The 288,358-nt window shown below is 39.2% G+C and overlaps 5 protein-coding genes across 12 annotated transcripts in view; 2 read left to right on the forward strand and 3 right to left on the reverse strand.

The window, feature by feature from the left end:
• Positions 1 to 19,893: 19,893 nt before the first annotated feature.
• SSBP2 (single stranded DNA binding protein 2) lies at positions 19,894 to 187,739 on the forward strand. Of its 4 annotated transcripts, none has more exons than XM_088522104.1 (17): positions 19,894 to 20,072; positions 59,024 to 59,096; positions 63,572 to 63,633; positions 65,369 to 65,453; positions 134,598 to 134,687; positions 152,184 to 152,243; positions 155,602 to 155,668; positions 155,865 to 155,935; positions 159,881 to 159,972; positions 166,165 to 166,213; positions 167,671 to 167,706; positions 172,153 to 172,207; positions 175,276 to 175,346; positions 176,599 to 176,677; positions 179,755 to 179,783; positions 183,971 to 184,069; positions 186,846 to 187,739. In XM_088522104.1, the coding sequence occupies exons 1-17, from the start codon at positions 20,014 to 20,016 to the stop codon at positions 186,873 to 186,875; spliced, it is 1,107 nt and encodes a 368-aa protein (XP_088378230.1). In that variant the 5' UTR covers positions 19,894 to 20,013; the 3' UTR covers positions 186,876 to 187,739. The 4 variants fall into 4 exon arrangements, with proteins under 4 accessions (XP_088378230.1, XP_088378228.1, XP_088378231.1 ...); XM_088522102.1 differs by having other exon boundaries at positions 159,905 to 159,972; XM_088522105.1 differs by lacking the exon at positions 134,598 to 134,687.
• A 16,340-nt stretch (positions 187,740 to 204,079) lies between these two features.
• Positions 204,080 to 229,772, forward strand: ACOT12 (acyl-CoA thioesterase 12). Its single transcript, XM_088522114.1, has 15 exons — positions 204,080 to 204,230; positions 206,329 to 206,398; positions 210,688 to 210,748; positions 211,724 to 211,825; positions 214,056 to 214,200; positions 216,032 to 216,182; positions 219,190 to 219,309; positions 220,661 to 220,811; positions 221,768 to 221,823; positions 222,220 to 222,280; positions 223,593 to 223,676; positions 225,879 to 226,012; positions 227,399 to 227,527; positions 228,718 to 228,844; positions 229,618 to 229,772. The coding sequence occupies exons 1-15, from the start codon at positions 204,080 to 204,082 to the stop codon at positions 229,750 to 229,752; spliced, it is 1,677 nt and encodes a 558-aa protein (XP_088378240.1). The 3' UTR covers positions 229,753 to 229,772.
• Positions 229,773 to 234,718: 4,946 nt separating this feature from the next.
• ZCCHC9 (zinc finger CCHC-type containing 9) lies at positions 234,719 to 238,035 on the reverse strand. Of its 3 annotated transcripts, none has more exons than XM_088522098.1 (6): positions 237,933 to 238,017; positions 237,645 to 237,863; positions 236,509 to 236,659; positions 236,186 to 236,278; positions 235,177 to 235,245; positions 234,719 to 234,866 (listed from the first exon to the last, which is right to left on the reverse strand). In XM_088522098.1, exons 1-6 carry the CDS (start codon positions 238,002 to 238,004, stop codon positions 234,751 to 234,753), a joined length of 720 nt encoding a protein of 239 aa, XP_088378224.1. In that variant the 5' UTR covers positions 238,005 to 238,017; the 3' UTR covers positions 234,719 to 234,750. The 3 variants fall into 3 exon arrangements, with proteins under 3 accessions (XP_088378224.1, XP_088378223.1, XP_010219310.2); XM_088522097.1 differs by having other exon boundaries at positions 237,645 to 237,851; positions 237,909 to 238,017; XM_010221008.2 differs by having other exon boundaries at positions 237,645 to 238,035.
• A 7,310-nt stretch (positions 238,036 to 245,345) lies between these two features.
• Positions 245,346 to 259,014, reverse strand: CKMT2 (creatine kinase, mitochondrial 2). Its single transcript, XM_010220682.2, has 9 exons — positions 258,863 to 259,014; positions 257,411 to 257,609; positions 256,422 to 256,517; positions 255,417 to 255,638; positions 252,802 to 252,887; positions 250,225 to 250,348; positions 248,355 to 248,489; positions 247,871 to 247,996; positions 245,346 to 245,465 (listed from the first exon to the last, which is right to left on the reverse strand). Exons 1-9 carry the CDS (start codon positions 259,012 to 259,014, stop codon positions 245,346 to 245,348), a joined length of 1,260 nt encoding a protein of 419 aa, XP_010218984.2.
• Positions 259,015 to 279,911: 20,897 nt separating this feature from the next.
• Positions 279,912 to 288,358, reverse strand: part of RASGRF2 (Ras protein specific guanine nucleotide releasing factor 2) — a 60,531-nt gene continuing 52,084 nt past the window's right edge. For all 3 annotated transcript variants that reach the window (XM_088522111.1, XM_088522110.1, XM_088522109.1), the window contains exons 15-22: positions 286,463 to 286,523; positions 285,726 to 285,829; positions 285,028 to 285,112; positions 284,222 to 284,419; positions 283,049 to 283,128; positions 282,388 to 282,505; positions 281,590 to 281,658; positions 279,912 to 280,852 (exon numbers count right to left, since the gene is read on the reverse strand). In XM_088522111.1, coding sequence (XP_088378237.1) covers positions 280,760 to 280,852; positions 281,590 to 281,658; positions 282,388 to 282,505; positions 283,049 to 283,128; positions 284,222 to 284,419; positions 285,028 to 285,112; positions 285,726 to 285,829; positions 286,463 to 286,523 — 808 coding nt within the window. In that variant the 3' untranslated portion in view covers positions 279,912 to 280,759. The remainder of the gene's footprint in view (positions 280,853 to 281,589; positions 281,659 to 282,387; positions 282,506 to 283,048; positions 283,129 to 284,221; positions 284,420 to 285,027; positions 285,113 to 285,725; positions 285,830 to 286,462; positions 286,524 to 288,358) is intronic.

Below are 288,358 nucleotides of genomic sequence, written 5' to 3' on the forward strand. Positions count from 1 at the left end.
TATCATGCATTTCAAATGCTGAGGCTGGCTAGTTACAGAATATGGGCCACAGTTTATCAGTGAATCTCATATTGTTCTTCAGCTCCTTTCTGCTCATGTGCTGTAGAGAAGGTTGGTGCTACTGAAACTGCTGCTTGAGAGTGGGAGACAGTGGCAGCTGTGTGACCCAAGTTTTGGTTCTGGGACAAGGCAACACATGACAGCTACCACAGCAGGAGGTAGTTGGTTGCATATGAATAATTGTGGGAAGAGAGATCAGCCAAGTTCTTCTCTTTTACCATGTATGATTGGTGACCCCGTGGTGGCTCACTTCTGAATAACACAGTGTGAGGCCCCTGATGGTTTAACACCCATCTTAAAGCTCCTCAGGTTTGTCACCTCCCGTATCGAAGCATATGATCTTCCTTCTTCCCCTTCTGTGCATTTATTGTGTTATCTCATATCTGAACTTCATTCCTAAGTGTCCTTGACTTGCAGTGTTTTTCTCTTATAGCTGCTGCATTCAAAGTCTCTTCTGCTCCTAGTTTCACCTTACTTTTCTCTTTCGGCATAAGATAGCTTTGCACAGAGTGAGTATGTGCCTGTGCCTATGCATGTATAAAGAATTATCAGCATACACAAGATTTTTCATTTGGTTCCCATAGCTAAATCTGCCCCTTTTGCCTTCCTTGACATTTTTTATGCCAAAAATCCTGAGATAACATTTTTTTCAGTTACATGGCTCAGTGCAGAAATAAATATATTTTGCCTTGAAAATTCTGCCAGTAAAATATTTTATGAGATATTTAAACACTGATATGTGTCAAATATTTTTCAGATTTTACTAATTGAACCAGCTAATAATGCACAGGCTCCCTTTGTTGCTTTTACCCTACGTATCTGCAGACAACAGGACCCCAGCTACCCTCTTCCCTTTAGTGCTTTGCTTTTTTTTTTCCATCCCTGCATTCCAGCACCCAAAAGGGATCAGAGAAAATTTGCATGCAGTTAAAACGTCAAGCCTGTACTTGGTATAAGCACACAGTATAGTCGTGCAACCCAAATGAAAACAACAAGTAGCTATTTTGCTGTGTCTTCACGAAAACCAGGTAGTCTTTTTGTTAGGTGCTGTTAACTAGTGTAGTACACATACAGACTCTACACAGACTCCTTAATTGCATCGTGTAATGTTATGTTAGATTTTACTTCACTGAGGAATATTTCTTGAGTCTGACCCTGACACCCATGGCAAGAATCCAAAGGACTTTTAACAAAGCACTGGCTCAACAGTGTCCACAGAACCACCCCTTCAGAGAGGCTGTGACACTTAGCACACGATCCTGCATCGTCAGCAGCGAGAGCGTAAGAATTACAAGGATTTACTGCTCTCCTAATACTGCTGATTCATTGACAGAAATGGAATTAAATTGTACAATATTAGTCCTATTCATAGCTCTTCCACCCTGTTGTAGACTGTAAAATTTCTTGTGACAGAAGCAGAAGATCATCTGTGGAAATCTGACCAGCACTGGATCAGAGATCATTGATACTTTTTTGCCCACAACTTTGCAACTTTGGGATTTTGGAAATTATGACACTTGGATAACTTTATCAGGAGAATGACATCAGGACTTACAGGAGGATTTAAGAAAAAAAATGAAAATTAAAAGCTGCTTTTCAACTGAGCAACATTATGGGTTTGTGTGGCACAGGAACAACGGCATCCTAATGGATTATTTCTTTACTGCTATTCACTTGAGCAGCTCCAGGACTGGATGCCTATCTGCTTCACTTGACCCTCAAGCCTTCTCTTGACAGTCAGTTGCAGTATTTTGGCTGCACTGGTAAATGACATAATGAATATGGTTAAAAGGAGAGGGATACAAGGGTTAATGAGCTGTTGGCACTTCTCCTCTGCCTTGTGGTCTGCTGAGTGCACAGAAAAACCTCATGCCAGATTCAGCACATTTGGGAGTCCTTATCAGAAAGAATCGAAACTTGGGCACTGAAGCTTTATGGTGAAATGGGCATCCCCCTAAAAGGATGTGGTTTGAAGGAATTCACTGATGCTGAGGCAAATTCTACCTGGAAAAAACGCTATGTGGCTTTTAAGCTTCATCCCTAGGAGGGGACTCTAGAAAGTGCTGCAAGCCCAGGGACTCCTGACCAAAGCGCAGGGAGAGAGGCACCCCAGGAAGGAGCCAGGCTACTGACAGGGAAGACACCTTAAGATTGGGGTTTATAAATCTGTGGGATTCCTGTGTTTTGAACTATGTTCTCTGAACCCTTCTTGATTCTGTCTGATGATCAGTAGAGCAGACTGCAAAGCGCAGAAACCGTCCAGGAAGTCAGGATTCTCACCTCTAAGGTAAATGCTGTGATCACTAGCTTGCAGGCTCGTATTCCCTTTTGTACATGATTTTCCTGGAATCTGGTATGTGTTTGTGCATACCAATAGCTTCAGATGCTAGGGAGAGCCTATCTACCAGCAAGCCAAGCCCCTTCTGTCACCTGTGCTACATGGAAAGAGCGCAGCTGGAATGGTATTTTTGGAAGGGTCTGCTCCTGTGGAATATATTCTGAGAATATTTACCAGGGAACCTAAATGGAAATTTACCTAGTTCCCCTACTGCAGTGGAACTCAAGGCAAGCAGTGTCAGTGAGCTGTGGGGCACTTGACAAAATTTTGAGTCAAAAAGGAACATGCTTCTGAGTTCATAGCTGGCAGCAGCTGAAAGGGGATATTTTAGATGACAGAATTCTGCTTCAGTTGCAGCAATGTCCTTCTTTAGGTACCTACGTGCTTTACTGCATCTAGCCCCTACAGTTTACATAATATTTTTAAGAATTAAAATTGTATATAATTAATATTTATGCTATAAATATAAATTTACATACATATAAATTATAAAGCTCAGGCAGGATCAAGGCTTGATTTTGCTCTAATCTTACAGGCCGGTAGATTGAAAGTCTCTGATTTGTAAAGGTTGTCATCTAAACAGGCATTATTACAAATATACCAGACAAAGCTGGATAAAACAAACAAACAAAAAAACTCAAAAAAAACCCCTCAAGAACAGTGGAGCGAAAGCCCACAGCATTTGTCCATACTGGAGGATTGACAGTCGATCTCATATGGCATGAAGAAGGGGGTAAGGAAAGAAGGTTCTGCTTGGCCTCACAGAGCACTAACTGTTATTACAGTCACTATCGAAGGTAGAGGAAATTGCATCCATTTTACTGTTGAAACATACAAAATGCACAAAGCTTTGTTAGCATCAATAAACAGTTAAATATATTAGAAAATAGGGGACATGAGCTTGCTGTTGTTCTTCAGTCTCAGCTAGTATTGCTTTCAGTGGCCATTTAACCTCAGTAAAGAAAGACGGATCCAGGCCCAATGTTTTTAATTACGAGTGGCATTTCTAAGCCTTCTGTGGCCTGCACCTAATCCAAAAAAAGTGACTTCATTTTGGACTCTGGTAGTATGGATGCTCTGCGTGAAAGGCAGACTGCAAACTAGTTTCCATCCTGCTTTAATAATAGGTTCACAATCCAAAAAGGAACTTTAAAAACTTTATTTTAATATTCAGACTTAAGGCTTTTCTTCATGAAAGGGTTTATAACCCAATAAAGGACTGCCTTTGAAAGGTTACTTAAAAGGTCTTAGGAAAGCAGTGGGTTTTTAGATTTAAGGTTTATATTTTAAAAAGATTAACAGTTGGACAGAGATAAACAAATTGGTAGCATGTATGACCAAGTCTGTTCTGAGTAGGTGACAGATTCAACCTCCTTTACAGCAATCAAAAAGTGCAGGATGCTGCAATGAAGAAGCACTCTTTCTGTAGTGCTTCCTGCAAAGCAAACCTGGGGATGCTGCTGCTAGAAAAAGATTTCTGCACAGGAGCGCGGCATGAACGCAGCTCATCTGCATCTGCAGACCTGGCTGTTATCAATGATAGCAAAGGCACAGAATGAATGGGAAGAGAAATGGTATGTGAGAAACATAAAGAACTGAAATGGACACTAAGATGTGTTTTCTAGGTGGCAGATTGCCAGAGGAAATATTTTTCTATTGGGTGGATAAGGGCTTGCCTTCTGCTGAGGTGTAACCAAGCCCCACTGAGACTCTCATAAGCTTTCAAGGAATTGGCAGATGCCAGGGAAATCCACATGGAAAAAAAAAAACAGCTTTTATCCAAATTAAATGTAAATGTTCTGATGGGTGAGCTGTTTTCCATTTCCTTTGTGAAGTTTGTAGGCCCAGAATTTTCACTGTTAGGAGTTTTCCCTGTATTTCAACTATCTATTTCTTTTATTGATTTCATCCTAGTTTGTCTCATAGCACTTTTGCCATTCAGCCATTCTATATATATCCCAGGGCTCCATCCTTCCTCCAGAGGCTCCTACAGGAGTCAGCCTTAGTGTCCCAGAATTGACTGGTTGAGACTCTGCCATTTGTATCCTGACAGCATCTCCAAGACTGGCACTTTGCCAACCCCCATGGCTGCCTTTTAGCCAAGCTTTTTATGTTTTACATATGTATGTGTGTGTATATATATGCATACATATATATAATTCTGTCACATCAGCATCTGGACATTTGGGGTTGCTCTTCTGTAAAACTACCTCTGTTTACCAAAAATTTTGCTTACAATGATGCCTTTAGAACCAAGGGTAAAGTCACAGCAGAGTGTTTTGTCTAATAGTGTACTTTCTTTTTCTTGACGCAGAGGAAAGGACTAGGCTGGAGACAATTTGGGTTCTTTAGAGATCTGTGTCTCCTTTATTTTAGCTGGTAGCTGTTCTTATCTCTTGCCCAACACGGCAAGAGATTTGCTTTCTTTGGAAAGCCAGGTTGTGTTTTGCAGCTTTGAGACAGCCAGGCTCTAGCAGAAGCTCACAGAGCACCTGGTTTCGCAGGACCGAAGCTGGTGTCCTCGTAGCACCAGGGCAGGGTGCTAGCTCGGGGCAGGTGCCTTTTGTCACTGTCCTTTATTGGAGCGTTAGAGATCCTCGTTCCACATGACAGTGTTCTCCTCACAGCCAATATGAAGCAGTTTTTCAAGTAAGGTTTCATGAGGCAGTATCAAATTCTTTCCTAAAATCCAGATGTATTGCATCTACTGCTTTTCCATCATCTGCTAATTTTGTAATTCCATCAAAAATGCAATCAAGGTAATCTGGTAAGGTTTATTCTTTACAAATCCCATGATTCAATTTACCTACCAGTGAAGGATGAAGGACTGAGTCAACCTTTGAAAGCTTAATCAAACTCATCCAAACCTCTCTGTTCAGTAGATTGAACTGGAAGTTTTGCAAGATGAGACTTGCTCTCAGCATTTGCTGCACTTTGTGGTTTCTAATGGGATGGAAATACTGGAAGAAAAGGCTTTGGCACTGCATTTTAGTACTTCTGCACTGCTAAGAAATAGGGAGAAGCACAAAAATATTTCTTTTAAAGTGCACTAACCACTTCAGATTGAGAAAAAAAAAAAAAAAGTTAAGCAACAGTTTAGGTCAAACTTTATTCTTAACTAGTTCTTTCCATTTCCCTGCTGAACTTGCCAGAAAAAAAAAAAAAAAAAATTAATAGACAGTTGGGTAGAATTTTGGCTCCTGTAAATCTGCTGGCACATTTGAAATCTTCTAAAGTCCCAGCCTGACAGACGGTTGACTGACATATGATTATATGACAGACATACAATTTCTGGAATTAAAGAATATCACGTAAGTTAGCACAACATCTGATGAACTTTGAGACCTTGCTCAGTCTACTTATCTCCACTTCAGGAAAAAAAAAAAAAAAAAAAGTCCTTAAATCTTCCTTTCTAAAGATGTATAATTTTTATTTTTTTAGGCAATTGTTGCCCTTATCAGAAACCTCATCCTTTTGCTTGCATCTTTGCATGTGTTTTGTGCCTGTTTGCTTTTATCTGTTTGAATTTGAAAAGGCTCTCTTTACTGTTTTAATGTGTGTATTTCTCAGAGAAGGGAGTTCTTAGTACTTGTAGGAAACTTGGGCACAAAACTTGCAATACATTAGAGATTATTTCTGTAGGCAGAACACCTAAAAAATAAAAGTGAGGCAGAAATTGCAACTGAACTTGGAAGAAGTTTAAAGAGAATGTGTGCTCTGGATACATTATTGAGTGAAAGAGGAGTTACTGTAAGGAAGAGGGTGCTTCTGCATGCAGTTCAATTAACTGATAGGAAAAAAAAATAGGGAAACAGAAACCTAGGCTGATTGACAAATTGTACAATATCTGTTCTTCTCTCTAATCTGTAAATACTAGCTAAGTGGCGGCATTGCGCAAGCTCTTTGCATCTCAGCTGAACTCTAAAGCTGCCCAAAGGAGTGAAGCCCGTGTGAGTGTGGGGGATTCCCATGCCCAGCTTGTCGTGGGGACGTGCTCCTGAGCTGCCGCTTTCCTGGGCCGTGCCGAATCTGCACGACTCGCCCTCCAACCCGCAGAGAGCGCGTGCGCCTGCTGGCCAAGCTTGCTTCCCTTCTCTGGACCTCTTGGGTGAAGAAACAAATGAGGACGTAAAAGAGACAGGGTTAATTCAAGGCTAGAGTGTGTTTAGATGGCAGATATTCCTAAAGGCTGTGGGCATGCACTTCAGCCACTGGCCCTGTGCCAGCTGAGGAGCTTTCCGTGTCCAGCTTGCCCTCAGCTCTTTCTCTACACCCAGTTCTTCATCTTACTCCTGTTTACACCTCAGCTTGTAGGAGAGGATGCATGAGCAGTTCCTGAGAGTGCTCCCTCACCCATTTCAGCCAACGTGGGCCATGTTCCATCACAGCTTAACTAGTAGGTCTCTCGTATGTGAGGTTATTTTGACCAAAATGGCTTAAGCAGCATGTGCTTAGGCGGGTCATTTGGCAGGCCTGAACGGTACCGGCGTCAGAGGGGTGACGGCTGCAGGAGCGACGCAAGGGCTGCAGCGTCTCCAGCTGGCAACGGTGCAGCTGCAGGAGGACCTACAGCCTAACCTGCCTCCTTCCTTCCACACGTGCTCCATCAGCCGGGTTCCTGCCGGCTTTCTGCCCGCCCGCGTCTGGGTAAGGAAGAGACAGCCTCTTCCTTGCAATTCAGTAAATCTCCAATGCCTTTGGGAGACATTGTATCTGAATCCAGATACATAGACAGCTCTTCTTTGGAAAAACGTGTAAGTAATTGTATAATCATTTCTATGGAGACAAAGAGTGAGAACATAACTTCAGGACTTTTGGAATAATAATATGCCTCAGGAATTGCATATTTTAAGATGTTCTGCTTTTGTATCAAAGGGTCCTAGGCAACTTCTGGCAGTCAGGAGAGACACTCTGCCATAAACCTCTGCACAGCAGGCAGCTACTCAGTCTGAAAATTAATTTCAAGAAACATGACTGACCACCGAGCAATTTCAGCAGTAGTTTTTGCTGAACCTTTTGTGGTAAACAATGTTGTTAGCCGAGCACAGAGTGACTGGACTTCAAAATTAGCAGTTAGGCCTACAGGCAAGTACAGAAATATGGCAGTGCCCATCGTGCGCTAGAGCGTCTTTTGTTATGAGGCAAACTCACCACTGAATTCTCACATCAAGTCCAGCACCTGGAAACGCTAAACAAGCAACCTGTGTTTGCTGTAGCCACTGACATTTATCTGCTTCCGTGAACTGCTTCTGAAAAATTAACTCCTAGAATGTTGCAAATAAAAGCTGGTTAAAAAAATGGGCTTCAGGACCCGTATAGATGAATGGTTTGAAAATGGTAAACAAATGCTAACGTGAGTGTGAATGTGAGATTTCCTTGGGAAATGTGGCTGCCTGAATGCAGTTAGAAATTACAAGACAAGAGGGAATATACATTCTGGGGAAGATGCGTCAGATTATTCTTTTTTTTTAAAAAAAAAAGCAATGTGACAGTGAAATTTGCCTTCTTTGAGAATTACACACAATATTACAGAGAATGACTTTTTTGATAAATCTTAAGATAAAAGATGATGTCATCAAGAAATATTTAATCAGCCTCAGAAGATTTAGGCAGTGACCTGTATGAAGTATGTTGACTATTTTTATGCTTTTTGCTTTGACTCAGTCATTTTTATCTTGAGTTTCTACATATTTGGCTTCTAACGTACATTTAAACAACATAAAACATACTTTAAACTCTAATGTGCTTTTCATTATGTAAGACATTTCTATGTTTCAGATAGCTTGGACAATGTCACTAAACTTGTCAGATTCTCCTTCTGCTTCTCATAAACTAACACAATACTGTTGAGTTAGGCTTCATACTCCTGCAGAGAAATATCCAAAGCCTTCCAAAAGATTGTTTACATTGACATCAGAGAGGATGGAAAACAAATTACGACATTTGTATTTGTGTTAGGAGCCAGATACTGCCAGAACCACAGAATTCAGTGGAAATACTCCTATTGGATGCTAACATTTATAAATCCATTATTTATTTTTAAGCAGACCTAATTTGGGAACCTTGAAATAGTTTATTAGCCCCCTACTGTTCTAACTTCCATCTGTCCAAGTACTTCTTGAATGAGAGGGAGTGTGTTGGGTAATAACTGCTCTAGATATATGTGTATGTGGCAGATGACCTAGAAGGGGTTCAGAAAAAGATTTTCTTCATAGTTGCACTCATTTCTTTCCAAAATTTGAAGTTTGTTATGTTTTTCTTCTGAGCGGAAAAGCTAAGTCCTACACCATGATCTGTCCTGGTTTCAATGGGAAGGTTGTTCAAGAATGGACTACACAATCAATCAGACCTGCTAAACCTGAATGTAAAATGTATTTTTCCCTAGACATTAAAAGCACCTATAGAGGAGAAAGGAGATGTATAAAAACAGTGAAAGAGGAAAAAAATCTCAGTGGAAAAAAACACATTTCTTAAAATCATTTTTAAAGAATCAGTGTACAGGGTAAAAAAGAAAAATAATAAATATGGACTCCTTTTATGATTATGGATTTCTTTACTGGACTTATTTTGTCATTTCTATTAACATTAATGATACATTTAATGCTGAGAGCTTTCAAAATAAGAAATATGTTGTCAGGGCTGAATATACAAAATCCTGACAATTCTCCTGAGCAGCCCCTGACTGGTGATGGAAAATGGGGTATTTGGAAAGTACGACCAATGACCTAATGTAGCTTCCACTTAAGGCAATGAGAAGTCAGGGCCAGCCTCTCTAAGGAATCTGTAGACATTCAGAGAAAGGCAGCCTATGTAAATAAAAATGGTTCCCTGATTCCTTAGTGTTCGGGGCAATTCCTTAGCATTCTGGACGATACCTTTTTCCAATGATGTAGTGTTTTATCCCACATTCCCATGTGACATTTTTCCATTCTAAGCTGGGGATGCCTCAGGTTTACCAGAAATCTCAATGTGCCGCACAGAGAATGGCTAAAATCTGAGGTATATTGCAGAGCCTTGTCAAGAACAGAATAAATAACATCGGGTTTTAGACCCATCAATGAGGGTGTCACTATTCTGCTGTCAGCTTCTTGAACTGAGTAGGCTGGAAGACTCAGGACTAAGGCTAAGCACGACCTTAGAAAAACCAGCTTTGCAGGGGACTAAACTGGACTCTCTGAGAAGCGATTCAGGATAGGGTAGGCATGCCAGCCTCAGGATTGCTACAAGGGTTTAGTGCTGGGCAAAGAGAGTAATAAGAAACTTTTGGCATTTCAACTTTAATAAAAAAGGGTACAAAGGAACCACCTCTGGATATTGTAAAGCTCACAAATAAATTCTTTACAGCTGCACAAGGAAAGATAACAATGAGAGCCCAATATTTCATTCCTAGCACAGTAAAAAATCCTATTATAGCCAATGCAGTTATGGGTGCACCAGCTGTATTCTGGGAACTCTGTATAATTTCTATCTGTTTCTGAACCAAAACCCCTGAGGCCAGCCTGTGAGATTAAAAAGTCCTCCTCTTTCACATACATGCTCTTCCACATCCCTGTTCATTTACCACAATCTGGAATTTGGCAACTTGCCGTCATCAGACACAGTGCCCTTCCAGGCCAGGAAGGAGCTTCGGCAGAGGTGTCCTCCTACCCTGCAGACTTGTATAGTAGCATCAGTCGTATAAAGAATGCATCTCCTGCTTCCTTTCTAAAATCGATACCTTGGGATGCTCTAGACACGCATTTATCATGCTAGCTGAGCTTCAGAGCATTGTAAGCTCTGGAGTGAGCTGTGTCCAGCTCTTTTCAGTTGGAAGGATGGTTAAGTTTCTGAGAGTAAAGTAAAATTTTTTTTAAAAAAAAAAAAAAAAGGAAATGGAAGAAGAAATGGAAGAACTAAAAGATTTTTTTCTTTCCAAGACCACTTTTGAATCACCAATGGAAAAGGGCTACCACAGGTCAGGTAAGCATCATGAAGCTGAGCTATATATTTCAACCTTGCTATCAAAACCAATAAAAATCACACAGAATCACAGAATGCTTAAGGTTGGAATGGACCTCTAGAGATCATCTAGTCCGACCGCCCTCAAACAGGGACAAATACATCTTAAATAACACTATTCCCCTGAAATTACAAGCTTCCTGCCCAGCTACACTGGGCAAGAGAACTGAGATATGACCACACCAGCCAGAGTTTGAGCAGCAGAATATGCCGAGACCTCGAGAGGAGAGGAACAGGTGGGAGGAGTTGCTGTTTCTAGCACATCCCTAAGGCATCCCCCATTCCCTTGCTCTGGGCTCCGCCTGATTCCTGTTCTGGCTTTCCAGCTGCTCCAGCAACAGCTTGACATGGGCAAAGAAGAGGTGAGAAGAGCTCACTTCAGCTCCCTGAATAATACCGCCAGGCTTAGACAGGGCAACCATAAACTGGCGGCCTAGCACATCCAGAAAGACAACCCAGAAGTAATCAGCAAAGGTTTCTGCAAATATAACAATTATATCTAGAAATGGAGAAGCAGGTGGCTGTTAGAGCTCTCAGCCTAGCCCAGACAAGGGACTGGGCTCTCCCAAATGGGCTCTCCAAATTCCTTTGAATGGAAAAGATTTCTCTATGCTGTAAAGCCCAACAATAATTAAATTATATTTGTCTTGGACCTAGTAGTCCCTGGACACTGCTTTGGGATTGTCCTCTCACATTCATCACGCAGGATTTCCAGCAGTTGGCTTAAGTGAGAAAGGATATGAATAAACATCTTTTAATCTGCAAAAACGGCAATGTGTTAAACTTTGGCGATTAGCTTCAATTTCTTGCTTGACTTGTTTGAAAGTGAAACCAGTAATGGAACTAAAGGTGAGCAGCAGTGGAGGGTGCATCATCCAGACATCTTCCTAGATACTCATTGCATGATGGAAGTTAATGGCATCTTTAAAGACATTCACATTGTATAGACAGAATTGGTGTGGATCTATACTATATTACAGGCACTGTGCTACTATATATTGCTATTAAAGTTCAATCATTTGTGCCTAATCTTTTTCTATAAAAGCTTAATATTTTTCCTCTTTTAGAAGTGGAAATGATCATTTCCATATCTCCCCCTGGCATGGCAATGGCAAAACACGTCATAGGGAAAGCCTGCACATTCATTTAATATTACTTTATTAGTTGAATAAATAATTGCAGATACATCAATGAGCTGGATTTTTCTGTCTTGAATATTCCAACGTTAGTGTTCTCACAGAAGTCAATAAACAGGATTTTGAAAAATGGGCTTTCCTCTTGCTTTGGGTTTCTTCCTGGGCTTCCACAGCAGTAATTCCAGGGCAGGGGCCTTCCTTAGAGAAAAAAATGATAAAGCAGAAATGCAGAGAAGAAAGAGGAGAGAAAGGAGATAGAGAGTTTGTTCTTTCCATTAATATCAAACTGTCCATTTCCCAGCTGCATGCTCATGAAAAGGAGACTTCTTGGTGATTACCTAGTAATTCAAACCTTACAAACCCACCTCAGAACACACAAATACAAGGTAAAAAAGGATTTTTTTATTGCAGTTTCATGAAATCCGATCCACAGCAGAGCCCAAAGAATTCAGTACGCTTTTGAACACATATGCAGACTGGTATCAATTTCTTTTTTTATTTCTTCCTTACCAGATGAACAATGTGTATGAACAAAACTGTGTGTGTATGTGTGCATGTGTGTAAACATGAGTAACTTTTATAAATGGAAATGCCAGAGAACACAAGTAATAGTCTGGTTTCCGTATGAGGCGCTGCCTCACGAAACAATCTGTTGCACAAAAACAAAACAAACCTCTCAAACTATATTCGCGTGTTAAGATCACAGAATATGCTTGCATTTTACCTGTTTACCTGATCAAAATCCTAGTCCAGAACCAAGAAATACTCAATTAAAGATGAACACAAGCAAGGTGTGATCTTCACAGTCTCTCTGCACAGTTGACGTGTAGCGGAAAGGTCCCTTCCCAGGCTGGAGCATTCTCAAAGTGGTGGCACCACTTGTGCCCCATTGCAGCCCTGCTTTGCTGCTCTGCAGTGACACAAAATGCAGAAGGAAGGGTTGCAGTTTGGGTGCCCTGATGTGACTGTGTTTGTAGCCTGCGCTTGTAACAGGGACTGCATTTGCTCTACAGCCCCATTCTTTGGGTTGCGCAGCTATCCATGAAAATCAGGGAACAGCAACGGTGTAAGCTCTGCAGTGCGTATTGTCTCACCTGGGAACGAGCAGCTTCCATGTATGTGTGGCTCAGTGAAAGGCTCTCTGAGGAACAGGCAGTATGTCCTTACTTTTTTTTTTTATGATTCCATGTACTATCAAGCATTTAAATCAATTCTTGTTACTTTGCTGGATTTTTTTGGTATGCTTTGTGGATTATATTCCACAGTGCTTTTGTTTAGTTATGAATCTGTGATCTGCTGGAAGTCTAAGAGAAATAGAACATGTGCAAGTACAAATCTCTTCAAGGGTTTTATTAATCAGTGCCTTTCTGAAGGAATAACATTGTGTCTTTCTTTTTTAACTTTTAGCACTGCTATTGGCCAGTTGTTAACAACCAGTCAGGTCTGGTACAGCTTCAATTTGGTATGTGCTAGTGTTTTTAATCAGCATCACCCTTTCACTGGGGCCCAGGTCCAAAACAAGGTGAAATTTTAGCCAGTTTTCAGTTGTATCTATTCTTGACTAAACACGGAAATCTCATATAGTTTGTAAAAGTAGAAAAAGCAAGTGCTGAAATGTTGGCATTAAGACCAACCAAGTTAAGTTGCTCAGATATCCGAGTTAACTTGCATACTTTATACTTCTCAAAAGGAGGAGCCAGTCCAGACATGATGGGTTTATTTCCCTTGATTTCTGAGATCTGGAGAAGCTAGCTCCCTATGAGCCCATAATACAGACTGAAATATCTCTGTCCTCCACAGTTACACACATCGGAGAAGACAGAGAAGTCTCACAAAGCTACTGCTCTGTTTAATATGTTGCTATAGCATGGCTGATGTGGAACACCACGGCGATGATATTTAATTCACCAATATGTGCTAAGTAAATACATGGAGAGATAGAACTATTTTATTCACCTTTTATATTAAGTATGAACATCCGTTGCTAAAGAGTTACCCAGGGAATAGAACATCCCATGCATTTGTTTTATAAAACTGTGTAAAGATTTGACAGGGCTGTCACAGCATCCTGGCTTTGGCCATTTTTTCCCCGGATCTTTCCTCTGAGTGGCAGTGCTTGCTGTAGATCCTTCCCTATGAACCGAATTAAATAAATGCAAAAATCTTGGGAGTTCTGAGGAAGTTATTTGTCCTAGTCATGATGAGTTACCAGCTCAAGTCAACCTCTTCCCTCTGATATTCCCATGCAACTCTAGGCCTGCAGGCCATGGTGTGAATGTCACCAGTCTCACAGCATTTAGACTAATTCTAAAAAAAAAAAAAAATGATGGCTACTGGGTTGAGTAAGTCTGTTGAAGTCACCAGCAGTCTGCATGTGTCAAATCAGCTCAGGAACCATTGGCTACACACATCATGCAAAGACAGTTGTGCCCATGTGGATCTTAGTGGAGGATGGGAGACCATGTTACCCTCCCACACACCCAGTGAAGACCACATAGCCCCAGTTTTCAGGATTTTTTTTGTTTTTGCTTTTCTGGCTTTTAGTGCCTACAGTGCACAGAAGCACCTTCCTGATGTGAGACATCATCAGGTCATTAATGATGACTATCATCTCTCTCTCATATGATTGGGGCTTATTAATTTCACTGTAATGACCAAGACTTACTGTGTTTTCACAGACTGAATTGTCTAGTAACAGGCAATTTCAGTCAGATATCTTAAAATACCCAGGCTGGTTGTAGTCACATTACCTAAAACAGCAGGAGTAGTCACACATGACCTCTGCAAAGAATCCTTCCCTGCTTTCCAAAGACAGAAGGAAATTATGGTTATGGTTCTTTTTGGAAAAAGAAACCACCAGTACAGATTAGGGGTTGACTTCCTGGAAAGGAGCTCTGTGGAGAGGGATTTGGGAGTCCTGGCTGACAACAAGTTAACCACGAGTCAGCAGTGTGCCCTTGTGGCCAAGAAGGCCAATGGGATCCTGGCCTGCACCAGGAGGAGCGTTGCCAGCAGGTCGAGGGAGGGGATCCTGCCCCTCTACTCAGCTCTGGTGAGGCCGCACCTGGAGTGTTGGGTGCAGTTCTGTGCTCCCCAGTACAAGAAGGACATTGAGCTTCTAGAGAGGGTCCAGCGTAGAGTGACAAAGATAATTAAAGGACTTGAGCATTTGTCGTATGAGGACAGACTAAGCGCATTTTCAGTCTGGAGAAAAGAAGGCTGAGGAAAGGTTTGATCAACATGTTCAAGTACCTGAGGGGTGATTGTAGGGAGGATGGGGCCAGGCTCTTCTTGGCTGTGGCCGGTGACAAGATGAGGGGTAACAGGTGTAAAATGAAACACCGGAAGTTCCACCTCCATGTGAGGAAGAACTTCTTTCCTGTGAGGGTGACAGAGCCCTGGAACAGGCTGCCCAGAGAGGTTGTGGAGTCTCCTTCTCTGGAGATCTTCAAAATCCTCCTGGATGCCACCCTGTGCCACGTGTTCTAGGTGTCCCTGCTGGAGCCGGGGGCTTTGAACTAGATGATCTCTAGAGGTCCCTTCCAGCCTCAGCCATTCTGCGATTTTGTGAAGAAAGTGCACAGAGGAACCAAGGCCAGAACTTAGGAGCTTCCATGGGCATGGTGAGAGAGTGAGGACAGGTCGTGCTGCAGAGATCACAGCAGAGTGCAGGTTCCTCCAGACAGCTTCACAGTGCAGAATTGCTTCTCCTCTCCCAGGGCTGTGGCTCCAAGCTGCCCCTAGCTCCCTTCAGAGAGCTGCATCGCAGCCCCCAGCACATGTGTCCTTCAACACAGAGGAACTCAGGCACCCGAACGCTGCAGAGCAGCATTACTGTTTGTGGTGGTGGAGACTCCTTGCAGTGGTGCTGCAGGAACACCTATAAAAGACATTATGGAGGGAAAGAGGGAGCCGTGCTGGCAGGAGATCTGCATGACAAACTGGTTATTAATGAGCCCTGTCTTGGAGACTTCTTTTACTACACTACTCTCACTACCACTGAGCTATATTTACCAGATTTTTATTTCCCCCCAACTGGAAGAGAGGGACAAATAAAGCTTTTGTTTTACACTTCTGACCCGTGTATTCCTCCTATCTTCCTTCTCTAATAACAATTTAGGGCTTATCTCACTCACTTGAGCAATTCTTATTCATCTGTGTGGCACAAAAATGAAAGATGGTGGAATGAGGCTCATAGTTAGAAACTCCACGGAAAGATTAAACAACCTGTAGGAGGAGGAAGGTATCTGGGGAAAGGGCTGGCCACAGAGCAGCTGGAGAGCACCAAGCAAAAGCCTCTCTTTCTCATGATACCTCAACGAAAAAAATCTTGCCAGTTACAAAACAATAACTATATGTATCTAGAATTAAAATAAGGGAGCGCCATCTCATGACTTAATAATATCCTGAATAGGCCCTTGTTAAAAACTGTCTGAAAACAGCAAACCAGACAGCTAGATTAATTAATGGTTTTGAAAATCAACACGATGGGCAGAACTGTGCATTGATCGTACGCATCGATCTAAGTATATGAGGAAAGTGATGGTTCTAAAACATAGGTAACATTGTGTAAGTAACGGTCATGCAGCCACACAAGTAACAGTTTCACTGCAGACATTCTTAACATCCATAATGTAACTGCAGCAAGAGAGGGGGAAAAAAGACAGTTTGTAGCTATCCTATATCTCAGACAGGGTGATATAACATAGCATATGTTTTAAAATGATAAAGACTTCCAAGAATAAGATGCAGTTTCCAGAAAAATATTCGTACACGCCCAAACAAAAGCAAAATCTTGTAATAATTGAATAATTGCCGCTTTCTATATCTAATAAGTTAAAAAAAATCCAGCCCAAACCAGCCCTTTTTCAGTGGCTTAGCTGGTCAACACTCTCATACACAAAGCCCAGTGCTCTTCCCTAAAACCTAAGAATTAATCAGCATTATGTAAGAGCTTTTTTATAACACTCTAAAAATACATTGTGAATTCCTTTCCAGTGTTGGACTGAGAAGCTTTAAAGTACAGCCACCCCTTCATCCCCCTTTTCAACAAACACTGGATCTTCATTTCTGATATGAAAAACTTAAATTTGACTCAGTATATGTGCCTAAAATCTCATTAATTATGATACCAGCCCCATGAGATGCAATTGCTGCAGCTAAGAGCAGTGTTTGTGCTCAAAATGATTTGAGCAAGGGCACCGATACACAGATATTGCATATGCATAAATATTTTTAAGGAGAACTAATGACAAGAAATTTCATAAGACTGTTTGAATGTTTCCATGTTATTTTACCTGTTTAGTAACCCAAGTTTTGTATCCATGTAATGATGTTTTGTTTGCATGGTAGTGATAGCTACAACATGATACTGTTCTCGCAAAGGCGGTTGTAACATTAGCCCGACAGATCTCCAACAAAGTCCTCCGAGTACCTTAATCCTTCCTTATGCTCTATTTTTCATATCATAATAAACAAGTACTGGTACTATTTCTGTATTTTCCACTGAAGGATCTCTAAGCAAAGCTACAAGCTCGGCCTCTGAACATTAGTGGCCATTTGGCAGCCAGACCTGCAAGGAGGAGCTTTGCACCGTGTGGGTCCTGCAGCAGAGCTGTCGTTGGAGGCAGGCTGCTCCTGGCCATTCCTGCCTGTCCATTTCTACCCTCACAAAGACCATTCTGCCCAGCAAGGATTAGTCCCCAAACTGGAGTTTGGTCTATGAACACCTAGAGCCTCTGCAGTCCTTCGGACCAACAGAAATCACAAGGAAATTGAGAACAAAGTATTTTCAGCTATGAAAATCTTGTTATGAAATGAATATCCAAAGGGTGTTAGAACAATCTCACCTCATCTGCAGCAAACACCTCAACATGGTTCCTTCCCAGAAAAACATCCCTATGCAAGACTGACAACACTGTCTTGGCCATCTTCTCAGAATAACCCCCAAGCCACAAACAAAGGCGGCAAAACTACTGAGGGAAACCAAACCACTTCACATATGCCAAGAGGGGTTTGTGCAGCAAGAAGGGAAGAGCTGAAGAAGATGGCCTTGGCCAGGGATGACTTCACTGTTGTTACAGTTTCATGTGCTGCTCCCTTTGCTGGTGGGTGGCAGCGTAAAGTTCGTAACGAGGGATAGCTGGCATATCTGACAGGGTGATCACAGCTCTTCCACAAGCACAAGCATGTATTTAGATGAAATTGTACTCGGGATTCTGATAGTTTGGTACCAAAATAAGTGTCAACTCTCCCTTGTGTGTTTGCCTGAGAATATCCACGTTCACCCGTTTGCTTCTCTCAGCTAGTCTCATTTTTATATATATTTTACTCATAACCCAAGTCCTTCTTTGTTCTCTGCCCTGATTCTTTCCCTGCCTGTCTTTCTTTGTACCATTTTCTGCTACCTGTATTCGCATTGAATGCAATTGGTCACATGACAAGCCCTCATGTGAACTCCATGGTACAAGACATGTAAGGATTATTCAGTATGAATGAGGGCAAAATATGTCCCATGCACTCTCCTCAGGATCTTCCTTTCTAGCCCTTTCCCTCTTCTGTCACCCAAATTCCTTGTGCATTGCACTGGTCATTCATTCCCTTTGTCTGTGCTCACCTATGGTCACCTATGGGCAACGACACCTCCTCTCCTCCTTTGTTGGCTTCTCTTACGCTTCCAGTCCCCCTCTTTCATGTTAATTTTCTGCTGTCATTTCACTGATTTTCTGCTCCCACCACCACCCTTTTTTGGCACCTTGTCATCCTTTCTCTGGTCTTGGTGGTGCAACTTGAAGCGAGCAGGACCCCTGGTCTTGCAAGCATGCGGAGGCCTGGGGTGAGCAGCCGGTTGAACAGAGAGTCTGTTTCACTTCTTTCCAAACTCCCGTTTCAACTGCTTTCTCCTACTGGCCTGTTAATATATGTGTATGTATATATATATATATATATATATATATAATACATTGGGGAAAAGACGAACAGCCTTGGTATGAGATGGCATTTGTTGTGGTAGACTTTAATCTGATAAACTGCTAGTGGCAGAAGCATGAGCCCCACACAGAATGAGGGCCCACGGTGGGGAGCGGTGCTCGTGTAATGGCAGGGATGTGGGACCCTGTGGCAGTTTACTCCTTCCTGTTGTCTCTACTGCTCTGCCTCTAATTTGTTCCAGTTGCTCATTAATACTCTCTTAATCTCCCCAAACCAATTTCACCTCACCGATTATTTCTTTCACTCTCACAGCTGAAAATCCAGAGGATATTTTTTTTTTCTGCAGCTCTAACAATGATAAACAGATGCTGGTGGTCTACATCTCGTACAACTTCCCTCCCCGAATTTAGTGCTGCGCTTCATGGTAGTGACCTCTTCCTGTAAACACAATGGGGAGATGGGTGTATTTACAACCAGAAGGCACTCTGAACGCCTGACGTGGAACACCGAAACCCCCCATGTGTTCCACACGCGAGCAAGTCGAAGCGGCAGTGCTGTGTTTGTGACGAGACGCGTGTACCAGACTCCGCACGCCCAGGATCGTGCCTGTGCAGCAAGCGGAGAGAAGGTCCTGAGCCCCGCTCAGGCGTGAGGCTACTTCCTAAGCCCACGGCCCCGCTGGCGCTCCCTTCCCACCCTGCTCTGAGGCACGCCATTATTTGCAATGTGTCTTTAAAGAAATCAAAGCATTTCCTTGAATTTTCCTTCACGATTTGTATTATTATTATTATTTTGTGTGTGCGTGCGTGCGTGAAGCTTTTGTAAGCCATCGTGCTTTGCCTCAGGAAACGCTTCCTCCCCCACCTCCAGCAGCCACAGGCCGCGCCCGGCCCTCAGCCCACGACACGCGGGTCACCTCGGGGCTGCCCGAGCGCGGAGCGCAGCGCGGGGGAGCCCCACGAGCCCGGCCCCCCGCGCGGCCGTTGGGGCCGTTGGGGGCGGCCGGCCGGGGGGCGGCGGGGGCGGCCGCCGCGCTGCCGCCGGGGCCCCGCGGGGGGCGGCGGGGGCGCCTCCGCGCGGCGGCGGCGGCGGCAGCGCGGGGAGGGGGCCGCGCGGGGGCCGCTGCGCTCGGCGGAGCCGCGGCGGGGCCGGGCGCTGCGCGGCGGCGCCGGCTGCCGACTCCAGTCCGCACTTTGGCTCTCTCCGGCGCGCTCTCCCTCGCCGGCAGCGGCGGAGGGCGGGAGGCGCGCGCTCGGAACAGCCAGTTGTTTAAAATCCTTCTAGAACCGTTTCTAATTCCCCCTTGCGCCGGGGAAGGGAGAGCGCGAGCGGGGAGGGGGGAGGAGGAGCCGAGCGGGCGGGGGGGCGCGGGGGGGAGGAGGCGGCGGCCCGTCCTGGTCTGCGCCTGTCAGTCACGGCGCGGGGGGCGTGCCCGCCCGCGCGGCCGGCCAATGGCGTGTGTGTGTGGCGGCGTCGCCATGGTGACGGGGCTGTTCCCGGGGAGGCTGTGATGGGTTGACAGGTGCGTGACAGTCGGAGCTCTCTGCAGGCATGTACGGCAAAGGCAAGAGCAACAGCAGCGTCCCGTCCGACAGCCAGGCCAGGGAGAAGTGAGTACAGCCCGACGGACCGCGCCGCCGGGCGGGGCGGGGGGCGCCTCGCCGCGCGCCGGCCCCGCGCAAAGTAACTTTGCTGCGGGCGGGCGGGCGCCGCGGGGCGCGAGCAGGGGGCAGCCCGCGAGGCGGCGGGCGCCGTTCGGGCCGCGGGGGGCCGGAAGGGCCAGGGCCGGAGGGCAGGGGGCACCGGCGGCGGCCGGAGGGGGGCGGGCGGGGGTGCCCGCGTCGGGGCGGGCGCGCAGGTGGCTCCGCGGGCACCCCTCCCCCGCCGCCCGTTGCGCGGCCGTTGCGCGGCCGTTGCAGGGGGCTGCCGCGCGGCGCCCCCCGCCGCGGCGGGCCAAGGTGTTGGGACAACTTTGGCAACAAAGAGGGGCGGCGCGGGCGCCGGGCACCGCGGGCAGCGGGAGGCTCCCGCCGCCGCTTCGCAACTCCGCGGCTCCCAACTTTTTTTATGGGCGCCGCGCCTGCGGCTGCCCCCGCGCCATCTGCCCCGCGGCTCGGCGGCGCCGCCGCGGCCGGCGCGGCGGGAGCGCCCGCGGGGGGCCCGCCGAGCGGCGCATTGTTCTCCGCGAGTGGAAACGGGGTTACGGCGAGCGGGGGAGGGATCGCCCGCCCGCGGCGGGGACTGCTCCGGGCCGGCGGCAGAGCAGCGGGGCCGGGCCGGCCCTCCCGTGCTTGTGCCCGGCGTTTTCCCCCCAAAACGAAGCTGGTGCGGGGGAAGCGGAAGGGCTTTTTGGGGGGCGCCGGGAGTTGCGGGCCGCTCTGCCGCGGAGCTCGGGCCGGACCGGGTCAGCGAGGAGGGCTCCGCGCCCTCGCGTCGCCCCCGGCGCGCGGGCTGAAAGGGCTCCCGGCGCGCCGGTTTCTGTCGAAATGGGCTGGCGCCGAAACGCTCTGCGGGAACTACTTTGTGCGACGCCGAGGTGCTGAAAACGCGAATAAAATGGTATAAAACTGCCCAAGGGTTTCTTTATTTAAACGACACGGGAGGGAAAAAATATAACCAATACTGCTCAGGCTGAGGGAACTGGCAGCGCGTCTGGGCAGCGGTGAACAGTGACCGTGTAGCACATGCAGCCAGTGCCCGAAGTAAATATAACGGCGGCGATGGGGCAGCAAACGGTGCTGTCGGCTCGGAGGGTTATCTCCCTCCTTCAGATATTTTGACGTTGCTCGCAGTTGCAGGAGGGGCAAAATGTTTAGCGAGAAGGAGAATGACTTTGAATAGAGGGTGTCTCTTTAAGTTGGCTGTAGTTGCAGCTTCGCTTTGCATTATTGAGCTTGGTTCAGGCCAGGCAGGAGGTTGTGCAGGAGGAGGAAAAGCCCGTGTGCGCCGAGGGGAGCGGAGCGCCGCGCCGCGCCGCGCAGAGGGAGGAGGAAGCGCTGCCTGTAGCCTGGTCAAGGCTGCCGGGCCTGCACAGGGAAGGGGTGACGCCGCTCAGGCGGTCGGGGGACCTGGAGCCGGCCGGCGTGCCCGCGTGTGTCCTCTGCAAGAACCGCCTTGCTCCGGCACCGCGATTAGCACGAGATTGAGTAGTCCGGGCATGATGGAGAAGTTTTCCCTCGGGCAGTTTGTCTTGAACCTTCACCTAAAAGTTTTCTTTGCTACCGTGTTTTAGAGACTTCCTAATTCCAGTGGTTGGCATGTGTGCTTCCTGGAGCGGGAGCAGGCTGGGCACCTCTGCTGCTGAAGGAGAGGGAGATGCTGGGAGAAACTTAAAACATCCTTCTGTGTTCTGTAATATCCCATCTAACTTTGTAACAGGAAGATATAGGAAGGCAGAGGGGGCCCAGACAGAAATGTTAATTGCGGACATGGGAGGCTGGAGACAGGACTTGGGCCCTAAAATTTCAGTAACTGGCGGCACTTCTTAGTCCCACCCTGTGGATAGTTTGAAAATAATTGCCTAGGTGGCCAAGTGAAACATTGTTGCAGGGTATAGTAAAGTTGTAGCACTAAACCTTTTATTTATTTATTTATTTATGGTATTGTGGAGTTGTTTTTCAAAGCACTTGATTAATTCCCGAAGCAAGTGATGGGATTGCACTGCAGGGCTGGATAAGGGAATGTGGGATATTTGGATGTCTGCAAGCAGTAGCCCCATATATTGCTTTTAATTCTGTTTTGCACGCACGTGCCATACCCTGCTACGCTGAACTCTCACAATTCTAGCATTGAACTTTAAAAATATTTTCAGACTTTTTTTTGTCTTCCTGACTCGCTGTTAAAAAGCTCATAACAATAGTTTAGGCAATGTAAAAATCCTTAGTTTTAAAGGCAGGCCTGTCAGACTGACCCATTGCTGAGCAGTAACTGCCCTCGAAGCAAAGTTATGGGGTCCTGCTAGATGGTGCTGTTCGATTTTAAATACACTTTGTCTCATTATAACTACTCATTATAACTAACAGCTGGAAATAGGAATTGCTCATGTATAGGTTATATTATGTAAAACAGTGAAGTGTATCGCGTTGTACATCAGGGGTTTGACAGGTCACTAACTTCTTGGGTAGCCTCTACTCACAGATAAACGCAACTCAAAATTCAGAAACACCCTATTCCTCTGTCATTTTCCTCCCCCAAACCTTCCTTTAGTAAAAAGAAAGATAGAGAAAGAAAAAAAAAAAGAAGAAAAGAAGAGCCCAAAGACTTGGCTTATGATTGTGGAATGCCATTATATAGCCTACATTCCAGATTTTTTTTTTTTTTTTTTTTTTGTATTGCATCTCCTCAGGTTTCTTCTCTAGCAGATCAGATCCCGTCATTGCCATTTTCATATACTTCTTTTCTGACAGCCAAAGGGCTGGCATTGCTTATTTTGTTTTTCTTCTCTCATATGATATTTTTTACAGTCCTGAAATGCTTCTCCCAGGATGATGTGCAAATACTTGTTTCTGCTTGAAAATGAAATATTCCTGCAAAAATAAACATCTTTCTGACTGTGTTAATTTGAAAACGTTGGAGGAAATATGTATGTTCGACTGCTATATCAACTATTTAATTAATCAGGAAAACCAAACTGTAATTACGTTTAATTTGACTTTTAAAAGTTTTTAGAACATAGAATGCACCCTTAGCTCTGTCAGGTCTCCTCCAGGTTCTAGGTGTCTAAAATGGCTAGTAACAGTTCTACTAAATACACTTGCAATAACTAGGTAAATATAATTAAAAAAATACACTACTTTCAAGTTTGAATGGCCTGATTGTGTGGAAAATGTTTCTTCCCCTGTGTGCTAGAGACAGGACTAGCATATACAAAATCTGCAAAGTATTTTTCAAGTGTGGAAAAGGTGTAGAGCAGTTCTTGCAATCAAGGATGTAGTATTTTACATACTGATGAGGTCCAATTTTTTTTAAGAGTGCTGTCTTTAATATTTAAGTCTTTTGGAGTTATTTAATATCTATTAAATTAATGAAGTTTTTACAAGTCACTTAAAGTAGCACTTGTCAAGTTTTCAGTTCCAAAGATGAAGTTTGTTTTATACTCCTTCTCATTGTCCCTCCCTTCTGACCTTGGGGCAAGGTTTTATAGTTTTTTATATACACATATTCATAGTTTTATACAATTTTATGTAGTTTGTCAGCAAATCAGGAAAAATATTACGGAGTTTTGTAACCCTGCAGTCTAGCACAGCTAAGTAAAACACCAAAAGTGGGGGCACAGTATCGGTGTAGTGCAAAGAACATGAAAAGAGAGAAATCAGAAATATTTTTATCCCTTTCCTCCTGATCTGGAACAGTTGTGACTTGATTCTGGGTTCAGGCCACCCCTTTTGCCTAATGGATGGGAAAGTTGTATTAAACAATAGCTCTTCTGCTACCCGGGCTGAGTCGGGGCCAAATGAGGCTCATCTGCAATTGTCAAAGGGAAAAAAAAAAAAGGAAACTTAATGTCTTCTTTTGTTATCTCTTCACAGCAAATATATCTTTTTGATTTTCCTCTTATTCCTTGAAATTGGATTAACTCAGATTAGGAGTTTGGACCTAGCAATGTTTCACTGAGTGGCAAAGCTCTGAGCTGCTAATCATGGAGAAGGAAGGATCAACCACACACATTTTGTATCCGGCTATATACCTTTGTAAACAGCAGTTTTACAGGTATTCAGAGATTGCAATGTTTACAGATATTAACACTGCTTAAGTCAGAAAATGCATGTACAAAGCTGGTTAAAGGGCATATATTATAAACCAGGTTAAATTCTGGAAAGCACTAGCTGTTTAGACCTGAGGTGTCCTTATCTCAGCAGTCTTCTGTGTGAGGTTTCTCCTCAGGTGCCTTTCTCTCCTTGAGCTCACCAGCTGTGCTGATTTTATTTAAAAATTGCCAGGTGATTAGACACTCCTATTTAGTTTAATATAAAATGCTCCAAGATCAAAATAGCTGATTTTACTGCTTCTACATTGTTACCCCTTCTTTGCAGCTTAGGGACCTAGAGAGAGGGCGAGTTGTGATTGCTGCTAACCTGCTCTTCTGCCTTCTCTTTTGCCTAAGTTGGCTGCATGGGGAATGAGGGGGATTTCTCCCTTTTTCTCAGCTCGCCATTGCTCTGGAGAAACAGAAGGTCTCCCCTTTGTTATTTCCCCTCAGGTCTTTTTAGGCTGACTGCCCCTTTGGATATATGGGGCCTTTATAGGAACAGCTGAGGTGCCTGCCTTGATATGCAACTTTTCCTCAGCAGGAGAAGAGAGGCATTTACACAAGTTCTGTCATTTTTTTCTTGTTGGTGTCAATAAAGTTCTCTGTAAAAAAAAAAAAAAACTAACCAGTGCTCTTGTCATTCGATTGTGATGTTCTTTGGTAAACACTGGAGATTTGCTAAGGTTTTAGAGGACTTTGGGATTTTTAGAGAGGGTTTTCTTTTCTTTTTCAAAATGTATGGATTTATATTGCTACTTTCCATTGTGGTGTTTGTAAGATACATTTAAAAAAAAAAAGACAGATTAAGATCTATTGCCATCATTGATAAATTTTATATTTATCAATGGGAGATAGTGAAGTAGATTTTCAAGCTTCAAGTGGTGATATATTTATTCCTCCCCTTTCCCCTTGCCAAAAAAAAAAAAGTCCTCCAGAACTCACAGATTAATCAAGACAATTTTACAAAATTTAGATTTGACAGTTGCACACCTCTTTCATCCATCGTAAAATATATCTCTGCTACCTGAGGCAACTGGTGTAGAAGTTGCGGGAATACTACTTTGAGAGTCTGTGAACATACTTATTTTACAGCTTTACAAGAATGTGTTTTTTAATAAGGAAGAGTAGAGAAAGGAAGTTTCTGGAAAAGGTAGATAGTTCTCAGTAATTATTGTTGATCACGATGGCTTCCAGCACTCTTCTGTATTTTGCAGATATATTCAAGAGTGTATCTAGCCATTTCAAATAACGTATCTGCTGTAATTCAGACTGTAGATTTAGCAGGTCACTGACAGACACAATGATAGTGATTATGGCCTCTAGAAACCAACTTGAGTATAGCAGTGTGCTGAAATACATACCAAACTTTAAAGTGTTTTGCTTATAGCAGAGCCAGTTGTTTGCATGTAGTTGAGCACTTGCTGAAGTGTTTTATTGAGCCAGAAAGGCAAGAACCAGTGGAAAAAAAAATCTCTGTGTTGCTTCCCTTACTTCACTGGTCTTCTCATAAAAGTATTTTTTCTCTGCGTTTATTGTTAATCATGAATACCATGAGGTGTCTCATTCTACCTTTTCTTAGCTTCTTGTTATGCTAAGCAAACTTTGCTGCTGAAGCATCAGGACTTGAAGTCTGGAACCCATTGAAACCCCTTTTGCACAGCTGACATACTGCTCACTTGAGTGAGCATGATTCGGGCTTGGGTTAGAGATAATTAAATCTTGCTGGAGGAGACAGTAATTAACGGAAACCAGTATATATTAATAATTCATTTTGCTTAAATTATAGGCAGATGATAATATCACCAAGTGCTGAAGTAGCCAAACAAGGGTTTTTAACTTTGCCAAACTTTAACTGTTTGGACTGAAATTTATAATGGCAGTGACATATATACATGAGGATAGAAAATATATATTTATAAATCCATACTGCTGTACTCCATGTGTGCATATATATATACTATACATTATGCTGATTTGTTTGATTTGTTTAATTGCTCTGTATGTAAAATTGAGCTGCAGTGTTTTGGCTGATTTTGAAAATTAGACACATACAAAAATATGTTTTCCTGTGTTTTAAAAGTTTTGGCAACTTTTTGCTATGGAAATCTGTAGTACCTCTCTCCTTTGGAACATTTGAAAAAGCATGAGGTGTTTTTTTGCAGGGATATGTCCTTTGTCATTTGCATGACAAAACAGCTGAATCTAGCCAGGATAGAAGTCTTTCAGAAAGACCCATTTGCATATGCTTAGGGCTTGCTACCTGCTATCTCTGAAATCCTTCGCCTCTGCAGCAAAGGCAGCAAAGGTGCCTCCTGACTAGACTGCACGTATGCCATGGCCTGGGATTTGAGTAAGCTCTGAACGCTGGGTCTCTGCATGGAGTGCACATCCTGACCCGCGCAGTGACAGACCTGCGGGAGCCAAGGGCTGGGGGTGAAAGCAGCCCCCAACGAGGTAAAAACCTGTGCCTGGCTGCACAGGAGACGGGAGGTAGGAGCTAAGAAGGAGAAAGGAGGATAGAGGTCACTTACGGGTGGAAAACTGAAATTTGTATGAGGAGCCCGGCTGATTGCTGTTTGTCAGGGAAAGGGATTGAACCTGACATAGCAATAAGTGTGTGATGGGAATGCAGATTGTGCCTGGAGAGAACTGGCACTGGTTAGGCAAAGGGTCTAGGAAAGGGACCAAGGAATTAGGAAATACTGGAATCAAAAGAGAAGCTTGAGGAGAAAAATTGGGACTGGACATTGGTGGAAGGAATGGGTGCCTACAACCAAAAGAAGTCAAGAAGGAGATAAGGAGATACCTGGGATTTGGCTGATGAGGGAGACTGGAGGGAGCAGGATAGAAATGGCAGAGGTAGGGATGTGATAAAAAGAAGTTACTATCTCAGGAGACTGGCATCAAGATCAGAGGTTTGAGTGGGAGCTGGGTGAAACTAGTCAGGAAAAGTGCAGAAGTAGTACCAGGAAAAGCAAAAAGCAAACAAACAAACAGAATATTTTGAAGACACACATGGGAAGGGGAGGATTTTTGTTAAGTTTGACACTGGTTTAGGAGGAATATACACTCTCTCCAGATGCGAGAAGAGGACTGTTCTTTCACTGCCAAAAATGTCTTTGAAACCAAGGGTAAAATGCTTTACACTGAAGGCAAAACCTACACACACTTATCAAATACTGGCATAGCTGAAGTGGCAAAGATGTAGATGGTGGTTCTGTAAAATGGAGCTCAAATGATGAGCTGTGTGATGGAACTTGGGAGGAATGGTTGGATTTGCCATTGAAAGCTTGTTGAAATAGTGTGTGTCATTTCTGAATGTTTTAGTTGTATCCTCAAGAATCCCTCTTAACTTGAAAAATATGGTTGCTTCCTAACTGTAGTTCTTATTTTGTTCTCATTTGCATGTCCATTGATGTATTTTTATTTCTCTGAAAAAAAAGCCTTTTTTAAATTGTGTAGAATAGAGCATTGTTTGCATAACGAGTAGCTATTTGATAATTTGCTCTTTTCTTGTCATTTGGTATGTGCCTTGTGGCTTACTTGCTGTTTCCTAACACTCATGTTCCTAGAGGAAGAATGTACTGTTTCTTTGATGCCCATCACCATGATATCCGAGTTTCACAAACACCTGAATGTATGTGGCCAGCCGCTCCAGAAAGATGAAAGACGGAAATACTCACAGATTACTGGGTGCCCAATTTGAGATATATATGTAGGCCTTCTTTTTTTTTTTTTTTTTTTTGAGCATTTTATTAACCACTAATTCTGTGTGTACAACTCCTATGGTCTTGTGCCACTGCTTCTTAGAATGAGATACTGTGTTACCAGGCTGGGTATCCAGAAGATAGGGAATTCACAGCTATTCATCCTCTGGGCAGAGTTCCTCCTAAATGTTTTGTCTCTTGTGCAGAACAATCCCATGGCTCGTGCAGAGATGGAATCTACCATTGGGGCTGGTTTTGGGAATCCCCACGTGTGGCAGGGCCCCCTCTCTCCTGGCGTGCGCTCTCTGCCCCGTGTGGTCCCCTTCACGTGGTGCTGCGAACGGCTGCTGCCACAGGCTGTGTCCTGCGCAGCCAGGCCGTGATTCATCCCAGAGAAAGACGGAAACGCAGCATTCAGAGGACTACAGAGCTAATGAAGTCTGATTTCCTAGGCATTTATCTTGTTGAGCTCATGCTGCAGTGTTTCCATAAATGCAAACAGATGAAGCAACTCGTAGAAACCTCACGGCTCTGAGACCGTGGTCCCTCGGTCACATCCATGTGGAACGAGTTGAGGAGCTCTGAAGTTATCGTAGGTGGACAGGTGTGCCCTGATGCTCACGCCTGCACACAGCGTGGCCTCGTAGGCCTCCTTTCCCTAGGGAATGAGGCTAAAAATGTGGGATCACATGATGCCACATGGCAGCATAATTGGGCAGAGTCACTAATGGTGATGGCTGCTGGAGTCTGCAGGGTGCAAAAGGGGCAGGCTCCTGTGCAGTGCCCTGTGCTGCTCTCTGCGTAGGTAATTAAAAACTGTTGAAAATGGTTATCTTGAGCCTGCTCCACAGAAACGTCCTTGGGCACCAGGAAGAGCACAGCTTGGTGACAGGCCTGCTCTCCGAATGTCCCGTTGCTACAGATGGTGTCAGGCCTCCGCAGCTCTCTTGGCTGCGGTTGGGGCCCCTTGGTTACTGTCCCTGCTCTCTTGGCTCATGATGAGACCAGAAGGAAAGCATCCCAGGTTGAGGTGAAGCTTGGTGCCCACTTCTTCATTCCTTGCACTCTTCTGCTATCTGCTCAGCTGAGCCCCGAAGTTCCACTTGTTTCCGTGTCTGTAGCTGTCAGGTAATAAATAGGCTGTTGTTCCAGCTACTAAGAGAGGATTTTTCCCACATAGCAGCCAACATTAATTGGAGAAATTGGAGATGACCTCCACACTTATTTAGGCTTCAGGATATTTCTGTCTTCTAGTCCCACAAAGATAATAAGTGAGAACATGAAATCTCTCTAGGTGAAGATTTCTTGTCTCGGTGGACATGGAAAAGCTAAATTTTAATGAAGGTCCCTTTCTAACAAGTTAGAATGCAGTAATCAAGACCATAACATCCCATTTTTCTTTCAATTTTGTTTCCTTCAAATTTTTTGTTTTCTCAGGAAAATAAACTGAAAATTTCTGTCATGGGCCTTCCCCCTCCCCCTGTCCTAAACTGTCTGTTATTCTATTTGCTTGCCTCTGGGCTCTTTCGGTTTTTCTCTGTCTTATTATTATCATATCCAGATCAGAACATAGAACAGAGCAGAATGAAATAATTACCTCTCTTTTGATATAATATATACTTCTTGGGTTTTATATATAAAACATGGCTGCTAATACTCCCCAGAACACTTGCCTCTTCTTTTTTTCCCCTCCTGACAAAATTATCCATTTTACAGTCCACATGCCCTCCAGGTTCGTTTTCACAATACTGCTGCCCAGCCAATTATTCCCCATTTCATATTTGTGCATTTGATTTCTTATTCCTGAGCGTAGTACTTTACATTTGTCTGTATTGAGTTTTCTCTTATTAACTTTCCTACTCTGTTCATGTCCCCAAAAGGGTTTATAATCTCTCCCAACTTGTCATCTGCACTTTTATGTTTTTACATCCAACTCATTAAGCTTCTGTCTTCTAATGGAATTGGTTCAGGATAGCAAGAGCCTTCTTGAAATGTTCTCGCTTGTAGTAACACATTGATAAAGACTCTTTGATTATTTTGTCAACCAACGGTACACCATGTTTTCATTTCATGATGTCTGTGCCCTTTGCTTATGTAAGTATCGTGTGGCAAGCTAAGCATCAAAACTCTTGCATTTATTGATACCCTCTTGGCTTATTTCTTCTTAACACCATGCAGTTACTCTTGCAAATAAAGAAACAAAAATGAGTTGGCAGATGTTTTTCTTGACAGATGTATATTGGCTCTTTCTTAGCTTAGATATACTTGGGTCTGTATAAAGGTGTTTATAAATTAGTTTCTGTAAATGTTTTCTGTATATATTTTTGATAGGAAAGCAGATGTCTGCAGTGATTTTATTTTTATATGTGCTGTGACATTTTTTTTCTTTTTTCTTTTTTTTGTCTTTTAGTTTTCTCCAATAGTTACCTGACATAATATATGTAAAACACCTCAGGAAAAGGGGCTCAAAACTATGACGCTTCCTACAAAACTGTGACATTGCCTATGTGAGTGCTCTGACAGCTGGACAGAGCCGAGCATCTCATTTCTGTTCCTCTAAATCTTACATTTTCTCTGCACAAAGGCAGAGTTTCCCCTTATACTGTGGTAGCTAAAGCAGTCAAGTTAGAATTTAATGTGAACTGGGAAGGAAATTCAGATTTTTTTTTTCTTTTTCCTGTCAAAGCAGTCTAACATCCAGGCTGCTGTATAACAGTGTGACACAAATCCCCTTGCTCTCTTGGAATGTGTGTGGGCTCGGGCCTGTTGGGGGAGTTAGAGGCAGCTTTGCTCAAGTGCTGTGCGCCGTGTAGCCTATGCAGGAAAAGGTGCCAAGCTCCAGAAAACAGACAACTTCACGTGCCAGACAGGGGAAAAGGGGGAAAATATTAGCCTCATTGCTTGCCTAATCATGGTTATGTGTACATAGCTTTATTTGTCAGAGTGCTCCAAGTCCGTCTTTATGACTGGCCCTGTGAGACTTTTCTTCTTTCACTTAGCTTTTTGTCACTATTCCCTATACACAAAATGACCGAGGAAAAAAGCTTCTCAGTCCTCAGAACCAAACTTTCATGCATCTTTGACCTCAATCCTTGTTTTCCAGGAAAACAAGCATCATTTGTGATAACAAACCCAACATATAAATGAATATAATTCCTGTTGTCCATTTAATTTCTGTATTTCTTTTAAAATGTTTACTGTTTACCTTAGGATAGGTGTATTTGAAGTGATTTTGTTTCTGTGTGCATTCTGTTTTGCTGTAATTTAGGCAAGCCTGTGAAAGAGCATCGACTGCTTGGGTTTCCTTCATTAAGTATGTCAAGGGAGGCATTTTTTTCCCTCTCTCTCATTTCCCGTGCAAATATCAATTAGTAAAATATCAAATCTTGAAAAGGTAGATGTCAGAAATCAAGCATCTGATTACAGGTACAGTTTGGCAGCTTAGTTGTGGATTGGGAGAGTCATGTGGCTCTTGAGTGTCCCCTAGAATAGAAGTCATGGGATTTTTCATCCCATCCTTGCGGGGCCTTTAGCCTGAAGTTCATTTCTTCAGGTAGACCCACTTAACTAGCAGCTGACTACTGTGTAAGAAAATACTTTTTGCCAAGTTTATGCAGGTCTAGTGGAAATGCAGCCCTTGATGTTAACCCAAACCCCTCAGTGAGATAATCAAGCCTAGATTGCCAGTTAGAAGTGCTGGTACTTTTCTAGAAAAAGCTCTATGTTTTAAAAAGATAGTATATGTAGATCCCATGGTTGTGCATTTAAAGTTTGGGTTTTTTTAGACTGGTATTGTCCATACCTTTTTACTAAAGGATGGATTTTGAAATTCGTGTAATGAGTTTGGAAAATTAATACTGTTTCCTTGTTGGTACTAAGTATTTTTATTACTAGTTAGGGGAAGATAAGTATTATCTATACTGTTTGTTTTCTGTGATAATCAACCTAATGCTCATAAAAAGTGGCAGACTGTGTTAGTCTTGGAGCCTGGTTTTATTGGTTTAAAAAAAAAGGTAAAAAGTCAGTAGCAACCTACACTTGCCTGTGTTGTCATGTTGGCTTTCCTGGAGAAGGGCTGGGCTTTCAGAAAAAGAGATTTGAGCGCAGAAATGGAACTATAATTCCTTAATAAATATGTTGTTCCTGACAGTCTTGGGACAAAATGGATCATGTGGCTGACAGGCTGTGTGATTGTGTCATAAATATTCAGTGATTTATAAAGCTGGAAGCAGAGATTCCACCCCATGCGAGAACTACAAAACTTGTGGTGCCTCATCAAATACCTGCGATTATAACAATAAGATTTAATAAACAAAAAAAAGCACTCAGTGCTTGCTAAATGCTGAGTATTTTATTTACTGTTCTTCCCTCCCAAACGTCAAAAGATCGGGGGCTAGTCCTGGATAGCCCTTTTTATTTCAGTTTAGGTCATCCTTTGATTTGAGGCATGTGGGGGGAGCTGATAAAAGCTATTTCCACAGTAGGGAGGATGGATGAGTTAATGAAATTACATCAGGTGTATCAGCAATAATGAAGCTGCTCCGCTGAATCCTGAGCTGTCTTGGAAGTGAAGGTTATGACTCCCATTGACAATCTCTTGAACTGTTCAGCTCCTTTAATTGTTTATTATTAAAGCCCTCTTGAAACAGTATATATTGTTTAATCTGCCTTGAAATGTGACTAGTAAGTCAAGGCCTTTCAGTAACACAGTGAAAAGTTGCCTCATTTTATTGCACGGCCTGCCAGTGCTTTCCCAGATGGGGCGAGCTGCTGTTGGGCAGCCTGTTGTGGCAGCGCTGGGCAGTGAGCGACGCTGGGGCTGCCGCTGCCTCCCGCGGTGGTGCCGTGGCGGGGAGGCTGCCTTCTGCTCTGCTCAGATTTATAAATCAGAAAAACTTCTAGGAGGATGCCAACATTGATAAAATATTTATAGAGTACTATACACGGAGAGGATGTTTTACAAACTTAAAGACATATTTCCTGTCCTGAGGAATTAGGTTTGTTTTTCCTGTGTGTCATATGTATGTTGTAAAATAATATAAATGGAAGTTGATTTTCTGGGCTGGAGTAGGAAGAGCACTTGATCAACAAACAAATACAGCAGTGCTGTAGAGCAGTGCTTGCACACAGGACAGTTCATAAGAAAATACAAAGCCAGGAGAGATAAAGGGATTCTTCAGATCAGATGAGCAGTGTGAGAAACATGAAAATATGCCTCTAGTAATAGTACTATGCTTGACAAGCAGATCTGAAAGGTGCAACACATTGGGGCTTCCGACTTCTGTTGCAGCTACTCAAATTCAAGTGTCACTTTTAATTTTACTATCCGTACGTCTAACTCTTCTTTGTAGAAGAGAGATGTTTACACTTATGAGGCTAACATTTGTAGAAATGTATAACTGCAAATGTAGTTATACATGTTTTAAGTTGTTTTTAGAAATAGAGGAGAATATAATGCAACAAAAGCAGAAAGCTGTATCTCATGCTTTGAAGGTACTTGACATATAATTTGTCTAAGTACAATTGGGAAACCTATAAGAGAATTAAAATAGATTTTGATTTCATAGGAGTTCTTAAAGAGATGATTTAAAAAACATCAGGCTGGAGTATTGGATGCATCTATATGCATTTGTAATTCCAGCCACTGAAAAAGTTATTTTTTGTTCCATATTATTTCCCAAACAGCCTTCATAGTTTATAATCTGTCTTTTTTTTTTTAATGAAATGTTTGGAGCTATTAACCTGCATGAGATTACTCATTCAAAAAAGAAAACAAACAAAAACAAAAAGCATAATAGACGGGAAAAGGTTTTGTTGTCATAAAGCCGTGATTATTTTTCCCCTATAAAATCACATATCTGGATTGAGCATGTTTCTCTCACTACTGTCTAGTAAAAATGCTTAGAATACTTGGAAAAAAAAAGTTTAAAGAGGTTTTAATACTTACACTGCAAGCCAAACAAATTTTTGAAGATAAATAGCCATGCATACAAGGGGTTTGTCATGTACCATATTCTACAAACACTTTTTACAAGGAACATTTGCCCAAAACTGCAGGCTGTATCAAGGACTACAGTAACGCTCCTGCGCAGTAGTTATATACTTGTGTCTCCCTCCGTATCACATCTTGATCCTCCTTAGCCTGATTTGGAATAACAGACAAGTTCTGAAACATCCTTCGCAGCCAAAAATATTTTCCTAGTTTACAGAGAGCTGGCTTTATTGACACTGAATAGGTTAATAGTTACCAGTGGTTATAGAGCTCCTAAGCACTTGTAAGAATCTTCATTTTCACGGCTGAAGTACTTGAAACACTCATAGCACTTGCAGTTGAATGTCCATACAAAAACATTTGGTATAGTCAGGGGTTTTGAAACAAATGGGGGCTGTACGTGCACAAGCTGAAGTTGCCCATATTTTTGTGCTCTCGTGCCGCTAGTTCTGTAGTGGTTTTAACTATGTACTTTCTCACTGTGCAATATGCCATTGTGGCCTCCCCATATTCGTGTAATGGCTAAAAGATAGAAGGGGAAAAGAAAGGAGGGCAAAATGAACTTTCTGTTAATAAGGGTGATGAAAAAGGTTTCTGTTAGTAAGGGTGATGAAAAATGCAGATGAGAGAATGTACTTAGGAAAGTTTTTTTGGTGTGGGTTTCTTTTTTATTTTTCTTTATATAGTATATACATTTTACACATGATACAAAATTAGAGAGGAGCTCTCTGGTACATTACGTTGCCAAGTTCTTATGGAGAAGAACTTCACTAGTATACTTATTCAGATGAAAACACTCTTCTGTTTAGCATGGGTGTTTGGATGTGGTTTAAATTCTCATTAATTCAGGATACAAGTAGACCACTAAGGAAAAGGAAGGCAAACTTAACCTAAAACAGTGCCATATATGCTATGGGATTTCTAACCCCTTATTCTGAAGCATCCAAGAGGAGCTGTGAAAGAAATCAAGAAACCATATTGGAGAGGCTAGTGGTATCATTCCACAAAGTAATTCCTCATCAAAACGGAGATGTGTTTATATCTCTTCCACCTTTGCGATTCCCCTATTGATTTCAGCTAAACTCAAAACCAGTTCTGTGACAACTCCTCTTCATGGTGGCCATGACTTTCTTGGATTTTCAGTTTTTTAAATAAAATAGTATATTTAAGGAATTAACATTAGTGAAGAGGGATGACCATTGCTTTCTCACAATCCAAAAGAGAACGTACACATTTTCCATTCCACAGTGTGGTGGATGTATGTGAGTATATGTGTGTGCAGCCACTTGAGCTGAGAGGGCAGGGTTAATATTCTCTTGGTCCTCAGAAGGGGCAACAGGGTGTTAATGACCTGTGTTGAGTCACAGAAGTAGGTTGATTAAAAAGCTTGTTTGACTCAAATAGAGAATAAAATTAAGAGAGGCATTTTCACGGTTAATAAACTAACTCTTGATTCTCTCTGTAGCTTGCTAAGTTGCACCCCTGTTCTCTGGTCATGTCTCCTGGGCCAGACCCATGAAATTTACTGCTTTCTACCTATGGTCTAGAGCTGGTCTCTTGTGGAATACTGCAATTACCTCACCAGAGCTAACTTTATATTTAACATCTGTGATTTACTTCTCTTTTTGGAGCAATGACAGGAGTCAACAACAACAACAAAAATTCTTAAAGCAAAGTATTTGTTTAGAGCAAAAACAATTTGAAAGAAAGTATCTGAAAACAACAAAAGCTGTCTTTATATATAATTTTTTCTGCCTAGGAATTTACAACTCCCCTGATGTTTGTCTGGTAAAACAAGCTTCTGATTCTTCCCAAAGCCTCTCTCAGTGTGTCTCCCTGGATAGCCCTTGGCAATTGACACAAGCCCATCTTACGAAGGTAGAGTTTGTGCTTTCCCTTTGGCGACCCAGTTGATATGAAGGAGCTTTTGTGCTCCAAAGGTTTATCCTTTTTGTTTGCTTGTTTTGTTTTGTTTTTGTCTTTTTTTTTTCCCTTGGCTCTATTGATTTCATCTAGTTTTGATATTTCTTACAGATCTGGCCTCACGGGGTCCTTAAACCATCGTGTTTGAAACAGTCTGGTGGCTGTAATCCAGAACAGCACATATTGTTCATGAGAGAGCTTCAAAATCTGATTCTTTGATATACATTAATTCTGAAAGCAAGGTTAAGTAAAGAATTAGGATGAAGTACTCAGTGTTGGTTTCTTTTCTCACCTGCCATTCACCTCCTAGCTCAGTGTTGGCAAGTGGGTTACAAAAATTATGCATCTGTGTGTTGACTTGTCTGTTAACTTTACTACAGCTACTTTTTAAAAAGCGTATATGGCAGCGTTGTATTTTGTGTGTGGTATAATTCCTTCAAATAGGTTCCCAGCTCCTGCTTTGGGAAAGATGTACTTGATGTACAGGATGCAGGAAATTGGGTCATGTGAACGAAACGGAACCTGCACTCACAAACTAACAGCAGATCTTTTAGTTAAAACAAGCCTAAACAATCCTCCACCTCTCAAAAATTTAAAATGCATTGGTGATACATTTTTATAGACTTGATAGAAAACTGTAATCCTTGAAATATCACAGATAGAAATGATAGGAACATTTCACAAGGACAAGCCTTGTGGATGTTCTGATCCTTTTTTTTTTTTTTTTTTCTGCAATGATACATAAACTGTCCTAAGCATCAAGGTCATCTTTGAACCCTCTTTGCTCCAGAGTATTATGTCTGTAAACCCCATAAGATAAAGATGCCCTGGACTCCACACTAATATATGTGTCTGGTTGCTCAGGGGTGCTCCTTGAACCAGGTTTGTCTCTTCCGTCAACCTGCTGTTTTGCTCAAAAGAATTTCCCAACATTTGTGCTGCTCAGATTTTTTTTTTGTCCGAAACATAAGAGCCAGAAATTGGCACTGTACATTGGTAGACAAGATTAAGTGACTTACCTTAACCCATGTCACTCTGTGACATTCCTCTAATAAAGTTGTCTAGATGTCATTGCATAATAGTCTAGATTTTTTTTTCTTTGCCTTCAGAGTTTTGGAGTTAGTAAATAGTCATTTCCACATAAACCTTCTTCACTTCTGTAACTGGCAGCATGGAAGGAAATGAGATGGTTCTAAGAAACTCAAACCCATTTGAACATCACTGTAATGGAGTGTGGCCCAATATGGTGCACTGGTTACAAATAGGCAATTAAAGATGCTAAAGCAGAGGGTTATGTGCTTTAGCAAAATGATTTCTCTTGATGCAATTTATTCAACACTGTAAGAAATTTCCTTTCAAAATGCAGTTCTGCAATATATTTGAACCCTAGTTTACTTTCTGGTTTAATTGTTCTAAAACGTCGTGGTCACTCTGTTTATCTTGTAGTTGTGGGCATTGGCATGATCCCATTTTACCGGTGTTTTTCTGAGTGCCGAAGCAGTTACATGTATGTAGATTGTGCATGCGTTTCAGTACCCCGTTTGCTGACAGAACTGAAACCCGTGGCGATGTGCGTGTGTTGGATCTGCAGACCACCGCAGAGCTGGTTGATCTAATTTGGGGTTTGCTCATTTCACTGCATCATGCTGAGTTTGAAAAATAGGTAAGAAATAATGCAGGCAGTCCAGGTTTGGGAATCTCATTGACTAGGGGATTGAATTTGGATCAGAATCAGTGGAAGAAAATATCTGCAGCCTTTCAGTCCCTCCAGTAGCTGCAAGAGCCTTCCAGGGAACATCCCAGTGGAGGGGAAACGTTAAGTTTGGCAGAAGGCTCCAGAGCAGAGACGGAGCGATCATTCACTGATCATTTACCATTCTCCAAAGACTTGCAAACTGTGCAGGTCGTTCTGCAGGGCCAGAGGGCTGTGTCTGTCACGCAGCGGCCGTGCTCTCCGTCCCAGCGCTACGTGGTGTTTGGTGTCTGGAGCGGGCGGATGGGCTTTCCCCTTGTCCCTCCGCCCCGGGGTCAGTGTATGCAGTATGTGCACGGGGTGAGTCACCTCTTTTATTGTGTTTTGGATACTTTCCTCCCAAATGTAGTTCATTTTCTGCAGAAAAGGGAAAGAATTTATCCTGCTCTGGTTCCTTATTTCTATCAGAGCTCTGTTAACAACTTCCAGCTGGGGGAGTTCTTGATATTTTTAGCCTAAGATATTTAGATATTTTGGTCTCTTTGCACGTTTTTCCCCTGATATATATTAACTGGAGGAAGAAATGGCTCTTGTTAGTTAATATATTCATGACCATGCTTGCCAAATTGCTCATACTTATTCCCAGAGATTTGAACACTTCAAAATTTGGGAGCAAGTTTGGGTCCTGGTCTAAAGTATTTGAATTAGCTGTATTACTCCATTCATTGGCTAGTGATGCTAGAACTATGTTTTCACTCAATCTTCCTCTTTATTTTTAAGACATAATATTTAGTATTAACTGATGCTTTACATAGAAGAAAAAAGGAACGTGAAAAGGAGCAGAAAACCATAAAATGGGAACCATTTGTTATGAAATAAAAATTCTTTGATATTCTCTTCATTTGTTTCTTTATTTTTCCCAGGTATCTTTTGAGCAGCAGGATGGACTGTCTTACTAGTAATGTTACTGTTTTATTAACTGCCTGTCTTATTATCTCATGTAGCTCTTTAATATTCCAAATACTGATCTTGCCAGCTCATCTTGTATGAACAGCATTTTCAAATTGCTGAATAAACTTACCTTTCCATAAAATTTATGTGAATGTTACTTTAAAATAAAATACTAAATATGTTTCATACTCACTTTTTCCATTTAAGAACCATTTAAATGTGTTTAACCATAACTTTATAGATTTTATTATCGTCATTTCTTCTTCTAACAAGGCTACAGGATAAAGTTCAAAGGGTAGCTTTTTGCTTTGGTGAGACTATTTTAGTGCATTAAAAATAATAATCTGTTTAAGAATTGTAATTCTGCTCAGATCACTAGGCAAATGATGTCTCTGAATTTCTTTAAGAACATTATTGTTAAGTTTGCTATTTATTAGACTTTAGTTAATTTGTCCTATGGACATGTGAAGATTCTAGCAGATAACCTGGATATCTCTCTGAGGGGCTGGAGAGCAGAGAGGTGAAATTATGCTCACCTTAAGTTAGAATTAAATTGCTTATGCTGTTGGGTATAATTTATATGCGTTGGGTATAATTTATCCATATGACCTTTTTTTTTTTCAGTATTCCCTCTAAGCTATTTTATAGGTAACCGATAATACATTATATTATTCTTATCCATACCCGTTGATATATCTATATGATGCAGTTCTGCAGATTGGGAGGTGACTTCGTGTCATCTGTGAAGAACCTTTCCTGGAGTCCTCTGGTTGCCAGTCTGGTCTGTAGCATAAGCTAGAGCAGCTTGAAGGCTGCCAACAACTACCAGGATATATCCTATTAATTGGGACCAGCTGGATACAAGTATGTACTGGCAAGTCTACAGCAGCTCTACACTACCCATTACAGCAGCTCTTTACCACCCAACTATTCCTTCAGGGAGCTTAAACCTTCCAGTAATCATTTGCAAAGCTGAATGCTTATAAATCTGGCATCTAAGACCGTGCACTATTTATATATTTATTTAATCTGAGCACCACTGCTTCTCCCTGAGATTGAGTAGCCCCTACTCCCTGTTTAGACATTAATCTGTATTTAGTTTTGAGGACACACTTTAATACATGTGCTGCAGTTTCTTCAAAGCACTTGTAAAAATGTTTATTTCTGTACTTTTCTAAGCACCATAGAGAATTTTTTCTTGATAACTGTAACTCTTTTCCAAACTTGCCACTGTACTGCTGTAAACACAGGGGCCTTTTAATGACAAAGATTCCATGTTTTACCCCTAGGTTTCAGCTGCTTTTTGTACTTTTTTATTGAGATATTCTGTATTCTACTCTATAATAGTAATTTTAGATGGGTTGTTTTTATTTTGCATTGTCAGTCTCTCTGCCCCGGTGTGACTGATACTGCTGGGAAGCCCTAGAGCAAGTACACCAGAGCTCAGTGTCTGTAGCCTGGTCTGTGCTGGGGTTTCTCACTGTGATTGCTGGATTAATTTAATACTATCCTTAGTGTTAAGAAATCCAGCATTAGTAAAAATTGCCTTACTTTTAGTTATTGGCTGCTGGCTTCTTAGTCAGGATTTTTTTTTGATTTTTTTTTCTTTGCAAATCCTAATATAATAGGGTGGTTTTATTTTGCAGGATGTGTTTCTTTTGCAATTTCTTTTGGACTGCTGCAAATTATAGAGTCAAGAAACAAACAGAGCTCCTGGCACCTTATTCTTTGCCATTTGTACAGCTAGTCTGTCCATTGGTCCTTGAACATGAAAAGCAATACAATAAATCCTTTGGAGAAAAGGAACTGTAACACAGGAGCTGTATTTAGTGGCTTCAGCTCAGCATACAAAAAGCATGCCTGTTTCAGAGACTTATTTCAACCATGTTTTAGAGATCTCCTAACCTAGTACTGACCACGCCAAATCTTGCTTTGCTTATGAGATCTGACAAGATCACAGTCCACGTGATTTCATTTCTCGTATTCATGGAAGCCCTGGGGAGGGAAATAACTAGAGCAGGAATGAAGCACTGCTTTTCTGCACAACAGTGGAGAGCACAGTAGCAACTTGGCCACTGGGAAAATCAGCAAAACTAGGTATATAGATAGATAGGCACATAGATGAAGTTTGTGTATGTATAGCCTCTATAGAGCAGCTCGGAGATGGACACCATTTTGCTAAAATGCAGGTCAAAATCAGTACTGAGGTTTGGAAAAACAGAACGAGTTGTTATCAAGTGTTTCATGCTAGTCTTCAGTTCCAGCTTTCTGTATTTGAAGTGCAGTCATGCTGTTGTAAAGTTAGGACTCACACATGGAAAGGACTTTATGTAAGAAGCATCTTGGAGGGCAAATCTTTGTTATCTCCAAATATGAGAGAATGTGCATGAAAGAGAAGAGCAACAGCCTAAAGAGCTACCATTTGGGTCAGAAAAGAGCTTTTTAGGAAGTTATACACACAAATACATAGAATAGAAGCATGGAGAGAACTTGCTACTCCGTTTAGGGTAGTATGTTAAATGATTAAATTTGATACTGAAATAAAAAAATAACATGAGAGAGATCAATGACAGGAACTTTTTTGTGTTATCTTTCAGGATTCCAGGTGGCAATATCCATTTCAAGATGATATCATCCCTATTCCATGAGCTATTGCACTTCTAATTATTAAAAGATGTTCGAATCTACATCTGCTTTATAGATTGTCTAAGAATGTAATATATGTAGTTACTGTCAAACAGCCCCTCCAAAAGTTACACAATGCAGAATATACCAAAACGTGAGAGGTCAGGGAGTATGGGAGTAGGGAACGAGATCCAAGCAGAGGACAGGGGACAAGGGTTGGAAAATAATGAAAATGTAAGAAAACGAGGAACGAAACCTCTTTTTCCTGTTCTTCCCCAACAAAGGCAGCTAAAACCCTGGTAGCTGCTGCCTGGTGCTTTTCTTGCACCTGTGAGCAAATAAGGGCCTGAGGCTGTGCCCCGTGTCTGCGAGGCCTGCGCTTAGTGGGCACCTGAGTTCACCTGTAAATATCCCTTGTTCTCCCCTGTGGAACCTGCTCCCAAACCCTCGTGTCCAGGCAGGACATAGACATGAGCTGGGCTGGGGGGCTGCAGTGCAGGAGGGAAGGGGCCGTGCGCTCAGCGCGCGGCTGCGGGCACCCCCGCCCCTGGCACCCTTAGGGTGCTTCGGAAAGGCAGCGTGGAGGCAGGTGGGAGTTGCCCGTCTGTGGGACTTGCTCAAGATAAGGGGAGATAAGGGGCCTCTCGTACATTTGGTGTGCAGAGGAGGAAATAGCAGCTGGGCTGAACCATGCAGCAGTTGGCCAGGATGGCGCTTTCACCTCTCCTTCAAAACCACATTACAGGAAATATGTGATCCTGGTGATAACAGCCAGGATCATCTTTCTGTGCACCAAAAGGGTCCTTACCCACTGTGTACGGAGATGGGGATCGTATGGTACGGGCGTTATGAAATGAGCCTTGCTTTTGCGTTGTTGGCCATGACAGATCTGTGTGCTGAAAATAGCTCTTGTGATTCTTAGATGGCCTTAGTAAAAGGCTGAATAGAAGTTAAGACCATTAGGGTCCAACTCCCCATCAAGAGGCACTACTCCCATGGCACTTAAACACAGTCCCAATGTGACTTAATGAAGAACTTAGTGAAGATTGAAGCTACCTGAGGTTTAGACCCTTATGTGAAGTGTGTTCTCCAATGCTAAGAGTACAGCTTTGTATTTAGATTTTTCTAAGTAATCTAATTTATCCACCAAAACTGCCCTGCGACCTAAAGCTTTGGTTTGTGAGGCTGCTTGGGGGACTTGCTCCAGGACAGCCCAGCTCCTTTGAACCATAACGCTAACGCAGATGCAGCCAACACCTATCCTGACTGCTTTGAATTAGTTTTGGAAGCAGGACATTTCAGAAGTACTGTTATCATAGGGACACTTCTTTCTTTGCACTTAAAACTCATCAATTCCCCTGCATTCCTGTTTCTGAGTTAAACTCCTAAAATCCTGCAGTCTTCTACTCTTGGCCTGTGTGACTTGTGCTTTGCCACTCAGCACTGTCACTGTGCAGTGCAGTATTACTGCTGCCGCTGCAGCCTCTGTGCTCTGAACTCCATCAGTTACCTCCTTCTGTATCTTGTGGAATCTGGGGTTTTGACCATGGTGTGTTAGCTGCCCTAGCGTGTCGTGTGTCATTCTGTGGTTCTGCTCTGTGGCTCTGCTCCACCTTTCCACATTCCTCCTCTACCTGAAGGCACGCATGCACTTCTTCTTGTCTTTGCTGAGTTTTGTCATTCCCTCATATATCTTACAAAATATATATTTTCTTAAGCCTGGTAGTCTCCCATCGTTTATGGAATTTATGCTTCCTCTTCTCTTTTATTCAAATTATATAGTGCCTTTGTCAACTCTCCTGTGAACTTCATATGAGCAACAGCTCTTTTTTCCCACTGTTCTTGCTTTTGTATTATGTGAGATGGCATACAGAAGGCATAATTTAGATCTGAAAAGGACATTTTATTCTTCAAGAGAGGAATTTTTCACATGTACCAAGAGCAGCCTTGGCTATGATTTATAGTTTCTAATTGCCTTAAAATAGATGGGTAATTTTGAACTATATGAATTAATTTTGTATTGTGAGTCTTTGTTTATGTGTTTTATTTTCCTCTGATGCTGTGTCTTTCTCCTTAATGAATCCAGGTTGCTGGGAACAAGGAGTTAACAGGCCATGTTCTGTTCTTTCGGAGGTCCAGGCTTTTTTTTTGAATTTTGACTTATAGTTTGTTGTTTTTCTCTGATAGAACATACTTTCAAAGATAAGCAAGATTGGTTCCAGTTTTCAGCAGGTCTTTAATCCCACTAAGACATGTGAGACCACTCTTACATAGCACTCAAGTGTTGCTGCATGTGATACACAGAGTGCCAATGCTACTTGAGCTTCATGTTCCACCCGTTTACTTAGCAGTAGGTTTAGTCTAGGTCCAGTGGTTTATGACAACTACTATTTCATAACAGATGAAGTTCATAAACTCTAGATTGAATGGACATTCATTTTATTTGAGGGAAGGGAAAGGGAAGTGTGGTATGCTAGAAATATGCTGGTAATTAACTAAACCTTATAAACAATTTCTGACCTTTAGCATCCACATCATCAGTTCATTCATCAGATTAGTTTGATGATGCTTAGCACGGTGTAAAACAGAAATCTGACTAGCATATTAAAACTTGTCCGAAGACATTCCTTAAATTTTGTTTACAAGCAGAGCTTAGGTCTCCCAATACTATTTAAAAATCATGTTTTCTATTAAGAAAACTTTGATTTTTTTCAGCATCTATAGAATGCCAACTATTCTGAAAATGTGATTATTGACATTGATGTTTCTACACACAATACTCTTTCCAAAGTCTACACTAGAAGCTTTTTTTTTTTTCTTCCTCACAAATGTGGGAATAGTTAAATAAATGAATCTTCTAAAATTCTGAGTGCTTATGACGAGCAAAAAAGAGATTTTACATAGTCTTGGCCAAGAAGATCACCTCAAATAGAGCTCTTCTAAAGCTGTCCAACCTCCATGTGAGTTCTAGAGAAATATGAGAGTAATTGTGCAGGCTTAGGAGCATTCCTTTTTTTTTCTGTAGGGGAGCACTTAAGGCATGGAGCTTCTGTCTCTGCAAGTCACTGAAGGAAACACTACAGACTTCTCAAACAGTGGGTGAAAAAAACTGAAAGAAAAACATCAACTGACTGTAGTTCAATGCTGAAGCAATGAAGATGTAAAACACTATATGGATGTCAACCGGGCAGCTATGTACCTAAAGATCTTTGCGTGTGCAGATCATAAAGTGAGGAAGTGGGATTCTCAGGAGAATTTAGGCTTGGGTAGTACTTCATTTGCTCTCAAATTTGCATAGTTAAATGTCCAAAGTCAAAACCTAGGTATATATAACAGCTGAATAACATAGGAATAAAATACTTCGAGTGATGTAAGCATGATTCAAGTTTCATTTAGTTTCATTTACAGGGGAATTTCGTGATTTCACATGAATTTCTAGGAAATCCATTACATATTACTGGATTTAACAATTAATGCTAGTTTATACTGTGTAATTGTATTTTATATCACAAAATATGTATTACTGTTAAATTCTTATAAAAAGGTTTAGTTCTTAACGCAACAAGAAAATATTGCAGAATATTTTTTGCATAAATAAAGATCTCAGTAATTTCAAGCTCATCATGTTTTATAGTAAAGTTATATTTATAAACTGCTTATAAAGGGTGAATAAATAAATAATGCCTGTTATTTAATAAGTTACAAGCATGAATAGTATATATTATATATGACAGTAAGCACACCTGTAGGTGTTATGGATAGTGTTTTGACTAACTGTGCTGTACTAAAATCTGCAACAAATACTTATTTGTTAAAATATTTATTTATACAGATTTATAAATGCTTAAATATTAAATGCAATCTCAGGATTTGAATACAGCCCTGTAATAAAATCCCGCTGAGCAGGGACTGAAACAGGGTACACTTTTGGATAGCGAAATCACAACTGTGAAGGCCTAATGCTGTGCTGACAAGCTGTCTTCTTGCAATATAGTAATAAAAGGAAACTTAAAAATTTAATTAATATGTTTCTAAATACCCACAGAACCAAGTCAAGCACCAGTAATTTCAGGCGTATATTATACCTGTTGTGCAAAGCTATTTTCAACTGGGTTCCCTAGGCTCATGGAGCATCTAGAAGGCCTATCCCTTCTAACCTTGAGACAGATTTGAGAGATATTCAGAGTGTAGCCTTTTGGGAAACCTTTTGTCGGTTATATTCAGGGAGAGGTTTTCAGCAGCTGTTCAATGGAAGAAAAATCTAAGCTGCTTTTCTGATGTAATCCCACCATTATCTCCTCTGTTTCTAAGGTGTCTTTCCTTCTCTTTTTTTTGGAATAGCTCTATAGTGAAACTGTATGTTTACTATTACTTTCCTATTAATAGTAATTGTAGATTTAGGAGCAAAAATGCCAGACAGCCTGTCATGTTCAGAAGACCTATTGTGCTAGGAAATGTCTTAGACAGATTGATGGTGTCCTATTTTACTAGATACATAGGGATATTTCCTCTGGGGGTTTGCTTCAGAAAAAATGGAAAAGATGCATTGGCATTTGGTGTGGAGCGGGACAGGACACTGAACAAAATGAATGTAATGACAAGTTTATTGAGGACAATAGTGCAAATGTGCTCTTTGGAGCAGGTAGTTCATATTGCTCTTTGGAAGTAGTTCCTGGTATCACAGAGAGATTCGCTAGGAGGGATCTTTGAAGGTCACGTAGTTCAAATTTTTGCTTGAAGCAGGACCATGAGGTCCACCGAAAGCTCAGCTTTGTCTAGCTGAGCTGTCTTGAAAGCCTCCAAGGGTGGAGTATCCTCAGCCTTTACAGATATCCTTTTCTTCTCTTGCACGTTCATGCTTGCCTTATTTTGCTAGGGTATTTTATCCTTGGAACAAAACCAGAGGTGGCAACAACTTACTTGTTCTAGAGAGGAATCGGTCAAAAATACCCGAAGTGGAATTATTTTTGTCCATCATCTGTGTTTAGTCTCAAGTATCTATGGTTTATACAGGACCCGGGATAAATTGCAAATAAGGCAGTTGTCTTATAATAATGTCTTGTACAAGATCACCACATGCAGAGGTTGATTTCCTCTATATGTTGCTGAATCTCACTGGGATTGAAGAGTGGAAAGGAAGACGCATTGTCACCGTTAGCCATATTTTGATTTGACTCATGCAAAATTCTCATCAAACAACAAAGATTTTTGCTAAGTCTGTTTCATAACCATGATTTTATTGTCATTTTGCAAAGAAAGGATGGCGGTTTAAAAGTCCACAAATTTAAACTGTGTGTGCAGTGAGGATTGAACATTTTTGAGTCCCATTTAGAGACTCAAGGGAACATTTAATATAAAATACAGAAGACTTCACTAATGAATCAGAATTGTCTTTTCTGTTGTCTTTATTTCCTTTTTAATCCTATTGATTGCAAGTTTAACATAATTTTCTTCACTCAGAGATTGCAGTTGTTCAATAACTTGAAGTAAAGTTTATTTGGGAAAAGCATGTACATGCTGAGTTTATAACTTAATATATAATTTTGTAATTTAGCATTTAAATTTTTTATATGGCAAAAGATTATAGTTTCATGTTTGCTTGATCGTGATGCATTGTCAAATTCAAATGGTTGTGAAAAAACCCTATGTATCCAGCCTTTCCAGATAATTATGTGTGTAAGGCATGAATTCAGAGAATTATAGGGGTTGAGTTTTTTTTTTTTTTCTGTAAAATGTAAAATGGTAAAGAGAAGAGTGTAAAGAGTGAAAGACTTCCAGGCTTTCTCTGTCAGACAGTACTTGAAGAATCTTGTCCGGTAACTCTTGAAGAGTATTTTTTCCTTCCTAGTAGTACTAACTTTTCACTGCAGCTTAGTAAAGATAAAGGCTGGTAGTCTGGAGAAAGAAATAGTCAAAACATTGTCTCTTCCCTTGCTTCTGCAGGTGCATATCAAAAAAGTTTAAAGTTTAGGTGTCTTGCAAGTCTTATTTTAAATGAAATTCAGCAGATCTTCTGATCTCATACATAGCGCTGTGATGCCCAGCAGACTGTTGCTTGCTTTGGACTCTGCTCCTAAGAGTTCAAGAAGAATTCAGGAATTCAAGATGCCTCTTTTTGTCCTAGTAACAAACAGCAAATGAAGTAAAGATGGCAAAGATGGTGTGTGGAACATGGGATAGTAAATCCATTGCAGTGTGTGCATGCAAAGCTTCCTGGCTTAACACGAGATCTTTTAACACCATAAAAATAACTCAGGTCTATTTCTCTGTTTTGAGTAGTGTGTCAACAGCTTCTTAAGGACAAATATTTACTCAATATAAATATTCATATTTACCAGAGAAATGAAAAATATGTGAAAGTTGTGCGAGTCTTTTTATAGAACTTTCCTGTGTTCTGAAGAAGTAATTTGACCAAAATCCTTAAAAATGTCACTGAGAAGAAATTAGAAATACTGCTCAAACAGTAGTTTGAACCTGAGCAGTGGGCAAAGTAGTATTTATATTTAAATAAACTATTCTTGAGTGCATCAGAGAACAGTGTTAGAATTTTGTGCTATTTTTATAGAGGATGTTTACATAAAGTGTCTTAGCACTGATCAAATCGTGGAAAACGTGTTCTGAAACTCTCCTTAGCAAAGCTACCTCCGCCCTACAGTTGTGGCAAAAAAAAAAAAAAAAAAAAAAGGAAAAAAAAAGCTCTCTTGAGCATTTTTTAAATCTAAAGTTTTGAGTCCACTATGATGCCTTCCGTATCCTTGTATCCTTTTCCTTTTGGTCCCAAGCTAACTTCAGCATGTTTGGTTATCCCAGCGGGATGTGTGCTTTTAAATGTGCTTCCACAGGGGGCCAGGTGGAGCCTCCCTGAGCTGTGCTAATAGCTGGGCACATCAGCTGATGGGAGCAGAAGCAGTGATGCCAAATTCTGGAAGCTCACACCGTGCCGCTGCCAGGAGCCCATCTGCTTCCCACACACCCACCCACATGCAGCCCTTTCTGGAGCTGACGCCAAGTCCTGGCATCTTAAAAGGCAGCCGCCGCCTGTGGGGCCTCCTGTCTGGCTGCTGAGGCCGTGGCCACGTGTCGAGGCACAGCACGGCCTTCTGGCCTGCAGCTCCTGACCGGCCTGCATGCTACGGATCCATAAGGAACAGAACTAGTTGGTGCCATCAAAAGGAAACAGGGTGTCCAGCAGGAGGACAATCCTTGCTTGCAAAGCTGAGCAAACAGAATCTGGGGACCTAGACACACAAAAAAGCAACATCTAAAATAACTTTATTTGAATTGTAAAGGTGACATATGGAATTGCATTCGTAACTGGTAATAGGAAAATAATGATTCAAAATTGTCTCCAATACATGGTAGAATTTCAATATTTTTGATGCTTGGATCCTTTAAATTTTGGGTTAGGATTAGGCAGGGTTGTCCCATAACTGATTTGCTTGGTTTTCTTTGTTTTAATTAAGAAAAGAATACTATTAGCAGTACTTCCTCCAAAGTATGGAATCCAGTACTGTCAGTCCTATTTTCCCGCTTTCTTTGCCTGGAAGACAAGCAAGAAGAAGGAATTGGGTCAGATAGCATTAAAGTTCTCTAGCTGCACTCTTGGCAGTACGGCCTTGCAGCGGCAGGTTTTCTACCATTACTGTTTTGCTTTTTGTGGAGTATCTGTTTGTCAACAAGATTTTCAAATATCTTTCTCTCCTGATGAAATTCTTTTTGTCTGGAGTGTATTCTCATAAAAAAAAGAAAAATCTATAAGAAGATTAAAAGTAGTATTTTTTAATGACTTTTCAAAAGAAAATATCTTCTGTAACTTTCATTTTGGAGTCTATGCAAATTATCTGTAAGAATATAAAATACATGTGTTTGGGTTGTAAGTGTTCCCTGAGCAGGCAGAGAGAAGACTTGAAGTTCAACAAACTTGTCATGCATGGGCTGCAGGTTGTAGCCAGGCACTCGAGCTTTTCCGGAGCTGTGACTGAATGGAGTTGTTGTGAATAAGCTGGGGATCTTGGCTAATCCTTCTTGGCCTCGATCCAGGATGGGGAGCAGCAAGAGAATCCCCCCAGCTGTTTCCTCAGCACGGCTCTGTGAGCCGAAGGGAGAAGTGGCAGGCAAACGCTTGCAGCCTTCCAGCAGCTCGGCCAGATGTGCGGGGATTCGGCAGGCAGGTGTAACGGGGCTGGCAGCCCTTTGCCAGCTGGTGCGGCGGGGACTATCACATCATGTGCAATTGACCCACAGGGGGAAACGGCCGCGGGCTGGGCAGGCATCCTGCGCAAGAAGTTTTGCTTGTGCTGAAATTCCCTCTGCTTGTACTCCGGAGTACCTGCTGGTTGTCGTTTTTGAGGGAAATGCCTCGAGTTCCTTCACTTTAGTGCCCTGCAGATAACTTGTCCCCAGTGAAGAGCAGACAGGAAAGCAATGGGGTGATCCTTGGCAAGGGTCAACACAGCAGCATTTGGGAAGGGAAAGTCTCCAATTCAAACAGGTGCTTAGTTGTCGCCTTATTGGACCACAGAATTTAGAAAAGCAAAAGTAGTAGCACACCTTTCTTTATTTTTATTATTTATTTAATAATTTATATAAATTTTTATTTTATTAGAGTAGAATTAATGTGATCTGTTGTTAAAAAACAAAGTCAACGCTCTGTTTACGGCTTGTCTGATCCTAAAAAGTGAAACTCTGTAGTGCTAAGGATTATTTCTGTGTAGTCTGTAAACCCATGGGCCATTCCTTTTTCCATTTGCCAAAGATGCGTCCTGGACTTGCCTTTCTTCGGTTCTTCTAGGTTCAGAGAGCACTTCAGCTTGTTTATCTCAGCACTGCTGAGGGAATGTCTTGCAGCCCTCCCACTTGTAATAGAGCTGTTTACCAAAATATTCTTTAAGGTGTTTCCTATGACTGCTAGTACTCCTGTTGCCGTATTTAAGTAGTGGATCATTTTTTTCCCCCCTACTTTGTGAAGGAGAAGGCAAAGCAAGCATTCAGATTTGAGGCTTCTCTACATTCTCTTTCTTTATGCCTTTTTCCCCGTCTTTTAATAATCGGACTGTACCTATTTGGTGAAACTAAATGCGTTCTTCCTACCTTATTCATGTCCTTGGCACTTGAGCCAGTCTGATTTTGCACTCGGGTTTTGTTACTATGTCCTTGTGGTGTTTCCTTAATACTCTGTTATTTTCCTTGTTACTTCCTTTTCTTAGATTACTAAGAAAATTTGGATGCAGCCAGGTAGCTGTATATTATGCTTGCTATCTTTCTTCCACGTGATATTTGCCCTTGTGTTTTTTTGTTGTTGTTTTGTTTTTTACTATAGTTTGAGTCACTAAATATTTGTACGTTTTTCTTTAGCTTCTTTATTTTATGAAGAAGCTCTTTCTTCCTATTCCCTCAGTTTGCTAACTTGTGGAATCTGTTAGCTTATTCTGATGCTTTTAGAGCTACCTCTCTCTAGAAGGGAGTGCTCTCATTTCACAGTCATTCACAAATTACTTCAGCCATTATTTTTCATATAAATACGCTAGGAAAACTTCTTCACTCTGGGGTAACAGAGCACTGGAACAGCTTGTCCAGAGAAGCTGCGAGGGTTCTGTGGTAGCAACTCCTGGCAGTCCTTGTTGTGGAGCCATCACATTTAGTAGAAGTATTAAACATGTACTTCCTGAAAAGAACAAACTACCGCCAAAAACATGGCTTCTTCTAGGAGCCAGACACCGAATGAAATCAAGTTATATCCTACTTGCCTGGTGAAGAAAATGGGACTGATTCACATGACAGTTTCCAGGCGGCTCTGATTTGAGATGAATCCAGTTCATTTGCAGGCAACTGCCTGCCGGTGTCCATGCTGCCTCTCTCATCCGTCCTTTTCCGGTGCTGCTGGAAACAAGACGGGAGGCCTTTCTGCTCTACAGCGGGCAGTTGCTCTAGGAACAGCTGTAGCTTTTTAAGCTAGTTCCACTCTCCTGCTTGCAGTTACTGCTGCAGCCGAGCCTCAGAAGTTGGCTGCAGTGGCTGCTGCAGGTGATGGCTGCTGGTGTGGCTGCCCTTGCCTGAGCAGGCTGCAGGCTCCTGCGGTGCTCGCTGCTGCATCGCGCCCTGTGGAGCTGGGACAGCACAGGTGCTGCTCAGGGCTGCGGGCAGGGGCTTCTCGAGCCTCTCTGTGCTGAGAAGGCATCGGCTGCCCGCGCTGGGCAGGTGCTGGAGCGCGAGGAGGAGGGCAGCAGCTCTGTGCCCAGCACTTGGGCATGCTGCTCAGGGAGGAGCTCTTCTTTTAGTGTATAAATACAAAGGTATCTTTTCTTTTCATACATAATTTTAAAAAATGTCATTTAAGTTAGTGACAAATTTTACCAATTAATTTATCCTTTGTGTGTAGCAAGTGACAAGTGACAGGTAGTGAGCAACAAAATCCAGTGTTTTCAGTGTTATGGATCAGTGTCAGCATGGTTGCTGTTGATAAAGGATTCTAAAGCAACCCTTTGTTGTACGTAACAAGTGGTTAAGTCTACAAAGAAATGTCATACGCGAGCTGCTGAGTTAGATACCACCTACTGGTAATCCTGGAGCAAATGTATAGCTTGAAAGTTTGTGGATTCTAAGGCCGGTGTTTGTGCTTTGCTCTCTGTGAGAGGCTCTCCCTAGGACAGTTCCATGCTGTTAGCTCTGCTTACTGCCAGGGCAGGATGCATTGCATTAAACTCTTTAACTATAGGAAATTACATACTAGGGTAAAAATAGCATGTAAAAACCTGTTACTATCCCATTTGAAAGCAGCAGGGAAGACCAAGGTTAGCACCTTTATTACTAGAAAGAGGTGGAAGCTCGTGTATTTGTAAAGATGTTGAAGTGGCTTTCATTTGAAAACCTGTTTTGTTGCTGAACATTTTTCTAGCCTCCAGTTAGCAAATTTGAAAGCTATGATAGGTGGAATACTTCATGTGTTTATCTGAAACATGGACAAAGGAAGGATGATTAGCTAGGAAACTGCTTTGAGATTACCTTTAAAATTGATAAACCTGTGCTGCTGGCCACAAGGATGAACTGAAGGTGTGGGCCGAGGTGTGATGGAAGCCCCACTCTGCCAGCTGACCCCTCCTGCTCTGTGGCAGTCTGCTCTGGAACAAAGCAGAAACCTGTTCTTATCTATCTATCTATCTATCTCTGGGTTAGTTTTTTAACCAGCAGAAGAAAAAAGTAATCTGTAAAGCAGAGGTACTGGCAACTGAATAAAATGAAAGAGCAAAGATTGTGGTTGGAATCCCTAGCGGCCATCGAGAATATCTGCTTTTTGCTAAAATATTTGGAATTTGGGAGATTTGGAAATTCTTATTTGGGAATGAAAATTGTCCCATTCAAAATAAAGCCTACAGAAGAATGTTTTAATAGTGCAATATTTTAGATTCCTACAAGCCGAGAACTGAGAGAAAAATGAATTTGAAACTCAATCAGCATCAAATGAAAGTATTATTTGGAGCACTGTGTTGTGACATTTTAGAACAAACCAAGATGTCGTTAGCAGATGAGAATATGTAAAACCATGATCAGTTAAACGCTTGTGGGAGAGACTGAAGACATCACCAGAAGATGTGTCTCTGATTTTCTCAGGAAAACCATGGACACCAGATGTCCAATTTTCAGTTGGATACTGGTGCAGAAGTTAGTGTCTTCCTGGAAGCAGTTTTGCTAGCAGCTGAAATCCATAGATAGGAGGAGATTAAGTGATAAACTCCTGAAATTATCCCCACAAAAAGAGTTCGTGAGATTAAGTGTATGGGTAAACCAAAAAGAAAAATGTTATGTGTAATAGCGCCAGATTAAGAGGGCACTTACTGGGTTACAACTGTCTTTTGCACTTGAAGTATTTACAGCCAAGAAGGGGAAGACCAGAATTAATGAGGTATAGTTTCGGGATGTCCTCCAAGCAATCCAGTAGCATAGACAGCAGAAGTGAAAGTGCCCTCCACAAACATGCTGTGTGAAGACTGGGCTAGAAACCAGGCTAGAAGGAAGATCAGTTATTCCTTTTGTCTTGTAAGCTGAATAGGAGGCATGGAGTCCCTTGGTTATTCAGGTATAAGCCTCAGGTTGTGGGGCTTAAACCTGTGTTAACTGTGTACAGGGAGAACATTTTCTGCTGTCTACAAATAAAGGGAGAAATCAGTGGAAGTGCATAATGTCAAATACATGCATTTTTATGCTGCCTGTGTTTGTGGGGTTGTGGTAGGATCGCTCAGAAAAGGCAGTATACATAGTTAAACCCACACTGAGTATCCCACACTTTGGGACATACTGTTTCCTCAGAGCAATGGTTGTGTTTCATACCCAGGCCTTTCTCAGAAAACCCATCACATCGTTGGTGGGACAGAGAATACTAAGATTAACATAGTATTTTGAGCTGGAAAAGTGCATGGCATGATTAGAGGCTCTTGAAAAGAGCAGTCTGTTGGCCTCAAGCTACACAAACAAAAATGTAAATTATGTGTAGGTGAAACAGGATGCCTGGCTGAGCTAGTGCACCAAGGTGCATGTACAAATAAATCACTGTAAAGCTGAGGCTGTCATTAATGTGCTTGCCGAAGCAACTGAAAAAGCGTAAGCAAATTCTTGGGTATAGTTTTAGTTTGACGCTTCATCTAAGCAAGTGGATCTTGCCCTTGTGCCATGAGGTGCGTGGAGCAGGGGAATGCTGACTTGGGGCAGCAGCCTCTGTTACCTCTTATCCTCTGCTCTGATGGATACTGGAGAACTGCCCGAATCATCCTAATCACAGGTACTGGGTAAATGATTATCAGTATCATCAAGTAGGGGGAAGAGGATGGTCTGGCCATGGCATACAAGACTATTCAAAATAGGAAACATTTAACAGGTAAACATTGTTTACCCTTTTTAGCTGAAATTGACCCAAACCAGCTTGCCATCCGGAGCTTCAGGTCTGTTTTTCAACTGCTGAAGTGATGGGTTGGAGAAAGTTTGCTCAAAAAACTTAAATATGAGATGTTTGTTTTAGCAGGTGTATTGTATTTTACATACAGGCCAGTGCTGCTGTCTCTTACTTTAGAGAATGTGATTTATATGTTATATATTACATCGATGAGATTCCTAGGAATCTTGAGATCTGGAGATTTTTAAACAAAACAAAACAAAAAATTCTGTTTCTTCGTATGGGTCAGCAGTACTGATTCTATAATACTCCAAGTCTCCTGAAGCACAGGAAAGAACCTTTAACATCTGTTCCACAGAATTTCTCTTAAATGGTGCTCAGCTGCTTCACTCTTCTATACACAAACTAAATATTACCTATGGGCGTTGATTTATTAGTTTTCAATTCAATTTTTGTTACTATAATATTAAGCTTTTTACAAGGGCTGTACACTGTCTGCAGAACTTTCCATACACGATTAGCTTTAAAAAAGTCTATTAACAATCCCAACACACTGAATTTATTTTTGTAGTATTCAGATTAAGAGCATTCTGACAATGTATATGATTTTTTTTTAAAACTCAGCATCTGATATTAGCAGTGTGATGGCTATTACTGGCAAAGTTGCTGCTAACATCCAGGGAATAAGTCGACATACTTCTGCAGTCCGGCTAGTTCACCAGGACAGACTTTGTGGAAACAACACCCGTTGCTGGGCCCCGTGGCAAGCTTGCCCCAGGTGCTCAGGAGCTGAGCAGGTGAGTGCAGGGCCTAGGACATGCCTTGACACACTGCCAGGCTTGGGGAGCTGGAGGCTTTCCCTCCTACCATGCTGATTATATGGCTCTCTGTGTAACAGTTGCACAACTGTATTGTCAGTTTATATGTGTGTATATATGTATATACAGAGAGAGAGAGATACATATATATATATATACACATACATATATATATATGTATACATACACACACACACACACACACACATATTGTTATGGCATGTGGCTAGTAAAACAATGAAAGTAACTACACCTTTTCCCAACTCGGTGGAACTATGTGTAGTAGTGTAATAACTGCCTGCTCCTGGCAGGTTTACTGGGCAGTTTCAGGAGAAAGCTGATGAACTGCAGCTCCTTACTCTTCTGAGCCCAGCTTGTGGTCTGCAGGGCGAAGCAGCAGCCGCTCGACGTTGATTATCGGGCTTTAAGCAATAGCCCAAGCTTGGGGCCTGTAGGGCAAGATAGGACACGGTGGGTCAGCCTTGCTGAATTCTAATGCTCTGGCATGCATTGAGACACAGACACTTTCTCTAAATATGCATCTTCTCTCTGAACTTAATAACAATGCTGCCATTTCCCCTCTACAAATATTTTTGTTCCTCCAGAACATCTTGCTGTGACTTGAGCCCTTGAGACAGCTTCCATGCGAGCAGATGCCATCACTGAACTCTTACCTAAGGGGCAGATTTCTCTTTTTAGTGTGTCGTTCCGGTACTTGCCATTCAGAACTGTGGGTGTGCAAGTAGGAGCCAGCTCTATACCTACACTGCCTTCTGTGGGCAGCTGGCATATGTTCATGTGAACAGCCAGAGTAGCAGCCTGCATACAGTTGGTGAAGTCTGCTGGAGTCGTGCAGGGAATGTGACTCAGGGCAGGTAGGTTGGGTGCTGAAATACACGCAGTGAACATCCTCTTGAGACTTCAGGTTTACACTAGCACCTTTTATAGAAAGTTTGGTGTCATCTTAATTTTTGATTTGAAATTGAAGTTTACCATCAGTTACCAGGCGGTAACTTTTACAGAGCCCACGGCCTGTCTTAACAAAAGTTGTGGGAGAATTCACATAAATTGATTAGCAATATTTGCTTCTCACATTATTCATAGGATGTCAAGAAGTATGAAAATACAAAAATTTAACATATGTCTGCTTGCTGCTTTCCCACTCAGTTTCTCACATAAGTTCGTTGAGTAAATACTCTCTTTGAAAATACCACTTTGAACCCTGGCGATGGAGACTTTCTTATTATTATTTTCTTAGATGTCTGCCCAGATGTGAAATAGTGTATTCCAATGTTAATTTTATATGCTTGGACTGTGGCCATTTTTATCTTATTCTAATTTTCCTTATGCCATAGTTAAAGTTACTATATCTATTAATCCCCCTTGTTACCCTGCGTTGCATCTTTTTTGATTTCTTTGTTGTCTTTCCTCAGAGCATCAGTTTTCATTGATCCATTTACTGTGCCTAATGCAGTAAAACAGTAGTATCTTTTGTTGGATCTCTGTGGCAAATGCCTTTATTTCTGAATGAAATGATAATGTTGTTAACTTATGTAAAGGCTTCCCGACAGAATAATAACTGGGGATGGACAAGTGATTCAGATGTAATGTGAAGCAGTCTGCTTGGTTTACACTCCACCGTCTGCCTTACATCTGCTCAGGGAAGGTGGTCCTGGGTTTGCTGCACGAGGAGTTAGGCAGGTCCCTTGCCCAGATGCAGTTTGTTGCAGCAGGATCATAGAGGAAGCCTAAAACTTGCACTGTTTTTCTCTTCCTGAAGTCATCTCCTATCCAAAATATCAAAAATAGTTTCACCAGTTCTTTTCCCAATTACTGTAGTTAAACCAATGTCAAAATGCATGCCAAAGAGTAGAAGATATCGATATAATTTTAATTACAGCTGACTTGGCACATTCCGTATATTTGCATTGAATTTTAAGGCTGTCTTTTTTGTTGTTTTGCACAAGTTATGTTTTTTGATGGCTCCCAGGCTGGGATGCAGAGGCAGCAGCGACGCTGCTCTCCTGGAGCACTGCTAGCACGTGCTCCTCTGCAGATACAGTCCAGGAGTCCTGGGATGAGGCGTACCAAGCTGCTTAGAATTAAAGTATTGTCCTGGTGATTTGGGTATCATGGTACAGTGTTTGCCAAAGCTTTCAACAGATGGCAGGCTTATGAAGGTTGTGTATGTGCAATAAACTGCTGATTCTTTTGCTGTTAGCTTTCATTTGCTGGATAGAAAGGATATGATCACACAAATCCTTTTATCTGGACTGCACGCTTCATGTTTTGATAAGAACAAAAAAAAGTGCATCTCAAGACTTGAAATGTTTTAAAGTGTTGCTAGGAAAATAAGTCATCTTGGTTATTGTAGAAATAGCTCCTCTAGCTCCTCTTCTGTGACTCTGACATCTTTCTGATCTTAGATTTTGTCTACAACCATTTATTGCTTAAAAATTTAATGACAGTTCAACTGGAAAGGATTAAGTCAGCAAGATTTGACTTTTTTCTTGACAGGTGCTGTTATACTTTTGGGAAGAGAGCCTCCAACCTAAGCAATCATCTCTCCTCCCAGTGCTTAGAGGAGGCATTCCCTGCACCAAGCCTGCCCTGTGTAGCACTTGAGCGCTGACGTGACTGTGGTCTAGGAGAATAACTCTTCTCCTTATCCTTTTATCATTATCTTCTAAGATAGGTATCTATTGATAAATACTAATATGTTCTTTATTTGAAAATACCAAATAAAATTAATATACAACTATTTTGTAAAATATAAGAATTAAGCAGTGGGTAAGTTTCAAATCATATGCTTATTAATCATATGCTTGAATAAAAAGCATTATTTTTTATTACAGGAAAAAACATAGTTTTGCTTTTAATGTTGGGGAGAGAGTAAATTAGTATGAGCATTGTATGTTCAAAGAATGAACAAAATACCTCTCCTGGATTTTAAAATTTCACACTATTTCACACCAGGTTGCTACAGTAATTACTGTTCCGTCATTGCCATTGTGGCAGTTATCCTATCTGGTATCTATTGCTGTTTGAGAAGTAACAGGAATACAGAAGTGCTGTGCTGCTCTACTTTGTTTAGTTAAACTACATCTTTCTGGACATTAATAGTGAAGTGTTTTAAACAGGAATAGCAGTAAATTACAAAGTCCACTCAGATAGATTTAACTTCTTAAAAGTGATTCAGCTAGCAGTTTTAAAAGAAATGCTGTCTGTCTTTTCTTTCTTGTGCTGGCTTTTATTGTAAGCAGTTTCTAAGTATTTATATTAAATCATTATTTGTAAGAGAGATGCAAATCTCAGTAAGTGAAACTTTCAAAAGGCAGGAGCTTCTCTAGAGAGCTGCAGAATAGTAAGTGCTTCATCTTTAGTTGGCTCGTCCAAATCTGGTCTGTATGAACTGGCTGTTGCTTCTGCTTAGCTGCTCTTGAGTGTTTGCAAAGATGTTCTCAATGTAAGCTCTAGTGAGTGAGTGGTCCAGCTCCTAGGTATTCAGGGTGTGAAACTTTTTTTTTTTTTGCAGTAAGATCCTCGTGTAATTCCGTTGAAGTAGTTGGAGTTGTATCTGGCTGCTGAAGATCGCTTTTTGTGAAGATCCTTTTGGAAGTGTGACAGTAGCTGGGTGGTCATGCTCCGAGATGCACATGTTGGAACAAATCTAAAAATCTGTTTACTCTCTGCTTAAGAGATGGAGCTGTGCTACAACAGTGCTGTGACTTCTGTCAGTGCTTTTTCTGTGCAGCTTGAGGCTTGTGTGTTCATTGAATAAACACAGGCTATTGTGCAAATGAGCTACCAGCGTGACACATTTCACATATGAGAACTCTGATGTGAAAAAATAATCAGTGTTACAGTATGGGTGTATTATATTTACTGTAAGCATGCTATAGTGTGGGCAAATACAGAGCAGCAGTCTGTTGTAGGTCTGTTGTTAGCTAACTGGGCACCTGTCCAAATATCATTAAAAATATTGACATTTAGTAATTTGTTTTTTAATAATATTTAATTAACTACTATTTAAACACCTCTGCTCACACTGACCTACATGTTCTTTTTTTAAAAGTTCAGTACAGATAACAGATTTGACATGTGTAGTGCATAGTGTTTTCTGAGAGGGAATAGTATGCACCTCTAACTTCAGAAATCTTTTGGTTCTAAAAAGAATAAACAAATGCATGATACTTAATGTTGTCTTATTTGTTTTTCAGACTAGCATTGTACGTATATGAATATCTGCTCCATGTAGGAGCACAGAAATCTGCCCAGACATTTTTATCAGAGGTATGTTTCCTCAGCTTTATCTTTCCACAATTTTTAAGTGTATGCAAGTAAAATGCATGTAAAATAGTGTATGTTGTTTTAAAATAAACATCAGTGATGTCCTTGAGTTTCAGTTTACATTGACGAGCACAGACTTCTGTAAAGAATGTGTAAAAGCTGGCATGCCGAGCTGTTTTACATGCCATGGTAAATTGCTTGTGCTGTGACTTGTTACCCTCTGCTTCCTCTGCTTTGCTGCTACGCTGAGAGATTCCCCCCGTTCGCTCTAATACGTGCTCCCGTTAGAGAATGCATGGAGGGAGGGTGCTGCTTTATAATGCTCTCCTAACTTATTCTTGATACCTCCAACTGTGAATAATGCACCATCCTAAATACACATCAATCAAATGTTTTACATCCCACCGTCATCTACTTGCAGTTCTTATTCCCCTAACCCATGCTAATTTCAACATATATTCTTTACATCCTCCTAACCAGCTCTCTTCTTTTCTTCTGGTGAATCAGTTATGACTATAACTGTTCAGAGCCTATTTCTTAAACACTTTGTAACAGCTAAATGGAAACACTGTTTTTTTTTTCCATTACACAACAGTTATTATTATTCATAGTCTTTTAGAGACTTGTATACAGCTTTTGAAGATTGAAAATAAAAAACCCAAACTTCATCTAGCATTCTGTATTTATTCTGGGATACATAAATACCTGTGCATCAAACATATTGAAGTCTTTTCAGGTTATTATTGTTTTTAATCTTCCTTTGAAGTGATTATAACAACTGGGTAGTGAGCAGAGAGAAGTAAAAAAAAAAAAAAATCTAAATTTTATACTTAGAAGATTAGCTGCTTCAACTGATAGTCCTTCAAAAGCTGCAGAATCTTGTGCTAGAGATAGGAGAGAGGAGAGGACGGAAACCGAAGGGTTGTTTGTGGTAGCTGTCATAGAAAGTTCAAATAACATAGCTAGGCATAGGGGTACATTAAGGGTAGTATTAATTTAATTAGTTTCTATTAATGTGTGTTTTTTGACAATTGTTTTCTCTCTTTGGAAAATAATGGGAAATTATGAGAGAGAAAGAAAATCAGAGAGTATAATCTTGGCTTTTGCAAGACAGTCACCTGTAAATAACATAGTGTAAAATTTTCTTTGTTCATTTAGTTTTGTGCTATATTTGCAAATTGAGCAGTTGACTGCTGTAACATTTGGATTTTAAGAAATTGTTCCAGACAGAGTCTCTGAACTTTGCTTTTAAAACTAATTTGAACTTGTCTTAAGAGAAACTCTCTGACTGAATCTTCAAATTCAGACTACAGCTAAACAAAAGAGAAGGAGTAAGGGACAGTGATAAATAAGAAGGTGTTGCAATGAGTTATCTGCTGGGTTTCACACAGAGCTGTGATTCATTAACAGTGCAGAAGGGAAAATTACGTGCTGATAATATTTGTAAATGACTGTAGGTTGGAACAAACGGCAGTTTTCACTGCCATTGTACCAACAAACCTGGAAAAAAAACTGCTGTTTGGGCTGGAAGCCTCAAAATGAGGTTCAGATTGCAAAAGCAAGACAGCAGTACAGTTAGGGTGTAGGCAGAAATAATCTAAAACATTAAAGTCAGTGGCAAAAGCAACAGGTAAGAATGGTGGTGGCTCTTGGAGCAGACGGGCCTTTACATTATGATGCCTATTAAAACTACAAAAGAATTGTTTTGCTTTTCCCTTCCATGTCCCATGTGGATCAGCTGTAGTTATTAGAAAATTAGTGTTGGCATAGAGGATGAAAATGAGAGAGGGGCAGAAAAGTGTACATGGCCGCGGTCACAAACCCTTCCTTGATTCCCGCCAGGGACTGTGACTAAGAGTAATGGAATGAAATTTAAAAAAGAAAAAAAAAAGATGGATATCACGAAGTGCACCTAATCATAGGGGGCGCTCATGGAGATGCTCATCTTGGGCATTTCTATGTTGTTGTAATGCTTAGTTCAGATTTCAGAGAGCTGCGTCACAAGTGACCGCGTTCTGGAAGGCTTCTGCTGGGCTGTCTCAGTGACAAGGTCAAGCGTATTTTGGACGCCTTTGTGAACCTTGCTGAGCACATTCCTCAAAGCTCTGCTTTGCCTCATCTCCCTAAAATGTAGGGCCACAAATTCAACTAGTCGTTTCATGGGTCTCTGGATTGCAGAGACCTCTTTAGTTTATTAAGGATGTCTCAGGTCTCTTGGTCAGCAGTGCCCTACCTTCAGGAGACATGGGCTGAAGTCATTGATGGAAGTAACTCCACAGCTGTTGCATCCCAAAATACACAGTGGTCGTATAACAGGCAAAATGGCCAATCCTTAGAGCATTCAGATAGGGCACTCAAATTTTTGAAAGGGAAGAAGCTGCTTCTGTGCTTCAGAACCTTTCCACGGGCTCCAAGGCACCACATCTTCCTTAAAGAGCTTGTCCCTAGGACATACAATATAATGACTTGCCATCCTGGAAGTTAGCTTGCAGCCTTGGAGGAACAGATCCATGAGATTGGGTGGACCCTATACACAGGCATTTCCCATTTGATAGATCACCAGTAATCAACCTAATTGATAAAGCTGACAATGTGGTTACATTTTTATTTAATAACTCTTCCTAATTCTTTTTAAGTCTGTATATTCAGACAGACTAACACCTACCAGGTGAAACAGAAGCACCTATATTTTGAAAAGCAGAACAAACCCTTCAAACAAGAGTGTGAAATACCTCTTCAGTAGCTTTGGCTTTTATTCATGTGCTTTCGTTCTAACTAACATTTTTATCTAGCATAGTTAGTTTAGGAAGAAGTTCCACATTTTAAAAGGTGCTTTTTTTTTAACGTTTTAACCGCTGTTACATAGGATGCGAATAATGTTTTTATTTGCTCATTTTATTTGTTTTGTGTTTTAAGCTGCACACATTTTTTTTCTGCCAACTTTGTTGACAGAAGTGGTAGGATCCTAAGTTTACCTTTCAAAAATATTTTTAAATTGCAGAATGATTTTTGAATAGTTGTGCATACTTACACAGTACATCAAATCTATGTTAGGTAACTTCATATGTTATGCTAATGCTAAGAAAACTTTTTAGGCACTAATCCTACATACTCGTCTTGCAAGCTATTTAAAGAATATGTATATGGTTAAATTAGTTAACTCAATAATTCTTAAGAGTTGGGTGTGGAAATTGCTGGACATGGGAAACCAAGTTTTGTTTCCTTAGAAGCAGCTCCACCAGTGCCTCCTGCAGTATGAACACTAACCTTTCGTGTACGAATTTTAATGCCTTTCTATGTGCTTACATACCTTTCATATTAAATACTGTTTAGGCATTTCATTAAAGTAAGGCTGCTCTCATCTGCCATTGCTTGTGTCTCTACAGCAGAATATGGTAGGTGTTTAACTGCTATTTTTTACAAAAGTGGACAGACTACCCTGCTATGTGTAGTTGCAATGAGAGGAGCTTGGAGCGGACGCAGTGCCCTGGTGTGCACCCCATTATAAGATGACCTGAGCTTCCTGACAGCCATGCGTGGATCTCTGCAGAATCTTAAGTTGTTCTTTGCAGAGTTCCTTAAAACATTCTGCTGGATTTATTGTAGTGCAAACACTTCGCTTTAGTAGTTAAGAATAAGCTGCTGGCTGTAGCGTTAATAAAATGATTGCATGGTATTGTTGAGATTTGGAAAGTACCGCAGGGAGGCCGGATTCTCTCCTGGTGTGTTGTGCCGTCTAGTGAACTAGCTGATCAACACATAAAGTATGAAGCCGAGGACAAGAATCCTTAAACTGCCTTTCCTTTGGAAACAGCATTAAATCAAACAGCCTTCTGAGATAAGAAAGCAAGCCTCAATAGTACCTCTCTATTCAAGAGGGGCTACCTCCCTATTCAATACAGCTGCCTATGTGGCTGTACCAAGGCAAGTTGGTTTTTAATTGGGCCATGGGAGCAAGGGTTGAGCTCTGGTGTTGCTTACAGTTTGTGATGTTCGCTCTAACAGTAAAGTGCTCCTTGAGGATTCTGAAACATTGGCTCCCTTTGGCTGTGGAGGGAAGACTGCCACCTGCTGAATCCCTTACATTGGTTCCCTATCTATCTTAGGTGTTTTTCTTAGGGCAGATTGGAAAATCTTCTGGATAACTTTTAGGGGTGTTGTTTTTCTAGCACTTTTGTGCTAGGTATGTTTTTTGAGCTTAAATAGATGCCACCTTAATGGTGGAGGAAAATCAAATGTGTTCTTAATGAAATTGTATTCAAAATCTTTAATAATAAATTTTAAAACATGCTTTGCTAAAATAAGAGGTATCAGCTACACTAGTATGTGTGATTAAGTAAGCAATATGGCCATACAGATTGATAATGATAAAGCCTTTCATAGCTGTAAAATCTTTTATTCTTCCCTTTTTGTTATCTGAATAAATTATGCAATATTTTATAGTCACAGTGATCTCAGAGTTTTTTCTTTCTTTTCAGATAAGATGGGAAAAAAACATCACACTAGGGGAGCCCCCAGGATTCTTGCACTCCTGGTGGTGGTAAGTGTCAATTTTATTTTCCTCTGATTTTTAGAACATGCTGATTGTGAACTTCAGTGGCTGGAGGCAAGAAGTTCAGGAGAACATTGTGAAAAGGATGTGAAGATGAGGATGAAGAACTATTTTATTGGAAAGTGATGAAAGAAAGAAAATTAGATAAAATATGTTTAAAAATAATCACAGAGTTTAATGTTATTTATCAGGTACATATTCAGTCCAAAAAAAAAAAAGGACCCCTTTGCTCTTATTGCTGTTGTTTTTTTCCTTCACTGGATGAAAAGAAATATTGTATAGCAGATCAATAAAACAGCAGCTTTGAAAGAAGATGGCATGCATTTCTTTTTTCACTGTCTTCCATTACACTGTGCCTTTAAGAGATTGTTCTCTATGTCCTAAATAACTGCATTTGAAAATTATATGTATATATGTATATACTAGGTGTATTTATATATGCATATATAAATAATGTAATATGCATAACGTGATATATTTGTTTATACATACATAGAGAGCCTGTGCAAATAGATGTGAGCTTCCCCAGGCTTCAGGCTACTTTCTAGTCATGGGAGAAGAGTATGAAGGCAATTAGATGCCCCAAAGCCACCAGCCTTTCTGTGAGTTAGCATATGAGAGCACGGGCTGGGTGCTGCAGGAGCTACCTTCGCACAGTTTCTCTCAGTCTAGAATATGAGCTCCCTTGTAATCTTTTATGCATGATACTACTTGCTTATATGTATTGGTGTGCAGAGATAGATTTCTATATGTAAAATTCCAAAGGGAAAGAGTGCTCATCAGCACTGCTGTTTAGCTGTATTAACTGAGGGGTGGAAGCCTGAGGAGGCGAACATTTCCTGTGTATCTCTGATATTGGCATTATTCTTAATTTTAGTTGTTTGCAGCAGAGTGGTTAAATTTTGCACAATTCTGTGCTGTGGTGCTGAACTGAGATACAGAGGATTATGCCTAAAACAATAAAGACACAAAATGAAACTCTTGACAAATTTTATAATTTTAATTGTTCTAGCATATTGATAATTTTATTCTAGAAACTTTGTGGCTGACACTGCTATCACAGCTAAGTACCTTGCATACTGTTTCTTAACACTTCAGAGATACGTGTAGCATGTTAGAGTTGTACATCCGTTCACGTAGAAGTGTTTTAAAGGCAGGGGAGAGATTTATTGGAGTACCCTCATTTCCGTCAGTAGCAGCCAGAGCTTTAAGACGGCATGCCCTTCTGTTTCCTATTCTTATCCATACATGTGTTTCTCTAGGCGCAGTTGTTTAAAGGACAGTATTGGACCTTGGAAGAACTCCCAGCATTCTCTTCATTTTCTTGCCTTTTCCCAGTATTATCTTAGGAATCTCCCCCTTCCAGTGCTTTGTGGCAGTAAATTGCAGCAGTCACAGAGTTATGAGGTTAAATGCAGAGCTGTAGTAATTTGCTTTATACTCCAAAAGCTGATGTATTAGACTTGCTTCTGAGTTTACTCTACTGCGGTTTTAAAGGAATACAGCACTGCTTGCCTCAGAAGATCAGATAATATGGCTTTATTCTTCACAGACATTTTACAAAGCTTAATTCTTTCATGGAGGTAAGTGCTTTCAGCTCTTGGCTAGAAAGTGGTATGACTATTTCTATTTATACACATATATGTGTGGTGTACTCCATAAAGTCTATATAAAAATTATAATGATTTTCCTCTCATCGTATCTGTAACTTCTTAACTTGCAGTGTATTTTGGGATCTCTACTGTGCAGCTCCAGAAAGACGAGAAACATGTGAGCACTCAAGTGAAGCAAAAGCCTTTCATGATTATGTAAGTTTTATATATCTTTACTACATTTTCATCAACTGTATGTATGAATGTGCTAGAGAAGTATTTCTGTAGGCCAGTGACTCAAAAATACAGGAGTCTGTCATATATAAGTAACTTGATTGCTTCCAGGGTGCCTTAGAATTAGGACTGTCTAATCCTTTGATAACTCAGTGCCATACAGGAAGCTGCTGGAACCCACACCACAGGTCATGTTTCGAATTCATATCACAAGTCATGTTTTGAAGCTTTATCAATTATTGATAAAGCTTCAAAATTCTGTCCCACATATTTATACAGAACAAAGAACATCCCACTCTGTCTCCCCCATGGACACATCAGCTCAGCCTCAGCTGTGATGGCCCCGGCCGAATGGAGACATAGATATGTGTTGTCTGCCTTAACGTATGCTTTTGTTTTCAGATATTTTTGTATCCTGAAATAAGAATTTTTGTCATGGTAATAAACACACTCAATTATGGAACAAATTAAATGTAAAGTCATCTAGGCCAAGAGAAGAGCAGAAACAGAGGGGAAGGGACAGAAGCATTACACCAGTATTGAGCCCCTAGAGTCCAGTTCAAAACACAGCAGGGAATTTGGTGGTGTCTTGCCTGCAAGGCCCAAAGAAATGCTCTGGAACCCAGAGATCACAACGCTGCAATAATCAATTCCCTTTTCTCCACCACCATAATGGAAATAGGGAACTTCAGAGCTTTGGATCTGCATGGCAAAGTTGGAATGGAATTTGGGATACATTTACTACGCCAGCTTTCTTCCTTCTGGTGATTTCCTTTCTATTGACAAAATCCACAGGAGGCTGACTGAGCCACGTTCATTATTCCTTTCAGCCGTTCATTTAATAAAAAGGGAAAGTATAACTTCACTCCATGATATACTCTGAAACCTCTTTACTAGAGTACTTTCCAGGTCTGTATTACAAATATTTATAGTTATGAAAGAAAAATATTTTTAGACATAAAATTAAAATTAGAATGTCATTCCACAATGTCTTACAAACACAAATTGGAAAAAGCTTGAATGAAGCAGCTAAGTGTTCATTTTCCGTAAGGTATTCGATTTAAGGGTATTTACCCAAATTGTCATAATCTGATCACTGCTCAACATCCTATAGCATGAGTCCTATGTGATCTTGCCTTATCTGTAGTTAGCAGATGCACCATCAGCACAGAGCTAGTCAGCTTTTTCTACCTACAGACCAATGACGCTTGAACACCCTGTCGTTGGTGGTTACATTTAGAGGCTGACTGATAGAGGAGCTTGGCTAACTTTGCTCAGTTGATGCATTGGTCACTCAGGTGTCATAATCAATGAAAAAAAGGTGTGATAGAGGGCAAGATGGGGGGAAAAAATGTGAGGAAGTTTTCCATCCACAGAAATATTAAGGTAAAATGTGTTCCTCAAATCAAATCCAACATGTTGCAAGAAAGATTTCTACAGTCTTTAATCCCTTTTCTCCTTTAAATAAGCACTTGTGGAGAAAATATATTATTTCAATAGCTTTGCTGATGTTTGTTGTTAGACGAAGATTCAATTCCACACTAAAGAATAAAAATAGTTTTATAGTTGGGAATGAGTGAAGTAAATTTGTGGTGATCAGAATGCACAATATGACAGTTGACTTCTGCAAAGTATTATTCCTTCACAAGATAGAGCATATAACAAAAGGTAAAAAAACTTACGAAATCTGTAAAAGTTGTTGTGGAATCATTTTGAAATGAAACTAACAGTGAGAGGAAATTTTAAATGACAAGTACATGAAAATCAAAGAAGGGGTGAGTTCACTACTGAGTGTGAAGGTATAAAAATCTGACTAGATGAATCAAAAATATGTTTAATTAAAAAATGTTGTCTTAGCATTACTTTTAATGTGTTTATGATTTCTTCAACCTTTGGTTTATTGCATGGTGTTACTGTTCAATTCAGTCTGCTGTGTGTTGTCATAATACAGAATAACTGAGAAAATACTCCAATGACTTCTGTCTGTGATACAACTGGGTGCTTGTGTGAGCATTTAAATTACTGTAGAGTCTTGTTTGTTGAAGAATAAATGAGGTCATGATGTGCTTCTGTATGTAATCAGTCTGAATAAGGAAGAATGGATGCTTATTTTAAAATAATTTTAAAATAAATTTTATTTTATTTACATGTATTTATATTATAAATACATTTTCTGAGTATTTCTATAGCCTACGCTTTGTTAATCTTTTGAGGTGACAGGAAAAACTAGGTGCTGCATGGTTTTTGTCACAGATGAAATGAACTTGTCTGATATCTAGCAAAACTGATACTGCTGCTTGCTGTCATGTGGTTTTTGCTTGGTGAAATAATCTGCATCATGCAAAGCGCATGGTTTTGAAATGTTATCTTTATTTAATATGAGTATATGGTCCATTCATATTATAGCACAGGGCAAGTAGCTATGTAATACAGACAAACGTATTTCACAGTAGTTGAACGTAAACATTACTTAAATGTTTTGTGAAATTATAACCCATGTAGAGTTTTGCCATTGACTCCTGACAGGTCAAAATTCCCTCAGCAGTGATGACCGGTCACTGAAGTCTGAGTTCTAGGTCAAGTTGAGCCAAGGGGGCTGATCACACCGAAACACTGCTGGTAGACTGCAGATAAGTCATACAGCACTTGTAGTTGTGCTGACATATTTAAAAGTTACAACTTTTGTCATGCAGAAAAAAACAGAGAAGCCCTATTTATTATTTCATACTTGCAATTCAGATTTTCTTGAATCAAGTGTATGTCCTCTTGACCTAAGAGCATTACTCATGGTGAATGTGTGAGTGGTCCCTGGTTCTTGCCTCAGGCAAGTCATGTTTAACACTAAGCAGGTTGAAGTAGTTGACTCAGTATCCCTTCTGTCTTTGTTTCTGTGAGAAAAATGAAAATTTAGAAATGTTTAATGGAGAACGGGAGAACTTGGGCACGATTTAATGATTTCTGAATAAGTGCTGCCACAAACAGCATAGTTGCTAGTCAGTCTGGAATGCACACAGGTTGACTCATAAAATTATTAGATAAAGAAGGAGTTGATTGCTTTTCTATGGTAAAGTTCACAGTATCTTAGCTGCAATAGGAAAAAATATGCAATGTGAATTCTTGTTTTTTCAGTCTTTGGAAAAAAATGAGTTATGAGATTTATTTCAATATTTAATTTGTCATAAAATTTTAGCTGTGCTTTCCTTGTTGCTGAATACAGCTAAATATCTGCAACTGGACTTGATAAATTTGCCATATATTTGGGTGGCGGGAAGACTAGGAAAATCCTTCTTTGTATCTATGTATAGCGTTTTCTTATAAAACAGTATGTATTAAGTTCTCTCTAACAAACAGCACTTATTAAGTTTGCCTAACAAAACAAACTAAGCCTTGCCTGTGTGTGCATGTCAGCTTATGCCACTAAATCTGCTCATGACTTGATGTTAGAATATTAAAAACAAAACTTCCTTGGATGGTTGTTCTTTATATTTTCAGTTATATGTGTATATGCATACATATGTGCATATATATGCATATATACTCTATACAGTAGCATCCCTGTTGCACAAAGACAGTGCTTGGAAGTACTATTTCCTTGTCTTTGGATGATACTAGTACAACTTTTGATTTTTATCAAGGTGGTGGAGGAGAAAAGTCTTTCATGGCTGACAGCAAGAACATGAAGTGACTCTCAAGGTGGAGGCGGTAACTGTCTGCAATACTAACAACATTCATCTTAGCAGAGATAAAATAAATGGGAAAGCAGAGGTCTCTTCTGGCCTTCAAAAGAATGTATATTCATACTGAGTATAGATGGTTACAGTGCATCTGTATTATCTAAAATGGATTCTAATTTAATTTTTTTGTTGAGATTTGGGGTTGGAAAAGTTTTTCTGAGTGAACAAGGTGCTGAACTCCTTAGGTAACATTTACATAAATATATCTCAGACTTGAAAAATTATGTCTTGAAAGTACATACACTCAGAGAAATAGGTTCTGCCCTTGGACTTTAACGTAAACATTTTAGAATTGGAGTTAGAAGTACCTTGTTTATGTTTCAAGTAACTCAGGAAAAAAAGGAAACTTGTGCTCACCTAGTCTATTAATATTGCAGGCATTTCAGTAAGAACGGCTTATCTGAAGCAGAGGAGTCCCTATGTTTCTTTTCCAGGTACCTGTTGCTTTTGCTAGAGGAAAATCCCTATGTGCTTTAGAAATCTTTTGGAAAAAGTAATCATTCATTTGGGTGCGCTGAGGCAAAATTTAGTCTTCCCTGTAGAAAGGGTTTTCCTTTCTTCAGTGTCATAAGGAGACCTCTTCCTCCCTCCAGTCAAGGTCTTGTCTCTCTGGGTTTTCAAACGAGCTGTTTTGCTGAGAGAAGCAAGTTCCAGCATAAACATGGTTCCCTTCTCCTTTCCATTTGTTTACAAACTGAATTTAAAACTTACTGGGTCAAAAGGCAAAATAGGTAAGTCTTGTGATTGCTCAGAGGAGGCTGTTGGCTTTCAGAGCCATCTCTGTCAACAAGGTTCTGACTGACAATAGTAGCCATTCTCCTATTTGCCCCTGATTTGTTAGCAAGTTTTAATAGTGAGCTTAAATGGTGAGCTAAAATGAAGCATTTAGTTTCAAGGTTGTAGGGTATTGTAAAGCCCATGCTTTAATGAGTTCCTTACAGATTATTCCTTTTGAAAATCTTAAGTGATATCTCTAGAGTTACTGGGCATAGTGCTTAGGCATTTGAGATTCCTGATCAATCTCTTTATGTTAGTATTTCATAAAATACTATCTGTTTTTTTTTTCCTATGTTTTGGGGAGAAAAAGGAAAAAAGAAAATCTTTTTTTTTTCCCTCTTCAGTAGAACAAAGAGGCACTTCCTTGCCATAAACGCCCAAAAGACCATAACTGGTCATAAGTAGTACAAGGAATTTGGGGGCCTGTTAATATTTGCACATCTTTTTGAAGATTGATGATTACTGTGAAAGGCCTATGAGAAAGTGTTCTCTGAATTTATCAGTGATGTTTGTTGGAAGTGACCATAAATCTCAAGCTGTGTGAGACTGTATTCTGCAATAAGGACTGCTTTATTCTGTTTTCATGAAATTTCTTTTTTTTATTAATTGAAACCCCCACAAAATTGTCTTTCAGGTGAAGTTTTTGTTAACCTAAAACCTAGGAAATGTTATTCTACCTTTTTCTTTACTTCCCTAGCTCCTGTTACTGCGCTCTTCTGCAGGCTGCCTAGCTAGCCAGCGTGCGTCGCTGGGTTCTCCCTGCTTTCTTGCTGAGAATTGCTAGGTCAGGCTTCCAGCTGCCTAGTTCCACGAAATAGAAGATGGAGAATGTGTATTTATTCCTTTTGGTTTTATTTAAAAATAAAAGAAAAAAATCTGGAGAGCAAGAGGCACGTTTAGGCAGTGGGAGAACAAGTCAGAGATCATGTACAAAATGCTGAGTTCATTGTCATGGTGTCATTCATTAGGAGAAGGCTAAATTCAATCGCCATGGAATCATGAAATGTATGGACCCATGACTGGGACGAAAGAAAAGTGCACAGCTCTATGAGCTGTTGGTTCTGCAAACCCAGGAGGATCTCTCTCCATTGCTTTATTTTCTGTTTGCGTTTTTGAGGTTCCCCATATTTCCAAGGACTCAAACTAAAAGCCAAGAATCCCAAACACAATTCCATGGTTGGATGTGATTTCTTTCGACCATGTTGTATGTGCAGTGCCCTGCATGTTTTGCACTTGGCCTAGTTTGTCCAATAATGCTTAAGGACTGTTCTACCAAAATAAATGCTTCTTTTCTAAGCCATTTGATAATCCTCTATGGTAGTTTTGCAAAATTTATGCAAGGGCATTTACAAGTTCAGTGGTCATCACTGTATCTGTAATATTGCCTTTTGAGTGTGTTCTTGAGACATAGAGTTGTTTTGGATCAAAGTCATATATAGGTCCTGCCGTTGTCTTAAACTGTAAAATAACATTTTTTTAAAGTTGTTGTAACATTTTTTGTATAGTCTATACTGATCTCTTAATGAAAAACATCTTTTTCCATATTATCACTGTTAAAATAGTTTACTTCACTTTTTTTGTATAAACATTGTTCACTCTTAAGTATGAATCCTGCTATCTTATTCCACAGAGATTTATCTCACTTCTCAATGCTTAGTTATTTTTATAATATAATACATTCTTAGATACAAAAGTTGGAAGGAGACTAGGGAAGTCTGACATTGACTCTGTAATTTCATAATGGAACTTGTTATTTAAATCCATATGGTTAAAGACTGCCCTGATCTGTTAGAAACATAAAATGAACAATTAAGGAATCATATTCAATACAGAATACTTTAAGTAACCTGCCTTACAAGATGATGCACCTTTTGGTTTACCACAAAAAAAAAAAAAAAAAAAAAAAAAAGAAGTGTAAGGCTCAAAGATAAAGAAGTACTGTTTTAAGTTCCTGAGTGATATTCTGTATGAATGACCTTCAGGAAGGCAAGCAACAAATCTGTAGTTAGTGCAGTTAGTTTTGCAAAATGTGATAAATGGTTAAAGTTCTTTGTCCTCCTTCCGACTGTAAATCCCACAGGAGCATTCATATAAATCGAGGTGCGTGTCTTCATGGAAGGATAGTGTGGGAGTGTTGGAAAGTGTGGAGGAGGCAGTCTGATATTCACAGTTTGAGACTCTCCTTGTATGATTGGGAAAAGTGTGCATGTCCTGCTTAGCATTTCCATTCTCTTCAAGTGCTTCTGTTTGTTAATATAGTGTCCATTCCTAAGTGCAATTGTTTGGGATGGAATAACTAAAATGCATGCTCCAGCCCTCAAAGTAAGCATCACTTACCGCAGGCAATCTGTACTCACTTGTATCAAGATTTGGTCTACCTGTTTATAGGAATATCTCAGTAGCACAAAATAACTGTGTAGTGTTATCTGCAAGACCTATGAAACTGTTTTGTTTGCTCTTTAGAAATTTGCTAAGTTGAGAAACTGATACTTTGTTCAACTCTAGGGACTCCTTTTGCAGGAAAATACACGTTTATTATCTTTTTGTTTTCATGTTAGGAAACCTCCCCAGAATTCTCCTCTTCACATTTCACTGCAGAAAGATGTACCCTTTCTGCCCCTGCCTTCCTTCATCATTCCCTCCCGTGAATGACTGGATATTGTAATGGCTTAGACTTCCTATGCCACAGATGTTAATTATAAGCTTTGATAGAGAAATGTGTCATTTCTTACACACAAGTTTTTTGTTTTCAAAGAGACAGTTTCACAGGTAAGTTTGTGCTGTGCTTTTGACATGAGGACTAAACTATTTGTTTCAGGCAGAAAAATAGAATAATATCTTCCCTGAAATCTCAGCACTTATCTTTTAAATGCAGATCTAATTTTCTCGGAATTTAGAAGTAAAATGGTTAAATCTTGACAGTGTGAAGAACTGCCATCTCCCTTAAGGGCAGTTTAGCTCTTTTTCATTGTTTCCAACAGAGGCAGTGGACATGTTGAAAAAGTGCCTCTTTTCTAAGGGTGTTTTATGCTTCATTTTCATTGAGAAGAAAGGAGAAAACAGCCTTTCTAATGAGGAGGCACTTTCATGGAACGTTCAGTGGAAAAAACAGTATATGTTCATAACAGAACATTTAAAAGATTTATATGCACTATACATATTTTACACCATGTCAAATTTGTAAAATAGATAGGACAAAAAGAGGAAGCATTTGTTTTCTTTTGCTTGGAGGTAAGGAGGCAATGTGTAAGCATGCAACAACTTATGGGAGACGTGAATGAGAGGTCTAAGAGATAAAACAGGGCTCAGAAGATTGGGGGAAGTGACTGTGAAGCTTGGGCTGCTTTGCAATTTTCCAGAATATTTAGTCTCTAGAATATATAAGTAAAATCTGATTTTAATGTGTATATAAATATATATATGACATGTATAGAGAGACAGACAAACTGTTAAATTATTAGAATCTTTTGCTTCTCTGTGTTCTCAAGTCTGATACTTTATTCATAAATAATTCAAATATAAATTCAAATTCAAAAATAAATCCAAGTTAACTCTGCTCTAAAGTTATGGCGTGTTATTGTCTGGAAGAAGGCTTTAACTGTTCTTTCAGAGCTGCTGTTGTTGAATATATCTTACTTGAAAATTTCAGCTCCCGACATATTTGAAAGAGAACTGTGTTTATTCAAATTTCAATTTGGGGTTTTAATATGCTATAATGGAGTACTTATGCTACTACAACAAAGCTCATATTATAATTTAAAACTTGGATTTAATGATTTAGAGTGAACTCCAAGACTTTTAAATCAAGGTTTCTATGAAGAGAGGTTAATTTTCTTTTACACTTGAAGTGCTTTGTATATGTACATTTCATAATACACATTTATTCATTTAAAGCATGAAAATATGACCTGCTTAGTTTTAGATATTCCCTCTGAAGTCGTAGAAATTTAGCCTGTTTTTAATTTGTTTTGCTTTTAAGAATGAGCATGTCACCCTGAGTTTAAATAGTGTTCTTTAAGAATTGGCTTATTTCTAAAAATTTGTTTTAGTCGCTGCATTTAAAAATGTTATAATTACCATTGTTCACATATGGATCTATTCCTGTGCATTGCATATTGTGAACAGTATGTTTCTACAGTGCTCTAGCAAGTTGTTAAAGGAGGTTAATCTGTCTCTTGGTAAGATTGGGAATATTAAACTGACTAACAAATGGTCTGAATTTAGGGTTAAACACCTTCTGACATTAATATTTAACATTAATTTTACATAATTTTTTACATTAGTAAATCACTGAACAAACATTTGATCAATAGAGAGCAAATGTTGGATTAAAACCTTGCATTAACTCACTTCCTGTGCATGTTCCCCTCGTCTCCCACACTGCTCATCCCCTCTTGCTGTTCTTTCTTATGATCTTTTATTTTCTGTACTAGCATTTCATTTCCAGCTTATTATTCTAAATGGGAATAAAGATTTAGGATGCTTTCTGTAAAATGCTTTCATTTTGATGTTCTGATTTAGCTTGTGAAATTTCTCTATTAGATGGTTGCAAGAGGGTATCTTGGGTGCCCTGCATAACTGTGGGCATCCACGTGTGTCTCTGTGGGAAGGGCTACGTCCCTGTCTGCTACAACAATAAAGTACCAGCCAGGACTACTTGATGTCAACAGTTTTTGTTTTCCTGATGGCAGTATATGGTTATATTTGAGACACTTTGCTTAAATATGTTCTTCTTCAGCCTCAAAATAAGTAAAAGTGAAAGTGAGAGCCTTATTCTGAGCAATATGCCACGCAGATTTTGCAGTAAGCTCGACTGCTCTGTTAATACCTCTAAGTGACTCATTTCAGACTTGCTTAACACATGCCTGGAAAAACCAAAGACTTATAATATCCATCTGCTCTCTAATATGATGAAAGATGAATCCAGAAGATCACAAATTGTGGGAGACATGCAGCTCTTAATAAGAACAGCTGAACAACAAATGTCTTATGAGAAGTGGTGAAAAACGAAGTAATGAGGAGGAAAGACAGGCAAGCCTCTTGAGGGAACATGGATATCCATGGCTGACTAGAACTGTCACATCCAAACATTACCCTAAATATGAAATGCCCGTTATATAACACAAGTCACAAGGAACAGATAATAGTCTGTTTAATTTTTCAACCAAATTAAGGCCCTATGATTGCAAGTAATTGTGCTAAGATGGCTACTTGAGTGTGCACAGGATCTGTTCTACTTCAGAAGAAATATGGTGCAGATCTCCGTATTAGGATATCTGTTTTCAAAACAGGTTTCTGAAATCTAGGTTATTTTAATCTCTACATTAATATCATTCTAAACAATGCATTTTTAAAACCTAGCTGTTGAAAATATGTAAAACTTTATTGCAAACAGGTAAAGCATTTAATTCCCACGTGTAATATGCAGAAGAAACTGTACGTACATACATGTGCACTGAACAAAAAAAAGACTGTGGCATAATAAAGAATGAAGATTAAGTCAGGTGTAAGGTGAAACTCTTGCTTTACTCTTTCTCGTTCTGTGCAGTTCAAATGTGACCTCTCCTTAACTTAATGGACAACTCGATAGTGCTGTTGCAGTAAAGTATACAAACTAGATTTATGCCAGTTAGCAAGTTTACCAATAACAAAACTCTGATGCAGCAGCCTGTAACCCATTGTAGGCTAATTTATCCTGCCAAGGGAGTAGTACTCTGCATAATTCACAACAAAAGAGGAGCACTCTGACATAGGAGAAAGATGACAAAACTCATTATAAGATATGTGCTAAATATTATGTGCTGAATGGTAGAGAGTCTTGAAAACATTTTCCAGTTCTGCTTTGGAATCTGATTTCCATAAATGAATTACAGAACTGAAATTTTAGCCTATGAAATGTACAAAGTACTTAACCATAAAACAAAACAGTTAAGGTGAGTGTTCTGAGGTGAGTTTCTGTTTTAAGAGAGGGAGGAAAGATATTACAGGTAGCCTATGTGCATGCACGGGAGTATCGTGTTATGTCATATAAATCAATTCTACATAAATAAGATTTTCAGTGAGCTCTGCGGAGACAGACACGAGCATCCCTGCAGAGCATGACCTCATTGACTTGGTAACAGACGGACACAGGAGTTGTGGTCTGCCCGTGCAGATATGAGGGCAGGATGAGGGGCTTTGCCCCTAGTCTGTGGAACGATTTCATGGCTGAGCAGCACAGTTAAGTGTGAACACTTGCGTTAAACTCCCGTGCGTGTTTGCAGGATCAGGTTCATATGAAACAGTATGGAAGCCATGGGTCATTTTTATTTACTGTCCAGTTTTATCTCTTCCTGCAGACAGTAACCAGCCCTCAGTTATGTATTCTGTATTTTTTCTAAATACTCATTTGAAAATCGACTCTTTTTCTGATTCCCTCAGTTGTGAAGAAAGACTCTAAATTTCTGTTTGTAAGAAGGACAAAACTCTGCTGAGGAGCAGGCTGCCAAAGAACTGTTGTGTAACATCGCAGAAGGATTGTACTCAGTCCCAACAGTTCATTTCTCACATTTTGTTTATTTCCCACTATTTTTATGGTTTTATATCCTTCCATCCTGTGTACACCAACACAGTGCTTTATGATTCCTATTGCCAATCGCTCTGTATTTCTTGCTTCAGTTGCTTTTCTCCTGTTGTCAGATAGAGGTCACGTGCTTAGCTGGGGAATGATGGATCACAAGAGGATAGTTCCTACTACTCCTAAGTCAGATGCAGCTGCTCCCTTGGCTTTCACTCATTTAGAATAGTTTACTTTCTGCTAGTTAGATAGTTTAATTTAGCATTTCCAGTAACTGCCCTCCTCCCTCGAAAGATAAACAAAATTAAAAATAAACAGTCTCCTACCAACTGTTGCTTCTCTGTATATGATGGTCATCCCTCGAGGCCTTGTGGAATCTTCCTTGACGCTGGAAAAAAAGAGGCTTCCTCTGGCTCTCTTCTGGGAAACTTTTTCCTTTAGCATTAGAAAGGAAGTTACCGAGCCGACAGCGTCTCAGGTTTCTGTATTCCCGTTGTCAGGGGCCTGTCTCGATGCTGCTCTCCATAGTTCTCTGGGGACTGGGCAGCTTCCGGTTACTCCCTGAATACTGTTAATTCTTACGTAGTTAAAACTGTGTATTCTCAGTCATATTCAATCCAGACTTTGAAACCAAGCATTTTCTTGTTCACTCAGATTTATCTCATGCTTTTCCAACAGGAGACACACAGGAAAATTGCCATTTCACTTAATAGGAAAAAGCAATCTCGTTTATATCCTTACTTGCTTTCCTGATATTTTTTAGAATCTTCCTGGAAGAAAATTGGTATTGTAAATTCTCACTGCAACTCTAAAATGTGTGGAGATTTTGCTGATGTTTCTGTTCCGTAAATCATGTTCCTTAAACTGTTTGAGGAACTCGGCTCTAATTATTTTTTTTAAGGAATTCCTTTCTTAGCTTGCTTGATTACTTAGAAAACACAACCTGAGAGAAAGATGGAAAATGATCAGGTGCTGAAAAAAGAAATTTCCTGGTAAAATTAACACTCTTTCTATTCAGCTGCTTGAAATTCAAATTGTCACAAGAAGGGTAGTAAAGGAGTAGTGGAGAATGATTTCAGAAGCGCACTTCACTATGTTTTCACGTTTCATTTTGTTATTGGGGGTTGTCTCATCTCATATAGGTAATCACAGTACCTTCATAATTAATAAATATACATCTCTTTGTTATCGTTGAAAGAAGCACACCAACAAACATAAATGTAACATTTTCTTATAATACGTATAATTTATGCAGTGGAATCTGTAAGTCTAAATCTAATCTAAAAGTCTAGTTTAGTTATTTTCGGTTTTGTTAGACTTGCAAAGTTCCAGTTGAAGTTCTCCATTCAAGGTGTCTGCTTCAGGCCGAATCCTTTTCTCCTAGTAACTTTTAGCAAAAGCAGTTCTCAGAGGATTTATCGATAGATAGGTAGATAAAATGTTCTTCCTATGGCCAAAACAGTCTATGACAGTAACACCTTCCTACATACTGGAAGCATCATTAGACATTGGGATAGTTGTTTTGTAAATACATTGAACACTTTATCTGTAAATACTGTCTTTGCACTCAATATGCTTCTCCCTTGCCACCCTTATGTGTTAAATAAATTATACAGCAGAACTGTGCAGTCCAGTCCAGCCTGTGCAGAAAGAGTCCCACAGGAAAAAGCTATGCCCGCTATTTCCAGAAGGTTTTTTTCTTTTTAAAAAAGACTAGGTCCTATTTAAATCCAGTGTCAAGCATGCAAATTTTTTTGGCAGAAGTCCTAGTACAAGACCCTCTGTGACTCTACAGGGGTCTTTAAATGGTTCTTCAATGGCAGTAACATTTTGTAGATTAGACACATTTCTGCAAGATTAGAAAACCTTAACAACTGGTGTATTTACAACCAGGCAGGCTTGAGACTTCAAAATACATGAAAAATTGCCATCCGATATATTTATTTTGTTATTTTTTTTTAATTTGTCAGCTACCAAAAATGCAAATAATTCTATTTCAAAACAAAACAAAACAAAAAAAAAACACTGACTGACACTACTGCATAGCATTCTAACTGTCCAAGCTACTCTGTTCCTGTGAAACAGCAGGGGATTGATATTAACAAGATTCCTGCTCTCCAGTTCTTGGAAAGTAGGATTTTGTGCAACTCAGTTCCCTGCTGGTTCAAAAACAGGGCTGCCAGAAAGTGCGGAGGATGATTTGTTAATGACGTTAAATAGGCATGCCCCAATTAACATTATTAACATTAGTACCAGTGAGCCTAGATTTGATTGTTGGTTAAAACCTGTTTTTGTTATCTACAGTGTGTTCAAGACTATCTGCTTTAAAAATAGTTTTAAAGCTAATAGGAGCAGAAGGAGCTTGTAACTTGTGATTTTGGTGATTTTGACACACTGAATTAAACTGCAGCTTTGGGTGCCTAAAGATTGGCTCCAAAGTTCAGGCCTATAGGTAGCCTCTTTTTTTTTTAACCTCAAAATCTCAGAGTATGCAGCAGCTTTTTACTGAAGTCAGATGAATTCCAGAGGTGCTCAAACTACAGTAAATTGCAGTACCTATTTAAGAGACTGAGTGCACATATAAATATGTGGTTACTTATTCTTGTAAATCTTGGGTTTTACTGTTTCAAACTATGGCTTGGTTTATACATGTTTCAGTAGTGGTCTTTTTTTAACAAAAAACATTTCTTGATACAGAGGTAAAACTGGATAAACTGAAGGAATTTGGTAAACTGGACATATGAAAGACCTGGTTCTATCAGAAATTTGGGGGTTTAAAAATTTATAGTAAAACATAGCAATTGGAATACCTCTTCTATTTTATTTTCAGATTGCTCACAGTTTTTAGAATTTCCAAGTAAGATCAAAGGAAATATTTCAAGAAATAGATCGCGAAGCATTTATGTATCTGATTTCATATTTACTAGTGACTAGAAGCAGTGTCAGAAAAATTGTTCTGACTTTATTAAACAGGATTTGACAAATGTTTCAGCTGTTGAGATACTGCCTTGATAACATCAGAAATTTATTTCTGAGCTTGTTGTGCTCAATTACACAGAACCACTACCTAAATGTGTACTGTATATTAAGTTTTCTCCTGAAAAAAGAATTGCCAGATGAATATTACTTTTCTTAATAGTCATTTCTGTGTTGTGTTTTTACTGAGTAAGCAAACCATGCAACTGTTGAAGCTGCCAAATTATAAAATGCCTCATGTTTTTGTAAAATGGAGAGCACACCTTATTTTAACTTTTAAAACATCATGCAGTTCCACAGTCTTGGTATGATTCTCAAAACCAGTTGTTATTTTTATTTCCCAAGACATTAAATCTGTCAATCCTTAGGCTTTCTTTGAGGAGCGCTCTAACTCTTTCTTTGGTCAAGAGAGTGTAATCTACTACTGTTTTATAGCCATTGAGACCTTGTAGTCTAGGTGCCTCTTGCTCTTACGACCTATGCTGACACTTTATATTCTCACTGTCAGAAGCCTAGTTTTTTTCTCTGGTTAGCAGTTCATCTCTTCAGGGATGCTTGATGTATGGACTCTGAGTAGGTTTCAGAAAATAAAAAGCTTTTAACGGGTGCAGGAGATGTGTAGATATAGACAAAAATAAATAGCCATTGTTCTCCTTTCTCACTTTCTTTAATCCTAGTACCTTCTTTGCACTAAGGATCCTTTATCTTTCACTCATTTTCTCCATACAAACAGAATGTGTGCTGTTTTTCTCATGTACAGCTAGTTTTTGTCTTTGCCTGTTCTTATTCTCAAACAGCATTTATTTGCTGTGAGTGTATTTGTGCTTTTTTCGTATCAACTTTCTTGCAGCTTTGAGTATCCTTCATTTATTCCAGATTTCTAAGCCTGTTTTTTTTTCTTTTTAAAAATTTATGTATGTATGTATTTATTTATTTATTTTGAGGCCCAGTTAATTTCTCTGGTCGTCTTCAGTTCAAATTCTGCTGTCCCAAAGGATCAAATACCCATACTTTGCTGGGAGTCAAATGTATGTTTGGCTGCTCTGTAAAAGTATGTATTCTCATTTTATTCAATTGGTACTGCACAAATGGCAGGGGTAAAATGGAATAAGTTAATTAACTTGAGTTTTTTGCTTTTAATATTCTATATATTTATAACATTTTTGAACAACTTTGACAGAATCTTGCTATAGCAAGTTTTGGGGAATGAGTGCTTAACTGACTCGCTATAGATCACAGCACAGAGCCATCTACAACAGCTAGTGAATAAGTTTGCCTGGTGGGACATCCGAATGAAGAAAAAAAAGGAGAGATTTGAAGGCTAATAATTATTTCTCGTTTGTCAATTTTCTCAATTTTCTCCATTCACTCTTTTCAACATGTGGCTTTTGCAAGCCTGTCCTTTGCAGTGTCATTAAAATAGAAGACATCAAGAAGAAAACTTCTGCAATTTACTGTTTAATGGCACTAAATTTTTTCTCTAGGTTTTACCTATAATGTGAACCTGGAGGTGTTTCATTATCTTGTGTTTCCTTTCCTGGTGTGAATTAGTGAGCACATGGTCTAGTTACTTAACCCCTGAACCTTTCCTTACCAGGGGAATTCTTTGGCTGCTAGGCTTGCATACTGTGACTGAGTAGTAGTTCCTAGCACTCCCTTGACAACTACTGTCCCTCTGACACCTTGCTGCTTTTGGGGAAATCAGTCAAATGACGGTCTCTAAAGAAGTCATCTTTGTGTTGCTTAATGGATCATATAGCAGAAGGTGGTGGAAATCACAAATATCTCACCTTTGGGTTTCCAAAATACCCCATTTTCAATAACCTGGGATCTGTAAACTTCTGGCCTCCTCCTCCACGCCGATGTAGGTTATTGGAAAGCCCAGTAGCAGGTTTTCCATTAAACATTCGCTTCAGCTTGGTTTATCTTTTCATTGTTTGCAGGGAAAAAATGTATGATATATTGCATCAGTGTAAATATTCAAGCCCATTTTCACATTTAAAAAGTGTTGAGGAGAATGATGCACTGAGCAAAAGATTTCAAGTGTGTTAGTATACAAGTACCTACCTCTAACCCAGCACTCTATTTCAGATCCTTTTGCCTTTAAAGGATACATTTTCCTTGAAATGTCCTTTCAAATGTATAGGGCAGGGGCACAAAAGAGGGCTCTATAGTCATACAAAAAAAAAAAAGAACTTTCATTCTTTTCATCAGATTAGCTTTAAAATTAAATAGAAAGTGATGATAAAAACAAAATTATGTTTGCTTACTGTGAATAATCCTAGCACTTAAAATTTATACAAGAGCTCAGGAATTAAACTAGTAGTTATGGTTTAACTAAGCACAAGTTGCTTAAGCTTTTTTGTTCCTGGAGTTTAGTGAAATATGAAGGCGTCTGTGAATTTTTGCAAAGAAAAAGACATTTTAAATAATACTTGGGAATATAAAGACTGGGTAAGCACCCTGAGCATTTTTCTTGTGTGTGTACCTACTAAATTAACCGAGCTAGACAATCTTCTAACTCTGTTTTTTTTTTTTTTTCCACACGTTTAACAGCATTAGATATCTTTGTTTATTTCCATTATTTCCATGTAAACTGTATCTTGATTTGGCCTTTCTGAAACTATGTTAAAATACATGCTTCAGATCAATTCCTACTTCATGACAGTTTTTCTATGTGTGGGCAAACACTTCATTGTAGTCAATCTTGTATCAATCAGCCAGATGATACCAGCTTTCAGGCAGAGCTAACATTGCTCAAGTTGAATCTGCCCTCTTGGGGCTGTGCACAGCAGTATAAATCCCTCGAACCCTTTATTTTGTTTTTAAAGTTATATTTTTAGTTTCTGCATGAGTATTTACGGTATATACAGTATTTACAAGTAATAATTATAATAATCAGAAAAAGATAAAAAATCAGGCTGAAATACTGGTCTCCATAGCAGTCCCAAATGTCCATCTCCAAACTGGAGATCAGCTGTGCCAAAATATGCAAATTTTCTTGCTTGTCTCATGTTTTCCTCCTTTCCTCACCCCACTGTGGCTGATAACTCTGGTACTGCCCCACTGCTAAATGCTTTCCCCCCTCTTTTTTTTTCTTAATTAGAATTTCTTCAACATTCCCTTTTGGTTTGCAACTGCTATAGGCAAAGATGCAGCCCTGCATATTTCTTCACATGCTCTCACACCTTGTGATGTGTTATGCCTTCCCTCTGAATCCCTTCTAGCGTTACTGACTTTTTCAGAAAACAACTTCAATTCCTGACATGCCAAGACCTCTCCTTTAATTTTTAATTCTGACCTGACAGGCATTCAGATTCATTGCCTGTAACTCCAGTAGAATCAACATATTATTGCATATGTTTGATGAACCATAGAATTGGTTCAAGTCTCGTTTCCAGTTACTTGGTTTCTAAATATACTCTTTTGGGACCTGAACGCTGTTGTCAATATTCTTTGTTCTAGTTGCTCAGCAGTTTGCAGTTTAATATTGTCGAGGGACTTTTGTATTACAGCAGCTGTCTTAGTTAAACCTTCGTTATGGAGTGGAGGAAATTTAGAAATGTCGGGCTATGGAAAATGTTTTTAATCTCTTTTTTATGTGAGATATAAATCCATATTTTTCATAGCTTGTTGTTATCTGTTGACTTTGTAGTAGTCCAGTCAAAAACTAATCAATTCAACAGGATGCTGTTCAAAGAGTTTATTTCTGTATTTAAGTTTATTTAGTGATTTTTTTTTCCTTTTATTTTTGAATACAGGCAATTAGCACACACTCTGTCTCTATAGCACTGCATTGCTTCTGTAGTGAGATCTGGAGCCAAGCCTTTGTCTACTCTTCAATGCAAAACCCCCTTTCGCTTGCTAAATTGGTCTCTGTAGGTATCTAGTGCTGGAACTGTGTTCAGAATATAAAAACTAAAATGCAGTATATTTTAAATCAGATACTCACCGGAAAAATTTGACTCTCTATTATTCTGGCCAAATTCTTAGAAATTTCAGGAGGATTCGGAGGTAAATAAAGACTGAAGTTGTCAGGATTTGGTCTTAATTTGCATATGCACTAATTTCAAACCAATATCAGGAGGATTCGGAGGTAGATCCACTGCGAGTGTTTTTGATGGTTGGGAGATTTCAGAAGAGGGTGCAGTTTAGGCTCCTAATACAATTGATGAAACTCTAAGATAATCTTTTCCACAGAGTGAGTGATAATAATATATATCCTTGAAAAAAACATCAAAGTATAGCAGATAATTGCTGAAACAAGAACTCTCTGGGGTAGCTCTTTTTCGTGCTGGATTGCACTGCAGTAAAATTGGTATTAGATTTGCAAGATATATAAATATAAGTATGTAAATATATCTGATGAATGCTGGCTTTATAGTCTGTAGGTCTCAAAATGGAACTGTGTCTAGTTTCAAATTATTGGTGAAATAATGTCCTTCTGCTGTAATAATTCTTCAGCTGTAATACATGTATTACAAACAATCACATGTTGCAGGGTTCATGTACTAATGAGTTCTAATAATGAGTGAAGAAGTAGGCATAGTCTTCTGTTATGTGATCAATGTGAACACAGTCTGCTTGAATGTTGATGAGCTGATAGGAAAAACTGAAGACTGAAAATCAAGACTCAGAATGAGAACTTATTACAATGAGTACTGGGTCAAAACTACTCTTGATCAAGGGAGCTGCACCTTGGGCATGCACTAGCATTTCCTAAACCATTAGTCCTGCACACCTAGGCTCTATGCTGTTGGGATTCCCCAAGTCCAAGGGAGATTTCCTGGAGATAATTAGTATTTTAAGGTAATTAACTTTTCAGTTTTTTGTATGCACACAAACATTTTCACAGTTTTCAGGGTGAGGGCAAGACTAAACCTTTTTTGCACAGCCCCTGCAAAAATGCTGCTCTGTGGGAGTGGATACTGTAGGTCCTGACCTCTGGTTCTGCCAACTTCTGAGCTTGTCCTGTGCTAACCGCACATTAGAGCTGAGCTTTTAGGTGAACTAGATTCTCCCGCTTTTCTCCTCCCCACTGCTGGCCCTGGCTGTCTCCCAGCATCCGCTTCCTGCTCTCTTGCAGCACAGTATCTCTAGCGGAAATCCTGTGACCAGCCCGACTTCCTTTTGCTGCAGATTTATCTCCCGTTTTTCAGCTCTGCCATCCTCATCGCTGAGCAGCTTTGTGCGTGGATAGTATCAGATTTGGCTACTTGCAATCTCAGTCATCTCTTCCCCAAGTTTGAATCACGGTACAAGTCTCTGTTTCCTCCCTTTTTCTCTGTCCATGTGCGATCTCACTGACTTGTTAAAAAGACATAGACAAGATATGACATAGAGTGTCATCTCTCCATGTCCCTTCCCTGCTTTTCCTTTTCTTCCCCCTTTTCTTCTTTGTTTTTCTTCTCATTCTGTGACAGATCCAGGAAGGGCTTATAGCGCTTCTTCAGTAACCCTTGCACTCTCATCAAGATTTCAGCCCCTCTCATCTCTTGCTTTCTTTATATAAATTTTTTCTCTTGTTCTAGATATCCATTCCCATCCGACATTCAACTTTAAAGAACAATGTTTTCCCTAGTCCCTCTCATCTTCAAAAACAAGGCCAAGATCTTGAATTCGTTTCCCATTAGTTACACAGTCCCCAAACAGCTTTTCCTCTCTCTTAGTGCGTGGAGAGTGTCCACCTCCTCTGCAGGGAGAAGAGACCTTTCCCAGTCCAGGTCTCTGTATCCATTTACTCTTGCCTGATACTTGGAATTTAACTAGTTTGGCATGAGGTTCTGTCCTGACTTAGTTATTTATTTTCTCTTCTGAGATTTGGCACTTCTGAGCCAAATCTTTCCCAAAGTATTAAATATGTCAGATGTGGGTTAGAGAGATGCATAAACAGCAGAGTAAAACTGATTAAGTAAAAATTGTATGGGGAGGGTCGAGCAGTAATAGTGAGGCCAAAACTTCTGGCTGTAATTATAGATAATGTAGCCATCTTTATATTTAGACCAGAAGAGTGTGAATTCTTTTCCATTTGTGTAGGAAAAATACATATTTCTCCAAACGTACATAGTTAGTTGCTAGTTAGTTCAGGTCTTGTAAATGAAATTGTTACAGATAGTAGATACTGCAAGAGAGATTTTTTGTGTTTGATGTTGCAACTCCTTAGACTAGAGAATAAGTGACACCTGATGACTAAAGATGATCAATAGAAGATGGAAGTGTAGCTCACTATACCAGTGAGTTGGTTCAAAATAAATCATTGGCAAAGGCGTACCCCGTTATACTACTACATCATGTAGAAAAATACTGAATTCTCAAATAATTTGTTTTCAGTAGTAGATATGTAATATCTTTAATTGTATGAATTACAGTTTTGAAAATTAGGTAAAAATTAAAAGTATAAATTACAGGGACAGAATTGAGGCTGCTATGGAGAAAGAGACTTGAAAGAATGATACAAACTGAAATGGAGATGATTTTATGAGTACTGTCATATTTAACTTGAATTTCAGCAATTTTAGCAGTTATCCAATATGCTGTTGTGTTAGGATGCTCTCTTCCAATTTACTGCAATAGTATGGTATGTGGTTCATTTGTGATAGTAAAATTGTTTTGAAATTTTAAAATAAATTTATGTCCATGCTTTCTTGTTAGTCTTCCTTTCTCAATAAGCTAAATATTTTTCAGACTTCTTAGAGAAAAAATTCCCTGGTTATCCTTAATATTGCACTTAGAGAATACCAGCATTATTAAACGTTAGTTGTCTTTCTGGAACTTATTGCACTTAAATGTGACTGTCTTCTTTCAGTAGTTTCAAATGCCCTGATCAAGAAGTCACTCAATCAGTCTTACTCTGGAGGAAAGAAGTGTCTGTCTCCTTCTCTCATTTGAGCCTCTGCCTGCCACCTCTAAGCCAATTCCACAGTCAACCTATGTTGGCTCTCTCCAAACTAAACTTCACCTCTAAGCCAATTCCACAGTCAACCTATGTTGGCTCTCTCCAAACTAAACTTCAGTGTGTCCACAGCCCCACTATGGCATATTACAAAATGCCACACAGCTTAAGTTTGATTTGATTTGTCCTTGTCTTCCAGCAAGGAGCTTGATAATAAGACATAATCGCTGTTGAAAAAGAGAAGCTGGAAAAGAGTCTTTTTTTTTTTTTTTTTTCTAATTTATAGTTGAAGCTCTTCCTCAAGCAAGCCCAAAGATCAAAGAAAAAAATACAGAAAAAAAAAACACACTAAAACGCTAAAACATGAAAAAGCAAGAGTATGTATATCTCTTCCTCCTTCATCAGCAGGAGAAAAAGAGTTCTCAGAATTGCATCTGGATAGATCTAAAGAAGAAAATCAGGAAGGATTATTCCCCTAGGGTGTGTGTGTTTATTTTTTGAAACAATGATTGAGTTATTTTAATACCCTGGATATTCATCCTCATATACAGTACAGGAAAAAAAGAATAAACAAATGAGAAAATATTTTCCATTCAACAGCATGAAAAAAAAAACAACTTTATCCCTTCCCTCTCCGTGCAGATTTAGAAGACCGCATCTGAGTAGAATAGCAACACAATAACAATAGCAAAATCTAAACTGCTGTATGGTCAAAACAAATAATTATTTGAAGGTAACTTAAACCTGTTCAATTAACAATAATATAATCTGAAGGTAAAGATAGTTGTGCCTGAAAAGCATTACTAAGTTGAAATGATAATTTCCATATCCTCTTTAATGGTAATTTTATGTTAACCGGCGATCTCAAGAAAAGTGGTGCTTCAAGAAGAGAGATTTGAATGTGTTTGGTTTTTTTCTCTCTCTCTCTCCTGTTTTTTCCAGGTCATTTCCTGTACACAGATGCACTAGTCAATCTGTTGCAGTCAGTTCTGTGTCCTGGAGGTCAAAGGCACCTTGGTATTTAGAGAATCATTCTATTGCAGCTACTGCTGAGCCTGGCATGTGGAGGCCAGGAAAAAAAACCCAAGCCAAACTGTTATGCACATTTTGTGTGCTTTCCCTTGGAGAGCTATAAACTATTAGATACAGTTTGAGCTTTTTGATTTTTTTTTTAAACTATGAAGAAATACCTGTGTTTTTTTCCAAAGAATAAAGCAAAAATAAGTAACAAGTTTTATGCTTTCTGTTCAGTTTTAGAGGTGGATCATGGACACATCAGTAAGGGTATGAAAACAGACAGTAGGGTGCTGCTTTTGGTCCATTACAAACAGCCAACTATCTGCACAGCTTAAGGTTTGTCATGTCAGAAATTAAGTAGTCAAGTGAAAGGTTCCCAACAGTAGTCTGAGGGTGATTATCAGCCTCAACATTTTATGAAACATTGAATAAATTAAATGCTAGGTCTGTAGTAATTTCGTGTTCTTACCCATGTATTTCAGAAGAGATATTCTTCATCTTGTTACTATAGTCATTTCCAGTATATGCCAGTCCCCTTTGCCAAGGCAAAACTTACCCAAATAATAACAAAATTCTCAACACTTACCATTTTTTGGTACATTGGAGAGGAATAAAATGCTAGATATTCTTCTAATTTCAATTCTACAACATTGTTAGGATTGAGTATGCTTATCACATATTACATAAGAAAGTAGTTAACCTGCCTACAGGACATAAATAAAAACTTCAGTACATCTATGCATACATTTTAAAAGCTGGTATTTATGAGTACTTTACTGCAAAGACAGTGGGATACCCAAATGATTGTCTAATGTAGATATATAGATGTAAATTAAATGCAATATGTAGTTTTTCAAGTGTAAAGTAGAGCTTTAAAAATAGGAAGTATAGAAGAAATCATATGGTTGTTACTATTTGGGGAGGTACACCTGTGTTGAGTAACTGGTGATTCACAGCCCTTCTGGGTTACCTGGATTACACAGAGGTTTATAAAATCCTTAATGAATGCAGTATTGGCACTGCCCATGACAGAAGGGTTTACAGTGTTCAAAATCCAGGTCTTCCCTGTCTGCGTGTGTCCATGTCTGTGTGATTAATAGGTGACTCTTAAATCTCAACATTCCTATATATCCTCCATTAAAGAACAGGTATATGTCAGACAGCACACAGAAAAAAAAAACACAAGGTCTATCTAACATTTATTTAATGGAAGAACAGGGGAAATAAGACAGCAGATGAAGGAAGCGTATGTTATCGCTGTTCTTTAAATATAGTCCGAGTGTTGGAGTTTCATTAAGTTCTTGTGGGAAACTTCTGCATGTTAAAAGCGATAAAGGAGGATACTGAACTGTTGCTACACATTATTTTAATTCTCATATATGTTAATTAAATTCTTTCTTGTCCCTCAAAAGTGCAGATGAAGGACATTAAGTGATCATATGCATGCCTGTATTAAGCTTGATGGCTCTGCATTTACCTTTTCTGGCATTTTACTGGCATTTAATTTCTTCCAGCTAAAATATCCAGCATATTAACTAAATATGGTAAAACACCACAAACAATTATGACTCATTTAACCTTATTAAACATGTTTAACATATAGGAAATCCAGTTTGACTCTTGTTTTAGGATAGATTACCATGGAGCATTAAACTGCTTGGTGCACAAAATACGGAGATAGAAAGAGGACTTTCAATCAATTCCTGTTACTACCTCTTTTTAGATCCAGAAAGAAATGATAGTCGTGTAGTTAGATATATATATATACACACATATGTATAAAATGGATTGAGGAAAATAACCAGTTTTCCCAGCAGTGACAGACTTCTTTTATGAAGACCATTTCATTTCTGTGTCTCAATTCTTCCTCTGTAAACTGAACATAATTGTGCTTTTCTTACATCTCTTGTCTCTATTTAAGCTGTAAATTATTTGTGGTAAAGATTGTCTTCTGCTTTTTGTTTATAGCGTGTCTGCCATAATCAAATTCTGACTTGGCTGAGTATTTTTTTATTGAAGTACAAACAATAAGTAATAATGGGCATGGGATCTCATGGCAAATTAAAAAAGCCTTAGGGTGGGCTGGAATTTATCAGTCCCGGAAGGCAAAGATTGGCAGAGTATACTAGTTTTTGCATGTATTTTCAGACATAGTGTACATTTCTGTGTGAGAGTGAAAAGCGGGGGATGGCAGTACTATCAGTCTGGCATGGCAATTTTATATGATTCCTTTGCACAGGTGTTGGTAGCTTATGGGTTTAAAGCCAGTTTTTCGGTTTTTATCCTCAGCTGAAAGCACTGAAATATGCTGCATAGTCACACATCAGTCAAGAAAAAGATTGTGGATTTACAACTAAGGGTTATGAAGAGTCTATATCATCTGACTAAATTATACTACTTAATGCAAGACTTATGAAGGACTTCAGTTTAAATTGGTCAGATGATAGCACAAAATTTTACATATACTTTTTAGCACATTAATGAACCATTTCTGAGAATAGCTAGTTGCAGATCCCACATTATTCTCCGTTTAATATTAAAGAGCAAACTGAAGTTAGTTTAAGACAGAATAGCTGAGGCACCACATTAATAATAGTTGCATTATAATGCAACTATAAAGAACCAAGAAACAACATGGACCGAGACTAAGCTTTACAGTAAGCGATTTCAGTAGAAGGTAGTGGTACTAAAAGATACCCTGAAGTTAGAAGTTAGGAAGAACTGGACAGATGGCTGTTACTAGGAATAGAATGGTTCCTTAGAAGCCAGTGTACTATTGACCTGGAAAACCAGGATGGTTAACCAATATAGTTAAAAAACCTGTTCAAAACGAAAAAAAAAAAAAAAGGGAATTTGGAAAATTTTAGTGAAGAGCACATAGAAAGGAACATAAATTTCAATAAGCAAAGCTTAAGGGGAAATGAGAAGGGGGATTTTCAAGAGTATGTGGACAGAAGTGTACAGCTAAACCAATTCTTTAAGTTTATTAAAAACAGATAGAGTGCAGTAGAATTAGGAGGGCCAAGGAAGCTACATTGAGAAATATTCCATTGTTTAGAAATGCAGACTGATCCGTATAATATATAACTATTAACTACAAAAGAAGCCAGGACAATGGAGAAAAGGGACTGGGCTGTTGTAGGTAGTCACTGAAGACTTCTGGTTAGTGTGTAGTTGTGGTCCAGAAAACAGATTAAAATAAAATTAAAAGCAGAAGGGAAGATTAGATAGTTTACTCTGACTTTATGTCTGTCTTAGACCATGAAGTTTTATCCAAGATCTCCTTATCAAGTGAAAAAACTTTTAGCTAGGCTACATGATTAGTCCCTTAAATAAGAAGATGGGTTGTAGAAGATACGAGGGAACCTACAGTGCTGAAGGGTATTGATCAGGTAGGTCGTTCTCAGAAGATTTTAGCATTAAAAAAATGTGTCTTGTGCTCCAGAAAGTAATGAAAAATACCCTTGTTCTGTGTCTTCTATCCTGAAAAAATTCTGTCTGAACCCTTAATCTACTACTATGTGGTTTGAACACGTAAACAAGCCACACTAGCAAGCTTCAGGAAAGGATACTGTGTGTTACCTCAGTAGCTCATCATGTGCCAGCCTCTCAAACTTCAGTGAAAAGGAAAAAACAAAAAAGACAAGCCAAAACTGTATTCTTTATTACTATTGAACCCTAAAGTGCAACAAACTGAAACCATTAAGCACAGTATTTTATTATGATTTGGCCTGTAATGCAGGGCTACAAGTGCGCTGTGCTATGCAAGTGCTATAAGCATGTTGAGGGCAATCCAGTTCTCCAAATAAATGATGGAAAGAACCAGAGGAACTCAGACTCCACTGCACGCAAGCTGACTAATTTCTTTCTAAAGTAAGAGCACAACTTTAAGAAAACCTCCAGTCTCACCTTAAAGACTGCTAGCAGCTAGAAAAATCCATGTCCTGATGGCTGAATTGAGAGTTTTATAGCTGACCTCTGAAAACTAGCAGTTATTAGTGTTGAATACTGTTCAATTTTGACAAGTGACTCAGTCACTTTTGTACCTATCCTTGGAAATTCCACCCTTTCAAGAACCAAGTGCAGTATTCTAATTGCAAACATACCACCGTTTGGTTTGCAGGTTTATCACTCAAAATTTGTAATCATTCTTAATATATAAACAAATAAATGTGCATTGTTTTAATTAATGCAGAAATCAATATACACATAAATAGAAAAGTTTATTTGACAGAACACACCATCAATGAAAAACTCTACTTAAATATTCAGATAATACACAAGTTCCAGGGATCACACATTTTCTGACACAGGTGCTTTGTATTTAAACCAATCCTGTGGTTGGGAGGTCTGGCTTTTGGTGACTTATTTTGGTTTCAGTTTACAATATTGTGAAACTATGAATTAGGAAAGTCTGCTAGCCAAAGAAAAAAAAGAAAAAAAAAAGAGATTCAACATGTGAAATTACATCAAAATAAAAGAGGTGGAAAACAGTATGGGAAATATATACATTTACAAAAAAATATGGCATGGTATGGCCTCATCTGGCTACCGTGTGTGATAATGGTAACCTCATCTACTTAATTATGATTAATTATCAGTACAGTTATTCTGAACCAAGCAGTTGTTTTTTTTCTGAAACATATTTTTTAGGAAAGTGTTGTTTAAATATATACTAACCTTCTCCACTGATGCCGTCAATTTAGATTATTTTTCTATAAAACAATTTCAAATAGCAAAAAAGCTTTATTTTATAGAAGACTGATGAAAGAATTTGCTTTCTTAATTTCAAGATGTTATCATTTATTTTGATCTTTCTCTACTATTTAACTTATTTTATTATAATCCTATTTCATGGTTGAGCCTTAACAAATGCTTGTAAAATTCAGCATCCTGAAAAATGAGTTTTGACCTTTCCTAATAAATAGTATCCAAACTGCTGATCGATAGGACTTCTATAAAACACATACGTGACATCTGTCTGCCACTCCCATATAGAATTATGGAAATGAAATATAAGCTTTTATAATGAAGAAATAAAAGTTACTCTGTTGTTAAGTGTTAGTTGGACATGGATTTATAGTGTATAAGTAGTGTGAATGGTTTTGTTCATTTTCTCTTTAAGCCTTTCCCAGTTATGTTTCTCAAGCGTTATCACTAAGAAAATGCTTTCTGCAGAAAATCTTGAAAACCATTGTGGTCCCTGGCCAACATACTCAGTTTACACTATGTAGGGAAGAAGAAGGTAGAATAAAAGATTTCTCTGAAGTTTTTGTCGATGGCTGCAGCCTGTGCCCTCTGGAGTTTTCTTCTACTTCCTCCTTCAAGAGAAGAAAAGGACAACACTTAGTAGAGTTTCAAGTATGAAGTATGAATGTAACTGTTAGATAAATATCTGACATTAATGCTCTTGGTAACATTAATACAGGAAGCACATTTCCTGTGTTTCAAAAATAGGATTTCTGATATGGCTGTCAAACATTCATTTTTCTCTGCCTGACTTTCTCAAACATACTCTTATTGATGAATCAAGTGTTTTTTGCATCATTCATAATTAAAGCAGAAGCAACTTGGGTTTGATTTTTTTTTCCCCAAGCAAGGATGGTAACCAGCTATTCCAACTAGTAGGGTCTTTACGGGAAAAATATTATCCGATGATCTACGTTTTCTAATATTAGGTGTGATGAAGCACTTAAAAAATAGAGTAATTATGATATTTGAAAGCTAGGAGAATAAATTTTGGGATTTTGAATGGAATAGGGTTAATTTTCTAGAAAATGTACAGGCTATGCTTTATAGTGTTGGTAGTTCAGGCTGTTAGATTATTGACAGCGAGAGGGCTTGAGTGCCCTTAGAGCTCCAGTGGGCTTGTGTGCGCGCTACTAGATGGTCTTCTGTGCAGAACCTGAGCTAGGCAGAGATGCAGAAGGCTTTTGATACCAGAGCATGGTCATCTAATTTTAGTGTAAGATCCATTTTTAATGCTCACCAATGAAAAATAAATTTCCTAGTTTCACTGAGCAAAAAAATTTTGCTTAACCCCTTACTGATCAGCTGTACATGCCAACAATTGGTAACTCTTAAATTTTGTCATTTATGACGTTTTCTCATCAAACAACATTATTCCCTGGCGTATGGCAACATATTTTGGTTTCACTATCTAAAGAACTAGTATGTGATCGTAATGTTTTTAAATGAAAATATTTGTACTTTTAAAGCTTGCTTTTATATAAAAGAATTGTTGAGATTTCTAGTCAGCTGAAGAAATACTTCCGTGCTGTTCTAAGGCACTATTTATGCATAGAGCCTGTGCATAATGATAATGTAATGTTTAACATAAGTGCAGACAGTCTCTTCAAGAGCAGACGTCTTCCAGAAAGGGGAGAGGAGTTAGAAGAGATATCATTGTTTGTCTCATGTTTGAGATGTGAATTACAATAGATACAGTCTTGGCTTTATTATTTTACTAGATTATAATTTCTATTAGTATTTAACACTCATTTTGTGATATGATTAGTTATGATTCAAGCCTTGAAGCTTTTTTTTTTTTCCAAATCGTGTTGCAGATTTATACTCTCTGTAATCCTTAAGGATTCTAAATTCTGTAGCCTCTTTTTAAGCTACTCTCTTTGTCTGAAATTGAACTCTCCCCTTCTGCATATGCCGTTCTGCCACATCTAGAACATCCTTGCTTGAAAACGCCTTCCTCTGCCCTGCAGAACAGCAGTCACACTAAAAGGACCAGGTTTCATCCATCAGCATGGTAGATGAAATGTGGTAACAGGATAAATACTAATCTGTTGCTGAATGTAGAGATTTTCCTTTATTTTTTTTCTGATTTTGTTCAGGTACATCTTCTTCCTATGGATCCTTCAAACCTAACAGAGATTAGGCTTCAACAGAACCTAGCTAATACAACAAGCTCTCCTACTTGCACCTCTGTTGCAGCTATATTTGATTGTGACAATAAGCAGGTAGTTTCAGTGTACTTAGGTTTGAAGTGTGTTTGATCATCCAGTACCTTTTGTATTTTGATGCCTACTACTTAAAAGAGTCATCAACTAGGTTTTGACCATTTGTTTTTAGTGGGCTCCTTGCCAAAGCAGTAGACGGATTGCATGGCCCAAGCCTCCGTACAGTGCTTTAGCACAAATTACCATGTTGTCCAGCTTTATCCACTGAATCCATGATTAGATTTAAAAAACGTATAACTGACTCTACATGCTTTATCATGGGTTAGCTCATGACTGACCAGAATTAAATAGAAAAAGATTTTATCTAAGTTACTTTATTACAACGCTGTAACAACACTGTTTTAAACAATTTAGAAACATGACATCTTGCAGTTCTTCTGGATAAAAATATTTGTGTCTTTAACAGTTTCCCAAAAAGGTGATGTTGCATGGAGGATACTGGATTGTGAACTTGGAATTCTGTGTCTGTTCCTCACATTGCAACTAATCTGCTATCTGATCTTATTTTTCCAAATATGCTGTATTTTTGTGCTCCCATAAAATGGAGGAAGTAAAAATTACCACCTTTAAAAGTACTTGGAGCTTTTTAATGAGCTTAAACATGAAAGAACATTCATTACTGGTGTTATATATAAGCATGAATGGAAACAGTCCAGGCTGAGTACTAACTTGAAAAAGAAAGGCCCTTGGTTTAATCGTACACAGAGCACCTGATCTGAATTGTCTGCCTTGTTTCCTTCTGCCTGTTCTGTGCTACTTGAGCCAGGATTTGATGTTAATGTTTTGGGGCAGCTTTTCAGCAAAGGCGACTCACTATAGCTTGATCAAAGTCAGAACTAGTGCAACAATATTTACAGTTCTGTTTGGTGGATTTATTTTGAATTATTTTGGACATAAGAGACTGTGACTATGCTGCACAGACTGTTACGAAACAGAAGAGTGAGTATGTGAACACAGACACAAGCAGCTTCAACATCTTTTTCTGCACTTTAGGAACATGGAACATATGAAGAAGACAGTCACTGATTCTTTGCTTTAATACCAAAATATGGAAGCTGGAACAATTCTTCCCTTCTTTAGTATACTTTATTTCTTTGCTGACTTTGTAATGTGCTTTATAGAACCTCTTGTCAGAAAACATGCAGAAAAGTGACTGCATTGGGAAGACAGTCATTTGTTTTTTTTAATTTTATGCAGATTCTGCAGGTTCAAAAGATGCCAAAGTAAAAAGAACCTACTCCATATTAAAATACTCCAAATTAAAATATTTTTTCCAGTATTCCTACCTTACAGCATGAAGATAACCATGGGCAATAAATGGCTTTATAAACATGATGAGTTCTTTCCTGCTGGTAATGGTCAAACTGCTTCCCCTATCTCAGTTGTCATACTAGTTCTTTCTTCTCTGCTTCTGTTCCTTACAATGAATGATCAGAGTTTTCATGGTATTTTAGATCTAACCAGTGCTTTTGGATTAAGATTAGTATTTTCCTATACTTATCAGTATTATATTCTTTAGAACATTTTAGAATTACATTTGCTTTTGTGAGCTTATGTGTCTTTATATATTTATCTTGTGATAGACTAATAACTTTTTTATATAATTATATCCTAATTTGTAAGCATGCTATGCTTCTTGTACTTTCCATTTTTTAAAACTTAAATCATATCCGTTCTAACTTAAAAGATTAGGATCCATCTATTTCCTCACTAATTGAATTCTTATCCTCCACTTCTGAGACCTCCCAACTTTATATCATTGCCAAATATTATTGGCACACTCCTACTACAAAAAGATTTCAGTAAACTTAGTATGGTGCTCAGTGTTTACAGAAATTAGCTTTAAGTCACCTTTGTCAACTTCAGTATTACCACCTATTCCACCTATTTTCCTGTTTGTATACGTACATCTTCATAGATTGACTGTGTTGCATTTTGTATTAGGAAGTAATATATCACTTCCACTTTTATATTGTCCTCCATAGACTTCCAATTACCCTGTGTTTTCGAGTGTCCAAAAGGTTTTGCACTGGTGATCTCTCACTGAGCTAATGTGAGCTTTATTGTAGTTCACAGGGAGGCTTGGGTAAAATGACCAGGTAACATAAACAGTATATTTCAAAGCTGAAAGATATAGTGAATAAAATGGAAGAATACAATTTTGAACAAGGCAGTCCTAAGGGGTTGTCTCTTTCTAAAGGGTGACTAAATCACACAGTAACTTAGTACTTTGCCTCTACCTTAGGGAGAAGGGGATCACTCCTCTGCATGAGAAATGCAAAAAAAATTTTGAAAAACATTTTTTGGTGAAACTCCTGTTAGAATATAGATCATTTTTTCTCTAAAATTGATCCTCCTCCTATAACATTTTCAACCATAATGCAGGCTAGCTATATAGTATCTTAATATATCTTATTATTTGTAGCATGAATCACATGCTTATTTAATTCATGAAGTATTTTGTTGTGGAAATATTTTGTTAGGGAAATTTTAGTATAATATAGCTTTAAAAATCTATGTATTTAGATTTTTTGCTGGGGAAAAAAAAAACAAAATTTGTTGCTAATGTAGATTTTACTTTGTAATTCGGTGTAGCCTAATAAAAAAAAATAAAGTTTGACTATTTTGTCATCTGTATCTGTCTACCTGCTTGTTTATATTTGACTTAACTCTAAGTTTCTGTGTAGTGTTCATCTGCAAGACTTTCGCTCAAGGTAGATTATAGCACAGGGACAAGAGATGCGATCTGGGCCAAGCTCACTTCAAAATTTCCACTTACTTCTGGGAAGCCAAAATTCATAAGGATTTTTTAACTGCATTCATGTTTTCCTCTTCACCTTATGTAGTAAATTCCTTGAACAAATCAGCAAGTTACATGGTTTGGGAAATGTTCCTTTGTGATAAACTTTAGTTTCAGTACCATTCAATCAGTTCCTTTCGCTCATGTATGTAAATAATAAAAAAGTGTCTTTGAAGATGATAAAAACACAATTCCACTTAATGCTCACAGATTGTAGGAGGTGTAACGGCGAGTGAGATCGCAGTGTCAAATCAGCTGCATTGACAATAGTGGGCTATAGTGGCTGCCAAAAATGACATATGGTGGGACAAGAGGAATCATTACAGGGTATTAAGCTTCTCAGGAAAAGGGCCATTGAAAGGTTTTGTGTGTGCTTGGTTTTTAATTCTGCCCCCCGCTTTTTTTTTCACTTACACAAGTCTTTATAGTTCAAATCTGCTTTTCCACTCCGTACAATAATTAGTAATTTTATTTCTTTAAGGTTTATAAGAGAAATTAAGATACTTTAGTTCTTTAAGAAACTGCATTTGCTAATTATTTACTTTGCAGTAATAAATAGATGTTTTTGCATAGTTCTTTTTTTTCCAGCAAAGTAAGACTTTAAATTCAACTTGCTATACCTCAGTGGGAGTTTTTATAGATTCTACAGCTGAAGTCTTCTCTTACTTGCATGAAAAAGTGAAATATGTGAATGGGTTTGTTATACCTTAACCATTGGAAACTATCCCTCTGTTATGTTCATTAGTCAGTTCAATACTCAATTCAAATAAAATCAGGAGAAAAATAGCATAAACTTAAAAAGTAAAAACACCCTTAATTCTGCTATTCTGATTTTGGAACTCAAATTCATAGGACGTGTAAATATTGTGCTGTTTCCAGGAGACATTCTGGCTTGAGCTCACATCCCAGAGCGCACATCTGGCTGGTATCGTCTTCAGGCGCGGTTCCAGCAGGCAGTGATGGGGGCATCAGTTAAAGCACCTTGTTGCCACACATTGGCCCCTGCAGAATGTTCTGCTCTGGCTGAAAACACCTATGTAGTTCTAGTACTTTTTCCATCACGGGAAAATTACTTTTTTAATTTTAATTTGCGACTTAGCAGTGCTAAAAAAACTTTTTTTCCTGATTTTCTTTTCATGTCAGGCTTTTTTCTTTAGCTATTTTTAGCTACAGTATTAAAAACCTCATAAGATTGCTTTGAAATGGCAGCAAATGATAGAAAGCAAAGCAAGCAAATTAAAATTCATTAAACTTTCTGCAGTATCTGTTTCAGTCTGGCAGTGGAAGGTAGCTGCTTTTCACAAATACTGAACAATACTAAATACAGCGACTTGTTTTGCACATTTCCATCATTTTTGCCCTAAGAATGAATACAAAGCTTCCCAAATTCTATAGATATGCAGACAGCTCTTTGCTCAGGCCCTTTATTTGTCAACTTACACATTAAGCTTACAAGAATATTCTTACAATTAATTGCCTCCTCTGATATATAAAAACAAAAAAGAGAGAGTCCATGAGAAAATGCACAGAGAATATGTTGCAGATACTTTCAGCTAGTGTAACAAATGACAATTAAATAGGTAAGTTCTATGTATCATCAGTTCAACTATACAAATTTCCTTGAGTAAGATCTGTTTGGAACACAGGAAATTCCAAGTAGACACAAGGAAAGTCTTTTCCACAAATGGTAGGGCAAAACACTGGAACAGAGAAGAACTTCCAGAGAAGTTGTGGAATCCCATTTTTTTGAGCGATTCAAAACTTGTCTGGACAAGTCTATGATGTAGTTGGATTAGCTTTGAGAAGACAGTTGAACTAGATGACCTACAAAAGTCTCTTCCAAACTAAATTATTACATAATTCTAGAATAATCTGGAAATGAGGATGTTTCCTCTCGCTCCCAGTACTGTTACTAGCTCTGCAAGCGTTGCTGATATTCAAGATTGCTAGAATTCAGAATAAGAAGAAAACTGATTACAAGAAATTGGTGGTGCTAGTCTGAGCCAAATAGAATTTGTGGAATCTATTTCCACAAATCATAATATATACATATTGAATATTAAAAAATACTTTAGAAGTGGATGATCCATATAATATAGATGGGACTCAGTCACATTTTAGCTTAGGAAAAGATACAGCTAGATTTATTTATTTTGATGTATTTATTTCATTGTATGTATTTAATTTACAGCAAAAGAAAGATAACCTGCTCATAAAGCAGAATGCATAACTACATAGATGTGCTGCTGAATAGGTACAGCACAGCTACAGGATAAGAAAATCTTCCTATAATTTTGCTAACTCTTAGGTCAAATCAAATCTTATCTTTGTTGCCACATGTAGCATAGAGAAAAGCAGTCTTGAGGAAAGCATCCTATATAGTAGATTACTGGCTCTGCTCTCATTACATTTCTATGTAACACAAGCTTTGTGACTCAAATCCTTCAAGGAAGACTTACGAGGGGGTATTCTGAACAATCGCCAGCAATTGAGTGCGTGAACTGTACTCCCAGTTTATTGTCCAAACATATAGACAAGGAAAGGGCACAGTCTCTAATTAAGTTTTAGTTCTATGGTTCCCTTCTGTGTAACATCTTGCAAGAATGACATTTAGCGCTGCAGAATCTCCAGTCAGCTCGGGATGCTTGATGCCGACCAACCAACCCCGTGGTTTGCAGCATGCTGCCCAGCTGGGCTCAGACAGCTCTCCCTTGTGTCAGATTTCCTTGGAACCACTGCTCCATCTGTGGCTTTTCTACAGTTTATCTTACATATGGAAAATGACTAGGAAAGGAAAATTCTAACTCTTAAGAATTTCCTTCATGGATCGTTACTGCTAGTTTTCAATATAGTGTGTGTTATGATAACGAAAGCATAATGTAACACTGAAGTGTTGCTTGTTCTTATGTATAACTTCTAAAATTAGTTAGTTGTGGATGTGTGTGTCTAGATATGCATTATGAATCATGGTTGTATGAAACAAAAAGTTATGCATGCAGCTTATAACAATGTTTTATGGCAGAATGACAAACCCTGCTGCAAATATTTACATTAATATTTCCTGTTGTCATCTGCTTATAATCTCCCAACTCTCATAATTTATTCTGTTTTAGCTATGATGTTTCTTACCTGTTTTTTATACAGTTATTTTGGTTCAACCTTTTCTGATATGCGAAGTAGCAAATTATGCTAATGTTAAAAAGACCTCACAATTTGATTTCAGCAGCTCAGAATTTCTGCCTATAGAAATGCAAACTTTGGCAAAGTGCACCAAAAGCACTGAGATACCTTGGTGCCATCAAAGTTTTTTGCTTAGGTAGCAAATTTTAACAAAAGTAGCATCATGTTATGGATCTATAGGATCCTAACCGTGAAATTTATTCTTGGTATCACTGTAAAACTGCAGCTATTATATAGAACTGACAGTAATAGGGATACTTAGAATCCTTGAAACTGCATGTATCTGTCAAAATCTTACATAGCTAAAAGCAAAGCTCAAGCATGGATATTTTTCCTCTGGTTGAAATTCCTGGGAACTTAGAGGGAGCAGAAGTGACAGTGTCTGAATGCTGTTTATATGAGCAGCAAAGGAGCAACAGGTTTCTTCCTCTGGGCTGAATGTGTTTGGAACTTGCTTGATTCCCTTATTCTGTACTCTGACTTCTGAAATAAAAGATGGGATAGATCCACTTTTATCTCACACTGAAAATTGTGTGTGTGTATAAGTAAAAAACATATCTGTTTGGTGATTGGAGACCACAAGATGGTCAGAAATTGCTAATGTGTATTTGACCCTGCTTGGACCAAGTGGTTTGGCCTAGGTGATCTTCAGAGGCCTCTTCCAACATTAACCATTGGTGATTCAACAGCCCTGATTTTGCCCTAGTTTTCATAGTGCTGAACTGGCCATCTGTCAGTTTGTCTAAATAACTCCATATACTTTGAAGTTTTATCAGCAGAAAGAGAAGTCTAAAAATGCAGTGTTTTTAAAGGAGTATGACTTGGTGTTCTATGCAGATAGGTAGTAGTATTTATTAGTGACATTTGAAATTTTCCTTTTCTACTTTTACACAGTGGAAGAGGGCTCTGTACTTTTCTGAACTATTGGGCAAAGGGTATTTATGGACTTGTGGTTAGCCTGGGACGAAAAAGGGCAACACAAACAAGCTGGGAAAAAAAATGAAGCTGGAGTCACAAGCAGAAGGCAGAAAAATAAAAGTAATGTCAAACACCTTAATAAAAGTAGGAAAATGTGTCAGAGGAATCTTAATGCATCTAATTGCCATTGATACTCCCTTTGCTCCAGATAATTTTCTGCTTTTCTCACTCTGATTCTCTTTTATTCATTGCTTTTACTGAATTCCTGGGGAAATGGCACAATTCTGAAATCATTGTCTTATTCAGTATTAACTCTTGATACGACTGTTACTTTACAATGCTTTACAATGCTGTTGTAAAAGATAAGTGTACTAAATATAGCTGAGCAAACAATAACAACATTTTTGTTTTGACATTAATATAAAATTCAGATTGCTGGTTTTCCCAAGAATGTAGTAGCGATGGGCAAGGAATGAGCTTAATTCGCAGTGAATTGTAGATCCATGTAAGTGGTGCTGACAACTAATTTTGTTCAAGTTTTGTTTTTAATAAAGGAATAGATTTTTAACACACAGTTAATGATTTTGCATGCCTCATATTTTGGCTGCTGTATTCAGAAAATAAATAAACAAGGTTATTAATCTCTTCCTTTTTGAAAGACTGTGGTATTTTTTAACTATGGGAAAATCCTGAGTTGGAATGGGGCTTTCCATAATACTAGGAACTTCAAAGTATGGGTTATCTAACTTATTTTAATAACTTTTAAATAAAATAAATGAAGGATTCTCAAAAGAAATAGATGTAATTTGTTTAGATATTACAGTTCCCCAGAGAACATCCAGGTGATCTATTACAGCCAAAGAATATTTATTGCTTTGTTAGTTGTAATATTAGTGAGTATATCTCGAATCAAGAATGGAAATTCACTTGAATGAATCATCACAGTAATTAAAAAAGTCAGTAATAATCATGGGTATACTTTTGAGTTCCAGGTCGTTCTAAGACAGTTTATGAAATTGCTGACTCGGTGAAAAAGCAGGTTTTTGTTTTGTTACTTTTGAAGCATCATAAGCAAGACCATTAAATGGCATATACAGTTTGTTTGGATTTGATACATCCTATGGTTTAAAAATGTTAATACTGTCAAAAAGGTCAATTTTTGACAAAGGACTTTATAAGGCCTGTATAATCTTTAAATATTCTTAATATGACATTACTGTTTCTGTTCTCACCAAATATCTAAAACGTAGAAAGAAAATGTAAACCATGTCCACAAAGTATGCCTTTTTAAAACTTCATTTGAGTCTTTTAAAATATCTGCAGAAAAGGAGGATACTGTGGAAGAGAAAAACCCTCTGATTCATCGTAAGTATAGCTATTTTAAAAGATGTTGGACAGAGTGTCTGGGCATAGTGAACACCCTTCATAAATCTTTATCATAAATTGAAATGTATTCCGCTTTTTTTTCTGGTCTTAGAGTAGTTCTCTTGATCTGATTCAAACTTCAAGCTTGATACTTACTCTGGATATATTTTTTTAGGGTATCTGTGGCTGCAGTGCCCTAGAAGGTGTCCACATCTCCCTTCTGGGTGGGTTACCAGTGGTGGAAGGTGGTACCTTATGCTTAGCATTTGCTGACTTGGAGATGGAGATACCAGGACCTGATATTCAGAAAGGCGATCTGCTGAAGGCATAAAGACACCTCATTGTCATTAGGTCATTTCCAGGTGATTTTAAAAGCAGTAGACTTTATAAAATTATTGGCTCAAATTTCTACCATATTTTTAGCTTTGAAATAGTGGTTCCAAGTAATCTCTACATTAATAGGAGGTATTGCCATGGCTTGATTATTCATTTCTGAGTAAACAGACAGCAGTATAACAAAAGCAAGGGCTCACTTCTGGCACTAATTGCCTAAACTATTATGGAGAAGCAGAGTGAAACATTCAAGGCCTAGGAAGCAACCTGACTTTTCTTTCCAATTGTACCAGCTAATAACTTTATTTTTATAAAGTAGGTAAAATTCTGCGTGTCCATGGAAACTGAACCTTTCTCAACAGCAGGTTGATTTTCCCCTTTGCATCATTATTGGTAGAGATGTCGGAACCACTGTGAAAAGCTCCAGATGCATCACAGATTATCAAAATAAATTACATTCAAATATATTAATGTTTCTGTTGGATAAAGAGACTTATTTTGCCGCATTGTCTATCCAGTGTATTTCACAGTGATGCATAGGTATTCTAGATATGTAAGATGCTGACTTTTTCATGGAGCAGCAAACACAGGCATCTATTGGCATGAGTAATGCATTCACCTGCCACAAATGCAGACAGAAAGTCCTTCCAGCAAATGTATTTCCAGTGCACTAGCTGTGTTTTCACTAGTCTTCTACATATAGTTGCTGTGCGCATGATTGAAAGGGTTTGCTAGTGCATGTCCAGCAAACTCTGCTAATTCATCTTCACATACAACTTAACTTGATTTAAATGTGTTTCTTCTGGTATAATATATAGAAACTTAAAATAAGTTAGTGGTTCCCCATCACAGGAATGACTCCTGGGAAGATGCCTAGAGTATTTGGTGAGGAACAAAGCAGACGATACACCTGGGTGACAGGAGACGATTTCTTGTCAAGCAGCCATGGCAGGGCCACGAAGGACAAGCAGGTGACAGCCAGGCATGCAGCGTCTCAGGGCCAGCCTGGAGAGCCGCAGCGAAGGCTGAGCGAGGACGCAGGGAACTGAGGGCGGAGAAGCGCTGAGGAGGGGAATGCAACGGGAAACAGACAAGACTAAGATGGTTCTGCAAAGCTATATAGAGCGAAGTGGCACCAGGTCCATTCTTTGTCCGGTTTCTGGTGCCTTTAGCTAATATGGTCATTGGCATGTCTAAAAACAATCTGTGTCGTGGAGCCATTTCCCTTCCCATGTTTTTCAAACAGCAGCTATTGTAGTTCAACACTGTATATGTTAATCTTCTGTTCGCGCAGGTCTTCTTTGCTTGCTCAGTGCTGATACTGTTAGTACAGTGCAGAGAATTCCTGTGGCTCTGGTTTTATTTTGCTCGTCTTAGTTGTACAGCAGCAGTTTTCCATAGTTTTCAGCGTCTTTGATGGAGCCTGAAAGTATCAGTCCTTTGAAAGAATATTTTGGGAGTTCTGTCTCCTTGAGATGGAAGTCAAATTGAGAGGTGTTTTCCACATTACATAAGTCCTTAATAAATACTTCGGTGCATGAATTATTGAAACATCTATAATTAAAGTCTTTGTTGAAGCTTCTTTTTATCCGTTCGAAAATCAGACCCGAGTTACTTTTCTATTTAGGCATGGTTTAGAAGCCAGGTTTAGAACCTAAATCCAGAATGCTTTCTGCTTCTTTTCTTTCAATATAGTGTCAACATCCGAGATACACAGAGCATCGGAGATAGGATGAAATCAGTTCTTATGTGCTGGCCAAGAAGTACTCTTACATTTAATGCAGGATAATGTAAGAATATGATTTTTGACATAGCTATTTCATTTCATTTGATAAGTAATACCTTCTAAGTGATGATAGGCGATAATATTGCTCCAGTTTTATGTAATCACCACCATTACTACAAACATTGACCCTTTGTATAGTCTTATTTCCCAAATGAATAGAAAGAATAACTTCCTTTTTGTCTGGATTTTGTGAGATTTGATCAAGCTTCTGTGGATTTCAATTCATTCATTTTCAGTGGTATTTGAATGACACTGAGGACATTGTAGGGTACTGGGTTTGCAAACTAGATCCCATAATGAATGAAAAGATAGATAGTTAATCTCAGGCCCTGCAGAAAAATAGAATAGCAAATTATTTTTGTGTTTGCAGTATCCGGAAGGATCTCCATCTCACGATCAGGAGAGGAGACCATATGCTTCTGGGCTAGATTCCTGGATTTGCCTACTGACTCATTTTGTGATGCCTGGGAAAACAACCAGTTCCTTCATTCTTTAATTTGGCTGCATGGGCAATCAAAACAAATCTAGACACTAGAAAAGTTGGTGATTAAACTACCTCTATATACATGATACTCTGGCAAGAAAATACATATTATATTAATCTTATATGTATATTAGAGTTTTTGGAGTGTGTGCACGTATATAAGTGTTGCTGACAGGGGCCAGAGAATCTTCCATCCTGAGCACCCCTCATAGTAAATCAGACTCGGGCAGAGTCCTGCTGACTGTTCCTGTCCCTGGAAGTGAGGTGGCAGGTCCACCTCCATAGCGAGACCTCTGCCTCGGATCATAAAAGGCCTGGGCAAGGAGAGAAAAAGAGCTCACTCATTGCAAGGAGCTGGTAAGCAGGGTAACACCAGGGCCCAAGGATACTGCAAGGTGTCTACAACAGACCCATGTACTACAGCATCTTGTTACAGAACTACAGGTTATGACCGGGGGGTGTTTAGAGCTAAGTCTAGTTGGTGGGATTACTGTTACCTTCTACTCCTTTATATCAGAGTATAAATGTGACTGTAGGTGCTATAAGGATGTTTTAATTTTTGTGCTCATGTAGTGAAGTCCTGATGAAGTAAATAGTAAGTGTAATTGGCTACAAAATATTGTTGTAGTAAACATCTCTGTATTTCCTGTATAGGAAACTTTCTGTACAGAAATATGATCACTTATTACAGCTCTCCAGCTTCCATTCTCATGTATTTAAAGATTTTGAGCTCAGCACACAACGTACATAGTAATGTATAATGAACTTACAGCATTTTAGGTCCAGAAATGAATCAGAATAGTATATGCAGGGGAATTAGCCACAAGGCTAGGATAAATAAATAAATAAATAAATAAAGACAAAAAAACCACTTCTTCTAGAAAAGCATTTTGTTTGTATTTTCCCTAACTTGGTGTTCTACTGACTCTTTCGACAGTTTGCCATTCATCTTCTCATAGACTTGAAGATTTTACAACTTAGCATATTAGCAAAAGCTGTAATTTAAAAATAACATTACTTAACATTACCTAATACTGTATTAAATAAAAAGCTATTTTTAGGGGTGCTGAGTTGTGGCTCCATTCAGTGTGATGTGTTTGACGTAGCAAAGACTTTAGCCTCTGTATTAAAGGAAATACGGATATAAGTATAATTTGGATGTAGCAAAATGCAGCATAACTTTGGGATAGACTGGTTTCCATGACAACCTTTTCTTTTGTATTTTTGAGGCTAAAAATGATGGGCAGAAGCTGTTTTATTCACAGTGATTAGGTCAGTCTTTCATTTTGGTGAATAGAAGAATGCAAGCATGTGTGGTATGGCAAAATAAATGTTAACTCTTTCTGACTTTGGTCACATTACTTATGCAGTGCTACTGCTCATGCCTGAATACAAACAGAAATATTTTGCAATATATAATAGCCAAATTTATAAAGCAGCTCTGAATTTTATAATGCATGTTCATACAGCATCCATAGTGCTGCATTGGAACACTCATGATCTTAATGTTTCCAAATTGTATTATAATTTCACAAAATAAGCACACTGTGAAACATTCTTGATCCACCAAAGGCAAACATTTAGACTTGTTTTGGTGTGTGTAAAACAGTGCACATGGGACAAACTGCAACAGTTTTTGTCCTTGAAAGTCTGTCAAGAAGACAGTCCGTGCTGGAGAACTGTAGTTGGCTAGACTTATAAGTTACCCAGGATTTCTGGTTCTCTAATCATTGCTTGATTAGAAATGTCTTCTGTGAGAAACTGTGTTAATCAGAATCATCACCATAATGGTCTTTGCTTTTAGCCATCAGTGTAGCCAGTCTCAGGGAAGTGGTTATGTTGCATCAGAAGGTTAAAGCTCCTGCGTAACCTCAGGAGCTGTAAATGGAAAGTCCTAAAGCTATCAGACTGGGGGACACTGGTTTCTAAGAATGATCTCTTTCAGAAATTCTCTTTCTCTCTAAGAAGAAAAATAATAATGAAGGAGCAAAGTACTTTACAAGTGCAGCTCAAGACATATTTCACTTCTTCGGGAGTGGAGGGAGCAGGATAAGGCAGAGGACATTCAATTAATTCTAATCATTCTCTCAGCATTTCTACTCATTTACCCAGTCTTCTACTGGCACTGTGTGCAAAACGCTGTTTGAAAAGGCTGGGACTAGTTTCCTTCATTGAGAAGTTAAAATGGTAAATTAGTTGTGAAATGAGGAAAGCAATTCTTTCCCTGATGAACAAAATTCATAAATAGTTTTAGTTTCGTCTCCCTCAGAAAAAAGGGAGAAGGGGTCTCTCTTAAAAGAGAAAAAGAGCCTAAATCTGATTGATTGCCTCATATTTTATTTAGTCAGTCTGCACTAAACTGGTAGGAGGAAGAGTCCAATCCTGTGAGAAACTTATTAACTATTGGCATTTCTTCTGCATTGACTATTATTAGCTTGGAAACAAACTAATAATCTTTTCTTTCTAGTTCTGGGCTCCTCTAATCCATCTGTTTGGTGTGACTGCTAACATCAAACAGCTTCAGGTCGTCCAGTTGCTTTGAAGCAAATTTTGACCTTGGACTTCTGATTTTAAAAAATGACCAGTATTTTTTTTTTTTTTATCTTTTGCTTATCTACTGACACGTGTGAGTAGTTTCCCCATCTTTTCAGAAAAACAACAACAACAAAAGCATACACAGATGTTGCAGAATAAAGTGACTTACATATATAAATCCTCTGAAACCTCTCTGAAGAACAAAAATAAGTTTTTTTTAAATATATTTGTAGAATATATTTAAAACAATAGTTCAAATGACCTCGTGGTAGGAGTAGGACGGAAGTCTTACAGCAGGACTTCTGATAGTCATATATCAGGTGTTACCACATCCCAGAATGAAGATTTCCATCTAGTTTAGCTGCCTGCAGGCCCATAATCACTCTGCCTACAGAAGTTATCCCCACATGCACAAGAGTGACTGCAGAGTTGTAGAAGTTTCTTTCCAGTAAGAAACCCATTTTTTTGTGTGCATTCTTTAGCATCATGAAGTCTCTTCTGATCTTGTTAGTCGTTGGAGCTGGAATCATGCTACAGCATCTTTCTTATTGATTTGATTGTGGAAGATGTGAATTGCAGGCATACTTTCAAAGAAATGCTTGTTCAAATGAAAAAAAGTACCTTTTAGATTTGATAGATTCTGTCATTGATTTTTCGAATTGTTTCCATACAGCTATTAGCAGAACACCTAAGCTGGATAATATTTGTTATACTTAATGTTTTAGAATTGGGTCTTCATTTTAGTTGTTTATCTAGGAATCTTATGATTTAATATACTTGTGTATACTTTTACAAGCTGTGAGAAATCAGGGAAGTGGATGAAAAATGAAATCCATTTTTAAATAACCTAAAAAGGCAAAAGAGTTTAATGTTTTTGATATTATTTTCAGTACTTGCTTTGTGTGTGTTCACTTTTATCGCTGTTTAGTTAATAACTTCTTTAACACCTCTTTAAATTGAACTACTAAATTAAGCCTACTTATGAAGAAAAGATGCTGTTTATGATGCAATACCCTTAGGTTTTTTATTTTGTCATCTGTACCTCTATGGAGTTTTTTCTTCCTTTGTCCCTTTGGAATTGGTTAAAAAATTATTATCTCATCTTGTTTTCAAGCTTAAGTAAACTTCGTACCTCTACAGGACTCTTACTTTCTGAAAAATATTTTTATTTTTGTTTGCTTGTTTCTTTCTTCTATGTTTAAGTCATTGCTAACACATCATAACTTCACATTGGCCCTCTATCTTTTATTATTTAATTATTTACTTTTTGATCTGAGTTGTTGTCCTCCCTTTAGTGGGATTTTTTGCATTTTTTAGGAAGTCATATCATAGGGAGAATTAACTGGTAACTTGCATCAGTAGCAGTGGACACATTTTAGCAATGGATAAGATGTGTCTGTGTTATGTTCCAAGACTCAGCCTGATAACAAGATGTCAGAACTGGCAGAGATATTGACTTCAATCCAGTTGTTTTTCTCTAATTAGATCTGGTCCCTTCATCACTATATCTGATATAATGCCTTTCAGATAAGTTAATGCAGGATATCTGCAACTACAGAAAAAAACAGCCTATGAACTTGTACAGTATGAGTATTTTCTATTTTAGTGAAATATTTCTATTCTGTTCTACTCCTATTTCCTTTGGTATTTCCTTTGTTCTACTAGGCCACTATATATATGTATATATACGCATAGATACATATATGGTGGGTTTACAGCCATACACATATCGTAACTGAATGCTGAGTCATATGCATGACCTCTAAAATTGCAACCCATATTGAATACATGCTTCCTTCTTTCTTTGCTTTAATCAAGATTACACCATAAAAATCAGTTTTGCAGTTATTCTGGTAAGACTCTTCGGTGAAAGGTCCAGGTTCTTCCTGGTTAGTGAGCTAACTAGCCTTTGGATTTTCAAGCCCTGTTCACCTTGGTAGTCTTTGGACTTGGAAGTAGAATTTCAGTGACTTTCTTTGAAAAAGAAGTACAAAAGTAGTAGACTCTTGTAACACAAAAATAACTGTATCAAACAAACAGTCTCATCTCTGTTTTCGAGCTTGGATTCAGACAGTTGGCCTGGCCAGTGATCCCTGGCATTATTTTTTGAAGCCAACAAGCATACTTTCTATTCACTTGACTATTCGATATATTTCTAATCAAAGTGATGAAAAATAATCCTTTTTTCAGAACTCTTCTTGTCTATTTTCCAAAGAAACTCCAAATTACTGTGTTTTCTCTGCTGGTATTGACCACTCTCTTAACCTTGTGTTTAGGAAGACAGCTACTCATGTAGAATACTAGTTTGTCTTAATATTTTAAAAGGATACCACATAGTGAGATACCTTTTGAAACTTAGCAGGAATTATTGGTCGGTGCTTAACATTATTTTCATGCGTGTCTGTTGTGAATTGAATGTTGAACACAAATTAATACAGACTTTTGCTACCTGAGATGAGTTAATAGATATGAGTACAAACAAAAAAAAATCACATTTTTGCTGTGAGATTGGTACAAGGTAGACCCTGTGAGAGAGACTGTGGTGTTGCCGTTCTTGGAGAAACTCAACACCTAACTGGATGTGCTTCTACTCCACCTAACCCTGATTTGAGTAAAGGGTTTGGACTGGGCAATCTCTAGAGGTTCCTTCCAACCTCAGAATTTCTGTGATTTTGTTCCAGACCTTTTTAATAGACATAAATTTCTTGGTAGCTGGATTTTCAGAATTTGTATTACTGCTTTTAAGAAGATTATGACTTCTAACACAAACTTAGTTTTCTTTCTTTCCAGTTCTGTTTTACTGCAGAAAAGAGTATCTTACAGACTAGAAAATCATTTTTTTCTGACGTTGTTTTACATCAGCCCTTTTTCTTCTCATAGATCATTTTGCAAGAAACAGAAAACACGTTTTTAACCTGTCCAGCTTTTATTTTGCTTTTTAAATTGTTTGCATCTCATTACTGAAGCCAAGATGTAGCTGGCAAAAGCAGCCCAGGCAGAATACTGTCCAGGCCTTGAGCTCAGACTCATAGATGGTTGTTGGGGAGGCACTGTCTTTTTCTAGAAAATCAATCTAAAGTGTGCAAGTCCTGCTGACTGCTTTCTTCAGCAAGACAAAGAGATCCCTTTACATTTCCAAACATTGATTTGTAACTTTTTTTTTGCATTCTGAAAAGTTTAGGAAAAGTAATAATTAACTTCAAAGCACTCAGGTCTGCAGTTTCATATAACCAAATATGCTGCTGATGCTTTCTTTAGAACCAATATGCCAATCTTGAGAAGGTGGAGCAAAAAGATAAACTCTTTACTCTAAAGCTATATGAAGCTTCATAAAGAATGTCCTGTGTTTATTAACATACAGTAAGTGATTTTGGCTTATTCTATTAAATTCATTGCCATAAAGGAAAATAGTGTAACATTAGGTTCCTGCACAATAACATTAATAATTAATGCAGTTTCAAATTGGGGTTTGTTGGTCTACTTAGGTCTGGAGACCTCTGATATAACTATACTGTGTTTCCCTATATAGTTTTCCTTCCACAAGTAGGAAGGTTTCGTAGCAGAACAGAAGATTTTTTATCCTGTACTGTTACACGTACATATATTTCATTGGTACCTTGCTTCCCAAGTAGTGTTACTTGTTTGCCTTCTCCATGTTTCTGAGATTTCCTCTATTTAAAAAGTTTGTCAGCCACTCTATTTTATTTGTGTATATATATGTATATATTTATATTATACATATTATATATATATAATACATATATTAGAGACCTTATATATACATATATATACATGTCTCTCTTGAAAAGGTGAAGATTTTGCATTCAAACATGTATCATGGTTTGGTCAAAAATGATGACAAGGATCCTAAAAAGAGGCTAATTTTTGCTGCTGCAGTGTTCATTTTAGGACATAATCAGAGATTTTTTCAAGGGAGTCTTCACCCCTTGAGTTTCTTTCTGAAAATCCAGTTTGTTTTCAGGTGTCTCAAGTTAGAATCAAGAAGGTTACCAGTCACGTTTTTAAAATCTGTGTTATTTTTCAAAGGTACATTATTTTAAGAATGATATTTGTTTCCAGGTTACTTAGCTGTTTTTGATCTAATCATCCGAATGATCAAATTGTAGCTTTACATTCCGTTTGTATTTCTGTGGGATGAGAAGTCTAATCTCAAGTATTTTGCGCTTGCAATGAAGCTTCCATAATGAATAATGCACCCACCTTGGAATTTGCAAAAATAAAAATGATATGCTCTATTCCTAAATCTGGGAAGTGATAGCACAGCTGTGGGAAGCACAGACTGGGAAGTGATATTTCTGGATGCAGACAGACTGCATTTGTATTGTGTTTTCACTGTAACTTCTCAAGAAAGCTATTTTTTAAGTGTGACTTTATAGCAAACCCACTTCTGAAGAGTGTCATAGAAGTTCACTGGATTCATATAGCTGTAATGCACTGGCCATACCTCATCTTTTCTAGTTCTTCTTGTCCCCAGTATGAGGTAGTAACAACTGCTTGCTTCCTCTGCAAATTTTCTGCTTATAGGCACCATTCTTTTTTATTTACATTTATAGAAATCAATTGAAATTGTGTGACTTAAACATTGTCTGCTTTCACTAATGTAGGCTCAAGATCCTACTAAAGAAGAATGTTCAGTTATTCTTCTGTGGGTCTTGGTTGAATTGCATGTTAGCTGGATGCTTCTTACAGAAGACGGGAAGGAGCTTCTATTGTGGTGATCAACCAGAAACAAATTTTGGTAAAATACCATGTAATCTTATTTTGTCATTATAATCCTTGATGTTTATCTCTAAAGCCTCTCATGTGAGGCTATATCAAATTTCTTTAACAGAAATTTGGAGATACCTCTGTAGGATGAGCAGTACCTTTTAATTCTAAGTGGAAAGACCTTCATGTTCTCATTGATTCTGAAGCGAGAAGCCTTAAAGGTTGGTGATTCTTAATGCAAGGAATGTCCCTAGATATCAGCCCCTGCAAGTGAAGGTAGGCTTTCATGAGGTAAAGTTTCCTGGTACCACAATTTTATTCTTTCCGTGAACAAAGACTTCAAGCAAATGTCTTTGAGACAAATGGAATCTTTAAAGCTCTCTTGAAATTCAGGAACCTGTTGTGAAAGGAGGTTTCTCTGAACAGTTGCTCTGAACCAGAACAGGCTTGGAGGGCTATGAAGGTCTGTCATAGAGATTGTCGTTTGTTAAAACTAGAAAAGTTAAACCAGGAAATGAACTTGCTGAACAGCAAATGTTACTCTAAGTAACATTTTCAGTAATTTCAGGAATTTCAGAGTCACTCTTTGGCCCTTTCTAAACTACCTCTGTAACTCTTAATTGCTTTTTGTGACTTCAGAGGAAATGTAGTAAACTGAGGCTGAGTGAGGATTTGTTGCTCTCTTTTGTCTGATTTTCTGCATAGTGGACTGACTTGTAACTCTCTCTCAGTAGTGGACTGACTTGTAACTCTCAAATTAATTAAATGATTTTGGGGTAAGAAGTTGCTTTTCCGATCTAAGTTATTTAGAACTGAAATTTACTTCAATCCTGTGGGGTGAGATTTGGCTGGCACAGATATAAAGACCATGCGTGGCCATAACTGAATTCCCTGTCCTCAAATACTGGGAAGGTTTTAACTTTACCATGTGTTCCATTTCTTAGGAATAACATTATCTTAATTTTCTTTCCTTCTCTTAGTAACCAAGCCATACAAACAGTCCATTCTTACATAATTATATATTTATGTGACGCATTGATGCGTACGTTTATTTCATCTTTCTCTTGCTGTGTCAGTCAGCAAGCCAATAATTAAAGGGTTTTTTTCGCCTCTGTAGGATAATAAAAAATTATACTTGTCCATGATGCAGATTTTCTTTTATCATCTCTGTGATCCTTGACATTTGTTTGTAAGACATTTAAGTAATGTCACACCCTTAATGCTTCCTTTCCTGCTGCTAAAGGAAGAGGAAGGAGTTGACAGTTTACACACAAGGCCTCCTTGGTCTCTAGAGAAGTTATATCCTGCTTGCACTAACTTTTCTTGCAAGTGCGGACTCCTGATTTATATTAAGATACTCCTTATTGTTACTACACCAAAGGAACACTTATGTCTTTAAATACATAATAGGTGTATAAGATTATACTTGTTAAAAGGCATATAATTACAAGCCAGCTTCTCAGTGGGATTTGTTTTGATTTTTGGAAAAGAGTTATAAATCATGGAAGACTATAATTTCATTTTGGCATTCTTTTTTAAACTTGGATATAGCATGCCATTTCTATTTTGTACTATTGCCTTATAGTACTGGAACATATTTAACTTTAAAACAAACCTCTAGAAACAGACAACATTAGTTTTAAGTTTTCTGGTTTTATAATATTGTTTAAAGTCTTGATTATAGCCATTAGGCTTAATTTGTTTCAATTTCTCAGGCCTGTTACATCTTCTGGTTTCAGAAATTTAGTCCAAAAGGTTTTTGCTGAATCACATGAATCTGAAAGAGTCATATAGTGCTACATAAATGTCCTGTTTATGCTTTATAAAGCTGTTCAAGTACTGTAGAAGAGGCGAGTCTGCCCTTGAGATAGAGCAAGAAATATGAGGCTGGCCTGAAAATCATTTTAAATAAGGGTTAAAAATATTTTCTCAGCGTCGATGAAATCACTCTGTAGACTGAAATAAAATAGTGTCCTTACAAATTTGGAAATCCCAAAACTGCCACCTCTGAAGTTCAAACTGTACAACGTGAATAAAATATTGCTATCTTTAGGCTTGATGTGGTATTATTTGAATATTTACATTCTACGTTCTAATTAAGAATACGCAGAAGGTATGCGATCTCCAAGTGAAAAGAAGGTTGTTCTTTATGTGACTATTAAGTGATAGTGTCAGTAAAATAAAGCCAAACATTGAGTTCAAATGGATTTTATAATAATTCTCTTTTTTTTTAGCATACAGGAACAGCTTTCTCAATAAAAAGCATGACAAGGCATGTAAAATGAATCACTAACTAAGGGTGTGAGAGCAATTACTGCTTCAGTACTTCATTATTAGCACATTCTTTCTTTCAAGCAAAAAAAACAGGTCTTGTCAGAATGAGGTTTTCTCACTGTCTTTCGTCCTTGTCTCTGAAATACTTAAAATTTCTCTATACTTACTTTCTAGCTTACTTTTAGGACTTCAACAGACCAATTAGCGCATGGTATTTTCAAAGACGTGGTATGGGGAAAGAATTAGCTTGCTTTGACTCATTTCTGGAGGTCTGCTGCTGCCATGTGTTGATGGAGTATCTTCTAGTCTTTTCTTCACATGCCCATCTCCATAGAGGTAGTTCATATAAATTTCCCAATATCAATTTTCAGTCAATCTTGCAATTAGAAAAGTGGCACATGTTGAAATGGATGGTTCAGTCCTCACAAATTCAAGTAGTTTTGCCCTCCTTTCTTTTAAGCCTGGGGAGCATGTTCTCAGGTTCCAGTAGCCTTCCTGTTCTTTGCAGAGCCTCAGCTGTGGCCTTCCTAGTCCTCTTTGCCCCCCTGTACTGGCTATATTTTCTTCACCAGCAACCACTAAGAAAAGCCATACAATCTGAAAAATGTTCCGGTTTCTTAAGGATTAGGTTGCTTACAAGGCAGTGAAAGAGCTACTCTCACATAAACTTGGTTTACTAGACTCAAAGCGGGAGGCCCAGAGAGCTGCCTCCTGGCCTACCTGCAGGAGAAGAGATGCGTGCCCTCTGGAGAAGACTTTTTAGCCAAAAATGCCCAGATTATCTAGTTACCTTTCTTATCTTGGGATGGTCTTTGTCCCATATGCTGACTTTACAACAGTGTATTCAAAAAAGCAAAGTGCAATGTTTTACTAACAGTGTTTTACTGAATGTTTATTGGCTTTTGAATGAAAAAAAAGTGCTAGTTAGGTAGTGGCATAACAATCTGGGAGTTTATGTGAGTTTAAATTTTGGTTTTCTCTTAGATACAACCAAGAAAAGTATTTGCAGTATGTAGTCTGTAGTATGCGGTTTTTAATGATTCTGTTATGTAAAAAGTTATAAATTGCTAGATATATGGCAGATGATTAATGGCAAGCTTTCTGAGTATGAAAAACATACTCAATGAGATAGATACTGTCATCCACAAAACTAGTTGATAAAGCTTGAGTGTGTGATATTTTGAGTGTTGCAAACATAAAAAGAGGCAGTTCATTTTGGGAAAAAAATCATTTATATTTTCAGGTTGATTTAGCATTAATTCTTTGTAGAGATATGCTGTTTTTCCCTCGAAATGACAAGTCTTGAAGTTTAACAGTTCACTAACATTTAATTTGTGCAGAGTAAGAGAAATGAAAGGCTCAGCACACATATGCACTTCTCTTTTGCTGGGAGTGATTTATTGATTCTTTCCATCCATACTGCAGGGTCTGAAGGAATTCTGGTCTGCAAGGCTGCGTAGGTAGGGTCGTTGCGAACAAAATCTGGTTAAAGCTGACTAGTAGTTCTGGCCTTGGTCCAGCTTGTGTTTCTACTCAGTGGAAGAATTCTCTTCAATAATTTAAGCTTGTTTTATTGTTCAAAACACTATTAGGTATGTTCAGAATGGTTGTAGCCAAAGGCTACTAGTTTTGACCTGGTATAACAGCTGTATTTTTTGGATGGGTAAACAGACTGAAAAGGAAGATTTTATTTATTTTGCCTCTTGAGTAGTTCACATTTGCATCAATATTACAGTGTTGTCTGGAATGAGTAGCAAGGGAATTTAATCAAAACACATTGACACATTTTTGCTGTTTTAAACATGGTATAGAGACTTTGAGGTGATTTCTCTTTAAAAAATAAGGTCCTGTAATTAAATCTTTAGATTCAACAGGCTCTGTGTCATGTTGGCATATTGCCGTGTCTTAATTTCCTTGGAAGACTAAAAGCTAAGTGTCTCAGTTACTGGTGAAATGTTAGCAGCATGACACACACTCTAAAATGTCTTAGTGTGATTATGAAATGGCCCTGTTTTAAGGGCCAGTACAATAAAATACTGCACGTATTGTAACACCATGAAGATGGTGGGTAAAATTCAAAGGATCTAGGTTAAAATCTTAATTATTTTGTTTCCTAGATTTTACGTGTTTGAAATTAAAGCTGTCTAAATTACATGTAAAATAATTCTTATACAACTTTTAAATAAGGAAGAAGTCATATAATACAAATATTAGAGGAAGATATGGCAAGCAGTTGCTGTCTCTTTATTATTTTTCTCTTTGCCCTTATGAGGACTGTGTGCTTTTCTGTGTATGATCCAAACTTTGTACCAAATATGCACAATTCTCTTCTGCACTTTTTTTCCGAGTTAAGTGTTAAACTCAAAAGTTTGATTTTTTTATGTATGTCATATTAAATCTCAGAAACTAGACAAAATCAGAAGAGATAAAAGGTAGTAGTGGGTTGGAGAATTATGAGGAACTTAAAGAAATCAAGGAAATAGGCAATTTATCAACAAGAAAAAAGGAAAAGAAGTGAAAACAGAAACAATAGGCAAAGAGAAAGAGTGTATTTTGCAGGTGCTGCTTTGAAAAACTTTGATTAAAAAAAGGACAAAATGATATTGTAAATCAGCCCCAGCTATATACCATTCTGTATGATCTGAAATGCCCTACAGTATTTGGGGCTTCATCCTGGAAGCATATGTATAGCTTTCATGAGTGGTTATACTGAAGTAGTCCAAAAAAAAAAAAAAAACTTCTGCGAATAGCTATAAACGTATTTCTGATCAAGCCACTGTTTATTGAAAGACTACCCCTTTTTTTCCAGGAAACGTTTGGGGAGTGAGTCGGTGAAGATTTTAAACAGCTGCCAAACTTTTCTCTGGTGTATTTTGCTGACTTGGAAGGGTTTTGCTTAGTTTTTGCAGAACCAACTTAAAGTTGTTCGAGAGTGGCTTGATTTGAAACAAGAAGAGATTGAAGTAACAACAATACAAAATATGTTATACAGATTAAAAGTGTAGGTTACAGATGAACAATGATTCTGAGTTAATTCTTAATATCATTTCTTTAACATACATCAATATTTACGTATTTACATAATGCTCAGTGAAACAGTTATTACATTTTTTAAAGCTGAAAATGGTTGAGTGTTAGTAGTATGTCAGAATTAACCTTCCTCACAGTCAGTCATTGAAATGCCATAAATTTGGCCCTTGATATTTTGTTTATTTTTCAATTTTTGTCTATTTCCCAAATTGGGAAATTCTTCAGTCGTAAGGAATATCCAAAAACTACAAAACAATCAAAACCAAGGTTTGAAGTTCTACTAAACAGAGCTAAATTCAAAATAAGAAATAAAAAGAGTAACTTGTAAGTAAATGCATGGAAAAGAAAACACAAAGGACTTGTTTTATAGCTTGGAATAGTCTCCCAGAGGAAGTGATGGAAGCATCATCGCTTTTGAGTCATTTAAAAGCAGAATGGACAAAGCACTCAGGAATACATTATAACCCAGTGCAGTCATGTTGTGTTAGAGTGCCTGACCCGCTATACCTTTACCATCCAGAAACACTATGTAGTTTTAATCATACAGTAGGCTCTGGTTTTGGTTACCTACGTAGCGTCATTCCTTATATTAATGTGCTTCTCCTTTATTCAGGAAGTGTCTAATGGCATTTGGGGGAGGGGAAACTCATTAGCTTCCTTCCTGAGTAATGTAATTTTTATTTCCTGTTGTAGCAGAGGCCTCAGCCAAAACCAACAGTGTTTAAGGGGGGTGAGGGAGGGGGAAGGGGTGCCTGTGCAAAACATTTGCTTGCCTGAGGTGAGAAATTGGTTACAAGAAAATTTTGAGACAAACAAGCAGTTTAAAAAATCCTTTGTAATGCGGTGCTTGCAGGGGATTTTAAACTTGATATACTATATGGTATTTTTGTTTTATTCTTCTGTAATTTTGAGCACCAAGGTAATCTCTGTACATTATATGGATTGTTTGTCATTACCATGATTTCCACCCATCCTAGGATTCTTTAGCATATGCCATTCTCCTGGATTGGCCCCAGAAACCAGCCTGTCAGCCCAGGTAAACCTTTTTCCAGTTTTTGGGGTCAGTTCTTTAGCTTAATGCTTAGACTTGAGCAGCTTCTGCTGGAACCAGTGGAGAATTCTGCAGCAGCTGAAGAAAGGTGCCCTGAGCTTCAGACATAGAGTATGCTCAGTGTCTTCCTGCTGGCATACGTGTTTTTCTTAGTGTGCTGGCTGAGTCACAAGTTAAATCTGAAAATGTGAAACAGTCCACCCTTGTGTCTGGTAATTTTATGTTGGCAGTATATCCTGACAGAACCACCTTGTAGATTTTACTTAAAACTTTTTTTTTTTTTCCTGAAAACAACCCATGTGTTTAGTAGTAGATTGGTTAGCAAACATTACAGTTAATGGTCACCAATTGTTGAGGATGAGAAGATGGAAATTTTTTTTGTAATGATTATACTGAATCAAATAATAAAACATGGATTTCTTTTAATAGAGCTTTATCAAGTGCATCTATATATATATATACTCACACATACATATATATCATTGTCACACTAATATTGCACTCAGTTCCATGTTTAAAGGAGGATTTTAAAAATATTTGGAAGTCCATATAAGCGGATTTTAAAAATTGTGACAAAGAAACCTCAAACGGTCTGAGAGGTTAAGCGTTTTGTCCAAGCTTCATATCCCTATCTAAAACCAGCTTTTCAACATTTACAGAGTTGCTCACATATTTTGATCAACTTTTTACTCTGGAAATTTCACATTGGTTGACTCAGTCTGACTAAAAATATGCATTCACTGATTTGAAATACCTGTGCTAAAGGAATATGGTGTCAGTCTTGCTATCTTGTGGGATTTTGGGACTAGTATATTATGTGCATCAAACACAAGATCTATTTATTGAGGTATGAAGCTATCCAAATATTAAAGTGCAAGTGTTTCTGCACTTACTGGATTAACACCAAGCTGAGTCCACTTAGACAAACAAAATAAGTTTCTGGGTATCCATGTGCTATATACAACCCTTGCACCTTTTCTCTTGAATTTCCAAGTTGGAAAGCTAGTTATTTGCATTAGGCTGCAGCTGAAATACACCTCAGTAGCATTGGTATATTCCTGGTAATTTAGATGTCATTATTTAGTTTGTCTTGAAATGGCTTATTTCAAAGATATTAATAATTTCTTAAATTGTTTATTTTCTTTGTCCAGCTAAAGTTTTACATAACAGACCCTAACAAGTCGTTAGACTCTGTATACCCAACTGGTTACAATTTGAGTGCCCTAAAAGATTTTGTGAAACGAACATACATTGATGCATTGTATTAGCAGGGAAGATTATTCACAAGGAAAATCAAACGCAGCAGCTCTTCAGTTTGCTTGAACTAAGGGGAATGAAGAATTTCAGGCATGCAGGTTAGCAAGGTTAAGTTTTCCTGTAGCAAGGAAATAATTTGCAAAAGGAACTGACTTAACAGTTCCAGAAATCTGTCTTTTCCTTTCATCTGATACTTTGTAAAGATCAGGCTATTTGGGTAAATTAAACAGTTAAATGATGTACTACATCTGAGGAACTTAATTATCTGCTGTTACCTGACACTTTGCAGTTTTGTCAACTTTTCCTTTGTACGAAACATGATATCCCTCCCTTGGGAACTTTGTGGTGTCTGTGGAGACCATTTACCCACAGAAACTTGGTAATTTTTGAGAAAACAGCTGAACTCCCTAGAGAACAAAAAGCCTAGAGTTGTTTCTAGAGATTTGCAAACTTGGAAAAAGAAGCAAAGAAGAAGTGATAGGATAGATTAGCTTTAAAGTTCTGTATCTTGGCTGTCGCTCAGAGGAAATCCCAATAAATGTTGCATTTCCCTCGTTCCTTTAACAAAATATCACTTGGATGTAAACCTGATATCTGACAGCTCAGCTGCTGTCTTTTACAAGTGGGTGCTATTTTGTCAAACTTACCCAGGTTAAGATTTAAAGAAGAGGAATGTCAGCTCTCCAATATCGTGCTGCTGTGAATCTTATCAGCAGATAGTGAGAGCCGTATAATTTCCCATCAAAAGTCTGTATCACCACTGCCAGTTCCCACAACACAATACAAGCTATTTGCTTGATGGTAGGGGGCACAGCCAGAGAGCTGGGTTGTTTTAGCAATTCATAACTTATATTATACCCCTGTAGCACAGCACTTTGGGGGCAGCCAGCCCCAAATTAACCAGTCTTGCTGGGAAATTTTAGGTTTTCTCTATCAGTATGAACAGAAATGGTATCATAGAATAGTAAGGAGTACTGAAGGGAAAATGCCTCCAGCCGTTAAGAGTCTAGGTAGTTTAGGATGAATATAGGTCTTTTTATAGGGGCGGTGGTGCTCATGTCTTGCTCTCTCAAGAGATATGGATTGGTCATATTGCACTCAGCTGAGAAAATAGCCCAGGTACCTTATTTTCAAACAGGCAGCACATTACCAAGACTATCTGCATTACTAGCCTGTACACTATGTAGTTCTTAGTCTGCTGTATTTAAACCTGAGTTTAAACTAACTTCACAGCTTTATGGGGTGGTAACTTTTGTTGCTGTCTGCCACTTTAGATAATTCTCTTCCCTGAGCACAGCTGAACTAGAGCTGTACCTTGCCCTCATGCAAGCTTTTCAGTGTCGCGTGAGAGGAGGAAACCAGCTTTTTATGTATAGTGAGATCTGAATTGTTCTATCTATCACTTGTATTTACCAGTAGTCTTTCAGATTAACTTGAACTGTCCTGAAGTGCAGTTGGATGCGAAAGGAAGTTTAAAAAGCACAATATTTTGCCTGACCCTAGTCCACACGTCTAGACAGTGGCTGTGTGGAGGAGAGGCTGTAACAGCACGGCGCGTCCAAGCCGTGGCAGACCCAGCTCTTTGCTCAAGCCTCCTTCTCCCAGGTGGCAGTGGGTACAATGCTGCTGTGGGCTTTGCCGTGGTTTGGGGCAGGAAAAACAATGCATCCTCTAGGTTTGTGTGTTTTCCCTCGCATTTATGTTTCAGAAGCCTTCAAAATGAAAGCTAGGACTGTGCTTTTTTCTTCCTGCATTATGGCACACCAATATTTGCATGGATGTTATAAGCAAAGATCTGCATAAAGACTTAAAAATATTTTTTAGAGCTTTAGCAGTTAGTCTTGAAATTCTCAAGTTCTGATTATCACAGGTATGGATTTTCTGTCACCATAGGGTAGAAAATAATTGGTGCCCTGAGGGAGAAGTATCCTGAGTAGATAACCACTCAAGTTTTACACCGTTTATAATGTCACTGTGGGACCAAGCTAGATTATTGTAGCTAAAATCAAGGATTTTGCTGGTGAGGCTGTCCGTCCTAAGGTTATCATAGAGGAGCTCTAAGGCGAATGCTAGTCACAGAATTAATTTTCTCACAGAAGGCACTACCTAATTCTCAAAGAAATGAGAGTTTTCAGCATTTTTAGTCTTACTTTTCCTTTATAAATCTTTTTTTTTTTTTAATTCTATGGACGCTGTCATTTTGCACAACCTTTTATTGTCAGGGGGGAGTGGGTAGAAGGACTACTAGGATGCAAACTGACTGGGGGCCTGAATCTCCTGAGAAGGCAAGTTGTGTGTGGCACTGCTTTTTATGCACTGCCTATGCAGTGGGACACAGCCTTTTGTAGGACAGTAGAGAAGAGCTGATTTACAATCTTACTTCTATTTAGTGATTTGAGTTCTAAATTCTATTTATTAGGCTTTGGTGTAAGAAAGAACTTCTGGTGGCTTTTTTAAAATATCCAAAATGTAAAAAGTGTCTCTGTGATACATCAGATCATCACTGCAGGTGGAAAATATCTTAGATAAGGCACAAAATTTCCCATATCAAAGTCCTTAGAAGAAGATCTGAAAAGCCCTGCACTTCCATGTCCTCTGAGGGCTGAGCCTGCTCCCTCTGCTGTCACTGAGTGTGGGACTGATCTCTGTCCCTCTAGCTTTTTCTGTCCCCTGAGGTTGCCTACTGCACTCCTGTTACTGTGAGGCTATGCAAGACAGCTGCTCTGTAACAAACAACTGCTTTCACAAAAATGTTCAGTCTTCATGGATTTTAATTCTGTTCTGATACTTAGAGACATCAACTCTGTCCTCAACAAACTGCATTTATCCAAAGGTACACGTTCAGATAATGGGAGAAAAAATAAGATATTTTACAGGTTAGCTTTTAATTAGTTTTAGCTTTATCATTTTTTCTTTTCTCATGGGCAAGGCTGGTGGACTCAATTTCATTATAAATGCTGTAGCCCATGCTACATTTCAATTAAACTAAAAATACATAGAGGATTTTCAGAAATGCTAACTCTAGGCTTGGGAAGGCTGGTCTGCCTTCACAGCCTTTGTAGCGGATGGAGAAAGATCCACTCCTCAGAGTATGACTCAGAGCAGCTTTTCCTTTGTGTCAACAAGAGAAGGAGCCTGAGGAGATGAACCGCGCCAGGCTAGTTAGTCTCACATGGTAGGGAAGGTGTTCATAAAGTGAGATATACATTTTTTTATATATATCCAGTGTTATATGTAAATTGAGATATTTCAACATGTATCAATTTTCAGATGCTATTTTTGTGAAAATGTTGGCTTTGTGCTGACATTTCTGCTTGTGAAACTGATTTCAGGACGATTGAGGGACAGGTTCACTCTTGAGAAAAATAGCAAAAATCCCTTTTAAAAAAATATCTTGGACTGTGCTTGTGTAATTCCAATTTCTCAGTGGATTGAAGTTATCACATACTTGATACGGAATTAAGGATTTATCCTTGAGCACCCACCTATGTGAGAAATACCACTGCCTTTAGAATTGTGAAATTCACTCTTCAGACCATAAAGTGAAGTGTTGTGTTTTTTTACATGCCAACAAATCTATCAAGAGTGGAGCTGATTAAAAAAAAAAAAGGCTTCTTCAGCTTATTCTGTCTGTGGGGTTTGCGTGTCGATGTTAAAATGTTGGTGAAGTTGCACTTTTAGGACAGAGCAAAAATATTTACAGCATGATGGTGAGAAATGCAGAAATGCAAAGATATATCTGTAGTCTGTATTTTGTTAGGAGTCATTGAGATCAATGCACGTGAAGATATGAGGGTCCAAACAAGAAGCCTTCCTTAAGCAGAGGGGCAGTTTTGTGATGCAAACTCTACCATTCAGCTCTCTCTGCAGTAGGATTTGATTTTCTGTCTTTTAAACCTAAAATCTGAGCTGGGTAGAGAAGAAATCATGGAAGTTTTTTTTCTTTTGAAGGTATGCAGATATTGCCAAGACTGCTGAATCATTTCCAGGCGACCTGGGAATAACCCCAAACCTCTAATTTCCATTTCATATTCAGAAGTCACTTTTCAACCTACTTTTTTCCACATAACAACTCATAGCATGTTTGCTCTTTTGTGTTTCGGAACATGGAGAAAACAGATCCAGGAAAACTTTAATCTTACTATTATTAATGAATATCTTTATTTTTAAAATGAGAAAGTATTTGATTATTGTATGGAGTACAATGGTATGAAAATTGGAATACATAGCATGGCAGTCCTGAAATTTTTGAAAAATAAAGCGTCTTTAATATTTGTATTAATTATGTTATTTAAAGACACTATGCCAAATAGCTTAATTAAAAGGGAAAATGAGGCTATTAGATAAGTTTCACTAGCATAATTGTACCAACTATGAATTTTCTGTGGAGCATTGTTGGGGAACAGAATGGAGCATGTGTGGAGCAGGAAATAAAAAATAGTAATAATCAGACAGCTTTGTGCTGCCTTAAGCACAGTGGTAGTTAAAATATTACTCATGACTTATAGGTGGAGTAAGCTAAGTAGCTCAGAAAATTAGTTCTAGATATCTGCCTTGGATCTGCCTGGAGAGTGGATGACTGGTAGCCATTTAAATTATTTGGAATAACGATTTCAGGAGTTAGCCATCTTTGAGTGTACATATTAAAAAATGGATAAAAAGCACAATGTGTCACTTTTTGCAGACATTTTATCGTGACCAGAAAAGCCATTGAAAAAAATACCAAGACTATAGAAGCAATTTTGTATTTCAGTATTTTTAAATGTAAAATTAAGGTTTCTGGTCTAACAAGGCAGATGAGAAAATTCAGTCCAATGCATATAATATGTGTCATCTTCTATGAGTTAAATAAATTCTTCTATCGGTTTCCTGTGAACAGCATTTTAAAAGAAGCATCTTCAATCTATATTCAGATTCCTAATGGCAGAGAAGGCAGTGGGTTAAAACTGGGGCCTGCAGTGTCAGTTATTCAACAAAGGTCTGGAGGTGCAGCTCAGAAAAATATCGCATTGAGTGTTTTGTGGTTGTTAAGTCAGCAGACCGAAGCAGTCTTGGTCTCCAGGGAATCTGGAGGAGGGGTGTAAGTGTCACTTCTGCAAAGAAGTCATTTCACTGAAATATCACTGCAACTCAGCTGCAAGCTGCACAGCAGTGTGTGTCTCTGTCTCTGTGTCCCCTCAAGTGCCTTTAACTTGTCAGTAACATGGTTATTACTGATGAACCTGCTAATACTGTTGCATCCTAACACAAATGCCTCATAACTCAGTGAGTTGCTAGCGTTTAGTACTTTGATTCTGTAGCTAGATATACATTGATAAGTAACAGCATGCTTGGAAGTAAGGTGAAGTAAGTGATCTTACTTCAGTAGCAAATTCTGGAAACACTATTTGAAATATTACATTTCTTTTTTTTCTGTGTCTTCATAAGGAAATGGGAAAAGCCAAATACTCAGCTTCTAAGTATAGTTCTGTTGTTTTGAAATAGGAAGTAGGCAGTAATTTGATAGACTTTGTATTCAACATACAAGTTATTTTTGCATTTCTCCTCATTTTTATGAATCAGTGAACATTCTGTTGATATCCTTGTGTAGCAGTGATTTTTAATAACTTCTAGTGAATAGTAACAATTTATTTTTAAGCAAATCTTTTCTTTATAGCCATTCTTTAGAGAAATCCTTCATTGGGAATATAAATAATCCTAGGGAAGGTGAGCTAAGAGACAGAATTGAGTGTTGTCTTTGGATAAGAGTTAGAAGTCCTTTCATTCATTCATTCATAGCAAGGGTTTCTTTAGAAAACCCTTCTGCTATGCTTAACAATATATTTCTAAACTAATATATAGTTTTTAGCCCTGTAATAGAATTTCACTGTCTCAGCTAAGCAGAATGAAAGCCTCAGATTGGACTCTGGAATACAGTTAAACAGACTGTAATCCCACTGCAGATACATGAAGCTCTGCTTACTCGGAGGTTGGTTTGGGGTTAGGATTATTACATGTGGAGAGAAGAATTATCTTTTAGGCAGATGGACTTCCAGACAACTCTGCTACCTCCGAGTAAAGTGTCTTTCTTCTTTTTTCAGAGAAATAAATGTGATAACAGACCTGTAACTTGGCCATTAATAGAATGACACCCATAGTTAATTACATACTGTTTATAATAATGTATGGGATAGAGTGAACATAACTGTAATTTCAAAATCCAAGTCAATCTGTAAGGATTTGCAATTCAATAAAAAACAAGAAGCTACAAAATGAGAATTATAAACCTTTATGTTGTGGACATGTTGTGGACTATTATTGCCATGTGAATGCTTTTCTATTACAGAATAGAAATTAAATGTTTTAGGTATATATATATGAGTGAACCTGTACCAAAGATTTAATTAGGCTTTGTTAGCCATATTTTTCAAATGGCTCGCTTGTATGCGATTGATGAATCTATCTTTTGGGGCAAGATCTTCAACTGATTGTAAATGGACTGTGCCTCCTCATTCCAAATCCAGACGTGTTTCTCGTGTGTACCAGTGAAAGTCCACAGAGGAATAGTAATTTATTGCCAATTAAAAAAAAAAGTTCAGAAAGATGAAATGATGTTTTATCTTAAAGAAAACAAGAAGGTTTATAGTGGCGAATTAATGTACTTTTTATTAGTCTTTCTCTGTTTTTTGGTAGATAGAAAATAATGAAACACTGTTACTGTACCTTGCTAATAAGTTAAAAAGATTTGATAAATTTCAGCCTGAAGTGTTTGGAAAAGGAAATCTGCTGATCCTGTTACAATATTGGCTATTGGCAATTTGAAGCTGTTAATGGACAGAAAATAAGCATTGGTAAATGGCATTGGAAATAATAATTATTGAGCATTTCCAGGAAAACAAAACAAAGCAAAGCAAAAAAACACACCAATATTTAAATAACCTATTCATTAGCTTGAAAGAAATGGCACTGCAGATTTATCTTACATCATTCAGAGAGGAAAGGAAAAAAAGAAAGGACATTTTCTGAAATTTCTGCTAAAGAAGACAATTTATTTGTGTCAGAGATATTCTGTATAGTGTTCTTAACATGTACTTTAATACATACATAATACATGCTTTTTGCATCTGTATCTGTCGGGTCTTTTTGTTTGTTTGCATAAAACTGGAGAATGCATGACATCATTGTGTGAGCCAGAAGGTAGTTTGTAAGGCAATCAGTAATAAGTAAGAAAATAAATAGATTTGTGGTGCATTTTACATATCCATCCTTTCATAACACAACAATCAGTGCTTAATTCATAGAATGTTGGAAAAAAACGAGGCTTTGAGAAAGTATTGACAACAGACAGTTGGCTTCAGGATTACATTTTGCATTACATTGCACTATTCAACAATATCAGAGACTGGTCGCAACTAACCACGATGGCTCCTTCTAGTCTTCTGTTCCTATGTGTATTTACTCTTCTCATGATTGGTGTCTCCAGATGTGATAAATTAAGCAGTACAGATTTGGAAAGATACCTGACTTTTGCATGAATTTACTTGTGCAGTCATCTCAGTGGTATTGAGTGACTAACAGAGTCCTATTTATACTTGGTATCCCTAAGAGTTATAAGCATGCGATTCAAGGAGCTGTCTACCAGAAATCAAGTATTTTCTGCTTTTCCTCTTAACGGTATGCTGCTGTCACCAGTGTTTTAAACTGAGTGCCAAGAGCAATTGTCATTCCCCTGTGCTCTCTTTGCACCACTCCTTACAGGTCTCTGATTTTGTCAAGGTAGTTGAGGAAGGCAAGATGAGATGAAGCCACATGCACTGATGAGGCTTCTGTCTCCTCTGCTGATCAGAGGTTGCCCCCTCAGTACTTTGCCCACCATCTATCTGTAGACACACATCACCTGAGCTTTTTGGGCAAGGATCGTTTAACGGTTTTACATTTCTTTGTTCTTGGCCTACAAAGCAGAGACTGGAGAGGTCCTAGTCTCCCTAGTCTGGCATATCCCTGGGTATCCCTGCTTACCTGCTGGCTTAATAAATGGTGATAGCAGCACATAAAACCAACAGTGGTTGGGTTGTGAAATGAAGTTACAACACAGTCTTAGAAGGAGTTCTTCATGTCCCTTGTGTGGTTTGTGCAAATTATATGTGTCTGTGTATTAATGTCACAGATACATATACCAAAACTAGAGTGGCATATTGAAACATTGCTTCTGCTATTTCATCTGAATCAACTGTATTAATATGCTTTGAGATAATGAATTCTCAGAATCTAGTACCTTAAAAATATTAATGAGAATTTTTTAGTCTGCATTTCACTGTGCACAGTTCACTGTGCGTTTTAGTTGTGTATGTCCATATGACAAAGTTTTAGTAGTATTTCTATACCATAATTTGTTTAATGACATCTAAATTCATTTAGGTTATGAAACTTAGTGTTTTTTAAAGAATAATTGGTTTATTTATTACAGTTTCAAAATTATGCTTAACCGTAGGCTAAGTGCCAGCTGTATCTACATTTCAGTGTTTGAGCTTGAGAACTTTGTCTTAGTTACATAAATGTTTAGGTGAAATGTAAAATGATACTACATATATAGTAGAGCTGGCTCTCTGGATTTATCTACAGTAGATTTGTTATGAAAATATCTTTTTTGATTTTAAAAAATCTGAATTTCAGAGAAACTGATTGAAGTGTTATTATTTCTGAAGGTCTTGCCAAAATTCTCATGCCCTAACTTCGCTCTGAAGCAGGATTTAGAGAGAGGACAGAAAGCTAAAGTGTGTCAGGCATTCCTGATCGAAGTACATCAACAGCTTTGTCTGATTCTCATTCAAAATCAGATGTGAAATTCTGGAAAAATCTAAGAAAGGCTTTCAAATTTTTCATTAAAGTGAAAAGAGTCTCAGAAAAGGAATATAGGTAGTAGGTGTGCCTCCTCCATAGAATATTTTCAGTAGATGGTGCTGACATCTCACAGTTCTGAGAGCTATAACAGACACAGAGTTTCTTGGGCTTTTTTATTGTTTTGATTTTCCTTAACCTTAACTACATAAAATTGCTACATACAATTTATTAAAACAGATTGTAGGCTTTTATATTCTTTTTTTCCTTTAATTCATTCAGCGTGTAGAACCTTCCTGAAAGCAGGTTAAGAATTTCTTTTTCCAGAATGCCTTCTAAACCACATTTGTGCTACAAAATGTTACCAGCATGTAAAATTTTACATACTTCCACTGATACTGGTAATTCACTTTGATATGTTCACCTCGCACTGCTTTGACTAATGCCATGCGTTCATGGTGCATCATATTCTCAGTGTATCAGGTTGTATAGCAAAAATGTGATTTTACCCTAGAATCAAGGGGATAAGTACCATCAGAAAGAGGCTCCGTCCGTTAGGAAACTGCAGATGGGAATATCAAATAGCTAGGAAACTGCAGATGGGAATATCAACAGGCTATTGTTTCCAGAAATATAAAAAAAGGAACTTGACGCTTGGTGATAGTAAAACATTCTCAGTCACTTGTGGATGCTCTGTGATATGAGATAATGTGCAGGATGTTGTATCCCATATGCAAATAGCTAGAAGAAACATATTTAAAAGAAAAGGAAAAAAAGAATCTTTCTGGTTGTTTCAGGTACTTTGTACAGAAATAATCCATTTTCTTTTGTGAGGAGTGAATAAAACTAACTCACTTGACAACACTGACAATCATCTACACCTTATCAGGTCAGATCCACACCTTCTTCAACCCAGGGTTGTTGATGCAGCTGCTTCCTCCCCCTGACACTGTTGCCACTTTTCTCGCTGTTCCCCCTTGACCTTCGATGCCAGTTTTATCATCGCTGAGGCTTTGACAGTGGTTTGAACTCACCGGCATCGGGCACTGTGCAGTCTGGAGGCACTCGCTTCTCCCTGCCTGCAGAGCAACATGGATTAATGTGCTCACGCTTGGCCATGGCAGTTTGGAGGACAAGGCCTCTGAACATGGCAGTAGCAGGACTTGCTTGATGCACCTGAGGAAGACGAGGCTACCACCCACCAGCAGGAATGCATCCTTTCCAGCAGAGGAGCAGGATTATTGCTGATGGGAAGGAGGTCCATGAAAGAGGCCCGACGATGTGGGAATTGAGTGGGTGAGAATGGCCATAGGTCTGCCTCGTGTATGAGGTCCACCATCTCTCACTCATTTCAAATAAATGTGTAAAAAACTGCATATTGCCTTTTCGTAGAAAAAAAACACAGGGACATTTGTTAAGCTCCTTTCTTTGGGTAAAAAAAAGGAAGTCTTACTCTAAACAAAATACCTAAAATTAAATTCCCATAATAGTGAAAGGCCAAAGCAGGATTTTTATGGATGAACTCAAGTCCTTTCTTCGTAAAATATTTTGATTGCTTACTGCTTATTTATTTTGATAGCTTCAGAAAAGGACCTGCATATTGTAAGGTTTTTATGTGTGGTTCCAATAGTTGCAGATACTAAATGAATGGAATAACTAGTCTACTTGTATTTTTATTTGTTATTTATTGTTAATTTCTTTATTGATAAAAATCCAGTCTGAACTTTGGCTGTCAGTAGCTACTCGGGAGACTCTTTCAGATTTTTTGCTATAATCATCTGTTTTTGCATTGTCTAGAGTTGCTTGGGTAAATTAATAAAAGTTCCTGGTAGTTCCTGGTCAAGTAGACCATTTTAATTAACAATTGTAAAGAGATGCCTCGGTATTTTAGATACAAAGTCAAATAAAGTTTTCCACTTTTAAGGAGGTGAAATCTTGTCTGAAGAGATTAAACAATTTAAATTTTCCTATTTCATCTTTTTATGAAAAGCAGGGGAAGCAAATTGCAAATATTTAAAATGTCAAACTAATGGAAATTTGAATGATGAACAACTTGCAATGCATGCGAAAAGAAGCTATGGTTTGCAGTGGGACTGTGAAAGGAGAACTGAATAATTCATCAGAATAGACTAAATAAGAATATTTCGGTGCAGCTGTTGCAGGTTTGTTTATTGATCTACCTAGCATTAGTTTTAAAAACGTTCATCATACAGCATAGAAAAGACAAACTAGAAAACATAGTCTCTCTAAAATGCTGAAGATGCTTTATTTCTCTTCCTGAGGCTTCAGTGCCCATTGGGGAAAAAAAATCCCAAGACTACAAACATGAAAGCAGAAACAAATACAGTACATTACATAATGCAAGACAGAAATTTTAGTTCCACCAGGATCTAAATGGTGGAAGGCCCACGACTGCAAAATTCTTGCGATTCCCAAAGCAGTGCTTAACTCCCACTCTTTAGCAAGGGGTGGCACAACTGGCTTGCCATTGGGGCAGTTCAAACCTTGCACCATTCCATATACCAGCAGATCTGGAGACGTGTCTTTAGACACGTCTTTGCCTCTGGAGACAAAGAGTTTTCTGCCTAGCTCCTGCTATTACAGCAAGCAGCCATTTTAGCAGGCTGTGAGAGTTGCCTGCAATTCCCTCAGGTTCACTGGGAAGCAAAGCTGGATTTAGCTTAGCTGTATCCAGCTAAGTCAGGTTTTAAAAAATAAAAGCAACACTGTAATCAAAATATATTTTTAAAATATTGAGCCTTATATACCAAAGTGTTATCTGTAAGCATCTTTTAAAATAATGCTTTGATAGAAAGTTTTAACGGCTGCCAGAAATCTTACAAATGTAATTACATCCTTCCCCCTCCCTGCCACTTCAGAATAATGATCATCTCTTCTCCCACTTTCCTTTACCTTTAGGTACATAACCTCTTTTTTAATTTTTTTTTCACTCTGTTCAGTTCTATCCCTTTTGAAGTAATTTGTGAAGTGTGGCAAACAAGAGTGAGCTCTGCCAGGGCAAATCCCCCTATCCCTGTGGGAACATTGCGTTGTGAATAGTTGCTCTCGCCTTCCCTTACAAATGTTGTTGCATAACCTGCAGTGTCTGGAAGAGGCCCCAGTTGAGAGGGACATCTGAGAGCCCTTTTCCATTGGGCATTAAGGCACTCTGACATGCATTAATGCCTCACATAATCTAGTTTCAATAATGCCAGCAAGAATCTGGTACTTGGGGTAGGAGGCTTCTGAAAACTGGTCGCCTATCAAAGGAGGTGCTGCTCTTCTCTGTGATCTCCCCATTTACAGCATTTGATGTATCTGACTTACCACTACTAAGATGTGTTTGCCAGCGATTTGTTTTAGGGTCTTCAAATGCTTCTATTCTGTAATATCAACTGTATTGGACATACTACAGTGCTTCAGGCAGGACCACCAGGTTGTGTGAACATAGCTGAGGTGGAGGAGGGACCGGAAGGCATTAGGATGTGAAGAGGGGCGATGGTGTGATCAGGTTCGTCGTTATTAGTGCCTCTTTAACAGGCTGCCCCCTCTCAGTCTGGCACTGCACTACAGAGTAGTGTGGACATTTTAAGGTGCCTTTACTTTTAACACTATTGATTTTCACCATCAGTGATGTTACTGCTGTCATTCTTTATCTAGAAAAACCTTAATATCTGGAAGGATCTAACATACTTCACTCAAAGTGTTTCTGCACCTGTTCATGGTTTGACTTGACATTATGATCTGGTACTCAGTTTTACCAAGTCCTTTTTTTTTTTTTTTTTTTGCCTAAAAAGCCTCCAGACTGGCACATCAGCTCTCCTTTGGAAATGCTGCTGTTCTCAAAGTAATTAGTAGATAAACACAGAAACCATACAAAAGAGAAGATTACAAAATTATATTGTACTTCAGAAGTTATTTATGTGCGTTCACACCACTTATTTCTCTTGCTGTTTTGGAGTTCAAGACAGTGTCGCAGATCTAGGAGAAGGACCAGAGAGGCTCCATCTCACAGTGTACTTTCCCATGAGTCAAGCTCCATGGTACTCCAGCCCCAAGAACCTCAGGTAGTGCCCAAGAAATAGCCAAGAAATAGCAGATAACCATCTTTATTTGCTGCGACTTTACAGAATAGCTTCATTCATTTATGGTAGTTCCTGACAAAAAGGTTTTACGATTCAAATGTGGTTGCTACCTCCAATTCATGTGACTGACTTAGTCAGCTGCAACTGTATAATATTTTAACACTGATTCTAAAAAGAAAAATCTTTGAATAAATAATGATTTCTGTTTTCTAATGAATCAAATGTTCAAAATCAGTTCTGAAAACAGCACTTTTTACAATTTCATACTTTTACAGTACCTCTGGGCTTTTGTTTGAAAAGAACCTACAATGTAGACGCTAAATATATTACTGGTAGTTGTTAAAAAAATGATTCTGAAGCGTGGTGTAAGCCATTGAAAAATCTGTGGTAATTAACTGAATATTTCCTTTTTTTCATGATTTAAAAAGGTCAACTCGTCTTTGTGCCAGTTTTCAAATTTTTACAGCATTATTCTTTAATTTCCTAGACAGTGTGCCAAACACCTGGGAATATAATTTACAGGTCGGCATCCTTTGGATAGCAAATGTGGGAGTACAATGAAGTGATCAGTTAATGAACAAAAGTCATTCATATTCTGTAGGGCAGATATTGGCAGATCATTAGTGAACTGCAAGCATCTCTCTTTGCATTGTGCGTGCATGAATACTTTCACAAATATTTTAAGTCTTTATAGGTCATTCAGCCTTATGCCCTAACAGAAACATATTTCAGGAAGGAAGACTGCTAGAAATTAAAAGTAATTGAGGTTCCAATACATGGCAACAATAACAGTTTGGCTTCCCTTTTTGTGATGATCTCCTGCTTATAAATTGCCAGAAGCAATATTCTTTATTTGCTTATTTCAACTGAAGGGTTTGCAAAGGTAACTAATTTCATCCTCTGATTCACTTCTTAGAATCCCTTTTTCTTTTCCTTTCCAAAAATGTAACCTGAATTCTTCTAATTTGTCATGGTGGTTATTTTGGGGGTTGGTAGAATCATGAACATTACTCGCTGAATCGTGAGCGTTCCTTTGTGTGCTGCTTGTTACAGAACCTTGTTTTGAGGCTTGATATAGTCCTGAAAGAATATTACAGGCTGCTGAAATAATCTTTAAAGTGCTTGGAAATTGCTGGTAAAATGCATAAATTAGTTTCCTTATCCTACATATATATTGGTGTGCATGAGTGGGGATGTTTGTACTCACGTAATAAGAGCAAAAGTGTGCAAGTTACATTCTCATTTGTGTTCATATAGGCATACATTTTCAGATACTTCTTTTTTATTTAGTCAAGATCTATTTAAGCGATACATATCTGTATATCCATGCAATCTCTAGCATCCTTCCCTTCAATGTATACTTATGATCTTTACCAAATTGTTACACTTGCATAAAATAAGACTAAACATTATACAATTTTCATTTACCTTTAGATGAAAGAATGAATTGCTTTCTGCATTTTGGTCACAGCAGGTTTTTTGGTCTTTTTTTTTTGGCGGGGGGTTTTGTGCCTACCATGCAATGACAAAGGTTTATTTTCCCTTTGTTCTTTTCAGAGTGCTGCAGCAGCTCCCAGTCCAGTGCTAGGAAACATTCCCCCAGGAGATGGCATGCCAGTAGGTCCTGTACCACCGGGGTTTTTTCAGGTATTCAGAAAAATTATGATTACAGGAATTCTAGGACAGAAAATCCTCCGTATTACTGTTTAAAAGTCTGTAGAAAAGGTCCTGCTCTAAACTATATGTCACTATATGGTGCAATACTTGAGTTATATTTTTAATGAAAGTAAATAGATGGAAAGGAAGGGATCTCTCTGACTAGCAAGTATTCCATTTGTAAAATAAAATAGCATAACTCATTTCAAAATTTCAGGGATATGAAATGATGCCAGTTTACAGTTTTACAACGCTTGAATATAATTTTATAACAATTTCTTACAATAAAATATTAGAATTGCATTGCTACTTTAAAGTAAGAATGTTGTTGGTCATGTTTAGCTCTGTGGCAGAGCTGCAAGATTTTTAAGATACTCAAATTTCAATGGGAATTAGACAATATAGAATATCCTACCGATCATCTGTTTGCATTGAGGATCTCAACTCTGATGTCTAAAAATGAGCCAAGGATTTAGAGCATGCATTGCCTCTCATAAGGTCATAAATGGAAATAAGTACCCAACTAACACTTTGGACATGTACTATACAGAGTATTAGGATGCAAAAAAAAAAATGCATTTTACCGTGCAAGGCCAAACTAACAATTTTAGTCCAAGATAGGATTGCTGATATGAGTGAGTTTGCATCTCTACTTGATCAAAGCTCAGTTCTTTTTCTCTCCACTGGTTAACTGCTACTGTGAAGCAATAGATGCAAATGCTCTAGAATTGAAACAGTTCTTTAAGATGGAGCAAAACAGAAAACTTGATCTCATGACATGAAAGGAAAAATCCAGATTCCCAAGATTGTGATGGTGGAAAAGAAGATTTTGACAGGAGGCTTCTGTTCTATGAAAAACAAATGTTGAAATCCAGGTTGATAGAGTAACATCGTTTTCCTTCTTCGATGAGATATGTAGACAAAAAAGAAGTAGATTTCATCTGAGAACAAAGAAATATTTTACTGTCTTACATCTTTACATTTTTTTGCACTCTTATAAAAATGGTGCTTGTAGAAAAATGGCGCTTGTAGAAAAATGGCAGGATAGTTTTTTTAGCCCTCTAGAAGCTTATCAGTAGTTCATTTCATGTATCTGTTTTGAATGTAAGTGACAACAAATTATTTGCATAGCCCTCTTTTTCCCACCGTCAGAGAGGGAAAGAGGGGAATATGCAGTACGGTACCTACCTAGAGAAATCCTGCACATGGCATGAGCATGTTGTTTGCTTGATTGACTCAGAATCTGAGGCAAGGTTTATGAAGGATATTTTTCAGGTGAAGCACAAAATATCATATAGCTGCCAGTCACAGTATTTTAAGAAATTGTTAGAAGTAATTAGTTGTTTTATTTCAGGTTTTCCTGTTATGAACTGCTGGCTCTGTAGAGTTTTTTAGCACTTTTCTTTTTTCTTATTTTTTTGTGTCATGTAAATATTTTACTTTTTCTTGTTTTGGCTACCCATTCTAATCATACATTCAAGAGAACTAGAATTTAAAGTTCATTTTTATATTCTTAAAGGAAAATAAGTGAAAGGGCACAGGAAGAACAGTTGTGAGAAGTATAGAGGAGGGAGTAAGTATATTAAAGGTTTTGCAGGAGAAGGGTGTGGATGTTTTATTTTTAGGAACGTGAGCATTAAAGTTCTTCTACTTACTTCAACTGCTGAGAGAGGTTGCAGAGACAAGATGATAGAAAGTTAGAGTTAAGTATGGGTAGACTTTATTTTTCTCATCCGAAACTAAAGATTTGCTCAGAGTTTGCTCACTTTACTTCAGCGATGTGTTCTTTCCTAAGACTGGGGGGAAAATAGACAGGAAAGGTTTCTGTGTTGTTAAGATTTGTCCATAGCGAAAAGTCTTTCCTCTTTTGTTTCTCTGAAGTTTACTTTCTCTTCCAAAATAAGCCTCCCTGTATAAAGTATTGCCTTTATATCTTAGGGAAAAAAAAAAAAAAAAGAGAGAGAGATCCTTGCTTATCAATATCTGAATTCAGTCTTATTTGAAACCCCACAGACAGCCTGCTCTTTTTCCAAGGCCTGGGACTGAAAATATACTGAGGAGAATCCATTTTCACTGTAAGATAGTTGATAACATTAATCAGAGCCATAATCAACTCAACGATATGTTTGATGAATCTTCTACAAGACAGGTTCCAAGAAATGATCTGCACAATCCAATTAGTTTGGACTCCTCCAGAGATTACCATTCACCTCTTCTTGAAACTGCTGAGTCCTTGTCATTGTGTCCCTCTGTAACGTGCAAGACTCATTTTGTGTCCTTTGTAGTTGATTGAGATCTACTTTCCTCAGTCAAGCTGCCTAGTTAACAAAACAAATATTTTTCAAGAGATGATTTATTTTCTCTGCAGTTTTTGTCTGTTTAAGAATATGTACAAAAAATAACATTTTAATTAGCAAATCTAGCTGTAAGTTTGATGGCAAACATATTGATATGACTGGGAGCAATCTCAAGAAATAGAAGCTAAGCCAAAATGTAAGGTGTGTATAAAGCGTATAGGTATAGACCTCTCATGATAATGTACTATGAAGATGGAATTGTGAAAGTTGGGAAAAGTGTCTTCTAGTCAAGAAGCAGCTAATATGTGATGGTAGTGCCTCTAGAGCTGAATCTTACTGATGTCAGTTTATCTGAGGACAAGAAAATGTGTTTGCAGGTATCAGTGTGGAGGGGCATCATCCACTGCCTTAAAAAGCAGGTGAAAAGACAAGCAAGAAAGAAAATTATGGGCAAAACTTCCCACTTCTTTAATAGATGCTTTCTTTCTAATATATCCAATTTAATACATCTTTCTAATATATCCAATTTAATACATCAGTTTCTGTATGCGCTTCCACACTTGCACTGAGCCTGACAGATCACCAGACTAAGCAAATCACCAGAATAACTAAGTCACAGAAATATTTATCTGTGAATATCGAGGTACTCCAGTCCCTTCTCTATCTGTTACCAGTCTTCTTTCGCTGAGGGACAGGAATGTAGACTTGGGCTTATTGCAGTCTTCTAGATTGTGAAAGCGAGTATTTGTGTTTTTTTAAAAGTCAGAAAATTATAGAAACAGTGGTTGAATGATATTTCTATCTCTGTTTAATTCTCACTAAGACTTTCCACTACAAAGACGTTGTAACAGCTCAGCATTTTGCAACCTAAAATTTATCAGTGGGATCATCCTGGCATTTATGAAGTTGCCTTTCATTGCATTCAAGAAAATATTTGGATTGGTCAAAGCTGAAAGCTACCAACAAGAACTACCTTCCAGCTCTGCTTGCCAAAAGCTCTGCAGGATTGATGGAGCTGCTTCTCAATACCAATTCAGGGAAAGGGGAAAGGCAGTAGCTTAGATGGGAACTGTCCTGGGAACCAAGAAACATTATAAAAGTGCCAGTTTTGCTACAACTGTTGACCACTGCTGTTAAGTCGGTGCCCCACGTAGCCCTGTGTCCCAGACGTCCCTACACCAATGTGGGCAAAATCTGGGAACAGTATGATTTCTCAGAAAGAATCTACCAAAAGCTTTACCCTGCTCTTTATAAAATGAGGTATTCATGTATACGTAGCAGACCACTGCTAGCGACATTAGGCAGTAGTTTCTGGAGTGTCTGGTCTATGAAGCAGGAGTTTTGAAGCCAATTTCTGTTGTATCTCTATATTTGAATATAATTTCCTGTGTTTTAATTCTGATGATGATGTTCAACATTACAATGATGAAGGTCAAAATTGTAAAAACTTATGATATAACGAAAGGAAAGTGGTATACTATTGTATAACTGTTACCTTGACCTTTCAAAGAAAATGGTTTTAAATGTTTGAAAATTAAATTTGTGAAATCAAGAAAACAGGTTTATGTGGATTTAGGAAGTGTCTCAATTTCATCTGATAGTGTGTATTACAATATAACTTCTAATTTCATAGCTAGATTCTTTTGTCTACACAAGACCACGTCTCCTTTCAATACATGGGATAGGCAATCCTCTGGAAATAAAATGGCATTATACGGTAGCTGCAACTGCTGCGTAAAGGAGTCTGCCTCTGCTTCGCTTGCTGCAAAACCTACAGCAAGAAGGAAGAGAATAGTTTTATGATATAAGGCTATTAAATGCCAAATAGAAGAACCAAAACAAATCTTAAAGTTGACTTTGTATCAGGCTGATAAAATGAGACACTGGGTCTAATGCGGCTCCTTGGCTGGCATATCTGGATGATCAGCACATTGGCAATAAGTTGCTTTCCTAGAAAGGGGGTTTCAGGAAAGGGTAATGTTTAGGAATTGGAGTACTGGACTGGATCTTAGAAAAAAAGTGCAATTTTTTCCTAAGTTATCCATGTTTTTCCTTTACCCTAGGTAAGCAATTTCATTTTTATTTGTTCTTGTTTCTCCACCTATAAAAAGGAAGTTCATAAAGGGAAATCCTTTTAGAAGATAATGAATTGCTTGGGCCATGGAAATCATAAGCCTGACTTAGATTCCATGAAGACAAGATGACTATACGCGCGTCTGAAATTCTCATCTACCATAATCTTGCTTCCAGTCAGAGTCTCGGAAAGAGATCTTCATTTGCTGCTTTTCTTCTCTTAACTACATTCATGATATTGAAAACATATACGTATACAGAACTGAGACATGAAGAAAGCACTTAGCTGCCATGATAATAAAATAAAGTCATTTAGGACATCTTCTGTGCCATTTTTAAACCTAAGAGTTGGTCCTTTGTAGATTTCTTGGTATGGCTGCCCACAGAGAACGCCGTGACCTGAGCTTCATCCCTGTCATTAGAGCCCTAGATAATATGAAAAAATGTGTTTACCTTTGGGTTTAGACATTAGGGGTTGCATATAAAGTCAGCAGCCCAAGTTTTGTACAAGGCTGTTAATAAAATCATACAAGATGAGGTAAATGCATCCATTTCTGATCAAAAGGGCTTAGGTCATACAACAATGAGGTTCCGATTTTACCAACCAGATTTTTTCCAGTTTTTGGTCTAAAAATGGTATTTCTTCCAAGATTTAGTTTTGTACAATACTGAAGTAGTATTTTTTGAAGTTATGTAAGTTACAAGCATAACAAAATCTTCAAGTATTAAGCACTAGCTTCACTCTGTCTGTTCATCCTGGAGACAATGAGATCTGAAGCAATTCATGCTTAGGTACCATGATATGGTAGGAGGGTGGTAAGCATGAGAAGGGTTAATTTCATAGGATTTTATTTGCCTTTAAATATTTTTTCAAGCAGCTAAAGATCTAAGTTTTAGCCCAGTGGAAGCCATTGTCTTTCTCCAAGTTAGGGACAATTTGTACTGCTGAAAAACTGACCCAAGTTGCTTGATTTTGCAGTGCAATTTTAAGAAACATTTAAATGCATTTTTAATTAAACTCGAGTTATCTTCACCTCTTTTATTACTTGGTTGACCAAAACATTGCCATGTTTCCATCTGTATAAAAGAACCTTTCTTTTTTTAAAGGCACTCAGACAGATAACAACACTGAGTTTGTGCTTAACTCACCTGGGAGACACTGCGGAGGAGTTAACTCATGGAGCGCCAGCTGAGATTTTTTTGAAAATCACAGCTCACTTTTCTAGTTTGGTTAAATTCTACCGTTGACTACACCTTTTAGACATATAAGTAATGGATTTGGGGGTTTTGTTTGTTTGTTTGTTTGTTTTAATTTATTACTGTTTCTTAGCAAATTTGTTAACATTTGTTTTAGTTTGGTTTACCACTAATTCTTATTCTTAAACAACTTATATAATTTGAATAAATTGTTATATAGTTTGTTTCATTCACTGATTGTGATCATCAGAAATATTTGGATAGACATGGGAAAAATGTGTTGACAGTATGTTTGAAATACAAATGTTACATATTGCTCTTACATAAAGCCAAAAAAAAAAAAAAAACACCCTCAACCCACCAAAGGAATATAAGGCTGTCATGCCATCTAGTGGCACTTGTACATTCTCAGACTAACTCAATCTATATTATACTAATGTATTATTTTTAGGCTTGCTGTGCTTTAGTAGAGCTGACCTAATGCTCTATAGGAGAGCATTCTTACAGCAAGGCAGATGAGCAAAAAGAACTTTTCCATTTCTCTTCCTGCCTAGCATTACTGTAGTCTATAAAAAAAACTGAGCTTAAATAGCACGTAGATATTGAAAATAACCAAAATAGATTAGTGAATTAGCAATCAATGACAACATGCACTGCCTTGCATTTCAAAACAGAAACAGTGAACTATTTATATAAAAAAAGAAAATGTTTCTGTAAACTTCTGTGGAAGAATAGAAAATGTCTGTTCCCTTTTAAAGTCATTGCTCAGTGCAGACACCTTCCAAGGCAGCTGAGAGGGAAACCAGCTACAGGTATGCTCAATCCTGGCAGTCACTTTATCCAGTTCACACATGCAGGGCTCCTAGGAGCAATTCTGCTGGGTATGTGGTCTGCTCAGATGCTCATGGAGTGTGCTGTTAATTTCAACAGGCATCCAACAGTAAAGAATATAGGGAAGGATAAATTCTCTGGTGTTCCTTTAAAGCCATTTTGAGGTCACTGTGTTGTCTCTGTGATGTGTCTTCTGTGGGGTCATTGTTTGTGCAAGGAATAAGAAATCCTAATTTTGGTAGCTAACTGATATGGCTACAGTTGGAAGATACCGCTCCACAGTGTGTATCTACAGTGGCTTTGAAACTATTTTGCTTCTTTTTAAACTGCTTTGAACTGTTTCAACTATTATTTTCCTTTAATCCTCACGTAGTTTCCTGGTTTTTACGAGCATTACCATTTTTTATCCACACCTGATTTTTCTTTCAAGCAACCACACTTGGTTTAACAATGGCAGCATCCTGCTTAGTTGCTTATCTTTCATTGCTGATCTTGGTGTTTTCCCCACTCTCGTGATGTTGTCTGTCTGCTTACCCTTCCTGAGAACAATTATAAACTTGTTCACAGGAAATAATTTATGGGTGGTAGTTGGGAAATCTATATTCTCTTTGATGCAAAACCTGCAGTTTTGCAGGTTTCTTGCCTTCTTTTGGGTAAAGATTGATAGAATAATCTGGTTTATATCTGTCAGCTCTAAATCATGGAAATTTCAAGTTCCTAGTAAAATTTACTCACGACATTGATAAAGCTGTATTTGATACAGAAAGGCCATCATTTTTGCTTAGGAAAGTAAGCACATTATGCCCTCATTCAATTTATAAAGTTAAAGTCTCAAGTGCCTTTGCAAAATCAAATAGCTACTATGCTATATACCTTTTGCTAAAATATAAATTTACAAGTCATTAAAAATGAACTGACTGGAGAACTAGTCACACATAATCACAGCTAGGCCAGATCTTAACCTGTGGGGCAAATCAGTCAGGTGTAGGAACAAAAAGTGAAGCCTTGAGCAATCAGATCCTGGGTAGAGCTGAGAGAGGGAAGTTCCAGACATTTTGAAAAGCATCATGGATTGTTAAATGCTGCTGTAAGCAAATCAAAGATCATCAAATCTAATGCAAATATAGCTTCTAAGTAAGTCTAGGAGCTTCGGTAGGCCTTGAAAAGCTTTGAAAATATGAAAGTGGATTTTGAAGAGGATTTCTTTTCCCTCCTGGGTCTATATAATTAATGCGAGTAAGGAGAAATTTATTGTATCTCTGGAATCTCCATTGTTTGTAAATGTACCCACCCCAGGATTGCAAACCTGCATCCGCTGGGAATACTCGAGTCATAATAATAAATATTATAAATATATATAAAGTATTTGTATGTATAATTCTTTGCAGAATTGGGGTCTGTTCAGCTTTGCTCTTGCCAGTATTGCATTATAATTTAAAATACTTTAATAATTAATTCGACTTTTTGGACTAAGTGGGAAGTATTAGCATATAAAGAGATCCGTAGGTAGTTTGTGTTTGTGCCTCTTTTTTTTTCTTTCGTTTTCTCTAAATAACAGAAATAAAGTCAACTTTAAAAAGATAAAGGTGTCTGACATCTGCTGGCTTTGATAATTCTATCCTGCAGTTGTGGTAATGGTTTTACTGCTCATAACTGTTAGTGCAAATTAAAACTGCTCAGCTTGAGTAACTAAATAAGCTTTGAGCCCACACTTCCCCCGCCTCCCTTTCCACCCGCCCCGGCTCCAGCAGCCGCTGCTGCCTGGGGATTAGAGCAGAGGCAAGGGAGGGGTGGCACTGAGGATAAGTTACGGGCATCCAAGGAATCCACTCGTTCCTTTCCCAAACCTAGCCAGAAAATCCATTTGCCATTTGTGATGCACTACCCATGCACCCAGGCTGGCCTTAGAGTTAACTTTTGGAGTGCCCTGGGGAGCAGGGGGAGCGGATGTCATTTATATAGGTTTCCTTCTGTTGAGGTTAATTCGGTTCCTGTCATAGCTTGACTGTTGGTCTTTACGGGGCCCACAAGTGCTTGGGATTTAAACTAAAATCTTTGGAGGAAGATGATGCATTTAGCCTCACAATACCTCACAATAATGTATTTATTAAATGTAACAGCAGTAATTATTTTAAACAAACCCTTGTTTGTCATTTCCCAAGGTATTCTGAAAGATTAATCATAAGTCCTAGTGAGGGAAGACTAGAAAAACTGCTAAATTTGAGAAAATATTTTCTCATACGTAGTGAGCTGTGATTAAAGTGTCTGAATTATAAAAACATGGGGTTTTTTAGAGGTGATACTTCCTGACCTTCTAGTTTTAGCTTTAATAAGGGTTGGAGGAGTTAGTTCTATTTTCTGTAAAATTTTAAGTTAATAATTTCAATTTTTATTTTTATTAACCTGGTTTAAATTACATATATTTCACAGCCACTTTCAATTTGTGCTGCTTTTGAAATCTCTTTTAAATATCATGTGCATAATTTAGCCTCTTTCTCTCCCACTTGTCAAATCTTCCTGAGCATGAGATAATGGTATTTCCTATAAAGCGACGCAGATTTAGTAACAGTACAATTCCTAAAGATCATATATCAGCTAAAAGAGTGTTACATACTTTCTCATATTTCTGGAGAAGTAGCCTGGCTAGCAGGAAGATCCTGCTTCTTAAAATCACAGAGGGATGTTTAGCTGGCGACAGAAGGATTTTTGACAGAAGGGCTTTTTGGAAGCTTCGTTTTTCATTTTTGTATACAGAGTGTACTCTCCCTTGCAGGAGTATGTTCATAGCCTTACAGTAATCCTTCATTTTGTGGAACAATTTGTTGGTGAGAGGTAAACAATTAATTTTAGTTGAAGGAATGCGTTGCTTGTGTTACAAGTTTTGGAATCTTAAATGGTGGCAACATGAATGTCTGTGGGCGCCTTCGCCTTTTTTTTTAATTGTGCTCTACACTCCGAGTTTCCGTTTATAGGTTGCCAGACCACACCAGGCAGCTCTTAGCAAACCGTAAATGCGGAAATGATTTTTGTGGGCATCTTCAGCTGAAGTGCAATGAAGTACTTGTTCATGAGACTAGATTTGGTCATCAGGAAGGACCAGCATAAGGAGGAGCGCTTTGCTTCCCTGTGCTGAGAATCTGACACAAACAATTTTGTGTGAAATAGCGCAGATGAGAAACAGATCACTTGATTTACTTGTAGAATACAAGATATTTGACTACAAGTCAAATATTTGGTAAGATATAAAACAAAGACATCTAAGATCCTGGAAGCCCTTTGAGGGGAGTAAAAAGAGCTTATATAATTAACAGTGAAATGCAGTTGAATAGAAAAGCTTAATTTTTGTTAAGCATTGATGATAGCCTGTCTGAGCTTCACAGAAGATAAGTTACATGTTTATACTTATCAGCAAACTCTGCCAGCACAAGTGTGTCGTTTTGAGAGCTGAATTAGTTTAGTGATGGTTAGAATTAAAATGTGTTAATCAAGAGTGCACTGCGGTGACCAGAATTGCTGATGGAGTTGTCCACAGAAAAGAGAGGAAACTAAATAAAAGAAAATGCATGAATTATAAATACTTGGGTAAATTCCGTTCACACGCATTTTATGGTTCGTCAGTGTACTCCTTAAGATCAAAAAGAAAAAAAAAATCATGGCTAATGGAAGCACTTATGCTAATGGTAGTTGTCAAGCATCTCTAAATTATTTTATAAAATATAGAAGTCTTAATGAGACTTATTAAAATGTTGCTTTCTAATATTTTTTTCAGTACAGATAGCATAATGAGAAAATGAAATTGATCAAGTAAGCATTTCTTATCATTTGGACTGCAAATAGTTAAGTAATGTCAATCATTTTAACTAGGAATAGAGTTTGAAGACGAAAAAGAGCATGAGTCAGATTTTCAGGGACAGAATATATAGCTTGGCAATTTATTTATTTATTTATTTATTTATTTTTTACTGGAGAAGAGAGGAATGAAGATTTTTGTTTTGTGATTCTTTTATCTAAACTGTATGCCATTCACCCAGAACTTGAAGTGAGTAAATGGAGAGTTGTGCTTATTATGAAGATCCATCTCTGACTTACGACATCCGTGGTAGTAAATTGTCCCCCTCAGCATCCTGCTTAGCAAACAGCAGCATGATTCGTTTAAAATAATATGTCACAAGGTGAGGACTAGTTAGGGCTGCCACGCCATTTTACGATTTCTGGTGATAAATAGTATTTAGACTTCATTTGTGCCAATTTGGGGGGAGGAGGGCCTCAATCATACAAACCAGTTAGAACTATTCAGGTCCTTGTCCCTGCTGAGTGCTAAAGCTGTGCTTCAGCCTGGGTTATTTAGTTTCTTGTATACTATCATTTCCTTAAGAGATATATTCTGGTTAGGAATATCCTCAGCCTTTCAAAGTGTCTAGGTGTACACTGTAAAAAGATTACTCTGAATTTGGCAGTGCATTTACAAAGAGAGTATGCTGAAGAGCAGTTAGCATTTGTTGTTGTTTCCTTTAAAAACCTGAACGCAGAAGTGGTTTGGGGCAGTCTGTGGTGTCCTGTCTGCACCAGAGCAGAGATGAAGCAGCTCAGGAGGCAGCTGCCTCCTGCCCTGGGGAGCTACGAAGCCTCCACCCAAGAGCTGGAGCCTCCATCTCCCAGTGCTGACACTGCCGTCTGTGTCATGCCGCGATACAGGACAAGGGTCTGTGCCCACGGCGTTGTAGTGAAGCACAGGAAAACCCAAATCCATCCCTTTGCCAAGCTGTCCGTGGAAACACTGACCTCCCGCCAATCAGTAGGACCACTGGGAGGGATGAGCTGGGTGCACAACATCTGAAGTGGCCTGAATTTACGGAGGGAATGTGCATCAAATTCTACACAGATTCCTACGCCCCTTGTGTCTGCTGCTAGGTAAGTAACTGTAGCACAAGCCAGTCAGACTCTGAGCTCATCTTCTGGGTGGGTGAGGCTGGTTGAAGTCCTGCTCTTCTGACTGCCCTGAGGTGAAATGCATTTAGTTAAAACAGGTCAGTGATGCACTTTAAAAACATACCTGTCATCTGGTTTTGACAACACATCTGTATTTTCACTGAAGTAAAAATGAACCTCTTAATAGAACTAGCTAGGAAGATGTTAATATGAATGTAGATGAATGTTATTATTTTAAGCTACCTGAGTGAAGAAGTATTTTTTTCATGCAGTGCCAACAGGCTCTCCATTTTATTCTCCTCAGGGAAGCAGCCAGAGCTCTGTTCTCTCTGATTTTGTCTCTTGGTGTTTTTCTGCTAGCAGATGTGTGTCACCTCACCATTACTCAGGCCTAGTAACTCTTATAATTCTTCTTAAGCTACAGCTAGATGTTATCCTGGCTTGTTGGTTACATGAAGCTTTTCTGTATGGCTTAACAGATAAGGAGAGATCATGTAATATATAGATATCGGGATAGGTTCAGATATTTACTTCAGTCTTTCTCATTGATCAAGAAATCGGAAATCAAATGTGAGTAATATTCAAGGGTACTTATTTGAATGTGGATTATTGAAAAAATTGCAGTTTATGTGGAAAAAGAATGGAGTAATTTAGTGTGTAAGTTAAGTAAGAGTTCAAAATGTCAATCCAAAAAGGTAGTTTAGTTGTATTTGGAAGCAGACCCATTACATTCCCAACTTCTAGAAAAAAATAACCCTAAGGAAAAAAAGTACATTTCTTGAAATTTGTAACTTACTGAAGTACCATATTTAAAACTCATTTATTCTCCCAGTGCTGTGTAGGAGAAAACTAAAACACATTGTATTTCAGAGCAACCAAAACAACTAAAAGAAGACAGAATAAAATTTACCCAACTAGGAGAGAAGTGGGCCACAATCCATGTGTTTGTCTTCAGCTTCCTGGTGGACAGTTTTGGGTGTGCGTGTTTGTGTGTGATTTTGTTTTTATAGTTTGTCTGAAAACCGTTTTTCTTGAATATCAGAACTTTTTTAATATTTTACCATAATAGGATATGTTTAGGGCAGGAGCTAACTTAATTTAACACCTTACATCTTGAGTTTATTTTTATGTAGTATCAGTTCATTAATATCTTATTTGCTGTAAAATGATGAATATATATATTTTCTGTGGTAATTGTACAAGAGTTTTGTCCTATCCCACTTCTTTTTCTCTCAGTTTAACAGAAACCAGTTATATTCCTTTGATGTCAGCTGCACAACAACAGCTTTCAAGATACTATTTGTGAAACCAGATTATTGAATTTTCTACCTAACAGCAGTAATTACAATATACTAGAGTTTGCAGATGTCTTTAGCAAGCTGTTTCCAAAAACACTTCTGGTGTTGCTGCAACTTCTGTGACTCACATATTTTTAAATGTTGGTGGCATCTCCACCTAGAGATGTGTTTTCAACTGTGCCTTAGATGGGGCATAAATACATCTTTCGTTTTCTTTGTTTTCTTACTTGGTTTTGTTTTGTTTTTGACTTGTTTTGGTTTTGCTTTTCTTAATAATGTAGTGAAGTTGTGTGGCAGTTCCTGAATTGCATTTGAGGAGTATTTTGTGCCCTATCTTACGGTAGGGCACAAAATCATTGCCTGGGCCTCCCCTTCCCCAGGAGTTCTGGAAGGCAGCGGATGTAACAAAAAACCCTTGAGGGCTGTTACAGCATCTGGAAATTACTGGGGAATGGAGCCACTCTGCTGATATCTCTCTTCTCAGTCAGATATTATTGATATATTGAGAGTTTGTATGCTCAAGATTTCCCTTAGACAAGATCTCCCTAAGCAAGATCTGGCTGTGAAATGGCAGATATATGTTGACTGAAACCGATACCCTAATACATAAAGGAAGTTCCAGGGAGATATGTCCTTTGCCCCGCTGTTGCCTTCAGACCTGAAAAGTAAATCTATTGCTGTATTATTGAATCATTGTACTTATCTTTGGCATATTTTTCTATTTCATTTTTTCTTTCTACTTTTATTATTTTTTGGATCAGTTACATATTTGTAATCCCTTCTGTCAGTATATATTGAGAAAATTCTCTTTTAATCTATGCATTGCAGATAGGCTCTCTCACTACTTTCCAGAGAGGGTAAACAGGGAAGTGTTTGATTCATTGATGTGGCACCTAACCAGTCCCCTTACTGAACCCCGGGACAAATAAAAAGGCTGTCTTGCTGTGAATTTAGTGTGGGCATCCCTTAAAGGTTTTAGACTATCAAGGTGCTGAATTCTGAATTGACACAAACCTGAGTTAGCAGAGATGCCTGACTCTGATACAAAGAATTTATTTTTTTTTGTCTTCAAAAGACAAGAGCTACATAGAGTGATTTAAAGTCTATGGTCACTGTTTTCAATTTACTACTCCTGTTTCAAACCTGTTACTACTCCTGTTTTGAACCTATTACTTCTCGTGATATATTTGTTGCAATATCTTTAAGAGAAGACAAAGTTTGCAAGAACTCAAGGGAAGAGGGCGCTGCTGACTGCCAGCACCATAGGTCTTCCATAAGCTGTGCTTCTTCCTGCTATTCTGTAGCACTAATGTAAAATTAGACAAGGGTCTGAACGTGGGCTGTCAGTGAAGTGGTGAAATACTGTGTGTGTTGAGTCCTGCCTTCTTGGAATGTCCAAGGCTTCCCTATATCCCATGTGTGTCAGGCTTGAATGTGATGAAGAAGCTGGTCCTAATCACTTAACTGGCTGAAAAGCTGTTGGTGTTGAATACATTTTCATTAAATTATCCCGCTTGGACGCAGTCCTGTGCCACGTGCTCTAGGTGACCCTGCGTGTGCAGGGGGGTTGGACTAGATGACCTCTAGAGGTCCCTTCCAACCTTAAGCATTCTATGGTTCTATGATTCTATGATTTGACAGAATTTCTTTGGTGTCTTGGGAGGATTGTTAGGGGGACAAATACCATGTTGATGGTCAAAAGGGAGAAGTTGAATAAGTAACATGAAAATTAAAATATTTAGGTTTTTGTTTTGATGACAGAAGTTTTGTGGTAACCTTGAACGCTAAATATTGCTTCCAAACATCTAAATATCTTTTAGAACTGTCCTTTACCATTGCTCTCTTGCCTTTTTATGTAATGCTATATGGCACTTCAGTGATGTTTTTGTATATATATGTTACCTATCTTATGTTGGATGCTTTATTGGTACAATATGTATATTCGCTCTGTATATTCTGAGAAACATCAACTGTGATTCCCAGTTGTTAATGTATTTTCTTGCCCACTCTATAGGACTGTCAAGTGTTAATATCCATAGATCACCAAGAGCCAAATACTCTTAGACTGAATTGCTTAAAGAATGGGAGAAGTTCTAAAAATTTCCACAGATAAATTTAAGGGAAATATATAAATATTTAAAGGCTCCCATAGTTATTCCATGCAATGAACTAACAAACTGTTTGTACAGAAATAAACAGGAATGTATATGCTAGCTCTCAAAGACTGCCTAAATACTTGCTTAAGAAACAATGTCTTCAAAGAAATAAATGGTAACTTGTGAGATCATGCCAGAAAAGAGTTCTACGCTTACTCTGTATACTTTTTGTTAAATAGACTTGGTACATTCCTATATTCAGATCTACTCAGATATCCAAAGCAAGTGCTGAAACTCAAAACGTAGGGATTCTAATTGTTAGATATTGGGAAAATTTTGAAAAGTAAAATTGTGATTTTTGTTTGAACAACCTCTTGCTCTGGGTAATGGAAAAGGGAATCTGTTTCAGAACATTGCACCCCTTTATTCTCTGCAGTATTGGATATGAAAAGCATTTTTTATATACTTTTGTTGCTATTCAAAAGTATGTTAAGATCACTTTTAGGATTGTTATAAAATGAATAGATTGATGAACTCATTGGGAGAAAGGGGGACATAATTAGATTAAAGGTGATAAAATATTTCCATCTTGCTTGAAAGAGGGTTGAAAGAGTAAATGTTCCATCAATAATGCACTAATGTATTACTAGTACTATGTAATTGTATTACTAGTACTATGTAATGTGATACTGTGTTAAAATGCGCTTGGCTTGACAGACATTACCCTGCTATTTTTATTAGAGGTACAAGTATAAATAAATGTAAGGTCTTGTTTGCTGAATGTAGTAAACCAAATACACAGTATCCACTAGTGTGTGCTGCACTCCATACAATGCAGTTGACTGACCTTTAAGGAAACTATTTTCTACTTTCCTCCTACTTTTACTTTTTCATGAGCATCTTTGTTTACAGCCTTTGCCACATACACAACTCTCTTTTTTTTGCTCTTTCTTATAATAGAATCTTAACTTCATAGATATGCCCTTATGGATAGACAACATGAAAAAAACCTCCTCCTTTTCTAACACATAATTTCAAATGAACTGTTTACCTACACAGTCTTTTCATAAATGTCACTTAACATTTCTGATTTGTAAAACCTCTGTATTTTAAGTTTTACTTAAAGTCTTACTTTCTAGTGTCTATTTAGAGCATGTGTTTCTATGGCAGATTATTATTAAAAGTTTTGTCTGATTCTGAGAAATGGCAGTTAATTTTTTTCTGCAGATCACACAAAAAGAAAGATTATTAATTATTAGTAAAATGATTATAACTAACTGTGTTACTAATTATTACTAATAACCCTTACATGTCTTACTAATAATGATCATCACTGGCATTTTAGCTTAAAACACAAATACAATTGACAGCCCAAATATGCCGTTCATTCCTGAAAGGATAATGTTAACCACGGAGTTTTAATGAGCTGCCTGTGGCCATTAGCTCTAGCAGGCCACATGGTTTCCAAAAAAATTTCACAAAAGAAATAGTCATATTTCTTTTCCAAGAGGCCCCAAAGACTGGATTTGTTCAATAGCTTGTTTCTGAGAAGATATTGTGTTTGGGAAGTTCCATGGGAACATCCTTTCTATTTCTCACTTCTCCTATGACTCCTTGGGCAGTGTCATGAGCAGAAGTGAGCTTCTGTTTTAGTGCCTTATAATGTAAACACAGGAGAGAAGATGCTTTAGTAGGAGGTTTGAGAGGAAACCTCATGGAAGGAAAGAGTTTTTTTTTTTTTTTTCCCTTCTACTCTTATAAAAACCTTAAAAGTCCTTTTTTTTTTTAAAAAAAATCTGTGTTCACAGTCAAAGCATACTTTTAGCTCCTCATTTTCTTCTGGAGTTATAGGTACATTTGCTTGCCAAAATAATCCTCTTCATCATCTGTCTAGTCAGATGTTTGTGCCTTTTCTTCCTATGGATCTCAAACTTGCCACTAATCTCCCTGCTTTTTAGATCTCTAGATTGTTGTCACTCTTGGAGGTGGAACAAGTAAAAATTTAAAATTTATTTGCTGATTCGTTTATTTCTGATCTTAAAATAAGGGTCTGACCTTGTTTTTACGCTACAATGAACTAGTATAGTATAGGCATAGTATAGGCGAACACAAATAGTGCATCATAGAGATCAGAATGGGATGACGGAATTGAGGAGATGCTTGACTTTGAGAGAGAGAAAGAATTTTACTGAGCATGGAGCGTGAGTGTGAAGGGGTGAGAGGGATACAACGTTCAGTTAATACAGCTCATATAAACCACCAAAGTTATAGATATTTATGACATAAACTTGAAATGTTTGTTTTCACAGGTCAAATCTTGTACTTTTACTACATGAATATGAAAAAGTGAAGGGGAAATATTCACTAATTATTATGCTGTTATTTACTTCTTGACCCTTCCAAGAACAATTTTCTTTCATATTCCAGAGTTCTTTACTGTTAATCCAGTGAAAGGATTAGATGTGTGATTTTTATTATCTGAATAGTTTATTATTCTTCATAGATCACACATTAATTTGTTTATATTCTGCTTTCACAACTGCTGCAGCAAAAAATTAAATAATGTATCTTCATAGCTACATTCAATAAGCATCTTTAAATGTATTTAGTTCTGCTAAATACTGCAAAATAATGCATTTGGCACTTTGTGGAAATATGTAAGCTGGAATCCTGAGATGTGAGCATGACACAAGCCATATGCCCAGTGACTCAATACAGCTTTTACAGGCTAATTTGAAATATTCAGGAATGTTTCTTTTTTTATAGCCTTTCATGTCCCCTCGGTACCCTGGAGGTCCAAGGCCACCTTTAAGAATACCCAATCAGGTAAGATCGTGTATCTTATGAGCATTTGTGTCCCAGGGACGTGGGCAGTTTTGAGAACAAGGGATATTCTCTTGTTGGCTCTAGCGTACATTTTTCTCTCACATACAGAACTCGCTTAGTTTCTCTCCACCCTATTTCATCTAACCATTAAGTGTGTATTTTCATACAGTGCATGATAGATACCCCCTTCCACTCCCAGCTCATGCTTATGCCTAATTGGTACCTCAGACTTTATTGTGCATTAGGGAGAATATTGCTTCCTTGTGCACAGCTCTGCTAAGCTCAGACGGCTGATGCTCGGTCCTGTGAGAAGATGGTATAAAGTCTGCATAGTTGCTATGTTCTGCAAACTTCCCTAACCACATCAAGCAGTTAATTCTGAGAGTTCTTTTACTGATTTCTGCGTAAAATGCATCACTCTCTCCTATTCCTTCTTAGATGTGTAAAGTATTTTTGCTTCACAGTTATGGAGATCATCAGTGAGGTACAGCTATCTTAAAGCACACGGGTGCCTCTTACAGGCACTCTGAGGAGTTTGTGAAAGCGTCAAATTCCCAGTTTCTCTCATCTCCATCAAAGGACATGCATACTTGTGTAACAAGAATGAGTAATGAGCTGCTGCTCGTCAGCAGAGACCTTTATTGGCCCATCTGTGAAATGAGGATTCTGGAAGCAGATAACATTTGTATTTTTAAGTTCTGAACTCCTTAAGTATAGATAGAGGAGGAGAAAGCAGTTGTCAGCAGATGAAAAGTTAGAGATAAGCAGACAGAAAAATATCAGCTGAACTCTGAAAAAGAAACTGGGTCATTTATAAGATTGGAAAATGTTGATAGGATAGTGGAATCCATTTTGTGTGTGTGTGTGTGTGTGCAATTTAGCCTTCCAGAACTACCTTTCTTGTTGTAGCAGCTTGATGAGGAGATTCCTCTGCTCTAACTTCAGGTGTGACTTTTTTATGCATGTATATGTATATACACATGTATGTTATGACGCAATGTCAATAAACTGATCTTGAGCACTGCACATTGTTACCAGAAAGTTGAAGCTTTATATATATGTATTTATGTGTGTTTATATATGTGTGTGTATATATGTACATTTTAAGTAGCTAGAAACTTCAGGCTGCAAGACTTTTATCAAATATTCTCACTGATGTTAAAGAGCAGGTTGAGTTATATACTACATAGCTACTTTTGCAAAAGGGAAAAGGATAACATAATTAATATTCTTGAAATGATCATCAAGGGACAATATAAGAGTGTGATTTAATTAGTGCCTTATTTAAATATTTCTTATAGATGTATTGTAACTCTGTACAAAACACCTTCCTCCTTTTTTTTTCTCTCCTTTCAATAGTATGTTTGCGAAAAACACACCAGCATTTTGCTTTTACTTGTTCTTTTATGTCTTTTTCTGTTTTTCTGAATTCTGTAAATACTGGCAGGTAAAACTGGATGTGGTGCCTGCAGTTTTAGTTTCAAAAGTTTTGTTTGAACATTACATTATTTCCAGTTTAGAGCTGCAGCTCTTGTGATTCATTTACATTATGTTGCATTTATGAATTACTGCTTTTGGCAATGCTGACTGTAAGTTACAGTATATAAGGGCCGTATGTGAAAGTAATAAACTATTGTAATGCAGCTTCAAGGCTGAAGCTTTGATTACATGAAAGTCAGTAAAAATCACGGTTAAAATTCCCATTGTAACTATAATTCTATCCGTCAATAAGTTGCAGCAGGGACTGTATTTCGAGGAAAGGCAAGGAAGTGTAACGCAGAGCCTTGCACTCCGTGTAGGGATACGTGAGCTGGGTGTAGGCTTGTTAGCAGGGAAGGTCAGCAAATGCTGGGTGACACGCTGGTGTGCCTGAGATGCCGCTTGTACATGAACATCTCATCCTGCAAGAGCCTCTGGTCTGAGCAGTGCATTGTGCTATGCAGATATGCACCCAGATAGCCTGAAAAGTGGTGGGTTAGGTTGGAAAGGAACTGCAGGCCCTTATGTAACTATCCATACTGGGGTTACTGCCTGAATTGTGTGCTCAGGCAGTGTACTTGGAGCAGCTCCATCCTCCTCTTCCTTATTTTCCACCTAGCATCTCTGACAGAAGTGACCAATTCTGCCTAGCTAGGATTTGACATTTCTCTGTATAATTCACATGTTGTTCTTGCATATCATCCTGACTTTAAGAGGCTGAAGTAAGTGTAAAACTCTGATTTGAATGATGTAATCTCAGATTATGTATAAGTCTTAAAACAGAGTGCCTTTTGATTAGGTGTTAAATGAGGTAACAATGTGTATCTTAGTTTTGAATTTCATAGCTCTTGTGAACATAAACCTTAAAATATGTGTAGGTAAGTTCCCCTTTGAGGGTGTCCCTGGCTACCTCAGTATTTCCAAGTCAAGAATACCTGCCACTTTCCTTCAGTGAGCAACACCTATATTGCCTGAGCATATCACGTCCATCATATCAGATTTATTCACTGCAGATATTTTTTTCCTGAAAATACATCGCTGTTTTGAAATATTAAATAGCACTTTGTGGGCTGATCACTAAGATCTACCAGCAAAGATCTATTTATAACAACATTTTCCTAGCTGACTAAACCTTAGGTAAGAGGCTAGAGAAATTAGCCTTAAACCTAAACCACTTACTGTAAACGCAATGGGCAGAGAAAAATTTGAGGAGTTAAAATAATAGGTTTGCTTTGGACCAGAGAGGATAGAACAACACAACGTATCTCCATGCTTGAAGGCAACATTTAGGAGTGAGCTTTGCGACTCTTCCATCTTCTGTAGATGGATAAATGTCTTATCTCAGTGTCAATGCCTTTACAACAGTAAAGCAGAGTGAAAGCTAAAATATCCGCCACATCACAGTCCTGCTGTACCTTACCCTCCACATGCTGCACACTTGGCTCAGTTATGGCTTGCTCGCAGGACAGGTCATAGCCTCCACATTGCAGCCTCTTAAAGAAAGGTGTTAGAATGATGACTAAGAGGGAAAACTCAATAAAAAATTAAATTTAGGATAAATTTCCAGGTAACTGCAAAATAGGTAGTGTTTGGAAGTTAGAAAATAGTAAGGTAAAATGAAGGAAGAACTTGGGCAAGGGGGGAATATTAGGCAAGGAATATTTCTGGAAATTTATTTATCCCTAATTCCATGCAAGCCATGCAAGTCTGTGTGTGTAAAACCATAGTCAGAATCCTAGTCATTTAGAAGAGCTAATTCTTACCTATTACTCTTCACTTAGAAGAATCATCTCAGAATTAAAAACAGGATAAGTGTATTTGGTTCTAACATAAGTTAGAGTGGCTTTTCTCCTTTTAAAACAATTTTCTGTGCCTGCAGGCACTTGGAGGTGTCCCAGGAAGTCAGCCATTATTGCCTAGTGGGATGGACCCGACACGGCAGCAAGGTAAAGTACATTTATAGAATAATTATATTGAAAGCTCAAACCTACCATGATCTCAGACTTTAGTCTTTCTATGTTTAAAAGTTTACCACAGTTTTCTAAGCTCTTCATTAAACTAAGAAAGAGTGATTTGTTAAAGCTTTTTCCGAAGATGCTTCTAAATTACATGGTTGTTCAGAATACTTGATTTTTGTTTCAGGGCATCCAAACATGGGTGGTCCAATGCAGAGAATGACTCCTCCAAGAGGAATGGTTCCTTTAGGACCGCAGGTACCTTCCACAGATTTATATCCATTTATTTTGACAGGATCTATCACTATAGTGTTTTTGGAGCTGAAGACTTAGTGTGCTAGAAACTGCTTGTCTTACTCCATTTTAAAATAAATTGTATTTCTTTTAAAAAAGTTAATTCTGAGTTGCAGTTCTATAGAATCTCAAATTCAAAAAATCAGTTATTTTAATTAACAGTTAAAATTAAAAGTTGCTTACTTCAGAAAAGTTATCTTTGTGCCACAGCCTGTGTATGTTGTAATTAAAAGCTAAAATTTTTAAAGGAACACAGGGATTAAGGAGATATTTTCTTTTCCTCCCAGTCTAATTAATGTAACTGTAATGTAAGGTAACTAAAAGGGAAAAATCCATCTCATAATACAACTAAATTAGTCAAACCTCTTGTAGCAAAAAAATTCCCCAAAATTCCTGCCAAGATTTTTCTTCATCTACTGGAATTCTGGTGAGTGCTAGAGATCTTTTGTTGTAAAACTTGAAGTTCATGCTGCCATTTTTCCTTCTTATCAATCATAAGTATATCTTATAATCATAAAACTCCTGTTTTCAAGGAGTGAAGCAACCTTGAAATGCACAAATCAGCTTTACCCCCTAGTGCTGATCTGTTTGTAGCTGTGTATGGGGTTTTTTCTTTGAAAGTGTAAAAATATCAATGGATATATCAGTGTTGCTGTTTAATAATAAATTAAGATTAAAAAGCAAATTAACACTGATGTATACCTGAAAAAATGAATCCAAAGACTTTTCTTTTGTTAATTCTCTCCATGAAATACTACTTTGGTGGTGTTTTTACAGGTCTGGCAGGTATTTTGTTCTCCAATGTGCTCATTGTGCCCACATTTAAATTTTTGTTTCCTCATTTCAGATAATTTCTCTAGTGTCTTCTTTGTTCCTTAGAATAGCAACTGAATTTTAAATGATTAAATAGATTTAATCTATTATCTCTATATCTGTTCATAACTGCCTTTGCAGTCTTGGGTCTTCTTGATAGAAACTAATTGTGCAGTTCTACACAACATCTGTTGTGTGACCAACAAACTGTTATTAAATACATTTGTTAGTTTTTCTGTAGGATTGAAGTATATTTACCACTTGCCTTTTGGAGGTAGGAAGCAAAGCTTTGCCGTGCTGCCATATGAGGTTGAGCTGATACTTTATGCAGCACCATTAGTCACACAGCAGGCAAATCTCATGCCAGTTTTTACAAGGATGATTTTTTCCATTTTTGCTGTCTCTTAAAATCCTAGGGTTTTTTTGGTAAGATTTTTCTTTCTTTTGCTGTACACCATCTTAAGATGGGGAAAAATACAGCCAATCTACCACAGATTTAAGTTCCCAAATCAATCTTTTCTATAGATGAATCACCATCTATCCTTCTACCTTGCTGTTAGGAAGTTTTTTGAAAGCTTTTGAAAAGAAAAACCCACTAAAGTGATAAGATTTTTCACGCTTATTTTCAGATCCTTGTAGCTGTTAAGCGGGAAGCCCTGCTGCCTTACTGCCTAAGCAGAAAAAAAAAAAAAAAAAAAGGAAACTCTTAATATGTGGATACACAAAGAATTATGTGAAATGCAGCATGTGTTTGTTTGCTTCTCAGCTGATACAAACCTCTACCAGTGGGAACTTTCAATGCCCATATGATATGTCTGTACTATATACTTACAGCAATAAAGATCAGGACAGTAAGCAATTTTTTTCATTATAAAGCCATACCTTATGTAGTGTGACTGAAGTCTCCCCAAAATAGAAGAGTTACTCTTTTTTTCCTTGTTTTTGGAGGGGGGGCAGGCTGTACTTTTTCAAACTAAGCAATATGAAGCAAAAAAAAAAAAAAAAAGGCAGTATAGAGTCATAAATGAGTCTGTCAACACTTCCAAAGGATGTGTTTCAGTCTTTTTCAAGCAGCAGTTACGCCAGCTGAACAGACTGCTGTCTCAGATCTGTGCCTGGCTATTGATTCCTCATCTCTCATATTAGCTGGTGAACTAATGTATTATAGTCAAAAATAACTAGGTTATCTTAAATATTTAAAAAATAAATATTGATTGATCTGGCTGATTTTGGCCACCAGGTTTTAGTTGACACTCTTACAAACAACTCAACCACGAGATAAGCAATGGCAATGTTGACTACAATTAAATAACCGTAAGGAGCAATTAGGGCAATAACCTGTGCAGGGAGCATAGCTGCAACTGTGTGTCAATGATTGTAATGAAAATGCTCTTACTTTAGGAGCAAGAAGCTTTTCCAGCCCTGCAGGATTTGGTAAAGAACTTTAACCGCACAAATGAACTAAAATTAAGAGAGGAGACATCTGACAGATCAAATAAGGAGAAAAGTTTAGCCCTCCAAATCAAGATTAAAAATAAAAAAGGAAAAAAAATCCTAGTCTATTACAATAAGTCTGTGTTCTCTTCCAGATCTAATAGTGGTGGCACCGAACCTGTGATTGTGCCCAGTTGCTTTTTGCTACCCACAACTAACTGTTTTGCAGTTATGAACTAGGAGTTGTTAGTGTGAGCATCCTCTAATCCACATCAGGCAAAATTATCTAGAGTAACTCAGGCTAAGTGCTTTGAGTTAATCTGACTTTTGCCAGAGTGTGCACATCAATCAGTTTGCTGGCTGTACAAGAAAAGGCAAAAATGAGTAGTGGTTGATGGCCAGCAACTATTGACTGCTGTGATCTTCAGGTGATACTGTTGGAGTTGGCAGAGGACATCTGTTTGTAGCCTTTGCACCTCTTTTTGCAAACAAGCTAACTACGAGACACTTTGAGGACTATCTACCAAAGAACCTTGTCCCATGGTTCTGGATCAGCTGTAGAGCTAGGTAAATGTTATGGCTTGCATCACTTGATGTATATGCAGCAGCAGACCAAAGCTCATGATCCCGTTTCTCCCAGAGGTTCATGGCTTCATATTACCGTGTGCTTGGGAATCTCACCAGTATAGAGAAAACCCATAAATTTGAGTCATATAGTTTATGTAGTTGATAGCTTGGATATATAGTTTGTAGGATAACTGTTACAGTTATCCTAAGCAGCAATGGCTTAGAACTTTAAGTAAATAACTTGCTTGCCCTCTTTCCAAGTGCTCAGTTGTTCATTTTGGAGCGCATTCATTCTCTAATTATGCCTCTGGAACATCAGAAAAAAATGTAGCAGGATTAACACAAATTACAGTGTGAATTAATGTCATGAGATGAGGCAGATTATTCAGCTTGTGTTCATTTAAATAAAAAAAAGATAATTTCTCTTTTTTTGGAAATAGTAAAATTTCTAGGCTTTTCTCATAAAATCATGAAAGCATGAGTTCTGGTCATATAGACCTTGGGCAATTCATTTATTGGCATTGTTAAGACCTTCAATACCATGTTAAATAATTTTCATACTAATTGCCTTAAAGTGATGAGGATTGGTTCATTAGAAGCAATATTTAGTAGTTATTTTATATGTTATAAAGGTGTTATCATATATTGTAATTTCACAGAGCCATTTATTGGTGGCTTATGGTTGGTTTGTTAATAACATCTAATTTAAAATATTTTAAATAATTTGAATTTCATAATCTTGAAATCTCAGAGAAGTCCACATTTCTGATTTTGAATGAGCTTCCCTGATATCAAAGTTGGATACATATAAAACCTGCCCCACAGTGGCCATTGATTTGACCTTTGTATATGTAAGTAACTCCTCCTGAAATAATAGACTTTTTAAGCATTCTTAGCATGTTCCTATTGTTTGAGTAGAACATATAATTCTTTTTCCTTGGGGATAACAATATTGCTTTTTAAAGTCAAGAATGGAAACTCCTGAAACAATTAATTACATTGGCCTATCCATTCAGCACTTACGTAGGGATATCATTAACCTACTGTCCTTTCTTTCCCCCTCCTCTTTGGTTTTGTTTTTTTGTTTTGTGGTAGTCTGACCCTTGGTTATCATTGCAGAACTATGGAGGTGCAATGAGACCCCCACTGAATGCTTTAGGTGGCCCGGGGATGCCTGGAATGAACATGTAAGCACAATAAAATCTTCTAATCTTAGAAAATCCATTATTTCATTGCAGAAGTAACATTTGTGATGGATAAGATAAGGGAGGGTATGTTTTGGCTGGTAAAGTTGTCCTTGGTTTTTTTTTTTTGGCTAATAACTGCAATTAAAAAGAGGTAAACCTACAGTTTTGTTCTTCTGCATGCATTTCTTACAGGCTCCTTTGCTTTCCCTACAAGTTTGTACAAATACTGAGGTTCTTCTACAGGTCAAAGTTCAAATATTGGGAATATTTTAAAGCTATAGTCACCAATATTCGTTTGTGTATAGTCTTCTAGATGATGTTGTTTACATTTATTCTCTTGTTTTGTCAATCAAATATTTTGCAATGAGTGGTAGAAGTATGCTTCCTTTCTGCAAGATAATTTGTCGCTGCAGTGTATTATTGTTTTTTCTCCTGTAGACAACCCAACCCTTCCAAGCACATAGAAAATTTCAGATGTAAAGTTACCATATCTGAAGTAGAGTAGATTTAAGCTCAAGGTTTTAATGTAACAAACGGCCTAAAATGAGGAATCTGCTGCATGCCCCCCCCCCTTTTTTTTTTTTCATCCTTCAGGGGCTCAAAAGTGTTTCTATGATTAGCAAGCCTTGAAGAAAAAAATCAAAGTATTCATGTATCTTGACCCTACCTCCATGTAAATTATTTCTGTGCTTCTTAACCAGCATTTTGCAACTTGGATAATAGAAGGCAGCATGACGATCAGGGTAGCAAGATGCTAAAATGTTATTACTGTCTAAAGCAGAGAACAATTTTGTTTCTTACTCTTTTTATACCTTAGCTTTTAAAGAATGAGTTTGCACTCATTTTTTTTACAAACTTGTTATCATAGATAACTGTTTTATTTTTATAGGAAGTGTAAGCAATAGATGATAATTTTCATTTAAATAAAGACACCAACCTGAAGCAGTTAAAGAGGTATTGAGTTAGATAAAACTTTCAGAAAAAAAAATCTAATCCAGCATATCCTTAATTTCTTCTGATTTCCAGACATACCTTGAATTCTTGAAGCAAATATAATAAAATCTAAAGTTGGGTGTTACTCTATCATAGACATCATATATTGGACTCAAGACAATTCTAGAAATCTTCCCAAGAGCAGGCATTTCTTCTTTTAAATAAAATTGATGTAGAGAACATATTCAGATATTTGAAATTCAGTGCAAGTATAATATAAGCAGCACGTAGATTTCCTTAGAAGGAGATATAATGATGAGAAAACATAACATTCTAAAACACAGTGTTCTGGATTCAGGATAGGTAAGATATTTTGAGGACATTTATCCACATAAGTGAGAATTTACATATGAAAGCTAAGAAAACAGCTTTTTGGATATATATATTTTAGTAAAAAAAAAAAAAAGCTGTTCATCTTCCAGAAAGCAGAGAGGAATGTGCTTATGGGTTGGAATAGTAATATTTCCACACTGCAACCTTAGATAAGCACATTACACCTGTGCTTAGTAAACGTATATAGATGGTGTTTTTTTACTTCAGTGATGTGGGAAGAGTGTTTTCCTTTGAATTTCTGTGTTTTGCTGAAGTGGGTGTCCTGAACTGCAATCTCTTGCTTGAGGAATCGGTGAGCTTTGATACAGGGTATGACTTCTTCTAGAGAGCCACATGATGTAAAATAGTAATTGCCGGGTAGTTCACCAGAGCTATCTGCATCTCTGTCCAGCATATGCTGCGCTCCTTTACCTTTCTTACAAACTCATCTTTACTCCAGTTCAGCTACAAGCAGGGACACAAAGCTGTTTCCTGGTTCTGAAGAAGGCTTCACACTGTCCCATGCCATATAATGCACTGTGAATGCTTAACTAGTACAAGAGCACTGTGCCATAGCATGTACGGAGCTGTGTTATGTGCCCTGTCACATATGTTTTCAGAACATATTTTTTTCTACTGTCAAACTGATTTCTTTTTTCCTCTGATATATAAAGTAGCATATACTCATCAAAAGAAGAATAAAGGTTTAATGGTGCTTTGGCAGCACAAGCCTTTTTCTTTTTAAACATCAGCTTGGCTTCTTGCTTTAAGTTAGTGCTGTCAATTTTGCATGAAATCTCATAGTAGTAAGTTCTCCCACTGTGAAATCCTGTTCAAAACTTGGTGTCTGGGCAGTTCCAACATTCAGAATGAGTCAGGGTGCACCTCAGAAAAGCACATGGGCAGTAGGAAGAAATGGGTCCGAATGTATTAGAATTCATTATGTTATCCCATGTAATTTATGTAACACAATACTAAGAAATACCAATGTAAGTCATTTACTGTACTTCCATTCCTATGGAAAACGATGAACTTCCATTTTGCATATATTATGTATCGTACATATTAATTTACATATGTCTTCACATAGACTTTTTTCTTCTTACATTTTCCTGTGTTGTACCCAATTATTTTTGAACTTTTGTAAAATAAAAATATGTGTGCTCTACAAAACCAGTTGCCATTTTGAAATTCTGCTGTTTCTCCTGGGAAGGCTCACAAGGAAGCAGTTTTGTTTAAGAGGAAAATATCTGCCAAATATCATTTTACATTTTTCTGGATGAAAAAATGTGCTTTATTGTCAAAAATGGCTACAACCAGACGGAAAGCTCATAGGCAGTTTTTCCAGTCTCAGAGCACATGCTCCTTAAATGTGTCATTTGTAAATAACTGCTTGTTCCACCCTAGCTAATATGTATCCAATCATTGTTTAAAAGCGTTGATATATATCCTGTGTCTTTTCAAAAATAACTTTATTTTAGCGCTAAGATTTTATGCTGATCTTTGGTGTAGCAGTTGTTAGTAAGATGTTATTTCCTCATGGAAAATGTCCTCTTTGGGGACAAAACAGTAAATTTCAGGGAGCTGTGTTAAATTTCACTGGCACTTTTTAATGGCCTGTGTGACCTGCTGTGTAAAGCACTAAGAATATCTCAGTCATGCCTAGAAAGAAAGAAAAAAAGAAAAGTAACTGTATTTTGACTTCCATTCACAAACTTGTTTCTGGATGTCTAATTTCCTGGTAGAATATTTTTGCCTGTTAGGAAAGTGAAATACATTATTTTATTTTTTCCAAATACTGGGATTAACAGTGTAGGACTTACTTAAAGGGTGGAATGCAGCTGTAGTTAGTTGTAGGAGTGGATTGTCTGCAAATTACTCTACTTGGAATTAGTGCGTTCATAGTAATGTTTTATGACTCTGTTGATGTGTCCAAAATAAACTTTTAATAAAAGGGAAAAAATATTGCTTGTATTGCTTTGGGAAAAAAAATGAGGATGGCTTTTTTTGTATGTGTATGCTTTAAAACCCAACAACATTCAGCTTTATAAACCATATGGCTTTCAAGCAGAATCTGCTGCAGAGTTTTCTAAGTCTATACTTAGAGCTGCCCATGACTTCCAGTAAATTTGCAAATTCCAACAGCTTTTTTGCTGAGGGGTGAGCTTCCTCTTAGGAGAGTCTGCAGTGCAGCCTGCAGGAAAAAACAGACTTTACGCCAGTTCAGCTCTAGCCACGGCTTGCATGCTTAACCAGAAGCACCATGAAGCCGACAGGAGTTTGGGTTGCAGTCTCCTCATGGACCCTGTCTGCTTTTCGATGTTGCAGTGGCTAAGCTTGGGAATCTGAGTTAGCTTTCTCATACCTCTATTTCCAGTAAGCTGCCTTACAGACACAGCATTATCTGGTTTGATGCTTTTTACCAGGTAGGTTTGTATTACTGAATATCACATAGACAGCTGCAGAGTTTGGGGTTGAAAAGAAGCTTCCAGTATTTTTATGTATCTTCTTGATTTCACAGCAGAAAGAAGAGGTGACAGGTCAAATATTGTACAGGACAGGAAAAAAAAAAAAAAACAAACACTCACACACACCAATGGTCTCACCTTTAAATTTCTAGCAGCAGAGCAATTGCTGAGTTTTTGTCCTGACCATCATCTCTGCAAAAATTACTTGTGCTTGGCCTTTTTTTGCTTGAGTCTGAGCGTCTTTTCCTGCTTTATCTCCCTCCTCTCCTACAGCTGAATAAGGCAGCTGCCATCCACTGTTCAAATCCTTCATGGAGATACCTTCCAACAAGTGTGTATCCCATGCAGAGCTATAGAAATGATAGGTTTTTGGCTTTCATGGAAGAACTATTTAAGCTGCCAAGGAACAGGTTTGGGGTTCACTCGAGAACGTTTGCCTCTTCCAACAGAGCAAGAGTTTTAGCAAAAAGACTCTTTCTCACATTTCTCTCTTTCCAACCCTCCAGAAATAATTTAGCAGCATAAATGAAATGCTTCATTGAATTTTCACTTTATTTCTTTCAGTTGATTGTTTTAGCCAAATTCGTTGTAGTTTTATCAATAATGTAATAAAAGATAAGAAAGATTCAATATTAAACCCTAAGGCAACATATCCACGTAGTAGTCTTTAGTTTCTCAAAACTCTGTATAGGAAGCTGCCTGGAGTCTTTAATAAAGTGTGCTTTTCTCCCAGTATTTAAATCACTCTGCCATGCTGGGGATGCAGTGGTGGGTAATGTAGCTTTGCTAAAGCCAATAAGGCCAAAATCCCATTTTAAAAGCAAAAGTTTTGTCATCTGCTCTGCCTCTACATTGTCAAGGCCTTCAAAAAGTGATTTCATCCTATTTATAAATAGCTAGGAATGCCTAATGCTACCAGGATTAATTATAGTTATTCATATGTTATGACTATGAACACTGAGATTTTTACCTTCCATATGGTTTAGTTGCCTCAAGACTGTTAAAAGAAGAAGCCCAGCCACCAAACTATTCTACTGAACTCAGTTAAAACTGAGAAAACTGAGATAACAGCCAGAGTTGTGAGAAAAGAAGCACTCTGTTGGGAAAGGAGTTTTTCCTCTTCCATTTGCTCCCTCTGCTTTTAGGATCTGTCTGATGTTTAGTCTGAGTTAGCTTTATCAAAGCTTTTCTTTTGCCTCTTCTTCTCCTGTCCCTGCTGCTAGGACACTGCTACTTAATCAAAAAGATCCCTTTTGGGCCAGGTGGAACCGAAGGAGGCTGGGCAGGTTTGAAAGCTCCATTTTGCTGGGTGTGCGGTCCATAACATGGGGCTGTGATTTCTGTGGAGATGACGTAGCTCTAGCCAAGCAGCAAACTATTCTTAGATGCCTATCTCAATGTCAGAAACTGTGTATAAAAAGGCATGTTTTGAATTTTTAGTGTATCAAATATGTAAACTTATATACAATTGCTATGCTCTTTAGGTCCAGATTGTAGCAACATGTTTTTTTCTAAAAATTGTTTAAATCAAAACATATACAAGGAACTAGCATTACCTTTATTAATGAAACCTTTTTCTGCCACAGGTGTACTAGATCTATAATCAATAAACATTTTTTGCAATCCTTCAGGAAGGTATTTTAATTATGTAAGCAAGAGTACAGTTTCTCTGACTGAAATTGCATTTAATATCTTTCTGCTTTGATCCGTGCTTTAAGCAGGCTTTTGCAAAACATGCCATATTTCCTCCAAATATTTTAATAAGTGCAAAGTGCAAAGGAAAACACTCCTCATAAGAAAAATTTTGGAACTTGTTTTTTCACGCTGTTTAAACCTCCTGTGCCACAGTGAAATGTCACATTTGTATAACATGGAATTAAGTTCTCCCTGGACAAGAGGAAAACACATAATAGGAGACAAATTTGCAGTGGCTTTCAAGTCATTCTACAGAGAACATGATAAGAGAAGGTCTGATGCTTCCTAAACCTTCACGTACTCTGAGACAAATGCAACAAAGGCCCTAAAAGGCTTCTGCAGACCTTTTGCTTGATCTGATACACTTCTAGCAGGTAGTGTCCTGAAAATACAGAAGTCCACAGAATGATTTAGGATCTGAGATGTCTTAAATATAAATGGCAGGGTTGTAAAAATAAATGTGATATCTTTAATTATCTTATGAACTATTAAATGAAGAAGCTAGTGCAACAACGATAATTTTATCATAATATTATGACTTGTGTAGTTACACTTTATGATCGGATTTTATTGCAATTAAAAAAAAAAAGAAGAAAGTTGTCTCCTAACTTACTTTGGTAATGGATTACTTTGAAGCATTTGCTTCCTCAGATTTTGTCAGAATTGGCAAGGGAGTTCTCTGTCCTGTTTTGTTTTTTAATTAAACTGTCATCTTCTGTTACAGGGGCCCAGGCGGGGGTAGACCTTGGCCAAACCCAACCAATGCCAATTCTGTAAGTAAATATTTATATGTATTAGATACTGTCTTTTATTCAAGGCGTTATTTTTCATCTGTGCACCAAAACACCAAAAAAAAAAAAATCCAGTTGTTCAACAAATAGCATAGGTGCAGTAAGGACCACATTTTAGCAGAAAATTAATTGACTGTTGTTTTCATACATACTAAGCTCTATCATTCTTCTGCATCTCTACAACATCTCCAAACTTCCTTAACAAAAAACTCATCCTGGATTGTAGTTAAGATATGTTGTTGCTTCCCTTGGTATAAGGCAAAAAGATAGGTCAATGGTATCTGACCTGTCAACTTTACAGAAATCACAGCTTGCAAAGATACTCCCTAATGTGTGCTCACATATTTTGCATAGACCAAATCACATTTGTTCTTGTTAACTAGGAAGCATTGAATCATAAAGCAAATTCTTATCAGGCATCAGACAGTTAGATGTGCTTTTAGTAAAAAAAAGTGCACTCTCTTCACTGTGTTCCAAAACAACAAAATGAGGTTGTTTAATAGCAGCTTAAAGAAAGAAGCAGTCTGTAAAGCGTATCACATGGACAGCATTGGCCACTTTTTCTTTAGAAAGCCCATAGGTAAAGTTTTCATTTTACTTCAGTGGACATAGATCATTAGTATTAAAATGTGTCCCTTTCTGGCATTTACGGTTGGATAAGATGGGTCTAGCTTGCCAGAGGATACGGGCTCTTTTTGTTCTCGGTTTTGATTTTTTATGTCTACTGAAGTCCAGTTAGGAAAAAAATGCTGAAAATCTTCCTTTTTATTCATTTCTCTGCTTTCTTTTCTGATCTGCTAAAATGGATAGATACTAGCATATTTTCAACTGATACTTGGAATGTTTTCATTCTGTGAAGTCAATTAAGAAGTCCAGTACTAGATACTTTTGTAAAAATTAGTTGTCTGATAGATTGTCTACAATCTTGTAAGATGATTTTCAACAAAATAGTTTTGCAGTCTATTGATTCAGTTTCTAAATTCTTTCCCTGTCCTACTATAATAGTATTGCTCCCTTCTTCTCCAGAGAGAATCTTCACAAAGGCTACTGCATAAAGAACAAAACTGGATTATTCACAGGCAAATGGATTTCTCCAAATATCCTCTGTAACAAATGCCACAATTGAATTTGAAATGAAATTAGGATACTGTCCTTTTGTAAAAAGATCAAAATAGTGCAAAGAGATAACACGAGTATCTTCTTGTTGAAAGAACGGAGTGATTTTAGATTTTAATAAAGGTTCAGTACATACAGGAACAAACAAATTTAGTTCCTGTTCCAGATGCCTTTGAAGCCCAGTGAGTAAAATGCAAGCATGCACTAAAAAGTTAACACTTTATAAAGCATATTACCTTAATAATCCTTCTGCCAACAAATGTAGATATGAATTCCGTCTCAGTGCTGAAAAAATTACTCTTTTATTTCTGTTAATATTACAGATACCTTATTCTTCAGCATCTCCTGGGAACTATGTAGTAAGTATACTTGTATGTGTTTGCTCTTTAGAATGGATGTTACGTTTTACTTAGGCAAAGAAATCATTGTCCAGATGTTAAGAACCCTCGTGTATGGGTTCAAACTGTACGTCTGATCTGCAGTTATTTGTTTTGTCCATCACTGATGGTGCATATGTTGATGTTCATTACTAGAATCATTATCAGCCTGGTCAAAGGTGCTCTAAGTGCAGTATTTCACTTCACCATGTTTTTCTTTAACCAATGCAATAACTTGTATCAAATAATAAAGGACAAAAGACGCCAGCTTTTTGGTGATGTAATATCATATGCATATATGAACTTCTTCGGGAAAAGTAGATTTTCTCTATCTTCTACTTTTAGAAGATTTTCTCTCACCAAGGGAGTCCCCATGAAAGAGTCCCCATACTTTACATTTTAAGAGATATTTTTGTTCCTTTTTCAAACAATTACCATCTGGAGACATGAAAACTCTTTTTTTCCCCATGATCTTTATTTCACAGTCATTGTCTTAGTATATTACAGATTAGTTGATATAATTGTATTTTCTCGGTATCTACAGTAGAATGAAATAGTTTAAACTTCAGAATAGTACTCAGCACTGATTTCTCATTCAGAAGAGCACAGTATGTAATAGTCTCTCTGATATCTCAGAAACACATTTTACCCATCAACAAAATGCTTTCTGCTGGAGTACATATCGGTGGAGTTTTTTTGTGTGTATCCCAGGAGATTAAGATTTTTTTCTTCTTTCAGCATTTTGGTGGTTGTTATTCTTGTACTTAAGTTATTTGTATTTCTGATGTGCTCTTTCTGAGGAATGTCATTTCATGTTTGCATCACATGTTTAGTACTGGAGCCAAGATGTAATGGTAGACAATTTAATCTTCCTCTCTAAAAACATTTGACATTTTTATTTACTAGTTGTTGGATTCCAAACTCTTGTTCCTGGGTCAGGTTGTAGTAGTTTCTTCTGTTGCTATTTCATGTTTTATCACCTGAAGATTAGACAACTGCACTGTAAGGTTTAAGTCAGCATAAGAAGGATGAAGCTAGAACCTAAAGCTAGACCAGGATGTGGAAGTAGCAGGCCTTTCATGAGGAGGGCAGTATACCAGCGGTACTCGGGCTACTTGCAGTTTTCTTTTAGTCTACATTAAAAAGGTGATCCTGTACTAGCTAGTGCTGAGTTGAGATAAAGTTTACAAGGATGTATTTTCTCATTTAAATAGCTTTTTTTTTGGTCTATTATTCAGAATGATAGCTGCTAAAAGGGTTGGACTTCCCATAAATTTCCATACTTCTAGAAATTATTTGCTACATCTTTAGTGGAAACAGTCTAAATCTGCTGATCTTCAAGCCAGTTTTATAAGAACTTTGAAAAGGATTTCCTACTGAGAGAAGAATGTTCTTTGTTGGCTTTGCCACAGATATTAGTGATCAGTTATTCTTGCATATTTTGAAGATTTTTCTTTTTGACTTTTTTTTTTTTTTGAGATGTATTAGGGCCTGAGAAAAAGACACCATAGAAATTTATTTTAAAGAAGCAAACCTAAGGAAAGTGTGTTGTAGTGCAGGATTCTCTTTGTTTTATTCACATCAAGCCAAAAGGCAGCAAGAATAAATGGATATAACAAAAAGGGCATCTCCATACTTGAATGTAGAGTTACAGGAGGTGGAGTATGAGAAAACAGGTAATTTTACCTTTTCCAGGGACAATGATGAGCCTGATACTGGAAAGCTGCATCTGACTGAAACTTTGCAAGACAGCTAACATATATCCAACTATGCAAAACAGACACACAAAATATTTGAATTCGAAAGAAAATGCTCAAACTTCTGAACATCAGTGCTTTGTAAGGGCCAGCTCCACAGGAGGCGAGAGGGGCACATTTCTGTCTAATTTCTTATCCTCCCTCTTCTGATGAAGTTTTCCACTGCAGCAGATCTGGTGGCTTTGTCTGGACGAGTGACCTTCGTCATTCCAAAAAGCTGGCACTGACATAAGCAGTTGCAGAACTGGCTCCTTGCTGAAGTGGTTTCTTTCAACCGCTCCAGGTTAGGGGACATTTTCAGAGGCCGCTCCAAGCAGAGCTGAGGCCCTTTAGCAGAGCATCGTGTTGGGGAAGCCCTGGTGGGCCAGGATTGAAAACTGCTTTAGCCAGCAGAGGTGCTTGCACAGCACACGGCTTTTGAGCCCTCTCACAGGGACATGAACAGGCTTAAAGCAGAGCACTTTTGGGGGAAATGGAAGACGTGCAAACATGCCTTGCAAACAGTTAAGTAAGCAAAACTGAGGGACAGTGACTTCCAAAACCGGGAACAAGTGCAAGGGCCTGAGGGCTGGCCGTGCAAGGTACAGCTCTAGGATGAGCTTTTAGTCAATGGATTCGTGATTTGCTGAGCTAGGTGCTTCGAAGGTTTAATCTGATCAGTTTATCAAACAGGTTTTTGAGAAGTTATTTAGTTGCATATAAATACATTCTCAGGGAAAATAAACTTGATACCAAGAGGCTTAGTAAACTTAATATAAAATTGAAAATTAGATGCAAATATTAATAATGTGGATAATTAGTCCTTGTGATAAATCAGCAGTTAATGTTTTGACATCTCTTGATATCCTTCTGTAAAATGTATATAAACCTAGCGAACAAGTTAGTAACCTGAGTGGCCAAGTACGTGGTTAAAATGTTGCAGCCTGTGATACCCAAAAGGCCATATGTGATCTAAAGGTCCCTTTTGAATTTAGAGTCTGTAACTCTACAATAGAGAAATTTTCCATTGCTGAGGGCTGAATCAGCCTTTCAAATGCTTTTGGCAAAACCCGTCTTAACATGTTTATTATTATAACTAATTTCTGAGAGATTTGAAAAGGGAGAATCTGTGATCTTGCTTAGCTCACAATATGGGGGAAGCACAAGATGAAGAACTGAAAGGTGGTGCTGTGTGTAAGGGCACAGAGGTTTATAGATGTTGATTGGTTGCTACTGGGTAAAAGATTTTTTTATCTGCAATTAACTCATAGTTAATGACTGACTGGGAGACGGTGGTGCTTCCCCCTGAAGTGCTATATATTTTACTTGCATGAACCTGGGGAGGAGTGCTATCAGTCAGAAAGCTGCTGCAGTGCTGATTTTAATTGTCTGACAATACTGTTCACTAGTGTATTACTGCTAAATGTTTTGTAAGTAATGTTATTTTTAGTAGGCCATTAAGAAACAGAGTCTGTAGTTTTAATTGTATAAGTACTCTGCCTCCTTCCAGAATATTTCAGTGAATATGTATCATGGAAAAATCTCAGCAAATCTCTTTTAAACATACAGGAATAATCAAACCTTTATATTCAGTGCTATTGAAAAAAAATCTATTTGAAATACTAAGTCTTATTTTTAAATAAAACGAAGATGAAAGATATATAGCAATGAAAATCTTTTGTAAGTAAACTGCATAATTTCTATTATGAAAAATGGGGGATCCATTTATTTATTGACATTTGAATAGTTTTATCAAGCTATATGAGGATAGTATTTCCTGTTACTTAAAAATATTAATGCTTCTACAAATGGAGGAAGCAAGAAGTTATGATTCAATAATTCAGTTCATATTTAACTATAAGCATGTTTAGAATAACATTATTCGAGACATTCTTCAAGAATCTTAAAAAGCTTGCTAAACAACTACAACAGTCTTTGTACATAAATAGATTTGTAACACAGAAATACCTGAAACTAAGAAAATAGATGTTTCATGGTTTTTTTGTTTGGTTATTTGTTGTTGTTGCCATTTTCTATGATTTAGTAGTGTTGGCAAGTGATATGAATATATCTCAATTTGGCGGCTGGCATCATCCTGACTTTTTTTTATTCTTTTGTCATTAATTTGTGAATGAATTATGTCTATGGATATGGATCAAAGAATTGTAGAGTATTATACAAACTGAATTAAGATTGTTAGGGCATAGATACCAAGTCTGCCTAAAAGACAAATCTTTCGTTAGATAGCTAGTCTCTTCTGTACCCAAAAGATATCTTATTTTATGCTTTGCGAGCACTGTTCTGCTGCCATCAATGTGTGGACAGAGGAAAATCAGCAGTAACAAAAATGGTTGAAGGAATTAAATACAATTGTCTTATGACCTTATCAAGTGTCCTTTCTGTCTGACTCATGGCATGATTCAACTTTCTTGACTAATGGATCTTCTTGGATCCACAGCTCTTTATATACCAGAACACCGTGCCAGACCAACGTTGTCTCGATCTTTTAAGGGGTTGTTTTGTCAGCTTATCATGAAATTTGTGTGATTTTAGTAGAATAACTAATGACTTTGATGATTCTTCTTTTTTCTTTGTACTGTGTTCACTTGTTTGTTTGTTTGTTTTGGTTTTTGTTGTTTTCTTGTTGTTGTTTTTCCTTTTCATGCTAACTGGAATTTTCTATCAACTCTAGGGTCCTCCAGGAGGTGGAGGGCCACCAGGAACACCCATCATGCCTAGTCCAGCAGGTATTGAAATATACTCAGAAAAAAATAAATTGTTAAGAGTTTTAGGAAGTACAAATTCCTTTTTTTCAGATTTTTCTATGCTATTAATGCAGACAAATGGATAGATCCAATTTATGTACCTTTTTCAGCAAGGAATGACTAATGAAAAGGTATTAGTTTTGTACTGTCTGTATCAGTTTTTCTTAATGCTCTTTCACTCTCTTTCCCTCCCTGCTATGTTGCAGAGGTACAAAGCATTGTACCGTATCTCTACAGTTCAATGCAATTCATATCTCTGGCTCCTGAGCCCATCTTCCCTTGCATTATTTTAGCAATATGAGGAAAAAGAAAGGAAGACCAAATATGTATTTGTTTTTGCTCATATCCTTTAGGGCAATTCTATCACAGTTTGGAAATCATGTAATTTTCGAATCCTGTGTAGATTTCCCTGTAGTATCCTGTGGGTAGACCTGATCGATGTATGGCTCTTGAGCTCCATATGAACCACAAGCATCATTGCATTCTCTGGCTACCTCATCTGGCTGACAGCAGGGGAGTGCTGGATAGTCACTGTGCTCTGTCCAGCATTGGAGGAGTAAAGCCCCAGAGGAACAACTGCCATGTCCTGTTTGTGACCTGCTCCTAGCACTTCACTGCTGCATTCTTTCTCCCAGCTGCATGATTTGTATCTTGAAATTCTGGCCGCAGGGAGAACTTGGCCATCCAGAAGGTGGACCATCATTCCTATTCTTCTCCCTTGGATAGCATTAGAAATGTGCTGGAAAGAAAACAGTTACATCTTTGCTAACCCAATATTCATTAGCTATCTGGGCTCTGTTTGGCAAACATCTGTCTCTGTAACCACTTTTGCAAGCTAAAAAGGGCCATTTCACCTCATTTCACCTGATACTCTTAAGTCCTCAGTCCTACATATTCTTGCTGTTCTTTACAGCACAAGAGGGTATGGGGAAGTTTTCTAACTTTTTATGGAAACTTCTTGTACCACTATAAAATCTTCATTACATACAATTCCAGAGCTTTAAAAAAGGCAATATGAGATAAAGAGTAGGACTTCCTTATTCATATAATGAGTGAAGAAGATAATTAATGTGAGGTGGTAGTTAAAAACTAAAATCCCCTTAGCATAGAAACAAACCAATAGAAAGCCTGCACTTTTAAAAAGAATCAGCATTATGGTTATGACATGGGTAAGTTGTCTGTGGGGAATTGTTTCCATTTTCAATTGAAGAAACTCTATGGTGTTTTAAGGCTCCTCTTTTCCAAAATATAAAAGCACTTACACATTGGCCACCTGGGAATTTTGAGAAGGTACTCATTCACCTCTGAGAAAAAAATCCAGTGCTGAATGTTCCCATGGCCCAATCGAACCATGTGTATTTTTTACAAAATCCAATAAATCAGGTATACATTTCTCTCTGGAGAGCCAGGGTTGTTTTTTCAAAGGGATCTGGTAGTCAAAGCACTTGTTCTCAATCTCCGTGAACATTGTAAATAACTTTTTACATGCTAATTTCACTTTTTCTAACTTTAGGTAAAAAAACTTTTGGGTTCCCTCATCTTCAAGGAGTGTATTTGAATATTTTAGTGATTCGTATTTCTCCATATATAATTGAATTATTTATTCACCACAGTTAAAGCTTAGAAAACTGTGTCAGAGAAATAAAGGAATAGTCGAAGACCAGTATTTAGACTGTCCTGTGAATGCACAAATACACTCCTGCACGCTGTCAGGCTGCATTCCCACCTCCAGCACACTTCAGTCTGATCAAGGCTTTCTGGCTTTCCCTAGTTCTGGCTCAAAGTTCCGCTCTTCTTGTTTTGGAAAAAGATTTGCAGCTCAGATGTGTTTTGTGCTTAAGCTCAAAACTCGTGGTTCAAAGGGGTGGAATGGTCTTTTGGAGGAAAAAGGTATTGAGCTGCTTAGCTATTCTTTTACTCTTCTTGCAGCCATTGTAGAGGTACTGTTTTTTCAGAGTTACCTAGTTTTTAAAGATACACGGTACCCTTAGGGATTTATTTAGCTTTTTCTGACGTCATTTTCTGCTCTGTAAACTTTGTTGTTACATGCCCTATCTCTTGTCTATTCCCTTGTGAAAGGTCTTTTGCCTAATTTGTATACTGGTCTGCATTTTTTTTGCCTTTTCCTCCTTCCAAATGCTGATGAAGAATATTAAGACTTTATCTGTGTTAGCAGTAGCCATAGGTTTCTTCTAAGTTCAACCATGAGAGTTAAGTGGATTGTGCTCTATATATCTTCTTTGATCAACCTTGCCTTTCAATGTTGGAGGTGCTCCAGTTCGAAAGTTCCCATACACTGAGTGGAGGAAAAGGACACAGCTCTCCTTCAGTTCTGTGGGAGCTAATCCCAGGTCAGGAAGCAATAGGGCTCTATGAATGTCTGGTAAGGCGCAGTAGAACTCTTGGCAGAACTTACCAGGTTGGACATCACCCAGTACCGACATGATTTTGTTGCTTTTGGACTCGGGTCAATCTTGAAACATTGCACCACCCTGTACCATGAGGCTATGTGACCTAAAGGTGTCCTTTGCACAGTAATATTCCACTGAATATTTAGATATATTCAAAATATAGGAGACTGACACAGATTTGAACAAAAGACTTTCATTGGCTATGCAAATGTGAAGTCCGTATAATGAGCTATTTATGGATTATTACAGATGGAAAACAAAATTCAGGGAATATTTATGAGACAGAAACTCCTGTTTTATAGGAAATGTTGAAAATGAGTGAAGTAATTTCGAACTTCAAGAAAAAGGGTTTAAGGAATTAAATAGTTACAGATACTTGTGATTTAAAAACCTTTTAACACTCGTGCATAAAACTAGAGTCTAGAAGTAGTCACCTAGGGACCATTGCAATTATTTCTTTTCATAGTTCTGTTTTGTGGTAGAAATAGATAACAAGGGAATGAAATCTTCCATTATATTGCCACTGTGTATCAGTGATTCAGGCACAGAAATAATATGAACAAAATGACAAGAAATGTATTAGGTGAGTCTTTTTATTGAAAGGTATATATTAGCACTTAAAATAATCTCTTATTACAGATTCAACCAACTCTGGAGACAACATGTACACTTTAATGAATGCAGTACCAGCTGGACCCAACAGACCTAATGTAAATATAAATCTAGTTATATTATTTTGAATTATACAGCCTCGTTTTATCCAAACTACTATATTTCCATTACATATGATTAATATACTAAGTTTTCCATGGTAACGGGTGACACATAAGTGTCATTTTTAGTGCTTTTAACATTTGCAAATCAGTCATGCTAATGCATACAAAGTAATCATTGGGGCCTTTTAGTTTCTTTCTTTATTTTCTGTTTTCAAGGAAAAGACCTTTAAAATGTGTGCATGTGAATCTTGGAGATAACTTAGTTTGCCACAGCGCAGTGCAGTAGACTTCTATACAGTGCAACCATTCTAGGAGCTGCCATCAAACATGAATTTCTGCAGGATTTAAACTGTCATTATAAAAAGCCTCTACCCCCTGGAGATGGAGCTGCAAACCACTGAAAGGGACTCAGTGTTATGTTGCCCTACCCCTCCATGAAAAGTGATAGATTCAGTATCTTAATAATATGATAATTAAGAAGAAATTAACTTGTTTATCTGAGTAGGATGTTAACGAAAATTAATGATAACATGCAAGTTTTCTCTCCTTAACTCCTCTGCTGTCTACGACTAGCAATTCTAGAACTGACAAAAAGTCTAGATTTGTAGAACTTGTTTCTTTTCTCATCTCTTTCTGTCAGTTTAGTTTAGTCGTATTTATCTGATTACTACAATATTTTGTCTATGTTGTGGGCCTTTTGAAAAAATGTCCAGTGGAACTTTAAGAAAAAAGATATTTAGATATTGAAAAATCAGTGAATTTAGCAAATGCACTATAATGCTAATGCATTTAATTTAAATTTAATAGCTGAAAATCTGATAGAAAATCTTAATATTGCAAAGGTAATGCAGAGTACTACTGTCAGTATAAGCAAGGTGGGATCTGAAAAGCATTACTTAATCATAAAAGTGTCTAGTAAAATTGTCTTTAGTTTCAAAGAGAATACAGTTATTTACATATTAGAAATTGATACACAAAGGATTAAAAGTATCGCATAAATCATTATAAGTCATATGCCAGCCTATATAGATGAGATTCTCCAAAAATCATGAGGGTAACATTAGAAGAAGTAAACAAATACAATAACAAGCTTTGCAGTCTTCACTCTCACTGAATTTTCACATACAGAGATGGAGCTGTGCATTTTTCCTTTGCTATTTTTTCTGAGAAATACTCTGTTTTTATTAGATTATCTATGATAAATGTGTACAGTAACACCAGTTATTAATGTCTGATCCTTTTTTAGTTTCCAATGGGGCCAGGGTCAGATGGACCTATGAGTGGATTGGGTGGAATGGATTCACATCATATGAATGGATCATTAGGTAATGATAATAAATATTATGAACATTGTGAATTTTCAATGACTAGTGTCATTTTCTGTCACTAGTTCTCTGAATTATATGTAAGACTGTATGTAAAAATCTTAGAAGCTGTATATATAACCAAACATTAAATATTAAGATACTTTTTAAGCATATGAATTGGCATATATAGTGCATCTCTGGAAGAAAATCACTCGATGTTATCTATATAACAGATTATAATTTTAAACCAGTTGGCTAAAGCTATTCTAAAGCTATATCATCACAATAAGGTAGAAATGATGGCATAAGACCCTTTTCTCCTTACCTCTTTTCCTCTCTTAAACACTTGAGAAGATCTCTTTGTGACATACTGGTGCCAGGTCTTACCAAGTACAAGTTATTACATATATTGATCTATGTGTTAAGTGGCTGTAATCCCAACAGCCTGATGCCACTTATTCCAACATTAGCCTTCTGTCTCTTAAATATTAATTTTATTATTCCCTCTCCATAAGCAGCTTCATGGTGGTCATTTAACACACCAAGAAAGAACATGCATTCTCATGTGGGTATGCGGGGGCAGGAAGAAGGTTGTACAGTTTAACTTTTGACACGGTGATTTTTGAAGGGCGCCTAGCAAAGGGAGAAAAGCCTTTCACGTGTCTACAAAACATGCACTGCTTTATCCTCTCACTAGCCTAGTGAACATTTTTTCTTACTGTTTTGCTGGAAGGTTGAATGATACTTGAAAGGGATTTGAACGACAAGCTGAAACTCAATAAATTGTATTTAAGCCTTCCACTTCCTTACTGACAAGATAGATAAATAAATTTATCTTTGTATTTGTTGGTGCTTATAGCATAACATCAGGCCAGTAACTTTGAATCCAGCTTGCTTCCATGCTCTGTTCATTGCTTCTACCTGCACTAAGGAGTGTAGGTCATGCAGGCAACTACAAACTCAATCTGCAAAGACTTTTAATCGCTTTCATCTTTTATCTCCATTTCCTACCACAAGATTCTCTTTTACATCTGTGAGCTGGTCTTATGCATTCACAAGGTGCAGCCACACTCTGCTAAATATCATTTTCCTTTATGGTGAAAAACCCAAGCAAGTTACATATATGATGATCGTGCATATGCCAAGCTATCACAGTTCTCCCTGGTTCTGTCCATGAAGAAAAGCTCTGTCATCTCTGTCATCTTCCCAGCACAAACCAGCTTAAATTGCCTTCTACAGTTAACACCTTTTCAATCCATATTGCCATGATGGATGAAAAATTACCGCAGGTATAGCCCAGAGACTGGAGATTATAAGACAAGATCAAGATCAAGAAATTGAAAAAAGCTATGACAAGAAGAGAAGAAAAGCTTTAACTGGAGACCATCAAACCTCACTAAACAGACATTCTGAGCAATAGAACAGGCTTCCTTCTGGGAAATGAGGTCTCTGAAATTCCTAGATTGCCTTTCATAAAGCCATTTTGTGACCTTATAGTTTTTTTTATTTTGTATTACAATCCTGAAACAAGCTGCTGCTTTAATTAATAATGATGCACATTATTTTAAAGCAAATGAAAAACTTGGTAAAAGCTTTTTCTTCTTTTGTTTCTTCTTTTTCTTCTTTTGTTGCTTCTTATGGCCTGCAAATTATTTCTTAGCTAAAGAAAAATGACAGTTGAAACAGTTTCAGAAGTATTCTATGTCTATCTAGCATTTTCTCAGTTATTTTCTGTAGTAAAAATAATTTTATGGTTAGTCAAACTAGCTACAACTGCTTTCTAAGGTCAATTTCATTTCTAGAATGGAACCTGAGTTCTCTTAGGAGTGTAGGACTGGAAGAGGTTTCCTGCATTTCATTCCATGCTGTAGTAGGTAGCTCTGTCACATAATCACGAGCATACTCCAGACTCCATCTTGAACACTTCTGGATTCTTTGATCACAACCCTGCTACTGGATATCCCCAGTTTTTACAGTTGGAAAGAAATCTTTCTGTTATTTCCACCAAAAATTATCCACTTGTCCATGATAAAATGACTCTTCCCAGACTTTATGTATCTGGAGTACTTGGAGTGGTTAGAGAGAGGGATCATATTCCTTCTCAGCCTTAATTTGCCTTGCTATGTATGCCATGCTATTTCAGTCTTCTGACACTCCACATAACTCCACTCCTCCCACAACTCCATTTTCTTGATTGTTTTTTCTCAGACACTCTTCCAGTTTGAATTTATCTTCCCCAAAGATAGGTGACAAGAATTGTCTACTGTCTGATGCTGCTAGAAATACTTTTATTGATAGAGTGTATTTCCTTTATTCTTGGCTTCAGCCTAGTGAGAGCTACTACATCTGAGAAAAATTATTTTTACTAATGTTGCACACACAATACTGAATTTTATTTAGTTTGTGTTACTCCATTGCTTCTTAGAATCATCTTCTCTTTTTCTGAAAGAAATTATTGTCATTAGTGTTTGTATTGCATCCAAAGGTAATGTCATATCAGCCATTTCACTTGCAGACTTAAGCTTTCTGGGGCAAAGACACTGATAAAATACCTACCTTCTACCTTCTGTTGATCCTGAAGATACTACTTTCACTAGCAGTTTTCTAGAGAGTTTTGGATAGCTAAAGTTCAGTAAAAATGGTGGTCATTTTTTTCGAGACAGTAATTTTTATTAGTTATCCATGATTTTACTTTTCTTCTCAAGCTGAAGCAATGTTTCCCTTAGATGCATGTCCTTCAAATGAGCTGCAATAGCTGTACCCTACCATAGCTAAAGAGAACAGAGAGGTTGGGCATATCTTTTCTTGCGCTGTGCCTGAAGGATGCTATTGAAGGAACTGATACAGATCAGAACTGTATCCTTCATTCATTTCCACTTTTTGTACTAGGCCTGTACACAGGGAAGAATTACCATGCTTTAATAACTGAGTGTGAACTTTCTCTGAGAGAGACAGTGGGATGGAAGAAAGTTCAAGCATGGTTATGTTTTAACGTTTCTATTAATGTTGCTGTTAAAGTCTACTTTAAAATGTGGCAATATCACAGATTAATTTCTGTTCAAAACTAATTAAATAATGATTTGTTTTAATTTAAGGCTCAGGAGACATGGACAGTATTTCCAAAGTGAGTACCTAATAAAATATTTGGAATTTTTAGAATGAAACACATGTGCTAGGCTTTGTTAATATTTTTGTTACTGCATTATATACATTTATCTACATTTTTGATTGTTGGTTCTTTGGAGGATGTGAAGACATTAATTGAAAGTTTTAAAACAGTATCTATAATCAATAGAGAGTATAAGCAGACTTATTTCCTATTGCATAATGGCATGTGTTAGTTAATGTGATTAATATATACTCAGTTCACAAACTGGTTGGTCATGTTATGCTCTTCCATGCTGGTAAGACAAATAAGTATCGGTCTAATAATCAATTCTAGTTAAACATAAATTTGGAAAATGTCATTAGGATGTTACTTTTATGCCCTGCATTATTGCATTATTTGTCACCTCTGTAAAGCAATGCTACTGTCCTAATCACTGAGTCCCTAAAAGCAAGATTAAAAGTAGTTGCAAAAGCAGCCTTGTTTTAATACCACAACCATTAAATAGTATATGTGAGTATATTAAATAGCAATGTGAGTTGAACCTGCAGGGGGTTACATCTCCAAAAGCATATCATGCTTGAATGTGTCATTTCTTCTGTAAAAATAAAAGCCTACTACATCTGTGATCATTATTAATTTAGGAATTTATTCTAGTAAGGAACTAATGAGCTTATTCGGTGTTGATAAAATGGTAGAAATCTGTCGCTGTAAAACACAGTGTTTTGTAGTCAGCATCTGCAGATGTAACTGATGGGAACTAGCAAAAATACCACTAAAACAATCTCCTGCATTTCAGTACTTTTGATCTATAAATATAGACATTGAAGGAGTTGTTACAGTTAAAATTTCATAACTCATTAATTTGAAATTAGTGTAACAAAATTGTGATCCATTTCCAAAAGAAAAACATGACATTTTGATTGGAATGAATGAACTACCTCCTGATGGTTCTTGGGTGAGCCGGGGCTAAGCAGCGCTGTGCTGTGGCTGAACATCTCTCTGCACAGACTTTGCCACTTCCAATCTGCCCAAGGCCCATCTGCACATGCTCTGGTCACACTAAGGATGTCACTGTGGGTACATCCAAGGCTACCACTGAGACAGGGACACATACTTGTATATCCAAGGTAGAGGAGGTGGAGAACCTTATGGTCTTCCCCAGTTCGGCAGGGAGATGGGAGAGAGGTGTAGCTTATAAAAATGCCCTTGTCTTCATGTGGAATTATGCTGTGCTGTTTGCAATGAGTTTGCAGCCCCTGCCAGCATAGAAGACGTAAGCTGACATCAGAAGAAATTCATCATAGGTCAACACAGTTCTTTTAAAATTTGATAGGTGCTTTATAGCCTCAGAACAACCTTGCATGGCCTTCCCTGGAGAATAGGACCACAGCAGTATATATGTCTGCAGGTTTCTGGGGTTTGAAGCATACAAAATTAATACGTGGCTGCCTTCCAGTTCTGTACGGTTACTAGGATTGTACTTACTCCGCCTGCCTTTATACATCACCAGCTAGTTGTGCAACTGGCTTTTCCACAATTGGATTTCCAGACCACCAATTAATGTGGCACAAATTGTTCTCTGAAAGTAACACAGTTTGGAGCATGTAGGGCTCAAGTGGAGGCACAGGATCTTGTTGGAATAAAATGCATGTTAGAGCAGCTGATCATCTATCCCCATGAAATATAGAAAATTAATCGAGTCTTGGTAGAATCAGTACAGTTCACAGAATTCATAGCTACATTTTCCTGCAGCAATTTTAATTTAATTGGCACAATGGCAAAACGTGAAGTTCTTACAAACTAGATTGAAATGGGGGAGTAAATGAATTGAAATTATGCATATTAAATAAAGACTAATAAACAGTGTTTCTTGCAGTGCCCATGAAGTTGTGCACTCACCAAAGAAATACTTGCTCTTAAAAAAACTCGGCTACTGCTAACAATGCTAGACCCCATACTAACCATAAAAGCAGCCTGGGGGAGTTGCTATAAAAGTGTTTATTTGGGGAATTTGAACCTTTGGGGTGCTACACTGTAGCAATTGCACAATTTCAAAGCTTAGTACTATCTAGACCAAGATAAAATAGGGATAAATCATCAAGGAATGAAAAAAAAAAAAAGGTGAGACCATCATATAAAATAATCTTGACAAAGCCCTAGCAGTTTTTGAAGTCTATTAGAGTTTTGCAGATTATAAAGCAAGAAGGGACTGAGGTGATTAGACAATGTAGAAATAAGTTCCTGCATAACACACAGGCAACAGGACTTTCCTGACTTTATTTTTGCTTCAAGGACAAGAGCTGTGGTTGAATCAAAGCAGTAGCTGTCAGCATTTGCCAAGTAGAGCATTCCTAAATATTTGCTATACTAACTTTGATGTATAGCAAACTTAATTGTCTAATCATAGTTAACTAGTTAATTCTTTTAATTGCCTTCGATGGACCCCTCAGGTTTTCTCCAGTGATTCATGGAGATCTGAGGATCAAGGTTTAAAACCCTTGATCAAGGTTTAAAAACCAGTGATCTAGGGCTAAGGCAGGCATCCCTTGACTATATCTTCACGATAAACTGTGTTTCAGGTGCTAATTAAAATCAGGTATACTTGCATGGGGTTATGTAATTAGTTCTATATTTCCTGTATACTTGAAAATAAATACATCAAGCTGAACCCGGAAACGTATTTGCGAAGTCCAGTGAAAATGGTGGCCTTCCTTTGGAGGAATCTGTTTGAAATTTAAGAGTAGCCTTTCAGTAACCATGCAAAATTCTTCAAGTTTGTCATCTTGCGGTCTTAATTGCACTAAATGAAGGCAACGTGCATTTATTTTCAAAGGACAATATATTAAGAAGCTTCATAAATACTGTCTTAGCATTTTAATTGAGAATTAACATAAGAAAGAGAAGACAAATTGACTTACAGTTCTTACAGCTGTTATCGTTTGATCTCTGTGATTAGAAGTATTACTTTGAGTTGCATTTCCTTAGCTTGCCTATTGACAATACTGGGTTTGTGTTAAGTTTATTGTGACACATCAAACTTTAAGCATGCTGCATTTGTATATATAAAATCTCAACAGCAATATTGTGTTTAAACTTTCTGGATTTAAAAAATTAAAGGGAAGAAGTGTAGTAGACATAGTAAACATTTTAGGTGGAGTTCAGGGGATAGGACTAGATGATCTCTAGAGGTCTCTTCCGACCTCAACCATTCATGATTTCACTCCTCCTTTTCCCTGACTATTCCTTTTGCACCACACACTCTATATTACGAGGAATCTAGCAGTGAGGGAATTATCCATGCTCCAGGCATGGCAGCATACCACAAATCAATTTTGTAAACACACCTAACCAATTACAGTGTCTGCAATAATCATGTATTAGCTGTTGACCCTGGGTATTTCATGGGACACTTACTTTATTTTGCTCTTTCTGTATCTACCTGAATAGTGAAAATATTCTCTGAACATTGTAGAGGTGGTGGTGCAGGAGCAGAAAAGAATTTTTATTCATGAGGCTTCTTATTGTCATTATTTATTAGTTATTAATATACCTCAACACTCAAAAAGTAAATTAAGACCCTACTGCTTTACACTCTGTGCAAGCAAATAGCAAACCTAGTCCAGTGGCTGGCTGCTATTCAGGCATTTTTTATCTTAAAATTCTGTTAACTCTTTTTTTATCTATAGATTCTGTGTATAACTGCTTTTGGTGATGTAGCTACTCACAATTTGAATTAGAAGCTATTTCAACAAACCAGACATCATGAACAAAGACTCCAAATGCAGATCTTGATTTGCAAGTGTCCGTGTGGCCTGGATCTGTTCACTCGTCTACCTTTAAGTACATAATCTGGAATCACATACGTCAAGACACGTGCTCATGTTCTTCACTGAATTTGCCTCTAGTGATTTGATGTAATTAGAGAGCTAACTGTTATTCCTAAAAAGCCATTTGTAATTTTTCCTGAATGCAGTATAAGATGTTGCTGGCTATCTGAAAGCAAAAATTGAAGGTAATGGTTGTCATTTCAGGAGAGAAAACACAGGTTAAAATTAGTAATTGAAGCGTACAGAACTCTGCAGAGGTTTATCTTTCATCTTCAGAAATCCTAGTGTATTATATGAACACACTCTAATACTTTGACACACGTGGTAAAACTGGGAAAAGACCTGAAATGTGTATTTTTAAATCTTGTTTAACAGAACTCTCCCAGTAATATGAGCATGAGTAATCAACCCGGCACTCCCAGGGATGACGGTGAGATGGGTGGAAACTTCCTAAACCCTTTTCAGAGTGAGAGTGTAAGTATTTCTTTAAGCACCTTTTTACTTAGCAAACCGTTAATCTCTGCTTATTTATTTTAAAGAATAATAATAACAAAACAAAGAGTTTGGTAGTGTACCTTTAATGCAGTGCTTTACCTTATATGTTTTTTACTAGCTCCTAATATTATGGTATTGATTTACTAAAGAATTGTGCCAAATACTGTTAGAAGTTGAGCTGTAATTGCGAAGTAAGAGAGGTATGCATTTGCTGCAGAAACTCTTCTAGATTGAGAGGTCATTTTGTCAAGGAAAGCTATCAAGCAGTAGTGATCATGTCACACGTAGTAATACACAACAGACAATATCTGAGGAACCTAGATATGCGCGGGTGGCACATTTTTACATTTGAGTGTCTCAGCTAGTAGTGGCCCAACTTTTGACTTCTGAACAAGGCATTTTGCCAGACAACAATGTCTTTTGGAGGAAGATTCACACTGAAGTGTATAATGAGAGGTCAAGGAGATCCCATGTTGAGAAGATGCAGCGTGCTTTTAGAGACGGGAAAAAAAAAAAGCAAAGATGCCCTCTAGTGCTCGTTATCGGAATAATGACATTTTTTAAAATAGAGGCTGCAAAACATGATATAAAATATATTGCAGAACAAGACTTCTATTTTCTATGCCGGAAGTTGGGTTTCTAAATCTGCATATGGGTTCCTAAGTAGAAGTGGTCTGATTTTTCAGAAGTGCCGAGTGACTTCAATGCTTGTATCCTTACTGGAATTCAGTGCTCTCAGAAGTGAGTGCAACTCCATTAATTATGCCAGTGGTGAATTTTCACTCAGAAATTATGAGGAATAAACAGTTTCTTTTAGATCACACCACAGTCAAATTTCACGGCAAATTTCATGGAAAACGGATTTATTTTTGTTTTTGGTTTGCTTCTTAAACTAGTGAAAAGGAAGAGGGAACATTTTCCGCATGTCGGCTTTTTGTGTAAGGGCTTGTGTTCAGATTGTTTGGAGTGTTGGAGAAAATTGGTTTGTACAAAGCAAAAGGATTGATATTTAGAAATCTGCAATAAAGCAGTAACCACAAAACCTCCGTTAAGTGGGATCCTCGGTCATTGTAGTGCTTGCCTGTCAATCCTGCATACTTCATTAGTACCAAGGAAAGCCAGTTTACCAAAACAAAACCCCTGAATGGATATTCGTTATATTTGAAAGACCAGTAGTTTTCTCAGACACTTACTGAATTTTGGGTTTTGGATGCGTTGTTTGCCTATCTCGTATGGCACTTGAGTTTTCTCAAAATTTTGCTATGCCTTCTGTGTACATGCAGGTACCAGTTCTCCTCCAGCACAAGTCACATTTTAATTCTTGGCAACTGTTTTGCTTCCTGATTCATGTTTTCTTACTCTTACTCTACTTAAAGTAGATATTATTATGAAATACCTTTCAGGCAAATTCCTGATCCAATTCACTAGGAGTTTTCCCCAGGGCAAAAGGAGGAAAGAAATAGATTAGTAATAATTTTAAAATCACAAATAAACACTGATTTAACTGCACTGGATTGTCTTTATGGAACACTATTTAAAATGTCACTTATTCCTTATCCAAAGTGATTACCCAAGAACCATTAACTTTGGCTTTGATAAGGAAATTATTTGAATAGGTGCTTAATTTTAAGCATTTGAGTTGGTTTCCCTCATTGGATAAGCACGTTCTTGCTAGCTTTGCAGGCTCCGTATGAGAGGGCTCAGCACATGATGGGAATAAGCCCTAAAGCAGAGGAACCATCAGACACATGACATGGGGCAAAATGGATTTTACCCAGGTGGTCAATTCTGTGTAGCAAATATGAAAGAGCAGATCAGTCTAAAAGGCTTTCTGAATGTGCTTGGACGTTTAGACATGGCCAGCTCCAAACTCTAGCTTTGGCAGTTTCTTGTTACATATCTATCTTTTGAAAAGGCAAATTGGTATCATTCTGTTTCTTGTATCAGTTTTCATCACACTTACAAATATAATCAATACTTTTTGCGTTTGACCGTTTTCCTCTACTTAGAAGAGTTCAGGCCAATTAAATAGTTCTGAACCTGCAAGTTTCAATTAAAATAAGAATTGAAATGGTATAAATGTACATTGTAGTGTCCCATTTTTTATTGGTAATGAAGTATTGCTAACATGAGGGCGACTGTAGTTTGTTTAACAGCCACAGTTCAATTTGTGTAACAATAATAATATAATGTGGTAATTGGCTTTTCAGTTCACATAAAGAGGAATGACCACTGATGCTTGATTCATCTTGCTCCTAAATTCTATCATACAGAATTTAAAACCTGTTTTAAGCCTGTTTAAATTCCAGAGAGATATATATTCACTCCCTTTTTCCCATCAAGAAGTAAAAAGCTCTCCAAAATGGTTAAGTGACTCAAGTAACTACAGATGTCAACCTGAGATTAGCTGTTTGCCCCGCTAAATCCTCCCAGTAGTCAACAAGTTAAAGGTGTGAAAAGCATCAGTGAAATACTCATTTACGCAATACCCAGACTGCAGTACCCAGCACCGAAGCTGAATTCAAGTGAATTGATCTCATCACCAATAGCTGTATTTTTGCCTAATGAGAGATATATAACAGAAGTTATGATACCACAAATTAAACTACAGCCTTAGCATATGCTCTAGTACAAGTTGTGGAGAAAATTCAAATAGCATATTGGCATTGTCTAAACTACCTGCTGTGCTACAGAGCTGGTTGAAATGAAAGCTGGGAAAGAACTGTTGTTAAAATGTGGATTCCTCTTTTTTCAGTACTCCCCTAGCATGACTATGAGTGTGTGATCCGTTATCAAGTCTCCTCATGAAGACCACAGTGAGTTGGCCCTCTTCAGAGAGCTACTACAGAAGAAAATTATTCATCCCAGTGTACAGTTTAACAAAAGGATCTCAGATGCAATCAGACCCACCATTTTTTTTCTACCATCTCCCCAGTTTTGTCAAGAAAGTGGGTCCCAAACATGATTGAGACAACTGTAAAGTGGCGTAACAGAACTGCCCAAGATGGAACTGCAAACAATTATCTGTGTATGTACATGTATGAGTTGGTATATATGTGTGTGTGTGTGTGATATGGAAATACACACATACATATATAGGCCTGCAGGACATTGTAAAATATTATCACATGGCATCTTAAGTAGAAATGAGAAGTAGGGACTTCTATTCCATCTTTTTTTTCACGTTTACATTTTAATTATTAAAATTTGCTTTCCCTCTCCCCTCCTGAACTGTTTTATGTTGCATATATCACTGCTTTATAAGTTATTTTTTAAGGTGAACTCAAATGATAAATTCTTCTGATTTTGTAAATGTCTGCCATTATGGATAGGAATAAAATTGCTTATAAGAGCTTTCATTAACTTGTGTTTGATACCAGTTACCCTGTGAATCACAAACTGTACTGTTTCAAGAAATAGAAGAAAGCTCATCTTAATTTTTTGGAGAAATTTAATAATTCTCACCTAGTTTGGTGATTTTTTTTTATACTTTGCCTTTAAAAAAAAAAAGAAGCACTGAAGGTTATTTTTCTTCTTTAATTGAAGCCTAATATCTGCAATATCTATTTTAAATGGAAGCCTGAATTTGATACAAGCTTCTCAGTTTATATAGAGTACTATAAGGTTACTGTAAGTGAGCTCCAATTGCTATAGAATCTAGCAATAAAGTGTCAGGGCTTCTTCTGCCCTTGGAAAAGAGTTTTCTATTTAGCATGATCTTCCATAGGGATTATAGGTAGTGGAAATATAGTAGAGTCCTCATTACTGAAACCTTTTCTAACAATTTGCCATTATGTTTCCCCTTTTTTAATGATTCTCAGCTGAATCATAACAATCCAATGTCCTGATTATGACGAGCATCCCCCAAGCCCGTGTAGAGACTCAGATCATCCTGGTACTTCCATATGTATTTTTACGAGGTTTTACCAGTATGAATTGCCTCAACTTTCCAGTAAGGAACCATTCCCGTGAACCAGAATGACTGTGTGAACACTTGATGACTACTAGTCTTGTGAAAGTCCCATATTTTGCCACAAATTGAAAGGAAGCAAAACTCTAAGCCTCTTTTTAAGGAGGTATCGGTACATGGAAGCTTGGGAAAAAAATGAGGAAAGGCATATGGCCCTAAAAAAAGGATTCTTGAAGCAGTCCTTGGTCTCCTTAAGTGTAGCTCAAAAACACGTATTACAGTAAATTTAGTTTCTAACAACATCCAGCTCCCCCGCAAAGAAAACAAAAGTTTGCAATTTTGTAGCCGTCAAAAGATAGATGGTCAGCACTGTGAGTTCAGAGTGACTGAACTAAAATTCCTGCTGCAAACAAAGAGCAAAGTTCTTTGCATACAGAAGAGCCACTTACATAGAGGAAAGAGTTCCATGCAGGCTACAGAGATTTTTTTCATGAAATTGTTAAGTAGTTCATGTAATAGGCTAATTGTGAAGGTAGATGCACACAACAGGATGCATAGGGAGTACTACAATCTCCTCACTCATTTTTATTTTTATATATAATATATATATGAAAATAAAAAGATATAATGCTTTTTATTCTCTTGCTAGGAATATTCAAAGATAGAACTCCTGGAGACAGACACATACTTTAAAATTATGTTACAAAGATTTTGATGACATTAATTTTATTAATAGTAACTACTTTGATCTGTTGTAATCATAAACTAAATAGTCCTTATGTGGGTTTTTTGACTTTGTTCCCAGTGGTTATGAAGGTTTAATTCATTTGCATATCATGGAAAACAGTTTATTGATATCTGAAGACATAACAGAAGCACCTGCTAATGATTTGATTTTAAAAAGACAAAATCAGGTCTAGGTTCCTGGGATCCTGGCCTTGGCTGTCATCACTAATCCCACTGGTGTCAGTGATGATGTCCCCAATACACTCCAGCTTCTTTCACAAACGCTGTGAAGTTCAGGTGTCCTTGCAGTCTCCATTTGGCATGTGTGTTATCCTTGTTCAGAGCCTTCTGAGAAGGACCCCGGGACTCTTTTCCACCCAGTCTCGGTCATACGATGTCACTGCAACCGGACTGAGGTAGATGAGTATGTCTGGATTATGCCTCAGGTGCTAAAGCCCATTCACATACCAGGTAAGTGTGCCCTTGAGTGAGCTCTTAACCTGCACGTGTGCCCTGGCTCTCTTGTGTCCCTAGGGGAACACCCTGCACTGTCCCAAGCCAAGCCAGGACCCTCCCGCAGACACGTAGTGTGGCCAGGGGCCGCATGGCAAGTGGCCTTGATGCCACCTCTGAGGGCCCTCTCACATGACAGCCTGCATGCAGCCCCCAGAGCTTCTTGCTTTGCCAAAATTAGGCAGAAGCAGGGTTTAGTATCAATTAGAAACTGAAATTCTTTTCTTTTTGAATTTGGCTTCTGCCATATTTTAGCTTATAGACACTGTTAAGAAAACTCCTTTCAGGTGCATAATTTTTCTTCTTTTGCAGTCCCTCTATGTATTTTTCCTTACTCCCAGCATATCTTTGTTTCCCCCTTTCCCTTTTCTTTTCAAAACATTTATATTAAATTAAACATGGTTGCAATGATCTTGCAACATTAATCTCAGCAAAAATGTTGCTGGCTTTGAGAGAAATGGTGTTGGGCCCTGCTTCTTGTAGGCTGTCATTCTGGGCCCTGATACTGCACATTACTACGTAGGTCCAGCACTTTTCATACCTAGGTAGCCTCACAGAGTAGTGGGATAAATACGTGCAAGTTTGCGAAGTCTTGTCTTTGGGAGATCTGCTGGAATGCTCAGATGTAGGTAAACCTAATCATCTTGCTTTCTGTAGGGAATGAAGCTGTGCTTACATATCTCGGTAAAGTGATACACATGTGTGTTGGTAAGATTGGGTGATCATAACCATACCTGGATTCTGCACTTGAACCATAGAAAACAATTTTACATGCTGAATACTGACCCTACTATGAGTATCTCTTTAGTTTTTAAATTTGTATAAGGACTTTTCTTTGTTCATTTTTGTTCTTTCTTTTGCCTATAAATCCTTACAGGATTTTGTCATATATAGGAGTATTAGTACAGAAAAAAAAAATATTTGCAAGCACTAAGTTTTTACTCCCAATTATAGTTCTGTTATTGCACTAGGTATCAATGTAAATGCTATTTACTTCTGTGCTTATGCAACAGCATTATTGATAATATCAGAACTTGTCCAGCTCTGAGAAAAATATTAATGTAAGTGGTGCAGGATAGTTTTTTTGCAGTGGGTTTTTAGATAGATTTCTTTCTTTAATATAGAAATAAATAGATCATAATCCTTTAAATGGGTTTTTCAAACAAAATTAAAGAAAGACTTTTTAAAACAGAAGTGATTAAAGTCTTAGAAGAAGCAGAAATAGCAGAATTGTAGATCTCTCTCTGAAAGAACTCTGGCAAAAATTCTGGCTTTGTAGAAATCATCTGAAGTTCTCATGCACTTCAGTGAAACAGGTGTTTTATTTGCTGCATAAACCGATGAAGAGGAGTATCCATACTGGGTTTTATTTCCATATGTTACTCTTGTAGAGACAAGAGTGAGCAAAGTGAGGGGTAAGGTGAGCAGAAAGTTGTATGAATCACAAATAAAGCACGTGGCCAGACGTGCATTAAAAACATACCTTGTAGTTCTATGTATAGCTTGCATTATTTTATTAATTGCTTGGGCATGTGGAAGACCTGCAGTTGAACACAGTGTTCTCCCCCCACTTCATTGCAGAGTGAATTTGGTGCATGAGAAAGACATTGAAATAACCTTGAGTCTAGTGTTTGACACAGCTTTCGGTGTCCAGTGGACTGTGCCCCAAGCTTCACTAGAGCGGCTGCCTTTTCCAAGTGCCAGAACAGGTCAGCTTCCAGATCAGTAAGTTACCGTTCAGTCTGCTGAGTGCCACGATTGCCACTTGTTATTCCGAAGCTCTCTGATTAGAGCCTAGACCACCTATGTGCTGTGTATACAACAACAATTGCCAGACTTACTGACCTACTCCCATTTTGATGGACAAAATATACTGTTAAAAGCACCATATCCCCTGACTAGTTATGTGAAGACATCCCATCTCTCTCCCTTTAATACAAATTGGAAAGTATGTAGACTGATTAATTTAAATAATTCAAAATAGGAAGGAAGCGAGCTTGATTTTTTATGGATAGCAATTTAGAATCCCTGCATCAGAGGGATAGCTGCTTGAACTGTCTGAAAATCATTTGAATTTTCCCCTGTTCTGTGGTTAGCAAATGAAATACTGCACGTAAAGAGGATTTGGAAATAGATAGGTAATTTAATGAGGGACCAGCTGCTATAGTATTCAGTGTTGTACATTTTATTCTTTTTTTCCTTTACTAGTTAAAATGAATTTTCAGCTGATAAAAGTTGCCTTGATTTTTATTTCTCCGATCAGTTCTCTGATCAGTTAATTTTTTTAATATTATCTCCTGCTGCTAGAGATCTCTGATTCTTTGTTGTTATTGTTGCTAAATATGGGCTGAATTCTTCAAGATTTGACCCTACACATCTGCATTTGGAGAATATCTTAAAATAGGGTTTAATGATTAAAAATGATCAGTACAGGTAAAATTAGTTTTCTTTAATTCAGTGTAAGAGATGATGCAGGGCTCCTGCTCCAAACAGGCTTGGGCTTGGGTGGGCCCCAGGGCTGGGGATTTTGATGAAGCACATCTTTCAAATAAAAAACAAAAATCTCTTACTGCAGTGAGAGCTCCTTTCTCTTCAAGCAAACTGATCACACTAAGGATCTAATTCAGGATTTGATGGTATGAAACAGCTATAAAAAATCAGTACAGTCAAATACAAATGAGATAGATTTAAAATTTAAGTGTGCATCTTCCTCTGGTTTCCAGACATTATTGGCTCAGTCCTATAAGTTGTTGTTGATACCAATTGTCCTCCTGAAACTTTGATGAAACCAGTAGCATAAGGTCGTTGTTTGCAAGATTTCACCCTGAACTGGACAAAATAGTGTATTTGAAGTGTGTCTTTATTGGCAAATGTATACACTAAAACACAAAAGGTGTGTTGAAATTTCAAAAAAGATGCTTCAACTCGAAAAACTGAGAGAAAAAGTCCTAAACCAATGTAAAATGTTGCTTTGAATGCATGCGTGCAAATTACCTGCTAGTGCTGTCATCTTGGAAACAAATTATGAAAACAAATTCACAGTACATAAATGGATCATCTACTCAGGACATTGAAACACATTCACATTTGTTTGAAATAAAGCTTATATGTGTCTAATTTTAAGCATATTTTAAGAACACAAGTAGTTCTTTCAGACCAGTTGGACCACGGATATGCTTAAATAGTGTTTGAATGTGGACAGTCTAGAAACTCAAATTAAGTCTTCCCTAAATAGACCTTTTATTTTATTTTTATCTTTATTTTTTTAAAGATTATACCAGTGCAGGAGCATGTTTATGTATTGATACATGGAACAGATTTGGCTTTCTTCTGTTTCTTATTTTGTTAGAGCATTGTTCACTATTACATGAACTATTTTTGTGAACTTGTCCTTCATCTTGTTTTAAATTGTGCAGTCATAGTTTCCCTCAACATAGCTAATGGCATTACAGTCTTAGTCCAAACTTCTGGGTCTGTTCTTCATTTAAGCTTAAAATATGTAAGGAAGCCTCTCATGTAATGGGAAAGCTTGCCATAAAAATGTATAAAGGTTTTCTTGGGTACATGTTTTCACATTTAATAAAAATACAGTTTTCATTTATAATCTGAAGTGGTCACTTTCTAGCCACTATTTAAGTTCTGTGTGCTAAAGAAACTGAGAAAACAAATGCCTTTTTTGTCACTTGAATTCAGCATCATAAATATTTGCTGAAAGACATGCTTTTGGGGATATCAGATCAAAACATCCTTGCTGTGAATTAAAAAAGTGAACTTTTTGTTGAAAGCCCCTTCCACATCCAAAAAAGTGGATTTCCTAGCATCCTAGCATCTGATACTTATAATTTTATAAGAGCTTATTTCACCAAGAGTCTGATGTAATTTGTGTGCTCTGTTTTCACCATATCTAGCAGAAGACTCAGTGTGCCCCTTGACTGTGTAAGAGTCTGCGCCTCGCAGAGGCCCAACTGAGTGGTCCAGCAGGCTTCTCCACACAGTCTGCTAGTGAAGTACTGGATAACACACCTGCGAAGTGCACCCTTTTCAGTAACAGGATATTCTTGCAGTATATCACTGTTCTCCTAAGAAGTTTTACAATCTGCTTTCTTGCAGTTAGGTCTGGGAACTCCCTAAGATTTTACAGTGCCAGGACGTGAGACTTCATTTTACTGACACAAATTCTGGCAGTGTAACATTCGTTTTTGTAAGGAATAGGCTGAAAACATGGGCGTTTTGAAAGACTGCACATTTTTTCAGTCCCCTCATGCACTAGAAAAGAAAACACACAGGTTAAAAGTTTGGTCTGTTACAGAGATATTTACAGTTTTTCAGAAAATGATGGTATTTTAACAGTAGCCCTGACTGACACCATGCTTGTCCCTATCAATTGAAATCATCAATAATCATTTTGGATATAAACAATTTTTACTACGGAATGCTGTTCCGATTAGTGAGGAGACATATTATCAGCTGGATAAACTGGATATTTGTAGGCTTTATTTCTGTTGCTTAATCTTGGCGTTTTCTTCTCTCGCATTTGGATTTTCCCATTGCTTGTACTAGGCCAGATGTTTGCACAAAAATAAGAACAGTTTTCCCAATAAACATACGAAAAGTTGTTCCCATCCATAAATAGAGTCTTACTTGCAGGGAGTTTATTTCATTAGAGACATTGTGCATAATAACAAACAAGGAGTGGCTGTGCAAGATCCTGAGAGTCCTCGATGTTAGAGATGAGGAAAGTTAGCATCTCAGAGGCTTGTGCACTAGATAAGATGATTTGTAAATCACATAAAATCACTTGAAACAAAAGCTGATATTTGCCACACAGAATGGAGGAAAATAAAATCCAAATAAGACCTACTTAGTTGAAGCAGAAATTTCCTAATGATATAATTTACTACGAGAATTTGAAAAGCATGTAATCAATGATAAGTTTGTTAGCAGCAGCCATCAACAAAACTGATGGCTACGATTCAGTAGCTCCTCTCTTTCTTAAGGTGGAGGTGCAGCCTGCAGTCTTACCCACAGCAGGAAAGTGAGGTATCTTGGCCTAGAGAGAAGGTAGACAAGGGGCTGTAAAGTCCATAAGGTTCACCATGTGTTTCAGATGAGTAAAGTCCAAGTGCCCATCCAGCTGGTGTCAAAGTCCATCTCCAATAAAACCACGTAGCACATTGAATAGTTTAGCGAAAATGGAAAGCAGTTTTTTACAATGCCATCTACAAACATGGCCTTCAAAAGTTCCTAGCTCTGTTCTCATTTTCTAAGTAATGCCCAGTTTTCATTTGAGTTGTGCTTACATTGATGGTTAGGGAAGAGTCTTACAATTTTCTAAAGAAGCCTGAAATACAGACTTGAACAGTGACATGAGCAGAGTGGAAGCTGGAGCACTCTTATTATTTGGGAATGAACTAACATTTTTCTTTCAGGACAAAACCAAAAATGAATCCTTAGAAGAAGCTTTCTTAGCCTTGTGGTAGCTATTAGAGAAATGTAAATCAAAATGCTCTATGTCTAATGACCAAGTTGGAAGACTTTTTTGTGGCAAGTATCCCTGTGCAAAAATGTTGTGATGCATCTATTTTGTGCATATTTGCCCCAAACCACAAAAAACAGAAAGCCTTTTATGGCCTGCTATACATGCATCTGGCAAACACTCATTTCTGGTGGGGAGAGGAGGAAAATTTGATAGTTGGTGGGTTATTGTATTTATCTGAATTACTTAAAACATTGGTAAACTATTGTCAACTTTGTTCACATTGCACAAGATATTCTGTGTAGAGATGTATTTTTTTTCTTTGCTGCTGGCATTATAATTTCAGTGAACCCTGCATATTCTGTAAATTTCTGTAGGTTTTGTGTAAGAAACCTTGTCACCATTGCTTAATACTGTAAATTCTTGTTTTGAAGCAAAGGGTGGCTTTTGACTGTACAGCCATGTGTATTATAATACTTGTTCTGTCAACAAAACTTGCTGTTCACATATAGTTAAAGCCTTGCTAAGCACGCTTAGTGGTTTCAGAAATTTATTTCAAACAGCAAATATATAAGCCATTTACAGGAATATTAAATCAACTCTAACAAAAGAGAATTTGACGCAGTTCAGGTCCTTTTGGAGAGCTTGGGGTTGGATTTGAGGGGACAGGAGGCAGCTGCAGTTCAGCACATTTCATGGTGCAGCTTGTGCTTTTGCCTGCGAGGGGCCGGTGCAGAGCCCTGCTCCCCTGTGCAGGGAGCGCGTCTTCCTTCCCGCGTCCCCGCTCCGGGCAGCAGCTCCGCAGCCCGGCTCCGAGAGCTTTCCCAGCCTGCAGGCTTCCTTGCACTATGGAGCTGTACTGGCTTTTCCTCTGGCGGGTCTGTTTTTTTGCACTTCTGTGTTGGTGCCAGGATAGAAACACAGCTGCAGGGTAGGGAGGAGAGGTTAGGAAGCATTTCTCTATATTGTGCCCTGGTCCCCAGCTCCCGCAAGTTTGATGTGTGGCAGTGTCTTTAGGAAAAATTCATTCTTTGTTTACGGAGAAGGAGGGAAAACAAAACAAAACAAAACAAACCTTTCTGAACTCCACCATTTATATGGTTATTTTATGATATACTGCAAAGATCTGAAAATATGTATGTGTTCTCTGCTTGTTCCTGACATCAGAAACTCAAACCCTGTCTAGACTGAAAGGTTTTATGACTGGAAAAGAGTAAAATGCTGGCAACACACCCTGAGAAAGTTGAAAGAAATTCTTACGTAGATCATTTTAAATTGTGTTTTACTCGTTTTTGTTGGTAGTTTCAATGATGAGGTTAGCCTTTTGAATAAAGGCGGTCTTTGTTAGTGACTTTGCACCTTCACCCTTTCACATAAAATTCTGGGTATTTGCAATAAACATTCCTCATACCTCCAAGCCAGATTGTAGATAAATTCCTTGTACTGCCAAAGTCAAAAAAAAAAGGGGGGGGGGAGGCATTTCTAGAGATTACCTAAGCCCTTTACGGAGAGCAACAGAGCATAATCCCAAATAAAGAGAAGTGTTTGCAGCTCACATCTGAATAATTAGGGAGGTCTGTTTTAGACAAAGAATAACTTTCAACATCCTTCCTGGAACTGTTCACACTGCAATCTGTAATTAATGAAAACCTCAGTAATACTCCAGATCAGCAGGAATTCAATTTGTCAATATAAATATTAATGTAGAAAATAGAGAGAAATCTTGATACTGCCTCTGACCTTAGGCATTAATATTGATAAAGCGGGAGTCTTGTAGACTTGGTGCATTTGAGAGCAGCTGTCCCTCTCCTCAGAGAGTGCCTCATCTTTGTTATTGACAAAGAGCCAATCCATGTCATATCAGAGTTCAAAAGCACGGCAAGAGGGACATCCCCCGCACTCATCCATATGCAGCCATGTGTGTCTTGTGCCAGGATGAATACTCATTCCAACTGCAAACTTCTCCAGAGCTGGTTTGTAACTTTTATCAACAGCCGTGTAGATCATTTCCGAAGGGCAGCAGTCTGTGTTGATGAGGGAGCCAACAAGCTGCCTGACAACCATCGCTTTCCAAATGCCTGAGAGTCTTGCTCCGGGGCCTGCTCACCCTCTTAGCTGCAGCCCTTGGAAGGCCTTGTGCCAGGAGCGCAACTTGCCCTCTGATGCATCAGAAAACAGACCTTGCACTGAAGGCTTCCTCTTCCTAAAAAACCTCTTTTAAAATAATTGAGCTGCTTACCACAGCAGCTCAAGTGCTGAGAGGCTTGGTGGTACTAGTTTTCCTGTACCACGAGATGTTCTGATGTACCTTGAGAAAATCCTCCCACGCACAAAGTGCCGCCGAAGCCCCGTGCAGCACAACTCTTGGGACTCCCTGTGCTCAAATCAGCCTCCTTGTCCAAGAACCAGGCATGGGAATGTCACGCAGAGGTCACAAAATCCAGTTTCATTGTTTCCTTTTGAAAAAGTTGCTGGCAAGACCGGAGAGTTGCAAAGACACGGATCACACAGGTCATTCCCTACAAAGCGTATCTGCACTGGGGCCGCAGTGTTATTACAGACTATGTTTTGTAATAATATTACCATACCACTGGGCCACACTTGTTTGTATTTCACCCTGTGGTCTGATTCATTCTACCCTAACTTTAGCAGCCTAGGCTTCTGCAGCAAGTCACTGGGGGACAGAAGACATGCCTCCAGAGGATCCTATTATGGCATCAATTGCTCTCTCAGTTAATGAATCCTGCATGGTTTTAGGGACCTAAAATTAGATAGGATGAATTTAAATGTTTATGTTTAGCCTCACTTCCCTGTATACAAAAGTCTCTTTATTGAAGTCCCATACGAGCCTTTAAGAATTTGTGTTCATGTGACTTACAGATAATTTTCTGAATCCCTCGATCAAAAACATGAGACTTCTGCCCCATAGGTTGCTATTCGCTACTTCCTTTTTTTTTTATAAAGAGGTGTAACTTGAATCGACTTGTTTGAACATTTCTGGGAGATTTACCCCTGCCTAGAAATTGTAGCCTTCATTTGTTAAATGGGTTCTCTCACTCCTTGGCAGCACAAAGAGATCCATTCATTCAGCAGCATATGAAGAACCCCTTGCACAGATGAATCAACACCAGCAATAGCATATGCTGCTTTTAAATTCAGCCATGAGCTCGTAACTAAGGTATTTATATATATATTTTCTAGGGATGGCTAAACATTCCTTTCCTAGGAGCTGTAAAGAAGAAATCTAGCAGCTCATAATTTAGGATTGTGAGAAATGGTGGTTTCTGTCTTTTGTGAGCTTCCTGTATGTTATTTCACGCCCTGGTTTGGAGATGGGGAAGCAGCCGGTTTCAGGGAGGTTTCAGCTCCTTGCAGACAGCGTTGCTGTCCGGGAGAGCAAACCCGGTCTGTAGCGGGTGCTATGGCCGGCCTGCATCATCCACACACGTTGTTCAACTTGCTCTCCTGCTTCTCAACTGCTGCTACCAAATCGTAACAACAGTCGTGCTGATTCTTGTTGCAGGCTGAGAAACACCTGAGGTTAAAAAATACGAATGTTGTAATTTGAAGTGTCCACATTCTCCCAGCTGGGCTTGAGACAGGCTGCCTTCATTGCTGCCAGGTTACTTCACCGCACAAGAGTAGGTGTAATTTTGTTTTGCGAGTCTTAACAGCAGCACTATTGCTATGTTTGCTGTATTTTCTGAGTTGTGAGTCATTTGGTGATGAAAATGATATGCATCTTGTGTAGCTAGGAATAGAAAAAAAGTTGCAGAAAGCTTTTTATGGTACTCTAGTGCAATCTCTGCTCTGCTCAATATTTTAAGAGCTAAATTTTGCCAAAATATTATGTTCAAGAATTACTTTTGCAACGTCCTTGCATGAATATGGGTTTGAATTTTCTGTGACTGTTTCTGGGTCTCGGTGGACTCTGGACCAAAGGTAAAGCTGTTGCAACGGGCAAGATAACTCTGGTAGCCACTCACTGACTACTTTGCAGATGCATAAAACCATTCTGTCTCTTGGCTGGTGTTCTTCCGGTGTTCCTGGTAGATCATCATATTCCTGAGCAGCTTTGTCACTCACCAGAGGAGAGGTGGAACTGCAGAAATGTAGCAATTAATCTATTCTCTTCTCCAGCCATCCTTTATTTTAGAGCTTACCTTTCAATTAACATATTCAGTTATTGTCTGTTATTGAATATCTGGAGGTCGTTTGAGCAAAAACATGTGAATATATATAATTTACAAGAAATATAGGCTTGTATTGTGCCTTCGTAATTCTCTTCAGCTTCAGTATCTACAAGCTACGAGCAGACAAGCTTCTTCCCTCTTTTGGGATACTCTTTGCTACCTAGTAAATGATGGCTTCGTTAATAGAGGACATTTGAGTCTGCTGGGGCTAACATGTATATTTTCGCAGCTGAAAATGCCACAGTACTCTCCACCAGGCATAAGCACAACGACATATCACTGCGGCGCATGCCATCTTCCAGCTTTTCTCTCTCTCTACCTATGACTGCATGTGGAAACTTTGTAAACGCTGCTGTATAAACTGCTACATTGTTTATCTAATACAGGTGTTCGTCTGCATCCCTTGTTTGCTCCAAACTCCCATTAATGTGAAGGTTACTGGTGGCTTTAAAGGGAGTTTTGGAAGCGCAAAGAGTACAGGGGGCAACTCTTCAGTAGTTTACAGGCTGCTGTAAATTAATGTTTTTTTCAGCAAACAAATGTAGCATTTTAGCAGTGACTTCCTAGTGAAAACACTGAGCGTGCTTATCAGTTCAGATTCTAAGATAAAAGTGTCAGGCTGTAATTGTAATTGTATGTCATCTGATGTTGACACCTCACCAGGTATGAGGTATGAATCTCAGTTGTATCTATATGTTAGATTCTGATACAGCAACCAATGCAAAACTGAAAGGTGAACAGCCATGTTTTAGTATCACAGCTACACAAGAAATCACACTTTTCAAGAGATTGTTTTTAAATTTCGTTTCACTATTTCTGAAATATTTTCACCACTGAAGTATTTTTCTATACAGTTACCTGAGGCTTGGCTTCCTTTCACCAACCAAAATAGTCTGTAGCCTTCTACACTGTGAAAGGCAAGCTCTGTGGGGAAACATGGGCTTTGCGCTTGCCCAGCAAATTAGCAGAAACTTCATCCAAGCCATAAAAGCCTTTTATGTTATTCTGTGTTTATGTAATCAAAGCAATTGGGGATAGGAGCTTCAGGAATAAAGAGGTCTCCTTATCCAACATTTTACTCCCTCTAATTCGTAGGGGTTTAAGAGTCCTTCTCTCAAGGCTCTGCTGTGTTTATGCAGTATATGCAGCTAGCACCGGAGCGTGGTTTACTTTTAATAGCAAGGAGTAACATATGTCCCCATGGACATGGACACTTGCAAACAAGTCTGATACCGAGAATCAAAAAGCAAGATGGTACCAGTGCATCAGACTCTGTGCTACAGCAGGGTTTTTAGCTTTCGTCATTTCTATTTTATTTTGTGGGAGAGGAGTTGGGGGATCTCAGACCATATGGGGAATTTTAGAAGTCTATCATTCAACAATCATTTTATAAAGTCTAACTTCAAAATGCACTATGATTTATTACAAAAGTATATTTTCCTCTGTTTGCTGACCTGGTTGTTCCATTTTGTGATAAGTTAAACTAAGCAGTTAATTTGTTGCACTGCCTAGCTGCATGAATTCATCCAGTGTACATATGTACCTGTGCAGCATTTCTTTGGGTTTTGTATTTGAATTTGCAGTATTGATTATTTTTGTATTTTACTTTGCCTCTGTTATTGGAATTGTAGTAAACATAATTTATACATATGATTTTACAACTGTTTTGCAACTGAAAAGTCTTCTTTAAATTGTAAAGTTTTATTGATGGATACTCATTAAAATGGTATAAGAATTATATTAACAATTGTTTTGTGTTTTGATGCTCTCTGTACATAAATATATGTCTATTTATCTGTTTAATGGTGCTTGTGTCTTGCAATTTTGGATACATTTTAGAATAAAGTTTCATTTTGCAAGAAATAGTTGTATTTTCAAAAGCTGTGTCAAAAAGAAAAAAAAAAGAAAAGAGAAAAACCTTCGTTTCCAGGAAAAGAAAAGGATTATGACAGAAATATTAACCTCTAAAATATTCACAGGTCAGGCAGTAGTACATTTAATTTTAGAATATATATGTATATATACGTAGTCTATAAAGATGCACATATGGCTGATTAACTGACATCTACATTTAAGATTTTGCCCAAAAGAACCATTTTGGAGGCATGTGCTACTGCTTCCGCAGGCAAGGAAAGATTTGTAAATGCCTTTTGTATATGTTACAATGTCACAATTAAAACATGTAATTTTCCAAGGCACACTAAAAAGTCTCCAATTTTACATCTGTTTAAATACGAAAGGAATTTTGGTAGAAGCTTCAAGCACAATTTTAGCTCACAGACTTCTTCTAAATGGTGGGGAAAATGTCATTCTAAACCAGAACTTTTTTACCAGTCCCTTGTTCTTGGAGTAAATTCTAATTTGGCTGAAATTCTGGTCTGGAGCAGTTATGTTGTTAGATGAGCCAGTTGCTAGCTGTCTACTGCCTGTACATCTGAGCACAGCTTCTGGCTAGCCCTAATGGCTTTACTTTACAAAATATTTATCCACATCTAATACTGAATTCATCTTTTATTAATGCAGTGCCTTACCTCTTCTGGCACAATTTCTCTAAAGGCACTGTGCTGTGTCTTGTACTTCACAGCACTCCAGAGATATGCTACTTCGCTGCACAAAGCTTTTAAAATCATGTTGCTTCAATTACAAATGCATGTTATCAGGAGATGAAAATCTAATATCCATCCTGTTTTTTCCTTTGTAAATGTATTTAAAACCATCCTGCACCTGTGTTGTTGTTTTCACCATGTCAGTTCAGCACAAAAAGCTTCAAGCCATTAAGTAAGAACCGTTTATTGACACAAAATTTTAAAAATTGCTTTAGGAAAGAACAGTTCTGAAAGGAAGCCAATTTCTTTATTAGTTAACCAAACTTTTGAAGTTGAGCTCATCCTAATTCACCACCAGTTCTCGTTTCAAAAGAGCAGTTTTACTGAAGACTGTAACTCAGTGACATAAGAGTTTGGATAAAGGGCATCTTTCACCTGTCTTTAACCACTTGTGCCTCTCCTCGCAAGAGATCAACAACGTGAAATCTGCTGGCTCACCAAGGGGCTTCCTGGCTCTTGCCTTGCCACATAGTGTTGGTCCAGCCATCTCCTGTGTGGTGGCATCCAGAGGTTGTGCTATAGGCTGCTGTGCCGAGCAGGCACCTTTCAGCTGGGACACTGTTCATTTGTGGACCCTATCTCCTGTGTTAAGGTTAAGTAATTCCTCAGCTGCAAAAGGGGAACAACATAGCTGACCAGCATTCCGGATATTTTCTGAGGATAAATAGACTGAAGACTAAAATACTCAGTTACTCCAATGGTAACTAATAACCTAGAGAAGTGTATGGGAATGCAGAGAAATAAGTTAGTCAAGTCAGCTGGAAGAAGGACACCGGAGCAGGTTACCTCAGCAGAGAGGGTCACAGAAGAGGAGCTGGAATGCAGGAGTGCAGAAACTTATGAAAACAGAGACTAGTTGTGGGAAAGGACATTTTAGGTCACTCGTTCTCCTGTTCACCAAGTATCCAGAGCAGGGACAGCCATGCGCATGGCTGGTTTGGATCCTGAATGGTAAAACCTGTGCTTGATGGGCAACTTGCACGTGGGAGTTTTCTCATGCTTCCTATCACACCCTTTCCTTAGAAAGTGGGAGATAGATAAACACAGACCTGAGGTGCAGTCTTCAAATAGCAGCTGCCCTTCAACCCAGCAGAAACAAGACAAGTTGCCTTCTCTGTTTCCCTCATGTCCTTCTACACAGCCTACAAGAGGTTTTCTGACCATTCACTCCAAGCTGGTACTACTCTAAGTATTTCCGAAAGTGAGCTGAGTTAGATTTTATATTTACTTGTGATGCAAGCAGCTTTGTTGCTCCTACTCGTACCATGGACTACAGGTACATATGGGCCAAATACTTGATCAGTGGGACGGGGCTGAAGGGACGCGAAGGAAGCAAAAAACACATAAGCATCATTTTAAAGAAAGTCTAGGTTATAAGCAAAACAAGATAAACTTGAGAACAAAGTTGTACATCACTGTCATTGGCAACCGAAAGACAGTTTGCTTTTTTGTTTGTTTTAAGTAAATTCTTAATTCAGCTTAAGGACTTTTCCTTCTGAGGCCCAGGAGCCATGGCAGAGAAGCTGACACTTGACTTCTCGTCATGCGGACAGAGAAGCCGAAGAAAGAAAATGGTAGTAAAGACTAAGCTGTGTCACTGCCGCTTCTGAAAGTCTGCTTCTTTCCTCCACAGAGTTCAGCCAAAAAAGAGAAAGGAAATCCAGCACAAGTTTTCTTCAGAAGCAGCAGCATAAAAGTAAATTTAGGGAACAGGAAAGCATGTTGCAGAGAGCCAATATCCTCTGGCGTGCTGGTACAGCCATGCTGTTGCTTGCTAAAAGAGTATGTGACAAAGAAACAGTGATCTTGTCATGGTGTAATGATATTAACAGATCATTTTGGAAGAAACAAAATCCTTACTGCACTGAGTAACTCTATCTTGGCAAGGGCAGTTGATTAAAATTCAGATTTTCCCTGCTGTTATGTAAAGATGGATCTTTAACAGCATTTAGACAAACATTCAGAGCATAAGTTCATTTCTGTGTATTTTTAAGAAACATGGCAAGCCTGTGGCTGGGACGGCTGAGAAGGAGCCTTACTAGGGCACAAAAAGGAAAAGCTGTTCCGAAAAGCAGCAGTAAAACCAGCGGCGGGCAACATGCCTCCCTGGCCAGCCCGGCCGGGAGCCCCTTCGCTCCAACGTGGCCGCAGACCTGGTGCGACCCGAGCTTGGCGCGACCCAGAACCCGCGCATCGCCTCGGCGGCAGCCCGCGCTCACGACGGCCACGCGGCCCGGCCTCGGCCGCTGGGGAAGGGAGCCCACGGCACGGCCGCAGGTCCTCCCAGCGGCCCCGCTGGTGCCCGGCAGCAGGGAGCGCTCCAGGGCCCGGCTGCCGGGCAGCCAGGGTTGGGGCAGTTGACCCGGGTAAGGAAGAGCCCCATCCACAAGGCGCCGAGCGGCGTTATAAATATTTATAACGCAGGGCCAGCACGTGCGCGGCCCCGGGGGCGCCGCCACCGCCTCCCCGCCGCGCCCGCGGTTACACATTAGCGCGTCGGGGCGGGCCGGGCCGGGCCGCGCTGCCCGGGGACGCCGGCGAGCCGCGGCCGCCGCCGCTGCGGGCATGGAGCGGCGCGAGGCGGCGGGCGGCGCGGCGGGGGGCTGCCACACGGTGCAGAGCTGCCACACCGTGTTCCCGGGACATGCCAACGAGCGCGGCGCGCTCAGCGCTGGGCAGCTCCTCAAGTGGATCGACGCCACCGCCTGCCTCGCAGGTACCGCGCCGGCAGCGGCCGCCGCCATTTGCCCCCCGGGGCCTGCCCCGGCCCCGCCGCCATTTGCCCCCCGACGCCTGCCCTCCCGCAGCCGCGGCGCGAGCGAGGCGCTGCCCCCGGCACCCCCGGTAGCCCCGGGGTGTCTGTGGGATGAAGGGGGCAGCCGCGGGGCCGGGTGGCCGAGGCTGAGAGGGAGCGTGAAGCTGCGGCGAGGGCCGTGGCGATCTTAGGGTTAAAAACAGAGTGGAGGAAAGGAGAGAAAACTGGAGGTACTATGGCAGAACAAACTGCTAACTGAGAACTGACAAAATGTCAGGGAAAAAAGAAAGAAAGAAAAAAAAAGGATACGGTGTGCTTTTGCTTTGGTTTGTGTGTGGTACGAGTTCAGCAATGAAAACTTCAAAAATCCCTGAGCTAACTTGTAGAAGTTCAAGCTGCATCCAGAGCGCTGGGAGTATGCGAGGTGCTGCCGTCGTCAGCGCACGCCGCTGCCAAGCGCGGCTGCATACATTAGCAGCCCATAATCTGCCTTGCGGCGCGCACAGATATATTTGGGAAGCTCGTGCCTGGATGACAGCTCCATATGACGTGGTGACCGTGGTATTCCCGCTGGGTAGGTGTTGCGGCACTCGGTGATGCGCCGCTAGTTCGTATGCTCTTCCTATATGGAAAGAGTTAAGATGCTGTAGAGCCAGTCCCACATAGGAATTGGTACCTACTTCACTCTGGCACACAGCAACTTTCAAGCAAAATCATGTGTTTTCTAGAGACTTTTTTTTCTAATGAGTACTGATTTCTGCCAGGTATTTACCCCTCAGCAGTACTGCACAGACAGGATCCACTGCAGTTGCAGCAGCCCGTTAACTTCATTCCCTGCTCAGAGTAGCAAGACCCGGCTGTTGCCGTTTGCCAGAGCTCCCTTGACTTGGGTTAAGTCCTGATCCTCATCAGCCCTGGATCTGCCACCACAGCTCATCCACCTTTTGTAATCGCTTTTGCTAGATTAGTCTTTGGACAGCACCATTAATTCGTGCCACGGGGTTAATCCTGTTACCCGCTGCGGATATTTTAACACCTTGCCTGGCTTTGCTTTCTTGTGTCGCAGCAAGGTCCAACTGCTAGGCAGGGATTTGTTTGGCTTTAGCACCTTTCCCCGACACTAGCACCAGCTGGTACAGTTGCAGGGGCCTGGGCTTTGGAGCTCGCTCACTTCGTATCCTGCTGCTTGCTCCACTTTTGATGCTATTTATGATCTATCACTTTCCTACTCATCATCTTGCATGACCTGTCAAAGCGGTGTTTCCAGTCGCTTAGTGGTTAGTGCCCCCTTCCTTCACCACAGTTGATTGTGTCTTCCAGACAACCCTACCTGGATTTTGCCCCTCGTGCCTTAGAAGGGAGCTGCTTGGTATCTAATTGAAACAAACAAGCGGTGCTATTTTTTACGATCAACTATTTATTGGGAGATTAAGAACATAGTACAAGTTCTGGTACAGATATTTTGCAATTTTTACAATCAGTCATTTTTAGTTTTTAAAATCTTGTGTGTGTATGTATACTTGTATTTAATCCCTGCCCTTTTTATTGCAAAACTGAGTGCATGTATTTTTATGCTTTAGACTGCTCTGACGGCACTATCAAGCTGTAGATCTTAGGCCGTAGAATATAATCCCTGTGTCTGAGAATCCCTAAGTGACATAAAGCTTCCACATTTGTTTAGTGTTGTCACTTTTCACAGCATAGTGGTATGAGAGGGATTTCAGAGATTTCTGTGTCTCTTTTTGTCCTTCACCATTCTTGTAATCTCGCTCTTATCGATCATTTTTAAAGAAAGATCTTAAATAGTCAGAGCTTTTAAAACAAGGCAGTGTCATTATCCATCTGATAGCAATAAGATATCACTATTATTTCATGATAAATATTGACTCTAATCTTACTGAGTTCTTTTTTAAAGGGTCCACTGCAGGCTTGCGTGGGGGCGTGATCAAAAGTCGAATTGAGAAGTGCCGTGTTTTCATCTTTCCTGCACACATATACAGGTGAATATCTTGCTGCAAGCACAACGTAGTAATTCTGTCTTTGTGTTTCTCTTTTGAAGCTGAGAAACATGCTGGTGTGTCTTGTGTGACAGCATCTATGGATGACATACAGTTTGAAGAGACTGCCAGGTACAAGACCAACTAGTAATAATTAAATGTTTTCTTTTTAGGGATTATTATTGGGCAGAGAGAAACTGAGATATTGTAAAATTTAAGGTAATGGGTCAATGGCCTCCCCAGAGCCCCAGGGCTGTCTTGTAATTGGCCTTCTGTATCTGTGATAGCTTGACCCACCTGGAAAACAGATCAATTTAAACAAGTCCAAAATAAATGTGCTGCTTTGACCCAGCAAACTAGAAGCCAGGTGAGAAACTGATGGCCTAATGATCTTTGGCCCTAGTTAAAATGAGTGCTATGGTTCATTACTTATCTGTTAAATAGCGAATACAGACCTGCAGCAGTTATTGCATGATTTCTTTATTGCTACAAGTGCTCTTTCAGTTTATTTTCAACCATATCATTCTTTCCACTCTTAAAGTTCATGTAACAAAATAGAAACTTTTTGCATTTGAGAACGGTGACTATTTAGTGAACCTACAAGATGATATGGAACTTCAAAAACTGGAACTGTTTTTCATGATTTCCTGAGGGATGTATGACAGTGTGGGAAGAAATGTCAAGTTTTAATAAAAATCTTATCTTAATAGAAAGTGAAAACCATTATCTTGTAGTTAATGCTGAGTTTAAGTGTTTATTTAAAAAACATGGTTTGCTGGCATTTAAGTAAGCCTCTGTGTAATAACTTTGTTACATTGCAGAATCTGGTTTGCTGCCCCAGTGGGAGACAAGCAAAAGAAGAACTAAGATACCTGTTGAATTTCCCCTCAGCCTAACAAACTGGAAATTAGTGAGTGTTTAGGTCAATGCGTAGGTAGGAATGACCTGGTTTCATGGACACAAGCAATTGTCAGGATTGTGAACTGAGCAATATTGGCCATTTGGTGCAGGAGTGATGTCAATTTAAAGTTGTTTGCAATATGTAAGTGTAAAATAAGTGCATGCAGACTTCTGAACAGCAGGATTGTTAGACTAGCAGCCACTGAAAGGAGAAAACTGGCACCAATAAGAAAAGTGAACATGGTCATGCTGAATCTCGAAATCACAAGAGGTTCTTAGTTTCAAAAAACTCAGAATGACTTTTGAAGTTTTTATCTTGAGCATGGCTGTGCTGTGTTTTTATTTTTGTCTTTAGGAAAAAGTCCTTTCTGTGAAAATTGTAATCACAGGGTCCTGCAAATGAAATCAGGGTAATGCTTGTCTTTTCGGCATTTTCAAGCACCAGCCCTACTTCTCAGGCATTTCAAGATTTTAGACCTCAGTAACTTCAGAGCAATTTGTTGTCTTGTTTGAGGGCAGAACTGGACATCTAAAATGTACTGAAAATACTTTTTCTTCTAAATCTATTTCTAAATATGTCTCTGGTTCTACTTTCACTTCTGATACCAATGTTTCATTATTAACAAGAAGTTAGGCAATGAACTATAACTGTGAAGAGTTTTCATCAATTATTTTTCAGCTTCAAGTCAGACCTATCTGTAGGTCTGTAGCTAACTGTATGATTTCATAAACTTTGCCAAATCTTGTTGATTATAGGAACATCTTGCAAAAATAACAGAGAGCTTAAGTAGTACATAGGAAAAATATTTTGTAAGTTACCCGCTGTAAGGTTGTATTCACCTACTTCAGGTTACCATAAATTTTATTTTTAACTACTTTGATTAACTATTTGGTACTTTTCAGTTGAAAAAGATATTTTTCAAGTATCTTTCCGGTTAAAATGGAAAACTGAAATTCCCACAATATTCCTACATATTCTCACTGAAATTCTCACAATGCTGCTCTATATTGCGAAATTCAGTTTTATTCCATGTTAACAACTAAATTCTACTCCCATGTCTTAATGTACAGCAGTTCATTGGTAGTAAGACTGTTGTCTGATTTTTTTTTTTAATACATTTATATGAATTTTGTCAATGCTCTATGTGTAAAGCCTACTCAGTTTGTACTGGCATATTCAGAAGCTCTCTGTGAGTTACAAATGGGCCAAATTCTGTGACTCTTGCCCTTAAATATCCATTTAAATGCCTGAGCTGATTGGCTTCCCTGGCTTAAATAAGTCAGTTTGTGCAGAGTCAGAGTAGCTGATAGGATGTGGAACACTTCATTTGAAACAGCTCCCGAAAGTACATGAAAAGACATTTCTCTGTCATCTTGTCTTGCCGTCTCAGTTCTGACATCTTTATTTTCTGCTATAGCTGTGGATCCCATAGGATTCTACTCTCTGCAATGAAATGGGAATCCAGGCTGAAGGAGTCTAATCTCTGAAGTTCTTGTGGGCTCGACTTCACAGGGTCACATCACACCCAGCTTCTTGCTGTTGTTCTCGACCTGTAGTTTGTGGAAAAGCTTGGCCAGACCCACACTGTGCCCTGTGAGTCTCTCGTGCAGCGCTGTCACGAGAGGAAGGGGAAGAGGCATGGACAGGACTGGATAGATGAGTTTTGCATGGAAGAAGATTGCCCTGTCAGCGTGAGGTGCTGAGCAGGGGACCTCATGGGCATCTGGGAGTCTGGCATCACAACTTGTTTGGCAGAGTGATCCTGACACCCTCTGCAAATGCCCATGGAGACCCTGAACCCTGTCTTTGAAGTAGAGCTTTAAACTCTTCTATTAGTGTGTGTCTTGTTCAGTCATAGAGTTTATCCACTGAATATGATTCCTTCACCCTGTATTTTCATTACCTGCACTGGGATGCTAACTGTAATTCCCTTGAGAGGAAGAGTTCATAGTATTTGATTGAGCTCTGTTTCCAAGTTTTGTATGGGCCTTTTAAAAAAGTCCATAGCTTTAATTTCTTTCCAAGCCTTTATGTAAACATTGCACTGTTGTTCTGAGCATCATCTTTCTGTAGATGGGCCGATAGTTCCCTTAATGTGCAACTTAGAATTAATCATGTTGATGGTCATCGGTTTTCTTTGCAAGTAGTGGTGGAAAAACTCCTCATGAGTATCTTCCTCAAAAGGCAGGGAGAGCGGTGTATCTAGAGATGGTCATTAATCTTTCCTCTAACCTTTTTGTGTTTGTTTGTTTGTTTTTTTTAACACATCTTGTCAAAGGCTTCCACCTGCATTTCTAGTGAGAATGAGAAAGAAAAGATTTCTGTATATTTGATTGTTCCTCTCTGGTGCTGGAAAGCAGCAGGTCTCTTTATTTTCTGCCCTGGTGTTTGATAGTAACTATTTGTTAGTCAAATAAGAAAAGTGCTACCTTAAACATAAAGGTCCTATTCATTGAATTAGGAAGAAATGATAAAGAGAACAGTTTTAGAAATGGAGATCATACAGTGCCAAATCCTCCAAACTGTAAATTTGTCCACTTCATAGATAGTGGACAGTAGTTGGAATTACATTTTATTGTCATGGGTGTAGCTTGCTGCACTTTGCCTGCTTTGGGACTGATGCTTAGCAGTAGCTGAGGTCAGTGGCCTGATGCACAGTTACTTGGGCTGTGGTTCTGACTTACCACATGCAGTGGGTCCTGTTCTGGTCAATAAGACACTGGTCAATGAGGGGAACTGCCTTATTCCCACTGTTTCAGTACTGCATTATGTTAGGTTACTTGGAAGATCTAGAGTTTTGCAGACAAGGGTAATTCTTGTTATCACCACATAATGTGCATTTTGGAAACTCCAGGAGGAAAGAGACAAAGAATTTTTTCAGCTATTTAAATCTATGCAGGTAAAATATATGTAATTTTACATAGGTATTCTGTGTAGGTAAATGGGAAACATTAGACTATAGTTTTGTTGTTCACGGCTGTGCTACTATTCGGATGGAATGGTCATGCTGTAACCCTGCTCTTGTCCAAAACTTGAAAAATAAGCTTGTTTTCACCTTTCAAAGAAGTCAAAGAGCAACTTTTGTTCTGTTGTGATACTTTCTGTTGTGTATGCATCTGTATTTTGCTCATTCTTGCAGCCAGATGTGCTGAGTGTTTTGCTAACTCATGGCAAGATGTCTTTGAGCAAATATAGTCTAGCTCAAATTTCAAGGGGGGATCCAACTCTTACGGACCTTGGGCCTGATCATACGTGGTGTGATGCAGCTCACAGCAAGGTGAAGCAATGCTGGTATTAAGCTCCTGGTTCTAATCTTCACCGAGCACCAGTGAAGCCTGCCCTTTGAAGAACTGTGCTAAACCCTTTTCACTGTGTTTCCAGTGGTCTAGGATGGATATAAACTGATCACAGCTAATGAGATTCTCTCCTAGAGAGAGCACTTTTATTACTAGCACCTTGAGAACCAGGTCCGAACCCCTTATTAAGCTTTGTGATTACAAACCATAACTCTTCTTAACAGGGTTGGACAAGTTATTACCATCAAAGCAAAAGTGAACAGAGCATTCAGTACCAGCATGGAGGTAAGAGAGCATCACTCTTATTCCTAACAATGTTTGAAGAATGGAGAAGGAAGGTAGGAAGGGAAGGTTGTAACAGTGATCAGGTGCTTATTAATTTCAGAAGGAGCTTTGTGCAGATATCTAAACAACATTGCCCCCTAATGAAACTCTGGTTTCATAATTACTTTTATATTTGCATATTATCTATCAGATAACTTGTGGCAGAATGGTAACTGAACCCTGAGGGCTTAACCTCTTTAGCAGGTATAATATACAGGTTGAGATGGTTGGTGTAGGTCAGTCAGGTGAATATCACTGAGATATTCACCAGTGTTTGAACAGTGTTTGGATCAGAGCCCAGAGTCCACCGAATAGGTGGGGCTCTAAATATTTCGGAAATTTCTGGCGCAAAGGTATTTCTCTCAGATGTGTGTGTGTTCTCACTGCTCATATTGTAACAGGCATGGTCATGCAGTGCCTCATCACTGACCTGAAACCAGGATTGAACCATAAGCATCCATCCATTGAACCTGGCATCCATCTCCAGTTTCCATAAGTATTGATAAGAGTGACATGAGCATGTCTGCAGGAGACAGCATACCAAAAGATTTTAAAAATTCAAAAACTAGAAGCTTTCATACATGTCAGATATAAAGCCAAATCTGAATGATTTGTTCTGAAATTTGTACTGTTTAATATTTTACCTTACAAGCAAACTAAACATTCATGTACACCTGTGGTACTAAAATTTTACCAGGGCCCAGAGGATCTTATGATGTTCTGAAATGTTCAGAAATGTTTGACGATAGCATAGTAGTCTTGTCTTTTCTTTTTTCCTTATGTTTTTTCTTTATCTTCTTTTTAATTTTTTTTAGGTGTTAAAGACAAGCCATGATTGATTTGCTAAACACTGCATTGCTTTCTACCATCTCAGCGAACAGTCATGTAATATTTTTTACTTTTTGTCCCCATCTCCCATTACCTCCTTCCTTGTAGGTTGGCATCAAGGTTACAGTACAGGATATGTTGGCTAATGTAGAAAAACTTGTGAGTGTGGCATATGCAACATACGTAGCCAAACCAGTTGGCGGTATAAAGGTATTATTTCTGTTTTGTTTCATGCTTAAAGTTATTGGAAGTGCATTTCTGTGAAATTACCCAACTTTTTTTTTTTGATTGTGAATGCAAGAAAAGCTTGATAGCTCTTTTCTAACCAACAAGAGAAATACAGCACAAAGTCCAGACTATAAAGACTTTTTTTCCCCTGATCTCTGCTCTGAAACTGTTAGCTTTTTTAATTGTCCACACTTTCTCCTGCACTTTCTAGTAGTAGCAGAATGGATGCCTTACTAGGTGGGGATTGTGGTGTTGACAGACATAGGGCAGCAGCACTGGAAGACACTCCCATGATCTGCAGGACCTCTCCTTTTCAGAAACTGATCTACTCACATGTTGAAAACTGCTGGGTTTTTTGTTTTTTTAGTCCTTCACTCTCCTCTTCGAGATAGCTATACCATGGCATCACTCTTCAGACAGGAGATGTTATTTTTAAGCCAGTTTCAAATCTAAATTAATTCATTGCCATTTATGTTAATTATTTTTTGTGCTGATGTTGTTTCTTCACCTTAGTGTTTCCTCCCAGGAGGTGTTAGTAGAAAGCAGTCATAGTGTTGTTTGTCATATTGCTGTACCAAATAGGGACAGTTCTTTTAAAGTTTTCTCACGAGAAAAGCCACATATTCCTCAGATCCTCTAAATATCCCTTTGTATCAAGCACTCTGCTTTATTGAACGTGAAGGACTGGAATTGTATACCACTTCTCACTTTCCTGTCCTGTTTTATGAGTTAAGAAAGCACATCTGTCCTTTTAGCATCCACTGCGGATTGGCAGACAGCAATCATCCTGTGAGCAGTTCAACTATTTCTGTTTTGTCTTCTGCAATTTTTTTCCCCAAAACTAATGCATAGTCTGTTTGTGAAAAGGTTGCAGCTAAAGTGGTTAACCTGAGAGCACTAAAATAGTCCAAAGATTATTTATTACTCGTTAGGCATTGTGTCCGTGACATTGCCCATTTACCTTTTATCCAGATTTCCAGGGAGGTTATTTCAGTATTACTTTGCTGGCAGTTAACTAGGACAGTTAACTAATGCTTAAGACAGGCCTGCCCAAAGGAAACCTGAGAGCAGCTCAAAATGGGAATTTAAAATCTCAGAGAAATGAACACTCCTTTTCAAATGCACCTTTCTGAATGAATGTTCCCAAAGTTGTGCACAGAGCAGCAGAATTATTTGACCATCCAACTCTTTTAACTGAGCCAACTAGAAAAAAAACTTGGAAGCCATTGAGCAGGAACAGAGATTGGGCAAAGAAACTGAAAGAGGTTGAGTGAAGACTCAGAGGCTCAGAATGGATAGCAGCACTGCTTCAGGACACCAAAGATTGTTTTTGTGTGTGTTGCAGTTCCTGTGCTGTATTGCAGAGTTCCTGAGAAGAAGGCCTCGCAGATAAATCCCACAGTGACTTTTCACTGACACCTCTACGAGTGCCTCTGCAGTATTAACTAAATATAATTCTTTCCAGAATCCAGTGTGGGATTAGATTCAGTTTGGCCCTGAACTGCAATGCATGAAATTTGCACCTAAGAAGCAAAAGACCCTATCTTGGCAAAAGAAGAATGTGCATGTGGGCACAGCCAGTATTTAGGGCATAAATCTGTAATGCCAGAAGCTGCATCAACCACCCTCTCAGAAAATCAACATTCCTCTGCAAATAAGTGCTCAGGTAGTCAGGGATAGATGCAACAGGCCGTGTGGGTATGGAGTGAATGCTAGGAGCAAGAGTACCTGTGATGTGAGTGAGAGTGGGTTTTGGGGTACACTTCCCCCTCTCTGTACCACTGCTCAGTGTGCCTGGCTTGCCTTTGCTGATGTGAAAATTTTATGCTCTCAAATTAAGGTTTATTTCCTTTTTTTTTTTTAATAAGAATGATTTTTAACAGCACGTGCTGTCATTCATATGTGCTTTAAGTGCACTTTGTCACTGAGCTGAAACAAATAGTCATGTTATGAAAGTGGAAAGGGGCAGGAAGGTAATGCAGAATCTCTTGAACTTTAACTCTGCTGTTATCAATATTAACAACTCATCTTGGACAGTTGATAGCAAAGGATTGTAGCAAATGCTAATGCAAACTCTTATTCAAACTGTATCTGAAGAGCAATTTTGAGTTCAGAGTGCGCCTTGTTATGATTATGCAACTAAGAGGGTTTTTTCTTTTTTCTTTTTCTTTTTTTTTCTTTTTTTTTTTTTTGTTTGTTTGCTTTTTCATAGATTGAATTGAAACCGGTAACTCTTCTGTCTAGACAAGATCACCTGGAGCATAGCCTGGCTACTGAGAGAAGGAGAATCCGCCTGGACTATGAGGAAGTCTTTCAGAACCTGATGCAGGAAAGCAATAAGGAAGATGGTTGCTGTGGTCAGTACAGAACAGGCAACAAATAGTTTGTGGGTAGCTAGAAGGGAGAGAAACGAACAGTCCAGCCACCTGAGGAGTGGTGGTAGTGAGGTAGTAGTCTCAGGTTGGAAAGGGTGTGCCAGGTTTGTGAGGGTAAGACAGGTATTCTAATATAGTAGTATTTATTTGTATTTCAGAAATTCCGGATTAAAGTGCAGGATTGAAAGCAAAACATGCATTAAATGTGAAATGCAGGTCTTCATATAGGGTATATATATGGCATTTAATGGCCCAAGCAGAATCTTGCAATGTCCAATAACATTAGCTGTAATGTAAGTAGAAGGAATAAATCCATTTGGTTTTATGGCTGTTTCTTTGCAAACACCGAGAGCTGTTGATCATTCTCAACAAGTAGGAGAAAATAGTGACGTTACATTATATAGCGATGAAAATAGGCAGAAAAAAAAATTTAACCCTCTTCAGGACCAAACTTCAGGACCAACCAAGGACCAATTAAAGCTGAGGAGAAACACGTTTATTTCTGGTGGTAATCTCTGTTCTTAAACAACAATTGTACTCAAAAGATGCTGTGCTCAATTACACCTAACTATGTATAAACAACAGACAGTACTTAATGGAGGAAAGAGAAAAACAATTGTAAATATAAATTCTAGTACTAACAATTTAGTAATGTGTAGAACAGAAGAGACTGCTGCAAGACAGTAAGTATTTGATCTCATGGTATCTCTCTCACAGGAAATGGCTAATACCATCAAACAAATAACCACAAACTAATTATGGTTTCCACTGCCTTGCCTGGAAACTTCTGCGAAAGATCTTGCCATTGCTAACACTAATTTAGCTTCTGAAGGATACAGAACAAGCAAAATAGTGGCAAGGGGGAGAGGAAAATAGTGTAGAGGCTTCCAGGTAGCAAATGGTTATAAATTACATCCAGCAAGTGGAGTTTGTCTTTTGTTTCCGTGTTATGCAACAACTTAAATAGGTCTAAAGTGCAAGCGAGTCAGATGTGTCTGCACACACGCAAGCACATAGTATTAGGGTAGGTTATTTAGGGCAAAAATCAAAAGTACATTTCAGGTCAAGCAGCATGCAGTCAAGCAGCATGCAGTGCAGATGAGGGCTCTTTAAATGACTGATACGATCTCATGTTTGAACATAATGTAGCAAAATGTAACCGAAAAAAAGAAAGATGGCTAAGCATTTTAAAGTGGAGCTGGAAAAGTTTAGATAGTGGGCAGCAGTTACTAATTCAGATCAATACTTATCTCTTTAACATGCATGCATCTTGTGTGTTGTTCCTAATAATCTCAAGGTTTGCAGGTAGCAGATTATAAAGTATCACCACACTCTCGTCTTCATTAGACCCATTAGCAGAGGTGCAGATCAAACATGGGGGCCAAAGTCTGTGAAAAGCATTTGAATACAAGATAAGGAATAAACTGCTTTAAATGTCCTTTACAGGTGATGCCTAGCAGCCATAAATGCGTGCTGGGCCACATGGCCCGCGGTGCTCTTGGCTAGCTGAGTTCCACATTACTGCTTCTGACACAGCCTGTTGAGGGCCAGGGGTGGCTAGGAGGGATCACTGTGCTGTTACACACAGAGCCATGCTCTGTCCACACCTCTGCTTGGCAGGACAGAGCAAACTTTCAGCCTCTTGCAGCCTTGGGAAAGGACAGAGGCATTCCATATATTTAAGGATTTTTCTTTTCATCATTCCTGATGCAAATGGTACCTTTCTGTAATGGAGAATTGCTGGGTTTTTTGGTTATGTGACTTATCAGCTGACCTGAAATAAACCATTAATACATTGCAGCGATTTTTTCAGATACTCTTAAAGAGGAAGATGCGGTTTCAACTGAGCTTACTCACGTGCAGAGTATTGAGCTTGTCTTGCCTCCTCATGCAAACCATCATGAAAATGCTTTTGGTGGCCAGATCATGGCTTGGATGGAGACGGTGGCTAGCATTTCAGCAAGGTACTGCTCTGTGTCACAGTCTTTTTGTAGGGTTCTGAGTGGGTGTGTTCCTCAATTTTAAAGTTAATAGTTTCAGCAGGATTTATTTTAAATTACCCAAATCTTTCTGACTTCTCCTCCTCTTAAGACTGCAGGTTACTTTCCTGTTTGTTTGGCACATTTCCTACGGCATCCATTCCTGTGGACCCCAGCCAGCCTGGGGTATGAAATTATGTTTTCCCCTTGTTACACAGTGGCCCAGTGGCAAAAGAGACTGCATTATTTACCTGAAGTTCTGTGCAGACAGTCATCATCAAAAATAGGAGTAGAAACCTGGCCTCCTCATGGTTGGTGCAATGTTTTAAAAGCAGAAGTAATCTTCTAGGAAATGTAAAACTCATAAGGATGCCAAGTCCCACATTCTGTGGGTTGTAATGTTCCAGCAATTTAAAGGGTTTTGACCCTTAAAAAAAAGGTTTTATTTTTCAGGGGAAAGTGCAAAATATTTTTTGTGACCCTTTCTGTTATTGCTTGCCATTATGGCTGAGGCATGTAATCATTTAATTTCTTTCTCTGAAATTGAACTGTTGCTTTTTTCCTCTTTCTTCTTGGGCTCTATACAAAGCTTCTTTGTAAGTAAGACTTGAGTTTCGGTTGGAATTCTCCTTGCATGCCAAATGACCTAATTCACTGCAGGGATTTTAGACATGTTTTCGTTTTTTAACTTTAATAATTAAATGTCTTTCCCATTCATTATTCATGTAGTTTTGATTTGTAGCTAGTAGTTGTACTGATAACAACAGATTTTCTGTAGTGGTTGGATAAACAGCTCTTTTTTTTATTAACAACAGAATGCACTGACCTTACCCCCATGTGTAATTTCCCTGACTTCAAAGGCAATGTTTCTGATTTGGGCCATAATCTGACCCGTAATATTTACCTTTTTTTCATTTGATAAATTTGACCTAGTGAGAGGCACATTTAGGTTTAAAAACAGGAAGGAAACATCAACAAAGCAGGCAGTGAAAATATTTTCTTTGAAACTATGAATGTCAAACATGGTTTGTTGTGTTGCAAATATCAGGAATAATAGGTGATGGCAGTGACTGGATGAAAACAGAGATTTTTTATTTGAGAAATAGCTAGTTTCACTACAGTCCTTTTTTGAAGCAACTCACAATTAGATCTGACCTTTGGAGGTGCCAGTTAAGAGTTGCTATGGCCACAGATTCTCATGGAGGAATGGTGGAGGAGGGGTAATTCTTGAAAAATATATTTCTAAGAGTATTTTAAAAGTTATTTCCCCACCCACCCATCCCTATAACACTTTTTTAGCTGGACAGTAATTGAACATCTTACAGATCTGCCCTTTCTTGATGTTTTACACTTCCAGTAAAAGTATTCACAGCTTCGTTTTTCAGGAAAAACGTACTTGATATTTAGTCTAGACTTCCCTTTTGTCCCTATCTTATTTTCAGTCATAAAATGTTTGCATTTTTATTGTGAATGTTTTAAATGAGGTCAACATTTAGCATTTTAAATAAGAAGAGCAAATTATTCTTAATGAAATTACAAAATCATTTGAATGTATAAGTCTATTAACAAATCGCACCAGTCAATTAATTAGCTACAGATAATTGTGCACACTTAACAATACCGGTACATTAGTTTACAGAATGCAATTGAGTTAAAAGCTAAGAACACCACAAAATTGTATTTTCCAGTTTAAAAGTGCACAGTGAAAATCTATTTCCATGTACATGCACGATTCTTACAGGATTTTGTTTACATGCATGAGGGTAAAATGTATGGTTTTTTTTCAAAGACTAAAAATAAATGGCATTATTTTATATTGTCTTCTAATTATGTGATGCACAGAGATGCACAGATGCACAGATCCCAATTAAGAGTGTGGCTTTGGTTTCACTTACACTGCTGCTTGCTCTGAAGAGCTTGCAAACTCTTAGGCTGTATCTACACTGCAGATATCTTCTGTCAGGGCTATAAATGTCAGAGAAGTGGAAGATCAGTGGAATTCCTTAGTGTAGATGCCATAACATTGCAGGATTATTCTTTTAGCAGTGTAGTTGGGATCAGGAGTGTGTCTTTTTTTCTTTTACGATACTGGTCCGAAGAGCATTTTTCCTAGTACAGTCTTGGAAAGGGCACTCTCCTGGCAGAAGAAATCATTTATACTAGTCCAGTAAAGTCTAACTAGGGTGGCTACAGCCTATATTTTTGGTCGTTCAGAGAGATCCATAGGATAACTTTGCTGAACCTGGCTGCTTATGATTGAATGCTGTACAGGATCAGTTCTGAAATGAGAGACGGGTGACTGCATGCAATATGCAGTTGAAAGGACAAAAGAAACAAAAATATTAAGATTTGCCTATATTTAATGCACCACTTTGTCCTGATCTTTTAAAATTTGGTCAATAATTCTGGGTTTATAGATTGATAAGGAAGCCATTCAACATCTTACTGTTCCTTTGTGTGTTCAGGAAACCAGAAACAATTTGACAAACAAGCAGAAAATTACAAAATATTAAGAACTGACAGACTGAAATTTCTGCTGCTTGAACAGTTTTTCTGGTGCTGAACATTTCTGCTCAGGTTTCTTCAATAAAGTCTTTATGATCTGACATCTTTATGTACTGAGCAATACCCTACTCCCCATGCAGTCGTATGGAAATTAATGAAACTTCGTGAAGCAAGTAGCTACTCTATAGGTAAGAGATTTGTGATCTGTCTCCAAAAGAAGGTAGTAAAAAGCAGTGAGAATTAATTAGTGATTGTAAAGTGTGTTGAAGACAAAACAGCATGACATAAGTAGTATTGTTATGTTTGAGGCCCAAATTATATGCTGTTGGAGTTGAATATGTTAACTGTATTTCCGTGGGTTGTGGAAGGGATTAGTTATACACTGATCTTGGCTGTGCAAAACCTGTTGCTGTAATGACTACCTTCTGCCAACCCAAGAAAGGGTTTTGCAAGACTGTGTTTTGCTCTGTGTCTCTTCTGCTTTCAGCCGTCTTTGCCGTTCGTATCCCGTCTTGAAATCGGTCGATATGTTTAAGTTCCGGGGACCATCCGTTGTTGGTGACCGCCTAGTCTTCAATGCAATTGTGAACAACACATTTCAGAATAGGTAAAGGTATTTGTACTTCTTGTGTTTCTTGGCTTCTCCAGCACCAACTTAACTGCATGTTTTAGGTTTTAGCCGTCAGTGGGCTTTGCCTTATTGAATGAAAGATATTTTTTTAACTTTTCTGAGTGAAAGTTTTCTAAAAAGTATTTTAACTTTCACTCTCGAAATATAAAGATTTTTCATAGCCTAATGCTCATCCTGCAAATTCTGATGCCAGACTTCAGGGTTTGTAAGGAAACATTTTGCTGTTAGGCCCTTGAGTGATCAGAAAGCTACAGCCTGTGGCCAGGCCCTTCCTGTTTGGTCATTGTTGCCAGTCTGGGGTTCGTGTTTTTGCTGGCGTTTGGCAAAATTCACGCTGTTTTGTTTTTTCTTCATGGTCTGAATGCATGCAGGGCTGAGTCTTTGTCAGTGGCCGTTTGAAATAAATGGCTACAGCCTAAAGCCAACCTGCCTTATGGAGGAAAGGTGTGGAGTAGGGTCATTGTAAGAGTGGAACATGCATTTGGGGAAGCTAAACACCTGTTCTTGGGATTCAGTTGTGACTTCTTACCAGTCTTCTGCAGATTCTGACTGCTTATGGTTACCAGCTTTTTCTCTTTCCCATGCATATGTGCTGACTCCTGTGCAGATTTCAGACTTCTGTTGTGTTTGCACCACAGAGAATAACTCCCCCCAACTCTGGCAAAGGAACTGTGAGTTTGGCACTAGTCTGCTGGGCTGGGAGTCATTCCCAACCACGGATATGGTTCTTTGGGCCAAGAGAGGACCTTTGGGCCTGCACCTCGGCAGTGATACAACTTACATTGAGCCCTCTTCCTTCAACCAGGCCCTACTCTAGAGCAGCAGGACATAGTCACACAGGTCATGAACCTGGAAGGAACCAGGAAGACAAGACACAGAGGCACAAGAAGAAGCAATCACTCCTCCCACCTTTGTGGGACAAACACTGTCCTGGCATAGCTGTTCTGTGGCTGCTTTCACTGTAGGCATGTTTGGTCCTGCCCGAGGGCTAGCAGGACACCTTCATGCTGTGCATCTGCAGAATGTCAAATCGATACCATCTTGCTGACTTTTGCTGTCTCTCCTCAGTCTGCTTGTTGGTGTTTGCATTTTGCTGCTTAGCTCCCTTTCTTCTCATTTTACTAGCACTATTTATATGGAGCCACCTTTTATTTCACTTCTGAAACGTGTCTGTCCAGACTGAGTAGTTTATTTCCTGTGCTACAGAATTTATTTGATTCAGACTTCCTGCACCCATGAAGTCTGAAGCAGTCCTGCTTAGTATGTCTCAGGGCTACTACTGCATCACTTATAGTACTTCAATAATTAATTTAAACTCTAATTTCAGTGTGGAGGTTGGTGTCCGTGTTGAGGCTTATAACTGTGAAGAATGGATCAAGGACCAAGCACGGCATATTAACAGCGCTTTTCTCATTTTTCATGCTGTAAATGACAAAGGAGAGCTGCTCACCTTCCCCAGAGTTAAACCTACTACAAAGGTCAGCTCTCGTTCTCGGAAGCAGGGTGAATGTGTATGTGGGATTACGTGGTCCAGCCCAGCAGCCTGCATGTCACTTAGCCAGCTACTGACAGCCTTCTGGGAAAGGCAAGGACTCAGCAAGGCAGTGCACTGAAATGCATCTTCTTGGGGAAGGCACAGCCTCATTTAGAGGGCTGAGAAAGCGTCCCAATGCAATGTTTGCCTTTGAGAATTTTGTCAGACTTCAGCCATCTGAATCCGAGTAGTCTGGTGGAGAACAGTCTTTAGATGATTGAAAGAGAGGATGAATCTGTGTTTCGGAAGCACATGTCTGTACTTCCAGGTCTGATACGATTTCCACTGACTGCAGAGGATGCCAAGAGAGCAAGAAACTGACTGAAGCTCTTAAGGGTTAAGTGGATAAAGTTACTTTTATAAACTCTTACTAAACACACGAAACAGGATTAGTTAAGAAGTCGATGGGAATCCCCTTCCATGACCGAGTGGACTGTCTGGTTCTTGAACATGGAGATTTCCCTGCAAATGGTTCAGTAAGCACTCAGAGCGGTGCAAATACTGTTGTTGAATTGTGTGCTTTTTTGTCACCTGTCATTAACATATTGGTCCAATTATATGATTTTTGAGAGCCTGCATAGACAAGGATTATTTGAGAAGAACAGACTGTTCTGTGAAGCACTGGGACTAGGACTAAAGTACTAGGATAGTGCTGCTCTGAGGATACTTTCCTGCTGGATTGATTTGCCAACTTAAGGGATGTTGTCAACTGAAGTCACTAACTCTGGATACACTGAGCAAAGTGCAATGTACAGTGTTCAGCTTATTTTTAATACCTCTCTGGGATTTGTCCACTTAGAAGAAATATTTTTAGTTGTTGTTCAGTTGTACAAAAGTGTCAAAATAGAATGTGCCCTAATTTAATCAGGTTTATCATTGTCTGCTTTTCTTTTTGCAAAGGATGGCATGAGGCGGTATCGTGGGGCTATTGCACGAAGGAGAATTCGACTTGCCAGGTATGGCTGGGTTACAAGTAGAATTTGATTTTGAAAAGTCTTCAATTTTTAATATATTCTCTGGAAAAGCAATTATTTGCTAAGTTGTCAAAATCTGCTCAAACATACTTGTTGCACTGCTTAATTTTTCAAATCATTTTGCCTAAGTTGCCTTGAAATCATTAGGGGCTATTCCTCTCCTCAAAGTCAATAGTTAGCTCTTGGCTGGAGTGTATTTTGATTTCCCCTTTGTTCTTGAAGAGAATGGGTGTTTTGCATATATGTCTTACAACTGAAGACTGAGTATGAAGTATTTAGAAGCCGCTTTAGCCTATAGAAGTGACTGTTATTAGCACATTATTGGCGAAAGTGCAAGAACTAATTAATGCTACTATTTTCTGTTGAACTTTGTTTTAGAAAATGTATGCTTTCTGCTAAGGAAGTCATGCCTTCTGATCTTTGGGATAGAAGCAACCAGGTAATCTTTAGACCATGTCCTGTTGTCTGCCTGCATAAAATGATCCATTTGTACACATTTTGGGTGTGCACAACAGTTGTACAGATTTTGGCAGTTTCCATTGTACTTAAGAATTGCGGTAATTATGGAATAATGCATAAATGTGTAATTAGATAAAGTTTATTTTTTCTTCTGGGAAAAAAAAAAAGTCAAGAGAGTAGATACCTCAATATCAGATGTTACCTTGAGTTTAATACAAAGCATAAAAAATGTCTCTAAGATAGAATCTGCAAATTGTTTTAACAAGTTGCCCTACAAGCAGGAGAACTAAAGAAGACAGGTTTCCTGCAGATGTACGTTCCAGTGTCCTGTCTTTGCCTTTCCCTGTGGCATCAATTCCAGTGTCCATAGCTCCTCTGTGTCCTTTTTTCCTTTGTTGCGGGGCAAGGCAAAGTGCATGGACTGACTAGTCCAGAGTTGTGTGCGAGCTGATTTGCCAATCATATGAAGCTGACCAGAATGTTTTAAGAGAGGAATTTTGCTGTCAGCAGCTCCCAGAAATGCTTCTGCATCTTTTTCTGTTATTTCTGAAAGTAAGCGAGTAATAGTTGGAGCTTTATAACGCAGGAAGTGAATCTCTATTAGCAGTGGCATCACCAGTAAAGTTTTAATCCTGTGAACACAGATTTTTTTTTCTACCAGAAAATGGACATGAACACAACGTTAAAAATTGAGTTTTCAAATTTATTTAAGATTAAATGGATATATGTCATTTAGGACTTCTTAAGCTATACATCCTTTTGGTACAACATGTAAATTAGAGCTCTGCCCATGGAAGTCAAGCAAAAACTTGCTTGACTTGCTTATTTGCAATCTCTGGGCTCTGCGCAAAGCCCCTGCCAAGGTACACCACAGCTTGATAGAATGGAGAGGTTAATTTGCTAGCTGATTGTAATTACTTATGAGAGGAAAAAAAACAAAAAAAATTCAAAACCATTAGTTTAGTGCCGCAGAGGTTACCTGTATTATCTCTCTAGTGGTCACAGTTTTTCTGCTCTGCTTTATAATCAGAGAAGCCCAAATTAGAATTTTGTTGTTGTTGTTTAATTAGGGTTGTTTTGCCATCAGCCATGTAAGCACATAATCTAGCTATTGGAAGTATTTAATTCAGAAACTACTGGACTGTGTTTTCTGGAAGGAAAACACTTACGGGGAAAATACACATTTATTTCTGATTCAGGGGTAATGATAGAAAAATAGCATCTCATCTCTGAAATGCTTAGTAAAATGTACCTTTATGTCTTTGTTTTCAACAGTATTTTTTATATTTCAGGCATATTTGAGTTACAGCAATATAGCCACGCTGGCACGCCTGGCAGCAAAACCTGGATGGGAAATAACTAGTACCCTGGATAATGTAAGTTGAAGAATTGTGGAATAGCTGCATGGCCACTTTAGTTATGTTTCACCATAAGAGTTGGGTGAAGAAAAGCAACATTTTACACGTGTAAATAAATTCATTGGCTCAACAGTATTTGGTTTATTGTGGCTAGGACTGAAGAGCCAAATTCCTAGGCTTTCCCTGAAAGGCTGGAAAGCACTGTGCAGCTGGGAATCGTGGTGGCCCTCTGAGAAGGTCCCGAATGGCTGGTAGAACATGGTAGAACATAGGGCCCCAGGAGCTCCTCCGCTGGGCTTGTTGAGCAACCACACTGGACAATGTAAAACACAAGCAAGCAAAACACTGCCTCGTTTCTGTGAAAAATTAAGTGCTTCTGATGTTTCACTAACTTGATTTCATCAAAACACCAAACTTAGACTATCTCTGCCTAGGCAGTGAGATCTGTTGGGCGTCTCATCACTGTGATAAACAGAATGTGTGTGGCAGTCTGTAATGTGGTGCCTTTACCAGCTTTACAGAACAGGAGATGCCTCTAAGCAGTAGGCATTATCTTGTGGTGTTTTAAATGAATACAAGCTGTTCATATGCTATCACTCCCTGCCTTCTCAGAAGACCACTTGACTCTCTTTTTTTCTATGCATATTTTTCCTTTCCAAAAGCCAGCAAGGAAGATGACTGTCTGTTCATGGATCAATGCTACAAGCTTAAAATCCCTGAGAAATCATACATGAGGCAGTTGCAAAGCACACGTTTGCTGTTACGGAAAACAGTAGCAAGAAAACTTTAACAATTGAGAAAAAGCAATTTTAATGCAGTTGCAGTGCATATTTTCCAAACTTCAAAGAAAATCTGTTAAGCTTTGATTCTGAAATGTACTCAGTGGCTAGCAGATTACTTTATGAACACATAGATTCTGAGATTTTAGAGGAACTGGAAGGGACTTAAGATCTTTTAGTCTCATCTCCTGCATATTGCAGGCTTTACCTGTCCAGCATCTCCAGCAAAAGTTATGCATGTCCTTGGATCTCTGATGCTAGTGTAGATGCAGCCCCAAGGAATGCTGCTTGCTGCACTATGCTGTTTCCTTGGCCATTCAGGCCAGCTCGCCTCCTGCCTGTCTCTGTTCTCAGGTTAAAATTTGAGTCCATTAATTTTAAGCATTGTAGCATTTCCTTCTACCTATCTTTTTCATTATGCAAGACTTATGAAACATGCCAAGCCCTCTTCTTGCCAGAATTTTGTGTATTTTGTTATGTACAGGTTCTCCCCTTTAAATTCTCTGTCGTGGGTTTCAGACCTAAATCCTGGTGGTAGGAACTGTTGTTTGGTTGGGTTTTGTTCTGCTTGAGTCCCCTGCACGGCAGCTACACCATTTCATCCTGCGTGGCCTCCCTGCAGCTCCTTCCTGCTCGCGCTGACACATCCAGTGGATTCTGCTCAGAAATTCTTAAACTTCTGGAAAGCTTCAAGTAACTCTCACGTCAGAGGAGCCAAAATATCCTCCTTTCCTTTTTGAAAGTTGTGCTTTGCCTCCCCTTGCATTCCTGTATTTATGTGGCTTCACTTGCTTGAGGGTCAGGTTATAAAAAGGTAGGATTCTGGACAAATGTCTACCTAGGTTTAAAGTCTGATCTCTTGTCACCAGTCACTGCTGCCAAATTTACAAAAAGCAACGCAGGAAGTGGTCAGGTTTTAGATTTGGAGGACTGACACTTTTGTAAGACTCTCTATAACGGTGCTGAGAGAAGACAGTTCTTTAATTCCTAAGTAGATCTGCTGTTGTTTATGAAAGTGATGCTTTCTGCATGGTCCTGTCTTTCAAGACAGAATTAAAATACACTGAAATAATTCTCGAATCTTTCTGAGACATCTGCAGTTTGGAAGGTGTTTTCGGAGCACATGCATGTAGAATGAGGAAGAGGTTGTACCAACCTTTCATTCTCATCTGTCTCCTGAGATGAGCAGAGCTCGGCTAACCTCACTACATGCAATTAAAACTGTGTGATCACTCAGTGCTATCAGTGTGTTTGATTTTACATTGTGCTATATTTGAATGTAAAACTAATCTTGAATACCCATCTGTCTCTCATGTCAGATGTAGTCTCACATGTACTCTTGAGAAAAATCTGCCTAAGCCAGAGATGTATAACATTTATAAATGTTAAAATATTTATAGCTATCATTCTTTGTTTTTAATATATTGTTCATTTATTTTAGATAAAAATATGGACTCATGAGGAGGGTGATGTCTTGTCACTCAAAGTAGAAATGCAAGTGAAAGTACCATCAGATGTTGCTTTCTCCCTTCTGTCTGACTTCACACGCCGCCAGCAGTGGGACAAACATTACTTGTAAGTAGAACTTATCTTTTCCTTAAGACTGTTTGAATCCACTGACAACTAACCTTTCTGATACAAACGTTTTTTGAAATGTTGACACTTTTCTACCTAATTAAGAAGAAATTGCTCTAAGAAGTTGACATTAAAGATTCATTAGTCGAAGTGTGGATAGGTTTTCCCTTAACAATAAAATCTAATTTCTCCTAAACCTGCTTTATAAAAATAAGGTTGCCCTGGACTGTCAAAAAAGAGAACTGCAAAAAATTTAATACCTTGTGTTAAAATGAAAAAGGTTTCTTGCCTAAACATATGTATGTTAAAAGGGTTAATGTGAGTTAGGTTATCTATTACTTAAACTGGATATACATTGTCAGTGCTCTGTGTAAGAAAATGCAGAGCTTGGACTCCTTTCAGTTTGTGTCCTTTGACTGAGTAAGAGAGTTGAGCATCGGCATCCCAAGGTGAGAAATCAAGAAATGAGGAGCTTCAGTACTCACTTTTTAAGAAAATTGACATCTTACAAGTGTATTTGAGTTGCAGTGGACTTTAGAATTGCTTAAAGATGGCTTTTAATTTGCTTTAGATGGTGCAGATTAATGAGTGTTGAGAATTCATGTAAGTTTGATTAAGGTGATAAAAATAGGCCTAGGTAAATAGTCTCATTAAGGACAATCTTCATTGGTTACTCATTGAATCTCAGCAGATTTTTATCAGAGGGTGAGAGTAAATGAAAGCTTAAAGGAATCTGAAAATTTAGAGGCTATGCTGAATTCAAGGCTTATTAAAAAAAAGGAGTTTGAAGAAATGTTATGTTGCTTTTCTGTATCTAGGTTTCTTAGGACTAACATGAAGCCCAGTTAGCTGGTCAAAACAGCATTTCAACTTAGCATTCTTGTTGCTGAGGCACTAGAAGCTGGGGTAAATTCTGAGTTAGACTTTCTGCAGTGAAAACTAGGAGGCAGCAGTCGCCACTTCCAGTGCAGTGAAAGAGCACATCCTGCCTAGTTGGCCTGTCCTGAACAGAGCAGAATACAATTTGGAATAAAATTCAGTGAAGATGCTTAAGATGAGGAAAACAGCGTTTCAACCATTCAAACAAATGTGTCCTGTCTTTCCGGTGGCATGTCAGGTAGACAAATGTGGTCATTTGGCAAGTGCTAGAGGCAGACTAATTCCCAACAGGAGTGGGCAGTAGGCAAAGGATATGTTGTTAGTAGCTGGCTCCAACACCTTGCAGCCCTTTTAAAAGATTCTTTGGGACACAGAGGCGGTGTCAGATGTAGCACTCCAGAAAAGCTCAGTCTCTCACTCTCTGTTCCACTCTCTTGCTCACTGTTTGAACATGAAGAGAAGTTACTGTACATCAGGTACTACCCGAGGGTGTCAAATGTCTTGCAGAACTTGTGAAGTGCTACAGGCTTTAAATGAAGATGAGAAAATTTATTACATAACATCTCCAGCCGTGACTGGTGGTAAACCTAATGACTTTGTGGTTCTTGTGTCTCGAAGGCAACCCTCTAAACCCAGGTGAGTGTGCAGTTTCAGGTGTGGCTGTGCGTGCTTTGGGACAAGTTTTTATTACTGTTGACCTCTATCTTGGGTCTGTTCCTGGGTGGCAAAGATTTTATGTTATTTTTTAAGAAATTGGGCGAAGCAGTGATATTATGCTGCACAATATGGATGCCTGAATTTGCAAGACCTGATTTGCTTTGTGTTGTGAATATGTGAAGAAATCAGCTAAGAGCATTACACATGTGTATCATAGTCCAGCATTGCTTCTTTGATAGTGACTCTTTGGGAGCGTTATCAGGATAAAAATAAGCCAGAGTGTCTTCAAATTGGCAAATTGGGGAAATAAATGCATGTCCTAGACAGAGAGAGGCTGTCAGTGTGCACGTGACTGGGAGTTTAATTTCTTTTTAATCCCATTTAATGTAGTTCTGAGTATCTTCTTATTCAAGGAAATGCCTGGCCTTTCCTGAAACCTGTGAGTGTGAGACATTTGTTGTGTCAGTAAATTTCATCACTGAATTTCATTTAAGAAGTGCCTCGATTAGTTTAACATATATTGTTTTTACCTTTTCTTTAAATATTAGTTTGTTCTTACATAATGAAGTATGAATAAATGGGACCATTTTATCTGCCTCATGCTTACTCTTTTTTTCTTTGTTTTCTCTTTATTCTTCATGTTTTCAGACTTCAGCCTATTAACAGAACACCGCTCTTAGGTAGTATTCTGCACTGTGCTTTTTTCCCCGCTTCTGAGAACTGGGTTGTGTCTGCCTTTGCTGAGAGTGTCCACTAAGGATTGCTAAGGTTCTGAATCCCTAGACCTGGTTCCAGATAAATAAAGGGGATGGTGCAGCTAAACAAGCGCAGGAGACAAAATCCACTGGCTCTCTTTTTTTCCCCCACATACTTCATCTTCACTAACACTTTCCTCTGGCCCTTTTTAGTCCCTGTGCACCACTCCCTGTCTCTTTTGGGCACTAATATCCCATCTTACCGCTGGATTCCTGCCTATTAGGTCAGCAAGGGCCATGGCTGCTCAGCAGCATTAGGGAGTTTGTTTGCCTTCATATGAAAATGACAGCTTTAGTGTAGCTATTCATATATTTCAATGTAAAGAGATTTCATATTCTGTTGTTGTGGTCCTTCACATGTCTTTGTTCAACATTTTGTTGAGGAGATGTTTGATTCTCGTGCTTGCCCTGCAGTGAACCCTTCGTAGTAGCTGTGAAGTCGGTTACCCTGGCATCCATGCCACCTTCCTCAGAGTACTGCAGGACTGAAGTCCTTTGCGCTGGATTCCAGATCTACAGTGAGAGCAGCAGCTCGTGCACGGTGAGCAGCTCGGCAGACCTCAGTGTCCTCCCCTTCTTGGGGTGTTCTACGCACATGTGCTCTCATTTGAGCTGAACTCTGGTGGAGAAAACAGTAACGCAGCAGCAGAAATGAGTTGATCTCCCCAGAAATCCCACAACGTAGGATTTATCTAGCCCAGCTTGGGCCATGTGCAAGGTAGGGTGGATAATTGAGGTAGATCCTGGAGACACTACTACAGGGTAGTTCATTCAGCCCTAAAATGATGCTTCCAAAAGGTCTGAGTTAGACTGGTCTCTGGTGGCGCCTGTGTCTCTTTACTGGCTACAGAGAAAACCCAAGGAATCAGTTCAGACTAAATGCTTAACTTTTATGTGTCAGAAATTATGCAAGCAGAATCCTATCCCTAGGCAAATTATTGTTTCTCCCTCTGTTTTTTTCCAATGGTAAGTTATAACTTTTTCATTTAACAAAATATACTTCTGAAAAAATAATCTGCAGTGCCCAGTGAGTGTGATTCTTTCCAAATCACATCTTTGTTCATAAAACACACATGGGCTTAATGTTTTTTGCTGCACTGCTGTATGCAATCACCTACGTTCTTGAGCACCTAGTAGGAGTGAAGACACTAAGATCACTAAATTACTGCAAGAAGAAGTCATGCTGTTTGCTTCAGTTTCATAGTGCTCTTGTTCTTACCCTGAAATACTTCGATAGTCATGTAGGTGGTGCAAAAACTGGCTAACTGTTGCCATCTGTATGCTTTTTAGCTTCACTTACTGTTGCTTAAACAGGTGTGTTACTTCAATCAAGTGACATCAGCTATTCTGGCTCACTTGGCTGCGAATCTGACTGGCTCATCAAAATCCATAGAGGACACTGCGATAGCGTGTATGAAGTTCTTGGAGCTGGAAGGCAGCAAGGACTGAAGCGTGGAGTCCTCTTCAGAAATTTGTTTGTGAGAGATCAGGTGGTACTGGTTTAATTTCCTGCGTAAGTGTTGATCATTGTTCTACAGGCTGGTTATGTTGGGTCATGTAGATGATTTTCAGTGTGAGCCTCAGAATATTGAGTACCTGCACTTCCTGTTGATTTAGGATTTGGCCTTAGGCTCTAAATTCAACCTCTTAATTTTAAAAAGATGAAAGATTCTGCTCTTAATTGCATTAATTTATTTTGCATAAAGAGGCAGACTTTGGCCCAGTAGGTCTGTGTATCATGAGACTATGTCACCATTGTATGATGATTATTGAACCTAACGCAATCCAGACAGTGGTTAGACAGAGGTAGTTACTGATTTTGCTTAGCAAAAAGAATTGGTGCAACTACACAACTTCCTGTGCTCTGGTCTGGCTGCTTGGGACCTTGCCCAGGTGTTATGTAAGTGTATTAAACTGCAGGAAGTGAAAGCTCTTAGTCTTAACTCAGATCCTTTGGTTTTGGTGTAAATAACTAGGCAGGGTGACAGCAGCTTTATCACTGGCTGATGTGTTATAATCCTAATACTTTACAAGCAGAGAAAAACAAATGAAGAACAGTAATAGCACTTTATTCCTTACCTGGTAATGTTTACTTATCTGTGACTTCCAATAAATCAGTGTTTCTCAGGTTACAGATCCGTTGTGATTCCTTTTGCCAGTCTGTCTGGAAGAGCTGCAGCATTGGTTCCAGAAAAACTGTTAAGTAGCAATATTGGGGGAGTTGGCCTCCTAAAACAGTTCTCCCATAAATGAGTAAATGCTAGAAATTTTTGTGCAAGAATGCTATGTTAGCATTGAGTGAATATGAAGTAGTAATAACGTCCAATACATCCACACATAGCTGAAAAGGTTTCAGAGTGATTTCAGAGGTTTTGTTGTAGAGCATTGATTTCGTTTTCTGCTGTTTTGTTTGTATTTGATCAAAAGTGCCCACTGAAAAAAAAAAACAAACAAAAAAGCAAAACAAAACAAAAACAGGTAAGACAGTCAGCAGTTAGATTATAACATGAATTGCCAGGGCTGGGAGAACTGAAAGAACTGGAGAATGGGAACTGTGGCAGTCATGTTACTGTAGTCTACCAAGTAATGCAGCCAAAGCTCTCGGGGTCTGATTCAGTTCCCACTATAGCAAAGAGCTCTTTAATTAAACCTGGCACTGAATCAAAGCTCTGATAATGATATATGGGTTCCAGTATACCTCAATTTTGCACGACTTGTCCACCAAGTGCAGTAGAAGAGACACCAACTGTGTCCTGGAAGCCATCAAGGGTATTAGCAGGATGAGTCACCTGGCCTCTCAGCAAGCCTGATTTACCTTTGGTACAGCACTGCACTGAACCAAAGCATCAGTGAAATCAGGATCTGTCCTCTCTGGCTCCCAGGGAAGACTGGCCCCTGCCTTCCTTAACAGAAAGCCCTGTTGGCACTTGTAACAAGTCAGCAAGACAGACACTCATCTCTGGCTCCCAAAGGGCGATGCTGGGTCTAGATCCGAAGTGTGAGCGTGGCACGGCTTTCACCGCACGCGTGCAGTGCCTAAGTCCAGGAGGCAGGACAGCAGCCCTGCCAGAGCAGAAACCCTGCTGAGCCCCTCCTGCCAGCTCGGCTGGCCCTGCAGGAACAGTCCTGGCCAGGAACCCCTGCAGGGCCAGGAACCCGGGTCCTGCTCCACATGCTTTAACTCCGTTGCATGTGGACGGCGGCAGGCTGCCACAGCGCGGGACAGGTGAGTCATTGTGGGCACAAGCTTTAGTGAACAGAGACACCTAATGTTCAGCTCTGAATACATGCGCAGAACTCAAGGGCCCAAGCTCAGCTGCTGCCAAGCGCATGACCTGCCTCCTAGAGCTCCTTATACATGGAAATTAGGTTCTGGCCTAGGTAATGTGTGGTGTTAGTTGTGGTTTTTTGTTTGGTTGCTTTGTTTTTTTTTTAGCATTTTTTGAGCCAGATGACCTGGTTTCTGTCCCTAGAGCCTATGTATTTCTAATCCTCAAACATAAGAGTGTGCTCCCACTGGTGTTGGGGGTGGAGGACCTGTGCATGCTGTTCAGTCTGAGCTCCTGGATCATCCTTAGGCCAGTTACTGACCATGTTGTACTCAGTGGTAAGGGCAGGTGCTTGGGAGAAGCGTGAGGCCAATGAGATACTGATTTTTGTGCTGAACTGCTCATGAGCTCCCACTACGACCTGAACCTGGCTGTTCCCGAGTGGCATTTTCTGTTTCTAAAAGGAGAAGCTCCAGGCGGGGACACTGTCAGCAAAACACTGACATTCCTGGGAAACCACAGCTGCCCAATTCTGGCCAGTGGCTTCATCTCTGTGACCCTGGCACACAGACATTAGCCCTTTCTGTGAATGCAGCTAGAGCTGTGCAGGTAAATTTGTCATTTCCATGTAGCCTAAAGACTCTACAACAAATACTAGCCACCTTCTAAGACAAGGAGATTCCGGAGGCTTCTGCTAGCACAAGGTTTTCCTTAAATTTAATTCTTTGTCTAACTTGAATTTGCTTGCAGTTACAAGCATCTCTTTACATGCAGCTTCTAGAAGAGCTTTTCAAATAGCTTTCTTGTAACTACACATGCCTTTGTGCAGCCACTCAAAGGGAGCATTTATTAGTGGGCCAATTTAGCAAATAGTTCTACGTAGCACTTAGTGAAGTAGAGCCTTAACAAGTAAAGCTCTTCACTGATGTTATATGGAATGCAGTGCAAACCTTTTCAGTACATCCTTTTCCTCAAGAGCAGCAAATAAGACAAAAAGGCAAAACTTCCTTCGAGTTACCCAGCCCATGTAAGCAGGTGTTGTGATTACTTGAACAGCTGTTCCTGTGATCCTGAACATCTCCCAGAGCCTCACCATGTGGCTTTGCAAGGCTGAAGAGGCCTGTCCCCGTTTGGCAGACAACAGCAGCGTAGCAGTTAGCTGCAGGAGCTTGGCAAGTGTTTTGGAGTACAAGATGCATCAACGGAAGCGGTATGAAATGGAGGGTTATTCTACCCAGGGATTGGCACTACAAGGAAAACCCTGTCCTGAAGGGAAGGACACTTTTGGCACTGTCCCTTGAGGCAGGTGGCAGTCACCAACAGTAAATTTTTACATCAGTATCATTAGAAACATCTTTTAAGCTAGGATCCAGGTCTGCTGCACTGTTAAAAGTGCTATTACTTCGAACTTTAACAGTTGAATTACAGCTCTGTAATTAGGCTCCTTGATTTTATCCATTCCTACCATTTAAATGTGTGCTCCAGTTGTTATAAACGGAACATACTGTAGCTTCGTCAGCTTAGGTGCCTTTGTATCCAGAGCAGAGCCAAGAAGCCTGAAGTAAGAGCGCTAGCTACTGCATTGATCAGCATTTTATTTTTTTTTAAGGTGCAAATACAAAAAATATCTAGACAATTAAACTTCTGTATTTGTTCTTTGCATTCCAAACCTGTAGCTTCAGTGCATGTTCCTCAGCCCCTGACAATCCTGAACTCAGTTGATTACCTGGTACTACTTCCATGTGTAGCAAGGCCTCCTTATGGATGTTTAACACTTTCAATGAAAGGGTATGTTAATTCTGCTCACGCAGTGGCTTTATCACTGTGCTTTCCCCCAGCCACAGCTGCCTGTTATTGGATGAAGCAAGGTAAGTTTTTAGAAGGCACACATTGGGAAGTGGGGGCAAAGTACCACCGCATTTGACCCATGACAACCACAGCACTAGTAGCCCACTAAAAATCCCAATTTCCAGGTCTGTGACACATGTCTACGCAGCGCAGGGAAGCATGGTACAGATGCCATGAACAGCACCCAGCACTGCTGCTCAGGCTTGTGCGAGATGCCCTTCAGGCTGAAACAGTGCAAGAGAGGGCAACTTTGGTGCACTTCTCTAGTAACCATGTCCTCCATTCTCATGTGATTAGACACACAAAAAGGACCAGCACTGTTGGATCCACTGCCTTTACTGATAGTTGGAGATCTATGGTAGGAACCTCAAGTAATACTGATAAAATATAATTAGTTTTTCAAATACAGGCTTACAGTCTCCATTTAAAAATAAATAAATCTGCCATTAAGCAGACATGTATGTGTAGTACAAAGCAAAGCTTACTCCCAAACTCCCAAGGGATAGGAAGACTGAAGAACAAGATTTTTTCAACTCTTTCCCTGGAAATAAAAAAAAAGGAGGGAAAACAACCAAGCAGCTTCCTTGCTTTCCAACTGTTTTCAGCTGTGTTTCACCATGGCTATCAGAGGAAGGGTCTGCTTGGGCTCCTCTTGGTGACTCAAGACACACACACTGCAATTAATCATCTCACTGACAGAGCTGATCTACCATGTATGACAGCCTGTATACTGAGGCTGTAGGATTGGCTTGATATCTCTAATATCAAACTGTCCAAGCTTGCACATGAAGAGTAAGAAGTCCTTCCCAAAAGCAGAGGCCCAAACTATCTGACTAGAACCCAACAACTGCGCTTAGGAAATATCCAAGATCTTTTTGACAGAAATGTAGAAAAATTTAGTAACAGCAGCATGCTTGCCTTCATCTCTGCCATGTAAGCAGTAGCCTAAGGCAACACTACTGGTCACCTGAACACAGTGGTCGAATATCCCTGTGATAAACTACACCTACCCTGGGTGTTTACTGCAAGATCCCTGTGTTGAGATTTCCCTCTTCAGAGGGCTGGTAGTGAGAGGGAGCCCTGTTCAGAGGGAGAGCTCTACTTCTGCATAAACACCCAAAAATAAAGTACCTGCCTGCTGCGTATTTGTTTCTCCCAGCTTTACATTAAGATGAGTGAGTATGGGAGGCAAGGTGGAAAAATTAGGAATACAAAAGAAAATTTAGCAACATCAGTCTGGTTGATTTACTGGATCCAGCAATCCAGCGCAGTCACTATTCTGAAGTGAAGCAATGCAGGGTTACTGCAGCTTGGTGTTCAGGAGTGGCCTTCAGAAATTAACAATTTTAGGTCCTTTCACTTTTGTTTTTTGCAGCTTTGGTGTTTCTATAATTTCTTCAGAATCTGCACTCATTCCACTGGTCCATCGCCCAAGCGTAACATGATCTGTAGAAAAAAAGACAAAATTTTATAGCAAGACTAAGTACTGCCATCATTAACAAATATACTCTAGCTCATACTATCTTCAGAAAACGACCTTTTTTTTTTTCTTCTAATAAGAAGTTCAAGTTTTGCACAGCAACTTCCTCTCCCCCGCCTTACTATATGTGCACATTCCTAAAGGAAAGTTGTCCTTGTACTTTCAGGAACATTTCTCAGACCTTTTTTATCTTGACCACAGCTAATCAAAGTAGTAAATGCAAGTTACTCAACTGTGCATTGAAACTCCCCTGTGCATCGCTACTTTGCATCTCACCTGAGTTCTGGTTTTCTGGACAGTCTTTCCTGAAGTGCTCCACAGAGCCACAAAGTCTGCAGCAGCCACCTTTTAAAACAGAAAGTTTTCATTCATCCAAGGGGGATTTGTTTTATTCCTCTGTGTACATTGTAAACTCTTGTTTTACTATTTTGTAGCAACAAAATCTGTATACACACCACATACAAAGATCGGTACAAGCTAAGATCAAGAACTCTCCCTTTAGATAGTCCATATTCCTGGACACAGTAATGTGACAGGGGAGCAGATGAGCAGCCAGCTTTAGGAGCCTGCCCACCCACACACCCCTCCCTCTCTATCCCTGTCTCTGAGCCCTTAGTAACCACAGTGCTCTGTAAAACTCTGAATGCTACAACTATCAAAGACCACGTACTGAATGCTCCGCATTTCTTAGAAACTGTCTTTGGGAAAAAAAGAATCTGAATTCTGCAGAAACACAATAAATCAAAGTAACTTTTGAAATTAATAGGAGCTGCTGCTAGGTATGAAATCCCAATAGAGGTACTGAATGAAATATGAATTTTACTCATCATCTGAATATTTAAGAGTGCAATATCTCTAAACTAATTATTCTTCCAATTTAATTTTTTAAAATCACCTTTTGCAGTTTGTGAGATGCTCCAAAGTTTGTCCTTCTCCACTTTAACATATGGAATCTAGTTAGCCACATTTCCTTCTCCTCTTGAAATTGCGATGAGTAAGTTTGTGTACTTTGAATGTGAGCTGCTTTTTTAAACTTACAATTAAAGCAGACATTCTTAGGTAATGAAGATTAACACTAGATTCCCCCTAAACTGGCATCTACTTTTTAACACTAGATTCCCCCTAAACTGGCATCTACTTTTATCTACAGTAAAAGATACTGAGAAATTCTTTCTAGTAGAACCGTCCACTCACTTCCAGTACTGTACACGAACCTGTTCCTTTGCTCTTTCTTAGCTAAGCATAAAATTAATGTTTCTATTGCAATAAAAATTGCTACACTCACCTTCAGCATATAATCCTTTGGGATTATCTGGACACGACCTTGAAAGATGCCCCATCTCACCACAGATAAAACATTTTGCATATGGAAAGGGTCCTGTAAAATCCCATACAATTTATGATGCAGATTAAGAACTTCGTAAAATCATAATTTTCCCTAGAAAATACAGTGACTGTGATAGTCATTGTTAAAGTCATGTATTCCTTGAAACATGTCACTTTATATCCTCAGAACAGTTAATTTACTAAAAAACAAAGCCTATATTTCAATAGTCAGAAAACCTGCACAAAGCACTTCTTTGAGAAATACAAATTTCTGAATCTTACCAACAGCTGGATCTACTTTTGCTTTGCACTTGGTGATTTCATGTTCTGTGGATCCACAGCGGTAACAGATTCCTGTACCCATATCTTGACTTTCGAGTACAGCTGGGCAATCAGCAATCCCATGGCCGGGCTCTCTGCAGTGGAAACACACCTTCGAAAATAAAAATTAAGTTACATACATTTTCACAAGCAGTTCACAAAGCCAAAGACTGCATTCCTAAAGATGTAACCTATCCCTAATATATAATTAGCACTTACGTCGAGTTTTCACTAAACCATTATTCTCTTGGCCAAGACCCAGAGGGTATTACCAAATACATATCTCTACTGTTGAGAACTGAATTAATTGTAATGTGAAAAGCAACCTTAAATAGTAAGATTTCATAAACAACTCTCAAAGACAGGAAATTCCTAGTATATGAGGGCCTTTGGGCCTTTTAGAAGACAGAAATAGCCCAAGGGATTTTCTCTCAGGGAGAAAGTACTTCAAGAAGTTAGACATAACAGAGAGCACAGCAGGTCACAAACTGGCTGTCAGTAGTCTAACACCACCACTACATGTACTTTTTTTCTTTCTTCCACAGTGCGGCACTATACATACATACATATATATATATCTCCACTCATCAAAGCAGAACTCTGTAGCTCAAGGATATTTGGCTTAAATTACAGCACAATTCCCCAAGTTTGTTAAATACTACTGCAACAGGTGCTAAAATTAACACCAAGAAAGTTGTACCAGTCCCTATAAATAAGCAAAGACAAATTACTAGGCCTCTTCACTACTGTACACATGGTGCAAGGTGCTACTCGCAAACACGTAACCACTTTCACCCAGCGTCGGAGTTAGCTGGAAAAACCACGTCAGTTCCCAAGCAGAGGACGCTGCAGCCAGAGGCCCCAGAAGAGCAAGGAAGTACAACGGTACACAGGAATATTGTGCAAATGAATTATATAAGGAGGTGGCTCATATTTCACTTGAAGAAGGAAGCTTGGGCAGCCTGTCAAGTGCAACGAGAAGAAAGCAGCCAGCAGAGCCATTCCTGAGGTAAAAACTTAAGTTTAACGGAGCTTTATTTCCCAGCCTTTGGGAAGCTACGCATGGAAAAGGCCGCACAGCCCCAGAGAGAGCTCACCATGGCGTTTTTCTTTGCTTCTCGCCGCCTCAGCCTCCTCCCCTCGCGCCGCCTGTCCTTGCTCAGGGCCAGCGCTACCTCCCGCCGCGCCTCGGCGCTGTCCGCGGCCCCCGCCTGCCCGCCGCGGGACGCCGCCTTCAGGTGCTCCACGAACCCATTGACGTCCACGTTCTCGTAGCCCTTTTTCTTCCTGTTTTTTTTCTTCTTCTCTTGCTCTCTCTTTAAAGGTAGGGGATGCGGGCGACTCCCCGCTCTACCCGCGGCTGCCTCCCCGGAGGAGCCCGTTACCATCTCCTCCCAGGGAGTCGCATCCAGCGCTTTGCCGCCATCGGCAGCGCCCTTGCGGGCCCATCGGGTCATGGCTGCCCCACAAGCAGCTTAGAGAGCTCGAAAACAATAAAAAGAAAGAAGGAAAGGGAAAAACGTGAAGTTTAACACAGGCACCCAGGGACGGCCCGCGCCGCGCGCCGGAAGCGGAGCCGCGTCACCGGGGCCGGCGCACGCGCGCGCCCCGCGGGCGCCATGTTGCGACGGCGGTTGCTGCGAGGCGCCATGTGGCCGCGCGGGGGCGGAGCGGAGCCGCCGCGGCTGCCGAGCGCCCGTGGCGGCGGCGGCGGCCGGCGGGAGCTGCGGAGGGAGGCTCAGGCAGAGCCCCCAGCGCATCGCGGCGCCAACGTGTGTCAGTCCTCCCTGCAGGCGGGAACCGAGCTGGTGCAGTGATGTTGGAATAAAGCACGGCCCTTTAGCCAAGCCGTTCCCGCTTAAATGTCTGCCTGTCAGCAAGGCTGAGGCTGCCCATCAGCACGGCCTCCTTACCCCCGTGAGGCCACAGCGAGGCCCCTTCGGTCCTCTCTGCTGAAAAACCCGCAGTGGGCACTTCAGGGAGCACAGCCCTCCGAGCCGTAATTTGTGACATGTTTCTCTCTCCGAAGCACACCCTTTCACGAGGTGCACAAAGTAAATCTGCAGGACTACATTGATAGACGTCCCTGCATAGCAATGAAATAGATATAAATACAGCAATAGTTTCTTCTCAATTACTCTCAATTCAGTCTCTTGTAATTTTAGCGTTTCACTATTTTTTTTTTGGCAGGTAGAGGTGTTATTATAAAAGCTGGACACCATTCCTTCTTTATTAGTTGTTTTTAGTATTCATGACTCTTTAGAGCAACTGCTGTGCTATATTTTAGTCATTTTCTGGGGCATTGTGCCCACTAGGGGGAGGTGTGCACAAAGCATACACTGATTTTGTTATTAAACCCCATGACTGGCAGTAATAAGCAATACAGATTTATAAATAATTAGAATACATTTATTGTAGGTAAAAATAATCAATGATGGCCATTTAAGAGTCACTTTTCATCAGATGGGAAATAAAACTCAGGTTTTCATTCTAAACTAAAAATAACAAATTTGCTGAGGAAGCTACAGCTCAGCCACAACGCCGGATCAGATTGTTCCTGCCACACACTGCTGGTGAGCCCGGAGAAGACGAGCTGTGTCTGAAGCTGATCCACGCACGCCAGCGGGCTGCAAGAAACAGGCACCGCTGCCCCAGAAGTGAAGCAGCTGCAGGGAATTCAGGATCCCCGGGCCTGCACACGCATCCCAGCAATTTCGGATAGTGTGTACGCTGCGTATGGATGAGCTGATGTTTTGTGAATAGCCACTTACCAACTGTGTGGCTGCGTGTGTCACAGCGGCAGGTTCTTTAGAAAGTCTGACCCGTGACTTCACTTTAATTTTGGTTGAGAATATTTATAATCTACAAAGCCCTGAAGAGAAGTTTGTCTGTTGAAGAGACACCAGTTGTACCTGTGTGTGAGGACTGATCTCTGGCTATGTGAACATTGCTTGCCAGAGTTTCAGGATGACATTTTTCTAGTTGTTGCTATTTTGACTTAAGCTTGGGTAGAGAAAGGAACAGGCAAACCCTGTTACTGCCTAAATGCTGCTGTAGCTGCAGTACTTTGAGGGCTCCTGTACAGAGCTTGATTTAGTTATTTCCTTATTTTAACTCTAAACTGAGCAGGTTACTGATCCTTTTCTTTTTGGCTTTCTTGGCTATCTATCTCTGGCAAACGGTGACATATTCTGTATTCAGGATGGATTTTATTGCTAGGTGCCAGGATACTGAGTGCTCAGGCTGGAGCCCTGTGTTAGTTCCATCAGGTCATGGGCCCCGTGACTCTAATTCTTCAAGACATTTAAACAAGTGCTTAAATATGTTGCTAGGTCAAGTCACATATTTAAAGGTTTATTTTTAGGCAAGTGCTTAAATGCCTGGATGAACTGAGGCCTTTAATGGTTAGCCTGCAGTTGGCTATTTAGTTAGCTATACAGTGAACATACTCTGCCCTTTAATACTTCTTTATCCAAATGAAAAATTGGAAGGTGTCATTCAGATGAAGGAGGATTATTAGATACACACTGTCATGATAGAACTAGAATTTCCCTTGTTAATTTTGGTAGCTACCTGCTAAGGAAACATTGTCTTATTGTAGAATAACAATTTTCGATTTTTTCAGAAACATACAGGGAAGAACTTTATGGCTTTAAACTTAAATAGTAGTTCTCTTTAGCTAGTCACTTAATAATACAGAATGAGGTTTAATTTCTACGTCTGTTGAGGTCCTGTATATATACAGGAGTGCATCCTCTGCAATCCACTGGCACCTGTTTGCATGTAATGCACTCTTCCTTCTGCAGCACTGACTGTATTTAAAATAAAGCAGCTGTCTTTCCCAGAATAAGATGATAAGAAGTCTAAAACACTGAGCAGAAATAACTCTGTGGGTATCGGTTCCTAGGCACGCTAAGCGTTATGGAGAGAGCTCAGCATGCTCCTTCTGATGGTTACTTATGACTTGGGTCTCTGGTTTCTGCTCACCGAGGAGATACAGTCACCTCATTGCTACAGAGGAAAGTTGAGGTGCCAGCATCCCTGCAGTCATTTGCAAGCGTCAGGCCAGTGACAGCAAATATCCCAATGTCCAAAAGGTTGTGGAAAACTGGCTCTTATTTGGAAGTCTCCTGTTTGCCTTCAGCTGGAGTAGGGTGCCCGGATACATTTTCAAGATTTGCCAGTGATAGCTTGCAAATCGGTGATTTATTGTTGCTTTCTTGAAGGGTTTGGCTTGAGAAGGCCTTCTGACTTTGAGGAGGGAAATCCACCTCCGTAGTCAGTCACAATATAGTCACAGCTTGAATATGTACAATATATATGTGCATGTGCATGTGTACTTGTATAGGTATACATGTATACACATAAGTGTATGCTCTATAATACAGGCATATATTTGGTGATAGATTTAGCTACCTCTCTAGTCTCAGCAACACAGAGGTCTTTTTAGATTTAAAAACACACATATTAATTATTTTCTCCTATAGTCATTACTTATGTCCACAGAAGCTCAGATTTCCCTGGTAACCACATGTGTCTCATCGATGCTCAGTGGTTCTGTCAGGGTAACTGTGACAAAAACCTGCTACAGAAAGCATAGTTGTAAGAACCCCTGCTTGGATGGAATTAAATCTAGATCGATATTAGACTAAGACAGAAAAACCTATGCACAATATTATCATTTCAAATGAGCATGTACAAGTGCAAAAAAACCTAAAAATCCTCTGACAGCCTAGGGCATAGGTATTTGTCTAGGAAACTTTTGGAACGGTGTGAGTTCACAGAAAAACAATAGGCGAGCAAAATTACAAAATTCATTTATTACCCTATTTTACTAATAATCTTATTATTGTAATGTAGCAGATATTTTTTCCACTAAGAACCGAGTGCTCTTCTTTCATTTAATTTCTTCTGAGAGAATTAAAATATGGTGCCAGTGAGCAGCAATGTGCTGTGCAGGAGAGGGCCGTGTGTTTTTACACCGTTGGCAGAGGTGCCTTAAGAAGATTTTTCACTGCACCTAATGCATGTCAGCGCGTGTCATGTTTTCAGGTATCTTTGCAGGCAAAAGAAATGGCTGTTTAAAATCTTTAATCTTTTAATTAGGCCTTAAGCTGAAAGTAAACTGTAAAAGGAATTACAGTAGAAAAAAGATGAATAATAATTATTTGGCAGGTCTTAGATTACAGTCTGACAAATCATATTAGTCAAATAATTCTGGATATAAATATTAGCTCTAATCCATTCCTGATGCCATCTGCTGCCTTTTGGATAATAGGTCCACAGAAAAATGACATCAGGTCTACCTAGATGTATGTTGGTGGTGTAAGAGTGACAGCTTCATGAGTGTTTAAGTCAGTTCCTGTTAGGTCAGCACATGATTTTAGGTGTAAGGTGCTATGAATGAAATCCATTACAAGTGTCAGAGCTGCAGACTTGGTGGTTAAGGTTTTAAGACAGACTTCAGAAATGTCAGTTCTGTGCACCTGGTGCCCCCTGTAATTAAAGTCTTGGTTACAGGGAACCCTCCTAGTGAAGTATGGATTTTGCTTGCTCTTTCTGTGAGCCAGGTAAACACAAGTGCACAGTATAAAGCCCAAATTCAAAGATATCCCAGGGGTTCAGTCTTCAACTACTCAGAACAGTTTCTCATCATCTGCATTGTGGCTGTGGCTCTAGCTCATGCTGTGTTTTGTTTCCCAGGAAAAAAAAAAAAAAGATAAGGTGATGCAGTACATCTGCTATGGGTTACAATCTTATGAGACTGCCCTGGTAATGCATGGAAATTTATAACTCCTTGTATTTTAAGGCAAATCTGGCTCAGTTTGCCGACCTGCAGTGAGACTCACAGCACCCAGGCTGGCTTTTCTGAATGCATTTATTTCAACATATGGCTCAAAACCTGGCTCAGGGAAGCCTGGCACAAATAGTTCTGCTTAAATATCCATGAATGCCAATAGATGCAGTTGTGCTCCCAGCTGAGAGCTGTGTGTTGTCGGTTTTCCCTGACACTCTTCTTCCACGTTGTCAGCCTGTGTTTCTCCCATTGTCTGTTCTCCCTTGTCTTTTCCTCTGTAAGCACCTTCGAAAGGGCAGGTCTGTCATTTCCCAGTTATTTCTATGGTGCACAGGACAAAGAATTGCAGCTTTGCTGTGGCCCTCCTGCAGATCCCACACTTGCCTGTCGCACTGGCCATCGAGACAACGTGCCTATTGCTAGGGCAGTGTCCGTGCGGCTGCTGTGTGGAGCAGGAACCCGCTCCCACCCCGGAAGGCAGGATGTGCTCAGTGTGCAGGTGGACAGCAAGCTGGCCTGAGGACAGTGATGATGCACCAGGGCTGCCGGGAAAAGTCCCTCGTGCTGTTAAGAGGTTGAGTTTCCTCCTTAATATTTAAAATATTAAATAGTGACCTAGAAAGAATGAAAATAAAATACTCATATTCATCAGCTGAGGTGTTCTTGTTGGAAATATTTTAGTTGTGAAGGGCACACTTGGATGCCAGCAGTGCAGGGAAGGGTGCAGTTTAGCAGTAGCAGATGGTAAATTAGAGACAGGTACCAGTGCCTGTGCAGGCTTGCAGCTCCATGCCGGCTGAGCACAGGGAAGCCAGAGCAGTTCTCTGGCTTCTTGTCTCATCTGCAGGCATTTTGCAATAGGCTCAGTCACAGGATCATGGAATCAGGTAGGCTGGAGGTTTGGCAGTCAGGGGGTCTGGAGGCAACCCCGTCCAACGCCCCCACTCAAAGCAGGGACAAATTAGACCAGATTGCCCCGGGATTGTTCAGTCAAGTGCTGAGTATGTTCAAGGACGGAGATGTTACAATCTGTCTAGGCACCCTGTTTCCATTTTTGACCGCTCCTGCAGTACAAATGGTTTCGCATATATCTTATCAGAAATTCCCTTATTCCAGTTTGCATCCAGTGCCTCTCATCCTGTCACTGTGCACCTCCAAGAAGAGTCCTGGGTTTGTCCTCTCTAAATCTTCCAGTGTAGGCACCAATAAGATGCCCTCTTTACTGAACAAACCCTCAGCTTTACCTCATTCATCATGGGCTCCAGCCTCTGCCCATCTTGCTGGGCCTGCACTGGACTTGCTCCTGTTTGTCACTGTCTTTGCTGTACTGGGGAGCCCCAAATTGACTGCAAGACTCTGGGTGTGGGCTTGCAAGTGCCATGTGGATGGGAATAATCACTTCCATCGATCTGCTGGCTGCACTCGTGTTCAGTACAGCCCCGCACAGGCACACTGCTGACTCGTGCTCAACTTGCTGTCCATCAGGACTCTGAAGCAAAGCTGCTTTCTGGCCAGTTGTCCACAAGTTCATGCTGCAGCACGGGGTTACTGCAACCCAAGTTGCATTTGCCTTTGTTGAACTTGGTAAGTTTTCTGTCAGTGCTATTCTACAGTCAAGCTCCCTCTGAAGAGCAGCCTTGCTCATCAGCTGCTCCTGCCGCTTAGCACCATCAGTGCACCTGCTGGGGGTGTAATGCACCCCATCATCCAGGTCATTAATGAAGACGTTAAAGCAGGATCATCAACTCCAGCATTGACCTCCGAGGAATACTAGTGGTAAGTGGCTGCCAGCCAGGGGTGTAATACAACCCATCTTCCAGGTCATTAACAAAGAGGTGGAAACAGCATCAGCAGCTCCAGCATTGACCCCTGAGGGCTGCTGTGAGTGCTGGCTGCCGTAACACCACCTGCAAACAGTCTGCAGTGGGCAGAGGCTCCAGTCTGAGCACGTATGGCTTCACCAAGGAATTCTGCAGCTTTCAGGCCATGATTGTCCTTTCCTAGAGGAGATGGCCTTTTGAATGTGGTATCTGTGAAACACTGAGTATGTTTCAATACACAGAAGAAAAGCAGTGGGACCATTATGATCTTCTATTTTTTTTTTTCACCAAGCTTCTCACCGCATAGAATAGTGGTGAGCACAGAGATGGTTTTATTCAGAGTGCCAACACACCCTAGGTACTTTGATGAGTGAGTTACCTAGTGCTTGTGCTCCATGGCCTGAATGCTGCAGGAAAAGCCTGGAATAGGCCATGCTGGTTAGGTTGATGTTTGGTATAGAAGGCAGCAAATGGGTTGGTTTGCTGATTTTGGTGGGCCACAGGGAGCTGAGGAAAGACCTGGTGGATTCTTCAGGGCTAAGCAAGCATGAGGGTTTGGGATGCCCTAGTAAGGAAGTGTGTATGCAGAGCCCAGGAGAGGCAGCTCCACAGAAGGGCATCAGGGAGCACCAGCAGATGGGCTACGTGACAGACTGCCAAGACTGAGGCCATGTGCAACTGTGTACTCTAAGTTACTGTTGAACTTACCGTGCTTACCATGAATGTCAAAAACACAGCATTTTTCAGCATCTGCCCATCACGCTGCCAGACTTGGCTGCAAGGGCAGTCACTGGAGAAAAGTGGTGCTGTGAATGATGGTCAGGTGCTCATAGCAGCCTGTATAAATACGGCCTGAATTGCAAATATAATCTAAAATTAAAATATTTGTGGAGCTTTTTTGCATTATTCAAATAATACTTTCCTTATCACCAGCCAAGAAGGGTAAAGAGTGCCTAGATGGAAGCAGAAAAGGGAAGCAATTCTCATAAAAGAGTATATCGAGGCAGGTGGGTACATCCTACTAAAGCTGCCCTGTTTTCTTGACAGTGTAACCAGGCATCTAAAGAGATGTTGGGTTATCAGATAGTGTTTTATTACACAAGCTATTTATACAGAGATATACAGAGGTGCCTTTACTGTTGGAAGTGTTTACCCTTGGTTACCAGTTATCAGTAGCAGGGTCACTTCCTGCCAAACTGAGGCAATGGAGGTGGAATTTTGATGTCCTGACCTCTTTCCAGTTTCTTCTCACAGTCAACTAGATAATTGACGCCATCAATGACAATCTGAACTAGCTCCACCTGCAACAACAAGAAAAGAAATAAAGAAGGTTCAGGTAAGACTGTCAATAAAGGGAGGAAACATTGGTGTGTGCTGCAGAGGTTGCGTGTAGAACCAGGCACAAGGAAGGCCACATCCCTGAGACCGCACGTCCCAAGGCGCAGGCATCACGGTCATGCACCGATCCAGTGGGAGGCCACAGTAATTTCCCTAACTCAGTTTAAACTTCACTCAGTTTAGCTTTCAGTTGGGCTGAAGGGCTTTGGGAAGGCCAGAGTCTTCTACTCCTTCACGGCTCACTCACTTCCCCTGCAGATGAGCATCCCCTGCCACAATAATTTGTCAGCTGTCTTTATGCAGGGAAAAACAGTCCTGCTGGTTCTGACAGGGGTTTTGGAGAGGCTGTTTCATCAAGCCTCAAGGATCCCCATTCCTGAGGTAGAAGGCTTCATCCTGAACCCGTGCTGGCTTTCTGTAATTCCTTCACTCTGCCCCGAGGCGCTCCTGGTGGGGCTGGATTCCGACGCTGCCCATGAAGGCTCTTCCCGAGTCACTGGAGAGCACAGGCTGGCTTGTCCCCAGGAGAGCTCCTGGGCAGGCAGAGACACCAGGCCCCCAGGGTACAGTCCCTTCACAGTGGCCAGCCACCCATAGCACTGATTTTTCTTAATCCTCATGAAATGGTTCATTAGGAACCTTTAATGACTCTCTTGTTAAAACTGAATGCAGAAACTAAATCCTGTTGTCTCCTTATTGTGACAGGGGGACATCATTTTGAGTTTCAGAGGATTACTTTTTACTATAAAGCAATTCAGTGGCTTAGTGGTTTATTGTGCTTTTGTAGACCAGAGGGCTGAACTTGCAGCCTCCACCAAGAGAAAAGAAGTTCCATATTAATTTCACATTGACTAGTAACTGAAACAAAGGAAAAATGCTAAGAGTTTTATCTTGCCCCTTTGGGAGTGTAACTCTACAAATACATTTAGCACATAGTGGAATTTCTATGTCCTATAATAAAGCATTTCTGTGCTCTTGAATTTGTCTTGTCTTATTTAGATTTAGAAATCTTCGTAGTAGGTGTTGTGTCTTATTGGCTCAGCTCTTCAAATCCTCACTATATGAGGTACTGTTGATAGGGGAAATCTTCATATAAGCAAAAAATTTATAGGTTCAAGCCATCTGACAGTGGAACTTGTAGTAATTAATCATGCTGTGTAATCCTTTTAAATTATTAGTATTATCTTTGTATAAAGCACACATGGTGGTGTGTTAGTTGTTAATAAATGACTTCTTTGTTGCATACCGTTTTTGCAGATAATACAACTTAATGGCTTTTCAGCAGCTGGATGTGACGGATGTGAGTTTGGCCGCAGCCTCAGTGCGTTGTTTCTCTGGGAATCTTCAAACCCGCCTGGCTGTGACCCTGTGCCCCGTGCTCTGGGTGTCCCTGCTGGAGCAGGGGGGTTGGACCGGGTGATCTCCAGAGGCCCCTTCCAACCTCAGCCACCCTGTGAGTCTGTGATTGCGCCTGTGTGCCGGGCACCGGCCACGGGGCAGGCTGGGCTCCGGTGCTGGCCGGCAGCAGCACCGCCAGCGGCGCCGGAGGTGCTGAGGCCGCCCTGCGCCCTGCCCTCGCTGCGGAGGCACCCAGGCCCTGCGCCGAGCTTTGCCGTGGAGTTGAACTTCAGTGAGGGCCCTGAGGTGATTAGAGCTTTGCTGCCAGGCAAGCAGGTGGCCCTTCAAAACACACGCGCAGGTGGCATCTGAGACCAAACCCCGTTAAAGGAGCCCAGGGGAGCAGAAGTCCTCAGCAGGCATTGATCCCACTGGGGCCTGCCCGACAGGCCATAGCTGAGAGCACCCACACAGCAAGTAAAAGGCCTGTTTGACAGAAGATTTGAATCTACATTTCCTAGCTACTAGAAGAGTGTTAGAAGCACTGGGCTTAGATAGTCTTACAAGGTTATTTTTTTCTCACTTTTTCTTGATATGGCCATGGGTGAACTTCTCTCCCAGGGAGGAAAGGTTTCTCCCTGTCCTCCAGTAGATTTGCTTGTAGGAGCTCTTCGGTTTTGTAAAAATACTTAAAGTGGAAGGAGGTCTGCTAGGCGAGCAGCCTCACCATCAGGCTTTGGGGACATTTCCACTGTTTCTGGCCCAGAACTTTGCACTCAAATGAAAATAGCTTTGGAAGAGGGGATCAGGCCTAGCCAACCTCATCTCAGTGTGCAGCTCTGCAGGGAGGGCTCGGAGGTGACACCTCAGGTCCTTGCACTTCCACTGGGTCAGAGCTACCAGAAGCAAACACTGCCCTGGCTCTGCTGAAGGCTGCAGTGTGACTAAAGTCACAGTGACCCCAAATGCAGAGACACTGACTCAGGCAAGTACAGATCTACGTTTTTTAAGAACAAAAAGAACAGGTTACCTCTGATCGACCCATGCGGTCCAGGTTGGAGATATCATAAACATCCGCCACAGCTGCCGTGTCCACGCCACCAGTGCCGCGTTTCTGCAGCCGCAGGTTCTCCAGGATTTTGGGAAACCTGGGATCCTGACAGGAGGAACAGTTTTGTGCTTAGTGCTTGTTGCCCTACTTATTGTGCTGCATCCTTGTATTGCTATTACTCGTGACTTCAGAGAATCCCACAAAAGAGAGGCAGAGATGGATGGTCTGTGTTTGCATTACAGCCTGTCTTGGTGGTTGCTTGCTGAGCAGAGTAATTTCCATAACAACTACAATAATTTGCAGAACAAAAATATGTTCCCTTAGTCGTGCATTATCCCTAAGACCTTGCTGTTACACATCCCACCGAGGTGCAATCACTGCAAGCCGTCATTTTTCATGTATTTCCTTATAAAATCAGACAAGGGCTGACTTATGTCACTGGCCTTTTAAATGACTTATGTACCTTGCTAAGCCTTGGCAGCTTAACGTGCACTCCAGCGCGTAAACCTGTTCCTAGGTTGGAAGGACAAGTCAGAACATAGCCAAGACGTTCGTTCCACATGAACTCCCAGCCTCGCTCTTTAATTAATCTTTCAACCTGTGAAGGCAAAAAGAAAAAAAAAAAAAAGAGAGAAAGGAGAAAACAGGGATGCATACAAATGTCTCATCCTCTGACGTTTGTTTATAGCTGAAATTCTTTCCACCTTGTATTTATGTTCATGATGAACATCACTAACAGCAAAGGAGATGCATTAATATAAGCCTGAGCAGAGTCTGGCTTGGATCTGATACAAATTTTTGTGCTTATCAGGCACTAAGGTCCCCTGGGAATATTACAAGAACCTCTCCTTTTTTGCTCGCTGCCACTGGCTTGCAGATTCTTGGCACTTTGTCACAAGCCTCCCTGTCATGGTGATTTTGTATTGCCCTAGTCCAGGGAGCCATATTTTTACGTAAGAATTACTTATCTAGACTATAAATTAGTTGGGGTGTGTGGGGAGTGATGTTGCAAAGCACAAGCTGCAAAGCTGCAAACACAAGGCACTGAAGTGCACTTTCCATAATTTTTGTGATTTCTAAATGCCTAAATTTAACAGCCCTGCTTCCAGTGCAAGGTGACCTATATAATGGTTTTCATTAGTACATCCCCAGTCCAATCAGCAAGGGAAACTGAAATCATTATCCGCAGGAACATCATAAAGGTCAGCCGACCTCTAAATATTCCATCCACTCAGCGGCACATCCCAGCCTGACTTCTGTGATCCCACTACTCACCCCATTCAGTAAAGTAAATGCCAGAAGAGAACCAGATACTTATCCGGATACTCAAGACTGCTGCAATTTAGGAAATACTCCTATTTTGCAGAAAGATACAAAATAAAGGGTGATTTTAACATCATTCATGTACTCTGCAAGGTCACCAGAATTAATGGTGAGAAATTGGATCTGCCTTCTTGCTTCAAGGCATCTGTTCTGGATGGTTCCCAGGGCTCCCTGGCCAAGCACTTCTCAGGGCAAGGTCTGTGGATCCTCTTTTGCTGGACAGGAGCTAACCCAATCAGCAAACCTGGGGAAAACACCTGTAAGCCCCATCACTCAGGCTGCAAAACTGTTCAGCGTTATGGGCATCCCTGAGAAACATAAGAGATCCCAGGAACCTCCCCGCTGCCAAAGAAGCGACCATTAGGTGCCTTTGTACTTCCATGCTCCAAAACCCACTACCTGCTCAAACTTCCTAAGGAAGGCTCCAAAGTTACCTTCCTCTGGTTCTTAGCACATCCACGCTCAGGTGGTTCCTGCTCTGTCCACCTGGCCTCTTCTTTATGAATAGCGGTAGCAGAGTATAATCCAGGAGCCCTACCTCTCTGTCTTTAGTATTTCAATCACAGAACCCAGTACCCACCCAAAGTAGCCAGAGAGGCCATCCTACCTCCTGAGTCCTGGTACACCCTCAGCAACATCCACTCCGCTCCCCAAATCAGGGATTACAACCAACAGGCTGGGCATCCAAAATAAAATGCTTTACCTACAAATTTCCGCAGCCTGCAGACACAAGGTGGCAAGGAAGGGATATTTCTTTAGCCAGCCAGTGCTGAAGATGGCAATAGAAAAGCTACAGAGACATTTTGTCTATTTTTCTCCTACAGTTCTGCTAACGATTTGCCCTTGTTTCCTTCTTTAATTGCCATTAACATGGATCGGTGTTTGGACTGGTGTTACTTGATTTTGCTGCTCCAGGAGATGTCGGTTCAGGGCTAAACAGAGGAGTGAGCTGTGGTGACAAGAGCCCAGAGATAAATGAGACAGGAAGAAAAACATAATTGATTTAGTACCTCTTTTAAACCACGGCAAAATCTTTCAAATACCCTCTTCATGTTGCCCCCCTTTTCCATGGATATCACCCTGGTGTGGTCCTCTTCATTAATCCAGATAAGAAATGTCTTGTCGTTGTTGTGCCTGGTTGAGAGAAAAACATGTGGTTTTAAAGCACAAGATAAGCCCTGAAAAATAATTCTTGGTACCATTAGATTTATCACGGCCTTTCAGGACTGTGAAGACACTAAGCACTGTCAAATAACGCTGCTCTGCGGTGGTAGGGATATGAGCGGCTTGCGTGGTTTGATTCCCTGTGCCAGGGGAATTATGCAGGTTTATCAGGCCACAGTGATGAGAGGAGTTTGCTCTGATCACATCATGCTGCCCTGGTCCTCAGCTGGGAAGGACATGGTGCCTCCTGACCTGGACACTACTGGGAAGAGGCAAGTTTGGCATCTTTTTCCTAATAAAATTCAGCTTACATATTGCTGGGGACTTGGCAATCTCCTAACAGCATTCTCTTCAGAATCTATCTCTGGGGAATACTGCATTGCCACATCCAGTCAAATCATGCATTTCAGGAAAACAGCTACATGTTGCTTCTGGATAGCAAAGATGGAGCTTTGTCAATCAAGATGAAAACACCTGGAGAGAAGTTAGCCCCTCTTGCTTCAAACAGACCAGCCAACACAACACTTGATTTATGAAGCACTAGGTCAGACCTGAGGTCACCTGCCTTGCTTTTCTCCATTTTTCCTGTCTTTTACAGCAGTTTCTCTACAGAATGTAGAAAGCGATTGATAAGAATAGACTTTTTCATACACACAGCAGAATATTATCAACCTCAAAGCACATAAAACCCAAGACTTAAAGTTCTCCTGACTTCCAGATTGTCTTTTACTGTGACTCCCTTTTCACAGTTGGAATTTGCGGGTGCAAAGCTGAACAGATGCCATAGTGACAGGAAGATCCAGCTACCTCATTTTCAGTCACGTACAAATATTCAGGGTAGGATTTTCCAAAGAGATTGACGTTGGCCTGACCCAGCACTGCAATGAACTATGAGAGAGGTCTCCATGAGTACACTGAAGTAGTGCCCTCTCTTCCTATGAAGCAGGTGGGGATGATTCTGCAGTGTTTAACAGGGACACAAGCAAAACGAGCCAAAGAAAGATCTGTTTTATTCAGGAGTTCCCTTGATGGCATTTACACTGCTGTCTCTTTCTCTGTTTGACTGGAGTGTCAATGAATGGGACTCCTCAGATTTATCATTTTTTTCCAGAACAAATCTATTTCTCAGATTAAAACAGGTACCATGGAGCTAACCTGAAGCTCACTGAAATAAAAAGTCCTCACAGAATTCCTTCTGATTAGGTTCCAAGTGCCTGTTCACTGCTGGGTTTAGCTCATCGCAGCAATGCTGCTGCTGAACACACAGCTTGAATACCAGATCTTTTTCCACATAAAGACCCATTCTTTCTGGCAGCCCTGAACCCACATAGGGCTGGAGGATTTCTCAGAATCCTTATTCACTTAGTTTTCCAGAGTTATAGCATCTGGAAAGGGTGGGAAATGGGCCAGGATGGATGCAGGTGCTGCTCACTGCATGGCTCCTCCGCCAAGCAATGAGCGTACTATTTATTCAGAAGTTTATTTCAAAAGAAAGAATTCCTTGCAATTCGGGTACCTAAAATAACATCCTGTTTTTAGAAAGTGGGAGGGAAAAAAGGAATTAGAGCGACAAAGATGATTAAGGGACTGGAGCATCTGTCGTATGAGGAAAGACTAAACGAGCTGGGCCTGTTTCGCCCTGAAAAGAAGGCTGAGAGGAGATTTGATCAACATGTTCAAGTACCTGAGGAGTGATTGTAGGGAGGACTGGGCCAAGCTCTTCTCCGTGGCAGCCAGTGGCAGGACAAGGGGTAACGGGTCAAGTTGAAACACAGTGAGTTTCATCTCCATATGAGGAAGAACTTATTTCCTGTGAGGGTGCCCTGGAACAGGCTGCCCAGAGAGGTTGTGGAGTCTCCTTCTCTGGAGATCTTCCAAACCTGCCTGGATGCCACCCTGTGCCACGTGCTCTGGGTGTCCCTGCTGGAGCAGGGGTGTTGGACTGGATGATCTCTAGAGGTCCCTTCCAACGTCAGCCATTCTCCGATTCTGTGAATTTATAGTGCAGTGTCCTGCAACTGTATTGACAATGATCCCTAGCTAACAGCATTGCTACAACCCAGCTTTAGACTGCACTTCTATCCTCTGCTCTGCTGATGGTCACTGGCTCTTTCCCCAAATCAATTTTTTTTATCTAGAAATTGAAAGAAAAAGTGATAAAAAGCCAAGGAAGCAGTTGTGCTTATGATGCTACACTGTGTTGCTGACATTAATGATGGCATCTACGAATATAAGGGTGTTACCTGCTGCATTATTCGTTGTTGGATTTTCCTTTTTTTATTTAATCAAGAACATTAAAAAAACAAACAACAGACCATGCGGTGAGTACCAGGACAGAGCGACTGCAGGGTTAGGGCAAGCAAGGAGACTTGTAATACAATCTTTTAAGCATGACACAAACGTCTACAGGTCACACAACATACCAGATTCCTCTGGCATCTGGCCAGTCACGTGCCATCCCTGCACATGTTAGCAAAGGGGACACTGGCTTATCAAAGAGAAAGTGATCCTAGAGAGCAAAAGGAGCCAGAGAGAGAGAGAGAGAGAGAGAAAGGGGAAACAAAACAAAATTCATGTTTATTCAGGGAGCAATATTTCACTTACATACACACTTAATGGGAAGGTCATTGATACACATGTGAACTGCACAGGACACATTGTGAATGTCGTTCCTTCTCAACTGAAAACTACCCAGTACTTCACCCAGGGCATTCTCTTAGAGGGCGAATTCTTGCTGATTCCCACTGACACCGGTGTGCATTGCAAAAAAAAGGAGGCGTTTTTCACACACGGGAAAGAAACAGAGGAAGTGACCTAGGGACTACTTACATGCGACAAAGGGGACTCTGTGGAGATATAGGGCATTCTAACCACAGCTATGTATCTGCACACAGATTAATTGAAAGGAAGGAGAAGGCAAGGGTCTTTAGGGATAGCATAATACCCGATTTGAGTTCTGAAAGGAGATTTCTCCAGTATAGAGATTTAGCAATTTATTTTGAGTAAGAAATCATAGTAGGAATTAAAACAGTGCTTGACCTTTTGAAATCACAGACTTGTTCAGTTCCTCCTCAGAAATTGTATTTCTGATTTATCAAACACAGCATTTGGTGTGCTAGAGACTTGCCACGTGCCAAATAATGATTTTTTTTTTAACTAACTAACTAACTGAGCTGTTTTTTCTCCAAGAAAATAAGTATTTTGCTCTCATGTGTGTGAGGAAAAATCATTAGTTCTTAAATCCTCAAACACAGTCATCTCAAATATTGTGAGGTTTTTTGTTTCCCTTTCCTAGGGTTTAATTGAGAGTTGGGAGGCAAGCTATGCAATATAAATGGCATGGTAGAGAAGTTGATTAGCTTTAATTTTTTTTCTCAAAGGAAGATTTTAGGCCTTCATCTTCAAATGTCCTGTGGTGAGCATGATGCAGCCCGAACATCAACCATATAGAACACAAGCTATAGAGTTCTCTTTGCTCATCACAGGAACACAGTGTGTGCTTCCTCGTTTGCTCCACTCTACATTTATGAGTGAGAGAAATATATCTCCTTGCACAAGAAATCAGTTGAACACTAGTTTTCCTTGTAAGCCTATGACCCAAATCCACAAAGTACTGAAAGATTCCCACGTTGAATGACTCCTTGGTTGGATGCCATTCAGGTCTCACTGATTTGATCTCACTGTGATCAAATGGTGCTTATTAAAACTTGGCAGAAAGCCTGACACCTTTGAGACTCAAGATCCTAAAATACTGAAGGAAGGAAGTAATGGTATGAGATAAAGGTGGAATCTGAGGTTACAACATGCAATGCATTATTGTGCATTACTGTGAAAGCAAACAAATAAGACAAGATAAAATGCTGAATCAATGAAGCCTGTCTCACTTCCCAAAGAATTTAAATCATGAGAGAATTATATTTTCGGCAGTCCTATTTTGATCCGTGCTCCTTGAACAGCTCTCTACTGCTGAAAAAAGGCAATGAAAAAAACCTAGGACAGATAATCAATGTCTTGTCAATAAACATATTACTACAGACATTCAATGAAAATGTTACTGACCTTACATAAATTCATAACTCCTGGTTAATCCAGGCTGTGACACCTAGTTGAAGGGTTATAAATAGTTATGTTACTTCATCGGCTCCTTTTTTGGTTGATGTTATGGATTAACGTGCCATGAATACAGGTAACAGTGTACAGCCACTCCTCTGGATAATTAAAGTGCATATTCAAGGTTTGATTTTTCTTAAACAATCTTCTAGATTTTTGTAATTTTTTCAAGTCTCAATATGAATCCCTTTTATGGATTTTCAAGATAGTTGACTGTCATTCATTTTTACCAGGAAAGCACCTGGAAACTTTGACGTCTCAAACATCTCTCTGTAGGAAATTAACAATGAAATGCTCTGACAAAATCCATGATGTTTCCTTGTGTTTCCATCTGTGTGACAATGATAACTATTGTTACAGGCCTGATCCTTCAAGTCCTTAAACACTGGTTACAGGACTGGTAAAAGATGGCCTAGTTGCAGTTTGCTACAATCACACTGGAGAATTAGAATTAGTGTAGTTGTGAATTAAAATACATTATAGCCTGCCCCCCTCAAAAAAAACAAACAAAAAACCCAATCACCTGAAGAACTTAGAAGACAGATATTTATCTCAAAGTAATTATTAGTTTAAATCGTTATTCTTATGGAAAATGAGAATCTCTACTCAAGGAAATAATTTTAAGAGTCCTGAATTTACTTTATTTTTTGGCCAAAGAGGAGGCACCAGCTTATATATATATGTATATATATATTTGATTCAACACAAATCTTCCTACCTGGACAAAGCACCACATTTTGGACCTGCAAGTATGTTTTTAGTCAAAGTATTACCCCTGCACAATTTATCAATGTAATAAAAATACTGGCAGGACTATTAGGTTAATGTTGTAACTAGCTATACAGAAAAGCCTGTGCAGCAAAGAAAGACAAAGATTAAAAATAAAAAGAGTTAGTGAAGATGGTGTCAGTACTGGAGCTGTACTTACATCAATAAGCTGCTGCTGCTCCTTCTCCGTCATGGTGGTGAGGCTGTAGTACTTTCCGGAGAGGTCTCCTTTGAGCCCAGCCAGAGCGGTGACCACCACATTCTCCACTTCCCTCCTCTCCGCCCTGCTGCAGGCCGGAGGAAGGCTGAGGCCCCGGATGCTGCGGCCAGTACGCACGCGTGACGAGAGGACGTAGCGCTCGTCAAACTGGCCCTGGGTGATCTGAAGGAGGAATGTTTCCATTTCACACACAGTGCCCCATTACACACCCAGTGTTCAAAAAGCTTATCACGCACACAGCATCTTTCTCGCCAGAGATCAGGACCTCTAGCAGATATCACAAATAGAGTACTAAAAACACATCAGCACTTCAGACACAGAGTTTTTTAGGAACTCCAAAGTTACTGCACAGACTCAGTGTGGTGAAGTGACCAGCTGATCCTTCTTAGCTCCAACTTGGAAGATGAAAGAATCTGAGCAGCTTTGGAAAGTTGGATAAGGGCAGAGGCAGAAGGCCAAATTTGGAAGATCTTTTGAAAGAGGAAGGACCAAGCTGATGCGAAACTACACTGCAGTTGAACTGTGATGGCAATCGACCTTTGCATGAAGTCAGGGTGGATCTGAGTACTTTCACTAAAAGCAGTTAGGTGAAGTAAGTTCAGTCAAGAAGGGAAATTAGAAAGAGGAATAAAAAGACCATGTAGATACTAGGCTGGTTTGCTTTTCAGTGGATGCTGAAAACCTTGGCAGCATAGCAAACCTAAACTGCAATCTAACTCCCTTGCAAAAAACAGAGTGGGTGTCATTTTGTTTAGACATATTCTCTGTAGGATATGACATTTTAGCCACTGTGGCATCCTGATTTCTTTAGCCCTAAAATTACTTCCTTTGGAGTTTCACTGGGGGGAAAAAGTACAATTATAGACAATACCACTATTGTAAGAAGCAGTATAGTTCTTATTATTAGTATAAGTTTATTTTCTTATTATTTTACTTAAATCCTACCTTGGATGCATCCAGGTCTGTATGATGCTTCATTGTGCGTGGGTCATAGCCATTATGTCTTACTTTAATGACAGGGTCAAAAATCTCAGCAAATACCTAGGGAGTCAACAGAATCTAGAGAGAGTCTGCAATATTAGAGAATATACACGCTTTAATGTGCCAGCTTCAGCTACAGGAGAAACCCCTTGGCACTGATTCCTGGATGACCACTATAAAGGGGGCTTTACCAATGCTGACGGAAGGAATATTTATGATAATGTTCATAATGTCGGGCAGTTGTTCTCCAGAAACTGACTAAGGACAAGGAATTCATTCAGTAGGGGCTCCTCCTCCTCACGATATAAAAGCAGGTGCGGCTACACCTTAACTTATTTACAAGCTTACTCCAGTTATGCCAAGTACTGGATGTGGTAGCAACCAGATTAGATTTCAGGATGTATTCGCAGGAGGATACACATTCCTTCGCAGAAGGATACACATTCAGAGCCACTAGGCAGCTTGTGTCCTGGTTTTGGGTCGTGTGAGAGGACCTGTGTCTTCTCTGCCCTTGGGCACTGGTGCTAGAGCCGTGCAGCACCGGTATGTCAGTACCGACCGCAATCACCATCGCTGCGGTATAGCAATAGCTGTGGCAGAGCTTTCCAAAGCAGTTACCATGTCTAAATTAGAAAACTCAATCAAGTTTGCATAGGGCTGCACAGTTCTGCTACCAACTAGGAGGATGGCAGGCAGCTCCTGGTGGCAGCTGGAGTATTGCTCCTGAGCAGCCATATTTTATTAACTTTGGCTGCAGCAGAGAGGGCACTTTTAGTGATGCCTCATGTTCTCTCCATTTTCTACTGTAGAAGAACATTCGAGTCCTCATAAAGAGGAAATACTACCTTTATGCACGTGACCTGCCCATAATAAATGTCTGGGATATGATTTATTTTAGGAAGGTATATCTTACTGAGAATCTGTATTCATCTGACATCTGGCAAACATCTTACCTCATAGGATTCTTCATCACCTGCAACCATGCCCACAGTCTTAATGAAAGGGTGGCCGGGATTATCGACCCCCGTTTGGATACACTGGTCCAGGGTGTAGCCGTTGGGAGTCGTCTTGTCCCTTAGTCTAGCATAAATTGCTGGTGTGAGGCACTCCGCCATGCAGTTGTTGTGCTTGCGGAGATCAGGATAGTCTGCACTGAAGAGGAGAAGAATCACAAGCCCTTAACATCATATCTTTAAACAGTAATTCTTGCTAACTTGTACACCTATAAAAGTGATCAGGATCACATATGGAGAATGTCAATTGGATTAAAGGTGTAATTAGTTCCTGGCTTATACATTGCACTGAAATTCAGAAAGGGAGAAACACTCAAATCACTCCATACTGTACTAATGGGTAGCTATACTAACAGACAAGAGCAGCCTTCTGTTACCTGAGGCAACCAGGAAAATGAATCCTGATGAGCTTTCAAAGTGTATATCAAGTCCCATTAAACCTCTGCTGAGACACTCTTATTCGGGATTAAAGGACTTTTAACTTTGTTCTGTTTACCGTCTGCTTGCTATTAGCTGGGAATCTGACTCTTCAACAATATTTGGGGTTGTTTCAGTGGTTTTATTATGTACAGAGAGCTGCACATAACCAGAGGAAGTGAAGAAGTTATGCTCTAGTAAGGTATTTTTTTGAGTGAGTCAGATCACATTCACCTTTTCGGTAATACTTTGCTCTATGCACTACCCTATTATTTCTGCAAGAATTTATTTTAAGATACTACTTTATTTATTTATTTATTTATTTATTTATTTATTTATTTTAAGTAGTATCTTAGTCTTTCAGGGCCTGGTTCACATCATTTCTCAATCCACATTGTTTCTCACTAATATGGTCAGCAAAGTCAACCCACACATGAGAAGGTCTGTATTCAGTTCCTAATCATCAGTCAACCAGTCTGCCATAGAACTAGGTATAGTTCAAGTACAGGAGTTATATAAGAGCCTTCTTTAAACTTTGCATAAGGAAAACACTTTCACAGTTCCTAACAGCATAATCTATACAATCAGCCAGTCTGATAGGTCCTGCAACGCATTCGAGAGTTGATGAGATGATAAATTAAGGGCTAATTTCATGTTTTGTCTAAAATGTGAAACATGTTTTAGGCTTGTCATTATTTGGCAGTGTTTCTGTGGGAGCATTGACATGATCCCACATCCCTACACTCTAGTCTCAAAGGCCGTTGTTGTTGCTATCTAATATGGCTTTTCAATAAATGATGCTGTTTTGTCGTGGTGCAACAGCCCAAATCCTGACCCATAGCTGGCATGTTTGCGTGAAGGAGCAGGTACTTGGCAGCTTTAATGGAAACCTGTCCTGCCCCAAGGAGTTAAACATCCTGCCACGCTCAGCTAACCAGGCCTACGCGCTGCTGACTAAGCTCCCCCGGTGCTCACCTTGGTGGGAAGAGCTTTCGTTTTTCGTGTACAGCAGCTTTAACGTTTTGCTGGTTGAGGAGGTAGCCAGTGGTTAAGGCCCCTGTGCCGGCAGCCGCAAAGAGCGCGGCAGCTCCGCGGCCAGCCAGGAGACGACCGAAGACGCTAGCCATTCCTCTTGGAGGATGCAAGGGCTGCAAGAGAAGAAAACCTGCTGTCAACCCAAACTCGCCTTTAACTGCAGTCCAGTAAAAGAAACAACCCATTCTTATTATTGGCTTGCACAGAAAATGTTTTGCAAAAATAAAAAAAAACAATTATGACCAGTAATAGTGAAAATCAAGTGATTTGTAGTGCTGTGTTGAGCACATAATTCCTAACCCAGCAGGCAGAATATTTTATTTCTTTTGATGATTTAGGGCCATAATTAGCATGCTAATCATGCTAATAAAACATCCTTTACCTTTAGCTTGCTTCATAGCAACCATACATTACACAGAAACTTCTTTTCAGCAACCAAAATGATACAAACCCAGGATAAAAAAAATAAAAAGGCAGACAAAAATATTGAAAATGATCAGGGATCTTTTGGGTAATAGGAAGGGAGACTGAAATCTTGTGGTGGTTTGAATCTGACGATTTTACTATATAATCAATTAGACAACAGCAACTATAGGGTACCAGGTTTTGTGGCAAGGGATAGGATAAGGCAACCTGCAGAGTCTTAAGTTTTAAGTGAATATTTTTATTGAAAATGCTTTTAGGTGACTCGGGTGTAAGTGGCTGTCCAGTCAGAAGAGTCACATGTGTCTGTAAGTAACATTAGTAGGTCATTCCCTTCAGTGGTATCATTCTTTTCCATGCTAGTCTGATATATCAAGTACTGTGTCCTTGTCTTGCATGAATAAAAATGGTTTAGAATTCATCAGCATAGAAAAGATAAAGAAATAACTTCATTTGCAATTATACCATACATGCTTCATAAAGAAACCGTAAAATAAGAATGAATATAATGGCTCCCAAATTTTGAGGCCTTCCTGCAATTCAAGAGTGGTCTTGGCGTGAGGAACAGGCTTGGGTGGAGAAGGGAAAGCTCTGTTAAAGGTGGATGAGTGTCAAGATTTGTTACATGACAGTGTTCTTGGAAAATGCTTGTGGTGTGGATTTTCAGAGAGCTGGGGAAGAAAAGTGCTAAGTGTTTGGAGAGAGGAAGTCCTTCTGGGCAACGCTGCTTGGGAAGAATGTACCAGGCTCTTTTCAGATTTGTGATGTGGAAGCATCTTTTGAGTAATTCCTCTACTCCTGAGTCATATAATATCATGATAATAATCTCTTTGGCAATCTGAAAAGATTCCTGGACAGTGTCCTGCTGTTCAGGAGAGAGATAGTAACATGAACAAGATTAAAATACTGCCTAGGAATTTATATGCTTTATTAATTATTCCCCACAGTGTGTTTGAGTGCAGCTCTGATTCTGTATTATGTCCAGCGCACAGGGGATGTCTTCTAAAAGTCAGGCAGAGAAAATAGCATGTTCTCTGAAAGGAGAGAATGCATCTTTTTTCTCCTCCAGAATCAGAATTTGACTTGTTTTGCTCAGACCCAATGCTCAAAGAAAGATATGAAAGATATGTCTCTTCTAAATAAACAACACAAATTCCAATTTGTGTCACTGGAGCAAGATTATTCTCAACATAGTCATCTGACAAATCAGATTTGGAAAATGGTGATGGAAGAGTTACAAGAAAACATGAATCTTCCCCCAAGGTACGTTGCCCTGGTTGTTTCTTCATGTTTCTTTGCATAATCTCTTCATCATTCTTTCAAAGTTTAAACAAAATACCTATAAGTCTTTGATTTTCCTTTTGGTGAACAAAGCGTTCTAATTTCTAGCAATTCCCATGAAGATCTGGGCAGGTCAGTCCAAAACGCAGTCACTCATTGCCCTTTCCACTCCTGACAAAGAGCTGCAATGTTGCAGCTATGTCTTTTACTAGGTAAACAGATCTTCTGATTTGCTTGCATGATCCTCTGTTGCAAAGCTGTGGCTTTGGTTACATGAACCTTTCACTGGAGACGTGACATGAGACATGAGACTTACAGGAGATGCATTTCAATCCTAAGAGTTATTGTTTCATATCTTCTATCTTGTTTCCATAATTTTATACCTAAATTTTGTTATCCAACACAGCTATTTGGCAGGGGGATATTTAAAATTAAAAAACTGTCTTCTCCATGCCCTCTACACAAAATACACACTTATCCAGCTATTCTTCCAGAGAAAGATGATGAAAGAAAGAATTTCCAGAAGAGAGAAAAGGGGAAGAGATCAAAACAGGAGGACATGTTTCCCCCCATTAGGAATAGATTCTGACTTCCTCAACTATGCTAAGTTCTTGAGAATTAATTGCACAGCACTAGAATGAGATATGAGAATTAGTTTAGGTAAGACACAGTTACAGGGCTGACTCTCATAATTAAAATGACATTTTCCCTCCTCAAATGCAATGGGAGAATATTTTGTTTGAAATCAATATCATGTATCCATTTGCGATAGACTTTCATGCTCCTGTCTTTTCTCCTCATTTAACAAATGGTCCTTCTGCCTTTCTGCATTACAGCATCCCCATCCTACACTCTGTGAATATTTGCTCCTGACTAATCTGTAGAGCACTCCTATTGCTATACCGATGTGTCCCTGAAACGATGGAGGTATTTTCACAACAGCTCTACGGATTTGTAGCTCTGTTTCAAAGATGCCGTCTTTACTGCAGGGATTCTGGCTGACAATCAAAATCCTGTCTTGGAAATGGAAGCCTCATCAAAATTCCCCTGCAGATGATGCCATTACGACTTCAGCTACCCCAGGCACTCACCACAGTCTCCACCAGCTTGGATTCTTGGTAACCTCTGGACCCTGTGTTACTTTCAGGGACAAATCTGGCCTGTCTGGAATCTGATTAAACTAGAGGAGTGATACATAATACATCTTTAGGGAGCCATGTGAGGCACCACAGTGTAATTATAATGCTTAAAAAATAATGACAGCAATGTACATTTTGACTGCAGAATATGGCATAACAGGTAATGTATAGCCTTAGACAGGACATTATAGCTAGGTGTATTTAGCTATTTCGCATGATACCTGCTTGCAAGGATATTGTGCAGATAGTTGCTTTCACACAACCTCCATTCCTTACATTACTGACATGTGATGATAGAAAAGCCCTGTGCTACCAGCAGCTTGATTGCCCGACTGCATATTTTTCTACCTTGGAGTCTTTTTTCTAGTGATCAAATATGCACCAGAAGCAGAAGCAATATTCCGACAGGAAAGTCAGTATCCTTACCAGCATGGTGTTTTGATCTGAGGCTGCAAGCAAATCACAGGCTGTCCCTGGCTATGTCCTTGGGATTAATCTATTCTTGAGGAGCTGAGCACTATGCAGGAGCTCTGTGCTGGGGGGTGCCAGAAGCTACTCTCTAATATCACTGCAGGACAAGTGTCCTCACTGAAATTGTTAAAAGGCACTTCAGCTGCTGATTCAGTTGTGTGGTTCCTGTATCTTCACTTTGCCCCGAGAGCAGCAGAGCAAAATCTTCCACTGAATTTGTCGTGCAAATGACACCTGATGTGGCTGCGGATAACTGGCATCCTTGACTTTCAGGTTGAACTACTCTGTGTACTTGAAGGATACAGTAGTCACAGAAATCACAGCAAAAAGAAAAATAAACCACCTGGAAAAAATAAGGGAAAGGGGACTAGCTTAAGATACAGGCAACCTCATAACTCAAGTGATGGAGGCTTGGGCCATAGCTCATCTAGGAAATAGAGAAAAGTTGTACCACTAGCTTGAACCTTACCTCTTCTGCAGAAAGCATGTAAGGACTCCCTCCTCGGTCTTTGTTATGCTTATGTTTAATTAGATGTCCGATGCAAAGCTCTAACCCTGACAGAGGCCCTCTCAATAATGACATTTTTCTTGTCACCATCTCTCTTAGGCAGCAGCAGCAATTTTCTTATCTGTTGTTTCAGTAAGCAGTGATTTTGAAAACAGCATTCTGGAGACCTATTCAAAGGCAGATTTTATGCCATGGAAATGTTTTCCTGTTTTTTTTAAAAAGTCCCATAACTCAAGTATATTTCTTGCTTTTTTTTTAGGCTGAAAAAAAAAACCCACTAATGCCAAACTAAAACTCATTTGCTACAATTGAAAACCAACACTCCTTATCCTATAATTTCTTTCACCGAGCTTCAAAATCCTGAAAACAGAAATTTATTTTCTCTCTTTACTAATATGCTCATCAGCTTTGTAAATTGAATCACTCCTGCAAGAAAGGGTGACTCTGTTAAGTGGCAGCTCTGCTACGTGACAAACAGATGGCTGCAGGAACTGGAAGATGACAACACGCTCCAGCTTTTGCTCCTCAGGTAGAGACTTCTGAGTGCAGTTTGGCACAGCAGACTTGTAGACCATCAGTTGTTGCTGGCAAATGCAAAGGCTTTAGGGGGGAACTTGGCAGTTAAACGTTTATATGCGAAGGAAAAAATCACCGAGGGGTTTTCTGTCAAAATGGTGTTAACTCCTATGTTAACAAATGCCTCTTGGCACAAGGGTGGGCTATAGATCTGAAGATAAATGTACACAATACTGCAGCACAAACTGAGTCTATGCCATGCTATGCTATGTGGATGTGTGCTAACCACATACAGTCAAAACAGCACAGACCTGCACAGAACCCTTAAGGTAAAAGTTCAACTAAAAGTTCAGCAACCAAATCAAACAAAATAAATAAATAAGTAATTGGGGCAATAATAGACACGGCATTTTTTTTTTCTGACAGGAAAAAAATTTCAATCTTGAATTTTTTTTCTCCTCTAAATGATTTTTAAAGAAAGTATGGCTTCAAAACAAAACAAAACAAAAATTCTAGAATAGTCATTCTGAAAGGGTCTCAAGGGACTCTCAAGCATCTAATCAAAGCTACCTGTCATATCTCACCTTAAATAATGAAGAAATGCTAGTTTTTGCAATGGGTTTGTGTTTTTTTTTTTTTTCCCCCACAGCAAATGCCAAACTGTGCTTACAATAAATTTGCACCATTACCACCACTGTGGATTGGAAGAATAAGAATTACCCCAGGCAAAGGCCTATTCAAAATGCACAAGGTTTTGTAAGAACATCTTATCAGAAACACGAGGAAGTAATTCTGCAGCCTATTTCTCTGCAGACTTTCACTAGGCATCCACTGTAACGATTTCACTTCCATCCATGAACAGTTACCACTCTGTGACCCTAAAAATGCATTATTTATTTCCTACAGGAGTTAATTAAGGGTTTTCCAAAGCACTTATGATGATAGAAAATCTGCTTTCAGGTCAGCTAGGAATAGATTGTCAGATGTGAAGAACTTTTATGACTCTCAATTTTAACCTTGTGAAGCAGAATCCAGGGTTTTCCTACACAGATCAGTTGTGTTGAAAGGAAAGCATCTCCATTAGAAAAAACATCCAGAGCCTGATGCAGAGTAGCCAATGGAGTTTCAGAGATTAGTTGACCCCCTGAGCTGAAAACTGATGTATGCATTTGTTTGTCTTCAACTTTGAATGCCTGGTGTTTGTTAGAACTTCATAAGTTTATTGTAGAAATTTCCACTAGCTACCTGTCCCATAGCTGGTTATTTAATCACTAGCTCTCTTTCTTTTTTTATCCCTGCCACTCTTTTTTTTTAACCATACTTTAAAATTTATTCACCGCTCTCACTCCGCCCTGAGCTCTCTCCATTTTGTTTTCACCCCCAAGTTCCTCCCAGTTCCAGAATGATCATTCGATTCCATTAATGCTTGTGTCAGGTCCTCAAAATAGAAGCTGCAGCACATCAACAAAACAATCTATGGAATCGAGTATTTTATTAGCCCTTTGGGGCCACAGCAGTCACTAGAAGTTCATGCTCAGTTAATGGTGGGCAACGCTTGGCTCGTTCTCAACTCATATTGCCCCGAATCCTCAGCATGGCAAACATGGAGCGACGCCTGCAGTTCTCTGCTCTAAAGTATCATTTGGGAAAGCTTTCTGATCAGAGAAGCACGAGAACTGTTTCTAATACAGACGTGGGTACATGTCCAGGGATCATTACGTGATATGGCTATCTGCAACAGCAGCGTCCTCATTAGTCACTACCAGTGTCATCAATTTTTTACTGCTACTTTCACTTTCCCTTTAAACTGCAGTGCTTCCTAACAGCCAGAAACTCTTTTTCCTCAGTTGTGGAATTTTGATTATAGTAATAAAATATTCCTAAATAGTTCCCAAGTATGGCTTCCATTTTTCTGCTTAAAAATTGTTTCTCTACTAACTGGTTTATGACGGCATCAGTCTTTCAAATGATCCCTTTCAGTGCAGTACAGGTTACATACACATTTGGACTTCATTTTGGTTACATATAAGCCAGAATCAGTTGCATGTAAACCAGCACTGATTTTTAGTTCTGTGAAGACCTCTGCTTTAGTTGCCCAAATGAAATCTAATTTCCAAGGTATCAGACATGACATTTATTTGAGGTACAAAGCTCTGTAATTATACTCTGTAAATTTCAAAGATTTTTTTAAGATTTATAGCATGAGACCTTAAACTTATATATCACTTGAGTGACACTCCATCATAATACAACTCTTTTTCCAACTATTTCCAAACTACTACGGATAGGTGCTTCAAAAGTGAAACAGCTGCTTTTTTAGTAATGTGATGATATCAGTTTTAGCTACAAAGCCATTTTACACATGGATTTATTTGAAAGATTTGGGGATGTGATCTGTGATGAACTGTTTCAGTGTAAACCTGTGATGAATCCAAACTATATGCTCTCTGAACACAGAACAGCATAGGTGAATATGTCAGGAAAGAGAGCAGTCCACAATTAATAAATGCAAATCAATATTTTGCAGCACAGAGATCTAGATCAGAGCACTAGATCTTACGGTAGGCTCATGAAAAGGCCAGCAGATACAGAAAGGCACGAGCCTCTCAACGCTCGTTACAACGCAGGGAGACACAAAAACGCACCTAGGGGAGCATACCTGCACTCACTGCCCGTGGGGTCACTGCTGAGGGTGACCCACAGGGCAAGGGCTGGCACAGGTTGCTGCCCATCATGTGAGGGCCTGTTGGAGCCATTTATGTCCTGCTTCTCCTGCCCCGTGCCAGGGCTCACCAGCTCCTGCCTCGGGCAGTTGTGCTCTGCTGTCAGCCAGCACCTTCCCCCTGGGCAGCTGCCTGCCCTTGCCCTTGGGGACAGCCGTGGGGACAGCCGTAGCAGTGTGCCCAGCGGGGCAGGCAGTAGCTGCCGAGGGTGCAGGCACACGTAATCCCTGCTGGTGTGCACAGGTGGTTTTCCTGCAGGAAAGAGGCGGGGGGAGCTTGTCTCCTCTTAGCTAACTGTGCTGCAAGACATCTTGATGACTCCTGCGATCTGGATCTAGCTCAGAGCTTTACTGAATGCTTCCACAACTAGCATTACACATTTTGCCCTTTTTATGTCATTCTGCTCATTTTGGGAATACTTCCTGTGCCTTGTGATAACTGGTTAGGATATCTTTTGAATCCCTCCAGGACTACTCATGCCTTTGGCCCAAGGGCAGAGCCTGGAGAACAGATCAACAGTTCTGAGACCGTAATTTGTAACTGGCAGGGAGTCCTTTAAAGTTTTGTTTGCAAGGTCATTTGCACTTGATTTGTCATTTACAGAAAGCAGAAATACTGTTAGGTACAAGAAAAGAAATATAGACAACTGGCTCAGCCACAGTAGGAGAGTAACACGCAACAGGCTCACTCCTGCAGCTCATAGTTTTGATTACTTCCTTAAAAACCATCTTGTGGATCAAGTTAATAGGGAGTGGCCACTTCATGAGTGAAATGCTTCAATACAAGGGGAATAAATGCAACATCGATGCAAAGTAGCAGTCATTAGCCTCACAGAATACAGCATTGAGTGCCTGCAAAAACTAGCTTTCTTCATAGCTGAGCATGGTTGTTCCTGTTCTCTCAGCACATGAACACAACTAGGGTAAAACAAATTCAGGGCCAAATTGGAATATTCTTTTCTGGAGCAATATTCTATCAGCTATGGATGATTTATGGCTCCCCTATGGTTGCAGTTTTAGAGGTCACAGCCTAGATCTCTTTTCTTATCCTCAAGGTTTGCTCAGCTTCCTGTATCCAACCCTTTGGAACAACTGACCTTCTGAAGGGAGTATCTTGTGTTCTTAGAATTGCACCTTAATGCAGAAAACAAAAAACCCCTACCATGTACAAAATGCAAAGACGAAAGCCAGATGTCAAACTCAGCATAAGTCACAACGGCAGTTTCGGTGCCTGCTCAGAATCCAAAAGGATTCCAAATACCATTAATATGAAGCTGCTGTTAGTTGTCACAGTCTGAATTGCAGTATGAAAAAAAAAATGGATAAAGCCTCTGTCTGGGACCTACACCAGTTCTCACTCTTCTTTGCTATACCTGTAGACTGAAGCCTCTGTTAAAGACCTATGTAATCTTCAAAAGACATATGGCTTTTATACACCAGGTCCTTCAGCAACACTAAAACGATTTTAATTAATAACTTAAGAAAATTCCACCGTACCAAGATGTTGCCCGACCAGAGGATGCACAGAGGTCTTCAAGACACCAGACTTAAAGCTCTGGCCTAGTTCAGCCCTGGTAGTGTCACATTGCATGCACTGATCCTGTGGCCCGCACACAGGTGCAACTGTTCCAACTATTTCTGGAAACCTCTGAGGAGACTGAATATCCCAACCGACAGACCGTCTTTTTACTCTGTAAGGAATCTGCAGTCTCCCATACTCCCTTTCATCTAAACAAACTAGCTCTTACATAGTTAACCCATTACTTTCTCAAACTTCATTTACAGGGGAAGCTGTCACCTCCACTTCTTAGGTGGGTATCAGTATAGCTGAAAATAAATATTGATTTTTTTACACCAGGCAACACATGGCGCTTTTGACTGTGGAGGAAAAAAGGTACAAGGGCAACAGGCTGCACAGTGACATTTCTAGAAATAGCAATACATTAAATATTTGAGCCACGTCACGGGTTGTATTAAGTACCACACCATGTGATCCGGAGCGACATTTCAGAGGAATGGCAGAGTCACGGCTAAAGTTCACGCAGCCGCACAAACACATATAGCATATCTGCACATTGCAAACTGCTAAGCCATCTCGCTAATTGATGGTAACACGGTAGTGAGCAGAACTTTCCATGTAGTGCAGAAATGGACTACCAAGGATGCTGCTCTTTTATATTTCAGAAATAATTCCTCTAAGTTATCCCTAGCATGATCCAACACTAAATCCAAATTTTCCACTGAAGCCGCGAGCATGCCCTTCTACAGCAGTCATGGGCCCTTTAGAAACATCTGCAATAAATGTCACACATTACTAACTGCCAGATACCATTTTTAGAGGCCCAGAAAGCAGTTTACATTTTGCCATATTACTCTACAAGGTTAGAGGATAAGATGCAAAATAAAGCATTACCTCTCATAAAGCAATATTGGGTTATCTTTTCCAGCTTCTCATAGCTCAGCCAGAGCAAGATGAGAAACTTTCCAACCTTTTCACTGATCTGGATTTAAGATAAAAATCTTCAGAATGCAGACATAATGTTAATGCAGACATTGCTAACTATGCCTTAATTGCAGCATGGACCATTTCAAGGAAGAATAAATGAAACTAAGATTCACTTTCTTACCCTTCAGAATGCCATAGGTCAGTGCATGGGTATAAAAAAAAAAAATCTAACTCTCTCCTAAAAAACAAGCAAAACAAAAGTCGCAAACTCCTTACTATGAAAGGAGAAGATATGGAGAAGTCTGATTGTTAACAGGTCATCAAACTAGTCTTAGCACGACACTGCTTTTTATTTTCTAGCAGCTGAAGATGGGCCCACTGCATCTGACCTTGCAAGATTTAGACCCCCACGTTTTCCTACCAATGCCAGTCGAAGGCATTTCGAGTACTTGCCCTTCTGAATCAATCCGATACTATAATACAACAAACTCATCTCAACAGTGCAGAGAGCTACAACCTCTCTAACTCACAAGTAACTCCCCAATTAGAGATCATTTCTCTTACCTGTTGTAACAAACACATCTGCCCAGAAACTTAGTTTTCCTTTATTTATACTGTCATTTAAGGGTCAACATTTGAAGCAGCTGCACAGGGGGCTCCCAGTTTCCTGTGCTTTGTCCACCAAGGAGTTAAGCAAATAATAACCAAACTACACCAGATCCTGCGGCATGTTGAGTGTATTTTTAACAAGCTTCCCATTTGAAAGGCCACCATTTGAGGCAAGATAAGGAATCGAGTTAGTTAGACTGACCTTGAAGCAGAAAGTAGACACGTCCTGCTGCCTGCAGCGAGCCTACGGTGGAAGGGGAATAACAAGTTGGTGTGCTGACAGGAGGCCAGGTAATATGAGAGGCGGAAGGAGGTGGGGGAAGGAGAGTAATTGCTGCCGTGGCCAATCCTATTTCACTCAGTTACATCAATGACATTTGCTCACACAAGGGTGTCCTTGAAGACACACGGAGGATGTGGCAGAAGGAGGGCACTGAACAGCTGGGTGGTAGCAACATCATCATTCAAATCCCTCTCAAGGGGAAAGAGATTGCATCAGTAAAGCATTGAGCAGATGCTTAACTGCAACGAGCTGCCTCTGCACGGCTTCACCCCAGAGGCCCAGTGGTGACAGCCGAGAGAGAGAGGTCACGAGCGAAGCTCTTGGAGACACTGAAGAGCAGGAGAAATCCACCTGCACCCACTGCCCATGGAAGCTGGTCAGAGCATCAACCTGGATGTAGCTGGCAGGAGAATAAGGTGAGATGGCCACAGGACAATGTTTTTTCTTCCCTTTTCATTCACTAGAAATGTTTCTGACTCCATGCAATGCAGCGTCCGGAAACATGGCATGTAGAAGGTGTTGACACAAATCCCCTGCCGGGGTAGTTTCTGTGGCTTCACAGTAGAGTACTATGACTATAACAGGAAAGTACTGAAGAAATAACAGGCATTGGGTGGGAGTGCCAAAAGAATTCCTAATTTTATTCCCCAGCTCTGCTCCCACTGAAGCTGAAGTTTTATCAAGGCTAACGGAAGAGCACGGAGGCAAATACTGAGCAGCTTTTAAAAACTGAAGATTTTAAAACCATTTTTCTTTTGTATATTTAGGATTCCTTGAGTTATTTCTGGCAATCTCTTAACCCCCAATCGCACATTTGTGTAACTGCAAAACATAAATACATCTGCCCCAAAGTATCATGACTTGTTTAGATTAATGAAGGAGTCATGCATACCCACCATAATTAAAACCAAAACAGCCACCTCGAAGCAATCGAGCTGGACTACCCTGTATTTGCAGCACCCCCTCTTTACTGCACCTGTTTTTTATCAACCCAATGCTACATTTTTGGTTTTGATCCAAAAAAGCCAACCAAGGACCTCTGTGAGGTAAAAGGAGTACAAAAATACGAGCACAGCAGCGGTATGAAACAAATCTGCCCCATTAGGAATCAGCAAAGCAAACAGAAGCCAGATTTTGTTTTCATCCTCAGTAAGAGCTACTTTATGATTTTATCTTTTTCTTCAGATAGGAGGACCCCATTCTGCATTAGACGCAGAGCTTTGGGTACTAACATCTATGCTGGCTGTCAGCTTTTTTAGTCCCCACAGTCAGGCTGCAGTTCAGCAACTCTTTTTAAATTTTTGACTAAAAAACATATTTTTTTTCATAAAGTCCCTGAATGCAGAAAGACCTTCATTTAAATTACTTTGATGAGACCATGATCTTAAATGCCTTGCTGACTTACAATTAAGTGGATGGTTAAGTTATTTGCCAGATCAGAGCCTGCAAGAACAGAAGAGGCACATAAAACTCAGTCTGCTAACTAACATCACAAACACCTTGCAAATGGTGTTAGCATGTTCCCTTATGATTGCTGAAGAACATAGCATTATCACATGAAAAATAACTTGGCCTAACAACTGTTCTTTGATTTTTTTGCTAAGGAACTCAGCTACAGAAACAGTTGGAATGTTAAGATGCCCTATTTTCATCTCAATCTAACCTAATACTTATGTCAAGCATCCCAATTAAATGCTCCCTTGTTTTCAGTGCTTTTTGCTGGGAAGGTAGTAGTAGCTGAGTGTTAATTCAATTGCTATTCATATTAGTGCCATCTGTCCCTGCACAGGGAGTTCAGCTACAACTCAGCAATAATTTTGGCCTCATTAGGATTTGTTGTGGATGCTCTTGAACAGGGAAGTAACCTATGCAGACTGCAGCTAAGGTCACTTTGTTTTAGGAGAGGCCTTTCTAATTGACATGTTTGTGTCAATTAAAAATTTATAAAGATGAAGTTCCATATATGGAAAATAACTTACTAGTAATTAAAGAAATGATAACACTAGTTACTGTTATTACTTATCACATGCATCAAATTAGGAAAATAGGGAACCAGTCGTTGTTCAAAGAGCTCACAAGCCAGTCAGCCCAAGCCCTAGCACTCCTGTTGCTGGAATCAGAGCTCTGGTATCTTAGGGTTGCAGACGGCTAATATCCAGCCCATCCTTAGAAGCCCACAGATTTGTGGAAATCAGTGGTGCTCAAGCTCAATGGGTCTTTAATTCTTGAGATTCTTGAAAACCAACATTGAATAATACAGTGAAGGGTACCATCCGGGGTTGTTTTTGAAGAAACATCATTGGTTCCCAAATGGAAAATAACACCAGGAAAAGATTTTACTAATTTCCTCATAAAACAGCAATGATTAATGCTGCAACTGATTAAAAATATCCTGCCAATGAGGGAAATGGGTATGAGGAGGAAAAGGCGGGTATTACAGGTTAACAACTGGATGCGCCGCTGGTCTTGGCAACAGGGTTCCAGTTTCTGTGACCATGGGACTCTGATGACCACCAGTGTGTGGGGAATGATGAGAGCCACCGCAGCAAGAGGGGAACGTGCATCTGCCAAAAGTTTGGCCAGTCTGGTTAGGGGAGCTTTAAACTAAGCATGAAGGGGGATGGGGAATGTTACATGGACAGGGCAGTCACGGCAGCCAAAGCCAGAAGGCATCCTACAGGAGTATGGTAGTGGTGAAGTGAGATGCTTATAGAGGGTCTTCTTTCATCCCTCCCAGGAAACCTGCAGGCTCGATTACTTCCCTGAAATGCCTGTACACCAGTGCACATAGAGTGGGAAATAAACAGGAGGAACTGGAGATCTGTGTGTAGTCCCGGCATCATGATCTTATTGGAATTACAGAGGTGGGATAGCTCACACGACTGGAGCGCTGCCATGGAAGGCTGTGTGCTCTTTAGGAAGGACAGGTTGGGAAGGAGAGGTGGTGGAGTTGCTCTTTATGTGAGAGAGCAACTGGAATGCATGGAGCTCAACCTGGGAGTGGGTGATGAGCGAGTTGAGAGCCTGTGGGTAAGGTTAGAGGGCAGGCTAATCTGGGAGACACTGTGGTGGGTGTCTGCTACAGGCCACCTGACCAGGACAGGGAGGTTGATGAGGCCTTCAGTTGTCAGCTGGAAATAGCCTCATGGTCTCAGGCCCTGCTTCTCATGGGGGACTTCAACCACCCTGACATCAGCTGGAAGGACAACACTGCCAGGCACAAACAGTCCTGGAGATCCTGCCGTGCGTTGGTGATAACTTTTTGACACAGGCTGTGGAGGAGCCGACGAGGAGAGGTGGGCTACTGGACCTTGTGCTATCAAATAGAGAGGGACTTGTAGGAGATGTGAAGGTGGGGGGTAGCCTCGCCTGCAGTGACCATGAGTTGGTGGAGTTCAGGATCCAACGAGGAGGTGGCAGGGCTGTAAGTAGCCTTGCAACCACGGACTTCAGGAGAGCCACCTTTGGCCTCTTCAGAGACCTCCTTGGAAGAATTCCATGGGCTGGGGCTCTGGTAGGAAGGGGGGCCCAAGAGAGCTGGTTAGTGTTCAAGTGGTGCTTCCCCCACACCCAGCAACAGGGCATTCCTGTGTGTAGGAAGGCAGGCAGAGGGGGCAGGAGACCTGCATGGATGAGCAAGGAGCTTGTGGCAATGCTCAAGCAGAAGGCGGCGGTATACAGAATGTGGGAAAAAGGACAGGCCCCCTGGGAGAAATACAGGAACGTTGTCAGGGAATGCAGGAATGTGACAAGCAAAGCTAAGGCACAGCTGGAATTAAATCTGGCAAGGGATGTTAAAAAATAACAAAAAGAGCTTTTACAAACATGTCAATAGTAAAAGGAAGATTAGGCAAAACGTGGGCCTGCTCATGAATGGCGTGGGTGCCCCGGTTACAAAAGATTCTGAAACAGCAGAGTTACCGAATACCTTTTTTGCTTCAGTGTTTACCAAGGGCAGCCCTCTGGAATCCCAGGCCCTAGAAACCAGAAAAGGTTCCTGGAGAGAGGAAGACTTGCCTTGGATAGAGGAAGATTGGGTCAGAGAGCTCTTAGGGAAACTTGACATCCATAAATCCATGGGCCCTGATGGGCTGCACCCGAGAGTGCTGTGGGAGCTGGTGGATGTCATAGCTAAGCTGCTCTCCATCATCGTCAAAAGGTCCTGGAGAACGAGGGAGGTGCCAGAAGACTGGAAGAAGGCCAATGTCACACCAGTCTTCAAAAATGGCAAGAAGGAGGGCCCAGGCAACTACAGGCCAGTCAGCCTCACCTCCATCCCTGGAAAAGTCATGGAGTGGCTCATCCTGGCTGTTGTCCCAAACATGTGGAGGATAAGAAGGTGCTCATGAGTAGTCAACATGGATTCACCAAGAGGAAATCATGCTTGACTAACCTGATAGCCTTCTGTGATGGAATGACTGGCTGGGTAGATGAGGGGAGAAGAGTGGATGTCATATATGTGGATTTCAGCAAGGCTTTTGATACTGTCCCTCACAGCATCCTCCTGGGCAAGCTCCGGAAGTGGGCGCTGAGGTGGATTAGAAACTGGCTGGATGGCAGAGCTCAGAGGGTGGTGATCAGCAGTGCAGAGTCTAGTTGGGGGCCTGTAGCCAGCGGGGTCCCCCAGGGGTCAGTCCTTGGTCCAGTCCTGTTCAATTTATTCATCAATGACCTGGATGAAGGCACAGAGTGCTCCCTCAGCAAGTTTGCTGATGATACCAAACTGGGAGGAGTAGCTGATACCCCAGAGGGCTGCGCTGCCATCCAGAGGGACCTGGACAGACTGGACAACTGGGCGGTGAAAAACCTCATGAAATTCAACAAGGCCAAGTGCAGGATCCTGCACCTGGGGAGGAATAACCCCAGACACCAGTACAGGCTGGAGACCGACCTTCTGGAGAGCAGTTCTGTGGAGGGGGACCTGGGTGTCATGGTGGACGACAAGTTGCCCATGAGGCAGCAGTGTGCCCTCGTGGCCAAGAAGGCCAATGGAATCCTGGGCTGCATTAAGAAGAGCATCTCCAGCAGGTCGAGGGAGGTGATCCTGCCCCTCTACTCAGCCCTGGTGAGGCCACATCTGGAGTATTGTGTCCAGTTCTGGGCCCCACAGTACAAGAGGGATGTGGAGCTGCTGGAGAGAGTCCAGCGCAGGGCCACAAGGATGATCAGGGGCCTGGAACATCTGCCCTATGAGGAGAGGCAGAGGGAGCTGGGCCTGTTCAGCCTGGAGAAGAGAAGGCTGAGAGGGGATCTAATCAGTGTCTATAAGTACCTCAAGGGAGGCAGTGAGGAGGATGGGGCCTCTTTTCAGGGGTGGCCACTAACAGAACTAGAAGTAATGACCACAAACTGAAACACCAAAAGTTCTACAGGAACTCGAGGAATTTTTTTTTTAACAGTGAGAGTGACAGAGCACTGGAACAGGTTGCCCAGAAAGGTTGTAGCATCTCCCTTTCTGGAGATCTTCCAAGCTGACTGGGACGGAGTCCTGTGCATGTACGCTAGGTGACCCCGGAGGTGCAGGGGGGTTGAACTAGATGACCTCTAGAGGTTCCTTCCAAGCTTAACAATTCTATGATTCTACGAAAATCTAGGATGTAGAATGAAAAACAAACAAACAAAACACACACACAAAAAACCTCACAGTTCCCAGTCTGGATAAATTAAGAGATTCCATTGGACAGTAGCAGGAGAGAACACAAACCCTCAGAAATAAGCAAAGATACTACTTTGTTTCTGACCCATCTAGCTAGGCATCTGCACACCATGTGCACCAATACAGCATATTTCAAAGCTGCTTACAAAGCAGAGTTGCTGCTTCTAGGAAAACAAACTTAAAACAGCTTCTACTACTACACTTACCACCCCATATATGCAGGGTGAGTTCTGTCACAGAATTGTAATGAACACTGGCATTTTTTCTAGTGCCCTTACTAAGGGGAAATTTCAAGGAGAGATCTGCCTTTTTCAAATGTGCCTCTCCTGGGTTACACATGGATAGGACCAACAGAATTGAACAATTTTCCAGGCAGTCTTAACCAGTCTTGGTCATTACCTTTGTATAATCAATCAAGACTGATTTCAATTTTCTCTTCACAAAGTGGAGGACTTCAAACAGCATGTTCCAGCCAGCTTCCCTCTCTTTCCTCATAAACAAGATTAAAAACAGCTGTCTGCTGTCAGCTTTCCTGCAAGGAGGTCTGCTTATTTCAGTGAATCTACTGTTTTGTGGTTGCTTTCTTGCAACAAAATTATTCTGCTAAATACTTGTTAAAAAAGGGGTCCATGATGACGGCATTAGAAGAAAGAGATTAAGCTGGTCGACTGCCTTATATAATATGGTTAAAAATATGGTAAAAGTATGGGAAAACAACTTGAAGAGAAAACCATCCTGCAATAGCCAGTACTTTTATATGAAACAGCTTGTAAGGTAGGTTGCTTTTTTTCCCCAAAGAAAAGAAATACAAACTTCAAAAGTTCCTTTCTCAGTCTGTTTCATTTATGTGACATACGAAAAAGTGAAAAAAAATGCAGAAAATGTGACTGACAAAACACCTGAGAGGTTCTGACATGTCACCCCTTTGCAGACCTGGTGCTATTACTGTTTATTTGCTTAAAGTATATTCATTCTTGGTAATAAAAATCAAACAAGCTGGCACCTTTATATCATCTTAAAACTTAACCTCTTCAACAAAGGAAAGTAGTAAACTTAATGCTTAAAGCATTTAACAAAAGCTGGAGATCTGCTTTTGTAGCCTTAAACCTTTGTATAAATGTGCAAGGTATTTTACCTAGGTGTGCTTTGTCTTCCTATCAGGAGAGCAGGGATGTATCATACTTACTAATCTAAAATGTTTTCTGTACTTACTTGGCTGTTTTTTTATTAAAAACATGAACTAGCTTCATTGGAAGGACATTCATCCCACCACCTTTAAGGGCAGAGAGTCCTAGAGTTACTGAACTGCCTTTGAAGTTGATAATCCAAAGAAAGCAACTGTGAAGAGAATAAGAAAAAAATGGTATATGCATGAATCCATAAGTATTGGTTCTTAATTCTTACCAAAGAATGATATAGGAAGGCAAATGAGCAAAGTATATTATTATTATTATTTTTAATCTGGAATAGAATACCAGCCAGGAAAGGGCTAGGGGTATATAGACAAAAAAAAAAAAAAAAAAAAAAAAAGGGCAACAAAAGAGTTAGGTACAACATTAATTCCCTCTTTTGGTGTAATCTTTGCTTCTTGTTTAAATATATACTCTGTTGAAATAGGAAGTCATTAAACACCTTATGAAATAGTGTTTACCTTTTTGTAACTTCCTACAAGCTTTCCTTAGCATAATTTTTGGACCACCAAGAAGAATGAACTGTGTACCAAGTTCTGTTTGATCTGTCTTATTTAGGAATTTATTTCGTACACTTCGCAGTGGATCTCAGCATTTCTATTTGTGTATCAAGAAGGCTTTATTTTTTACTTCAAATACAAATCAGCCCTGATTCCCATGTTGCCCACAGAAGTTTCAAGCCCACAGAAGCAGCATAAATAAGTAAAGGATAAAATCTAGGAATTAACTATTCTCTAACATTAGCAGCAACCAGAACTTTCTCTTCTTTTGCCTTCTCTGTTAATAGCTTTTCCCTTTGCTCCCATGCTTGTCTAAAAGACTCAATAATTCAGAAAGAGTGGGCTACAGATCCAACATTTCCTCACCATCGTTTGATAAAAAATAAATAGAAGCAATAAGAATTCTTGAAATTCAGAAATAAAAAGTTTAATTAGCATACAGGCATAACACCCTGCCTGATATGCCTTACAAGCAATACAAAGCAATAACCTCAGGTCAAAAGATAAGTTACAACACATGCAAAAAACATCTGGAAGTGCACTAGAGCAATGAGTTAGATATAAGTACATCTCTCGAATAAACGCACATCTGTTCACCTAAAGAATAAAATTTTGAAGACTATTACAGAAGTACAACAAAACAGTCATAGGTGAGCAGCATGTTGACATGAAACATCATACAGAGACATTTGACCTTTGGAAGCAAAACCTGCGACAGGCAACTAGTTCAGAGCAAAATCCCCAAGTCTTTACTTATGGAAAGCTTTCCATAAGTAAACTTCATGGAAAGTGAAGCCCGAGGTATTATCAAAAAGAGGACTGAAGAATTTGGCCTTTAATTAACAACAATTTTGACTAGATTTAAATGTCTCTATCAGTAAGATTTTTAAATCACAAATCTATGTTTAATGTGGTTGATGGCAGTGAAAGAAGGAAAGACTGAATATCCATATAAATCAAATGTTTTTTTTTTTTTTTTAAAAAAACCCTTAGGAAAGAAAAACTTAAGAAAATTAACATGTCCTGAAATCAAAACCAACGTGATCGAAGTTAATAAATACCTTCATTTAAAGAGTTAGGTTCCTTTTTATCCTAAAACTCAACGAGCAGTATTAAGAAGTTGGAAAACAGAGAGGACATCATAGGTGTTTTTCTTACTTTTCACTGATCCGCAGAATAACTCACTATTGACCTGCGTGTTTCCATGTTACAGGACTGGCTGACAGAAAGGGGCACAAGACTTACTGCAACTGTAACTTCAAGAGTTTTATTTTCCTTCCCTTTTGTGACTAGTCATGGGCTTGGACCACTCATCGATGGACAGCCACAGCCAACACCGTTGAGATTCATCAGGGCTGAGGAGTCTAATAAGGGTGAGACGGTGTGAAGGCAACTCTGATCCCGTTATTAGCATGTCCAGTGATGTCCCAAACAGATTAACACGACAGTCACCACGCAGCAAACCATGCAGGTGAGTGTGGCCACAGCATTTTGTTGTTGTCATCGTTCCGATCACGAGGTATCTAGTTACACTGGCAATTCTAACACAAATTCTGCACAGAGTCAATGTAACTTTTGGCATAAAAACAGGTATGCTTTCCCTGAAGGGCTGAACCACCACACTGTCTACTGTTTTAAATAGAAATATACAGCACATTTGAAAAAAAACAATCATCATCTTTAGCCTTTCCATCTCTCCATCAGTAACACAGTAGCAAGAGCTCAGCATTACCCCTACAACCCTTACAAGGGTTAACTAATGCACTGAATGTTTTGAAACTCTGAAGAACCAGTATGCGCACACAAAGTACAAACCAACAAACTACCTATGTAATTAGTAAGATGAAGAACTGTATCCTGTAACCCTAAGAAATGCAAGGAAGTTTGGTAAAATGGGATACAGGAAGATAAAGCAGCAGTTAATAGCATACAACAGAGATGCCAGTTAAGACATTTACAGCTGTTCTACATTTTGTTGTTGTTGTTGTTAACAGCAAAACAATAAAACCAAGATAAGAACTCACTTTTTGGACCTTTTTTTTTCTCCATTTCTTCATGATCTTAATGCATTTTATGCATCTGACAGTTTTTGTACAGAAATTACACAGTAAGTTGGTTCTGTGATACAAATACACCATGCTTTCTCTTTAATCATGCACCAGGATGCGATCAGCTTCCTGGCATTTAACAATGAAAAGAACAAGCAAGTTTCTGAAAATTAAAAGCTCTCATAAATAATATTTGCCATATCCACTTCTGCAGTATTAATTAGTACTATTTAAAATGTTTCTGGAATTTCCTTTTTGGTTGCTGTCTGCTTTTTTAATTGAGGAATTTTCCAGTATCTGTGAAATTTACCCATGCATTTATTTACAAACAGATAGTCCTTGTGATGAGGAACCTTAATGAAATTTACAATTGCTAAGGTGCATTTAAGAATGCTAGCATTTACACTTGGACAGAACAAATGGAATTTACTGTGCAACTCTTGGCTGGGCTAGCAATGTAATTAAAGTGCGAAGAAAGACAAAAACCACAAGCCAGGCAGATTCATTTTTCCTTGTTAGCACTAAGAAGCATCATGACTGTGGTAAGAAATGTCAGATCAAAGAGGCCCAGGTCACAATCTGTGTTAAACCCCTATCTCCCTGAGAGATTTAAGGGAGGTAAACAGTGATATAGCCCTATTTCTTCAGCTGGCTGATTATCATTGGAAAAGTAAGGTCACTTTTCCAGCCAAGTTATTCAACAGTGCTAATACCTGCATTTTATTTTACGATGTACTTTATAGCATGCATTTGAGCTCATTTTCCATGCAGCTACAACCCTTGATCAGGAAATTCTACGAAGTACTAACTAGCTCTAGAAATGAAATCTATATACCTGGTTTCTCACAAAAGCATAGGCTTTATAACAGTTACAAGCAGAACATTTTCTTAAGCATATGTTCCAATGCAAATGCTAATTACTAGTTCAAATAAAAATTTAAAGTTTGTGTTTGCACACATTCAAAGTTTGTCCTGGTGTACGACAGCTGAGGCAGTGCTGAATGACTGAGCAAAACCCAGACATTTTCTAAACCATTAATTTCATGTAAAATGAAACAGTCATCCTGACTCCTAGTGTTCATTGCTGATCACTACCCACTGCCAGACCAGAATTAATTTCCTCTCAACAGTGTGTCCAGAAAGTGCTTTGTAGCCTGACTTTTCAGGGAAGCTGCAGGTGCAGGAAATTAAAGTGCCTTTTCCAGGGCTGTGTGCAACATGAGTAACCATCCCATTCACTTTACATTCAGATTCCTTGAGTATGAGAAACAGCTCCTTATGTCGTTATTTCCCATCTGAAGCTTGCAAGGTTGGTAACTATTTACAACTATTCAACTATGGTTCACTTACTTTCCATGCTGTAAATATTCTCATTGCATATTAATGAAAAATATTTACAAAGATTAGTTCATTTATCTGTGAAATCTGTTATCTCAGAAAAGACATTTGAAGAAGGTAACATTTTATAAAGGGAAGCATAAACTATATAACAAATGCTTTGATTATAGATCTGAAGTTACCCTGTTGCCTCTCCAGGCTAACAGATGACTCAAGATCCTATTTTTTTTCAGAATTATAACATGATATGAGGACACCACTACCACTACTGCCTCAGTGAATGCACAATTAGCAATCAACTCAAGTCTCATCAGTGCTACCTCATTTTGCCCATTCATCTTAACAGAACTGAATATGGTACTACCTTTTACATCTGTCCCCTTAATTGGTCCCATTAAGATGACTACAGTGAGTACCTGTGCACATGAAAGCCTCCTGTTTTCAATTAGATGCTTACTCCCTATTGCAAATCATTATCACTGCAAAGCAGTAATCATTTAACCCAGACGTGAAGCATCTTTATCTTCCACCTCCCAGAGCTGTTTTTCCTTGCCTGAGAGGGTAATGCTGTGAGGCTCTGTGTCTCTCACTGGAAAAGAGAGCTTGCATTCTTCTCAATTTTTCCCTTGATGTCTTTAGGTCTTGGCATGCATAACTTTGTTCATTATTCTAAAGCCTTCTGTAGACTCTGAGGCAAAGCTGGTTCTTCAGGCAGGGAGTCGGGGTTCAATCTTTAGGGAGAGTTCATACAGAGTATCTTCATCTATGATGAGTGTCTTGTCAAGTAAATAGTGAGTGACCTGCAGCGCATAAAACACAGCTGAATGGACAGTATACTATTTTCAAGTAAATTGCTTAGCTTTCCTGTCTCCCCTCTCAGCCCATTGCAGAGGATGTTTGAGATCCTCTCAAGTTGTGTTTTCTCAGAAAAACAGAAAAAGCTCATTTGAATGATGTAAAAATGAATTCCAGTAGTGTCCTAGGAACCAAATAAAGTCCCTCAGGCAAGGGCAAAACCTTAGCTAAGTTACCTAGGCCCATGTTGCTCTTCTAGACCCCAGAATGAAAAGATTTTTTTTCTTTCAAGGTACAAATTCCCACAACTCCCATAAAGGATAAGGGGAAAAGACTTGCAGGATGCACACAGCATCAGCTGAGGCTTGAGCCATCTCCTCTCCCCTAATCCCAGTATTTGGCGTCTCCTGTGGAACTATGCTCCAGCCTCAGCAGGGAGTGCACATTTCCCTTGGGACTCAATCCCTTATAGACCACAGTCACATTGGTTCAAATTCCAAGAGAGCTTCCAGAGAAGGGAAAAAAATGCTTCTACATACTGCACTGAGAAAACAATTTCTACCATCAGGCTCTTATAATACAAAAGTGTATGACCACATTTCAGTCTGCCCTCTCTGTCTCTGTGCAGAATGCATTATTTTTCACTTCTAATAATGGCTGCACCTAGGTGCATCTTGCACCTAATTTTGCTGCAGCAGCTTTCATTTCAGTAATACGAAACAGATTGCAAGAAGAGCCTTACCTTCTGCTGATACTCTATGCGGTAGGAGGTCTGCTGGAACTGGCGTATTTCCCTGATAATATGCGAGATCTATCAAAAGAATGAATGCACTTAAGTAAGTACCAATGCATTTTGAGTTCAATTAGACCACGTAAGCCAAGAATTTTGCACCAAATTATGCAATGTTTCCTGGGATGAAGGAAGGGACAGGAACCGATTATCTCCTAACTGCTTCAAATGGTTTCACTTTCCTAAAGTGGCCTCAACTGAGGCAATCTCAAGCAGGCGCTCTCCTGTCTTTCTCCTCAAAGCCACTTTTCTCTTTTCCTTGAGTGACTGTTTCAATGTGTAGTCTTGAGAAAGAACTTTAGACCAAGATAAGCAGCTTCCATGCTTCTCTCTATTAAGAGTTGTACAGCATTATATTTGAAGAAAATCATCTTTAAAATGCTTTTTTACATAGTACCTAACACAACTGAAAAAGACTGTCAGTACTGTCTCGTGAATCATTCCTTGAATTTTCATTCTCAATAAAACTCTTGTTGCTCCTTCACGAGCCTAGGGCAGTTGCTTTTAGTCTCCGTGACTTTTCAAAAAACTGAATGCAAAATTCGCACTTTAAAATTCCCCATCTTACCAGTAGGTGGTGATAGAAGAATGGGTTCAAGTAATTGCTTTCAAATAACTGTGTATCTTGTATGATGCAAATGTATTTGCAAGTCTTAGAAGATAAATTCAAAACAATTGTAATTAAATCAGTCACTAAGTCATGTAATTAAGCACCTGTGCGGAAAACATGTAAAAAAAAATGAAAACTACCATTCTCATTTTGGAAAAATTGACAAGGCCTTCTTCAGTGAAGTTTGGTGTTCCTTCTTCAATAAATGCTAGATCTGTCAAGTACATTCCAAGGTAAGGAACTGCAGGTGGGTTACAACTGTAGGACAAGAAATTGGCATATGTGACTATGACTAAATTTACAAACTAGTATTTCTATAGCTCTCATATCCTCTTTATTATTGAAGTAGTTTTATCCTTTTTTTTTTTTTTTTTAGAAAGTTTTGATCTAATGCATGGATATTCTTAAATTCTATATTTTTTATTTGGAACAATAATTCTACAGAATCATTAAACTGAACTCTCAAGATGTTTTTGAATATAAACTGTTAGCTATAAACCTGGCCCTACATTTACTAAGTTTATCTGTGTAAGTAAAACCCCCAACTGGAAATATTTCACACGGAATAATAGTTTAATTTGTTTCAGTAATTCTCCAGAATTACACTTATTTGTCAGAGGTACTAAATCACAGGTTATTCAGCAAAACAGCAACCACAAATAGAATAAGACTAGACCATAAAAATTATTGAGTAATATTATCTAAGATTATATTAGTTACTAAAGGTTACTCAAAGCCAACTCATCTTAAACATGTACTAGTTCATAACACAACACAATTGTATTATGTACGGAAGCATACTTTTTCAGTGTTTCTCTAAGATTTTTAAATCTTCCTTCAGAGGATACAGTCTTCTGAAGCTTGTCCATGAGAGCTTTTGTCTAGTAAGAGAGCATATTACAAATGTCATTGCTATTGCACCTGAATGGTTGGGATTACATACTTTAAAAGATGTAATTCGCTTAGCACCAGCTATAAAACACCTGAGGATAAGCTGACTAGAGAATGCAGTGCCTCAGAATGTATTCTGAGCTGATTTCATTTCTCTAAGCATCTTGCAAACACTGAAGCTGCAGGAAGAGCCAGAGAGGAAATGAAGTGATAGAAGCCCACGTTCCTGCTGCTCTAAAAGCGATACACTGACATCTTCCAATCGGCCACAGTGACTACTACAGTAATGTAGTCACTGCCTACATTACAAGTGACTGGTTCTGTCCTACTGGCCCCATTGCTCTATTATCCTAACCTTACTAAAATATTCATATATTTTTAAATGATAGCTGAAATTTGTATCTTTTAAACAGTTCCTTCATAACCGTTTCAAACACAGAACATAAACGATTGGATAGTCTTCAACTATGCAAACAGGATTTTTTGTTGTTGTTGTTGTTGGAAATCCTCCCGGCAGCCTCAACCATGCTGCTGACAGCCTCAGGTGCAAGGCAAGGAATAAGAGGAGATATGCACTGCATTTAAACTCAGAACCTAAGTGAGAAGGAGGTCTGGCTATCTAAGGTTTCTTACTGGTCGACAAAGAACTCAGCACCGTGGGAGGAAGGGCTTATCTCCATACTGACTTGCTGCACAGAAAGGAGAATAAGGCTTCAAGCTCCTGTGGTGACTACAGTTAACAAAACCCACCACTACTTAAATGCTCTAAATGTATCTAATTAGTAACTTTTTTTTTTCCTCAGACATTTTAATATTTTAAGCTCAGGCCTTAGTCTTAGATACTCCTCCTTTCACTCAATTCAGTTTGTTCTTGCTAATATTTAATTAATGATAAGGAAAAAATAGATAAATTTAATACAAAATACCTTGATGTGAAATGCCAGCAGCATTTGATGCTGTCAACAAATAGAGTATTTTCAAAGTAGAACTATTTATGGGAAGAATATGTATCTCAACACCTTTATCCCTGGACAACACGCTTATCAATGAAATCTACATCAGTAATCATCACATTTTTCTTACCTGTTTGGATACTTTTGCCCATGTTTTCTTCAGTCTGTAGATTGCACTTCTGTTCAAGGCTGATGTGATTTCTAACACACCATTATAATTGTGCATACACCTACAGATATCTGCTACTGCCACCCACTTCTCAATTGAGTTAGCCCGGGAGCTGACATCGGCATAATTCATAATTTGGGAGGCAACAAGGTTACTCATCTGGCCAAATAAAGAAGAAGTAGTGTATGATGTTTAAACATAAACACTTTCAAAACATCATTATTTAATGAACAAAGCAGAAAATAACACTAATAACACACAGCAGAATTTATGGCTTTTAATAAAACCAGAAAGAGTATGTTGAGAACAGTGTTGCAGGGCAGTGAGACAGAATTACGATATAAAAAGGGTATTCAGATTCACTGGGGAATGTCTCCAAGTCAACAGCACTAACACTGACTATAGAGTCTCTCAGCAAAATCTAAGTAAAATGAGTAAAGAGCAAACAAAGGGCATTCATTAAACAAAATACACTTTATACATTTAGTCTCTGAAGAACTCAATTTCTTCTGTAAGCAGCAAGTCATTTTAATGCAGCTTGAAAGTTCTAGTCTATTAAATTGCCATTGAATTGATAAGCGGCAATTCATAAAATGAGAATCTTTATACACTTTGATTTAAAAGGTCAGTCACAAAAATGTTGTAACATTCAGGTACTACTAGGTAATAAATTGTATCACATTGTACAAAAAGCCATTTACATTCCAGAGGTCATAGCAAGTGTCAAGAATGTCTAAAAGGCAATCTAGATTTCTGTGAGTACTTACATCATTAAAGTGTTGACTAGTTTTCATAATATATGGTGTTCTCTCATTTTTATCTAGTTTCATCCAGCCTTGACCAAGAAACTCTCTAAATATTGAGGGCAAACAAACAAAAATGTCACTAATAAGCACAGGACAAAGAGACTCTGTAACTGTGGCCTAAGTAGTTTTCAAGTAAACTTTCTTCTTTTAGAAACTAATAATAGAGTTATACACTAACTCCAAATTTTCACTCTACCATTACTAATGCTGTCCAAAGCAGTAAATGTTGTACAGAACTTTGCTGCATCTCTTTCCCCAGTTTCCCTGTCTTATTTTTCAGTGTTGTGACCTTATTTTAAATTGTTTCTGTCAGCTTACACAGTTATATTAATGGCAAACTTCTGTACAAATGAAGTTGATTTGACACTCCCTCTTCAGAGACCACTTCCCTACTATGTTCACCCATCACTAGCCCAGAGCCTTAGATCATGATTTTTTTTTTTTTTTGGCAACTTTCTGAATGAACTCAGTCTTTCAAAACATGACCAGATTATGAAGGATCACAAGCAATTAAAAAAGTAGCCGAAGGACATTACTGTGCTTTGTATGCAAACCATTTTGCCTGAACGTCAATAACATAAATTAGCATAGTGGCTAAAACTTCCAGTCAGTAACTCAACTAAAGTACTCACTTCAATCAATCGTAGGAGAACACTTACTCATAGGGTATGCTTCTGAAAACTATGTGATCTAAAAGAGTTATTTGCTCTGCAAGCTCCATGGCTGACAAAGTCTCAAAGCATTCTGGTTTTGGACATTCTGACTGCAAAAAATAGGAAGACTTAATGATATCTCTTAATATCAAAGAACATTTCAAAGTACAAGGTATTAAGAACTTCATATGCACTTTCAACACAGAATTGTAATTAACTTGTTTGTTGCAAAGGAATAAGAACTAAGGAGAAAGTCTGGAAATTTGCAGAAAAACATGCACGTAATTTATAATAAGTTATGAATACATATGTATATAAAGTTTTTGTATTCTACATTATCTACTACATAAACACCCTTTATGTAGTTCATTGTCCACCCTTCTTTGGATTACTCTAACTCACTTGAGGTGATGGGCCTTGTCAATGAAGAGCAACTATTGCTCTGATGGCTGCTTTACTGTGCAGGGATGGCAGACACTCTCTGACATAAAGATTCATGTCTTGCCGACTTTTTTCATTATGATTTAAAATCAAATTCTAAAATTTTGACTCATTCTTCTTTCATTCTTTGACATGGGCTCCAAATTCTTATTTTCTCTAAACTGAATGTGCATTGCTATTATAAAACAACAATATTCCTGTATTTTCACAGTCACAAAGCTGCAGCTGTGGTACACCTTAGCGACATAAACATACCACAAATCTATAGAAATATTTACATATAAATTTAAAGATGAACTTACCATCTGAATGATATCCTCTATTTTTAAGTGGGTATCATCTTGATCATCCTGAGATAGGGCCCTGGGAAAAGAAGTGACAGAACATCCTGTATGAATAATATCAACGGTTATAAGAAAATCATCTCACAGTTTGGCAATCATGCTCATCTAAATTAAATTCTAAGATTTAATTTAAGTTGAAGAAGTAAGGAGAAAAGAGAACTTTTTTGCTAAAAACTGATTTGGATTTTTAAATAATAAGTATAAAATGATAATGTCAGTCATGTAAGCTAAAATACTGCTCTTGGAGGCTTAAAACAAGGCTCTAAGAACAGCATATACTGAAGAATGGTCAATGACAGTACAATGACAGCATTGCGTTAATTTGGTAATTACTGTCTTCTGATTACATGTTTCTGCATCTATCCATCTTTGACTCCAGTGATGAGCAATGTGTCGGACAAATGTAAATTCTCTTTTTAAGAACTAATCTGACACTACAAAAGCAGAAAGATCATGATAATTAAAAATATTTGCTCTCTTAATGCAAAAAAATCCTAGAAAATCTACCAGGAAAAAAAAAAAAAAAAGTCCCGAAAGCTTTTCTCTAAGTTTTAAGCTCTGTATTATAAGATATCCCCTGGGAAATATTTGGAGGGGGGAAAAAAAAAGGACATTTCATAAGACAAGAGAGCATAATAAGCATGGATAATAGAACACTTCTCTGGAAGCAGTCTTCTTTTTTTTATGGGCACTATATTATCTTGTTCTCTGTCCCACACAAACAGCACTGAGCGTGGAAACGGAAAACCAACTGCTAGCAGATTTCACTTGTAGCCAGCATATGCTTTGCTTTCAGTAATACAAGTGTTACTACATACTTTCAATTCTTCTGTAGTAAGCCTGTGATTATTAAGGTTATTTCAGAGTGCTATATCAAAAAGAAAACCCACCAGAAGTAATCAATATTCCACTAAATCCTATGCAGTCAGATGCAGAAACTTGGCACATAATTCCAAGACCTTACTTCCTCATTTTCCGCTTGCCATTTAACCTGCTCTGAAAGCTCTGAATGTTGAGCATTTAGCTTAGTGAGCCCTAAGTCCTGGGAGAGTCCTGTCCTAAAATATTTCTGGGAATTCACGTTATAATGTAATGCTGTAGGAAAAAAAAGACTAGTGAGGTCTCAGGTTGCAATGCAAGTATAGTTTATGTAAACATAGAGGTAATCTATACCTCTGCTCCATTGACATTCCTAGGATTTCAGCTGGAGTGCTATGTCTGGTTGGAACACCACCATATGACAAATACAAACTGGTCTGATTCCAAGTAAACAAGCAGCATAAAGGATTTGAAAAATACAGACTAGAAGAAAAGCTTGAATAGTTTGGATTTATGTAACTAAGAAAAGAGAAGATTTAGGGAGACATAACAGAGGCATAAAAGACTGGGTATAAAGAGAACACCTGTGATGGGGCAAGGAGTCACTGGACTGATTTGCATCAAGACAGACTTAGTTTATACATTAATTTAAACTATTAAACTGCAAAAAATGGGTATGCATTGAAGTAGGTTTTCTGCAGAAGTTGGGGAACACCCCTCGGTGGAATTTTCAAGGAAAAGTTCAGGTGATTGTTCTCAGAGGACACAGCTGTATTGATCCTGCCAGAAAGCAGAGCAGCTGCACTGAATATTTTATTGTGGTCATTTCAATTATTTATTTTTGTGCTCCGCAGAAACAGACTTTTCATGTACCAGCTGAGGAAAGGGTAAAAAAAAAAAAAAAAAAAAGGGGGGATTATATTGCCCGGGCACTTAAGCTGTGAATGTAAGGGATGGAGTTTGTGCTATGTGGGTGGGAAGGAAGTGTTAATACTTATTTCACTAGGTTCTTCTGTTGTGGGCTGTTGTTTCCTT

The sequence above is a fragment of the Tinamus guttatus genome, unplaced genomic scaffold, assembly GCF_059628265.1.
Source record: "Tinamus guttatus ecotype Peru unplaced genomic scaffold, ASM5962826v1 Tinamus_guttatus_pri_ptg000149l, whole genome shotgun sequence".
Classification (NCBI taxonomy): domain Eukaryota; kingdom Metazoa; phylum Chordata; class Aves; order Tinamiformes; family Tinamidae; genus Tinamus; species Tinamus guttatus.

Bases quoted from the DNA above. Each gene is read 5' to 3' on its own strand.
- ACOT12 (XM_088522114.1), top strand. From the start codon at position 204,080: ATGGAGCGGCGCGAGGCGGCGGGCGGCGCGGCGGGGGGCTGCCACACG. The intron at 214,201-216,031 runs GTCAGTACAGAA...CGATTTTTTCAG, and splicing joins TAAGGAAGATGGTTGCTGTG to ATACTCTTAAAGAGGAAGAT. The intron at 220,812-221,767 runs GTCAGCTCTCGT...CTTTTTGCAAAG, and splicing joins GAGTTAAACCTACTACAAAG to GATGGCATGAGGCGGTATCG.
- CKMT2 (XM_010220682.2), bottom strand. From the start codon at position 259,014: ATGGCTAGCGTCTTCGGTCGTCTCCTGGCTGGCCGCGGAGCTGCCGCG. The intron at 252,888-255,416 runs GTAAGTACAGCT...TTTGCTCTCTAG, and splicing joins AGCAGCAGCAGCTTATTGAT to GATCACTTTCTCTTTGATAA. The intron at 250,349-252,801 runs GTATGTTGTGTG...TCTCTCAACCAG, and splicing joins CCAGATGCCAGAGGAATCTG to GCACAACAACGACAAGACAT.
- SSBP2 (XM_088522104.1), top strand. From the start codon at position 20,014: ATGTACGGCAAAGGCAAGAGCAACAGCAGCGTCCCGTCCGACAGCCAG. The intron at 134,688-152,183 runs GTATTCAGAAAA...CTTTTTTTATAG, and splicing joins TACCACCGGGGTTTTTTCAG to CCTTTCATGTCCCCTCGGTA. The intron at 159,973-166,164 runs GTAAGCACAATA...CTTCTGTTACAG, and splicing joins GGGATGCCTGGAATGAACAT to GGGCCCAGGCGGGGGTAGAC.
- ZCCHC9 (XM_010221008.2), bottom strand. From the start codon at position 238,004: ATGACCCGATGGGCCCGCAAGGGCGCTGCCGATGGCGGCAAAGCGCTG. The intron at 235,246-236,185 runs GTGAGTGTAGCA...CTGTTTTAAAAG, and splicing joins CAAAGGATTATATGCTGAAG to GTGGCTGCTGCAGACTTTGT. The intron at 234,867-235,176 runs GTGAGATGCAAA...TTTTTTCTACAG, and splicing joins TCCAGAAAACCAGAACTCAG to ATCATGTTACGCTTGGGCGA.